This window comes from Bubalus kerabau, chromosome 3 (genome assembly GCF_029407905.1).
Source record: "Bubalus kerabau isolate K-KA32 ecotype Philippines breed swamp buffalo chromosome 3, PCC_UOA_SB_1v2, whole genome shotgun sequence".
Taxonomy (NCBI): Eukaryota; Metazoa; Chordata; class Mammalia; order Artiodactyla; family Bovidae; genus Bubalus; species Bubalus kerabau.
The window spans coordinates 125,126,855-125,394,568 of record NC_073626.1 but is presented as its reverse complement, the minus strand read 5'-3'; the positions used below and the strand labels follow the sequence as shown (position 1 = coordinate 125,394,568).

Here is a 267,714-nt window from a genome sequence, read left to right as displayed (position 1 = left end):
AGGCAATGCGCAGCTACCAGGCTGCCTCTTAATCATCTTGATTTCAGGGGGGCCTCAGCTTGAAGTGGGGCTTCGGCTCCCAGCCAGAAATTGAGATGGGGTCATGGCATGAGAGCACCCAATCTAGCCTTTAGACCAGGGGGCAGTGACAAAGCCCTGGCCCCTTGGCTTTGCAGAAAAACAATTCTCACAAAGATGGAAAGTAGTGAAACAAGTAAATTATTTATTAGGAGGAAAAAAAAAAAAAAGTACAGCAGGTGTGGATAGACACACGGGCAGAATCAAGAGGGAGAAACCCTGAGTCACGCCCTGGTGGTAGCTTGAATTACTTTTATGGGCCATTTCTTCTGGGTTTCCTTTGGCCAACCATTTTTATTTGCCTAGTTAAGAGTCTGTATTAGGTATAGCTCAGGATCTTTGCATGTGTGCACAAACATCTCTTAGCCACGATGAATTCTACCGAAGAGGCCTAAGGGTGGCTTGGCATCACTTAGCATCATTCCCCTTTGACTGCCAAGGAGTCTTTCTGCGCATGTGTAGTCGCGGAGGTCTCCAGACTTCGATAAGAAGGAATATGTAGTTTCATCTTATATCTGGGCAGGGCCAAGCCCCCTCTCTCAATTGTCCTGCTATTCTTGCCTTTAAGTATTGGTCGAGAATCTCCAATAGCTTCTACCTTCTGCCTCACTCAATCTGTCCTTGCAGACAGCACCCAGGGAGTCCCCACCAAGAGGCCCCACATTCCCGCTGGCTGACTTCTTCCCTGGTTACATTTGGATTCTGTCAGTGGCCCCAACACTTTCCATGGGCACCAGGTTTTCTGCAAGGACAGCTAAGGAAAGAGAAAGCTCAGCTCTTTCCCACTCCTTCCCTCCCCACATTCAGTACCTCCCAGGTTATGAGGGCCCCACCTGATCCTGCCACACCACAGGGCTCAGCTTGGAAGCCAGGCCCAGGGTCCACCTTGCACCTCCCCCTCCTACCTGGGCCTGGCCCAGCCCAGGGAATCAGCTTCCATTCCCTGGCGGTTTCCTCCCAGATCTTTTGTTCACAGCCAGTGACTCTCTTCCCCTAATGGTCAGGGAGAGTTTTTGAAAAAACAAAAGCCAGGAAGCGCCTGCTTTTATTCTGCTTTCTGCTCTGTGCATCTTCCTGTCTTCCCAGAGGCTGGGGGTGGAGGGGTGGGTGCACAGCAGCTAAATGGGGAGAAGAAAGGAAGGAGAGAAAAGGAGGGGGTGGAGAGAAAGACTTTCTGTTTCCCAAACAGCACCCACATTCCTGCTCTCCTCACCCATCCTCACCCCTCCTGTCGGGGGCTGGGATGGAGGGGGCAGTCGGAACTTCCCCTCCCAGAGGGGAGAGGAGGCACTGAGGGGTGGGGGCAATGCATGCCACCAGGAATGATCAGACAGCCAGAAAATGCAAGGAGTGAGAGTGAAGGGCAGAGAGAAAAAGCTGCCAGGAGCTGGGGACCTGCGTTCAGTGAGACCTTGAATATAGTGCTTCAGTCATACTCGGGGCCAGGTCTGGCGACTGAATCCAGGAGGCAGGAGACAGAAGAAATTCTCGTCTTTGCAGCTGACCTTGTCCCGTGAGACTTGGCTCGGTGGTAGTGTGATGTAAGCAAGCACTGAACCTTTCTAGAAGTCTCATTTCTTCGTCTGCAAAGCGAAGATCAGAATCTCCGCATTGCGTGTGGTTGAGAGGATTAAGTAGGACAGATGATCAGGGACCACAGGCTACCTGCTGGCAGACAGAGATGTGCACCCCGCCAGGTGGACAAGCCATGGTTTAGATGTCTGGGGACGCCCGGGCCAGTGCAGGGAAACACTGGACCCTGGGATGTGTCACTTTGGAAGCCTGCAGACTCCTGCACAGCCAGGCCCCTCCTGTCCCCTCCCTCTTTCTCATCTCAGGTGGCCTCAGCCTGCAGTGGCTTGAAAGCAGGGCTTTGGTTCTCAGCCAGAGATCGAGGTCAGGTCATGGCAGGGAGAGTACCAAATCCTAGCCACTAGACCAGTGGTCAGTGAGGCTTGGCCCTTTGACTTTGCAGGAAAGAATTCCCACAAGGACAGAAAGTAGTGAAGCAAGTAAAGTGTTTATTAGGAGGAAAAAAGAGGACAGTACTTGTTGAGAGACATATATATGATCGAGCTCAGAGAGAGTTGCGCCCTCATGGTAGTTTGAATCACTTATATGCAGCATTTCTTCTGGGTTTCCTTTGGCCAATCATTTTGATTTTCCTGGTTCTGAATCAGTATTTGGTTTATCTCAGGATCCTCTCATGTGTGCGTGCACATCTCTGTCAAGATGGATTTCACTGAAGAGGCCTATGGGTTGTTGACATCACTTACTATGGGGTGGCGCCCCCTCCCTTTTTGACTTCCAAGAAACTTTCTGGTTGAGATGGTTTCCTTGACTTTGAAAATGAGAAATATGTGGTTTCTTATCTTTTACCTAGACTGGGCCCAGGTAAAAAAATCAAGAGAAAATTCTCTCTTGATATTCCTGGCTATTGATATTTTGGAGTTTCTGTCCACAGGGAAGGAACTCAAATAGCTTTCCCTGGGCTGCGGGTGGGGTGGGGTGGGGTGTCCGTCTCCCTCCTGCATCACTTCCGTGGCCTGTGTCCCCATCTCCTGAGGTCAGGTCAGCAGAAACATGGAGCCACCAGCAGCTTCTTTTCCCCACTGCTGTTCATTCAGAATTTCCAGATTCTCTCCTGCATTGTAACAATGCTGGGTACTTGCGTATGGGGAATGAAACAGACATACCAGGAGGAGAGAGAAACCAGGAAATTGCCTTTAGAGGAGCCCCCCAGGATGGCAGGGGAGAGAAGGGAACTGCAGCGTGTGGCAGGGGACAGAGAGCAGGCCTAAAGAAGTGGATGCTGGGTTGTGGGGCTCCAGGCAGAACAAAAACCCCTGGAGATGAAGACCAGGCTGGGGTTCCATAGAGCTGGCAGGCCAAAGCCAGGTCAGGGGATGGAGCCAGGGCAGAGCCCCACTGTGACCTCAGTCCCTTCAAGGCTGTGGTTCCCTGTTTTGACCTCAACCACTGACCACCCAGCCACACGCTCCCAGGACACTGTCCCCATCCAGGCTGTCCTGCTCCTGCATTTCTTCTCTGCCTGACTCTGGCTAGGCCCTGTAGGATGCTCTATGGACATGGGGATGAGGTGGTGGAGGCCTGAGCCTGCTCTCAGACTCAAGGCACCTGCACACACATCTTGTTTGCCAAAACAACAATGCTGCAGTCAGAGGTTTCAGGCCAGGCTGGGGTATTGTAAGAAGGTGTGGTTGCAGAGCCTGCTCCCCATTATAAACCAGGAGATGAAGCTCCCCGAGGTCCCAGGCTGATTGAGGACTCAAAACACGTTGCATGTGTGACCGAGGCCACTGTCCCTCTGTTATATCTCACGTGAACCCTGTAGACCCACCCTCTTCTCAGGTAAAAGGTTGACTGTGTACAGGTTACTTATCATAGCATGTGAAATTAAAAAACAATGGACGTTAAAGAGAAAATAATGGATATGAAAGTGCATCTTACAAATCTGGTCTTTTCCCCAGAGCCATGCACGCGACTGTGCCCAGGAGGTGCTCAGTAAACGCTTTTGGGTCGCCTGGCCCTCAGCCCCCGCCTTGTGGGGCTTCTCCCAGCCTCTCCGCTTTTGCCCGGCCCCACCCCCTCACCTAGAGGCTGCCAGGTGCTCAGCCAGGTGGCCAAGAGGCAAGAAGGCCCACCCCATCCACCCGGCGTTCACAGCCCAGTTGGGAGAGGCTGACAAGAGACCAGACGAGATGTGGTGTGAACAGCACACGAGTGTGCCAGGCTGCCATGGGAACAGGGGGGTCGAGCTGCGAGCAGGAAAACAGCCCCTTACATCTGCGTGTTGCTTTCAGTTTTTCAGAGGTGGTGTGAAGGGCGGGGGTGGGGTGGGGGACAGAAAATCAAGGAATGGTGTTTTCCAGGCCCGTTTTGTTGGCATTCCAGGGCTGTCAGCTTAGTTGAGCTTAATCTCTCCTAGTGGGGGGAGTGGGGTGGGGGAGACACAAAGACATTCTTACACACCCATACAAGAGGCATTTCTAGCAGCAGTGTCTTGCACAATCACTTCTTGATGTTTGTTTTCAGAATGGCTTTGCGGGGTCAGCTGACACCACGCTGCGGAGGGCTGAGCAGTAAGAATTTGCAGGGCTGCCTCGGAGAGCAGAAGCTTCACTCCTGGTAATGTATGTATCACCATGTGTATCACAGATGGCTAATGGGAAGTTGCTGTATAGCTCAGGGAGCTCAGCCTGGTGCTCTGTGACAACCTAGAGGGGTGGGATGGGGTGGGAGGTGGGAGGGAGGTTAAGAGGAAGGGGACGTGTGTCTACCTATGGCAGATTCATGTTGATGTATGGCAGAAACCAACACAATTCTGTACATCAATTGTCCTCCAATGAGAAATAAATAAATTTTTTTTTAAGTGAAAACAAAGTTTACTAGATAATTTTATATATGAGCTTGTTATTAATCCAACATAAGGAGTTGTTACTCCATGAACTCACTCTAAGTATGAAACATTAAACTTGTAATTTTATATATATATACACACACACACACACATACATGTATATATATATTTATGAAGTCTCACTCCTTTGAATGAGTCCCTCACAACCAAATGACATGAACTGTCTAAGCTGAGGGAGTCTGACTCTTGCAGTTTGGCTCCGGCATGTGGTCCAGTGGCAGGAAGAAGCTAATTTGATGGTAACAAGTAAGCCCCAAATCTGTGTTATAAAACCACATGGGTTTATTTTTTGCTCTTGTATGTGTCCCTTTAGAGGAAGGGGGGATGGAGACCCCAGACTGTCAGATGCCTTCCCAGGAAAGTGAGCAGGTCTGAGCGCACGCCTGCCCTCCAAGTGGGAGGGAGCAGGCAGGGGCAGAGCCTCGGCCCAATGTTACCTGGCACATTACACGAGTGCACGGAACACAAGCCACCCCGCAGGGACGGGTGTGTGAGCTCACCTGGAGAAACCACCCGTGTGTACATCAGGGATGACATCTACACCAGGGACACTACTTTAGTTCACTACATTTGTTACCACGCTTCGGACAACAGCAACTGACATCAGCTGACTCTGGTTGATTAGTGTTCAGTGAGCACAGGATTGAGGACAGAAGGGACGAGAAAGGTTCTGGACAGAGAGATTACTCATAAGCTCAGCAGGGGAACTCACTTTTGGGGGGACTTGGTCTCAAAGTGAGACCTCAGGCCAGCATCACATCCTCAGAGGACAAAACAGTGACTTGATGACTGAAATGCTCCAGTTGGGGCTCCTGGGTGCCCCCCATGCTACTGTTTCAAGTCTGTTCACCAAGGATATGCCAGAAGTGGTTGGGGCTCCCTGGGGTCTGCAGGAGGCTTTGCTGCTGTCCCAGCAGTGGAAACCCAGGGTGCTCCCTGCTTCCCAGGGAGGCTGCAGCCTTGCCAGAGGAAACAGCACAGGTCTCACCTTGCAGCTTCCAGGGGTCCCATCTTGGCCCCATCTGCAACAGTTGTGTGTCCGTGGGCAAGTTACTCTCTGAGCTGCTGCTTCCCATCTGGACCAAGGGCATAATCCACTGGCACTTGTCGTGGGCACTGGCTCTCTCTCTGCCTCTACAAGAATTAAATCACGTGCTGCTACGGTTGCTGACTTTCAATACCCCTTGAAAGGAGCTCAGGATGGAGAGCAGAAATGAGGTGCTCTGCGTTGGGGGAGAAGGGGACTGGCAAAATAAGTATTTTCAGGAACCAATTTGATGAGCTCAATTCTGGTATTTCTTCACATTTAGAAAAGCATTTAAAATTCTTCATGGTGACGTCTGCTCCCCATGACCAACAGAAGCCTTCTGGAAAAATATATGTGTTTCTTCAGAAAGTAGTAGTTACTTAACAAATATTGGGGCAAATGAAAAATAAAATGTGCTTGATTGCATGTATTCCGCCTCCACCAAAATCACATATATACTGACCTTTCCCCCTACTTCTTTGGAGCCGTTTCTCAGAGCTGTGTGAGGTGCTGTCTCCTGGGCTGCAGTCCTTGAGTGCCTGCATGCTCAGTCGCTCAGTCGTGTCCGACTCTCTGTGACCCCATGGACTGCAGCCCGCCAGGCTCCTCTGTCCATTGGATTCTCCAGGCAAGAATACTGGAGTGGGTTGCCATGCCCTCTTCCAGGGGATCTTTCTGACTCAGGGGTCAAACTGGTGTCTCCTGCATTGCAGGCAGATTCTTTACTGCAGAGCCACTGGGGAAGCCTGGGCTATAGCCTTTTTTCCCCAAATAAAACTTAATTTGCAACTCTCACTTTTTTTAATTGACAGGGGCTTGCTGTAATTTAAGAAAATGATATAAGGAAATTGCCTGCACTGCTCCCTACTGTTGAGTGGAGGGAGGTCCACGTGGGACCAAGCAAGGAAGGCCAAGGGGGTGACTCCCCACCAGGGCCTGAGGGACTGTGAGGGCTCTGCCTGGCCCAGCCGGTGAGCATAATAGCCGTCTCTACCAGCTCTGCGGAGGGACAGCCCAAGGTCAGTCAGGGAGGGGGCCATGGGCCTCGCAAGCCTCCTGCCTGGGGCCACAACCCCCCCTGAAGCCTCCTCCCTGGCTCGTAGGGCCTCCCGCCGGCTTTGTTGTTCAGTCACTCAGCCGTGTCTGTGTCCGACTCTTTGTGATCCCATGGACTATAGCACGGCAGGCTTCCCTGTCCCTCACCATCTCCTGGAGTTTGCTTAAACTCACATCCATTGAGTTGGAGATGCCATCCAACCATCTCACCCTCTGCCACCCCCTTCTCCTCCTGCCCTCAACCTTTCCCAGCATCAGTCTTTTCCTGCCTGCTGGGCCTCCTCAGTTGTCTCTGGGCTTGTCACCCCTGACCTTTGCATGGGCTGTCAGCTCTGCCTTCCCTAGGTTAATATAACCTCTGAATAATTTGGCAAATTCCCCCTTGCTCAACTGAAGAGCTCATCACAAGGCACAACAAAATCAATTCATATGTATGCAAGCATTTTCTCAGCAGCTGCCGCTGGCTTAGGCAGCAGATGGCTCCTGACACTCACTTGGCTGGCAGGGAGAGCCTCAGGGCCTGGATCCAAAGCGGGTCGAACAGGAGGTAGAGACAGGAAGCTCTGGGTCTGCAGTCAGCATGACTGGGAGAAGGAGGCACCAGCAGGCCAGAGGGGTGGGGTGGGGGCGGCCATGGCCTGATTCCCACTGGGGCTCTGAGATGCTGTGCCCCTCTGCTGCCTGGGGCGTCTGTGCATGCTTCCTCCTCCACAGGGGCCAAGTCCAGGTCTCAAGGCTGGGACACCCTTCCTCCCCACGGACAGCCAGTGTGCCAGTAGACTGGTCCAGACCTGTGGACTGATGCCCAGGTGGTCTCCAGCTGCTGCTGGGAGCAATATCAGAGGTGCTGGGGGCCCCTTTTGAGGTGTTTTATCCAGAGGGGACAAGACTGGGGTTCAGAGGCCTTGCTACGGCAGCCTCTCCCCTGTGCAAACCCCTGAAAAACGTGAGCCGAGCAGACCTTCACAGGCCAGCACCTCTGGGGTCTGCCTGCATGTCACAGGTCTCTCACATCACGACTTCATCACGGATTCAGTCAACACTTCCTGAACCCCAACGGCATCATGTCCTGGGAGTAAGAGGATGGGGCTGGCCCTGTGGCTGCCCCAGGCTGGAGGACGAGTCAGATGCAAGAATGGGGCAGGGGGAGGGGGTTAAGGAGTCTGCACAGAGCAGTACCGCAGTCCTGATTCCCATCACAACTGCCCGAGAGGTGCCTGCACAGCATCACCGCCCCACAACCATGCTTTGGTGAATACAGGTTATCGACTTCCACAGGCTTTAACACTGTTCTAAGTGCTTTACAAATATCAACTTATTAACCCTCTAAATCACCTCCAGGAGATGGGCACTGTCATTTACAGACAGGAAGCTGAAGTACAGACAAGGTGAGTCCTGTGCCTGGGGTGGTAAGCTGCACAACCAGGATCCAGTCTGGTTCTGAGGCCAAAGTTCACCTGCAGTCAGCTCCTGGCTGAGGGCCCCCAGTGGACCCCAGTCTCCCAGGACCCCGAATCCCATTTTTTTCTTCCCTTAGCACATCCACAAAGACACACATACGTCAGACTGCAGGGCTGCGCACAAGCAGTGGGAACCAGAAGGGACCTCCAATCAGTGTGTTTAGTTCTGAAGGGGACCAGCTCAGGGCACAGAATCTCAGCGACCCAGGAAAGTGAGGGAGACCCTCTACCTAGGAAAAGGCTCAGGATCTGGGTCTTTTCATGTGTGGATAATGTTAGGGAAAATGCACTGCTGATATTGATTTTAGCTCTTGGAAAACCGAGCCACAGAGCACCAGTTTCCACAGAATTGTGCTGTATGAGAGCAAGCATGACTTCCCCGGTGGTAAAGAATCCACCTGCAATGCAGGAGACCTGGGTTTGATCCCTGGGTCAAGAAGATCCCCTGGAGAAGGAAATGGCAACTCACTCTAGTATTCATGCCTGGAGAATCCTATGGACAGAGGAGCCTGGCAGGCTGCAGTCCATGGGGTCACAGAGTTGGACACAATTGAGTGACTAATACACACACACACACACACACACACAAATACACACAGAAAGCATAATTATGGCCATTGAACTAAGTGGTCAGTGGCTCAGTGCTAAGGTATCAGACTTGGCAGGTCTTGTTTGGGGACAGCAGTAAAGTCTATCAATACAGAGGGTCTGACTGTCAAGTAACAACATTGCTTCTGTGTACGGATGCCCGGCCCTGCTGCTGCTGCTAAGTCGCTTCAGTCGTGCCCGGCGCCAGCCCTCCCTCAGTGTGGGTTCTGGCGTCAGCGGAGCGCCTTCCACCACTGCCGCAGGTGGAGGACAGGTACATGGAGGAGGGTGATGGCATGAGTCTAGCCCACTGATGCAGTTTACCTCTGACTTGCAGCAGGGAGCAAGGCCTTCTGGAGAATAAAGGCCCTAGGAGGCTGGGACTGGAAGAAGCCCAGAACCAGGACAGCCTGGAGTCCAGGTGGCTCCAGGCACTGCAAAAGATAAACTTGTGTTCCCTAGCCTGTTGGAGTTCAGTGTGGCTGAGTCAGGGGTGTGAGGAGCAGGGGGCAGAGGGAGGGGCATAGCTGAGGAAGGAGTTGCCAAGATCAAGCCTGTGGGCAGAGCTACTTACCCCACTGGCCTTTGCTCTGAACAATCTGTGGGTGCTTTAAGGATCATGTTTCAGTTCTTCTTATTCATTCTGCCCCAATCCGGGAACTTGCAAGTTCCCAGTGCATTGATAGGCTTCAATCACCATCACTATCATCACCATCATAATCACCATTACCACCATAACCATCATCGCCAATATCACCATCAAGATCACCATCACACCACCACCATCAGTAATAACAACTGCCTTTTCAAGGTGGCACAATCAGACACTGTTCTGACAGAAGAGACATGACCCTGGCAACACTTCTCAGCAGCCATCACAATGTTGAACTTCATTGGCTGAGGCCCTGGAAGGACACGGGAGGGGGAGAGGCTCTTGCGGGGCAGGTTCTCTGAGATGGGCTCCTCCAGGGTGACCCCCTGTTGTCGGGCTTCTGCAGCCCACCTTCCTTCTGGTTGTTTTGTCACAGAGGCTGCCAGGGAGGACCCTGCTCACAGTCCACTTTTTCAGCATCTCCTCAGGTGGGTGTGCATCAAATTTTGGGGTGGGGAACCTAATGAGCACAGGGTGCATTTCCAGGCAGTTCTGCCATGTGGCACCTAACGGAGCCACTTCTCTGCACCAGGGAGCCATGCTGACACCTTCTGCAGCGAGACCAGGTCTCACTTGGGCAGGGATGTTGGCTGCTCCTCGTAGCTGCCTTCAACTATTATTAGAGTTCTCCCGACTTCCTACAAGCAATTCCCTCATCACGCCAAACCCATTATGGCTGTAATAATCCTTATAGAATAACAGTTCTTCATATTAAGCTTTCCCTGTTAAATCACTATGTGGTTTCAGACTCCCAGTTGGGCCATGACTGACACGAAAACCACACAAATTGTCCCGTTTCTGGCTTTTGTATAAGCCAGTCCCACAGCCTGTCTCATCTGGCTAACAGGGTTCAGTGGCTAAGAGCACAAACTCTAGGGCCAGACTGCCTGTGTTCAGACACCAGGTCTAGCGTTGGCTGGTGGAAACCACTTCATCTCTCTATGCCTGGATCTAACCATCTTGAAATGGGGACAACAGGACTGTGGGCGGGATTATGTGAATTAACATATGTAAGGGATTTGGCACATCAGCGTTATGTAAGTATTTTATATTATCAGGATTAGGTTCTTTTGACTCACACTGAGGGTTTCAGTACCAGGAACCCCTCTTTGAGAAGGTCTCTCTGGCTACTTCCCAGCCCAGGCTGTTAGGCTCCCTCCCCTGTGCTGGCCCTCACACCCTCACTGCACTGATGTCACCCTGTTGTCACTGCAGGTTTAATTCTGCAGATCTTGATGAGGGCAGGGCGTGTCCCCAGGGCCTCACGCAGCACCTTACTGAGGGAGGGGTGAGTTAAGATGCTCTGGAAATAGGATTACTTGAGTAAGAGGTGTGCTAAGGGACATGCCTATGAGGTCAAAGCGGGCGGGAACAGAAGAATGTAGGGAGAGCCTTCAAACCACAAGGTAAGGTAGGTCTGACATGTGTGAAGGAGGTGGGGAAGGAAGGAGGTCTGGGTAGAAGGATCTCAGACCTCAGTTCAGTTCAGCCGCTCAGTCGTGTCCGACTTTTGTGACCTCATGAACCGCAGCACACCAGGCCTCCCTGTCCATCATCAACTCCCGGATTTTACTCAAACTCATGTCCATTGAATGGGTGACGCCATCCAACCATCTCATCTTCTGTCATCCCTTTCTCCTCCCACCTTCAATCTTTGCCAGTATCCGGGGCTTTTCAAATGAGTCAGCTCTTTGCATCAGGTGGCCAAAGTACTGGAGTTTCAGCTCTGGCATCAGTCCTTCCAATGAATATTCAGGACTGATTTCCATTAGGATTGACTGGTTGGATCTCCATGCAGTCCAATGGACTCTCAAGAGTCTTCTCCAACACCACAGTTCAAAAGCATCAATTCTTCAGTGCTCAGCTTTCTTTATAGTCCAACTCTCACATCCATATATGACTACTGGAAAAACCATAGCTTTGATTAGATGGACCTTTGTTGGCAAAGTAATGTCTCTGCTTTGTAATATGCTGTCTATGTCGGTCATAGGTTTTCTTCCAAGGAGCAGGCGTCTTTTAATTTCATGGCTGCAATCACCATCTGCAGTGATTTTGGAGCGCCCCAAATAAGGTCTGTCACTGTTTCCACTGTTTCCCCATGCCATGAAGTGATGGGACCAGATGCCATGATCTTCGTTTTCTGAATGTTGAGTTCTAAGCCAACTTCTTCATGCTCCTCTTTCACTTTCATCAAGAGACTGTTTCATTCTTCTTCACTTTCTGCCGTAAGTGTGATGTCATCTGCATATCTGAGGTTACTGATATTTTCCCAGCAATCTTGATTCCAGCTTGTGCTTCATCCAGCCCAGTGTTTCTCATGATGTACTCTGCATGTAAGTTAAATAACGAGGGTGACAATATACAGCCTTGACGAACTCCTTTCTCTATTTGAAACCAGTCTATTGTTCCGTGTCCAGTTCTAACTGTTGCTTCCTGACCTGCATACAGATTTCTCAAGAGGCAGGTCAAATCGTTGGTATTCCCATGTCTTTAAGAATTTTCCACAGTTTGTTGTGATCCACACAGTAAAAGGCTTTGGTATAGTCAATAAAGCAGATATTTTTCTGGAACCTTCTTGCTTTTTGGATGATCCAATGGATGTTGGCAATTTGATCTCTGGTTCCTCTGCCTTTTCTAAATCCAGCTTGAACATCTGGAAGTTAATGGTTCACGAACTGAAGCCTGGCTTGGAGAATTTTGAGCATTGCTTTACTAGTGTATGAGATGAGTGCATTTTGTGAGATGAGACGTCTGGTAGTTTGAGCATCCTTTGGCATCTCAGGCCTCAGAGCTGCCCTAAGATAGATCTGCCCAGGCTGCTGGGGCATCCTTGAGCCAGTCCTTGACTGGAGGAGTCCCACAGTTCATCAGAATGGGCCTGTGTGAGTACTGCATGATGATCAATCCCTTCCTGAAGGGAGCCTACAAGAGGCCTGGCTTCAGTGAAAGCATGGTGGTGGATCTAGACAAACAACAGCTGGGACTGTCAGTCAGTTTTGCTTCCAAAGCAGATCTGAGCATCATGGTTGCCACAGTAACTGACAGGCAGAAGGTAGGCCACACCCCAAGGATACAGGCCAAAAGCAGGGATGCCAGGATCTGTCACCTTGATGCAGGGAGAGCGGGGTGGGCCCATGGACCCCTCTGAGTGAGACTGCATACACATCCATATTAATATATATATATATATATATATATATATATATATATATATTGGTAAGTCCTTATATATACTGAATGGTCATTCAAAATTTCACCATTACAGAATTATTTTCTGTTATGAAATTCTGAATTTCAGAAATTTTGCAAATTTCCTTCCAGGTCTTACCATAACTACATTATTGCAATTCTCATGCATGTTATACTTCATATGTTTTAAAATACTCAATATTTAGAATATTTCCTCGTTTCTACCACAGCTTTCATAATTATGCTTTTCAGTAACTGAACAATATTCATAATGGATGTACCAACATTTCCTAACTCACTGTTTTCCAGTATTTCCATTATCCTTATTTTCTTCTGTATTATAGGTAACACTTGCATGTATATCTTTGGACATACATGACTTTGATTTCTGCTGGATTACAGCTCTAGGATAAACTTCTAGGTTTGAAGTTACTGGATCAAAAGATATAGTTTTGTGATTGTGTCAAATTTTTTACTCCATTGCTTTCTAAAAATATTATGTCAGTTACATTATGTGTATGTTATCAACTGCTGCATAAAAATTATCATAAAATGAAGTGGCTTAAAATAACCTACAATTCCTGTCTCACTGTGTCTGTGGGCTGGTGACCCAGGCATGGTTCATCTGTGTCCTCTGCTTCAGGGTGTCACAGGCTGCAGGGAAGGTGTCGGCTGAGGCTGGGGTCTCATCTGAGACCTGACTGGGGAGGGATTTTCTCCCAAGTTCACATGTGCTGTCAAGAGTCAGTTCCCTGCGGGCTGTGGGGCTAGGGGCCTTGCTGCTCAGCTGGCTGTGAGTCAGAGGCTGCACTTAGTTCCCTGCCTTGTCGGCCTCTCCAACAAGGTAGGATGCTTCATCGAAGCATGCATCTGAGAAGAGAGCAGTCTGCTGGTAAGACAGAAGTCAAAGTCTTTTGTAATAATCACAATTGCCTTATTCTGTTGTATTGAACCAACAGAAGTAAGGGGAGAAGATGACACAGGCTGAGAATACCAGGAGCAGGGATAACTGGGGGCCATCCTGGAGGCTGCCCCAGAGTGTCACCAAGAGGACACATTACTCCAACTCACAACATCACAACCTCAACCACCCAGAATGTTCTAGGATTTAGAAATTACCTGTACAGCAGCGGTAAAAGGCCATCTCCTATTTTAATGACTTCTTCTCTAGTTGGTGTTTCCCCCAGGGCCACCTGGGGCCTTTGCTTTCAGCTGCTGCCAATTAATTTCCCAAAAGGTGTCAACTGAGAGCCATGTAAGGACATACCCCCATCGGGGCTCTGAGAGCTGTGAGTGAAGCCCTGTGTGAGGCAGCGTCCCTGAAGGGGTTCCAGCCTCAAGAAACTTCTGGTATCTGAACAGCAATCCCAAGACCTGAACACCCTACTATCTGTACCCCTAACATTTAGGAACCAATCTTCTCTTAAAGCTTACTAAAAACTGATTCACATTTTGCAAATTTTACTTTCAGTGTCAGGACAATCCTGTAGGATACATATTAATGTCCCCATTTTACAGATAGGAAACTCAGGATCACAAGTGTGAAGTCACTTGTTCAAGGTCACTCTGACAAAGTGGCAGGAAAGAAAGTGAAAGTGTTAGTCAGTCATGTCCAATTCTTTGCAACCCGATGGACTGTGGCCCTCCAGGCTCCTCTGTCCGTGGGATTCTCCAGACAAGAACACTGGAGTGGGTTGCCATTGCCTTCTCTCGGGGATCTCCCCGACCCAGGGATTGAACCTGGGTCTCCTGCATTGCAAGGGGACTCTTTATCGTCTGAGCCACCAAGGAATTGCTGCCCCCTCTTTGTTCTCTACCTCCTAAGGTACCCTGGTCCTCAGCTGGGGCCTCCTGAGGCTTCATAACACCCTTCCCCTCCTCCCCATCCCCACTGCAGCACTGAACATTACAGCTATGGCGGACCCTTTCCCTTCAGTTAGCTGGAAGGTCTCTCCTAGAAGTTCCAAAAGCCTTGGCTCAGTGACCTTTTATTTCCTGATAAAAGAGGTGAGGCTGGAAAGTTACCTCTAAGTGGCAGGGGAGAAAGGCTGTAGAGACCACAGAACATGGTTTTAATCTTTTTGGGATCAACCCCTGAACTGCTTTTACGGGCACAAAATATCACAGAATTTGGGGTCAGCTTCCCCTAAAGCCTCTGAGAAGGGGGTCCCTGGAGCCCTGAGAAGTAATCTGTGCCCTATAGGAAGGGAAGTGACGCACAGTGTCCTGGTTTCCCCCATGAAGTCAGCAATCATGGCCAGGCCATGCCCTTGGAAAGTCCCAAGTCGGAAAGGAAGGACAGGGTCACATATGATTCACAATCGCTGTGCCCAGGGCACATAGTAAGCCATATTGTAACTGCTCAGAGATCCTGAGGAACCAAGCCTCTGTCTGTGGGAGCTTCAGAGTCTTGTTCATTTATTCCCAAATGTGGAGAATCTCAGTCAGGAGTTTTAAGTGGGACACACAACCCTGCCTGTGCAGAAAGTACATTTCAGCAGAGGAGATGCTCAGCCACGGTCACTTAATTACTTAATCACAGTTGGCAGCAAAGGCTAGGAAGAGCACTAAGGTGCAAAGGGTCAAGAATCCACCTGCCAATGCAGGAGATCCAAGAGACACAGGTTCCATCCCTGGGCCAGGAAGATCCCCTGGAGAAGGCAATGGCAACCTACTCCAGTATTCTTGCCTGAAAAAAAGCCCATGGACAGAGGAGCCTGGAGGGCTACAGTCCACGGGGTCTCAAAGAGTTGGACACAACTAAGCAACTGACCACCACACAGGAATGCCTGCAAAGGGTTTTAAGCAGAAGAGAACCCTGTCAGACCTGCACTCTGAGAGCTGGGAGAGGTAGGGAGAATGGCCAGGAAGCCCACATGAGGAACCACCTGGGGAGGCCAGGGCTGGAGCTACCTGTGGTGGCGGAGGGGGCATTGGATGGAGCTGGAGTTGCTGGGCAGGGAGATAACCAGGCTGGGCCCTGGTTTAGCCACAAGGTGGGAAGAAGGGGTAATGGGGAGGACGGCTCAGTCCAGACACGTTCTCAGTCAGAGCTGCCGTGTGCCTGCCGGTACTGCAGCAGGAGAGCTCTGGATGGTAGCAAACGGCAAGGATATGCAGGATGCGGGAACTGGGGGATCGCAGTCAGCCCAGGCTTGGAGTGGGCCATGGGCAGTGTGTATGGGGCCTGAGAACAGCCCTTGAGTGGAGACAAAGTTTGCTATTTGGACTAGAAGGATCCAAGTTAAGTGGCGTCTCAGGAGGTCACCTCCCCGTCCCCACCCGCGCCAGGGCTCTCTTCCCCTCCCATCCGGATGGAGCAGCAGGAACGCCTGGCCTCCTCTCAGCTCTTGCAGTACTGAATACAATTGATGGGGGGGGAGGTGAGACCATCTGTCCGCCTGGTCAAGCCTGTGTCCAATGCTGCCCAGGGACCTGGGAGAGGCAGTGCTGTGCCCTCAGAACCATCTGCTGGGCCCCAGGGCAGAGACCTCTAGGATGGCCCAGAATGGGGCCAGAGTGCTGAGCCCAGCTCACCACCATCAAGGACCCAGCAGGAAAACAGGCTAGCCCTGCCTGCTCACTCTATCCATGGTCTTCTGGCAGGGACCACCGGCCACTCCTGAGTGGGCCTCCTGGGCTGGTTTTGTGTCCCTCCTGCGTGGGGCCTAATTAAACCCTCTGCTCTGAGTTACACTGACACCAGGCCTGAATTCTTCACCTCTTCCAGGGAAAACATAATCACCAACAAACGGAATATATGGGGACTTCTCTGGTGGTCCAGTGGCTAAGACTCCATGCTCCCAATGCAGGGGGTCTGGGTTCAAATCTTGGTCGGGTAACTAGATCCTGCATGTGCAACTAAGACCTGGTGTAGTCAAATTAAAAAAAAAAAAGATACATGAATGGCCTGAAAAGATGCTCAACATCACTAGTAGACAAATGCGAATCAACACTACAATGAGATATCACATCAGTCACAATGGCCATCATTAAAAAGTACAAGTAACAAATGCTGGAGAGGATGTGGAGCAAAGGGAACCCTTCTACACTGTAGGTGCAGCTACCATGAAAAACTATATGGGGCGTTCAGTGGTTGGACTTCACCTTCTGGTGCGGGAATGGTGAGGGTTTGATCCCTGGTTGAGGAGTTGGGATCCCACATGCCTTGTGGCTGGGAAACCAAAATAGAGTTAATGTTATAATGATCTGAATAAAGATTTTAAACAACCCAAATGGTCATCAACAGATGAATGGATGAAAGATGTGGTACATATATATAGTAGAATGGCAATGGCACCCCACTCCAGTACTCTTGCCTGGAAAATCCCATGGATGGAGGAGCCTGGTAGGCTGTAGTCCATGGGGTCGCTAAGAGTCGGATACGACTGAGCGACTTCACTTTCACTTTTCACTTTCATGCATTGGAGAAGGAAATGGCTACCCACTCCAGTGTTTTTGCCTGGAGAATCCCAGGGACGGGGGAGCCTGGTGGGCTGCCGTCTATGGGGTCACACAGAGTCGGACACGACTGAAGTGACTTAGCAATAGCAGCAGCAACATGGATGCAACTAGAGATTATCATAGTAAGTGAAGTAAGTCAGAAAGAGAAAGACAAACACCAAATGATATCATCACTTATATGTGGAATCTAAGACATGATGCAAATTAACTTACCTACAAAACAGAAACAGACTCACAGACATAGAGTATAGACTTGTTGTTGCCAAGGGGGAGGGGGTGGGACATGGATGGAGCGGGAGTTTGAGATTAGCAGATGCAAACTAGTACATAGAGAACAGACAAACAAGGTCCTTCTGTGTAATACAGAACACTATATTCAATATCCTATAATAAACCATAATGGAAAAGAATATGACAAAGATACATACATATTTGTATAACTGAGTCACTTTGCTGTACAGCAGAAAATAATACAACATTGTCAATCAACTATACTTCAATAAAATAAATTAAAACAAAACTAAAAGAATACAGGAATGACCAAGGGAATCTGGCTTACTCATCACAATTCTTCTCATCTTCCCTGCTGGGGCCTCCTGTCCAAGCATCAAAAGTGGGGGGGTCTGTCTATCCAGCTGAAGTCTGGAGGGAAACAAGCCTGGCAAGGCTGCAACTTCCCCTGGTCCTGAGTGGGACACCAGGCCTGGCCCATTGCCCAGCGGCACCCCTCTGCTCTCCTCACCACCCCTTGGCCCCATTCCCATCTCCCTTCATGGTCCCTACCCTCCCTTTCCTCCGCAAGCACTCACCTGCTCTGTCCTGACTCCAGGGCCTTAGCTTTGCAGGTCTGCTCCTTCCTCCCCATCGGGCAGAATTCCTAGCAGGAGGTCCCGCCAGGTTCCAGCAATACCTTCTCTCTCCTTCAGGCCCAGGGGCTCTCCTACAGCCCTGCAAGGCTGTTGGGCACCCAGCCCTCTTTGAGCTGCCATCTGCACTGGATACACCTCTTTTAAAGCCCCACGGGGAGCTCTGTCTCCCAGCTCCTGGGCCCATACAGGCTTCTCATCTGGGCCTCTCAGAACCTTTAACCTCTACCACAGGAGGAGGAGACTGGGATTTGACCACCAGGCAAACTATGCGGTGATTCCTCACTGTAAGAAAGTGGCTGCATCACGCAAACACCTCTGGTGGTGAGATGCAGTCTGACCCTTTTAGCCCCCTGTAATCAAACAGCAAGGAAGACAGCCTTCTGTTTATTTAGGCGCTGGCAGCCAGGCCCTCCTGTAATGACCTCACACAACCCCACAGTCCTGCCAGGGAGTTTACATCAGCCCCGATTTACAGTAGAGGAACCAAGGCTCAGATTCATAAAGGGACGTGTCCGAGGTGACTTAGGTCATAGATGGTGGGCTGGGGTAGGAACTGGGCTGTTAAACCCCAAAGCCTGCAAGTCTGCTGACACTGAGCTGTGGGCTTGCCTGAGTCCACGGCGAGTGGCACCTGCCTAGGCTGGAACCGTCCGGGCCACAAGGCCCTCAGGAGCCGCTGGGGCCGAGCGCTGCCCGCCACATCTGCAGCACTGAGTCCCGGCGGGCTGTGTAGGGCAGGTGTTTGATGCGGAACCAGTGTCTGGGAATGACGTTCCCGCTGGGCGTGTAGAGTTTCTGCCCCCGCTGGCCCAGCAGACTGCGAAGGGCCAGGTTGCCCGACAGAACCTTCTCGTAGAATTCCACCCCGCCCCGGGCATAGGCTGCAGACAGGGAGGCCGTGCGGCGGTCCAGCCAGGCTTCCAGGGCGTGAGTGAGAGAGTCGGTGGAGAAGGCATAGGCCACGAAGCCCGCCACTGCTGCCACCAAGTTGAAGGCGGCCCGCAAGCTCATGGGGCCTCCGTAGAGCCCCAAGGCGTGCTTGGCCCCCACACCCAGTGCCCAGGTGCCTGCCAGGCAGGCTGGGGCTGGCAGGGCCTGCAGGGTGGCTGCCCCACTCTCCAGGTACACCACCTCCTTGGCCAAGGCGAACTTCTGGGCATCGTGAGACAGGGTCAGGGCATCTCTCAGCCGGGTGCCTGCTGGGCTCCGCCAGTCCACTCGCTGCCCGTGGACAACCACAGGCTGGTCAGTGTTGGTCACTGGGCCACCCAGGAAGCTGGCGGGGATGCCTACGACAGCCCCACCAGGGAGCCTCGGGAAGCCGGCGCTCACAGGCTGGAAGGTGAAGGTGGTAAAGGCCTCAAAGTGGTGGCCTGAGGGGATGCCAATGTCCTGCTGCACCTCCTGGAAGAGCCTCTCCAGTTCTGGGGACAGAGGCGCTGGCTGGCCCTGAGGCCAGTACTGGTACAGCCACTGGACCACAGGATCCGGGAAGAGGTGGTACGAGATCTGGGCCCCAAACAGGCCTGCACAGGAGCCCACCAACAGGCCTGTCCTGTGTCTCTGCACAAACACTGTGGCCCGCCACAGGGGACCTGCCATGACGGCTGCCACTGCTGTAACCTGGGCCAAGAGAAAGAGAAGTAAGCCAACAACTGCTGGGGTCGGCCTGCAGACCAAACACCCCGGGGCCACAGCCTCTTAAACCGATGCAATACGCACAGTAGCCAAGAACTGGCCCCAGCTCTGTCTCTGCGTCACCACTTACCAAATGCGCACGTGACAAGGGCCCACCAGGAGGGTGTCTGTGCTGAGTAAATAAACACACATGAAACAATCAGTGTCTGGCAAAGAGGAGACACCCCTTGGCCAAGGCAAACTTCTGGGCATCGTGAGACAGGGGTCAGGGCATCTCTCAGCTGGGAGCGTGCTGAGCCCTGCCAGTCCACTCGCTGCCCACAGACAACCATGGGCCTGTCAGTGCTGGTCACTGGGCAACCCAGGAAGCTGAGGGGGATGCAGGACGGCCCCGCCAGGGAGTCTCGGGAAGCTGTGGAATGGCTGTAATTACAACTTTGATCCCCACGGCTAGGCATGGCCCCAAGCAACCCACCTCTCACTCCACTGCCATACTGAACATGAGCACTGATTTATACATGAAACACATGCTCAGCTTATTCCGTCCTTACTATATGCCCGACACAGTTCCGAGAGCTTTACACGTATTATTTATCAACTGACTCCTCACAACTCTGTGACGTTATCATTATGATGTCCCTATTTTAAAGCGGTGAATGCTGAAGCACAGATAGGCCTCAACTAGTAACGTGGCAGAGCTATGGGCAGAACTACGTCCCTCCAAATTCCTATGGTGAAGTCCTAACTTTCAGGAGGAGGAATGTGACTGTACTTGGAGATAGCATCTTTAAAGAGGTAATTAAGTTAAAGCAGGTCATTAGGGTAGTCCCTAATCCAATCTAGAGTGGGCCATTAGGACACAGACACAGAAGGACTACGAGGACGCAGGCCAGAAGGTGGCCGTCTGCAAGCCAGCGGGAGAGGCCTCAGAAGAGAAACCAGCCCTGCCGACACCTTGATCTTGGACCTCGGGCCTCCAGAATTCCAAGAAAACACATTTCTGCCACCCAGTTCTTGTCCCTACAGCTCTAGCAGACAAATACAGGCCCGGTATTTGAACACAAGTGTCCACAGCAAATTTTTCACTATAGATTATTTTTGATGATAAATTATAAACACGCATGAAAGTGGAAAAAATTGCATATTATAAACTAACTTCAATCTGTCAAGTCATGGCTAACTTTGTTTCATCTCTACTCAAACGCATAATCCCCTCCAGCTAGTTTATTTCCAAACACAGTAGGGCCATACTATTATTTCATCCGAAAATATTTCAGTAAAATTCACAATTTAACTTCAGCTGAAGCTTACTGTCTTCCTGTCTCTAAAGTGTTTAATTAGCAAACAAACTGCTGCAAACAAGAAGGCAGCATATTCCTTAAGAGTCACGTCACTGTGCCTTTTCGCTAAGGAGGCAACCAAAGCCAGGACAGGAAGGATCCAAATGTATGTCCTAACTCCCCCAGGATCCCTAGCACCAAGGCCGCGCGCCCCAAGGAGGCGTGGGAGGGGGTGCCCGCATCTCGCAGGCGGCTGGGCGAAGGACCCTCGCTCCACGCCGCATCCCCTGGCTACGCCCGCGGCTGGAACACACCGCGAAAAGAGCCCGCTGGGGTCCGGTTGTTTCCCCGCCCCATTCCACACTCTCACCTCCTCCTCCGCCGCAGCAAGGTACGCCGAGCACGTGGGCCGGGCGGGGCCAGGCGCAAAGCACGCCGGCCGGTTCTGGGGGCGGAGACAAAGGGGCGGGACCCTAGGGGGCGGGGCTGAAATAGCAATACACGCCAGCCGGCTTCGGGGGCGGGGCTCCGGGGGCGGAGACGAAGGGGGCGGGAAACTCGGGGGCGGGGCGCAGGGCGGGACCCTGGCTGCTCGGCTAGAGCCGAGTCTCCGATAGTGAACGTCCTTGGGGGGCTCTGTCTGCGGTCTCAGTTTCTTTCCACCAAGGCTGTCTGGGCCGTCCCTGTGTAGCACTGGAGAGACCAGCGTCAGGGCGTGGGTCAGAAGGCCTCTGGCGGACCTTCTGTCGGAGCCCACGCCCCGTCCTACTGCCAGGTCCCATCTTTTCTCGTCGCGAAGCGCTCTGTGCTGGCGGGGCCCCTGCCCCATCTCCTCCCAAGTGTACAGTCCGCGGAGCGGCGTCACACCTGTCAGCTCACTTTCCCAGCTGCTGTGCTAGGGTTAGGGGTCAGCCTACCTGGGCCCAGGCCATTCCTTTACGCGCTGTCTGTGGCTGCTTTCCCTCAGAAGGGCAGAGGGGAGTAGCCAGGACAGAGACAGTCTGTCCAGAGCCTAAAACACTATCTGGCCACTTGCAGAAGAGGTCTGTAGACCCTGAAGTACAGGTGAAGTTGTGGTGAATTTGCCGGTGATGGACGAAGCTTTGTAAAGTCACAGTGAAGCCTGAGAAGCCTGCAAGGGGTGGGTGATTCGGACTAGGTTAGAGGATGAACAGGATATGAATATAGGGATAAGCATCCATGATGGATAAAAGGGCATCTGATGGTTGCTTTTTTTTTTTCCACTGTGGTGGCATACACATGATATTTCCTATCTTGACCATTTTATAGCATATAGTACAGTAGTAGTACAACCGTCACCACTGTCCACCTCCATAGCTCTTCATCTTGTAAAGCTGAAGCTCTGTATCCATCAGACAATAACTTCCATTCCTCTTCCCTCTGCTCTCTGGCATCCACCATTCTACATTCTGTCTCTATATTTCAATCACTAAGTATCTCCTGTAAATGGAATCAGAACTTCCTTCTTTCTAAGGCTAAATAATGTTGCACCATATGAATATGGCAGGTTTTGCTTATCCATTCACCTGTTGATGGGCACTTGGGTTGCTTCTGCATTTTTGCTATTAAGATCTTGCTACTGTGAACATGAGTGTACAAATATCTCTTCAAGACCCTGCTTTCAATTCTTTTGGGTATATACACAGAAGTAGAACTGTTGTATAATATGTTCATTTCATTTTTAAAGTTTTTGAGGATCTGGCATCCTGTTTTCCACAGAGGCTGTACTGTTTTACATTCCTGCCAACAGTGCTCAAGCGTTCCAATTTCTTTACATCTTTATCAATGTGTGTTATTTTCTGTTTTTTTAATAGTAGTCATTCTAGTATGTGTATGTGGTGGTATCTTGTAGTTTTGATATGCTTTTCTCTAGTGATTAGCGATTTTGAGCACCTTTTCATATGCTCCTTGGACATCGTTTATTTTCTTTGGAGAAATGTCTATTCAAAACCTTTGTCCATTTTTTAATTGGGTTGGGTTTTGTGTTTGTGGTTGAGTTTTAGGAGTTGTCAGTATACTTTAGATGTTAACCCCTTATCAGATATGTGATACAAATATTTTCACCCATTCTATGGGTTGCCTTTTAAATCTGAGGATATTGTCTTTTGATGCACAACATTTTAAATTTTCATAAATTCCAAATCTCCGATTTCTGTTTTGTTGCCCATGCCTTTTGTGTCATATCCAAAAAATTATTGCCAGAGCTAGTGTCATGAAGTTTTTGCCCTATGTTTCCTTCTAAGAGTTGTATAATTTTGGTCTTTGATCCATTTTGAGTTAGTTTTTTAATTTGCTGTTAGATAAGGATCCATGTGGATAGACAGTTTTCTCAGCAACACTTGCTGAAAAGACTTTTGTCCCCCATTGAGTAGTCTTCACACCTTTATCAAAAATCATTTGATCATATATGCCAGGGTTTATTTCTGGACTCTTTATTCTGTTCCATTATTATATGTGCTAAGTCACTTCAGTCATGTCTGACTCTTTGCAACCCCATGGACTGTAGCCCGCCAGGCTCCTCTGTCCTTGGAACTCTCCAGGCAAAAATACTAGAGTGGGTAGCCATTCCTTTCCCCAATCTTCCCAACCCAGATATTGAAGCCAGGTCTCCTGCATCACAGGTGGATTCTTTACTGGAAAGCCACCAGGAAAGCCCTCCATTGATTTTTGTGTATGTCTTTATGCCTGCACTCACACCATTTTGACACTGTAGCTTTTTAGTAAGTTTTGAAATCAGGGAGTATGAATCCTTCAGCTTAGTTGTTTTCTCAAGATCATTTTGTGTATTCAGGGTCCCTTGAAATTCCATATGAATTTTAGGATGGATTTTTCTATTTCTGCAAAAAATATCATTGGGACTTTGATAGGGATTGCTTTGAATCTTTAGATTGCTTTGGGTAGTTCTGCCATCTTAATAATATTAAGTCTTACACTTCATGAACATGGGATGTATTTCCATTTATTTATGTCTTCTTTGATTTCTTTCAGCAATGTTTTGTAGTTTTCAGTGTATGAGTCTTTCACCTCTTTGGTTAAGGTCATTCCTAAGCATTTTATCCTTTTCGTTGCCATTGTAAATGGAATTGCTATCATCATTTCCTTTTCAGATTGTTTATTGTTAGTGTATAGCAACTGACTTTTGCGTGTTGACTTTGTATCCTGCTAGTTTGCTGAATTCATTTGTTAGCTCTAACAGGTTTTTGTGCAATGTTTAGGGCTTTTTAAACGTAATTTTGTATCATCTATGAATGGAGATAATTTTACTTCTTCCTTTCCAATTTGGATGCCTTTTATTTCTTTTCCTTGCCTAATCTGGCTAGATCTTCTAGGACTATGTTGAATAGAACTGGTGAAAGTAGGCATTCTTGTCTTGTTCCTGATCTTAGAGAAAAAGCTTTCGGTCTTTCACCATTGACTAGGATGTTTGCTGTGGATTTTTCATATATAACTTTTATTATGTTGAGGCAGTTTCCTTCCATTCCTAGTTTGTTGAGTGTTTATTCATGAAAAGGTGTTGAACTTTTCAAACGCTTTCCCTGCATCAGTTGAGTTGATCATGTGGTTTCTGTTCTTTATTCTGTTGATGTGGTATATTATATTGATTGATTTTCATATGTTGAACCATCTTTGTATTGTAGGAATGAATCCCACTTTGTCATGATGTATAATCTCTTCAATATGCTGCTGAATTCCTATTTTGTTGAGAATGTTTGCATTAATGTTCATAAGGGCTATTGGCCTGAAATTTGCTTTTATTGTAGGGTCTTTATCCAGAGAAGGCAATGGCAACCCACTCCAGTACTCTTGCCTGGAAAATCCATGGACGGAGGAGCCTGGTAGGCTGCGGCCCATGGGGTTGTGAACAGTCAGACACGACTGAGCGACTTCACTTTCACTTTTCACTTTCATGCATTGGAGAAGGAAATGGCAACCCACTCCAGTGTTCTTGCCTGGAGAATCCCCAGGGACGAGGGAGCCTGGTGGGCTGCTGTCTTTGGGGTCACACAGAGTCGGACACAACTGAAGCCACTTAGCAGCAGCAGCAGCAGCAGCAGTGTCTTAATCTGACTTTGGTATCAGAGTGACGCTGGCTATAGAATGAATCCTTCCTCTTCAATTTTTTGGAAAAGTTTGAGAAGGATTGGCATTAGTTCTTCTTTAAATATTTAGCAATCTTCACCAGTAAAGCCATTGGCTTCAGGACTTCTCCTGGTTGGGAGACTTTTGATTATTGATTCTATCTCCTCACTAGTCATAGGGCTTTCAGATTTTCTATTTCTTCCTAAAATGTTTTCTGAGGAGGCTTTTGGGCATGAAAGGAATACTTAAGAGTTACTTATGCTTTAATTACTATCAATTACTATTTAATTACTATTGATAAGGATCATTTAAATATCTTGTATCTCTTAAGCCTAAAACCTCAATTTACAAATATTGTTATCTTATTAATAAATTCAATGATCTTTGTATAAAAAGAAGATTTTGTTTCTACCTGTTCTTTGGTTAACTGTCAATTAACCATGGGCTTTATAATTAAATCTTCCTTAATCTTACCATAGCACTTCTGTACTTAATTGGCCAAATTCTCCTGGACATCTCAAACTATACTTTCAACTTTAGTTGGTTCTCTTAAATGTAACAATATCCAACCCCTGCCAAGTAGTCTTATTCCCAAATCAAATCTTATATGCAATATATTCTTAACCACTAGGCAACTCTTATAAGTCTAATAAAACAGACACAGAAATGTAACAGATCCTCTTACCTGTTTTAAACATCTTAAATGAAGTACATATAAAACAGAGGAATAAAACTTGTTATTACAGATAACCTACCCAGCACAGAAATATCAACTTAGGTAGATTCTTTTATTCATCTTGACATTTCAAATGTATTCCCCTAATCCTGGAGCACAGAACCACCCTCATGGGCCACTTTACCCTGGGGTGCTGTGGACTGAACTCTTGGTGGGATCTTCTTGCCCAGGACAGGGGTCCAGAACAACAAGGGTCCAGGTTGATTTGTCATGAGTTGGCATTTATTTACGGAGATAATTGGACTTCTCAAGCCTATGTCTTTTTTGTCATAGTAAAATCCTCCACAATTTTTCATTGCTTGAGTAGAGCTGATACGATTCTGCATCTCCTACCAGGAATGCGATGAATATTTTAGCTATTTGATTTGTAATGATGAAATTTTGATGTTGACCAGAACTTCAGTGCAGTATACTCATCATTTGGCTTCATCAACATACTGTAAATATCATTAAAATCTTGTACGTGCCTTTTCCCCTTCCCCCTTTCTTTCCCCTAGCATGTCTCATATGGCTCTGCAGAGAGCTACTGCTTTCTTTCTAGTGCCAAAACTGTCACCACTTGCTCAGTGGGTGCTCCTTTCAACTGGCTCCTTTATCCTTTCAAATTGTCCTGGATCACTTTGAAAGCATACTTTCTTTCTGGCAACAAATGCATGCTCCAGAAACATCTTAATTATCCTTGCACTGAGATATAGAATCAGATACTTTCCAAGGTTTTTTGCTTCCTCTTCCGGAATGGTACTAGAGACCAAACTCTAAGAGCTTTGGGCATATGTCAGACCATGCTACTTGGCCCTGGGAGTGGACAGTGGCTCAGTGGCCATTTCAGAGGCAGACCCCAAAAAGATGTATTTTAAAAATGTCATTGAATCATATCATTTTTTTCTTTTTGGCCCCACAGGATCTGGGATTCTCCCGAGCCAGGGATGAGAACACTTGTCCCCTGGATTGGAAGCATGGAGTCTTACCCACTGGACCCCACCACCACCAGGGAAGTCCCTGGAATTATACCATCTTAAATTTAACTACAGTTTGACTACTTAAACAGACCTTGTTCTAATATAAAATATGTTTTGTCTTTTATACTAGTTTCCCTATTGCCACAAATACTAACTTTAATGAGCATGCCATCTATTATAATACTGGTATTATAATTTGGTATAATATAATCCCAAATTAGACCCTGGGCCCCTTGCCTTGGCTGCTCTGCACAGCCCCCTCTTGCTTCCCAGATCCTATATTTCCACCAATAATAATAATTTCTCTCATTCCTTGATATCTTTTTTGACATCAGAAGCTGGTGATGACTATAGTGTGAACAGTGAGTAGTATCAGCTCATTTACAAATAAATCAAAGATTTTTTTCCCAATAATTGCTACCAGCTGTACTCTTCAAACCATCTGATTTCCTGTTTATTAATAGGCCCCCCCTAAGGATGCACAGTCTGAGTCTATAATTTGTCAGTCAATGTTGGTTACTTAGACAATATCACTTTGGTTAAGACTCAGTTTCATTATTTTGAAACTTCAGTCTCATCTCTCACCCAAAACTGCCCTGACCACATCAGCACCCTCCCGCAGTAGAGACTAGCTGTGTGGCTCCACCGTCTGGGGTGGAGGGTGGGAGCCTGCAGTCTGGTTCATAGCTCTTCTCCTGGGGATTCTCCATCTGGTAGGAAGCACAGAAAGAGGAAGAACGATGTTTCCGTCTACGACAGTTCACTGGCAGCCCTCCTTCCTGTACTTCATGACGTGAACAACTGAGGATGGTAGTAACCAGTGTCTTGCCTCCTTTCACCTTTCGGTTAATCCAGCTTGACTTCTGGTGCCAGCTGAGGTAAACCGTATGGCGGAGTAGGAGCTTAGTCTTGGTAAGTCCTCTAGACTTAGCATCCACGGAAAGGTGGGAAACCGGTTTAGTTAAAGGTCGAGAGTTATTGGCTGGAAGTAACAGGAGAGGCCCTGGGTATCCTGTTTAGGCTTGCAGTTCAGATGCTTCAGCCTGATACTGAGCGGGGAGCTTTGGAAGGAGGCTTTGGGGAGCAGCAGAACCACTGGTGCCCTAAGGGTGGCCAACTGAGCTCCAGGCAGTGGGGACCTGAAAAGTAGCCTGTCCTTAGGTTCGGGTCAACTCTACCATTGGGGAGAGTGATCGCATAAAAAAGGGCCCACTTCTTATGGCCTCTAGTGGGTGAGATACTGCACTGGACCTGGGAAGGGCATGTGTGTGCATGTGTGTGTGCACAAGTGCTTGCACTGTTCATTACTGGGGGCGTAAGTATGGTGTGTCAGTCTTCAGGCTCTTTCCCATGTCTTGCTTCCTCTCAAGTCTTTTCACAACAGCTTTAACAAACTTCCTGCAAAAAGAGTATCTGAAAAGAAAGTTTTGCTGAAGACCCCGCTGTTGGGGAAGATGCCTTGGCTGAATCCTGTGATCTGATTCATCTCTTTGGTGGTAAAACACAGACACCCTCGAACTTCTTTAAGGAAAGGAAGGGCTGTTGTGAGGCAGGGCCCTGGTACCAGGCTGGCTGGGAACCTTGCCACTCAGGGACTACAGAGGGGCTGTCACAGGTGAGAAGAAAATAAGGAGAAACTGGTCAACAATGCTGAGCCAGTTTTGTTTTGTTTTTTTTTGTAATTTTTAAAAGTTGATATGTTAGTGAAGTAAGCCAGAAGGAAAAACACCAATACAGTATGCTAACGCATATATATGGAATTTAGAAAGATGGTAACGGTAACCCTGTATGCGAGACAGCAAAAGAGACACAGATGTATAGAACAGTCTTTTGGACTCTGTAGGAGAGGGAGAAAGTGGGATGATTTGGGAGAATGGCATTGAAACATGTATAATATCATATAAGAAACGAATTGCCAGTCCAGGTTCGATGCAGGATACAGGATGCTTGGGGCTGCTGCACTGGGATGACCCAGAGGGATGGTACTGGGAGGGAGGTGGGATGGGGGTTCAGAATGGGGAACACGTGTACACCCGTGGAGGATTCATGTTGATGTATGGCAAAACCAATACAATATTATAAAGTAAAAAAATAAAAATAAAAATACTTCTGTTATAAAAAATAAAAATAAAAACTACCTTGTGCTGTCAAAAAAATAATAAAAGTTGATATGTTGCATTTTCATTTTTTTATTCAGTTCAAGAAATTTTCTTTTATTTATTTTTTGGCCACGAGCCATATGTGCTGAACCATATTCCCTGAGCAGGAATTGAACTCGCACCCCATGCAGTGGTAGTACAGTCTTAACCACTGACTGCCAGGGAAGTCCCCAGCCAGTTTTAATTTCCTGTTTTTGATGGTTGTCCCACAGTAGATGTCAACATCGGGGAAGCTAGGTACTATATATGTGAGCTCACTGTTTTAGTTTTGCAAGTTTTCCTTAAGTCTAAAATTATTTCAAAATGAAAAAACTTTTAAAATAACTGCTGCTCCAGTCTTGCCCTGCAAATTGCAGGAGCTCAGATTTTTCAACTACTGTTTAATAATAGGTACCCTTTTCAAGTTTCCTAAAGTCATTCTCACAGCCCTATGGGCAGTGAGCACTGGAGCCCAGTCTTACAAGCTCAGAGATGTTAAGGGAGCCACATGGTTAGTAAGAGGAGGACCAGCATCCACCCACAACCAGACAGCCACCCAAGCCAGCAGTCCCCACTGCCCTATAGAGAGCTGAGAGCGGGGGCAGAGGAAAGCTAGAAGCAGAACCCAGTGAAGCAAGGGCTTAGAGCCCCCGGAAGAGGAATTTAGACTTAATCCTGGAGGCCAGTGGTTCTCACTCCTGGCTGCACATTAGGTCCACCTGGAGAGCTTTAAAGATTATTACTGCTTGGGTCCTACCCCAGACAACCTGATTCAGCTGTTTTTTAATTTTTATTGGAGTATAATTGATTAACAATGTTGTGTTAGTTTCAGGCGCACAGCAAAGTGATTCAGTTATACATATACATGTATCTATTCTTTTTCAAATTCTTTTCCATATAGGTTATTACAGAATATCAAGCAGAGTTCCCTGTACTACCTAGTGGAATCTTGTTGGTTACCTATTTTAAATACAACAATGATTCAGCTGGTTTTTATGAAGCTCTCTATGTGATTCTGACCTGCGGCCAGCCCATGCATGAGAATGGAGTCATGTTAATACACACAGTCAAAAGGCCTGCTTTTTACTGACTAATCACCAGGACTCCTGACCCCAAGGCAAAGCCCTGCCACCCCAGCTGCTTCTGAGAGTCCTCACAGAGGTGTTATCTATTCCTCCCAGGCCAGTCAGCAAGTTCTAGTTGCCCCACAGTGTCCCCTCCATTTCTAGCCTCCTTGCCTGTGTCTGCTGCCACACAGCTGCTTAGGAGCTGGTGTCCTCACCAGCACTGCTCTTTCTGGAAGCAGTTCCCAAAGTCAGAGTCAGGGGTGCTCAGTGGCCGTGGGAGCTGGCAGGGGTGCAACCCCTCCCCAGCTCTTCCGGCCTCTGGCCCCTCCAAAGGGCTCCCAGCCTCTCAGCACTTGGAAGCCTTTGTGCCCACACTAAATCTTGCAGCAAGAAGCTCCGAACATTGCCATCATACTAACGACATTTTATTTCTTAAAAGAAAAAACTATAAGTTTAAAATATGTACATCATCTATATTTCAGTCTTTTTCTCTAAAACTTTAATTCCCCAAATGGCCGGAACATAAGCAGACACAGAGGACCATGGTGACTTGCAGAAAGGAAGTGAGAGGCACTGGTCTCCTGGTGGTTTTCATTCTAGGATCAGGTAGGAGCTGAGCGCTTTGCTCCGCAGGTTCTTCAGCTCCTCGAGCACCTTCTCTCCTGCCTTCTCCGTTGGCTGTGCTTGGTCTTTCACCTCTCTAAATAGATATATATAAAACACAAACCCGATGAGGACACACCAGGGCACTTCTTAAAACATTCAGTTCACCCATCACCACCCTGCTTCTGGGCCCAGTGTCACCAGTGATGCCTCATGGAGACGGGAGGAGCTGTTTATACACAAACACAGTATAAACCATACTTTGTGATCATTTAGTTACCAGTGAAAACACCTGGCTGGAGGTGATTCCAACCTGATTTCCTGTCTCAGTTGCACTAGGTTCTTAGCAGAGCCAAGTGACCTAAACTCTCAGCCTCCGTTTCCAGAGGTACACGTGGTGGGAATTCCCATCTCTGAGGATTGTTGCAAAGAGAAATGAGAACTTATGCATGGACATCCCGGCATGATGGCTTCTAAATGCTCAGTGGGCAGGAGCTGATTCTTTATGTTTATGAGTAAAGTGGACACACAGTATCTCTGACTCTGACAATGGCTCCGGAAGCGGGGACTCAAGAAGGAGGGTTCTGCACCTGGGTCGAGGAGTGGCTGATGTGGAGCCTGGATGTTGCTGGCATGGTGAAGGGTAGAACTTTCCAAATACCTGGGAGGACAGAATTAGTGTATTTGGTTGAAAGCACAGATATCTAAGGATGGTGAGCTCAGCTATATGATCTGTCCAGTTAGAAGAATTCAAGACAAAATTAAGTGCTTCTCCTCTGTTTTCACAGCAGCACTATTGACAACAGCAAAGACATGGAAGCCACCTAAGTGTCCATGAACAGAGGAATGGATAAAGAAGATGTGGTACATATACACACTGGAATATTACTCAGCCATAAAAAGTATGAAATAATGCCATTTGCAGCAACATGAATGGACCTTGAGATTATTATACTAAGTGAAGTCAGGAGAGAAAGACAAATACCATATGATATCACTCACATGTGGAACATAAAAAATTAATACAAATGAACTTATTTACAAAATAGAAACAGACTCACAGATCTGTGGTTGCCAAGGGGGAGGCGGTGGGGGGGATGGACTGGGAATTTGGGGTTAGTAGATGCAAACATTATGTAGAGAATGGACAAACAAGGTCCTTCTGTACAGCACAGGGAATTATACTCAATATCCTATGATAAACCATAATAGAAAAGAATATGAAAAAGAATATATGTATAACTGAATCACTTTGCTGTACAGCAGAAATTAACACAATATTGTAACTCAACTATACTTCAAAAAAATAAAATTAAGTGCTTGTGAAATATTTCCTAAGGAGAGTGAAACTTCCTAAAGTTTTGGCAAATGCCTGAAAGTTTTGAAAAAGGAGAAGTACCTCAAAATGAAAAAATTAAAACTTCCCTAATGCATATAATTAAAAAATTAATTGGCACCACTTTATGAAATCCATCTAAAAATATATAGTTCATGTCAGCCCTTAAATATATTAATGGCTGAGTGATATTGTGATAATCTAAGGGGAGCTGAATGATGTGTCAACAACTAAAGTCACTCATATAGTTTCTTGGATATTTTGCAATATAATTCTCCTTAGTAGGTCTTGAGAGGGTGAGATCACCATTAAGATAGCAAGGAAGCTCTTGGGTTGATTACAGCCTTCAAGAAAGAGCAGATGATTCTTTGCATCCATGAAAATAAGTATTTGCCAGAAACCAAATTGACAGCAGTCTTCATGGGGACATTAAGTATCACTGATGTGTTTTTTATTTCTGTCCCTGTCTGTCCAAGCTTTACACTCTGTCTGCTTCCAGCTGAAGCTGAAGGAGGTGAAAAAAGGCACAAGTAAGGACTGAAAAGACAGAACTGAGCATCGGGTCATGCTTGGTATACATGGAGAGAATTTCAGAACTGAATTCCTGCTGTACAGCACAGGGAACCCTACTCAGTATCTTGTAATAACCTATAAGGGAAAAGAATCTGAAAAAAAAAAACAGATACACACACATATGTGAGAATCCCATGGACAGAGGAGCCTGGTGGGCCGCAGTCCATAGGGTCCGACAGAGTTGGACACGACTGGAGTGACTTAGCACACACACAGTGGTGGTGGTTGAATTGATAAGTTGTGTCTGACTCTTTGGGCCCCATGAACTGTAACCCACCAGGCTTCTCTGTTCATGGGATTTTCCAGGTAAGAATACTGGGGTGGGCTGCCATTTCTTTCCCCATATTTCATATTTATATATATACATATATATACACACATCACTGTGCTGTACACCTGAAACTAATACAACATTGTAAATCAACTATACTCCAATAAAACTTTGAAAAAAATCATCAGTGAGATATCATTGGACTACTATACAGCCAATAAACTGATAATTATATTGATAATTTTGGCACATGAAAAAATGTACAAAAATAATTTAAACTGCAAAATAGGTGAATTCAAAATGCCATGGATCTATTTATTGAAAATGTGTGAAATGTATGTGTATTTTGAAAAAAATAACTTGGTGTGCAGAAAATGCTTAGAGTTATTGTTGTTTTTTCTGTTTTTTTTTTTTTTTTTTTTTTTGGTAAAGTAGTTGAAATACATTAAAAAAGAAGAGGGAATTTTTTTCTTTGGGTGAAGATATATAAAGTAATAAGTTCTATTTCATTTAATACTCATTTGATAATCAAATGGCATTTGATATTACTTTCTGTAGTTAAAATGGCGAAAAAACCAGGTGACACAGCAAGTAAACAATGAGGTATTGGATATTACCCTGCTCATGGGGCAAACTGTTCTAAGTCCAGGGGCAGTTTTTCAAACTGAAAAAAAAAGGTTTTATTTAAAACTCTTAGCCATATGTTTGAAACCTGAAACAAAATGCAAAGTGCATCTCTTTGTTGAGGCGTCAGATGTACTATGTAGTATAACATATTTTGTTGCTAAACAGCTGATTAAAACAGATGCTCACTGAAATTCTATTAAAATTTTTTTCCCCTAAATTTTGTTTTAGAAGCTGCTAATCTACTTTCTGAGAAGTGCTGGTTTGCTATAGGTTTCTGTTACTATTACAAATGAACCAAAGGAACCCCTTGCTCCTCTAAGATATGTGGGCATTCCTTTCTGAAAAGGCAGGGCCTCCTCCAAACACCCTGAACAAAAAAGACAAGCTAAAAAATTTACAGCATACACAAGGAAGGGTAATTATCCTTAATATATGAGGCACTCTTATAAATAAGAATAAGATAAAGACTTTCTGCAATATAGGCAAAAAAGCCCCAGATAAAAGAAGAAAAATATTTGGTAAGTGTAGGAAAATTTTTACCATCACTCATAAACGAAGAAGTTAAAATTAAAACAATAATGTGGTCATTAAAAACCTATCATATTGGAAAAGAAGAAAAAAACGTCTGATAATATCCATGTTGTTCAGGGCATTTGATTGTGGGCATCCTGACCTCTGCTGGTAGGATGTTTGTTGATATTTTCCTGGATGGCGCAAAGCACTATGTATTAAAACCTTAAAATGAACATGGATTTAGTGTTTATGTTTCAAAGTTTATCCTAAGGAGACAGTTTGATAAGTTTGCAAGGAATTATGGCACTAGGAAATTTGCTGAAGCCCTACTGGCAAGAGCAAAACACTGAAGAGTTGACATGATCATCAGTAGAAAGATCAGTTAGCACATGATGGTATATCTACCAGTAAGATATAAAGATGGATATCTATATTTATAAATGTACGATAACAATATGCTAAATGAAAGTCTAGAAGATAAAACAATATGAACAATATGACAGAATTCACTTAAACACATACAGTTGGCCCTTTGTGTCCATAGGTCCTGCATTTTCAGACTCAACCAACCCCCAGGTGGAAAAAAATATGAGAAAGTTCCAAAAAGCAAAACTTGAATTTACTGCATGATGAAAATTATTTAAAAATCATTTACACTGGATGAGATATTATAAGTAATGCAGAGATGATTTAAAGTATAGGAGGATGTGCATAGGTTATATGCAAATTCTATGCCATTTTACATAAGGGACTTGAGCATCCACAGATTTTAGTACCCAGGCTGAGGGGTGTCCTGGAACCAATCCCCCATGGATACTGTGGGATGACTGTATATACAGTTTAACAAAATACAGTAGGTGTTTGTGAGTTATTTAAATAATTAAAGTATTAATACTTGGAAGACCACATACCAAAATGTACAAGGTACTGACCCTGGGTGGTAGGATTATTGTTTTTATTTCATTCTTTATATTTTTCTATATTTTCTAACATTTTAATAATTTAAAAAGACTTAAATAATTCTAAAAGGATATCTGGAATTTCAAACTTACAAACCATATGAACTCTAGTGGTTATTTCCTTTACCAAAGTATTCTTCAAAACCAAGTTCTGAAGGATGATGGTAATGTCTGCCTAGCTAGCTGTCCCTGATGCAGAGACGCAGGAAAGGGTTCACATGTGCAGAGCAAGCACCCGGAGAGGTGTCCTCACACTGGCATCTCTTGGAATCTTCACAACCGCCCGGGAGAGAGGTTTTGTTTTCTGCATGTTCTGAATGGGGAGACTGAGGCCCAGTGACTAAAGATAAGCAACGAGGCTGGAGGTGGCATGGGTGGTAAATAGGATACATGTCTAAACACCTAAAGCACTGGAAATGTGTCTCTTTGGACATGTTTTTAGATTCAAACAGTTCTGTATGTCATGTAGGACAAATTTTATCCTGGGCTACCTCTTCCTAAGGCATAAAGCATCCACTTACTTCTCCTTCTTGGTGTCCCTGTAGTCCAGCATTGGGAATTCCGCTTCGATCATTTCTGGAGTCAGCATAATGTCCATACTCTGCTCACAGAGCTCACTGAAAGGAAGAAAATAGAAAAGTACCGCAATCATTTAAGAGTTACATGATTCCTTCAACATTAATCACACCTATACTTCTTGGATCTACATTAAAGAAAGTATAAGACTGATAAATAGCTTTCTATTAAAAACAACAGTAGGAATGGTTATTTATAAGCAGAGAATAACAAGCAGTTTAAAAATGGGGTTTGTTGTTATAGTTGTTGTTGTTCAGTGGCTAAGTCATGTCTGATGCTTTGCGAGCTCATGGACTGTGGCACGCTAGGTTTCTCTGTCCTCCGCTATCTCCTGATGATGTTGTTCAGTGGCTAAGTCATGTCCGACTCTTTGTGACCCCATGGACTGCAGCAGAACAGGCTTCCCTGACCTTCACTATCTCCTGAGGTTTGCTCAAACTCATGTCCATTGAGTTGATGATGCCATCCAACCATCTCATCCTCTGTCACCCCCTTCTCCTCCTGTCCTCAATCTTTCCCAGCGTCAGGGTCTTTTCCAATGAGTCGGCTCTTTGCATCAGGTGGCCAAAGTATTGGAGCTTCAGCTTCGTCATCAGTCCTTTCAATGGATATTCAGGGTTGCTTTTCTTTAGGATTGACTAGTCTGATTTCCTTGCTGTCCAAGGAACTCTGAAGAGTTCTCTAGAACCACAGTTCGAAAGCATCAATTCTTTGGTGCTCAGCCTTCATTATGGTCCAACTCTCACAGCCATACATGACTCCTGGGAAAAACCACAGCTTTGACTATACAGACCTTTGTTGGCAAAGTGATGTCTCTGCTTTTCAATACACGGTCTAGGTTTGTCATAGCTTTCCTTCCAAGAAGCAAGCGTCTTTTAATTTCACAGCTACAGTCACCGTCCACAGCGATTTTGGAGCTCAAGAAAATAAAACCTGTAACTGCTTCCAGTTTTTCCCCTTCTATTTACCATGAAGTGATGGGATCAGATGCCATGATCTTAATTTTTTTAAAACTGCGTTTCAAACCAGATTTTTTCATTTTCCTCTTTCACCCTCCTCAAGAGCCTCTTTTATTCCTCTTCACTTTCTGCCATTAGAGTGGTATCATCTGCATATCTGAGGTTGTTGATATTTCTCCTGGTAATCTTGATTCCAGCTTGTGATTTATCCAGCCTGGCATTTTGCATGATGTTCTTTGAATAGGAGTTAAATAAGCAGGGTGACAATATACAGCCTTGTCATACTCCTTTCCCAATTTTGAACCAGTTGTTTCATGTCTGGTTCTAATTGCTGTTTCTTGACCCACATACAGGTTTCTCAGGAGACAGGGAAGGTGGTCTGGTACTCCCATCCCTTTAAGAATTTTCCACAGTCTGCTGTGGTGCACAAAGTCAAAGGCTTTAGCATAGTCAACGAAGCAGATATTTTTCTGGCATTCCCTTGCTTTTTCCAATGAATGTTGGAAATTTGATCTCTGATTCCTCTGCCTTTTCTAAACCCAGCTTGTACATCTGCAAGTTCTTGGTTCACATGCTGTTGAACCCTAGCTTGAAGGATTTTGAGCATAACCTTGCTAGTATGTGAAATGAGCACAATTGTCTGGTAGTTTGAACATTCTTTGACATTGCCCGTCTTTGGAATGAAAACTGACCTTTTCCAGCCCTGTGGCCACTGCTGAGTTTTCCAAATTTGCTGGAATATTGAGTGCAACACTTTAACAGCATCATCTTTTAGGATTTTAAATAACTCAGCTGGAATTCCATCACCTCCAAGAGCTTTGTTCGTAATAATGCTTTCTAAAGCCCACTTGACTTCACACTCCAGGATGTCTGGTCCTAGGTGAGTGACCACACCATCATGGTTATGCTATCATGGTTATCTGGGTCTTTAAGACTTCTTTGTAATGTTCTTCTGTGTATTCTTGCCACCTCTTCTTAATCTCTTCTGCTTTTGGTAGGTCCTTACTGTTTCTGTCCTTTATTGTGCCCGTCCTTGCATGAAGTATTCTCTGATATCTCCAATTTTCTTGAAGAGATCACTAGTCTTTCTCATTCTATTGTTTTCCTCTATTTCTTTGCATTGTTCATTTAAGAAGGCCCTCTTCTCTTTCCTTGATGTTCTCTGGAACTCTGCATTCAGCTGAGTAATCTTTCCCTTTCTCCCCTGCCTCTTGCTTTTCTTCTTTCCTCAGCTGGTCATAGCAAATACTCTTTTCCAATAACACAAGAGATGACTGCACATGGACATCTCTGGATGGTCAATACTGAAATCAGATTGATTACATTCTTTGCAGTGGAAGATGCAGAAGCTCTATACGGTCAGTAAAAACTAGACCTGGAGCTGACTGACTGTGAGACTCAGATCATGAGCTCCTTATTGCAAAATTCAGGCTTAAATTGAAGAAAGTAGGGAAAACCACTAGACCCTTCAGGTAAGACCTAAGTCAAATCCCTTTTGATTATACAGTGGAGGTGATGAATAGATTCAAAGGCTTAGATCTGGTAGACAGACAGCCTGAAGAACTATGGACGTAAGTTCATAACAGTATACAGGAGGCGGTGATCAAAACCATCCCCAAGAAAAGGAAAAATGGGTTACAGAATGCATATTGTTTGCAGGTGTATATGCAACATTTACCAATATTGACTGTATCTTGGACTGTAAGGAAAGCATGAATATTTCAAAAGGTTGAAATCATTCTGAGAATGTTCTGTGACCACAATGGAATTCAATTAGAAATCAATAGCAAATAAGATAACCAAAAAATCCACAACTGCTTTAAAAAGAAAACAATATGCTTCTAAATAATCTACAGGTGAGAGAAGAAATTACAGGGATTGAGGTTATTTTTATCTTGAGGTCTGCTACCCCTTACAGCAGGGGTCAGGAAACTTTTCGAGTAAAGGCCTCAGTGGGTCTCTTTTACAATTAGGTTCCCAGGTGGCACTAGTGATAAATTATCCGTCTGCCAATGCAGGAGCCGTAAGAGACACTGGTTTGATCCCTGGGTCAGGAAAATCCCCTGGAGGAGAGAATGGCACCCCACCCCAGTATTCTTGCCTGGAGAATCCCATAGACAGAGGAGCGTGGTAGGCTACAGTCCATGGGGTCACAAAGAGTTGGACACGCTGAGTGACTTAGCATGCACGCACACTGTTGCAGCATGAAAGGAGTCATGGAAAACATTCAAATGAATGAGTGTGGCTGTGTTTCAACAAAGCAGGTGTTTTGCAAAAATGGGTGGTAGGCCAGATTTGGCTGTTTGTGGACCCCTGGCCTGGTGCTTGGTTGCTTAACAGTTACAGTTGGGTCACTGCAAGTGTGAGTTCCAGCTCCAGGAAGCGGGGAGAGAGTCTGCAGGAGATAAACCCACTCCATCCTGGTCCTGCCCTCAGGAGGACATCTCACGTCTTCTTCTGTCCTCTTGGTAAAGGCTGAGTCACATGGATGACCTAACTCAGGTGACACTGAGCCTCCGGTTTCAACAATTTTATTTCTGTAGAAGAGACAATTCTTTTGAGTGGCTGTCTCTGCTACACTCAAAGAGAAATGCCTCCAAGATCAACAGAGGCTTCAAAATTTAGAATTACAAACAGGAACCCTCTCCTCACAGCAAAACATAAACAGAGGTGGGCAGAGCCATATTGTGTTTGGGAAAACATCCTTGAAAACTGCACAAAGTCATTCTGATTGCCTAATCTTTGCTAAGCAGCTGCTCTGTGCCAAGCTCTGTGCCAGTCTCGATGCTGGTGATTTACAAGACAGTGATTTGCAAAACTGCTTCCCGTTAGCAGTTTCCTCATCTCCAAAGTATGGAAAATAAGAAGACCTCATTGTTGGAGTGAATGAAACTCTTGCCAAGCGCTGGGCCTGACTTCACATTTAATGCTCTGTAAATGTTACTGTTAAAACTACCCTCCTCCTCCTCCTCCTCATCTTCCTTAATTGACAACCCCTGTGAAGTAGGTACTACTATTCTCATTTCAAAGATGAGGAAACTGACTCAGGAGTCTGCACATTAGTGAGGAAATTGACTCATGAGTCTAAACATCAGTGCTGAATGGGGAAGGGCCTGCAGAGCATCTCCTCACCTGCCTCCCCAAACTGAACGTCAAGTAACCGTGTGTCACCCCGGCCACCCACCTGGCTGCAGCATCCTCAGGAAATGCCCTCATGCTCTGGGGTTCGAGTAGCAGACACTCAACTTCCCTGTTCAGACCTGGGTTCTAAGCTTCAGACGTCCAAGTATTGCCAAGTACCACTGCTTGTGGGCAGGTCTCACAAAAACCAATATTTAGTACTTCACTCACTGGTTATTTACAGGAAGAAATATTAAAGTCGGTGTGCTGTGCTAAGTCGCTTCAGTTGTGTCTGACCCTTGCAACCTCATGAATTGTAGCCTGCCAGGTTCCTCTGTCCATGGAATTCCCCAGGTAAGAATACTGGAGTGGGTTGCCATTTCCTTCTCCAGGGGATCATCCCGACCCAGGGATCAAACCCACGTCTCTTAAGTTTCCTGCATTGGCAGACGTGTTCTTTACCCCTAGCACCACCTGGGAAGAGCCAAAGTGGGCGTGGCCACAGCAGATTCAAGGACACATTCTCACTGGATGTTGGATGCTCATCAGTAAAATCAAATTTAAGCGCCTTCGTTTGGAGGCTATTTTTCTTTTTCCTTAATTTTTTTGTTTGTTTTTTATTTACTTTGAGGGGGTCCTAGGTTTTCTTTTTCCCCCTTTTTTCTTAAAATTTTTGTTTTTGACTTTTCTTTTAAAAATATTTTATTTGTTTGGGGTGGGGGCTATATTTCTTTTGCCCCTTCAAATCCTACGTGCCCTTTGAATACTAACCCAAGTGCAGGCGACTCTGCAGCCTTGGAAGCCCACTTAGCACCCACTCTGCTCGCCCCTCCCTGAGCACCTGCAGCACTGAAAGGTCAGCCAGTTTGAGACCTGAGACTATTATTCTCCACCATGAATCCAGCATCTTATCTGCTGAGGGTGTGGCTGGGCGTCAGCCGTGTCTTGGCGGGGCTGCAAGCTCAGGCGCCGTGGGCTCCTTAGAAATCTCTCAGAGCACCTGGCATGTTTCTGGAACATAGACAGTGAGACCGCAGGTAAAAAAGTACCGTTCAACTGTCTCTATCCTGTCTTCTTCCGGCAAGGCGTCAAGAACGGCAGGGACGTCGACAGGCAGCATGACTAAGTTGAAGGAATCACAGCTGTGGAAAAATCACAGAGCAGCCAAGGACATGTGGCCACATTAGTAGTCTCACGGTCTTTATACAATCTTCTAAAGCACTTTTATTTTACCTTTGGTATTTTATGCTACCATCCTGTCCTCTTCAACCCTGGAAACCCACCCATGTCTCCCTAGAGGTAAAGGCGGGGGGTGGGTGATGATGATGAAAGTAAAAAGTGAAAGTATTCGTCGCTCAGTCGTGTCCGACTCTTTGTGACCCCATGGCCTGTAGCCTGCCAGGCTCCTCTGTCCATGGAATTCTCCAGGCAAGAATACTGGAGTGGGTTGCCATTTTCTACTCTAAGGGATCTTCCTGACCCAGAGATTGAACCTGGGTCTCCTGCATTGCAGGCTGTGATGGGTACTGGTCAAATCCAAGAGAAAGGTGCTAAATAAGATATTTCCAAGAGCTTAGAAAAAGAATTTTCAAATGTGTAGTATCTACACTTACTTTATTTCCTGGGGGTGGAGGTGGGCTGGGGCAGCTAGATAGTTTACTTTTTCTTCTTAATATTTTTTCCCACATTTATACTCTTCCTTAGTTGTTTATTCAGGTTCAGACCTCCTCCCCACCTCCTTATATATTGTTTGGTATTATAATTTTAGACTTTCACATAAAACTTACTGGGTATTGAGGACATTAAAAGCACTGAGATGGGGAGGAAAAAACAGTTTGTTAATTTTAAGGTTGACAGAATATTTCTGTTTCAAGTTGGTGGGATAAACACTCACCTTTAAAAATTTTTTTTGGTCTCAAGTCCTTCTCACAAACCTCTCAAATGCTATTAGAGGAATAAAAACTAACACACAACAGCAAAGGGAATAGGGAAAGAGTCACAAATGGATATACATTTTTAATAATTTTCTGGAATAAGCTTTGAGAAGCTGGGAAGAGTGCTGTCTCATAAAAAAAGAGTAAAAAATGACCCATGGCAGGAAACTGACCTTCTTACTGGCCCTGCAGGTGGCAGGGGTGGGACACCAGGGGGATTAATTGAAGCCTCCTTGGTGTGTGCAGACATGTCTTGGAGATAAGTTTCTTCTTGTTTAATAAGCAAAAATGTGCCTGGCCCACCAAGCATAGGGCTTGGTTGAATGCAACTACTGCCCATGATTTTTACAGCTGTAAAAAAGAGTGAGGAGGATCTTTATCAACTAATATGGAGTGATTTTCAGGGGATGTTATAAGTGAAAACAGCAAGATACAGAAGAGCTTATCCAGTGTGCCACTTTTTGAATAAGGAAGAGGGGAAACATGAAAAATACATATATTCTGTTTAGCATTATGAAGAGAAACATGGGAACGGTGTTAGACCGAGCTGGCTACCAACAAGGGCAGAAGGGAGGTGGGATGGAGTGACACGTGTCTGAGTTTGACTTTTTGTGTAGCTTCGAATTTGGTTAGTGTGTTAATGTTCTACATATTCAAAAAATAAAATTAAATCAATATGAAAGGGAGGAGTGAGTGAGTGAGAGTTGCTCAGCTGTGTCTGACTCTTTGTGACCCCAGGGGCTGTAGCCTGCCAGGCTCCTCTGTCCATGGGATTCTCCAGGCAAGAATACTGGAGTGGGTTGCCCTTTCCTTCTCTAATGAAAGGGAGGAAATGCCCCTAAACTGAAAGCAAACTGAAACACATAAAATTTCATATGAATTCCATAAGCACAGTGGAGGGGAAAAAAGAGAGGAAGAGGAAGGGAAAGAAAGAAAAACAAAGAAGAAAAGGAAGGACTTCTAGTCAATATCCTGTAATAACCTATAATAGAAAAAAGAATTTGGAAAAGAATATAATCTTTGCTGTACACTAAAACTTTGTCAATCAATTATACTTCAATAAAAAAATACTTAAAGAGAAAAGGAGTAATCCAAGTAACTTATAAATATAGTATTTGACTATATATCCACATCCTGGATAGAATGGGGATAGGGAGAAAACTTCAAATAAATCTTGAGCTCTATTTACTATGCTTGTTTATTAAAGTGGTTATAGGTGAAGTCATTCTGAAACTATTTTTAACACTCTATAAAACTGAGCGAGTAAATGTCTTAGGAAGCCAGGGTTCTCACAGAGGAAGAACAGACAGATAACTAAGCAACTCCATGAGTGTGGGCTGGGATTATAAGCACCAGCGTAGATTCATGATTTCCAAAATGGGGATAGGTGTGTACAAGTGTGTATGTGCACATGTATATGTGCATATGTGTATAGATGTATGTGGTCATGCATTTTTTTATGGCTATGTACATATGTGTGAAAGTATGTGTATATACATGCACTTCCCCACACTCTGGATTGTCTGCTGAGGAGGCCAAGAAACAACCCCCCTCCACCCCCAGGGGCAACGTGTGCACCAGGAACCCAGATTTTGGTCTCTAATACCATTCCTCAGCAAAAGGGACCTGGCCTCCACCACCCAGAGATTAACCTTATTTACTGACTTAATGACAAAGAATGCAGGTTCTAACTGACAGTCCCACTGAGATCTCCAAGTGCATGTATCTGAGGAAGGGGTGGAAGAAGGTGGGAGCCTGGACCACTCTTCCAAGGCCAGGCTGGTCTGGAAGACAGAATAGCAACAACTAAAGGTTTTTCATGAGACCAAACTCATCTAATTTTTAAATTCTTACTTTTCTATGTGTTAATGCGTTCCTCTGGAATTGAAAGGGTGGTGACAGTGGGTGTTTGAGTGGTATATTTTGCTTTGTTTTGTTTCATGCCTTTCTTGGAAAAGTAAAACTCTGACAACCCTGAGTCAGTTCCTAAGATTCTTCTGGACACTTCACCCATCTATGAAATCCCAAAGTCTGGCACTTCTGGATTATTAATAGGTAATTTCTTCATTGATGCTGACTCAGATTTCATGGGAGTCACAGAGACTCAATAAATTCTCTCTGAATTTATTAAGGAGCAAAGAACCCAAGTGAGCTGTTTTGATTATAATGAATGCAAAAATGACTTGGAATAAATAAACATTAAATAACATTGCATGGTTTAATAAAAAACAGATAACTCTCAGCAGCAAAAATACAGGGGAAATACCAGCTAAGAAACAGGTAATCTATTCAAGCACAATGACCGCAAGTTGAAGTATCATTAGTGGGTCTGTGGGAAGTTAAAAAGGAATACCATTATTATTCTGTAAGTCTTTTAGAAACAAAAACATGAGCTAGTGTCTTACATCATGGAAATACATGATGAAGAGATAAAGAATCCTCTCTTGATTTTATAATCTGTCATGCAATTATGCTTTATTTTGAAACAAATTGGCCCAACAGAGCACTCAAGCTGGAGAGTGCTCAAGCTTCTGTACCTCAGCACAGAAGCTGGAGGTAACAACTCCTAGTTGGAGAGTTTTCTTTAATTCATGTGGAATTCATGTTTAATTCATGGTTAATTCAAGCCCAAAGTAACTGCACTCTGAGTGCCTTTTGAAAGAATAGCCTCAGGAGATTTTTCCAAGGACACAGCTTTGGAAAAAAAAAACAAAACAGGATGTTTTTGTCTTAATTCTTGAGACCCGTGCTTGCTGACAGCTGGTGGACCCTGGCCGTCTGCACTCCCCACCATTTCTCATTTTACATGCTCTGTCTAGGGGAGGGTGCCACGCAGCTGTGCTTGGTTCCCTGATGACTGGGGTCTGTTCTGAAGTGCCTTTACTCCTCAGCAAAATGAGGATCTGAGTCCAGATGATGGAGGGTCATCGCCATCTCGTGGCAGCAGAGTGACTGCAAGGTGTAGTGGGTGGGGGACGGCAGGAGTGGGAAGAGTTATTAAGGACAGTGCTGGAGGCACCACGTGAGTCCTGATGAGTGCTCCGTAGGGACTCCTTCAGGTCCCCATTCCACAGACAAGGAAATCATTGCTCAAGGGCTTCAGGGATGGGTGACTCGCCCAAGGATGCAGAGTGGGTGACAGGGCTATTGGGTCTCTCAGACACCAGAGTGTCCTTCTCTCTGTAAGGTTGTTCCCTCCAGCCCTAGGTTCTGGAGATTTCAGGTCTTAGAAATATGCTAATATTACCAAATACAAGTTCATGTACCCAATGCATAGTGAGGCCAAGCAACCCAAAATGCCAGAGTCTAAAGCAGAGGAAGGTTTACTGCAGGATCCAGTAAGGAGAAGGGGGTGGCTTGTGCCCAAACCTTCAGAACGGCCCGAATGTTTTCAGGGGGAAGTTTTTAAAGGCAAAACTTGGGGTGAGGGCTGCAGAGTGTGTGACTTTCTTCTGACTGGCTAGTGGTGAGCTACAGACCCCTATCTAGGTCCTCTGCTATAGCTCCACTCTGAAATGCCCAGATAACAGTATCTGATGCACATTCCTGAGTTACAGATGCCAAACCCCGACCAAATGCAAGAAGTTAACTATTTGATGACCGTGACCACTGAGCCCCCAGACCTATGGCAACCTGAGAACTGACAACATGACATCATCCTGTAACCTCACCATCACCTAATCAGAGACCTATGTATGGTGAACTGATCACACACCCTGCAATCCCCCTCCCTTACCTGGGCTTTAAAAATGCTTCCCTGAAAGCCAAGGGGAATTGGGCTTTTTGAACTTTAGCTGCCTTGTTCTCCTTGTTTGGTGCTTGCAATACTTTCTTGGGGCTTCCCTGGTGGCGCAGATAGTAAAGAATCCGCCTGCAATGCAGGATTCGATCCCTGGGTTCGATCCCCTGAGGAAGGGGTGGAAGAAGGTGGGAGCCTGGACCACTGGGTTCGATCCCTGGGTTGGGAAGATTCCCTGGAGAAGGGAATGGCAACTCACTCCAGTATTCTTGCCTGGAGAATCCCATAGACAGAGGAGCCTGGAGGGCTACAGTCCATGGGGACACAACTGAGCAACTTTCACTTCCATCACAACCTTGTGTCAGTAGACTGGCTTTGCTGCGCACGGGTGAGCGGACCCAAGTTTGGTTCAGTAATATGAATTCACAGAAAAGGAACTAACATTTCTGAGCCCCGGCCATGGCCCACATCCTCTGCTTGCTCTCATGCTCATCTCCAGGCAAAGGAGGGCGGTAGAGACACACTGAAAAAAAATGACCCAAAAGGAACAGCACGTGGAAAAGCCTGGATTTCGATTAATTCAGGAAGAGCTTTTCTGCTGGCAGTGGAGGAAAAAGTAAAGGTAAGGGTTCCAGGGTCACAAACTGGATTTCAATTGCCTTCTTGAATCCCTGGGGATATGTGGGTGACAGTGCATATAGGGTTGGTGCACATTGGGGTGAGCTTTCCTACCTAAAAAAAATATATATTTATTTGTTATTTGGCTGTGTTGCATCTTAGTTGTATCATGCGGGATCTTTCCTTGTGGTGCACAGACCCTCCACTTGTGGGGCATGGGCTCAAGAGTTTCAGCGCACCGGCATAGTTGCCTGGTCACCGGCATAGTTGCCCCGTCACTGGCATAGTTGCCCCGTCACTGGCATAGTTGCCCCGTGGCAGGTGGGATCCAAGCTCCCAGAGCAGGGATCGAACCCATGTCTCCTGCACTGGAAGGCAGATTCTTAACCACTGGACCAACAGGGAAGTCTCCTCCTACTTCTACTAAAACGAAAATGTCAAGGCTGAGCAGGTCTGATCAGCCTGGGTTCAGGATGAGAGGACTTGGCCCAAAGAGCTGATCAGAGAGTGTGGCTGAGGTTGCACGGCTCCTGAGGACCTAGGAGAATTCTGATGATGGCGAGGAACCAGGACACGCTGGCAGAAGTCAGGGTATAAGTACCCACTGACCCTGGTTGGTGGCAGTGCTTAGGCCCAGGCAGAGCTGACTACTCCTGGGGCCGTGGTGGGGCTTTGCCCCCTTGGGGTGGGCCTCACTCCAGATCAAAGGGTTTGAGCAATAGGTCACTGCTGATGGTCATTGTGTTGGGATACTAGTCACGTTTGCTCACCAGCAACTCATTTAATATGTTTGTAAGGACAATGGACCAAATAAGTAAATTCCAGGTCTCAGGAGCAGGTCACTGACCAGGCTGCATCTAAAGGAAAAGGCATCAGCTAGTTGTTTGATCTTAGGGCTTTGAAGAGGTGCTAGTTAAGCAAATCAGCAAGATTGTGCTTAGTCTAAATTTCCTCCTTCTTTGGTCTAACACTATTCTCATCTACCTGCTCTGTCTCAGATGACAGCTGTGGGGCCTCCCGGTGAATGGCCAGGCTAGGGCATGGAGAGACCTGGATCCTTTGGTGTGGATATGGAGGGGGTAGATCATGGCAATTCTAAAATGCTGAAAATGAACCATGATTATTTCAGTTGAATTATGTGGACTGGTTGTCTACTTTTATTGAAATATGGTCAATGATCCACCATGACATTAATTTTTTTCTAAAAAACCCCAATTATTTATTTATTTATTTGTTTTTGGCTGTGCCAGGTCTTTGTTGCTGCACATGGGCTTTCTCCAGTTGTGGCGAGTGGGGGTTATTCTCTAGCTGCAGCGCATGGGCTTTTCGTTGCAGTGGTTTCTCTTGTTGTGGACAGAGCACGGGCTCCAGGGTTCAGGCTCAGTAGTTGTGGCACATGGGTTCAGCTGTCCCTCAGCAGATGCAATCACCCCAGATCAGGGATCAAACCTGTGTCCCTGCATTGGCGGGAGGATTCCTAATCCCTGGAATATAGGGAAGCCCTGTGACATTAATTTTTTTTAAAGTTTATCTCAAGAGCTATGATATGATCCTACAATCCCACAACTGGGCAAATATCTAGAAAAAAAACACAATTAGAAAAGATATATGTACTTCAAAGCTCATAGTAGCACTGTTTACAATAGCCAAGACATGGAAGCCACCTAAGTGTCCATCAACAGAGAAATGGATAAAGAAGATATTGTAGATATATACCATGGAATATTACTCAGCCATAAAAAAGAATGAAATAACGCCATCTGCAGCAACATGAATGGACCTTGAGATGATCATACTAAGTGCAAGACAAATATCATATGATATTACTTGTATGTGAAATCTAAAAATGATATAAATGAAATTATTTATAAAACAAAAATAGACTCACAAACATAGAAAACAAACTTATGGTTACTAAAGGACAAAAGTAGGGGGTAGGGATAAATTAGAAGATTAGGATTAACATATACACACTAGTATATATAAAATAATAACCAACAAGGACCTTCTATATAGCACAGGGAACTATACTCAGTATCTTGTAGTAATCAATAATGGAAAAGAATGTAAAAAAAGAATTTACCTATATATATCTACATAGATACACATACCTATACATGCATATCTGAGTCATTTTGCTGTAAATCTGAAACTAACATAGCATTGTAAATCAACTGCTGCTGCTGCTAAGTCGCTTCAGTCGTGTCCGACTCTGTGCGACCCCAGAGACAGCAGCCCACCAGGCTCCCCGTTCCTGGGATTCTCCAGGCAAGAACACTGGAGTGGGTTGCCATTTCCTTCTCCAATGCATGAAAGTGAAAAGTGAAAGTGAAGTCGCTCAGTCGTGTCCGACCCTCTGCGATCCCATGGACTGTAGCCTTCCAGGCTCCTCCATCCATGGGATTTTCCAGGCAAGAGTACTGGAGTGGGGTGCCATTGCCTTCTCCATTGTAAATCAACTAGATGTCAATAAAAGTTAAAAAAAAATAAAGTTTATCTCAAGATAAAGAGATGAAAATCAGTTACACATCATCATATCCCTCTGACTACCGAACTTCCCTCATGCACCAAAAGTATGATTTGATATTTTACTGGCAGGCAACTTTCGGGGTCACAATCTCTGTAATCTGAGGGGCACACATACCCCTCTGAGGCAACATGAGCTGGGCTTACCTCGGCAACACCTCTGTCTTAGAAGTTTCGGGCAGGGATAAGAACACCAGGCTCTGGAACCTCTTCCAGGTCATCACTCCAGGTATTATGTCCTGTAATAGAGCCAGCACAGGGGGACCACAGGTAAAGTCCAGGAAGCACTTTAATTTCACTCAGCTGGCTAATTTTCAGTGTTAAAAGTTGAACTGCAAAATTTATCATTTAAGCTTAATAGAATTTTTCTGAGGCTAAAAAAGACAACCGCTCCAGCAAATAGTGTTCAATGAAGCAGCAGGAATTAAAGCAGGAGGAAGGAGAGGTTCGTGCCCTGACTTATGAGGCAGAGAAGCAAGGGTCCTGGTGTGGAGGGGCAGGTCAGGCCTCTGGATCTGTTTTGATTACTGTGAATGTGATGCTAATGCAACATTTAGAGAGCATGGGTCAGTTCATCAAAGGCTCTTCCAGGCCGTGGGGATGGGGGGCGGTGAGTGTGTGCAAGTGCACTGAGATGCCAAGGGGGGTGTGATCAGGGGTCACTGAGTGCAGGGAGTGTGATGGGGGTTGACAGAAAATGTGGCCAGGAAGGCAGGCTGGTTGTGAAGGGTCTCATGGGCCAAGCTCATGAGCTTGGAGCTCCTCCCATGGGCAGCAGGGACCATGGAGGGCTTTCAAAGTGAAGAAGGACTGGATAAGATTTGAATGGCAGGAAGGCTTCTGCGGGGGGGGTAAGGGGTGGTAGTGGTGTGGTGTTGGCACCCAGGTGGAAGAGAGGGAGTCACGTGGTGTGTAAGGCAGATTGGTGGGACCCAGGGTGGCTGGACTCAGGGATGATGAAGGAGAAGGGAGTGAGGACCACATGGGTCATTGCTTGAATTGTACACCCAAGAGGCAGGAAAGTGATGTGGGAAGAGGTGTGAAGTGGGGCTGGCGGGAGTAGAGCCAAGATGATGACCTAAGGTGGGGTTTTGTCGAATGTGGAAGGGCTGAGGGTCACCCGCAGGAGACGCTGCTGGAAACTGAGGTCAGGCTGGTTATCCAGGGAAGAAGGGACTCTGGAGAGCCTCTTTCTCACTGTGTGTTTGTCACATCACCACCTTGCCCCTTCTGACCTTTCTCTCCTTGTTAGGGACCAAAGAGAGAGAGCGTCAGACCCCAGGATTGTGACCACCATGTGACTTCTCTTACATGGTCACAGTAGGAATAAAATGAATATTAGGCATAGCCTTCAAAGGAAAAGAGAAAAAGAATGTTGAAAGGGGGCAATGTGAAGCCTGGGAAGTGGGCACAGGCAGACAGGGGTGGTGTGGTGAACCCACCTGCCCTGCTCTAGGGCTGGGGCATGCCAGTGCCCCTGTGCCATGGTTACTATCCTTGTTCTGCAGCTGTGGCTGCAAACTCTCTTATTCCCAGTTCCAGCTGTGACCCCTCACTTCCTTGTCCCCCACCCCCTGGTCCCTGCAGCCCAGGGCCAGTTCTGCTGCTGAACCTGGGAAGGCTTTACCGTGTGATGGAGAAATTGCTTCTGGGTGAGGGGGATGCTGGAGCCGCAGTGGCACTCCTTGGTGAACTTGTACTTGGGGTGGGAGCACAGGTGGTAATCGATCAAGGTTTCCACGTAAGTCAGAGGGTGCTTCACAGCAAACAATCCCGGGCTGGGATTCTGCAGAAGAGGGAGAGAGAAAAAAAAGGAGTCTCTTTTGCTGACTAGCTTTCACCTCGGGCACAGGACAGACATCAGCTGAGCTTCCCCATGGCTCCCACCAGTACGGACACTCTGACTCCGTGGCAGCTTGTCTGGGAAAGAGAAGCAGGAGAGTAGAGGTGGTTTCAGATGGGCTGTGGTCATGGTCACTCACAGATGTCACTTTTCTGACTGAGCATCACATATCACATGGATTTACTAGGCTCCCATGGAAACCAGCACAAATGAAACCACAGCTTAAGGTATTTGTTTCTAAATTTGATCAGTCCTAACTGTAAATAAGCAAACTGATTTTAAAAAGCAAATGAGCTTCTGGTTTTGGAAAGGAAAAACAGCTTTTTTAAAACTAGTTTAAAGAGAAGATAAAGGAGAGGGTGGCATTTGATATATCAGGAAATGTCAACATTTAACGTTGTTTTGGTGATGTCTTTAATTCAGGAAGGCTCCATTTGGATGTAGTATCTGGCTTTAAGGGAGATCCTGTTTTTTACTAATTTTCCAGTGGGACTAATGGAGGTACAGAGCAATTATATCAAAATATACAAAAACATGGAGCCTTTTAATGTTCCTTCTGGGGCTTATCCGATAAAAATCCTGCTCTTGTCCCAAACAACATAGCTTTCAGCTCCCTAATGGTTAATTCAGATGTTTAAGAACCACTGAGATTCTGTTCTTTTTGTCTGAGTAATTTTTTTAAAACACACACACAAATCACCATATGACTGATGGAAACCCAATCTCACTGTCGAGATATAAACGTCCCCCACAAATTAAAGATGATGCAGCCAGGCCAGGGAGGTGTGACAGCAGAATTTGATTGTGGTAGATGTGATGAATGTGTTCCAGCCACAAATGCTGGGAAGGCAGTCCTCTGTTAGTTCAGGGAGGCTAACCTACAGCCAGGGCTGAGGAGAAAGATGCCGAGCAAGCGGGCTCTTGCCTGAACTCATGACTGTAAAGGCAGCAGGAGGGCAGGGAGGCAATGATGCCCCCTGAGGGAGTCAGCAGGGCCCCAGCAACCACATCTCAATGAGCTCTGCAGCTGAGGGAAGAGGCAGGAGATACCTATGTGTACAGAGCAGTTCTTTTCCCATTCTTCAATGTGCCATAGGGGGTGGGGGCTGAGACAGGGGCAAATGCAAACACTGGCTCCCAAATCTGACCCAGATAGCAACTGCAGGGCCGGAAATAAACAAGGTGAAAGATGGGGGCTCTGGCGAGAGAAAGCCAGGGAGGTTGAGGATGCAGAGTAAAGCAGGTGGGGGTGGGGAGATAGGGGACGTTTCCTATTCCTGTGCAGGTTCCCTTAAGTACACCTGGGTGCAAGCACATAACAGGAGGAGCCAAGGTTAGGAGACAAAGCAAGTGGCCCAGCTTGCACCACTTCCGCACTCTGTGAACAATCACTCCAAAGATGGGATGAACTTTTTGGCCAACCCAATAGTAAAGAGCATTTATTTTGTCTTAACTGTGTCATTATGTTTCTCTGCCAGGCCAAGCACAGGCTTGGATTATAGCTTTTGGGTGAAGGTTCACTATCACGACCTCTGGGTCAGTGACAGAGGGAAGTTCTAATATCAAAGCAAGATGGACTCTATTAATATTTTTAAATTTTCCATCAAGTCTTAAAAATCATGCCAAATATTAGTTGGTATCCTATTTGGAACACATATCAATTTTTAGTTGACTCTCCCCCTTAGAGTTTATAATGGCTTTTTATTTTGTTTTAATGATGTGCCTTTATGAAACCTGTACTGTCGGCACATGGAGTCTATCCTGTCCTGGATGCCTCCTCTGGGCCCTGTAGATAATGCACAGATATCATCCCAAGACTTACTGTAGAGCTTTCCTTGTTATAACCACTATTTATTGCTGACAAAGGTCCATCCAGTCAAAGCTATGGTTTCTCCGGTAGTTGTGTATGGATGTGAGAGTTAGACGATAAAGAAGGTTGAGCACCAAAGAATTGATGCTTTCGAATTGTGGTACTGGAGAAGACTCTTGAGAGTCTCTTGGACAGCAAGGAGATCAAACCAGTCAATCCTAAAGGAAATAAACTCTGAATGTTCATTGGAAGGACTGATGCTGAAGCTGAAGTTCCAATACTTTGGCCACCCGATGTGAAGAGCCAATTCACTGGAAAAGATCCCGATGCTGAGAAAGACTGAAGACAGGAGGGGAAGTGGGTGACAGAGGATGAGATGGTTGGATGGCATCATCAACTTAACAGATATGAGTTTGAGCAAACTTCAGGAGATGGAGAAGGACAGGGAAGCCTCGTGTGCTGCAGTCCATGGGGTCACAAAGAGTCGGATACGACTGAGTGACTGAACAACAACATTGCCTTTTATGTTTGTTTCTTAGGGTTTCCAAATTCTTTCTTTTATAGCCATATTGATGTACAATTGATATACAATAAACTGCATGCACTTAAAGTATAGAACTTGGTATATGTTGATATATGTTATGTCTGCAAAACTGGTCTCTTTCTACTTGCAGAGTGGTGAGGGAGGTGGTAGCGGGTGGGTCTAGGGGACAAGAGAGTGGTGTCCAAACCTTACCATGGAGATCAAGGGGTTTTGCTGGGATACCCTTCTCAGGAAAGCCCCTCTCCCACTGCCAGCCCAGCCTTTCTATGTAGAACTTCAGCCGATGAGAGGGTTCTGGTGCCAAATGAAGTCTGGAAATCACTGAGCTAAATGTCCTGTGACGTTCAGTTCAGTTCAGTCACTCAGTCGTGTCAGACTCTGTGACCCCATGGACCACAGCACTCCAGGCTTCCCTGTCCATCACCAACTCCCGGAGCTTACTCAGACTCATGTCCATTCAGTTGGAGATGCCATCCAACCATCTCATCCTCTGTTGTCCCCTTTTCCTCCTGCTTTCAATCTTTCCCAGTATCAGGGTCTTTCCCAATGAGTCAGTTCTCTGCATGAGGTGGCCAAAGTATTGGAGTTTCAGCTTTAGCATCAGTCCTTCTAACGAATATTCAGGACTGATTTCCTTTAGGATGGACTGGTTGGATCTCCTTGCAAGGGACTCTCAAGAGTCTTATCCAACACCACAGCTCAAAAATAACAATTCTTCAGCACTCAGCTTTCTTTATAGTCCAACTCTCACATCCATACATGACTACTGGATAAACCATAGCTTTAACTAGACGGACCTTTGTCAGCAAAGTAATGTCTCTGCTTTTTAATACGCTCTATAGATTGGTCGTAGCTTTTCTTCCAAAGGGCAAGCGTCTTTTAATTTCATGGCTGCAGTCACCATCTGCAGTGATTTTGGAGCCGAAGAAAATAGTCTGTCACTGTTTCCACTGTTTCCCCATCTATTTGCCATGAAGTGATGGAACCAGATGCTATGATCTTAGTTTTCTGAATGCTGAGTTTTAAGCCAACTTTTTCACTGTCCTCTTTCACTTTCATCAAGAGGTTCTTTAGTTCTTCTTTGCTCTCTGCCATAAGGATGGAATCATCTGCATATCTGAGGCTATTGATATTTCTCCCTACAATCTTGATTCCAGCTTATGCTTCATCCAGCCCAAAACATTTTGCATGTTGTACTCTGCATATAAGTTAAATAACCTGGGTGACATACAGCCTTGATGTACTCCTTTCCTGATTTGAAACCAGTCTGTTGTTCCATGCCCAGTTCTAACTGCTGCTTCTTGACCTGCATACAGATTTCTCAGGGTGCAGGTAAGATGGTCTGATGTTCCCATCTTTTTAAGAATTTTACACAGTTTGTTGTGATCCACACAGTCGAAGGCTTTGGCATAGTCAATAAAGCAGAAATAGATGTTTTTCTGGAACTCTCTTGCTTTTTTGATCATCCAGTGGATGTTGGCAATATGATCTCTGGTTCCTCTGCTTTTTCTAAATCCAGCTTGAACATCTGGAAGTTCATGGTTCACGTACCGTTGAAGACTGGTTTGGAGAATTTTGAGCATTACTTTGTTAGTATGTGAGATGAGTACAATTGTGCGGTAGTTTGAAGCTTCTTTGGCATTGCCTTTCTTTGGGACTGGAATGAAAACTGATCTTTTGAGTCCTATGGCCACCACTGAGTTTTCCAAATTCTCTGACATATTGAGTGCAGCACTTTAACAGCATCATCTTTTATGATTTGAAATAGCTCAGCTGGTATTCCATCACCTCCACTAGCTTTGTTTGTAGTGGTGCTTTCTAAGGCCCACTTGACTTCTTATTCCAGGATGTCTGGCTCTAGGTGAGTGATCACACCATCGTCATTATCTGGGTCATGAAGATCTTTTTTGTATAGTTCTTCTGGGTATTCTTGCCACCTCTTCTTATTATCTTCTGCTTCTGTTAGGTCCATACTGTTTCTGTCCTTTATTGTGCATATCTTTGCATGAAATGTGCCCTTGGTATCTCTAATTTTCTCGATGAGATCTCTAGTCTTTCCCATTCTATTGTTTTCCTCTATTTCTTTGCATTGATCACTGAGGAAGGCTTTCTTATGTCTCCTTGCTATTCTTTGGAACTCTGCATTCAAATGGGTATATCTTTCCTTTTCTCCTTTGCCTTTAGCTTCTCTTCTTTTCTCAGCTATCTGTAAGGCCTCCTCAGACAACCATTTTGCCTTTTTGCATTTCTTTTTCTTGGGGATGTTCTTGATCATTGCCTCCTGTAGAATGTCATGAACCTCTGGCCACAGTTCTTCAGGCACTCTGTCTATAAAATCTAATCCCTTGAATCTATTTGTAACTTTCACTGTATAATCGTAAGAGATTTGATTTAGGTCATACCTGAATGGTCTAGTGGTTTTCCCTACTTTCTTCATGCTAAGTCTGAATTTTGCAATAAGGAATTTATGATAAGCCACAGTCAGCTCCTGGTTTTGTTTTTGCTGACTGTATAAAGCTTCTCTATCTTTGGCTGCAAAGAATATAATTAATCTGATTTTGGTATTGACCATTTGGTGATGTCCAAGTGTAGAATCTTCTCTTGTGTTGTTGGAAGAGGGTGTTTGTATGACCAGTGCGTTCTCTTGGCAAAACTCTATTAGCCTTTGCTCTGCTTCATTTTGTACTCCAAGGCCAAACATGCCTGTTACTCCAGGTATCTCTTGATTTCCTACTTTGGCATTCCTACCCTCTAGGATGAAAGGGACATCTGTTTTTGGTGTTAGTTCTAGAAGGTTTTGTAGGTCTTCATAGGACCATTCAACTCCAGCTTCTTCAGCATTACTGGTTATACCTCTGAGTTCCTCTTTGAGGAACTGCCCCTCCATTCTGCCACAAGACTACCAGAACATGCCCCCTAGTGGCAAAAACACAGGTATCACAGCTCTTCGGATGAAAGCAGCAGAGCTAGGAAGAGGAGCACTGAGGCCAACAGCCAGGAACCAGGCAGGTTTGCATCCCATCTGCCCTTGGTGTGACCACCAGCACCTCTGCCACATCAGAGACACAGATTCTCCCAGGGGAGACTTTCTCAGCAGTATCTAAGGTCCTTCTTCATTCTGCATGTGTGTGTGTGTTCTTACAAAACAGACCATAATCAGGGCAACTATGGTGACATTTTACTGATGATTCTGCACTTACATAGAACCTCCTCAGATTTCCTGTCTGACTTTTACTCAGAGTTCATAATGGCCTTTTATTTTGCTTTAATGATGTGCCTTTATGAAACCTGTACTGTTGTCATGTGGAGTCCACGCTGCCCTGGATGCCTCCTCTGCCCCTGGAGACAATGCACAGATATCACTCAAGCACTCCACCATAATGCTTTGCTCATTATACTTGGGGTTTGCATGCCACTTCAGTCGCTTCAGTCGTTTCCAACTGTTTACATATCTACAAGTATAAGGAGGAAGGGGGACGCCCCTGAGGGCAGGTGATGGGGGAACACACAAGCTGGCCGGGACACATGCAGTGGAGTGGGGAGAATTGGCTCAGCCTCACATTGTCAGGAGCTTGGACTTAATTCGGTATTAAAAAGGGAGTCAGGCTCCAGGGAACATTAATCAACAAGAGCTCATCCAAAAGCCTCCATACCTACACTAAAAACAAGCTCCACCCAAGAGCCAACAAGTTTCAGAGCAAGACATACCATGATAATTCTCCAACAATGCAGGAACATAACCCTGAGCACAAAAATACAGGCAGCCAAAAGTCACACCAAACCCATAGACACCTCAAAACTCACTACTGGACACTTCATTGGATTCCAAAGAGAAGAGATCCAGCTCCACCCACTAGAACACCAATGCAAGTTTCCCTAACCAGGAAACCTTGACAAACCACTTGTCCAATTCCACCCACAGGGAGGAACCTCCACAATAAGGAGGAACCACAAACTTCCAGCATACAGAAAGACCACCCCAAACACAGCAACTTAAATAAGATGAAAGGCAGAGAAATATTCAGCAGGCAAACGAATATGATAAAAGCCCACCAAACCAAACAAAAGAGGAGGAGATAGGGAGTCTACCTGAAAAAGAATTCAGAATAATGATAGTAAAAATGATCCAAAATCTTGAAAACAAAATGGAGTTACAGATAAATAGTCTGGAGACAAGGATTCAGAAGATGCAAGAAAAGTTTAACAAGGACCTAGAAGAAATAAAAAAGAGTCAATCAATAATGAATAATGCAATAACTGAGATCAATAGCACTCTGGAGGGAACCAACAGTAGACTAACTGAGGCAGAAGATAGGATAAGTGAGATGGAAGATAGAATGGTGGAAATAAATGAAGAGAGGAAAAAAGAAAAAAGAATTAAAATAAGTGAGAACAACCTCAGAGACCTCTGGGACAATGTTAAATGCCCCAAGAGAGGAAAAAAGAAAAAAGAATTAAAAGAAGTGAGGACAACCTCAGAGACCTCTGGGACAATGTTAAATGCCCCAACATTTGAATCATAGTTGTCCCAGAAGAAGAAGACAAAAAGAAGGGCCATGAGGAAATACTTGAGGATATAATAGTTGAAAACTTCCCTAAAATGGGGAAGGAAATAGCCACCCAAGTCCAAGAAACCCAGAGAGTCCCAAACAGGATAAACCCAAGGCAAAACACCCCAAGACATATATTAATCAAATTAATGAAGATCAAACACAAAGAACAAATATTAAAAGCAGCAAGGGAAAAACAACAAATAACTCACAAGGGGATCCCCATAAGGATAACAGCTGACCTTTCAATAGAAACTCTTCAAGCCAAAAGGGAATGGCAGGACATACTTAAAGTGACGAAAGAGAAAAACCTACAACCCAAATCACTGGACCCAGCAAGGATCTCATTCAAATATGAAGGAGAAATCAAAAGTTTTACAGACAAGCAAAAGCTCGGAGAATTCAGCACCACCAAACCAGCTCTTCAACAAATGCTAAAGGATCTCCTCTAGACAGGAAACACAGAAAAGGTTTATAAACTCAAACCCCAAACAACAAAGTAAATGGCGACGAGATCATATTTATCAATAATTACCTTAAATGCAAATGGGTTGAATGCCCCAACCAAAAGACAAAGACTGGCTGAATGGATACAAAAACAAGACCCCTATATATGCTGTCTACAAGAGACCCACCTCAAAACAAGGGACACAAACAGACTGAAAGTGAAGGGCTGGAAAAGGATATTTCATGCAAATGGAGACCAAAAGAAAGCAGGAGTAGCAATATTCATATCAGATAAAATAGACTTTGAAATAAAGTCTGTGAAAAGAGACAAAGAAGGACACTACATAACGATCAAAGGATCAATCCAAGAAGAAGATATAACAATTATAAATATATATACCACCAACATAGGAGCACCGCAATTTGTAAGGCAAATGCTAACAAGTATGAAAGGGGAAAGTAACAATAACACAATAATAGTGGGAGACTTTAATACCCCACTCACACCTATGGATAGATCAACTAAACAGAAAATTAGCAAGGAAACACACACTTTAAATAACACAATGGACCAGTTAGACCTAATTGATATCCATAGGACATTTCACTCTAAAACAATGAATTTCACCTTTTTCTCAAGTGCACACGGAAACTTCTCCAGGACAGATCACATCCTGGGCCATAAATCTAGCCTTGGTAAATTCAAAAAAACTGAAATCATCTCAAGCATCTTTTTTTATCACAATGCAGTAAGATTAGATGTCAACTACAGGAAAAAAAAAAACTGTTAAAAATACAAACATATGGAGGCTAAACAACACACTTCTGAATAACCAATAAATCACAGAAGAAATCAAAAAAGAAATCAAAATATACATATAAACCAATGAAAATGAAAACACAACAACCCAAAACCTATGGGATTCAGTAAAAGTAATGCTAAGGGGAAGATTCATAGTAATACAAGCCTACCTCAAGAAACAGGAGAAAAATCAAATAAATAACCTAACTCTACACCTAAAGCAACTAGAAAAAGAAGAAATGAAGCACCCCAGGATATTTTTTTGGGCTCCAAAATCACTGCAGATGGTGACTGCAGCCATGAAATTAAAAGATGCTTACTCCTTGGAAGAAAAGTTATGACCAACCTAGACAGCATATTGAAAAGCAGAGACATTACTTTGCCAACAAAGGTCCGTCTAGTCAAGGCTATGGTTTTTCCAGTGGTCATGTATGGATGCGAGAGTTGGACTGTGAAGAAAGCTGAGCGCTGAAGAATTGATGCTTTTGAACCGTGGTGTTGGAGAAGACTCTTGAGAGTCCCTTGGACTGCAAGGAGATCCAACCAGTCCATTCTGAAGGAAATCAGCCCTGGGATTTTTTTGGAAAGAATGATGCTAAAGCTGAAACTCCAGTACTTTGGCCACCTCATGCGAAGAGTTGACTCATTGGAAAAGATTCTGATTCTGGGAGGGATTGGGGGCAGGAGGAGAAGGGGATGACAGAGGATGAGATGGCTGGATGGCATCATGACTTGATGGATGTGAGTCTGAGTGAACTCTGGGAGTTGGTGATGGACATGGAGGCCTGGCATGCTGCGATTCATGGGGTCGCAAAGAGTCAGACAGGACTGAGAGACTGAACTGAACTGAACCGAACTGAGGGTTAGTAGAAGGAAAGAAATCATAAAAATTAGTGCAGAAATAAATGTAAAAGAAACAAAGGAGATCATAGCCAAAATCAACAAAGCTAAAAGCTGGTTCTTTGATAAGATAAATAAAATAGACAAACCATCAGCCAGACTCATCAAGAAAAAAAGGGAGAAGAATCAAATCCACAAAATTAGAAATTAAAATGGAGAAATCACAACAGACAACACAGAAATACAAAGGATTGTAAGAGACTACTAGCAGCAACTATATGCCAATAAAATGGACAACTTGGAAGAAATGGATTTCCAAAACTGAACCAGGAAGAATTAGAAAATCTTAACAGACCCCTCACAAGCACAGAAATCGAAACCATAATCAGAAATCTTCCAACAGGATCAGATGGCTTCACAGCTGAATTCTACCAAAAATTTAAAGAAGAGCTAACACCTATCCTACTCAAACTCTTCCAGAAACTTGCAGAGGAAGGTAAACTTCCAAACTCATTCTATGAGGCCATCATCACCCTAATACCAAAACCAGACAAAGATGCCACAAAAAAGAAAACTACAGGCTAATATCACTGATGAACATAGATGCAAAAATCCTTAACAAAATCCTAGTAAACAGAATCCAACAACATATTAAAAAGATCATACATCATGACCAAGTGGGTTTTATCCCAGGGATGCAAGGATTCTTCAATATTCACAAATCAATCAATGTGATACACCACATTAACAAATTGAAAGATAAAAGCTATATGATTATCTCAATAGATGCAGAGAAAGCCTTTGACAAAATTCAACATCCATTTATGATAAAAACCCTGCAGAAAGCAGGCATAGAAGGAACATACCTCAACATAGTCAAAGCTGTATATGATAAACCCACAGCAAACATTATCCTCAATGGTGAAAAATTGAAAGCATTTCCCCAAAGTCAGGAACAAGACAAATATGCCCACACTCACCACTACTATTCAACATAGTTTTGGAAATTTTAGCCACAGCAATCAGAGAAGAAAAAGAAATAAAAGGAATCCAGATTGGAAAAGAAGTAACACTCTCACTGTTTGCAGATGACATGATCCTCTACATAGAAAACCCGAAAGACTCCACCAGAAAATTACTAGAGCTAATCAATGAATATAGTAAAGCTTCAGGATATAAAATTAACACATAGAAATCCCTTGCATTCCTATACACTAACAATGGAAAACAGAAAGAGAAATTGAGGAAACAATTCCATTCACCATTACAACAAAAAGAATAAAATACTTAGGAATAAATCTACCTAAAGAAACAAAAGACCTATATATAGAAAATTATAAAACAATGATGAAAGAAATCAAGGATGACACAAATAGATGGAGAAAATATACCATCTTCATGGATTGGAAGAATCAACATAGTGAAAATGAGTATATGACCCAAAGCAATCTATAGATTCAATGCAATCCCTATCAAGCTACCAACAGCATTCTTCACAGAGCTAGAACAAATAATTTCACAATTTGTATGGAAATACAAAAAACCTCGAATAGCCAGAGCAATCTTGAGAAAGAAGAATGGAACTGGAGGAATCAACCTGCCTGACTTCAGGCTCTACTACAAAGCTACAGTCATCAAGACAGTATGGTACTGGCAGAAAGACAGAAACATAGATCAATGGAACAAAATAGAAAGCCCAGAGATAAATCCATGCACCTATGGATACCTTATCTTTGACAAAGGAGGCAAGGATATACAATGGAGAAAAGACAATCTCTTTAACAAGTGGTTCTGGGAAAACTGGTCAACCACTTGTAAAAGAATGAAACTAGAACACTTTCTAACACCATACACAAAAATAAACTCAAAATGGATTAAAGATCTAAATGTAAGACTAGAAACTATACAACTCCTAGAGGAAAATATAGACAAAACACTCTGACATAAATCATAGCAGGATCCTCTATGACCCACCTCCCAGAGTAATGGAAATAAAAGCAAAAATAAACAAATGGGACCTAATTAAACTTAAAAGCTTTTGCATAACAAAGGAAACTATAAGCAAGGTGAAAAGACAGCCTTCAGAATGGAAGAAAATAATAGCAAATGAAGCAGCCGACAAAGAATTAATCTCAAAAATATACAAGTAACTCTTGCAGCTCAATTCCAGAAAAACAAGCAACCCAGTCAAAAAATGGGCCAAAGAACTAAACAGACATTTCTCCAAAGAAGACATACAGATGGCTAACAAAACATAAAAAGATGCTCAACATCACTCATTATCAGAGAAATGCAAATCAAAACCACAGTGAGGTACCATCTCATGCTGGTCAGAATGGCTGCTATCAAAAAGTCTACAAACAATAAATGCTGGAGAGGGTGTGGAGAAAAAGGAACCCTCTTACACTGTTGGTGGGAATGCAAACTAGTATAGCCACTATGGAGAACAGCATGGCGAGTCCTTAAAAAACTGGAAATAGAACTGCCATACGACCCACAAATCCCACTGCTGGGCATATGACTGAGGAAACCAGAATTGAAAGTGACACATGTACCCCAATATTCACTGCAGCACTGTTTACAATAGCCAGGACATGGAAGCAACCTAGATGTCCATTGGCAGATGAATGGATAAGAAAGCTGTGATACATATACACAATGCAATATTACTCAGCTATTAAAAAGAATGCATTTGAATCAGTTCCAATGAGGTGGATGAAACTGGAGGCTATTATACAGAATGAAGTAAGTCAGAAAGAAAAACACCAATACAGTATATTAATGCATATATATGGAATTTAGAAAGATGGTGACAATGACCCTATATGTGAGACAGCGAAAGAGACACAGATATAAAGAACAGACTTTTGGACTCTGTGGGAGAAGGCGAGGGTGGGATAATTTGAGAGAATAGCATTGAAACATGTATATTATCATATGTGAAATAGATCGCCAGTTCAGGTTTGATGCATGAGACAGGGTGCTCAGGGCTGGTGTACTGGGATGACCCTGAGGGATGGGATGAGAAGGGAGGTTGGAGAGAGGTTCAGGATGGGGAACACATGTATACCCATGGCTGATTCATGTGAATGTATGGCAAAAACCACCACAATATTGTAATTAGCCTCCAATTAAAATAAAAAAAATAAAAATAAAATGTGTACTTTGGGCCAATAAAGCATTAAAAAAATAAAGGGAGTCAGGGATTGGTGTGGCAGGGACATGGTGCCGAAAGATGGGTTAAGGGATCAACTAAAGCTTCAGGATGGAGTTTGGGGTGACTTTACTTTTTTCTGTTGTGTTTTCTTTTTAAAAAATATATACATATATTTTACCTTTAAAACTTGTGAATCACTGTATTGTATACCTGTACATAAATTTATATAATGTTATATGGAAACTATGCTTAAAATAAACACAAAAATACATATGAGCATATTACAGATAATTGGAAACTGCCATAAAGCTATTGTCTTAAAAAATAAATGCTGGAGTTGTTAAAAGAAACATTGATATTCTCCAAGCAATAAAGTCTGGCCAGCAATTTCAAAAGTGAGATGTTGTTTAATCCCTGAAATTCCAAAGAGAGAAAAATATTCCCAATTGGTGCTTCTGTCTTCTTTTTTTCAACATCTTTTTTTTTTTTTTTTTAATGAAGTATAGTTGATTTACAATATTGTGTCAGTTTTAGGTGTTCTGCAAAGCGATCGTTTTATATATATATATTCCAGATTCTTTTCCGTTATAGGGGATACAGTTCCCTGATACAGTAGGACCTTATTGTTTATCTGTTTCATGCGCAGTTAGAAGTACTTGCTAATCTCACACTCCTAGTTTACCCTACCTCCCTTTCCCCTTTGGTAACCATAAACAAGCTTGTTTTCTATTTGCTTTTGTTTTCTTATGAAGTAACTGCTAAAACAAAGAGACAGGGAACCATGACTTCTGCTGATGGCACTTACAAAAATATAAAGCGGGTCATAATCTGGAGCTTGGGCCAAGGCCTCGGGGAGTTTTATGCTCAGGACGGAGGTCTCACCGGGCAGCTGGGGCGAGGAATCCTGCTTGGGCAGGGTGATGACCATGGTGGCTTCGTCCTGGGCCAGGACCAAGGGCAGCGCATTAGTCTCGAGGCCTGGGCAGGGAGGAAAAGGTGGGGGTGGTTCCTCTCCCAAAGGTGGGACGTGTTACCTCAGCTCCTTGCCTCAGGGCCCGAGCAAGCTTCTGAGGTCTGTAGCTGGCTGAAGACTCCTGCACAGAGACCGGCTGGTACCTCTTGATCTTGTATAGCTGAGGAACCTGGGGGAGGATAGACAGGAACTCATAGCCCTTGAGAGGCACTTCCCAGCCCTAGGGCCCTGGTCAGTTTGGGCCAGCCCTGTTAACACAGTCCTGGCCCTGTTCTGGGTCCCAACACACAGAAGGGTTCATAGTTACCTATAGATACACTGAACACTGGTTTGTCAATTTAAAACATGCATATTTTACAAGGACCTATGGTACAGGACACGGAACGATACTCAATATTTTGTAAGAACCTCTAAGAGAAAACAGGCTTCCTTGCTGGCTCCGTCAGTAAAGAATCTGCCCGCAGTGCAGGAGACCCGGTTTTGACACCTGGATCAGGAAGATCCTCTGGAGAAGGAAATGGCAACTCATGCCAGTATTCTTGCCTGGGAATTCCCATGGACAGAGGAGCCTGGTGAGCTATAGTCCATAGGATCACAAGAGTCAGACATGACTTATTGACTAAACCACCACTACCATAAGGGAAGAGTCTCAAAAAGAATATAAGTATATATATGTGTATAACTGAATAACTGTGCTGTACACCTGACACTAACAAGATATTGTAAATCAATTATACTTAAAAAATGAGAAAAATAAATACGCATATTTTCAAAAACAAAAGTGGTCATACAACTCAACGAAAACTAACTGACTTTTGTTCACTTACACCTTTTCTTCTAATTTCTAACATATGCATTTCAAGTAGCTTCAGGTATGCATGTGGTGGTGGTTGTTCAGTTGCTAAATCGTGTCCAACTCTTTGCAACCCCATGGACTGCAGCACACCAGGCTTCCCTATCCTTCACTAGCTCCCAGTGTTTACTCAAATTCATGGCCATTGAGTTGATGATTCTATTTAACCATTTCATCCTCTGTCACCCTCTTCTCCTCCTGTCTTCAATCTTTCCCAACAACAGGGTCTTTTCAAATGAGTCAGGTTTTCCCATCAGGTGGCCAAAGTATTGGAGCTTCAGCTTCAGCATCAGTCCTTCCAAAGAATACTCAGGGTTGATTTCCTTCAGGATTGACTGGTTTGACCTCCTTGCTGTCCAAGGGACTCTCCAGAGTCTTCTCCAGCACCATAGTTCAAAGGCATCAATTTTTTGGCGCTCAGTCTTCTTTATGGTCCAACTCTCACATCTGTACATGACTACTGGAAAAATAATAGCTTTGACTATATGCTCCTTTGTCGGCAAAATGATGTCTCTGATTTTTAACACATTGTCTAGGTTTGTCACAGCTTTTCTTTTGAGGAGCAAGAATCTTTTAATTTCATGGCTGCAGTCACCACCTGCAGTGATTTTAGAGGCCAAGAAGATAAAGTTTGTCACTGTCTCCGTTTTCCCCCTATCTATTTGCCATTAAGTGATGGGACCAGATGCCATGATCTTTGTTTTTTGAATGTTGAGTTTTAAGCCAGCTTTTTTCACTCTCCTTTTTCACCTTCATCAAGAGGCTCTTTAGTTCCTCTTCACTTTCTGCCATCAGAGTGGTATCATCCGCACGCATATCTAAGGTTGTTGATGTTTCTCCCGCCTATCTTGATTCCAGCTTGTAACTCATCCAGGCCGGCATTTCTCATGATGCGCTCAGAAAATAGGTTAAACAAACAGGGTGACAGCAGACAGCCCTGTCATACTCCTTTTTTAATCAGTTGCTCCATACAGGATTCTAACTGTTGCTTCTTGACCCACATGCAATTTCTCAGGAGACAGGTAAAATGGTCTGGTAACTTGCTTCTTGACCCACATACAATTTCTCAGGAGACAGGTAAGCTCTTTAAGAGCTTTCCATAGTTTGTTATGATCCACACAGTCAAAGACTTTAGTGTGGTTGATGAAACGGAGGTAGATGTTTTTCTGGAATTTCCTTGCTTTCTCTAGGATCCAGTGAATGTTGACAATTTGATCTCTGGCCCCTCTGCCTTTTCTAAACCCAGTCTGTAACATCTGGAAGTTCTCAGTTCACATACTGCTGAAGCCGAGCCTGAAGGATTTTGAGCATAACTTTACTAGCATGCAAAATGAGCACAATTGTACAGTAGTTTGAACATTCTTTGGCATTGCCCTTTTTGGGATTGGAATGAAAACTGACCTTTTCCAGTGCTGTGGACACTGCTGAATTTTCCAAATTTGCTGGCATATTGAGTGCAGCACTTTAACAGCATCATTGTTAAGGATTTGAAATAGCTCAGCTGGAATTCCGTCACCTAAATTAGCTTTGTTTGTAGTAAGGCTTCCTAAGGCCCATTTGACTTCACACTCCAGGATGTCTGGCTCTAGGTAAGTGACCACACCCTTGTGATTATCCAGGTCATTAAGACGTTTTTTGTACAGTTCTTCTGTGTATTCTTGCCACCTCTTCTTAATGTCTTCTGTTTCTGTTAATTCCTTGCCATTTCTGTCCTTTATTGTGCCCATCTTTGCATGAACTCTTTCCTTGATATCTCCAGTTTTCCCAAAGAGATCTCTAGTCTTTCCCATCCTATAGTTTTCCTGTTTCTTTGCATTGTTCACTTAGGAAGGCTTTCTTATCTCTCCTTGCTATTCTCTGGAACTCTGTATTCAGTTGGGTATATCTTTCCTTTTTTCCCTTGCTTTTTCACTTCTCTTCTTTTCTCAGCTATTTGTAAAGCCTCCTCAGACAACCATTTTTCCTTCTTGCATTTCTTTTTCTATGGGATGGCTTTGGTCACTGCCTCCTGTACAATGTTATCAACCTCTGTCCATAGGTCTTTAGGCATTCTGTCTACCACATCTAATCATTTAAATCTATTCATTACTTCCACTGTATAATCATAAGGGATTTGATTTAAGTTATACTAATAATAGAAGCTGCTCATCTTCTATTGAAAAGAATATAATCATTCTGAATTCAGTATTGACCATCTGGTGATGTCCATGTGTAGAGTCATCTCTTGTGCTATTGGAAAACGGTGCTTGCAATGACCAATGTGTTCTCTTGACAAAACTCGGTTAGCCTTTGCTCTGATTCATTTTGTACTCCAAGGCCAAACTTGCCTGTTACTCCAGGTATCTCTTGATTTCCTACTTTGGCATTCCTACCCTCTAGGATGACAGGGACATCTGTTTTTGGTGTTAGTTCTAGACGGTCTTGTAGGTCTTCATAGAACCATTCAACTTCAGCTTCTTTGGCATCAGTGGTTGGGGCACAGACTTGGATTACTGTGATATTGAATGGTTTGCCTTGGAAATGAACTGAGATCATTCTGTTATTTTCGTCATTTTCGAGACTGCACCCAAGTACCACATTTTGGACTCTTTTGTTGACTCTGAGGGTTACTCCATTTCTTCTAAGGGATTCTTGTCCACAGTAGTAGATATAATTGTCATCTGAATCAAATTCACCCATTCCCGTCCATTTTAGTTCACTGATTCCTAAGATGTCAATGTTCACTCTTGCCACCTCCTGCTTGACCACATCCAATTTACCTTGATTCATGGACCTAACATTCCAGGTTCCTAGGCAATATTGTTCTTTACAGCTTTGGACTTTACTTTCACCACCAGACACATCCACAACTGAGCATTGTTTCTGCTTTGGCCCAGTCACTTCATCTTTTCTGTAGCTACTATTGATTGCCCTCCACTCTTCCCCAGTAGCATACTGGACATCTTCCAACCTGGGGGGCTGATCTTCCGGTGTCATATCATCTTGCCTTTTCATACTGTTCATGGGGTTATTGCAGCAAGAATCCTGGTGTGGTTTGCCATTTCTTCCTCCAGTGGACCACATTTTGTCAGAACTCTTCACTATGATCCATCCGTCTTGGGTGGCCCAGCATGGCATGGCTCAGAGCTTCACTGAGTTCAGGTTTGCATCCTATATGGTATATCCACAGAATAAAGATCCTGGTTTCCACAAACCACATCAGGAGAAGAGAATCTGTTACACCTCACACATCACATAAGATAACAGCAGGGAAATAAACACTGTATGTTATTCATTATAATCTGTAATAGAACAAAACAAATGAATTAGAGCAATTCAGAGTCAAGAACATTTTGTTTAGGACATAAGAAACCCAATTAACGAAACCATTTTACAGGTCTGACCTGCAGATTGAAGAAGGAATGGGGCTGCTTGACTTGAATTTCTGAAGATTTAATTGGGACAGGTCCAAGGCCACCAGGAGCCTAAAATGTGAAAATTCAAAAAGGTGACACATGATCAACATTGAGCAAAGGCAGCTATACTTCTGTTTCTCTACATTTTGAACATTAAGTGGACAGCTCTTCTCTCTAAATAACTCTTCCTGCAACCAAGGCTGATACCTGACTACAGTTGATACTTGACATGCAGGGAATGGAGGCAGTGTGGCCACTGCCCACCCCCACACCCTTGTCTCTCAGGGTGTGTCTTTTATTTTCCCCTGTTGTGGAGGCTGCACTTGTTGCCCAGAATACCCTTCAGACCTGAGGAGTGAGTCCTGAGTCCTATTGACAGAAACAACCCTCAGGGGTCAGCCCTCAGGGGCAGCTGTGGCTGAAGGGCGCTATCTCACTCGAGGCCATGTGCTCACTGGGGCAGCTGCCTCCAAAGACAGGCTGAAGCAAAGGTACAAAGGTGGTCCTCGCCCTGTGCCAGGCCCAGAGCCCCTTGTGACATCAGTGAGGACTTCATCAAAGGACTGTAGTCTTATTTCTCCTCTGCCCATTCCATTCCCTTCCCTTCCAAGGATGCTAATCCCCAAAGCACCACCTAATACATGTCCTGCAGGGGGATGTGCAGCATCACTCACAGAACCCAGAGCAGTGTCCAGCCTGTGACAGGCACTCAATAAATACTGCTGCTACTGCTAAGTCGTTTCAGTCGTGTCCAACTCTGTGCGACCCCATGACGGCAGCCCACCAGGCTCCACTGTCCCTGGGATTTTCCAGGCAAGAATACTGGAGTGGGGTGCCATTGCCTTCTCCACAATAAATACTATATCTCACCTAATCTAAGACACTGTCATTAATCTGGTATGATGCAGTGTAAATATGACACCAATAATTATAAGACATTTCCCAATTTCAGAGATGCTGTATTTAAAATACTGTTCTTAGAATAGTGAAATACCATATGTATGGAATGAATTACAAAAATCTTTATGAACAGGGATGCCAAGCATTCTGTTTTTTATCAACCCTGAGAAGCAGAGAAGTTGCTGTAGAACTCAAGTACCAAATGAAATAAAAAGCTTTGAATTATTAAAAAAAAAATAGGTTCCACAGCACAGTGATAATCTCTTTTCATCCTTGACACCCTCTCCACCCAGAGAAGGCAATGGCACCCCACTCCAGTACTCTTTCCTGGAAAATCCCTTGGATGGAGGAGCCTGGTAGACTGCAGTCCATGGGGTCGCTAAGAGTCGGGCACAACTGAGCAACTTCACTTTTCACTTTCATGCATTGGAGAAGGAAATGGCAACCCACTCCAGTATTCTTGCCTGGAGAATCCCAGGGACAGGGGAGCCTGGTGGGCTGCCGTCTATGGGGTCGCACAGAGTCAGACACGACTGAAGCGACTTAGCAGCAGCAGCAGCAGCAGCACCCTCTCCACCCATTAATTATTGACTGTCAGATAATTCTTATTGCTTGAAAATCACAGATTTATCATTTTCTAGAAACTAAATAGGGCTGTACAGGTGGCACTAGTGATAAAGAATCCAGCTGCCAATGCAGGAGACATAAGAGACGAGGGTTTGATCCCTGGGTCAGGAAGATCCCCTGGAGAAGGGGATGGCAACCCACTCCAATATTCTTGCCTGGAGAATCCCATGGACTGAGAAGCCTGGTGGGCTGCAGTCCATGAGGTCGCAAAGAGTCAGACACAACTGAAGTGACTTAGCATGCATGTGTGCAGGAACCAAATATTCTGAGCTTTTAAGTCATTGAATTATCTAATCCAGAAAACACATGAAATTTCTAAAGTCAGTCCTGTACCTCTTGACTAGGTTGACCTGCAATGCTTAACCCACTTTACAGGATGTGCATGGCAACTTCATTCTTTGAAACTAGAAAATTGTTTTGCTTGTGCCCTTTCAACATTGATTTAAACACATTTTTTATTGCTAAACCTGTGAACTTGGGGAACTCAGGCAGCATTTTATTACAGGCTCTGTGCCCTTGTGTCTCAGTTTCCTTCTCAGCTGCAAGAGAAGAAACCTATTAAATTTGAAGATTAATTAAATTGATAGAACTTGAGAAAGTCCTGCCTGCCTCGTGGTGTAGCCACCACCTGAATTACAATGCATCATTTGATAAACTGTCCAACTTCTTGCCAAGAGGGAAGCAGGGATGGACTTGTGAGTCTGAGGTTGGACTGTTAGATGCTGGGGCCACCCACTCCCAACCTCTGCAGTTTCCACACAGCAGAGGGCTTGGCTGAGCTGGGCCTGCCTCCCAGGTCCAGGCTAGGTCCTCCTGGTCCTCTGTTTGCTATTCAGCCCTCAGACCCCATTTCCCGGCAGTCCAGGGGGCTCAGCGGTCTCCAGCTTGGGCAGATTGGGGCCAGCAAGCTCTGCACAGGTGTCTCAGGGGACAGGTAGGTGGCAGCAGGTGCTTCCTGGTTTCCCATTCATCATAATCACCTGGGCACAGGTCTCCCTCAGGAGCCTCCTGGGAGGAGGCAGAGGGACAGAGACCAACCAGGTGCGGCTCCCCTTGGTACCGGCCTGTCGCCCCCTGACTGCGCCCAGCCCTACCTGCAGCCTCCATGCACCCACCAGTTCGTTGGAGTCCTGGGGAGGGCTGTAGGATGGAAAGGCAAAGGGCAGTACTTCCTGGGGAGACACAGAGAACCGGCTGGCGTCCTTACTGACTCGCCCCAGGTGGTATTTGAAGCTCTTGTCTGCGGGTGAAAAACAGAACAGCACTTCTGGAGAGTCTCAAGGCACTTTTGTGAAACCACCATCTTTTTAGCTGTGTATTTTCTACATACCAGTTACTGGGGCTTGGCCACAGGCCATTTAAAAAACAACATGTATGTGCGTACATATGTATGTGTGTAGTCTTGTTCTTAGTTTCTCATTTGTTTTTTACCTCAACTCCTCCAATTTTTAAAAAAATTTTACTTTTACTTCCAAAACACCATAATTCTTTTTTTTAATACTACTGTTGGTATTTATTTAATGGGTTATTTTGCATTCTGAGGCTATTTTACATAGAACTTTTTCTTAATATGTATATTATATTGAAGCATAATTGACTTACATTTCAGGTGCCCAGCAAGGTGATCCAGTTATACATATGCACATATATTATCATTGAGATTATTTTCCATTATAGGTTATTACAAGATATTGACTAGTTCCCTGTGCTATATAATAAACCTTTGTTGCTTGTTGCATATCTATTTTTTTAAATTAGAAATCCAGCATTCTATTCACATTAAGTCAAACAACTGGAATCAAAATGTCATAAATTTTTAAGTTAGGCAAAAATTCATAAGATTTCTAATATATATATTATACATACTATTATATATATGTATATAAAAGCTTTTCTACTATTCTTGATAAAGGCTGAGAAAGAAGATCAAAAAAAAAAGTGATGGAGAAACTGGAACACATAAACTAAACGAAATGGGAGTGCTGAATATGAAACAGAAAAAGTGAAACAAACTAGATAAAAGATCATCATATAGGAGAGTTGTTTTTAAACATGGCTGCTCATTAGAAATGTATCTGGAGCTTTGGAGAACAAAAGCAATACCTAGGCATTTGTATTTTTCAAAAAATTCCAAGACAATTTTAAAAAGTGATTACTGGTTTTTCTATTAAATGGTAGCTGATAGCTTTGGTGCTATACAACTCTATTTTTCCTGTTGACTAATCATAATACAATGGCATTAAGTGAGTAATAGTTACATAATAATAATGGTAATAGATGTTTATCAGTTTTCACAATCAATAGCCAAACCAAAAATAAAAGATAAATAATTACAAGCCATAATGGGAACATGATTAACCTAACAATATAAAATCATTACATAAAGTATGGGGGTCAACCAGGGTGATGTGGTAAACAGAAGTGCATACATGCACATGTTTTGATATGCCCAGTCAGTCTATGTCTTTTGGTTGGTGAATTTAATCTATTTACATTGAAGGTAATTATGGATACATATGATCCTATTGTTGTTGTTGTTGTTCAGTCTCTCAGTTGTGTTCAGCTTCTTGCAACCCCATGGACTGTAGCATGCCAGGCTCCCTGTCCTTCACCATCTCCCAGAGTTTGCTCAAACTCATGTCCACTGAGTTTGGACATGCCCAACTTGGAGATGCCATCCAGCCATCTCATCCTCTGTCATTCCTGTATCCTCCTGCTTTCCATCTTTCCCAGCATCAGGGTCTTTTCCAATGAGTTAGCTCTTCACATCATGTGGTCAAAGTACTAGAGCTTCAGCTTCAGCATCAGTCCTTCTAATGAATATTCAGGGTTGATTTTCCTCAGGATTGACTGGTTTGGTCTCCTTGTTGTCCAAGGGACTCGGCAGAGTCTTCTCCAGCACCACAGTTTGAAGGCATGAGTTCTTCAGTGCTCAGTCTTCTTTATGGTCCAACTCTTTATGGAAAAAACCATAGCTTTGACTATACGGACCATTGTTCAGTCCAGTTCAGTTCAGTCGCTCAGTCATGTCCCACTCTTTGTGATCCCATGAATTGCAGCATGCCAGGCCTCCCTGTCCATCACCAACTCCCGGAGTTCACTCAAACTCACATCCATCAAGTTGGTGATGTCATCCAGCCATCTCATCCTCTGTCGTCCCCTTCTCCTTCTGCCCCCAATCCCTCCCAGCATCAGAGTCTTTTCCAATGAGTCAACTCTTCGCATGAGGTGGCCAAAGTACTGGAGTTTCAGCTTTAGCATCATTCCTTCCAAAGAACACCCAGGACTGATCTCCTTTAGAATGGACTGGTTGGATCTCCTTGCAGTCCAAGGGACTCTCAAGAGTCTTCTCCAACACCACACTTCAAAAGCATCAATTCTTTGGTGTTCAGCCTTCTTCACAGTCTAACTCTCACATCCATACATGACCACTGGAAAAACCATAGCCTTGACTAGACAGACCTTTGTTGTCAAAGTAATGTCTCTGCTTTTGAATATGCTATCTAGGTTGGTCATAACTTCCCTTCCAAGGAGTAAGCATCTTTTAATTTCATGGCTGCAGTCACCATCTGCAGTGATTTTGGAGCCCCCCAAAATAAAAGTCTGACACTGTTTCCACTATTTCCCCATCTATTTGCCATGAAGGGATGGGACCAGATGCCATGATCTTCATTTTCTGAATGTTGAGCTTTAAGCCAACTTTTTCACTCTCCTCTTTCACGTTCATCAAGAGGCTTTTTAGTTCCTCTTCACTTTCCGCCATAAGGGTGGTGTCATCTGCATATCTGACGTTACTGATATTTCTCCTGGCAATAGGCAAAGCAATGTCTCTGCTTTTTAATATGCTGTCTAGGTTTGTCATTGCTTTTCTTCCAAGGAGAAAGCGTCTTTTAATTTCATGGCTGCAGTCACCATTTGCAGTGATTTTGGAGCCCAAGAAAATAAAATCCACCACTGTTTCTAGTTGTTTCCCCATCTATTTGCCATGAAGTGATGGGACTGGATGCCAAGAGGCCCTTTAATTCGTCTTTGCTTTCTGTCATAAGGGTGGTGTCATCTGCATATCTGAGGTTACTGATATTTCTCAATTCCTTGGTGGCTCAGATGGTAAAGCATCTGCCTGCAATGCAGGCGACCCAGGTTCAATCCCTGGCTTGGGAAGATTCCCTGGAGAAGGAAATGGCAACCCACTCCAGTACTCTTGGCCTGGAAAATTCCATGGACAGAGGAGCCTTGTAGGCTACAGTCCATGGGGTCACAAAGAGTCAGACATGACTGAGCGACTTCACTTCACTTCAATGGTCCTATTACCATTTTCTTAATTGTTTTGGGTTTATTTTCTGTAGGTCTTTTCCTTCTCGTGTTTCATGCCTAGAGAAGTTCCTTTAGCTTTTGTTGTAAAGCTGGTTTGGTGGTGCTAAATTCTCTTAACTTTTGCTTGTCTGGACAGTTTTTGACTTCTCCATCAAGTCTGAAGGAAAGTCTTGCTGGGTAGAGTATTCTTGGTTGTAGATTCTTCCCTTTTATCACTTTAAGTATATCATGCCATTCCCTTCTGGCTCATAGAGTCTCTGTTGAGAAATCAGCTGATAACCTGATGGGGGTTCCCTTGTATGTATGTTATTTGTCCTTTTTCCCTTGTTGCTTTTATTCTTTTGTCTTTAATTTTTGTCACTTTGATTACTATGTATCTTTTTCCTCCTTGTGTTCATCCTGCCTGGAACTCTGCTTCCTGGACTTGGTTGACTATTTCCTATGTTAGGGAACTTTTCATCTATTATCTTCAAATATTTTCTTGGGTCCTTTCTTTCTCTCTTCTCCCCTGTAATGTGAATGCTGGTGCATTTAATGTTTCCCCAGAGGTCTCTTAGACTGTCTTCATTTCTTTTCATTCTTTTTTTCTATATTCTGCTCTGTCAGTGATTTCCACCATTCTGTCCTCCAGGTCACTTATCTGTTCTTCTGTCTCAGTTATTCTGCCATTGATTCCTTCTAGTGTTCATCTCTGTTTATTTGTTCTTTAGTTCTTGTAGGTCTTTGGTAAACATTTCTTACATCTTCTCCATTCTGTTTCCAAAATCCTGGATCATCTTTACTATCATTATTCTGAATTCTTTTTCTGAAAGGTTGCTATCTCCATTTAGTTGTTTTTCTGGAGTTCTATTTTGTCCCTTCATCTGGGACGTAACTCTCTGCTTTTTCATCCTGATTAGCTTTCTGTAATGTGATTTTTGTTCTAGCTGCTATGGGATTGTGGTTCTTCTTGATTCTTCTGTCTGTCCTTTGATGAAGGAGGCTAAGAGGTTTCTGTAAGCTTCTTGATGGGAAGGAGAGGGCAGGAAAAGCCAAGTGTTGCTCTGGTGGGCAGGCCCTTGCTTAGTAAAACTTTAAAACTTTAATCCAACTAACAATCCCTCCCTGTTAGTTGTTTGGCCTGAGGCAACCCAGCCTTGGGGTCTAGAGGCTCTTTTTTTGAAAGTGAAAATGAAAGTCACTCAGTCTGACAGACTCTGTGATCCCATGGACTATACAGTCCATGGAATTCTTCAGGCCAGAATACTAGAGTGGGTAGCCATTTTCTTCTCCAGAGGATCTTCCCAACCCAGGGATTGAACCCAGGTCTCCTGCATTGCAGGTGGATTCTTTACTCACTGAGTTACATGGTAGGGTTAGTAGTGAACTCCAAGAGGGTTTATGCCACGGGGGGCCTTCCCAGACTGCTGCTGCCAGTGCCCCGTCCCTGTGGTGAGCCCCTGCCTACCCACACCTCCACAGGAGGCCCTCCAACACTAATAATAGTTTGGTTCAGTCTCTTGTGGGGTCACTGCTCCTCTCCTCTGGGTCTTGGTGTGTGCAAAATTTTGTTTGTGCCCTCCAAGACTCGAGTCTGTTCCCCGAAGTCTTGTGGAAGTCCTATAATCAAATCCCACTGGCCTTCAGGGTCAGATTCCCTGGGGATTCAGTCCCTTTGTAGGATCCCCAGGCTGGAAGCCTGAAATGGGGTTCAGAAACTTCATAAGAGAGCAAGAGCCTCTTTGGTATTATTTTTCTCCAGTCTGTGGGTTGCCCACCCAGTGGGTATGGAATTTGATTTTATTATGATTGTGCCCCTCCTACCATCTCGATGCAGCTTCTTCTCTGTCTTTGGACACAGGTTATGTTTTTTTGGTGGGTTCCAGTGTTCTCCTCTCAATGGCTGTTCAACAGCTAGTTGTGATTTTGGTGTTCTCGCAAAAGGAGATGAGCGCATATCATTCTACTCTGCCTATCTTGAATCAGAAGTTCCCCTAAAACTGTAATTCTTAATGAAAGCATCTCTGATGAATATTCTTTGTCCTTGTCAGCAAAGAAAAAGATTAAATTAAAGAAACATATAAAGTCATTTTACAGGTGTCCGCATTTAACTCACAGGTAAATTTTATGATTTTTTTAAAGAGTTTATTAGAAATGTCAGTATCAGAGATAAAATAATATAGGAGGAAAAAAGAATAATTAAAATGTAATAAAATGTGCTATGTTCATAGCAGCACCATTTACAACAGTTAAGACATGGATGCAATCTAAATGTCCATTGACACATGAATGGATCAAGAAAATATGGCATATATATATATATATATATATATATATATATAATGGAATATTACTCAGCCACAAAAAAGAATAAAAATGCCACTTGCAGCAACATGGATGTACTTGGAGATTATCACTAAGTAAGTAAGAAAGAGGAAGACAAATACCATATATATACTTATATGTTGAATCTAAAATATGACACATGAACTTATCTACAAAGCAGAAAGAGAAAAGACGTGTGGTTGACAAGGTGCAGAGGACCTTGCAGGTGTGGGGAGAGATGGAATGGGAGTTTGGAGTTAGCAGAAGCGAACTATTGTGTGCCGAATGGATAAACAAGGTCCTATTATATAGCACAGGGAACTATATTCACTATCCTGTGATAAACCACAATGGAAAACAGTTTTCTAAAAGTGTATATTTATGTATAACAGAATCACTTTGCTGTACAGCAGAATTAACACAGCACTGTAAATCAATTATACTTCAATAATTTAAAAAAATCCAGTATATGTGATTTATGAAAGCTAACTTCATCACAGAGAAGCCCCCTGCTTAGGGCGTATGCTGATGAAACACAGCTGTTGGCAGCTGCTCTACCTTGTGCCATGGACTGTCTTTCCTGAGTGAACCTTTTCACGATGATGTCTTTCTGTATGTTACGGACGGCATTCAGCATAGTAAGCAAGCGGCGATGAATCAGGACCTGGAATTAGAAAGAATAATGATTTCACATTATTAATCAGTGCTCACTTTGGCATTCAATTCAGCTCACTTTCCACAACCGCAACCAGGAGCTGAGCCCACCTGGGAATTCCCAGGACATTACACGCTGCCTTAGACAAGGCTGCAGGTGCCAAGGTCCGGGCAGTGCAGACCCGCCTGGATACAGAGACCAGGCTGTTACCGGGCCTTGACCCACCCAGTTTACGAGCTTCAGTTTTCTCAAATTTCCAGAGTGGAAAGAGTGACAAGTTCCAGGGTGAATCTTAGTGACACTGCTGTTGTGTTATTATCAGAATTGAAGGATAAACTGAGTCTGTATTAGCCCGGCAGTGGGTTGGGGCAATGCTGGCTGTACGCTCCCAGGCTTTGCATCCAGAGCAGATGCTGCTGGAGCTGTGCTCCCTGCACATCGAGTTGGGGGCCTGCTGATGTCACAGATCATGCTCCTTTCCATCTGGGGACAGACTTTGTCATTTATGGAATATTATGACACAGCCACTCTGCGGATAGTCCTGCTCAAGGAACTGCAGACATAGTGTGGAGAAATGGATGCTTTGCCTACACAGAGCTGATGTTCTGTGCGTGTGTCTGTATGTATAACAGGATGACAATAGACAGGATAAATACCATAAATAAAATAAAAAAGAGTGAACACATGAGGGCATGACTGAGGGGCTGGGGGTGGGGTGTCTGGCCTCTTGTGAGGGATGTAAGGATGGCCTCTCCAAGGTTAAGTTTGATCTAAGACTTGAACAATGAGGAGACAGCGGCCCTGGAAAGAAAGCTCTAAGCAGAGGAAGTAGCAGGTGCAAAGATCCTGACTCGGAAACAAAGGAGACAAGCTTAAAGGACAGAGAGAAACCCAGGATGGCCTTGTCATTGTGATAGAAGTTATGCATTTTATTCCAGTTGCAATGGGGGCTTTTGGAGGGTTTCCCTGGGGAGAGGTCCAATCTTATCCAGGCTTAGGGAGGCCTGGACCGAAGTGGTCCAGGTGAGAGATGACGGGGTGTGGCTGAGCCGAGGAGATGGAAGAGCCATGAGGCTGGGGACAGGTTTGTATATCTAAGTGACAATACCTTCTGGGAAGTGTGCAGAAAAGACTGAAATGCCACTCAAAGCCAGACACACAACTGCTGAGCCAGGCGGGCTGGTCCAGAGCAAGTGGCTGGGGTAGTGGTGGGAGTCCTGCTAGCAGTAAGTGTCTTGTGGCCACCTCTGTTCTCCATGGGCACAGAGCCACCTAGACAAAGCCCTAGCAGGGACACCGGTTACAGGGCCTGGGAGGTCGGGGTGCAGGTCACTGATGCAGTGAGCTCTGCTCTATCCACCAGGACTAGTTTCAGCCCAGGCTGCAAGCACTGCCTGGAAGATACCCACAATGTAAACTGTGGGAGTCTCTTCTATGTGTTGACTCACCTAACTTTCCTGACAGCCCTGAGACAGCTCTCACTGGTGTCCTCAGTGACAGATGAGGAGACAGAGGACAAAGGTCATGGAACTTTGCCAAGACTGAAAAGCTCATGAGAAGTAGCACCAAGATGGGAATGGAAACTGGTGCAGCCACTGTGGAGAACAATATGGAAATCCTCAAAAAACTATAAATAGAGGTATCATATGATCCAGCAATCCCACTCCTGGGCAGATATCTGGAGAAAACTCTAATTTGAAAAGACACATGCATCCCTATGTTCACAGCAGCACTATTTACAAGAGCTGAACAGAAACAACCTAAAAGTCTTCAGAAAGATTAACGGGTAAAGAAGATGTGGTACATATATACAATGGAATACTACTCAGCCATAAAAAGAGTAAAATGATGTCATTTGCAGCAATACAGATGGATTTAGAGATTATCATACTAAGTGAAGTAAGTCAGACACAGAAAGACAAATATCATATGATACCACTTATATGTAGAATCTGAATTATGACACAAATGAACTTATCTATGAAACAGAAACAGACTCAGACACAGAGAACAGACTGGTAGTTGCCAAGGGGGAGGGGGTTGGGGGACGGGTGATTGGGAGTTTGGGATTAGCAGATGCAAACTATTATATACAGAATGGATATACAAAAAGGTCCTACTGTATAGTATAGGGAACTATATTCAATAGTCTGTGAAAAACCGTATGGAAAAGAATATGAGCAAGAATACATATGTATGTGTAACTGAATCACTTTCCTGTACAGCACAAATCAACACGACATTGTAAATCAATTGTACTTGGACTCCCCAGTGGTGCAGTAGATAAGAATCTACCTGTCAGTGCAGGAGAGAGGGGTTCGATCCCTGGTTCAGAAAGATTCCACATGCCACGGAGCAACTAAGCCCGTGCACCACAACTACTGAGCCCGTGCTAGAGAACCCACGAGCCACAACTACTGAGCCCCTATGCTGCAACTGCGAAGCCTGAATACCTGAGAGCCCCTACACTGCAACTACTGAATCCCAGATCTAGAGCCTGTGCTCTACAACAAAAGAAGCCAGCATAATGAGAAGCTCGTGTACTCCAAAAGAGGGTAGCCCCTGCTCACTGCAACTAGAGAAAACCCTCACAAAGCAACAAAGACCCAGCCCAGCCAGAAATAAATTTCAAAAATTAATAATAAATAAATAAATAAGTATAGTTTGCAAAATAAAAAATTAAAAAAGCTATACTGGAGTAAAGGTGGCACTAGTGGTAAAGAAACTGCCTGTCGATGCAGGAGATGTAAGAGAGCTGGGTTCGATCCCTGGGTCAGGAAGATCCCATGGAGGAGGGCATGGCAACCCACTCCAGTATTCTTGCCTGGAGAATCCCATGGACAGAGGAGCTTGGCGGGCTACAGTCCATAGGGTTGAAAAGAATCAGACAAGACTGAAGCAACTAGGCATGCATGCAGAAAAAGAAGTAGCACCAGCAACGGAGGGCAAGAAGCCCAGGCCAGAGCCCAAGTCTTCACCACTGCTTCCCTCCTGGAGGGGGGATTCTGCTCCCCAGGCAGCCACACCCCAGAGGTCGACAAGCAGCATAAGATGCAAGAGGGCCCCCCAAGATGGCTAAGTGCTGAGGCTTACAGGACAGTTTGTTGGAGGAGGGGTAGGCTGAGCTGCCTGAAGGCCAGCTGTGAACAGAGGGAGGTGAGATGGACTGGCATTCTGAGTGAACAGTGAGGAGGAGTAGATAAGGAGCTGATGTTTAGGAAGCAGATGAGGTCTAGGATCACACAGAGGATGGGGCAGCTGGGGAGGGGAGTAGGTAGCCAGACCAGGGGTCACTCACACCCTTTACTGACCTTAGAGACTAACAGATCTTCATTTGTTCCTGATCACGGGAAATGTGCTGGCTGGAGACCAATGTAAGGGTGAAGAAGCCAGGTGGTGAGAGGACACACCTTGAAAGCAGAGCTGCAGCCTGGATGTCAGAGCCCATATCCCACCAGAACACCCCATGATGCTCTCTAGGAATAACTAACCAGCATCCTATGGTTCTAGAGTTTCCATATGGCCCATTAATGCAACTCCTAGATGGACACACCACAGGAACTGAAGATATGTCCACAAACTTGTACATAAATGTTTGTGACATCCTATTCCCATCACAATAGCCAAAAACAGGTACAGCTGCAATGTTTCAACCAATAACTAGAAAAAAAGAGTGTGGTATTTCCATATGACTAAACACAATTCATCCTGAAAAAGGAATGAGGTACTGAAACCTGCTGCACCACGGATGAACCTTGAAAAGATGTTAAGTGAGAGAAGCTAGTTACAAAAACTGTGTACTATATGATTTTACACATACGAACCTTGAAAAGATGTTAAGTGAGAGAAGCTAGTTACAAAAGGCTGTGTACTATATGATTTTACACATATGAAATGTCCAGAATATGAAAATCCACATAGACAGAAAGTGGACAGTGACTGGAGGGCTAGAGTGACTATTGAGGGGAACAGGGTTTCTTTAGCCAGTGATAAAAATGTCCTAAAATCGGACCTAAATCAAATCCCTTACGATTAACAGTAGAAGTGACAAATAGATTCAAGGGATTAGATCTGATAGACAGAGTGCCTGAAGAACTATGGACAGAGGTTAGTGACATTGTATAGGAAGCAGTGATCAAGACCATCCCCAAGAGAAAGAAATGCAAAAAGGCAAAATGGTTGTTTGAGGAGGCCTTACAAATAGCTATGAAAAGAAGAGAAGAGAAAGGCAAAGGAGAAAAGGAAAGATATACACATTTGAATGCAGAGTTCCAAAGAATAGCAAGGAGAGATAATAAAACCTTCCTCAGTGATCAATGCAAAGACATAGAGGAAAATAATAGGATGGAAAAGACTAGAGATCTCAAGAAAATTAGAGATACCAAGGGAACTTTTCATGCAAAGATGGGCACAAAAAAGGAAAGAAATGGTATGGAACTAATAGAAGCAGAAGATAATAAGAAGAGGTGGCAAGAATACACAAAAGAACTATACAAAAAAGATCTTCATGACCCAGATAATCAAGATGGTGTGATCACTTACCTAGACCCAGACATCCTGGAATGTGAAGTCAAGTGGGCCTTAGGAAACATCACTAGGAACAAAGCTAGTGGAGGTGATGGAATGCCAGTTGAGCTATTTCAAATCCTAAAAGATGATGCTATGAAAGTGCTGCACTCAATCTTCCAGCAAATTTGGAAAACTCAGCAGTGGCTACAGGACTGGAAAAGGCCCGTTTTCATTCCAATCCCAAAGAAGGGCCATGTCAAAGAATGCTCAAACTATTGCACAATTGCACTCATCTCACACGCTAGCAAAGTAATGCTCAAAATTCTCCAAGCCAGGCTTCAACAGTATAAGAACCGTGAACTTCCAGATGTTCAAGCTGGTTATAGAAAAGGCAGAGAACCAGAGATCAAACTGCCAACATCTGCTGGATCATCCAAAAAGCAAGAGAGTTCCAGAAAAACACCTACTTCTGCTTTATTGACTATGCCAAAGCCTTTGACTATGTGGATCACAACAAACTGTGGAAAATTCTTAAAGAGATGGGAACACCAGACCATCTTACTTGCCTCCTGAGAAATCTGTATGTAGGTTAAGAAGCAGCAGTTAGAACTGGACATGGAACAACAGACTGGTTTCAAATCAGGAAAGGAGATACATCAATATACATCAAGGCTGTATATTGTCACCCAGGTTATTTAACTTATATGCAGAGTACATCATGAGAAATGCTGGACAGGATGAATCACAAGCTTGAATCAAGATTGCCAGGAGAAATATCAATAGCTTCAGATATGCAGATGACACCACCTTTATGGCAGAAATCGAAGAAGAACTAAAGAGCCTCTTGAAAGTGAAAAAGGACAGTGAAAAAGTTGGCTTAAAACTTGACATTAAAAAAAAAAAAACTTGACATTCAGAAAACTAAGATCGTGGCATCCAGCCCATCCCTTAATGGCAAATAGATGGAGAAACAATGGAAACAGTGACAGACTTTATTTTTTGGGGCTCCAAAATCACTGTCGATGGTGACTGCAGCCATGAAATTAAAAGACACTTGCTCCTTGGAAGAAAAGTTATGACCAACCTAGACAGCATATTACAAAGCAGAGACATTAATTTGCCAACAAAGGTCCATCTAGTCAAAGCTATGGTTTTTCCAGTAGTCATGTATGGCTGTGAGAGTTGGACTATAAAGAAAGCTGAAGGCCAAAGAACTGATGCTTTTGAACTGTGGTGTTGGAGAAGACTCTTGAGAGTCCCTTGGACGGCTAGGAGATCCAACCAGTTCATCCTAAAGGAAATTAGTCCTGATTATTCATTGAAAGGACTGATGCTGAAGCTGAAACTCCAATACTTTGGCCACCTGATGTGAAGAACTGACTGAGAAAAGACCCTGATGCTAGGAAAGATTGAGGGCAGGAGGAGAAGGGGATGGCAGAGGAGGAGATGGTTGGATGGCATCACCAGCTCAATGGACATGAGTTTGAGTAAACTCCGGGAGTTGGTGATGGACAGTGAAGCCTGCTGTGCTGCAGTCCATAGGGTCGCCAAGAGTCGGACATGACTGAGTGACTGAACTGAACTGAACTGAAAATTGGATAGTGGTGATGGCTGCACCACTCTGTGTGCTAAGTCACTTCAGCTGTGTTCAACTGTTTATGATCCTATGGACTAGATCCCACCAGGCTCTTCTGTCCGTTGGATTTCCCAGGCAAGAATACTGGCATGGGTTGCCATTTCCTTCTCCAAGGGATCTTCCTGATCCAGGGATCGAATCTGCATCTCCTGTGGCTCCTGCATTGCAGGCAGATTCTTTACCACTGAACCACTAGGGAAGGTCTCTGTACCACTCTGCACTACACAAAAAACTAGAGAATTGTATACCGTATAGGAGTGAATTTTATGGCATGTGAATTGCATCTCAATAAAGTTGTTATAAAAAACTCATTGCTCAATTTCCCATTGTTAAACACAGGGAAACTTCAACGTGGTGCTGAGACTTACCTTGCGAGCTGCTTGTTGAAACCGTCTCTGTGCTCGGAATCTGTTGACCCAAGTATTATTAACGAGTGGATCAAAATTAGGATGAAATTCTTGGATTTTCTGTGAACACAAAATATCGGTCCATCTTAGATGTAAATTTTAACTCCATGCATAATTATTTAATAAAAATGTTTCAGAGTTTGATCTCAAATCAAGTTATTTGTTCTTCCATTTAATGAGCATTTATTAAGCACTTTGGTGCACACAGCATTATAGGAACTACTTCTTGGGTTAGGAACCAAAAGAAAGACAGGATTTGGGTTTTAAGAAATGTAGTCTAGTCTCATTTTTCTAGTGACTCAATGTCACATATATATAATGCAGATCTGTTTCTGGCTTTCTCTTTGGTCTCATCCGTATGCCAGCACCACACTGCCTTAGTGATCTGACTTTTTCATAGACTTTGTCTCCTTCAGAGGCAGTCCTCTCCCCCAGTTTAGTTATTTTAAGTTAAAAAAATTCTCAAGCCTTTTCTCTTTCCTATGTGTACGTGAGTGCTCAGTCACTCAGTCGTGTCCAACTCGGCAACCCTATGGACTGTAGCCCCCTAGGCTCCTCTGTCCATGGGATTTTCCAGGCAAGAATACTTGAGTGGATTGACATTTACTTCTCCAGGGGATCTTCCAGACCTGGGGATCAAACCCACATCTCCTGCGTCTCCTGCACTGCAGGTGATTCTTTACCGCTGAGCCACCAGGTAAGCTGGTGGCTTACAAATATACACACACACATATCTACATGATAATACTCATGTTCATGTTGTGTATATATACATGTATATGTACTTAAAGAGTTTATAAAATTCCATGAGAAAGTCTATTGAGATATTAACTGGATTGCATTAAATCTATAGATCAATTAGAAAGAGGTGACATCTTTGCAATGTTTATCCTCTTCCATGAAACGTCTGTAAAAATCTTTCAACTTATTTAGATCTTTGTTGCTGTTTTAGTGTAAAGCTTTGTAATTGTTAGATTTGCTTCTAGGTACTTGCTTGCTATTATAAATTACATGTTTATTAAATTATATGTTAACATTTTCTTTCTTGTATATGAAAATACATACATATTGTACAATGATTTTATATGCAATTGTCAAGCTCTCTCACAAATTCAGTAAGACGAATTATTCTGGCAATAGATTCTTTTAGATTTTCTATAATCATAGTCAATTATATCATATGAAATCAAAGATCTTTCTCTCCAATATTTATGACTTTTATTATATCTTTTTCTTATCATTCTTACACTATATAGAATCTCTAACACAATACTGAATAAAAGAACTTATGCTGCCTTGTACATAAAATACTTCTAACTTTTTACCAATTGGAAAGACTTTTACTGCAATTTTTTTTAAAAAAGCAATTTATCAGTTTACAAAAGTTTCTGTTTTCCTCATTTGGTGAGTTTTCTTTTTGGAAAATTGTGAATATTACATCAAAAAAGAGAGAGAGAAAGAAAGAAATGTACAGTCTAGATAGGCAAGATCGAACAGACACATGTGGCCCTGGGAAAGAATGAAGTCACATGGAAATCAGTCCCTTGTGATGGGGGATGGGATGCCTTGGAATGGGGAGCCAGACTGTGTGGTCCTCACTAGAGCCTGCACACCATGTGCACATGTGCATGAACACCAGTAACTGGCTGGGAAGGAAAGGGTGCCTGGGGTGTCGAGAGGCCACCAGAGCCTCTGGCGCTGCAGGTTCTTGAACAGAGAAACAATGTGAAGACAGAGTCATCGGAAATGGATCAGCCCCTCATTGGCCTGGGCAGTGGGCCATGGAAGAGAAGTCGGATCTGCTGAATAAGCCGAGGCTGAGGTGTGACAGGGTGTGACGGTGGACCTCGGGGTGGCCTCATGGAAGAGTGACTGGCAAGACTTTGGGGCCAGATGACATGTGGGGGAGAAGGAAAAAGGTGAAAATAGTTCAGATTTGACAGATCCAGAAGAGAAAAGTGAGAATGATGGAGGTGGGAGATGGAGAAGAATCTTTCCATTGTTAAAATTAAAAATTGGGATAGACAACAGGTCCCACTGTATAGCACAGGGAACTATATTCAATATCCTCTGATAAAACATAATGGAAAAAGAATGTATATATATATATATACACACACACACACACACATATACATACATAACTGAATCATTGTGCTGTACAGCAGAAACTAACACAATCAATTATAAATCAATTATAAATTGATTTATAAAATCAATTATACTTTTAAATCAATTATACTTCAATAAAATAAAATTTAAAGAATAAACAAAAATTAAAAATTGAGGTTTTTAACCAGAAACTGTCACATGACAGAAGAAACTCTGACGGGGGCTGCTGTCCCCACTTCACAGTTGAGGACACTGCGGCACCAAGGCTGAAAGAGCTCCTCCCGGATCCCATATCCGTGGTGGAACTGGAGCCAGTGCTCTGGCGTCTGACTTCCTGTCTTGTTTGACAAAGGGAGGGAGGGGGCAAGGAACCCACCCAGGGACCCACCCTGAGGATCAGCATGCAGACAGGGGCGTGGACAGCAAAGTGAAGTCGCTCAGGCGTGTCCTACTCTTTGCGACCCCATGGACTGTAGCCTACCAGGCTCCTCCATTCATGAAATTTTCCAGGCAAGAGTATTGGAGTGGGTTGCCATTTCCTTCTCTAGGGGATCTTCCCAACCCAGGGATGGAACCTGGGCCTCCCGCATTGCTGGCAGACACTTTACCATCTGAGCCACCAGGGAAGCCCTTGGACAGCAAAGGGGAAAAAAAAAACGGAGACCAAGAGGAGAAAGCAGAGTGTGGGAAGGAGGTGCCTGTATAGGGTGCCAATAACCTCAAATTGATGCCTGACTTGTGGGCATGTTGAAAAAAAAACACTCTGTGAAAAGGTAAACAAGTTAAAAATTGTTAAAAATCTCTTGGTAAGAGGATTTCTAGAAAATTGCTTATATGCTTAAAAAATAAGCATATAAAGAGCTGCTGACAATTAGAATCCAAATAAAGAAAAGTTACTCACTTCTTTCAGGTCGTGTAAAATCCGTTTGGGGTGAACTTCTGTCTTGCATCGCTGGAATTCCTCATACAAAACAGGATCTCCTCTATCTAGCTGGGGTTTTCAATCATTGAAAATGTTAAAATTGAATATAGATGCATCCAACTACAACTGTTATTTCTCTTTAAAACGGGTAGAAACACATTAAGCAGTTGGTCTAATCCATCCATGATGTTCCCTCTGGGAGGGGTGGTTAAAATGATCTTTGCAAGTACACCTACTGTTTAAATACGGAAAGTTTTATTAGAAGCACAAACCCAACACCTTCTTATTGAAATTAGTGTGTGTGTGTGTACGCACACGCTTCTGTGCAGTCACACGCACAGTCAGTCGTGTCTGACTCTTTGGGACCCCATGGGCTGTAGCACGCCAGGCTCCTCTCTCCATGGAATTTTCCAGGCAAGAATACTGAAGTGAATTGCCGTTTCCTCCTCCAGGGGATCTTTACAATAGTCTCTGGAAATTATTTGAAGCATTTAAAATTCACAGAAAGGATTCTAGGAAACTGTGTCACCATGGGGGTGTAGAGATTTCATTTAAAAGAAATTTAACGTCCCAGTAAAGTTTTAAGCTCCTTAGAGCTAATTAACCAAGTATCAGGTTTAACACAGGCATGTGATCTCTCCCCTTACCCTGGGTGGCGGAGGTTGGGGGTCTGTCTTGTCCCTGGATTAAGAGTCCCCCAGATTGCCCCCCTTCCCCTACTACTTGTGTCCTCCTGGCCCGAGTAATCTCCCCTGTTCCACACTAGGCACTTCCAGGTTGTTCCCAGGAAGGCTGGCTTGGCTTGGTCAGTGTCTGCACATACCTGCTTCCACAGTAAAAAGGACCATACACACTGCAAAAATGTGTTAGTTTTTGCTTCTCTGTGGGCTTTACTATTTGTTAATTAGCTTCTAAAATTAGTTTGGTTCTCAGCTACACTGTCCACAGTCATTTTTAAGACTAAATTGATTGGGATACACACACTACTATATTTAAAATGGATAACCAACAAGGACCTACTGTATAGATCAGGGAACTCTGCTCAATATTCTGTAATAGCTTAAATGGGAAAAGTATTTGATAAAAATAGATATACATATATGTATAACTGAATGCAGATGATACCACTCTAATGGCAGAAAGTGAAGAGGAACTAAAGAGCCTTTTGATGAAGGTGAAAGAGGAGCGTGAAAAAGCTGGCTTAAAACTCAACACAGAAAAAATGAAAATCATGGCATCTGGTCCCATCACTTCATGGCAAATAGAAGGTGAAAAAGTGGAAACAGTGACAGACTTTATTTTCTTGGGCTCCAAAATCACTGTGGATGGTGACTGCAGTCATGAAATTAAAAATGCTTGCTCCTTGGAAGAAAAGCTATTACAAACCTAGACAGCATATTAAAAACCAGAGACATTATTTTGCTGACAAAGGTCCATACAGTCAAAGCTATGGTTTTTCCAGCAGTCATGTGCAGATGTGAGTGGACCATTAAGAAGGCTGAGCATTAAAGAATTGATGCTTTTGAACTGTGGTGCTGGAGAAGACTCTTAAGAGTACTTTAAGACTTCAAGGAGACCAAACCAGTCAATCGTAAAGGAAATCAACCCTGAATATTCATTGGAAAGACTGCTGCTGAAGCTGAAGCTCAAATACTTGGGATACCTGATGTGAAGAGCTGACTCATTGGAAAAGATTCTGATTCTGGGAAAGACTGAGGGCAGGAAGAGAAGGGGGTGCCAGAGGACATGATGATTGGATGGCATCACTGATTCAATGGACATGAATTTGAGCAAACTCTGGGAGCTAGCGAAGGACAAGGGAGTCTGGCGTGCTGCAGTCTATGGAGTCCGAAAGAGTTGGACACAACTTAGTGGCTGAACAACAACTTAGCAACTGAACAACAATGATAACTGAATCACTGTGTCACACACCTGAAACTAACGCAACACTGCTAATCAACTATGTTGTTGTTGTTTAGTCGATAAGTTATGTCTGACTCTTTCGCAACCCCAATGGACTACAGCCTGCCAAGCTCTTCTGTTCATGGAATTTCCCAGGCAAGAATACTGGAGTGGGTTGCCATTTCCTTTTCCAGAGGATCTTCCTGACCCAGGGATGGAACCTGCCATCTCCTGCATTGGCAGGGAGATTCTTTACCACTGAGCCACCAGAGAAGCACAATTCCAATATAAAATAAAAATTAAAAATTAATAAATAAAGATTGAACTTCAAGAAATCTATTCCAACCATCACATTAACACCTTATTTGGAAATAAGAGGACCTACTGTATGGCACAGGGAGCTACACTGTATTTTGAGCTATAGAGTATTTTGTCATAACATATAAGGGAAAAGAATCTGAAAAAGAATATACATACATATACGTGTGTGTGTGTATAACTGAATCACTGTACTGTATACCTGAAACTAATATGAGCCTTACAAATAGCTGAGAAAAGAAGAGAAGTGAAGGCAAAGGAGAAAAGGAAAGATATATCCATCTGAATGCAGCATTCCAAAGAATAGCAAGGAGAGATAAGAAGGCTTTCTGAAGTGAACAATGCAAAGAAATGAGGAAAACAACAGAATAAGAAAGACGAGATCTCTTCAAGAAAATTAGAGATACCAAGGGAATATTTCATGCTAGGATGGGCACAATAAAGGACAGAAACATATGGACCTAACCGAAGCAAAAGATATTAAGAAGAGGTGGCAAGAACACACAGAAGAACTGTACAAAAAAGGTCTTAATGACCTGGATAGCCAGGATGGTGTGGTCACTCATCTAGAAGCAGATATCCTGAAACCTGGAGTAAGAAGTCAAGTGGGCCTTAGGAACAATAACTACAGACAAAGCTAGTAAAGGTGATGGAATTTCAGCTGAGCTATTTCAAATCCTAAAAGATGATGCTGTTAAAGTGCTGCGCTCAATATGCCGGCAAATTTGGAAAACTCAGCAGTGGCCACAGGACTGAGGCCACTCAGTGTTGGTTCTCAATCCAATCTCAAAGAAGGGAAATGCCAAAGAATGTTCAAACTAGTGCACAATTGCACTCATTTCACATGCTAGTGAGGCTTCAACAATATGTGAACCAAGAACTTCCAGATGTACAAGCTAGATTTAGAAAAGGTAGAAGAGCCAGAGATCAAATTGCCACCATCCACTGGATCACAGAAAAAGCAAGAGAATTCCAGAAAAACATCTACTTCTGCTTCATTGACTATGCTAAAGCCTTTGACTGTGTGGATCACAAAACTGAAAAATTCTTAAAAAGATGGGAATACCAGAACACCTTAGCTGCCTCTTAAGAAACCTCTATGCAGGTGAAGAAGCAACAGTTAGAACCAGATGTGAAACAAGGGACTGGTTCAAAATTGGGAAGGCAGTACGTCAAGGCTGTATATTGTCACCCTGTTTATTTAACTTCTATGCAGAGTACATCATGCGAAATGCCAGGCTGGATGAAGCACAAACTGGAATTAAGACTGCAGGTAGAAATATCAATAATCTCAAATATGCAGATAACACTACCCTAATGCAAGAAAGCAAAGAGGAGCCTTTTGATGAAGCTGAAAGAGGAGAGTGAGAAAGCTGGCTTAGAACTCAACATTCAGAAAACAAAGATCATGGCATCCGGTCCTATCACTTCATAGCAAATAGATGGGGAAAAAATGGAAACAGTGACAGACTTTATTTTCTTGGGTTCAAAAATCACTGTGGACATTTAAATTAAAAGACGATTGCTCCTTGGAAGGAAAGCTATACAAACCTAGACAGTGTATTAAAAAGCAGACCCATCACTTGGCCAAAAAGGTTTGTATACTCAAAGGTATAGTTTTTCCAGTAGTCATGTACAAATGTGAGAGTTGGCCCATAAAGGCTGAGTGCTTAAGAATGAATGTTTTTGAACTGTGGGGTTGGAGAATACTCTTGACAGTCCCTTGGACAGCAAGGAGATAAAGCCAGTTAATCTTAAAGGAAATCAATCCTGCATACTCCACTGGAGTATGCATATCCCACTGGAAGGACTAGTGCTGAAGCTGAAGCGCCAACACTTTGGCCACCAGATGTGAAGAGCTGACTCATTAGAAAAGACACTGATGCTGGGAAAGACTGAAGGCAGGAGGAGAAGGGGTGACAGAGAATGAGACGGTTGGATGGCATCACCAATTCAATGGACATCAGCTTGAGCAAACTCTGGGAGACAGTGAAGGATAGGGAAGCCTGCTGGCATGTTGTAGTCCATGGGGTCACAAAGAATCAGACCCGACTGAGTGACTGAACCTCAACAAAATCAACTATACTTCAGTAAAATAAAAAACAAAACAAAACAGAAATGAGAGACATCTATGGTTGTCAGCAGGTGGTGAGCTCTTATATGAACTCATATAAGTTCAGCTCTTATATGAACACAGCTGATCTCAAACACATGTGGAGTTTGAGACTGTGGATCTCAGGTTCAAAACACAGATTTTGTAGGGAGAGACCTAACTCTCTTCCACCACAAGTCAAATAAAATAGGCAGTTTTAAAAAGGGATTGGTAAAGGTGTTGTAAGAAGAAAAGAGAGAGACTTCTTGTATCTTTATTCAGACTCTACTTATTTATAATGAACATCTCAGAAGTGAACATTACTGACCATCTCCCTTGAGCAAGAAGTCGCCACCCTTGAGTGTCTGTGCCATTGGGCTCTCATGCCCACTTGATCTGAATCCTCCATCCATCTTGCTTTGCTCAGCTTCCTGCTGTGGGCCTGGGCCTCCAGCTTTAGTTTGGACCTGGCTCTGGTGTGGCTCCTGGCTGCTGTCTCTGGGTGTCTCTTATTTCCATGCACTGTAGATCACGCCCAGCATTTCAGCCTGAATTGGAGCCATTCCCTGCCTCTGAATTGGATGTCTGTTTCTTATTTACTACTTTTCAAAACCATACTGTGTCTCCTAGGAAGCTTTCTAGTTAGATGAGTCCTCTCTCACTGTCCCTTGAATCTCTACACTACTTAGAGGATGTTTCCAGTGACAGGTATGGCCAGCCTCAATTCATTGCTAACTGTGGGCATGTTATCAGCCTCTCCTTCCAACTTAACTGTAAGATTTTTTTTTTCCTTCGGCTGTGACATCTTGCATATAGCTGGAATTAAAAATATTTAGTGAAATAAATGATATCAGATTAGCAGTGATTCTGACCTTGTATTTGTTGTTTACTCTTTGCCGCTCCTCATAAATGTCTTTTTTAAATTTAAAGGACATATGATCCTTACCGAGGTGCACCTGCCTGGGGAGAAAAAAAACCAAAAACAATTTCCAGAACCCATCAGAATACCACAATCGATTTCAGGATGGAGCATCTCAGCTGAACTGCAGAGCTGATGCAGGAGAGCACACCAAAGAAGAGAGAAGTTGCAGATGCCAGCAACACAAGTAGAGTGAACAACATGCTCCCCACAGGGAAGCTTGTCTTCCAGTGACACATGCCAAAATATTTATGAATAAAGAGACCTGGACACTCAATCTCATTCATCATTCAGTTCAGTTCAGTTGCTCAGTCGTGTCCAACTCTTTGCTACCCCATGAATCACAGCACGCCAGGCCTCCCTGTCCATCATCAACTCCCAGAGCCTACCCAAACTCATGTCCATCGAGTTGGTGATGCCATCCAGCCATCTCATCCTCTGTTGTCCCCTTCCCCTCCTGCCCCCAATCCTTCCCAGTATCAGGGTCTTTTCCAATGAGTCAACTCTTCACATCAGGTGGCCAAAGTATTGGAGTTTCAGCTTCAGCATTAGTCCTTCCAATGAACACCCAGGACTGGTCTCCTCTAGGATGGACTGGTTGGATCTCCTTGCAGTCCAATGGACTCTCAAGAGTCTTCACCAACACCACAGTTCAAAAGCATCAATTTTTCGGCGCTCAGCTTTCTTCACAGTCCAACTCTCACATCCACACATGACTACTGGACAAACCATAGCCTTGACTAGATGGACCTTTGTTGGCAAAGTAATGTCTCTGCTTTTTAATATGCTATCTAGGTTGGTCATAACTTTCCTTCTATGGAGTAAGGGTCAAAATGCAAATCAGAGCCACAGTGATGGACTACATCATACCTATTTGGATGGCTATGATCATTGACAAAGATGATGATAGCAATCATAACAAAGGAAAATAACAGGAGTTGCCAAGGATGTGGAGAAACTGGAATGTAAAATGGTGTAGTTATGTAGAACACAGACTGGCTGTTCTCAAAAAATTATAGGTGAATTATCCTGAGATCCAGTAATTCCTCTCCTATGTATACACCCAAGAGCACTGAAAAGGTAAGTTCACACAAAAACTTGTATATAAATGTTCACAGCAGCATTATTTCAAATAGCCCAAAACTGGAAACCTCCCAAATGTCCACGAACTGATGAATAAACACAGTGTAGAATGTTGATAAAACAAAACCTTATTCCCCATAAAAATAAATGAAGTACTGACAGATGCTGTGACATGGATGAACTTTGAAAACATGTTTAGTGAACAAAGTGAAAGTGTTAGTGGCTCAGTCGTGTCCGACTCTTTGTGACCCTTTGAACTATAGCTTGCCACGCTCCTCTGTCCATGGAATTCTCCAGGAAAGAATACTGGAGTGGGTAGCCATTCTCTCCTCCAGGGAATCTTTCCGACCGAGGTCTTGAATCTGGGTCTCCTGCATTACAGGCAGATTCTTTACTGTTTAAGCCACCAGGGAAGCCCAGTGAAGAAGCCAGTTACTAAAGGTCACATATTATATGACTACATTCATATGAAATGTCCAGAAGGGGCAATACCAGAGACAAACAGTGGTTGAGTGGTTGCCAGGGGTAGGGGAAACAGGAGGATGGGGGGATGACTGCTTCATGCTTATAGGATTCTTTTCGGCAGGGATGTAAAAGTTCTGGAACTAAGTACTGATGGTTGTACAACACTGTGAACATACTAAGAACTTCTGGGGTTGTACACATTAAAATAGCGAAAATGGTTCATTTCATGTGATGTGAATTTCATCCCACTTTAGAAAAAACTCTGGGGGACTTCCCTGGTGTTACAGTGGATAGTAGTCCACTTGCCAATACGGGGACATGAGTTCAATCCCTGGTCTGGGAGGATTCCACATGCTGTGGAGCAACAAAGCTCGTGCGCCACAACTACTGAGCCAGCACCCTGGAGCCCATGAACCACAGCTACTGAGCCCATGAACCTAGAGCCTGTGCTCCACAACAAGAGAAGCCACTGCAGTGAGAAGCCAGTGCCTCACGACTAGAGGGTGGTCCCTGCTCCTCACAACTAGAGAAAGCCTGCATGTAGCAATGACCCCCCAAAAAAATTAATTAAAAAAACCAATTAATTAAAGAAAAACAACCTCTCATATGTAATGTACCCATTGTGGAGTCTGACACACATTCAAAGCATACAGTAGTGGAATTCCCTGGTGGTCCAGTGGTTAGGTCCTGGCACTTTCACTGCCAAGGGCCCAAGTTCAATCCCTGGTCAGGGAAATAAGATCTCATAGGCTGAGTGCCAAAAAAAAAAGTATATAGTAAAAGTTCTGGAGAACTGTTTTAAAGGAGACTAAAGAGATAAAAAAAACTAAATACAAACCATATGATCTTTCATTGGACCTTGGGTTCCCCTTTTCAAAAACGAAAACGTCCCTGGTATAGAAGCATTATGGGGACAACTGGGTAAATTTGCATATAGGCTGATGATTTAATGTGGTATCAATGTTAAACTTCTTAGAAGTAATTATGGTGATGCTGGAGAATGTCCTTGTTCTTAGGAGCTAAAGCCTTTAGAGGTGAGGCCTCATGGTTACCGGTACCTGCAGTCACTTCCAAATGGCTCAGGGAGATGAAAGATGTGTGTGTTGAGTGTGCATTTGCGCTTGTGTGCGAGGCACAGTGCTAACAACTGATGACCAGACATCAGTGTGTGTGGGTCTCACTGGATGGTTTAAAATCTTTCAACAAAATGTTGGGATAAAATATTAAGTGAATAATACATGATCAAAATTTAATTTAGGATATGATTTCAAGCCTGTTACAAAGCAGCACAGAAGGAAGGAAAAACACCAGGGTTAACAGTGGTCACTGCATTATAGTGATTCTTTTTCCTTTTCTACACTTAAAAAATGTTTTCAAGTTTTTTACAGTGATAACATGCCATTTTATTTTTTTACAATAGGGAAAGAGTTTTTTCTCAAATGGTCCTGGGTAACCTGGCATACTCTCCATTCAACTGAGGCCAGACCCTGAGTACAGACTCACACAAGGTTCTGTGAATTCATAAAAGGGGTTGTTTCTCATGAGAGGTGGCAGGGTGCGAACACCTGGGCTGGCCCCAGAGCATGCAGTGAGTTCTCTGTCTGGGCAGTGAGGAAGCAGGGCTGTGACAGGGTGGCCACCTAACCAAACTTTCCAGGAGTCTCTTTTTGAACTCAGTTTTTGAGTTTCCACAGTTACTTCAGCTGAGTCTGTACATGTAGATATGTCTTGCATGGTCTGGTAAAGACCTGCATCACTAGGAGCCTCTCCCACCCCACATGCACTGCCGGGCTCCCCAGATGGCCCCTGGAGCTCAGAGCCCAGGACACAGGGGGCTTGGGTGGGGTGAGAGAAAGTCGGGCAAGATTCAGGGTCCCCGAGTCACCCCAGGGAGGGGGTGTCCTGGCGTGAGGGGGTGCACTTTGGTTCTGTGCTGGTCACACTTAGGAAAGTGCATGGTGTGGTCACATTGATTTACTCCTGATAGAAACTTCACTCTGAAACAAAGTCCATTAAAGGGGAGAAAATAATCAAATGTTTCAAAGGGCATGAAAAGTTATTCCATTCATTCATTCATTGTGTCTCATGGATAAAAAGCCATTTGCCAAAAATACCATCACTTGATGTGAATAATCATGGGACACTTACCACTTCAGGTGATTTTCAATCTCTTCACAAGTGTCCTGTCTGACTTTCTGTTCAAAGAGCGCTTCTTTCATTTGTCTTGTTTTTGAAATCTCAGTGCCTTGGTCCAAAACTGAGGGCAGGAGCAAACAATGATTACACCAGTAATCAAATCAGAATCACTGGCTGGGAGAAAAACATTTCAAACGGCAAAATGTAACAGGGCTCTAACTGAGTTTTGTTGCTGCTGCTCATAAGCAGTAAATATGAGAAGCAATAACTCCTTTAGATTCTGCCCAGAGCTGATTTGGAGAAGGCACTGGCACCCCACTCCAGTACTCTTGCCTGGCAAATCCCATGGACGGAGCCTGGTGGGCTGCAGTCCATGGGGTCGCTGTCGGATATGACTGAGCGACTTCACTTTCACTTTCACTTTTCACTTTCATACATTGGAGAAGGAAATGGCAACCCACTCCAGTGTTCTTGTCTGGAGAATTCCAGGGATGGGGGAGCCTGTTGGGCTGCCGTCTATGGGGTCGCACAGAGTCGGACATGACTGAAGCGACTTAGCAGCAGTAGCAGCAGAGCTGATTTATGGTGGATTCATTGCTTACCTTCTCTCAATTCTTTAATCTTTAATTTTCCTGGTTCTTGGTTTAAAACAGTTGCCACAGCAAATGGATTCAATAAATCTACTGGAAATCTCAAGTTGTGATATTCGATTTCCTGAGACCAAATCAGGAGAGAAAAGTCACTATTTGGCCTTTCTGTTGTTCTTTCTGTTGTGATAACCGTAATGCCCACTTTACCTTAATCTTTGGAAGCTTTGCTTTTGCTGGCAATTGGGGGAAAGGTACACGTGTCATTGCCTTTTCTGGAGGAACAACTACTTTCTTAGAAAGAGTATTTACTCTTTCAAATTCTTCCAACCTAGAGTTGAAAACAGATATTAAATTAGTATGTAATGCAACAACTCAAGGCTCTGAATTTTAGTTCTTTCCAATAATATCATGACTTATAGTCCATTAAATACTATATGTAAACTATGATTTTTTTAGCTGTCATGTATGGATGTGAGAGTTGGACCATAAAGAAGGCTGATCACCAAAAGAACTGATGCTTTCAATCTGTGGTGTTGGAGAAGACTCTTGAGAGTCCTTTGGACAGCAAGGAGATCAAACCAGTCAATCCTAAAGGAAATAAACCCTGAATATTCATTGGAAGGACTGATGCTGAAGTTGAAGCCCCAATGCTTTGGACACACCTGATGTGAAGAGCCAATTCACTGGAAAAGACCCTGATGCTGGGAAAGATGAAGATTTCAAGGGAAGGGGCCATCAGAGGATGACATGGTTAGACAGCATCACTGATTCAATAGACATGAATTTGAGCAAACTCTGGGAGATAGTGGAGGATAGAGGAACCTGGCTTGCTATAGTTCATAGGGTCACAAAGAGTTGGAGACAACTTAGCGACTGAAAAATGACAACAAAACTCAAAATCAACTTGGGTGCTAAAACAGTGGTTTATGAAAATAAACACAAGGTCAGGATGCCAGAACATAATCATAAATAAACAGTGGGGCAATGGCTATTATCCTTACATTCTCAAAGAACATAGTAAGTAGAAAATAGGACATGCTGAAAAATGCTCCTGGCATCCAGCATAATTCATTCCTAAGCTATTGGTTTTCCATGGCTAAATTTATTTACCACACTTAACTTTTACATTGATTTATGTGTAAAAGAATAATTATGTCTACTGTTTGTACCAAAATGTTTTTAAAAAGTTATTCATAATATTGTAAAAATGACTATACTATGCAAAGCAATCTACAGATTCAGTACAATCCCTATCAAATTACCAATGGCATTTTTCACAGAACTAAAACAAAAAATTTCACAGTTTGTATGGAAACACAAAAGATCCTAAATAGCCAAAGCCATATTAAGAAAGAAAAATGGAGTTGGAGGAATTAAACTCCCTGACTTCAGACTATACTACAAAGCTACAGTCATCGAAACAGTATGCTACTGACATTAAAACAGAAATACAGAACAATAGAATAAGATAGAAAGCCCAGAGATAAACCCACACACCTATAAGCACCTTATCTTTGACAAAGAAGGCAAGAATATACAATAGAGAACAGACAGGCTCTTCAATAAGTGGTGCTGGGGAAAACTGGGCAGCTACATGTAAAAGAATGAAGTTAGAACACTTCCTAACACCATATACAAAAATAAACTCAAAATGGATGAAAGACGTAAAGGTAAAGCCAGCAACTATAAAATGCTTAGAGGAAAATATAGGCAGAACATTCTTTGACATATATCACAGCAAGATCCTCTTTGACCCACCTCCTAGGGTAATGGAAATAAAAAGAAAAATAAACAAATGAGACCTAATTAAGCTTACAAGTTTTTGCACAGCAAAGGAAACTACAAACAAGATGAAAAGACTACACTCACAGTGGGAGAAAATAATTGCAATAATAAAGAATTAGTCTCCAAAATACACAACCTGTTGCAGCTCATGCAACTCTCTCTCTATCAAAAAAGGGGCAGAAGACTTAAACAGACTTTGCTCCAAAGAAGACATACAGATGGCCAATAAACACATGAAAAAAATGCTCAACATCACTCATTATTAGAGAAATGTGAATCAGAACTACAGTGAGGTATTATCTCACACTAGTCAGAATGGCCATCATCAAAAAATCGACAAACAATAAACGCTGGAGAGGGTGTGGAGAAAAGGGATCCCTCTTGCACTGTTGGTAGGGATATAAATTGATACAGCCACTTTGAAGAACAGTATGGAGATTCCTTAAAAAAAAAGCTAGAAATAAATCTACCATATGACCCAGCAATCCCATTACTGGGCATATACCCTGAGAAAACCATAATTCAAAAAATACAGGTACCCCAATATTCACTGTAGCACTATTTACAATATCCAGGACATGGCAGCAATCTAGATGTCCACCAACAGATGAAGGGATAAATAAGTTGTGGTAATATATACAATGGAATACTACTCAGCCATAAAAAGGAGCAAATTTGAGTCAGTTTTAGGGAGGTGGATACAGAGTGAAGTAAGTAAGGAAGAGAAAAACAAATATTGAATATTAACGCATATATATGAAACCTAGAAAAATGGTATTGATAAACCTATTTGCAGGGCAGGAATAGAGACGTAGATATAGAGAAGAGACTTGTGGCTACAGTGGGCAAAGGAGAGGGTGGGATGAATTGAGAGAGTAGCACTGAAACATATTCATTACCATATGTAAAATAGATACCATATGTAAAATAGTGTGAAGTTGCTATATAACACAGGGAGCTCAACACAGTGCTCTGTGACAACCTAGAGGGTTGGGATGGGATGTGGGCATGGCAGGGAGGTTCAAGAGGGACAGGACATATGTATACTTATGGTTGATTCATGCTGTTGTATAGCAGAAAGCAACACAGCATTGTAAAGCAATTATCCTCCAATTAAAGTGATTCAGGCTAATGTTTGAGATCTTTTCTATAAATTAAAACTACTTTGAACATGGATAGGTATAGACAGGGCTGCTTCCATGTCTGCAGAAGCTGTTTATTTGTCATGAGGGGTAGTAGAACCACGCTATGCTCATAAATGCTGCCCATGAAAGCATTTCCTCAAGCACAAGTTTTGTGGGATGACACCTGACGGTGACCCTTCAGAGAGAAGATGAGAAATTGCTGCCGTCTAGGCATTCTGACACTCCATTTGCTTTGGTTGAGCACCTACTGATCCAGCTGCCCTGCATAACACAGGTTATAGGCCTGCAGTCCCAGATTCAGTAAGGCCAGTGTGAGAGTCCTGAAAGGTCCCAGGCATGGGAGAACCTGTCCCTGGGTGGGAGGGATGCATACTGATGGACACGCTGTGAGGTGCAAGGATGAGATGCTTGGTGAGCTGTGGCCTGGTGTTCACATCTCAACAGAGCAGAGCTCTGACACCACCTCTGCCATACACATTTGGGAAACAACCCAGAATACTTGAGGATGTTAAAAAGAACCAGTCTCCTTGAGATGGAACCTTCTACACTGTTAATGGGAATGTAAGTTGGTGCAGTTATTATGGAGAACAGCATGGGGGTTCCTTAAAAAACTAAAACTAGAGCTACCATATGATCCTGCAATCCCCCTCCTGGGCATGTATCCAGAGAAAACCATAATTCTAAAAGATACATGCACCCCTATGTTCATAGCAACACATTTACAATAACCAGGACAATAGCCAGAAACAACCTAAATGTCCATCAACAGATGAATGGACAAAGAAGATGTGGTACATATATACAGTGGAATACTATTCAGCCACAAAATGAACAAAATAATGCCCAACAACATGCATGGACCTAGAGATTACCATACTAAGTGAAGTAAGTCAGAAAGAGAAAGACAAATACCATAAGATCACTTATATATATGGAATCTAAAATATGACACAAACAAACTTATCTACAAAATAGACTCACAGGCAAAGAGAACAGACTTCTGGTTGCCAAGGAGGAGAAGGATGGGGGAGGGAAGTATTAGGAGTTTGGGATTCACAGATGCAAATTATTATATATAGGATGGGTGAACAACAAGTTCCTACTGTAGAGCACAGGGAACTGTATTCAACATCCTGTGATAAACCATATGGAAAAGAATATGAATAAGAATATATATATATGTATGTATATGTATATATGCATATAACAGTCACATTGCTGAACAGCAGAAATTAACACAACGGTGTTAAGTTAATTACATTTCAATCAGAAAAAAAGAAAACAGTCTCTTTAAGAAGTCTAACTACTAGTGTTCGTAGTGATGTTTTCTAAGGCCTGCTTGACTTCTCATTCCAGGATGTCTGGCTCTAGGTGAGTGATCACACCATCGTGGTTATCTTGGTCGTGAAGATCTTTTTTGTACAGTTCTTCTGTGTATTCTTGCCACCTCTTCTTAATATCTTCTGCTTCTGTTAGGTCCATACCATTTCTGTCCTTTATCGAGCCCATCTTCGCATGAAATGTTCCCTTGGTATCTCTAATTGTCTTGAAGAGATCTCTAGTCTTTCCCATTCTGTTGTTTTCCTCTATTTCTTTGCATTGATCGCTGAGGAAGGCTTTCTTATCTCTTCTTGCTATTCTTTGGAACTCTGCATTCAGATGCTTATATCTTTCTTTTTCTCCTTTGCTTTTCATTTCTCTTCTTTTCACAGCTATTTATAAGCCCTCCCCAGATAGCTAGTGGAGGTGATGGAATTCCAGTTGAGCTATTTCAAATCCTGGAAGATGATGCTGTGAAAGCGCTACACTCAATATGCCAGCAAATTTGGAAAACTCAGCAGTGGCCACAGGACTGGAAAAGGTCAGTTTTCATTCCAATCCCAAAGAAAGGCCATGCCAAAGAATGCTCAAACTACCGCACAATTGCGCTCATCTCACATGCTAGTAAAGTAATGCTCAAAGTTCTCCAAGCCAGGCTTCAGCAATATGTCAACTGTGAACTTCCTGATGTTCAAGCTGGTTTTAGAAAAGGCAGAGGAACCAGAGATAAAATTGCCAACATCCGCTGGATCATTCAAAAAGCAAGCGGGTTCCAGAAAAAACATCTATTTCTGCTTTACTGACTATGCCAAAGCCTTTGACTGTGTGGATCACAATAAACTGTGGAAAATTCTGAAAGAGATGGGAATACCAGACCACCTGACCTGCGTCTTGAGAAACCTATATGTAGGTCAGGAAGCAACAGTTAGAACTGGACATGGAACAGACTGGTTCCAAATAGGAAAAGGAGTACGTCAAGGCTGTATATTGTCACCCTGCTTATTTAACTTATATGCAGAGTACATTGTGAGAAATGCTGGGCTGGAAGAAACACAAGCTGGAATCAAGATTGCCGGGAGAAATATCAGTTATCTCAGATATGCAGATGACACCACCCTTATGGCAGAAAGTGAAGAGGAACTAAAAAGCCTCTTGATGAAAGTGAAAGAGGAGAGTGAAAAAGTTGGCTTAAAGCTCAACATTCAGAAAATGAAGATCATGGCATCTGGTCCCATCACTTCATGGGAAATAGATGGGGAAACAGTGGAAACAGTGTCAGACTTTACTTTTGGGGGGCTCCAAAATCACTGCAGATGGTGATTGCAGCCATGAAATTAAAAGACGCTTATTCCTTGGAAGGAAAGTTATGACCAACCTAGATAGCATATTCAAAAGGAGAGACATTACTTTGCCAACAAAGGTCCGTCTAGTCAAGGCTATGGTTTTTCCAGTGGTCATGTATGGATGTGAAAGTTGGACTGTGAAGAAAGCTGAGTGTCGAAGAATTGATGCTTTTGAACTGTGGTGTTGGAGAAGACTCTTGAGAGTCCCTTGGACTGCAAGGAGATCCAACCAGTCCATTCTAAAGGTGATCAGTCCTGGGTGTTCTTTGGAAGGAATGACGCTAAAGCTGAAACTCCAATACTTTGGCCACCTCATGCGAAGAGTTGACTCATTGGAAAAGACTCTGATGCTGGGAGGGATTGGGGGCAGGAGGAGAAGGGGATGACAGAGGATGAGATGGCTGGATGACATCACTGACTCGATGGACATGAGTTTGGGTGAATTCCGGGAGTTGGTGAAGGACAGGGAGGCCTGGCGTGCTGCAATTCATGTGGTTGCAAGAGTCGGACACACTGAGTGACTGAACTGAATTGAACTACTAGTGTTGACGATGGAAATGAAGGGATATGAGAAAGCAAGAAACCAAGAGTTACATGGAATTGGCAGTGCCAATTGGATGTGAGTTCATCACACATCCAACTCTGAAACAGAAAAAAGCACCTGTGAAATCTTCAGAGAACACTGCAGCTGGATCATTTTTCCCCTTCCTGGTGGAATATCTGTGTTCCAGCACTACCTGAAGCCTGGGGAGACAGGCAGGTCTTGAGACATGGTCCTTGAAAACGTCAAGAGTGTTCTAGATCAGATATTAAACTCCAGATGGGAAACCAAAACATAGTTTAGAAAAGGTGTGCATCTGTTCCTGCTTGGAGCTTCTGCCATGCAATGCGCCACTGTGTTTAAGAACGTGTTTATGGAGGGGTAGACATGTCAATGGAGAAGGCAATGGCACCCCACTCCAGTACTCTTGCCTGGAAAATACCATGGACGGAGGACCCTGGTAGGCTGCAGTCCATGGGGCCGCTAAGAGTTGGACACGACTGAGTGACTTCACTTTCACTTTTCACTTTCATGCATTGGAGAAGGAAATGGCAACCCACTCCAGTGTTCTTGCCTGGAGAATCCCAGGGATGGGGCAGCCTGGTGGGCTGCCGTCTATGGGGTCACACAGAGTCGGACACGACTGAGGTGACTTAGCAGCAGCAGCAGCAGCAGACATGTCAAAGTCCCACTCAAGTGACACCTCTGAGGAGGTCGTCTGTGTGTTGTGGCGCATGTTGTGAGCTGCAAACAGCATTCTTCTCAGTCAGTTAACTGACACCAGGAAAATGAGGACTGTTTTTCTTTTATGTCCAATGTTACCTCTTTATTGGCTGAACTACTTTAGTTTTACTACAGAAACTTGCAAGATTTGGGTTCAGCAGGTCACACTAACATTCTACAGTTGACTCAAGCTACTTTGGCTTCTGAGAAAGAAAATAATAATATAAATATATAATAAATCATGGAGTTCTTGTTTTGATAGTGGGTTGTTATTCCACTTTTAATATGTCTAATGATGTTAATATGTGACATGAATGTATGTGTGAAGGGGAGAGGAGGAAAATCAACCTTTGCCTTCATCATTTTCAAAATATTTATAAGGATTTTTCAAGATTAGGATTTATACTGTGAAATTTTTTCCTTTTCACTTCTATAAACATCATGCAAGTTAGAAAACACCTTATTAACTAGATATATTTGGATATAAAAATACAAGCTCACATTCACTGGAAATGGAAGTTCAGGGCTAACTGGTTATAGTTAAACCCATGGGTTTAAAACTTAAACCCATTTCACATCTTTACTCTGACTTGAATGCTGAGGGTGCTTTAAGAAAAGCTCCCACCCAGCATGTTTCCATTTCTGCCTTATGTCAAAGGCACTTGTTATACTTGACTTATTTCGGCTCCTGTCTTAAGCATCTTTAGAGTGCGGACCATTTCCTGTGGGGCTTTGCAGTGGACACTGCACAGGGCAGGCACTCCACTCATTATAATATTATATTGAAACTTAGAATATAGCTATGTGGTTCTGGCTTTATGACTTGAATTTTTGAATAGACGCTAATATACACATGTGGCCAACAATTCAAACAGCGCACTGATAGTAATCAGTAAAAGAAAGTATCCTCACCAAAATCTCTTTTCTCAGTCAGCTCTTCTCTCTCGGCAGAAACTACTGCTACAAGCACAGAGATATTCTCTGCATCACTGTTATATTTTAAAGGGTATTTTATGAAGGTTCACCATTTAAGTAAGTTTCTTAATTGAGACAGAATTGACATGTAACTGTATATTAGTTCCAGGCATATTAAGTAAGGTTTTGATGGCATTCTGCTACAAGAAAGAAACAATGGAATGGATGAAAGGAAGAATTGGGGTTTGAAGGAAAACAGAAGTGAGCCGTACTTTAAAGCCACATTGGGGTAGCATGTCCCGGTGAAGACACACTCGTACGGTTGCGAGTTGAACTGTGAAACCCACAGCTGCACTTTTATCTGTGCCATCCCATACTGAAACGGGGTAAACTTCACTGTCACATTCATCTTCCCATTCGCCGGGATTATTCCTGGGAGGAAAGACATGAGAAAACGTGATGCTTTTTCTTCCTGCCAAGTCCAAGCAAAGAGGCTGACTCTCACACACATATATATTCTTCCCATGAGAAGCACAAGTATTTCTAGTATCATAGTCTTTTCATTAAATACATGTGAATCAACCTCTGCATGTTCACACTGATCTTATTTACCAACTACTACCTTAATCCTTTATACTCATAACTTGATTGTACCAGTTATATAAACATACACTATGAGTCAGCATTACTGAGTCAGAAGTGAATTCCCAGAACCATAACCTTTAAGCCATTATTAATAATTCCCAGATATCAATGTTCATGCTGTGAGCCACAAGGAAAATGAAGGAACACATGTAAAAGTTTGTGTCCAAATAATTTGGTTCCCTATATTTTTGTGTAATTTGATTCTCTCATTTTATATCTTCAGGATAGACAACTGTTCTCTCAAAAGGCAAATGTCACATGATGTTTATTTCTCCTTTGTGTCTCTGGTGCCAACAGGGCTTGGAATGTAATTAAGTGCTCAACAAACATGAAAAGGAAAATAAAAGGCAAGGAGGAAAATAGAATTGATATGCTAGGTGTGAGAAGGGCTACCATTTCTGACTTCCACTGAAGGCTCTCTGGTTTGCTCTCTAGGTGGACTCCTCTGGTCCACACAGAGGCCTTGCCTGGCAACCCCCCTCCTTCCCATCTGGGGTCCCTCTGAATCTTGGACCACCCTCTGCCTTGCTCTCTATGCCAACCTCACGGTCCTTTCATTCAGCCATCAGACATTCACTGAGCACCTACTAGGTGACAGGCACTGTTTTAGGCACTTGAAACACAACAGTAAACAAAGCAAAGTCCCAGGGGACTTCCCTGGTGATCCAGTGATTAAGGCTCTGCCTGCCAATGCAAGGGGTGCAGGATCTATCCCTAGTCAGGGAACTAAGATCACACATGCCATATGGCGCAGCCCAAACACACACACACACACACACACACACACACACACACAAAGCCCCAGAGCTCACGGAGTTTACATGCTGGCCAGGATGGCAAATAAAAAGAAATAAGCCAGTGAATATAAACTCTCAAGTCATGTCATGAACACAGAGTAGGCCAAGGGGAAGCAAGTGACACACAAGGAGCTATTTGAGACATGGTGAACATCAGGTCTCAGGTGAGGAGATGCTGAAGCAGAGGCCTGGATGAGGTGTGGGGCTGCTGCTCCAGTCCCCAGACACTGGCACTCTGGACCCCATGCCTTGGCACTTGCTGTTCCCCAGATTGGAAGCCCTTCCTCCAGATCTTCCTTTAGCTTCCAGTCTTCTGGATTACCTCTCTGTCATCTGCCTCCCCTAGTTAAGTCTCACAAAAGCAGATGCCTGCTTGTTACTGTGTTCCCAGCTCAATAAACAAAACTTCAAAGCCTATGTCAGCCCACATGTTACAGAAAACTCCTCCTGATGCTCCATCTGCAGAAGCCTCCACCACCTTCCCTCACAGATACCCTGCAGTCCTCAGGTACCACCCGAACTGTCACTCTGCAAATTCACCAGTCTTCCAACTAGTCTGCAAGCCCCTAAGGCAGACACCCAGTCCCAGAGCTCTTTTATCTTCTCAGATCCTAAGCGCTGTGCTTCAGAAAAATACATAAAACCCTAAAGACTCCACCAAAACACCCACTATTAATAGAATTGATGAAAGTAAAGTTGCAGGATACAAAATCAATATAGAAAAATCAGTTGTGTTTCTATACACCAACAACAAACTATGAGAAAATGAAATGAAAAAACAATTCCATTTACAATTGCAACAAAAAGAATAAAATGCCTTGAAATAAATTTTTTCCAGTTTTATTGGGAAATAATCAACATACATCTCTGTATAAATTTAAGGTATGAAGCATGATGGTTTGACTTCCGTATTTGTGAAATAATCACCACAATGGGTTTAATTAACATCCATCGTTCTAAATAGACACAATAAAAAGAAAGCCCAGGAATAAACTCATGCATATATGGTCAATTAATTGGCAACAAAGGATCCTAGAATATACAAAAGGGCAAGGACAACCTCTTCAGTAAAGTGTTGGGAGGACTGAACAGCCACATGCTAAAGAATAAAACTGAACCACTATCTTACACCACATACAAAAGTAAAATTCAGGAGGGAGGATTAATTTGGAGTTTGGGATTAACAGATACTCTACATAAAATGGATAAGCAACAAAGACCTACTGTATAGCACAGGGAACTTTACTCAATATCTTGTAATAACAATCTTCCAGGGAAAATAATCTAAAAAGTGACTATATTTTGTATATATATAACTGAATCACTTTGCTGTATACCTAAAAGTAACACAACACTGTAAATCAACTATATTTCAATAAAAAATTTAAAGATTAAAAAAATGATTTCAAAATGGATTAAAGACTTGAATGTAAGAACTGACAATATAATTCCTAGAAGAAAACAAAGAAAAAAGCTCCTTGACATTGGTCTTGACAATGATTTTGGGAATTTGATACCAAAAGCAAAGGCTACAAAAGCAAAAACACATGAAACTACACCAAGTTCAAAAGCTTCTGTGCAACAAAAGAAGACATCAACAAAATGAAAAGATGACCTATGGAAGGGAAGGAAATACTTGTAAACCACATATCCAATAGGGCAGGAATACCCAAGATACACAAGGATATCATATAACTCAATAACAAAACACCAAGATAACCCAACTTTTTCAAATAAGTAAAGGACCCAAACAGACACTTTTCCAAAGAAGATAAACAAATGTCCAACAGGTACATGTTCAACATCACTAATCATCAGGAAAATGCAAACAAAATGAGATTATTATTTCACACCTGTTAGAATGGCTATTATCAAAGAAATAACAAATCCTGGCAAGAAGGTAGAAAAAAGGGAACACTTGTGCACTGCTGGAAATGCAAGCTGGTGCAGTCACTATGAAAAACAGTACGGAGGTTTCCTTGAAACCTAAGGAATTCTCATATGATCCAGCAATCTCACATCTGGGTATATATGCAAAGGGAATGAAATCATTATTTTGAAGAGATAGATGTACTCCCACGTTCACTGCAGCATTATTCACAATATCCAAGGGAATGAAAATACTCTGTGTCCATTGACAGATGAAAGGATAAAGAAGATGTGGCATATACATACATACATATATATATATATAAAATGCAATATTATTCAGTGTTAAAGAAGAAGGTAATCCTGCCATTTGTGACAACATGTATGAATTTGGGTGGCATTATGGCAAGTAAAATAAGCCAAAGACAGATACTGTAAGGTATCATTTACACACACATTCAGAAGAAATAAAGTCTAATTCTGAGAAATAGAGAGTTGAAAAATGGTTACCAGGGGCTGGGGGTGGGGGGTTGGTGGTAAGGAGAATTTGGTAAAAGGGTACGAACTTTCAATTATAGAATGAATGAGGTCTGAGGCTTTAACATAAAACAAGGTGACTATACTTGAAATTTGCTGAGAGAGTAGAACTTAAATGTTTCACCAATAAAAAAGGCAGCTCTGTGAGGTGATGGATATTCATTAACTCAATGACAGAATCCTTTCACGATGTGTACACACGTCAAATCATCACATTATATACTTAAAAAGCTTATAATTTTATGTATAAAATTATATCCATATCATATACATGTCATTATACCTCAATAAATCTGAAAAAACACAAAACAAAAACAAAACTATTTTAGGATTCACAGCAGGCAACAATGGGTGGATATTTAAATCCCAAACCTAAACATCAAGAGAGAAACTGGGAAGCAGAAGTCAGTTCAGGTGGAGATTTCATTCTCAGAGGTCCTGAGCATTTTTGGGGTTTACGTCCTTTGGGGCATGCAAAGACAGATGGTCCGTGCCACATGTGAGAAAAATTCCTTAGACCCTTCACTAAGATTCTGAAGGCTTGAGTAGATATAATATTCCCATTTTATTTGAGCCTGTATTAAAGGTGACTATGAAACCATGTAAGTACCAGGAGTTAAAACTAGAATTAGAATGGATTAACTCCTGATTTCAAGTTTTGACTCTGGGGTGCAATTGACCTGAATATAAAGTATAAATTATCTGCATGATATAGATTATCCCAAACTGTGTTTACTCCCAAGTTTCCGGTTCTGATTTACATTATCAGATGTAAAGTCTGTTACTGTTACACATTTGAAAATAACACATTCAAATGTGGCTTATTCTCTTTCATAACTTGAGACCTACTTTCCAAGTCATCTTCAATCTGAGAACTCTCAGGAAATCGGCAACTTGAGAATGAATTCTCCTTACCTGATGTTGGCTCCACAGTAAAGGCCTGATGAGGATGAACCACAGTGACATGAAACTCAAAATCCACAGGGCAACTGCACCACAAAGGAATCACGTAGCTTTTGCTGCAAAAAAAGAAGAAGAAGAAAACTGTAAAATATTATTTTTCTTTATAACTACCTCTTTTGGTATCAACGAATACTCAGGTTATGTAATAAACAGCCACAACCATGAGGAGAGTCAACCCTCACACGCTCATTCCCGGGTGACAGCTAGCGGACAGCACATTCTGGGTGCTGTGGCAGGGGCACGTCTCACAGAGCCCTGAGCCTATCCTAATGGCAAAGTGAAATGACCCTTTTGCAGTTGTTTTGGGGATACAGTAGATTTCAAATACGGTTTGAAAAATGATGCCAGGAGTATTTTTACTTGGCCTTAAATTCATTATTTGGAAATATTCTAAATATAAAGAAAATATTGAAAGTAATAAAAGAAAGATCCCTTTATCCACTACCAAACTCTATAAAATCTTCTGCTTTGGGTAAACCAATGTCTTATTTTAACAGATATAAAACATGCAGAACAGTTGAAGCTCCCTGTCTACCTCTCCCTGGTCCTCTGCTCCTTCTTGCCTCCCCAGTGGTGACCTCTACCTGTATTCACCATCATTCCCATGGATTTTAGAAATATCACCACATATGTATGTACCCATAAAATGTATCCTATTTATCACTTGTTTTCCATTATACTGTTCTAAAACGTGCTAGTTTTGCCCAGCATTATGCTTTTGAGATTGATCCATGATGACATGTGAAGTTCTGTTCATTTGTTTTAACCAGCGATAAGTAGTTTGTTGTTAGTCGACATCATCTTTCTCTCTCTGCTCTCGTGCTGAAAGGTGTATGGGTTGTCTGTGCCTTTTCACTACTTCAGGGTGGTGATGACAGTCCTTTGGGGGACTCCTTATGCATGTGGACCAGAGCTGCTCTAGCTGTGACTGAGAAATGGAATTACGGTTAGCAGTAAAGTGAAATTATCAGCTTTTCTAGGTATGGCCTAAGTGCCCTCTGAAGCACTCTAACCAATTTATCCTCCCAAAAGCAGCATCTGATTACCAACATAGGATTCTCAGACACTGTAACTTCTTCCAACTTGATGAGGGTGAAATAGTACGTCACTTTATTTTCATTTCTTTGAGGCTGACCCTACTCATTTTACCCATTGGATTTCTTCTTCTATGAATTGCCTATGTGTATTCTTTGCCCATTTTTCTACTGCATTATTCTATTCTCTTATTAACTTGTAAATTTTAGATATTAATGTTTTCAATTACATCCATTGATATAAATTCAAGATAAGGATCATTATACAGAATAATCACTTCAGCCAACAGTGAGATGAATACTTCATAGCTTTTTTATTTTTTTAACCAACTCATAAATTCTGTCCTAAATCAGGCTCTACTAGAAGTATCAGTTCATCCATCTTAACTGTATGAGATGCTTTCTAATTCTGAAATACAGGGTACCTAAAAGTCATTACGTTTTTCGAGGCAATTCAACCTAACAGACACTTAGGCCCCACTGAGCTTCAGGTATTTTACAGCACTGGGTAGACAAAACTAACATTACAAGTTACGTGTCTTTCAAGATGATGAATGCCACTGCCCGAACCCGGTCCCTGAAGATTAGGTCAGTGACTCACAAGCCACCTGGGCTGTATGGGCCTCCAGTCAGTATCCCCAGGGGTCTGCTCAGAGCTACCCCAGCAGCTGCTCAGAGATCCTCTGCTAAAAGTTGAATGTTTACATTTTCCTGAACTAAAACAAACAAACAAAAACTGGTAGTGCTTTTTATATTTACCCAATCTGTAGCTAACTTCAAAGCTCTGATAATTCCCATAGAAAAGGTGTCAGAGTATTTGTTTAATGATGATTACATGAAGCCAAGTTCCTGATGCATTAATCAGTCGGAAAAACAAACAATTCCTTAAGGGCACAAAATTCCAAGTGGCTTGATTCAGGAGACACAGCAGTGCCAGGAATACATAGGCAGTGGAAAAACTGAACTTGGTTTTCATCGCTGCTGTTAACACTATGAATATCAAATTATGTGACTGGTTTCCCTCATCATAAATCAAGGGCGATCTACATTAATTTGGGTCAAGAGAAATTCTGGCAGATAGGAAGCTTAGGTTATTTAGAAGTTTTCCATATGTGAAGAAACAGAATCCCATTAGATTCTGCGGGCCTAAAAATTCTCAACTAAATTCCATTGCTAAAATACAATAAAAAGTGACTGGCAGTGAAGAAACATGAATAAATATACATATCCTGTGCCTATTAATCCTCAGATGCAAATAGGAGCCTGAATTAGAGTTCTTCTATGATTTATAGAAAGTAGCCAATTAAAATATTAAAGCAGAACTTTCCTGGTGGACCAGTGGTTGGAAGTTCACCTGCCACTGCAAGGGACATAGGTTTGATCCCTGGTCCAGGAGGATTCCATATGCCATGGGGCAGCTGGGTCTGTATGCTGTGGGTGCTGAGACCCTCGTGTCCAAGAGCTCATATACCACAAAAGAGACTGCCCTTCCCATCCCCACCACCCATCCCTGCTCTCTGCAATTAGCAGGGGCCCTGCATGCTGTGGCGAGGGCCCAGCACAGCCAAAATAAAAATAAATAAATAATATTAAAAAAATTAAAGCAGATAGAAGTTAATACTCTTCAAGTAAAGACAACTTTTATCCCTGCTACTTTATTATTTAAACATTTAATCAATTACATTAACGCTATGTATAAAAATATATTAAGCACTTGAAAAGACTTATGACTTATTTTTAATAAAATCCAACTCAAACTTTTTAAATACCAGTCTTATGATCATGTACAAACTCTGTGCCTATTATAAGTAAAGAGTACCAACTTCCCTCACAGAAAGTAAATATTATAAAATAATATAAACGCAAATTTCTTTCTTGTCCCTTTTCTAAATAAATGCTAGAAGAGGGCCAGACACTGCATTAATTTCCAGTAAATTATATAACATTTGTTTCTACTTTACTCTGATGTTATTTTCATCATTTATCCTAAAATCTAACATTGTGTTAGTTAGGAGTAATCAACGATTTCTTGAGAGAATGTATAATCTTGTGAACTTATTGGGGATAACATAAAAGCAAATTTCCTCTCTAATTAAAAAACCTCCATGTTTAGAGAGTGGACTGAGTGAGCCATCTTGACATAAATAGTACTGGACTTCTTTTTGGAGAATGAAGGTTGACTGATAATGTCACTGAGAGGGACTGTATGGGGCCTTCCTGGAATAGACTCCCTGCCCTGACCCCCAAGTCCTCTACCTGCCTCTTCACTGTGGAAAAACTGTGGCCTCCTAGACCTTTCCTGAGTTCCAAAGAGTCAATTTAATCAGAGAATGATAAAATGGAGAAAGAAAGGAAAACCATCAGACAAGACAAAATTCTAACACTTTAGCCATTAGACAAAGTCAAGGATCTTCAGTTCCTCCTCAAGGGCTATAGATAATATTCTGGGCAACATCCTTTGAGCTGTCTTGTAGATACTGAGATTCCTACCAGGTGGGAGAAGTTACTGGTATGCTACCCACAAGCATGTAGACTCCAGACCGGTTGGAACCAGAAGGTTAATGATGCTGACTCCTGATAACCTCACCATAATCCAATCAGAAGAATGTCCATGAGCTGACCACACACCCCACTACCCTCTTTCCTCACTCTGTCTTTAAAAACTTTTCCCTGAAACCTTTCAAGGAGTTCAGGCCTTTTAAACACTAGGTGTCTAGACTCCTTCTTGGGTGCCTGTAATTAACACTGCACTTTCCTTCACCATGACCTGCTGTCATTAGGATGGCTTTGCTGCACACGGGCAAGCAGACCCAAGCATGAGTCAGTAACAGTAAAAAGCATGACAGATGCTAACTTATTACAAGATGCTCGAATCAGAGGCCACAGTAAATTAATCATCAGCTATTACATGTTACTTGTAACCATCAAGATAAAGGGAAGCCTCTTCACAGAGACATATATAAAATTTAAACCATAATGTAGACTATGTAAACATGTCAATTTAGCAAGACTTTTCCCTTGTCAATTACTCACTGATACAGGAATCACTTAGAGATCCAAAGCTGTGGACAGCAATGATGTATTTGCATGAGACCCACTCCTTTTCAAATGTACAGAAGACTCATGAGAAAATTGAATCTGAGTAAGCTCATCTATACTGGGACTTCCCTGGTGGTCCAATGGTTAAGAATCTGCCTTACAATGCAGTAGACATGGGTTTGATCCCTGGTCTGGGTCCCAGATCCCACATGCTGGGGGGCAGCTAAGCCCATGTGCTACAACTGAGCCTGTGAGCCTCAACTACAGAGCCCATGCACTCTGGGGTCCCTGCACCATAACTAGAGAGAAGACTCTGTGCTGCAACTGAGAGCCTGAGTATCTCAACCAAGAGCCGAAGCAGGCAACAATAAATACATAAATATGAAAACAAGCCCATTTTTTGTCTATTGAGAGGTGGATCCCCAGTCTCCTTCCCTGGGATCTGGGCTCTCTGGCCACTCAGCTCCTGGAGAGCAGCGGAAATAACGATGCTGCACTGCTTTCCTAAGGCCATACCCAGGAGACTGGCATCCCTCAATCCTCCTGGGTGTTCACATTGTTGCCAGGTTGGCAGGAAGCACAAGCAGCCTTTGGAGAGACCCATGTGGAGAGAACCGAGGCTACCAGCCTTGCACCCAGCTCAGCCCAGGAAAGAGCAGCGTGCGAGTGGACCAACCTGGGAAGTGGATCCCTTGGCTTGGCTAAGCAGCCTCAGTTGACTCTGCACAAAGCAGGGCAACTTTCTCCATCAAGGAGCCTTCAAAACGTAGATCCAGGAGCAAAACAAATGACTGCTGTTACTTTAAGCCACTGCTTATAGGGTGGTTTGTTACACAGCAGTAAGGAAAGACCAGACCCAGACAGCATTCTCTCTTTCTCATCTCATTTCTCCTTTAGTGAATGACTGCCTTTACCCCATTTCTGGTGGGAATCTTAACTTGGACATTTTAAAGTTGTTTTCTCTTTTCAGTAGTAGCTTTTCACATGTCCCAGCCATGTGCTTGTGCCTCAGCCAACCGAGAAGGTAAGCACTATTATTCTGCCCATTTCATAGATAAACAAACTGACCAGTGTGGGGCTGTCCAAGGACATACAGTTAATAAGAGATGAGGTTGGAATGGTGAGGATCACAAGGTGGCAGAGTAGAAGGACATGCACTCATCTTCTCCTCTGAGAATTCCAAAATTACAACTCACTGCTGAACAACCATTGACAGGAGGATGTTGGATCACACCTAAAAAAGATACTCCATGTCCAGGGGCAAAGGATAAGCCCCACCAAGACAGTAGGAGGGGCAAAATTGCATTTAGAATCAAACCTCATACCTGCCAGAGACACTTGGAGGGCTCAAACAAAGCCTTGTGCACACCAGGAGACCCCAAAGAGACTGAGCCAGACCTGCCTTTGAGTGTTTGAGTGTCCCCTGTGGAGGATAGGTCAGCAGTGGCCTGTCACAGGGGCAGGGGCTCTGGGTACAGCAGACCTGAGTGTGGCATAAGCCCTCTTAGAGGAGGTCGCTATTAACCCAATATAGAGCCGCCAGAACTTATCCAGGACTAGGGAAACAGACTCTTGGAGGGCTGAAACAAAACCTTGTGTGCACCAGGACCCAGGAGAAAGGAGCAGTCAGACCCACAAGAGACTGACCCAGACTTGCCTGTTGAGTGTCCAGAAGTCTCCGGCAGAGGCATGCATCAGCAGTAGCCTGCTGCAGCGTCAGAGGCACTGAGTGCAGCAGTGCACAGGACCTTTTCAAGGAGGTCGCCATTATCTTCATTACTTCTGCCATAGTTTGATCTCAGGTCAAACAACAGGGAGGGAACATAGTCCCGCCCATCAACAGAAAATTGGATTAAAATTTACTGAGCATGGCTCCAACCATCAGAACCAAGAACCAGTTTCCCCCACAGTCAGTCTCTCCCCATCAGGAAGCTTCCGTAAGCCTCTTATCCTTATACCTCAGAAGGCAGACAGAATGAAAATCACAATCACAGAAAACTGATCACATGGACCACAGCCTTGTCTAACTCAAGGAAACTATAAGCCATGCCACGTCAGTTCAGTTCAGTTCAGTCGCTCTGTCGTGTCCGACTCTTTGCCACCCCGTGAACCACAGCACTAGGCCTCCCTGTCCATCACCAACTCCTGGAGTCCACCCAAATCCATGTCCATCGAGTCGGTGATGCCATCCAACCATCTTATCCTCTGTCATCCCCTTCTCCTCCTGCCCTCAATCTTTCCCAGCATCAGGGTCTTTTCAAATGAGTCAGCTTTTCACAACAGGTGGCCAAAGTACTGGAGTTTCAGCTTTAACATCAGTCCTTCCAATGAACACCCAGGACTGATCTCCTTTAGGATGGACTGGTTGGATCTCCTTGCAGTGTAGGGCCACCCAAGACAGATGGGTCATGGTGGAGAGTTCTGACAAAAGGTGGTCCACTGGAGAAGGGAATGGCAAACCATTTCAGCACTCTTGGCTTGAGAACCCTGTGAACAGTATGAAAAGGCAAAAAGATATGACACTGAAAGATGAACTCCCCAAGTCGGTAGGTGCCCAATATGCTACTGGAGAAGACTGGAGAAACAATTCCAGAAAAAATGAAGAGATGGAGCCAAAGCAAAAACAATGCCCAGTTGTGGATGTGACTGGTGATGGAAGAAAAGTCCAATGCTGTAAAGAACAATATTGCATAGGAACCTGGAAAGTTAGGTCCAAGAATCAAGGCAAATTGGAAGTGGGAAAATAGATGGCAAGAGTGAACACTGACATTTTAGGAATCAGTGAACTAAAATGGACTGGAATGGATGAATTTAACTTCGATGACCATTATATCTACTACCGTGGGCAAGAATCCCTTAGAAGAAATGGAGTAGCCTTCATAGTCAACCAAAGAGTCCGAAATGCAGTACTTGGGTACAATCTCAAAAACAACAGAATGATCTCTGTTTATTTCCAAGGCAAACCAGTCAATATCACAATAATCCAAGTCTACGCCCTAACCACTGGAGAAGGCAATGGCACCCCACTCCAGTACTCTTGCCTGGAAAATCCCATGGACGGAGGAGCCTGGTAGGCTGCAGTCCATGAGGTCGCTAAGAGTCGGACACGACTGAGCGACTTCACTTTCACTTTTCACTTTCATGCATTGGAGAAGGAAATGGCAACCCACTCCAGTATTCTTGCCTGGAGAATCCCAGGGACGGGGGAGCCTGGTAGGCTGCCGTCTATGGGGTTGCACAGAGTCGGACACAACTGAAGCGACTTAGCAGCAGCAGCAGCAGCCCCAACCACTAATGCTTGAAGTGTAAGTTGAATGGTTCTATGAAGACCTACAAGACCTTATAGAATTAACACTCAAAAAAGATGTCCTTTTCATTATAGGGGACTGGATTGCAAAAGTAGGAAGTCAAGAGATACCTGGAGTAACAGGCAAGTTTGGCCTTGGAGTACAGAATGAAGCAGAGCAAAGGCTAATAGATTTTTGCTAAGAGAACGCACTGGTCATAGCAAACACCCTCTTCCAACAACACAAGAGAAGACTCTACAAATGGACATCATCAGATGGCCAACACCGAAATCAGATTCATTATATTCTTTGCAACCAAAGATGGAGAAGCTCTAAGCAGTCAGCAAAAAGAAGACCAGGAGCTGACTAGGGCTAAGATCATGAACTCCTTATTGCCTAATTCAGACTTAAACTGAAGAAAGTAGGGAAAACCACTAGACCATTCAGATATGACCTAAATCAAATCCCTTACGATTATACAGTGGAAGTGACAAATAGATTCAAGGGATTAGATCTGATAGATACAGTGCCTGAAGAAATATGGACGGAGGTTTGTAACATTGTATAGGAGGCAGTGATCAAGACCATCACCAAGAAAAAGAAATGCAAAAATGCAAAATGGTTGTCTGAGGAGGACTTACAAATAGCTGAGAAAAGGAAAGATATACCCATTTGAATGCAGAGTTCCAAAGAATAGCAAGGTGACATAAGAAAGCCTTCCTCAGTGATCAATGCAAAGAAACAGAGGAAAACAATAGAATGGGAAAGACAAGAGATCTCTTCAAGAAAATTAGAGATATCAAGGGAACATTTCATGCAAAGATGGGCATAATAAAGGACATAAACGGTATGGACTTAACAGTACCAGAAGATATTAAGAAGAGGTGGCAAGAATACACAGAAGAACTGTACAAAAAAGATCTTCATGACCCAGATAACCGTGATGGTGTGATCACTCACCTAGAGCCAGACATCCTGGAATGATAAGTCAAGTGGGCCTTAGAAAGCATCATGGTGAACAAAGCTGGTGGAGGTGATGGAATTTCAGCTGAGATATTTCAAATCCTAAAAGATGATGCTGTTAAAGTGCTGCACACAATATACCAGCAAATTTGGAAAATTCAGCAGTGGCCACAGGACTGGAAAAGGTCAGTTTTCATTCCGGTCCCAAAGAAAGGCAATGCTAAAGAATCTTCAAACTACCACACAATTGCACTCATCTCACATGCTAGCAAAGTAATGCTCAAAATTCTTTAAGCCAGGCTTCAACAGTATGTGAACCATGAACTTCCAGATGTTCAAGTTAGATTTAGACAAGGCAGAGGAAACAGAGATCAAATTGCCAACATCTGTTGGATAATCGAAAAAGCAAAAGAGCGCCAAAAAAACATCTACTTCTGCTTTATTTACTATGCCAAAGCCTTTGGCTGTGTGGATCACAACAAACTGTGGACAATTCTTAAAGAGATCAGAATACCAGACCACCTTACCTGCCTCCTGAGAAATCTGTATGTAGGTCAAGAAGCATCAGTTAGAATGGGACATGGAACAACAGACTGGTTCCAAATTGGGAAAGGAGTACCTCAAGGCTGTATATTGTCACCCTGCTTATTTAACTTACATGCAGAGTACATCATGCGAAATGCCAGGCTGGATGAAGCACAAGCTGGAATCAAGATTGCAGGAAGAAATAGTAATAACCTCAGATACGCAGATAACACCACCAGTGGCAGAAAATGAAGAAGAACTAAAGAGCCTCTTGATGAAAGTGAATGAGGAGAGTGAAAAAATCGGATTAAAACTCAACATTCAGAAAACTAAGATCATGGAATCCAGTCCCATCACTTCATGGCAAATAAATGGGGAAACAATAGAAACAGTGACAGTCTTTATTTTCTTGGGCTCCAAAATCACTGTAGATGGTGACTGCAGCCATGAAATGAAAAGACACCTGCTCCTTGGAAGAAAAGCTATGACCAACCTAGACAGAATATTCAAAAGCAGAGACATCGCTTTGCCAACAAAGGTCCGTCTAGTCAAAGCTATGGTTTTTCCAGTAGCTATGTATGAATGTGAGAGTTGGACTATAAAGAAAGCTGAGCACCAAAGAATTGATGCTTTTGAACTGTGGTGCTGGAGAAGACTCTTGAGCGTCCCTTGGACTGCAAGGAGATCCAACCAGTCCATCCTAAAGGAAATCAGTCCTGAATATTCATTGGAAGGACTGATGCTGAAGCTGAAACTCCAATACTTTGGCCACCTGATGTGAAGAACTGACTCATTGGGAAAGACCCTGATGCTGGGAAAGATTGAAGGCAGGAGGAGAAGGGGATGACAGAGGATGAGATGGTTGGATGGCATCACTGACGCAGTGGACATGAGTTTAAGCAAGCTCCTGGAGTTGGTGATGGACAGAGAAGCCTGGCATGCTGCAGTCCATGGGGTCACGACTGACTGATTGAACTGACTAAGGTGGGAGTGAAAGCCAGGACCCCAGGACCCAAGCTCTTAACTGTCATGCTATGTCTCTCTCCTCGGTCTCTAACAACCACAAAAAACTAAGACATCTCACTGTTCACACCTACAGCTTCTTCCCCATTGATTTTCTCTTCAAAACTGATCCCTTTGGGCTTTATTTGCTGAGCTTTTTGAAAGGCAAGTTCTTCAATTAGTCCATCATCAAGAAAGGCTTCTAAAGTCCCAGGACTTTTTCTCAAATGTTACCAACCTCCCCTCAAGTCCTGGCATGCGTGTAGAGAGAAAGGGGTGGGGGTGTCTGGGGACTGGCCAGTTAGTTTCCTTCAAGCCTGAGGTGTAAACTGCTGTATTCAGAAGATGACCAACCAAAATAGAAAGAAATCAGACAAAATGATTAGTTTCTCGATAAGCCAGATCCCCAGATGAATGTGCCACAATTTGAAAAGATATGAAGAATGCAGAGTAAATTATGTTTCCGACTTCAAAGTATGCCCTTGCAATCTCAGATAATTTATGTTCCTGTGAACTGCCATATGCTGCTTATCTCACTTTCAAAGACACAGTTAACTGGGACTGGGGCCTCAAACCAGAAGCACAGTGGACTCAGGATCTTTAATGACATAGTTAAATAAGGACAAACACAAATTTACATAAAGAAATGGTCACTTAACAGGCATCTAATTTTTTTTTTTTCCTTTACAGAATTACACACCATCCTTACTTTAGACTCAGCTTAGACCAGTATTGGGCTTCCCAGGTGGTGCTGGTGGTAAAGGATCCACTTGCCAATGCAGGAGACATAAGAGACATGGGTTCAAACCCTGGGTGGGGAAGATCCCCTGGAGGAGGGAATGGCAACCCACTCCAGTATTCTTGCCTGGAGAATCCCATGGACAGAGGAGGCTGGTGGACTACAGTCCATGGGTTGCAAAGAGTTGGACACAACTGAAGTGACTAAGCACACACACACACAGACCAATGTTAGAGGCAAAGACCCAGAAGGAGACAAGGAGTCAGGGAGGTTTGATGCTTTTTCTCTTGCTGGTGTGACTGTCAAGTTCCCTTCTTGCCCTTAATTCAATGTCTTCCCCAACCCTACTTAGTTCTCCCCACTGGTAAAATTTTACACACATCCCAGTAGTTTAGGAAAAGATGGAATTCTGAAAACACTAGGGAACAACCAGAAGTATTATTAAATGAGGTCCCCTTGCATACTTGGTTAAGGAAGTTAAGATATTTCTCTGGCGGTAGGGAAGGGAACTGAATTTTGAAGAAGTTAGAGGTGACCTGGTGACATGTTACCGTCATTCACAGAGACAATATATACCCAATTCATATTTCTAAATACCTTTTTTAGAAAATGTATATACCATAAAATTTACCCATTCCCACCCTTATGGCAGAAAGTGAAGAGGAACTAAAAAGCCTCTTGATGAAAGTGAAAGTGGAGAGTGAAAAAGTTGGCTTAAAGCTCAACATTCAGAAAACGAAGATCATGGCATCCGGTCCCATCACTTCATGGGAAATAGATGGGGAAACAGCGGAAACAGTGTCATACTTTATTTTTTTGGGCTCCAAAATCACCATTGGTGACTGCAACCATGAAATTAAAAGACGCTTACTCCTTGGAAGGAAAGTTATGACCAATCTAGATAGCATATTGAAAAGCAGAGACATTACTTTGCCAACAAAGGTTCGTCTAGTCAAGGCTATGGTTTTTCCAGTGGTCATGTATGGATGTGAGAGTTGGACTGTGAAGAAGGCTGAGCGCCGAAGAATTGATGCTTTTGAACTGTGGTGTTGGAGAGTCCCTTGGACTGCAAGGAGATCCAGCCAGTCCAATCTAAAGGAGATCAGCCCTGGGATTTCTTTGGAAGGAATGATGCTAAAGCTGAAACTCCAGTACTTTGGCCACCTCATGCGAAGAGTTGACTCATTGGAAAAGACTCTGATGCTGGGAGGGATTGGGGGCAGGAGGATAAGGGGACGACAGAGGATGAGATGGCTGGATGGCATCACTGACTCGATGGACGTGAGTCTGAGTGAACTCCGGGAGTTGGTGATGGACAGGGAGGCCTGGCGTGCTGCGATTCATGGGGTCGCAAAGAGTCGGATGCGACTGAGCGGCTGAACTGAACTGAAGGGTACAGTTTGGGCTTCCAAGAATCTGCCTGCAATGTAGAAGACTCAGGTTTGATCCCTGGGTTGGGAAGTTCCCAAGGAGGGCATGGCAACCCACTCCAGTACTCTTGCCTGGAAAATTCCATGGACAGGGGAGCATGCCAGGCTACAGTCCATGGGGTCGCACAGAGTTGGACATGGCTGAGGAGATTAAGCAGCAGCAGCAAGGGCACAGTTGAGTGGAACTGGGGACATTCACACTGTTGTACAACCATCACCACTGTCTTTCTCCAGAACTTCTATCACTTGCAAAATTGGAACTCTGTCCCCATTAAACTGTAATCCCATCCCCTAGCCTCTGGTACCCACCCTTCTGCTCTCTGTCTCTAAACATGATGAGTCTGAGTACCTGCTCTGAGTGGAATCACACAGTTCAAAAGACCTTTTAAAAAGTAAAGGATAACTTCACTTAAACATGAAAACAGTAATAGAAATAATACATTGTATAGAAAATAGCATCTACAACTCACTAGAGGTACAGATAATGTGGGGTAAGGAACGAAATTCAGGGCTGCTAATCTTTAGTCAGGGCAGGTCCCTGGTTGCTAGCTACTCTAAATATTTTGACAAGCATTAAATAATCACATTCTAGGGAATTCTCTGGTGGTCCAGTGCTTATGACTCTGTACTCTCATAAGACACATGGCATGACCAAAAAAAAAAAAAAAAAAATCACACTCTAGAAACCATGCCATCCCCAATATTTACCTTTGCTTCTTCCAGGAGTAGACACTGAAACTCCTTATCCTGCATTCTTAAATACTAGAGCTGGGAGCTAATCCATGAATAGTTTTCATAACAATATTTTAAAGTTTCTTACTGTTTAGTCCATGATACTAGGTTGGTAGTTTCATATAAGCCATATAATGTATCTATTGCATTTAATGTATCATTCCAAGAATTTATACAAAAACTGCTGCTGCTGCGGCTGTTAAGTCGCTTCAGTCATATCCGACTCTGTGCGACCCCATAGACGGCAGGCTCCCCCATCCCTGGGATTCTCCAGGCAAGAACACTGGAGTGGGTTGCCATTTCCTTCTCCAATGCATGAAAGTGAAAAGTGAAAGTGAAGTCGCTCAGTCATGTTTGACTGGCTCCTCCATCCATGGGATTTTCCAGGCAAGAGTATTGGAGTGGGGTGCCATACAAAAACTAGAAAGCCCTAAATAAAAAAAAGTACTCCACCTTTTACCATGGCCCCTGATACACACATTCCTTTTTTTTAAATTTTTTTTAAATTTTATTTTATTTTATTTTTAAACTTTACATAATTCTATTAGTTTTGCCAAATATCAAAATGAATCTGCCACAGGTATACATGTGTTCCCCATCCTGAACCCTCCTCCCTCCTCCCTCCCCATACCATCCCTCTGGGTCGTCCCAGTGCACCAGCCCCAAGCATCCAGTATCGTGCATCGAACCTGGACTGGCAACTCGTTTCAAACATGATATTTTACATGTTTCAATGCCATTCTCCCAAATCTTCCCACCCTCTCCCTCTCCCACAGAGTCCATAAGACTGTTCTATACATCAGTGTCTCTTTTGCTGTCTCGTACACAGGGTTATTGTTACCATCTTTCTAAATTCCATATATATGCGTTAGTATGCTGTATTGGTGTTTTTCTTTCTGGCTTACTTCAATCTGTATAATAGGCTCCAGTTTCATCCACCTCATTAGAACTGATTCAAATGTATTCTTTTTAATGGCTGAGTAATACTCCATTGTGTATATGTACCACAGCTTTCTTATCCATTCATCTGCTGATGGACATCTAGGTTGCTTCCATGTCCTGGCTATTATAAACAGTGCTGCGATGAACATTGGGGTACACGTGTCTCTTTCCCTTCTGGTTTCCTCAGTGTGATACACACATTCCTAAACTGACCATCTGTTAGTGTTGCTCCAATCCTTAGTTCCATGCAAACCAAGGGCAATTTTCCAAATCATATTTGCACTAAATCCAAGGGAGAAAAGCAGAGTATTACAGTTTTCAAGCTAAGCTCTAGAAAGGTCAATACTGCTTTCCTAAATTTTGTTTTTCAGCCTTTCGATGACTTTCTCCAGTAGTCAAAAGTCTGGGATTCAACATTTTGTGAGAAAAACTTGAAAACAAAACAAAACAAATTTAGGCCTTCCATTGAAAGCTCTCTTTGGGACTTCCCTGGTGATCCAGTGGTTAAGAATCCACCTTCCAATGTAGGGGACATGGGTTCAATCCCTGGTCCAGGAACTAAGATCACACATACCTCAGGGCAACTAAGCCCATGCATTATGACTACTGAAGCCTGAGAGCCTACAGCCTGTGCTCTGCAACGAGAGAAGCCACTGCAATGAGAAGCCATGTACCACAACTAGAGAGGACCCTAGGAGACTTTCAGGTAAGCTTGTCTATAGCACTCCAATCAACTGGTCAACCAAATCAGTTTGATGCTAGGAGAGTCAGGTGATCCACATGGAGAGGACAACTAGCCAATCAACTGGATTTGCTCCAGATTTCAGCCAGTTATTCAGTATGAGATAGACACTGCCAGGGAAATTTCAGAGTAAGATGATTTAAGATGAATCTTTCTAGAGTCATGGAAACAGGAAGATGTAACATTTCAGTGCCTCTCAAAAGCATGCTTTCATTTACTTATATGTGCAGGAAGAGTAGCACTGTATCCGATCCACAACACTCTCTAAGAAACGAAGTGATGGCTGGGCTTACCCAGTTTTAGAGCAGTTTCAACATCTGCAGGTGAAAGACAGCTGAAAGGCCTCTGCATCCCATGGTTGGATGTTGGATAAATGTTGGATAGAAACTGGAATGCTACTTTTTGTTATTTACAGAAGCTGTCAAAACACAGTTCACCAGATTTTAAACCACCAGAGTTGTTTATAGGTAATTGGCAAATGTCCATGTGGGATTTTATCTCAGCGGGGAAAATTTACAACTATCAAATCCAGCCCATGAGAACGTAGTTGATGAACAGATACAAGTCTGTCTCCTGACCTTTTGGACAGTGACTGAGGTGTCACCCAATCCTCAGAAAGGCTCGACCCAGACCACACCTGCTTCTCCCCAGAAGCAACCTCAAAGAGAGCAAACCTGGGATATTAAATGAAAATTCTACAACTTCTGGCAATTTAGTCTAAATTGATTTTATATATATATATATATACACACACACACACACACACACATAAAGAGAACATATATTCTTCTGAATCTACCTTCTGCTAAATTTATGTTTTCCCATCACCTTTGTCCTTCCTCATAATGTGCAGTATTTTTTTTTTCTTTAGCTATAGAAAGAATTGCTTTATTCTGACATTTAAACACATAAATGTCATTGGAATACAGGCTGCTCTGTCCATGGAATTCTCCAGGCAAGAATACTGGAGTGGGTAGCCATTCCTTTCTCCAGGAAATCTTCCTGACCCACGAATTGAACCCAGGTGCCCCACACTGCAATGGCACCCCACTCCAGTACTCTTGCCTGGAGAATCCCATGGACGGAGGAGCCTGGTAGGCTGCAGTCCATAGGGTTGCTAAGAGTTGGACACGACTGAGCAACTTCACTTTCACTTTTCACTTTCGTGCATTGGGGAAGGAAATGGCAACCCACTCCAGTGTTCTTGCCTGGAGAATCCCATGGACAGGGGAGCCTGGTGGGCTGCCATTATGGGGTCGCACAGAGTCAGACACGACTGAAGCGATTTAGCAGCAGCAGCAGCACCCCACACTGCAGGCAGATTCTCTACCATCTGAGCCAGGGAAGCCCCATATATAAAATAGATAACTAATACGGACCTACTGTATAGCACAGGAAACTACTCAATAGTCTGTAATGGCCCATATGGGAAAAGAATCTAAAAGTGGATATATGTATACATATAACTGATTCACTTCACTGTACACCTGAAACTAACATAATAATGTAAATCAACTATACTCCAATAAACTTTTAAAATAAAAACAAATAAACATATAAATGACATTGGAACCCTCAGACATTTTCATAAGAATGAAAAATGGTGCGGTCATTTGAAAAATAGTGTGGCAGCTTCTCAAAATGTTAAACACGGAGTTACTATTATAGCCTAGCAATTCTGTTTCCAGGTATGTAGCCAACAGAAATGAAAACACTTATCTGCATAAAAACAAATACATGTTTATAGCAGCACTATTCAAAGTAGCCAAAAAGTGGAAACAACTCAATGCCCATCAACTGATGAACAGATAATAAGATACGGTTTATCCATATAGTAGAACATTATTTGGCACTAAAAAGGAATAAAGTACTGATACATGCTACAAGCTGGATGCAAACTGAAAACATTATGCTAAGTAAAAGAAGTCAATCACCAAGGACCATAAGACATATGATTCCATTTTTAGGAAATGTCCAGAATAAGCACATTTATAGAGACACAAAGTAAATTAGAGTTTACTTAAGGCTGTGAAGTTTGAGGGAGAAATGAGAAGGTGGAATGTTCTTTTCAGGCAATAAAAATAGCCTAGAATTGTGGTGATGGTTGATACATACTAAAAACCACTGAACTGTATGCTGTAAATTAGTACAATGATATGCAAATTCTATCTCAATAAAACTTTTTAAACAATATATACGCCAAGAGAGGGTGGAGAGGATACATTAGGAATTTGGGGGTAAGAGATACACACTACTATACATAAAATAGATAAATGACAAAGATCTACCATATAGCACAGGGAACTATACTCAGTATTTTATAATAACCCATATGGGGGAAGAATATATAAATATATATATATGTATAACTGAATCACTTTCCTGTACACCTGAAACTAACATAACACTGTAAATCAACTATAATCCGATAAAAAAAGAAAACAGTTTAAAATGCACACACACACACACACACACACACACACACAGATATAAACATGCCAAGAGAAAGAAGCTCTTAGCCCTAGAACCTACAGCTACACCCTGACTCCTCCCTGCCTGCCTCACCCTGGCCCCTCTCCCCAGCTCATGCAGAGTTCCTCACAGGTTGTTTCGGGGGCTTCACACAACCCCTCTGACATCAGCCCAGTCCCCGAGCCTTGGAAACCCACCTTCAGCTTGGCCGCCAGCCTCCCCACCCCAAGCCTCTCATAGCAATTTCTCTGTAAGTTGTCCACCTTTGTTGAAGTGTGAGCCAAACTGTTTGGTCTCATCTGCGCATCATTTAGGCAAAAATCTCCTTGGTGACGACAATGACGATGGCTGTCGACTTTCAGAGCTACGCAGCTATCACCAAGCAGAGTCTGGATGGGAATCTAGACCCTGCACGGTGTTGTCTCCTTTTCAGTTTCTTTACTGAGGGTCCTCACAGGCCAGGCAGGTAACACTGAGCGGAGAGGCTGGCCTGTGAGGCAGCAGGGAGAGGTGGGGACGGTGGCGCCTGGCAGAGGCATGGCCCTCTGAAGGGGCAGTGTCCATGCCGTCCCTGCTGAGCTGATTGTAATCAGAAAGGAATCTGGGCCTGGTACTTCCGGAGCTTTCTTTTTTCAAAACAAAACAAAACAAAACAAAAAACAACCCCAAAACGTGGAAATCTAAATTTCATGTGAAATCTTCTGATTTTTCATTGCTGGCAACTAACTGAAATTTTTAAAATTTATTTTAAAGAAGTATAGTTGATTTACTATGTTGTGCTAATTTCTGCTCTACAGCAAAGTGACTCAAACATGAAAGTGAAAGCCACTCAGTTGTGTCTGACTCTTTGTGACCCCATGGACTGTAGCCTGCCAGGCTCCTCAGTCCACGGAATTCTCCAGGCAAGAATACTACAGTGGGTTGCTGTTCTCTTCTCCAGGGGATCTTCTGGACCCAGGGATAGAACCCGGGTGTCCTGCATTGCAGGCAGATTCTTTACCGTCTGAGCCACCAGGGAAGCCCCCAGTTATACATATATATAAATGTGTTATGCACACACATTTTTTTCATTTTCTTTTCTACTATGGTTTATCACAAGACATTGAATATAGCTCCCTGTGCTTTACAGTAGGACCTTGTTGCTTATCCATTCCCTACAAATAGTTTGCATCTGCTAACCCCAAACTCCTAGTCCATCCCCTCCCATCCTCCTCCCCCTTGGCAACCATAAGCCTGAAATGTTTACAAAAAAATAAATCATGGGAACCCCCACTATGTGGACTAAACGGAGCAGGTCAGTTTAATAAAATCAGAAGCACAAATTTGGAACGGGCAGATGGATGACACGCTGAGGGATAAACCATTTGTGCCAGACAAGATAGGATTGTTGGAGGGACACACCCCACTCTCTGCAGCAAGATGATCCTCAGAAAACCATCCTGGGCTTTAGTGCTTCACAAGAAGCTAAGAAGGGAGAGACCGAGTTTGAGGGGCTGAGAAGGAAGAGGGCTAAGAAGGAGCTGGAGGCATAGGTGCCAGAAGCCTGTGCCTGTCCTGTGAGACACATTAACAGGTGGTCGGTGCGGCCGGAGGAGGTGCTGGCTCTCTGGGTGTGGAGCAGGGCTACTGGGTGAGGTTGGCTGCAGAGGCAGCATCTGCATGGGCATCATTTCTGGCCCCAGAGCTGGGCCTCACAAGCAGCCCCCGGAGAAGTGATGGAGCAGAGGTGGGGGAATTTGTTTTCACTGAGGGCTGGGGGCTGAGGGCAGAGGCAGGGAAACAGTAGGAGCTGAGCTGCAAACTGGGGCTTCCCAGGTGGCTTGGTGGTAGAAAATCCACCTCCCAATGCAGGAGCCACAGGGGGACATGCGTTCAACCCCTGGGTTGGGAAGATCGCCTGGAGGAGGAAATGGCAACCCACTTCAGTATTCTTGCCTGGAGAATCCCATGGACAGAAGAGCCTGGTGCTTTACAGTCCATGGGATCACAGAGTCAGACAGCACTGAGTGACCGAGCACACGTGACTGCAAATCAGCCTCGAGGGCAGGTGGTGGCCTGATGGGCTCCCAGGTGAGAGGTAAGACTGGAGGTCACAGGTGAGGGATCACTGCTTCTTACTCACCGAGCAGTGGCTGCAGCAAGTCCACTAATGTAGGGAGGAGCATTAATATTTTATCACAGATCATGTTGAGCCAAGCACCCATGCTGCAGTTGCCTTTCAAACCAGAAGTGTGTGTACTCTGTGTTATAACTTCTCCTTCTTTTAGCCAAAATGCCTAATCCAACTCTTTTTCCTCCAATTAATCACATCCTGGGATCCACTGTATTAATATAAATCCAGTATTGCATGTCTTGCACATAACTTTTCTAAAGAACCTTAATTTATGAACTATATGTATCAGAATAATGTACATAGCCATGTAATGTAAAAAAGAAAAATCTACGTAATTAATGCCACCAACTATCCAAGTCTTACAGCAACTAGAACAATAAGTGAACCGTGAACAGTGCAAGGTCACACTGAAGAGCCCCTCTGTCCCCAGGAGGGAGCACCAGGAGTAGCCAGTCCTATACTCTCCATCGTGACACCACCCATCAGGAGATAATCACCCCGCCAGGCAGCAGCTCACATCACCTCAACCTCACACGGAATCCGCATCGTCACTCCAGAGAAGGGAGATTCCAGAGTCAGATAAAGCCGGACAGAGCTGACAAGCGGGTGTGTGACCCAAGGGCGTCTGCTTGCTGTGCCTTGTGGCGATGCTACGGCTCCTCTCCTTCACCAGCTGGAGCTCCCAGTGCTAGACTCCTGGGGCTGCTGTGGCTGAGGACTCTTCCCATGACCTTCTCCAGAGAAGTACCTTCAGCTAAGGGGCTGGGCACCCTCACCCCTGCCCTGCACTCCTTTATGGGTTCTGCCTTAATAAATCGTGGGCAATGAATCCTTATTTCCGCTTCTAAGGAACCTAAGGCCCTACTGCTACATTTTAATATTTGCAGTCAGTGCCTGTGAGAGTGCTGCACTCAGTAGTCAGAAAATTTGGAAAATTCAGCAGTGGCCACAAGACTGGAAAAGGTCAGTTTTCATTCCAGTCCCAAATAAGGTCAATGCCAAAGAATGTTCAAACTACTGTAATATTTTCTTCATTTCACATGCTAGCAAGGTAATGCTCAAAATTCTTCAAGCTAGGCTTCAGCAGTATGTGAACCAAGACCTTCCAGAGGCACAAGGTGGTTTAGAAAAGACAGAGGAGCCAGAGACCAAATTGCCAACATCTGTTGGATCATAGAAAGAGCAAGGGAATCCCAGAGAAACATCTACCTCTGTTTCATTGACTACGCAAAACCTTTGACTGATGGAATACAACAAACTATAAAAACTCTTAAAGGGATGGGAATACCAGACCAACTAATGTGTTTCCTGAGAAACCTGTATGCAGGTCACGGAGCAACAGATAGAACTGGACATGGAACAAGGGACGGGCTCAAAACTGGAAAAGGAGTACGTCAAGGTTAAATATTGTCACCCTGCTTGTTTAACTTATATGCAGAGTACATCATGCGAAATGCCAGGCTGGATGAATCACAAGCTGGATTCAAGACTGCTGGGAGAAACATCAACAACATCAGATATGCAGAGTACCACCCTAATGGGAGAAATCGAAGAGAAACTAAAGGATCTCTTGATAAGGGTGAAAGAGGAGACTGAAAAAGCTGGTTTAAAGTTAAACATTTGAAAAATGAAGATCATGGCATCTGGTCCCATCACTTCATGGAAAATAGATGGGGAAAAAGTGGAAACAGTGAAAGATTTTATTTTCTTGGGCTCCAAAATCACTATAGATGGTGACTGCAGCCCTGAAATTAAAAGATGCTTGCTCCTTGGAAAAAAAGCTATGACAAACCTAGACAGCACATTAAAAAGCAGAGACATCGCTTTGCCGACAAAGGTCCATCTAGTCAAGGATATGGTTTTTCCAGCAGTCATGTATGGATGTGAGAGTTGGACCATAAAGACGGCTGAGTGCTGAAGAATTGATGCCTTCAAACTGTGGTGCTGGAGAAGACTTTGGAGAGTCCCTTGGGCAGCAAAGAGATCAAAACGGTCAATCCTAAAGGAAATCAACCCTGAATATTCATTAGAAGGACTGATGCTGAAGCTGAAGCTGCAATACTTGGGCCACCTGATGTGAAGATCCAACTCATTAGAAAAGACCCCGATTCTGAGAAAGATGGAGGGAAAGAGAAGAAGGCGACAGAGGATGAGACAGTTGGATGGCATCACCGACTCAATGGACATGAGTCTGAGCAAACTCCGGGAAATAGTGAAAGGCTGTGGAGTTGCAAAGAGTTGGACACGACTGAGCGACTGAACGAGACAACAGGACAAGCAGTGCCTGATTCCGAGGTGTACTGGGGCCCCCTCCTGTCTTGTGCCTGGCTGTGCACAGCAGTGCTGGCCATGCCTCCTCTGGTTCCCGCACAGGCCACTCAGGTGAGGCTTCTATCAGGTAGACTAGACTGTGCGTTTCTCTGCTTTCATTGTTCACTGGCGGCATCATTAAAACCCATGCCCCCCAGCACAGCCTCTGAGGCCTTTCTTTCTCAGCCCTCTCCCTGCTTCCCCTGCCCCAGGCTAATGAATGTTCCAGACAGGCCAAATCTGCTGTGCCTTCTACACCTCTGACTCTGTCCAAGCCTCTGTGCTACCTAAAACACCCCTTTTTCCTTCTGTTCTGCTCCCTTCCATCAGCTGATTTGAAAGCTCAGGGCAAGCACGTTCTCCTTTGGGAAGTCTCGTCTGAGCCTCCCTGTCCCACCTGCCACCAACTCACTTCACACTGAGCTGGATTAGGTGTCCTTCCTCAGAACACTCTGAGTTAGAAATTAGAATCATCCGTTTAACAAACAGCTCATACAACTCAACAACAACAACAAAACAAACAACCCAGGACTTCCTTGGTGGTCTAGTAATCAAGAATCTGCCCGCCAATGCAGAGGGACACAGGTTAGATCCCTGGTCCAGGATGATCCCACGTACCTCGGAGCAGCTAAGCCTGTGCACCACAACTAGAGAAAGCCTGCACACAGCAACACAGACCCGGCGCAGTCAAAAATTTATATTAAAAAAGATCAATACCCCAAGTATTGGAATACTCCATGCCTTTAAAACAAAACACATTGAAAAACAGGCAGAAGACCTAAACAGATATTTTTGCAAAGAAGACATACAGATGGCCAATAGGCACATGAAAAGATGCTCATTATTGCTAATTATTAGAGAAATGCAAATTAAAACTACAATGAAGTACCACCTCATTTTCAGAAAGGCCATCATTAAAATATCTACAAACAATAAGTACTGGAGAGAGTGTGAAGAAAAGGGAACCTTCCTACACTGTTGGTGGGAATGTAAATTGGTGTAACCATTGTGGAAAAAAGTATGGAGATTCCTTAAAAAACTAAAAATAGAGCTGCCATATGATCCAGCAATCCCACTTCTGGACATACATCCAGACAAAACTATAATTCAAAAAGATACATGCACCCCTATGTTCATAGCAGCAGTAGCCAAAACATGGAAACAACCTAGACATCCATCAACAGAGGAATGAATACAGAAGATGTGGCACATAAACACAATGGAATATTACTCAGCCTTAAAAGAATGAAATAATGCCATTTGCAGCAACATGGATTGACCTAGAGAGTATCATGCTAAATGAAGTAAGTCAGAAAGAGAAAGACAGATCTCATATTTCATTTCTTTGTGTAATCTGGGGCTTCCCAGGTGGTGCTAATGGTAAAAACCCTCCCTGCCAATGCAGGAGACATAAGAGACACAGATCTGGTCCCTGGTTTGGGAAGATCCTTTGGAGGAGGGCATGGCAACCCACTCCAGTATTCTTAGTTAGAGAATCCGATGGACAGAGAAGCCTGGCAGAGTTGAACAAGACTGAAGCGACTTAGCATGCACACACACATATAAAACGTGACACAAATGAACTTATCTACAAAATAGAAACAGATTCACAAACAAAGAATAGACTTGTGGTTGCCGAGGGGGAGGGGGTTGAGGGAGGGATGAATTGGGAGTTTGGGATTAGCAGATGCAAACTATTGTATACAGAATGGATAAACAAAAAGGTCCTACTGTGTAGCACAGGGAATTATATTAAATACCCTGTGATAAACCATAGTGGAAAAGAATATGAAAAAGTATGTGTGTATATGTATGCAAAAGTGCGTGCTAAGTTGCTCAGCCATGTCCGACTCTTTGCTACCCACCGGACTATAGCCTGCCAGGCTCCTCTAGGCAAGAACACTGAAGTGGGTTGCCATGCCCTCCTCCGTGTATGTGTGTGTGTGTGTATATATATATATATATATATGCCGTCTATGGGGTCACACAGAGTCGGACACGACTAAAGTGACTTAGCATAGCATAGCATATATATATATATATGAATCTCTTTGCTATGCAGCAGAAGTTAACAAAGCATTATAGCACAACTATACTTCAATAAAATAAAGAATTGTCTATTTGTGAGATGAGATTCATGTATCCTCAGTAATACCATTGTGCCTGGCACATAGTAGGCATTCTATAAAGGTTTGTTGAATGAATGAATGTTGAATAAAGAACCTACCCAAATAATACCTTTAACCCCTAGGATAGCCTAAAATTAACAGAGGACATTTCAGGAGAAAATCCTTTCAAATACTCACCCTATCCTACCCTGGGCTGCTACCAGACATTATGGATTGAATGCAGTGTGGGCAGCTTGTGTCATTAAAAGTTGGGGAAAAGCATTAAGTCTGGGAAAGGTGTTGTTGGCTAGAAACAAAATAGCACTCTGAAGTTTTGAAATATTTTTGAAATTATCAAGGTGTTATACACAGTAACTCAAGTTTTATAAACTGTTTAGCTGAAATTTTCATTCTGATTACAAATGAAGGGCATGATGTATAAAATACCTTGAGAGAAGCCTCCAGGGAAGTAAGCAGATCTGTGTGTTTAGAACCAAGGCTGGGCTTCCTTGGTGGTCCAGGGGTTCAGACTCTACACTTCCACTGCAGGGGGTACTGGTTCGATCCCTGGTCCAGGAAGTTCCACATGCAGTGCAGTGTGGTCAAAAAACAGAACCAAGGCTGATGTCTGCATCCTTTCCTTCTGTCTATGCACCAGTGCTCTCAACCTGGACAGCCTGGCTTATGGTCCAAACAAGGAGTGATGTGTGGAGGGAGAGGGAGAGAGAGAGAGGAAGGGAGGCAGATGAACTGGGAAATCAATTGTTTCCACCACTTTGGTTTTGGTTGAAAATTGCTATTCATCCATTTAAAGTAAATAGCTATGTTTGGCATCACAATGCATAGAGTTGAGTGGGGGGTGAGTAGTCTTGCCAGGAAGGATTCACCTCTGTTAGCCCCGTAGGGTGCCTACATAGACCACTTAGTGCTGAGGAGGGGCCAGTGAAGACAAGGTGGATGAGGGGAGGGAAGAGGTGCTGGGAAAGAGTTCTGGCTGAGCATTTTGGGGGAAAATAGAGACAAGAAGAGCCAGGGGCCAAGAATATATATCACCCAAAATATAAAGGTTTGATAACACCCACCATGGGCAATGATGCAGGGGAAAAGGGAGTGTGTGCGATGGGCACACCCATATGGGAGAACAATTTGGCATTAAAAGGTGACCCTGAAGCTATGTGGACTGGCAATTACACCTCTAGGTGCACAATGCAGAAAACTCTGGAACACACACCCCAGACCATGCACAAGGATATACAACAGCAGTGCTGGTCACAGCAAAAAAAAAATAGTGGCAATAATCCATAGGTCTGTTAGCAGTGAGAAGATTTTTAACATTGCCATAAACACACACAGTGAACTACGACGGCTCTGGTTAACGTGGTTAGACCACGAGAGCATAATGTTGGATCAAAAAAGCAAGTTACAAAAGAACTGATGCAGAGTATGATTTCATTTATATAAAGATCAGGGACTTCCCCGGTGGTCCAGTGGCTTAAACTCGGTGCTCCCATTGCAGGGGGCCCGGGTTTGATCCCCAATCAAGGAACTAGATCCCATATGCCGCAAGGAAGATCGAAAAGATCCTGTATGCCACAGTAAAGACCCGGCACAGCCAAAAAGAAAAAAGATCAAACACTGGCAGAGCTAGACCATGTGTTATTTAGGGGTGCCCATGTATATGTCAAAACTATTAAATCAAATAATTATTGCCACAAAATTCAGAACAGTGGTTGTAAAGTTACTGGTAGTGCTTTATGTCTTAATGTCTTAAAATGAATTTTCAACGTATTATCATTCTTTAAACTGTGCATATTATTATATATTCTTTTGTATGTGCTATTTATTGATACTTCTTAAAGAGCTGTTTTCAAAAAATAAGAGAGATGGCGAGTCAGAAGCCCATGGGAAGCCTCTGGGCAGGGGGCAGGGTCTCACATCAGCTGAACCAAGGCAACTGTTCCAGATCTAAATGGTGAGTTTCAAAGGCCCTGAAGCTCAAACACCCTGGTCACCTCCTCCCACTACCAAAAAGCCTCAGTTGCTGCCTCTCTTCCTCTGCTACTGGGTCTTTAGCAACTTGTATCCCCCTGCTCAGTGCCGCCTATAGGCCCTTGAACATGCTCTGACCCCCCAACACAGGCTGAAGCCCACAGTCTTTGCTTACTCTCTGTCCTTAGACCAAGAGGCCTCTAGGGACTTCCCTGGTGGTCCAGTGGCTGGGATTCCTCACTCCCAATGCAGGGAGCTCAGGTTCAGTCCTTCGTAGGGGAACTAGATTCCACATGAATGCTGCTACTAGGAGTTCACAGGTCTCAACTAAAGATCCTGCATGCTGCAACAAAGACCGAAGATCCCACATGCCACAAATAAGACCAGGTGCAGCCAAAAAAGAAAGAAAAGAGGCGTCTAGCATCTGCTGGCTACGGCCTGGATTCATCACCTGCAAGGCATGATCCACACTCTACTGCCACCATGCTTCTGTACACCCTGTTTCCCTGCCTGGATGCCATCCTCACAGCCTACCCCACAGTGTCCTCTGAGGATAACTGGATGCCCCCCCTTATGCGGGAGGACTTTCCCCATCCCCCCAGTCAGTTCTGTACTCCCTCTTCTGGACCCACACAGAACCCCTCGTGTGTCTTGATGGCAACACTTAGCAAGTGGTGTAATTTCTTAATGACATGGTTCTGTCCCCGTTAGACTTTAAGATCTTCAGAAGGAGAGCTTTTGTCTACTGGTCTTTTTACATAGGTGATACTCAAAACATCACCCAAGCAGGACTTCACCGGCAGTACACAGCCAGCATGGATACAAGGCTGGAGCCAGGTGCTGCAGGTACCCCTGTGCCCAGACTGCTAGTAGTAACAACTTGGTTACTGCATCACTGGAGGTGAGGAGTGGCAGAAGAGGGGCCAGGCAGATGAGCTGGGGGGACAGGGACAGGACAGTGTGTATTTCTCAACCAGTACAGAAATATTTCAACATTTAACAAACTTTAACAACTGGTGTGGCCATTATATCTTGAGTCTAACTGCTCAACATTCATCTTCTTTATGTCGCTAGAGACACATGGCACTGTGCCCGGTAGTAGGTATTCAATATTTACTGGAAAAACAAGAAACATCTTAAAGTACACCTAAGTCATCAACTATTTTCCCAGCAAGGAGAAAGGACTTGAGATTTGGCTTCCATTGTGACCGTCTACTGTCTTTGCCTTCTCTGCCACCAATCTATCTAAAAACAGGTTAATGTCTGGGCATGAGATGCACGCTGGTCCAACAGCATTCAATCCAATCCCGAGACTTCTATGTGAATACTCCCAGCCTCACAGCCCCTCCAACCACCCCTGTTGTCAATAGTGTTTGGACCTTCTGGCAGCTGTCTTGCCCCATGCAGGGGAGCCTGTTGAGAAAGAAGCCTGCACAGGGCAGCAAAACCAAGACATGGAAAAGGTCAGGTTTCTCCAACCTTTGTCAAAACTCTAGACCCAGCCATGCCTGAAGATCCACCTTGTTCCTTTCAGGTTGATGACCTAATACACTCCTTTCCTGCTTATGATATTTTGACTTGACTGGGTTTGTTTGTTTCCTTTTTTCAATTTTGGTTTTTTGGTTTGTGAGTGTTTTTTTTTTTTTGTCTTTGCAACTACAAGTCCAGTCTAATTCAGCTAGGAGGAAAACTTTCCATTAGGTAAAATAGAAATCTAAGTTTTTACATATAAGAGTCTCTCTTTTCACATCCCATGACACTTTGGTAATTCATTTTGATAACTTACCTTTCACCAAGTAGAACATTTGATAGATTTATAAATGAGGGAAAGTCCAGTGTGTTCACGACAGGATAGGCATGAATGGGAATAAGCAAAGTCTCATCTCCCTAAAATTAACAAGAAAAAAGTCAAGTTAACCATGCTTGAGACTATAATTTTCTCTTTTTTAATTTAAATTTATTTATTTTAATTGGAGGCCAATTACTTTACAATATTGTATTGGTTTTTCCATACATCAACATGAATCCCCCACAGGTGTACATGTGTTCCCAATCCTGAACCCCCCTCCCACCTCCCTCCCCATACCATCCCTCTGGGTCATCCCAGTGCACCAGTCCCAAGCATCCTGTATCCTGCATCGAACCTGGACTGACGATTCATGTCTTATATGATATTATACAAGACTATAATTTTCAAAGATGAATTTGTAGATCCTTTATTTCTTGTCTTGCTTTCTATCATTAAAAAATATTTCCAGAAAAAAAAGGAAAACATTTCCTTAAAAAAAAACCCGAGTGCTTAAATATAACATTTGAAATATTGACTTTTCTTAGTTATAAACAAAGTAGAGAAAATTTTAAGTATATTTCATTGAAATTACATTCAATATTATTCAGGAAAGCTAAAGATAATCATATGATGACTTCATGTAGAGATGAAGACAGTAATCTGTTTCTATTTCAGAATATTATAGAGAAAACAGTCTTGCATGGCCTGAGATAAAGAAAAACCAGCATAGAATCAGCTGATCCAGACAGCACTGAACAGCCAACGCTGGACCAGCCAGAGGCACAGAGCCCTGATTCTAGACCTGCCCAGTGCACGACCTCGAGTAAGACTTCTGACCTCCCCATAGTTCATGTCTTCCTTTGCTTTCAACTGGAGATAATTCCATCTTTCTTCAAATGTATTTTTGAGAATGAAAGTAGATGATGGCCTTAAAAAGTTTAAAGTGAAAGTGAAGTCGCTCAGTCGTGTCCGACTCTTTCCAACCCCATGGACTATAGCCCACCAGGCTCCTCTGTTCATGGGGTTCTCCAGGCAAGAATACTGGAGTGGGTTGCCATTTCCTTCTCCAGAGGATATTCCCAACCCAGGGATTGAACCCAGGTCTCCCACACTGCAGGCAGATGCTTTAACCTCTGAGCCACCATTGGCTCAGAGAAAAAGTTTAAAGAGCCATAGAAATAGGTGGCACTACTCACTGCTACCTGGTAGCAGGACACCTGCCCTGGTGTGCTATACAGTGCCTGTCACGAGGGACTTTTGTTCTTGGTACAGAATATTCTTTCTGAAAGCAATATTCTGGTCTCATCTTTAGTTCCCTCTCCCCTTTTAAAAGCTGAAATTTGTTTATTGCTAAAGCATACTCTTCCACTTTAGTTTTGCAAAGTAAAATTTCATTACCCTTGAGGCTTCTCAACTTGTAAGGGCCAGGCATGAAAGTCAGAGCAGGGGGCAGGAGGTGGGGGAGTGCCAGTTTTGAGGGAGGGGCTGACAGCATGTGGATCTGGGGTCTGGGGGACAAGGATGAATTAGGTGACCTGGAAGAGGCTCACAGAGCACAGCCTCTGGGGTCGGGCCACGCAGGCCCCCGTTCTGTCTGCAGACCCCCAAGGACCGCCTCAGAGGACGTCAGCCATTAGTCCTAGGTGTTCATAATCACAGCTCGGGGTTGTTGCTGATTTTCTCAACTAGTACTTAAAAGAGGATGCTTAAATTATTTGAAAAGCATTCAGTAACTCCCAGGACCACAAGATAAATTAGGTTTTTAGGCCAGGAAAGGTGAGAACAAGCAGTGTCTCTGGGCAGAGCTCTGCCCCAGTGCTCAGCAACCTGAGGCTTCCCCAGCTGGGACCCACATCGCTGGACAAGGACCCTCAAGCCATTCAGGTCGCTGCCTAAGTCATTGGGCTGAGAAACTTTATACTTGTAATTCCATCTCTTTCTTCTGCTCTTGAAGATATAAGTTTTGATACCATCCCACTCCCCAAAAATTTAATTTTAAGGAGCTGACCTTACAGTGAACACGGATGCAATCATAATAGTATCGCCACTCATCTGGAGAAAATGTAATGGTGATCCTGAGAGACAAGCCAGGGACAAGGCGGTGCTCCTGGAAGGCAAGGGGGCACTTGTCAGGAGACCCCAGAGACCAGGAGCAGGACCGCAGGGACAACACACTACATACCGTCCCAGACAGACCCACCACACGGAAAGCCACGTCCAACAGTGAACATCGAGGGAGAACAGGTCACCAGTGACACTTACCTTTTTCACATACTTGATCTGAAAGTATTTGGTTTGTGGGGGTAAAACATGAACATGTATGTCTTCATCACAAATATTGACCAGATGCTGGAGAGAAAAAGAAGCATTCACATGAACACACTGCTTTATCTATCTGCATAGATATTTACACCTCATCTTGTTCTAAAGGGAGGTGGAGACATGATGTGCTTTTATTTTTATTGTTTAAAATTTTTTTTAATTTTACATTGAAATAGTTGATTTATAATGTTCTATTAGTTTCACATATACAACAAAGTTCTTGAGTTATACATATACCCATTCTTTTTCAGACTTCTTTTCCATTTAAGTTATTACAGAACATTGAGAAGCATTTCCTGTGCTCTACAGTAAGTCTCTGTTGATTATATATTTTATAGGAGTGTATATATGTCAATCTCAAACTCCTAATTTATCCCTTCCCCTCAATCTTTCCCCTTTGATAACCATATAAATTTGTTTTCAGAGTCTGTTTCTGTTTTGTAAATAAGTTCATTTGTATCATTTTTTAAGAGTCCATATATAAATGATATCATATGGTATTTGTCTCTCTATCTGTCTTACTTCACTTAGCATGATACTCTCTAAGTTCATCCATGTTGCCGCAAATGGCATTATTTTATTATTACTCTAGGAGGTGAGTCCAGAAAGATCTTGCTGGGACTTATGTCAAACAATGTTCTGCCTATGTTTTCCTCTAAGAGTTTTTATACTATCCAGTCTTACATTTAGATCTTTAGTCCATTTTGAGTGTATTTTCTGCATATGGTATATGTTCTGCTTTCATTCTTTTCAGTGTAGCTCTCCAGTTTTCCTAGCACCACTTATTGAAGACACTGTCTTTTCCTCTGTTGTATATTCTTGCCTCTTCTGTCATAGATTAATTGACCATAAGTGTGTAGGCTTATTTCTGGGCTTTCTCTCCTGTTTCACTGATTTGTGTGTCTGTTTTAGTGTCAGTACTATACTGCCTTGATTCCTGTAGCTTTGTAGTTTAGTCTGAAGTCAGGAAACCCGATTTTTCCCATTCTGTTTTTCCTTTCTTAAGATTGCCAACATCCGCTGGATCATCGAAAATGCATGAGAGTTCCAGAAAAACATCTATTTCTGCTTTATTGACTAGGCCAAAGCCTTTGACTGTGTGGATCACAATAAACTGTGGAAAATTCTGAAAGAGATGGGAATACCAGACCACCTGGCCTGCCTCTTGAAAAACCTATATGCAGGTCAGGAGGCAACAATTAGAAGTGGACATAGAAAAACACACTGGTTCCAAATAGGAAAAGGAATACGTGAAGGCTGTATATTGTCTTCCTGCTTATTTAACTTATATGCAGAGTACATCATGAGAAATGCTGGGCTGGAAGAAGCACAAGCTGGAATCAAGATTGCCGGGAGAAATATCAATAACCTCAGGTATGCAGATGACACCACCTTCATGGAAGAAACTGAAGAGGAACTAAAAAGCCTCTTGATGAAAGTGAAAGAGGAGAGTGAAAAAGTTGGCTTAAAGCTCAACATTCAGAAAACAAAGATCATGGCATCCAGTCCCATCACTTCCTGGGAAATAGATGGGGAAACAGTGGAAACAGTGTCAGACTTTATTTTTCTGGGCTCCAAAATCACTGCAGATGGTGATTGCAGCCATGAAATTAAAAGACGCTTACTCCTTGGAAGGAAAGTTATGACCAACCTAGATAGCATATTCAAAAGCAGAGACATTACTCTGCCAACAAAGGTCCATCTAGTCAAGGTTATGGTTTTTCCAGTGGTCGTGTATGGATGTGAGAGTTGGACTGTGAAGAAAGGTGAGCGCCAAAGAATTGATGCTTTTGAACTGTGGTGTTGCAGAAGACTCTTGAGAGTCCCTTGGACTGCAAGGAGATCCAACCAGTCCATTCTAAAGGAGATCAGTCCTGGGTGTTCTTTGGAAGGAATGATGCTAAAGCTGAAACTCCAGTACTTTGGCCACCTGATGTGAAGAGCTGACTCATTGGAAAAGACTCTGATGCTGGGAGGGATTGGGGGCATGAGAAGGGGATGGTAGAGGATGAGATGGCTGGATGGCATCACTGACTCGATGGACATGAGTTTGAGTGAACTCCGGGAATTGGTGATGGACAGGGAGGCCTGGTGTGCTGCAATTCACGGGGTTGCAAAGAGTCGGACATGACTGAGTGACTGAACTGAACTGAACTGAAGATTGTTTTGGCTATGGCGCACTTTTGAACTTTTTAAGTGATTCAAAATCTATCGTATACCACTTAAAGAATCATGAAATAGATACAACAAATACCATGGAAAGAATAATGAAATATGCCCATGTGAATCAGCCCAGCCTAAGACTTTTCCAGAGCTGCAACCCCAGGTGCCTCTCTGTGTGACCTGGCACACTCGCCTCTTCCCATCCTGACCAGTCACTTGTGTGTACCGTTTTGTTGAACTCAACTTACTCCTGTAATTCAGCTAAGCTAAGAAGCCAGTCACCTGCTCACCCTCAGTTTCTCTAATTACATGCCACTTGTCCTGGGGACCTGGTGACACTTAGGCAGTCAAAAAATCAGGAAAAGGAGTGTGGAGAGGACAGCCCTCAATCCATCCCTGGGGCTAACAAAACAGAACACAAAGTCAGGAGTTCTCTCCTGGAGTAAGTTAAGTTCTCTCCTGCTTGGTAAGTTAAGTGGGTGTCTGAGTAGAGATGTTTTTCCTTTCTCTACATGAAAGGGGAGCAAGGACTCTGGGTTCTGGGATCTGGCCTTCACCTGGTCAACAGGACAGTTAAGAGGCCCTTGGTTTTCAATGTCCAGACCAGAGGCTGGATGTGCCACATGGCCCACTGTCCAAGGCCTCAAATCCACTGAGTCTCTAAGTTAGACTTAAGATATAATCTCTTGATGAGATGACAGCAAAGCTTGCGTGGGTTAAAAGTTCTCATTGGTCATCTATGAATATTCTTAAAGTGACTCCATTGGCATTTTTTTTTTTTTTTGACTATAGTTGATTTACAACACTGTGTTAGTTTCAAGTGTCAAACTCAAGTTTCAGATTCTTTCCCAGTATAGGTTATTACAAGATACTAAGTATAGTTCCCTATGCTATACAGTAAGTGCTGTTATCTGTTTTATATATAATGGTGTCTGTCTGTTAATCCCAAACTCTTAATCTATCCCTCACCTCTTTCCCCTTTGGTAAGTATAAGTTTGTTTTCTTGGTCTGTGAATCTGTTTCTGTTTTGTAAATAAGTTTATTTGTAGTATTTTTTTTTTGATTCCACATATAAGTGATATCATATAGTATCTGTTTTTGTCTCTCTGACTTACTTCACTTAGTATGACAATCTCTGGTCCATCTATGTTGCAGCAAACCTAAGTGTCCATCAATAGATGAATGGATAAAGAAAGTGTGGTATAGACAACGGAATATTACTTAGCCATAAAAAGAATGATATATTGCCATGTGCAGCAACATGGCACATCTTTTTAATACAGGAGAAGCCTGGAAAAAATAAAGCTGCCAAGATCTCTCTTGACCTCCAAGGAGCCTGGCACACAGGAGTCTTGGTGAAGGTGTGGGCTCTGGAGTCTCCTGACCCCAAGAGTGGTCCTTCCAGGAGACTAGGTACATACAGGGACATTTCAGTGCCCAAACTTCATTTCCTACCTTTTTTTATTTTTATAGTTTGTCAGCAGGTCAGTTTGATTTCATGTCAAAAAAATATATGCTTTCAGGGATAAAATGGCATTCTTGCCTTTTCACTTATAACTAACACTGAGGGGAAAATAATCATCATTGAAAGGGAAAAAAAACGACTTCCTTTGTGGTATAGTGGATAAGAATCTGCCTGTCAGCGCAGGGGACGGAGTCCAATTTCCTGGTCCAGGAAGATCCTACATGCTGTGGAGCAACTAAGCCTCTGTGCTACAACTACTGAGCCCAAGCACCTAGAGCCCACAAGCCACGACCACTGAGCCTGTGTGCTGCAACTTCTGAAGCCCTGGTGCCTAGAGCCTGTGCTCCACAACAGGAGAAGCCACCGCAATGAGAAGCCTGAGCAAAGCAACTACGGAGTAGCACCTGCTTGCCATAACTGGAGAAAGCCCATACACAGCAACAGAGATCCAAAAATAAAAATAAAACCAAAAATAACAAAAAAGAAAGCACAACTAAAAATAAAACAAATAAATAAAGTTTTAAAAAAAGAAAAGGGAAATATGGTGTCTTCTTAGGCCCGTGTTGACTCTAAGGTGAAACTCAGTCCTTGCTTCAGTGTTTCAGAATGGGCCCCCATGACAAACAAACAAGGAACCAGCAACTGGATACCAGACAGTCACAGGTTGAAGAGCTTTTACTCCAGGGTCTGAGGGACTTTGCAAGGACTGCTCACAGCTCCCCCATGCACACACCGCTCCTCACAGTCTCCCTCCCATTCCCTCCACAGGGCAGAGCAAACCCAGCCTCCAGTGAAGCGCTGGCTTTGGTGGGTTAGGGTCTATAATCTTCAGCCCCAAGCACTTACGGTATTTTCTAAACACATTTCAGCCTCCCAAGTTGGGGTCCTTTTAATCCTTCCCCTCATGGACACAGCTTCTCAGAGGTAAATACCTAACCACAGACATCTGGGAGCAAAACACAAGCAGCTCTGTAAATTCTTTAAAGTGTTTGAGACAGGCTGGGATCTGGGACTTGGGACTCTGCTCTAGTGCCTGAATCTGGACAAATGTCTCCTTGAGCAACAAAATACAAAGAAACTATAAGGAACAAAAAATAGCTGTGAGCATGTGTTCAGTTCAGTTCAGTTCAGTTCAGTCGCTCAGTTGTGTTTGACTCTTTGTGACCCCATGGACTGTAGAATGCCAGGCTTCCCTGTCCATCACCAACTCCCGAAGCTTGCGAGCATGGGAAGCTTGCGAGCATGGGAAGCTTGCCAGAATGTGTAGTTGGGGCAAACTATGTACAAAAAGATACAAAATGATTAAAAAAAAAAAAAACAAACCCCAAACCCAACTGCTACTTCTGAAGTGCAGTCCTGCATGCTAAGTCGCTTCAGTTGTGTCCGACTCTCTGGGACCCCATGGACTGTAGCCCACCAGGCTCTTCTGTCCATGGGATTCTCCAGGCAAGAATACTGGAGTGGGATGCCATGCCCTTCTCCAGGGGATCGAACTCACATCACTTTATGTCTCCCGCATTGGCAGGCGGGTTCTTTACCACTAGTGCCACCTGGGAAGCCCCTGACCACTTCTGAAGAATCAAGAGCAAAGCAGGCTCTGAGCACATCCCTGCACACATCCCACCAAGAGGGTGAGCAGACCACCCAAGCCGTCCCTCAGGCCCGCCCTCCTAGATTCTCCCCTACCCTCATGCCCATATAAGGAGCCAGCATGCCCTCTGAGGGGGAAGAGTGAGCGGGGGGAACCAGTTGCTTGTCTTCGCTCCCCCTGCTGCAGCATGCATGCTTGCGTGCTCAGTCGTGTCCAACTCTTTTGTGACCCCATGGACTGTAGCCCACCAGGCTCCTCTGTCCATGGGATTTTCCAGGCAAGAATGCTGGAGTGGGTAGCCATTCTCTTCTGCAGGGGATCTTCCCCATTCAGGGATGGAACCCTGCTGCAGCAGGAGCCCCAGTAAAGCCTTGCCTGAATTTCTTGTGTGGCCTCAGATTGATAATGCATTTTACTCTAAAATTTTGCTCAATAATGCATTTCTCCAAAATGGGAGAGTAAAACTGATGCTCCAGAAAGATAAACTGTGTTAACACTGTAGCTTCAGGTCCTGACCCTCACACACTGACTTGAAGCCATTGAGATATGTGGCCCTAGTTTGAGAAGTAAGATCCTGGGGCAGAGGGGTCTCTGAAGGCAGCAACATGGAGTTGAAAACTAATACAATTATTTCAGAAAGCTGGAAAGGACTGTTATTCTACATAAGATAAGGCTGTGTATGCTGACAACTTTGTTTTGGGCTGGCCACAGTAACACTGATTGTCTCATGGGAAAATTCATTAATTATTTACTTAATAAATATAGTTTCCCAGAAAAAAAATCTTTCCTCAGAGGGAAAGAGAACTTAAGAGGTCTTGGTTTGGAGAAAACTGGGAACCATTATTTCAACTTTTAAAGTAAATCAAAACATTGATTTTGATATGAATCTAAGTAAAAGGTTTTAAAGCCTTTAACCAGATCTGGATCAATCTCAAATGTTAATGAACAATTTACTGTGGTTTTAAACACACATTCAATCATTCCATTCTTGGGCAATTTGTACCATTTCCTGTAACAAAACCAAGATAAGGTGCAGGGTTGAACTTCCCCCCTTGTTTGGCAAGAATCTCAAGGTAACTGCCTTAGGCTTCTGCTTAACTTTGCTGATAGAAGTAGGAGGCTGGGTCTCCCAGAATATTATTAAGATGAAATAATTTTGTCCTTTTGTATGTTTGTTTTAATGTCTGATAGAAGCAGTGTGATTATTCAGACTTTACCTTGTATTTACTTGGAACTAGTGAGACGCTGCCAAGTCACTCTCTTCCAATAAAGTGAGTTCAATATCTTGACAAGTGTTTACTGAGTATGTTCTGTGTGATAGGTATTGTGTTGTACATAAGACAGAGATGGATGTTCTTCAGCAGAATGAAGCTTTTACCCCCTCCCCAAACCCTAGGATCCAGGTAAAGCAGACTGTAGACCGGACACCAAACATGCCACATGCTTGCCCCCTGAGCCTCTGTGTCTCCCTCTACTCCCCGAGTGCCTGCTCCCCACTTCTCACTTTGCTTGGGCTATCCCAGATGGCTTCTCTGACATAAAGCTTTGATGTACTGTGACCAGTAAGCTCATGAAAAGATGCCTAATGTCATCAGTCATTAAGGAAATGCAAATAGAACAACAGTGAGTGGTGAACTCAAAAAGACCTAGCCACACCCCAACAACTGGAACATGTGAATGTGACTTTATTTGGGAAAACAGTGATTGCAGGTGCTATTAAGTTAAGGACCTTGAGACGAGATCATCCTCGATTACCCGGTTGGTCCTTCAGTCTAATGACAAGTTTCCTTTGAGAGAAGAAGAGAAGACAAAGGAAGTCGGAGGAGAAGCCAGGAGAAGATGGAGGCCAAGGTTTAGGGTCATTAAACCTCAAGGCAAAGAGCACCTGATGCTATCACATCCGGGGAGAAGCGAGGAAAGAGCCCCCCCTAGAACCATGAAAGGAGCGGGGCCCGGCTGACACCTTGATTTTGGCCTCTAGCCTCCAGAATGCGTTTCTGGTTTTCTAAGCCCCTAAATTTGTGGTAATTTGTAAGGCAGCCACAGAAAACTAACATACCATACAACCTAATTCCACTTCTTAATACATGTCCAAGAGAAATGAAAATATATCCACACAAAAACATGTACACAAAGGTCCATGATGACATTATTCCTAATAGCCCCAAAGATAAAATCCAAATGTCCATCAACTTATGGAACAGGGAAAATGTGAATGGTGTGAAGTTTCCTTAAAAAAACTAAAAATAGAGCTACCATATGATCCTGCAATCCCATTCTTGTGGATATACCCAGAGAAACCACAATTCAAAAGATGCATGTACCCAATGCTCACAGCAGCACTATCTACAGTAGAGAAGCTCTACACAGTCAGCAAAAACCAGACTGGGAGCCGACTGCGGCTCAGATCGTGAATTCCTTATTGCCACATTCAGACTTAAATTGAAGAAAGTAGGGAAAACCTCTAGGCCATTCAGGTATGACCTAAATCAAATCCCTTAACGATTATACAGTGGAAGTAAGAAACAGATTCAAGGGATTTCATCTGATACACAGAATGCCTGAAGAACTATGGATGGAGGTTCATGACACTGTATGGAAGGCGGTGATCAAAACTATCCCCAAGAAAAAGAAATGAAAAAAGGCAAACGGGTGCCTGAGGAGGCCTTACAAATAGCTGAGAAAAGAAGAGAAGTGAAAGGCAAAGGAGAAAAGGAAAGATATATTCATCTGAATGCAGAGTTTCAAAGAATAGCAAGGAGAGGTAAGATAGCCTTCCTAAGTGATCAATGCAAAAAATAGAGGAAAACAACAGAATGGGAAAGACTAGAGATCTCTTAAAAAAAAATTAGAGATACCAAGGGAACATTTCATGCAAAGATTGGCACAATAAAGGAGAGAAATGCTATGGATCTAACAAAAGCAGAAGATATTAAGAAGAGGTGGCAAAAATACAAGAAGAACTATACAAAAAAGATCTTAATGACCCAGATAGCCATGATGGTGTGATCACTCTCCTATCTCAGAGCCAGACATCCTGGAATGCAAAGTCAAGTGGGCCTTAGAAAGCATCATGGTGAACAAAGCTCGTGGAGGTGATGGAATTTCAGCTGAGCTATTTCAAATCCTAAAAGATGATGTTGTTAAAGTGCTGCACTCAATATACTGGCAAATTTGGAATACTCATCAGTGGCCAGAGGACTGAAAGAAGTCAGTTTCCATCCCAATCCCAAAGAAAGGCAATGCCAAAGAATGTTCAAACTACCACACAATTGGACTCATCTCACATGCTAGCACGGAGAAGGCAATGGCAACCCACTCCAGTACTCTTGCCTGGAAAATCCCATGGATGGAGGAGCCTGGTAGGCTGCAGTCCATGGGGTCGCTAAGAGTCGAACACAACTGAGTGACTTCACTTTCACTTTTCACTTTCATGCATTGGAGAAGGAAATGGCAACCCACTCCAGTATTCTTGCCTGGAGAATCCCAGGGACGGAGGAGCCTGGTGGGCTGCTGTCTATGGGGTCGCACAGAGTCAGACACAACTGAAGCGACTTAGCAGAAGCAGCAGCACATGCTAGCAAAGTAATGCTCAAAATTCTCTAAGCCAGGCTTCAACAGTACATGAACCAAGAACTTCCAGATGTTCAAGCTGGATTTAGAAAAGGCAGAGGAACCAGAGATCAAATTGCCAACATCCACTGGAGCATAGATATTTAGATCATAGCAAGAAATTTGGATCAAAGAAAGAGAATTCCAGAAAAACATCTACTTCTGCTTCACTGACTACGCTAAAGCCTTTGACTATGTGGATTACAACAAACTGGAATAGTCTTCAAGAGATGAGAATACCAGACCACCTTACCTGTCTCCTGAGAAATCTGTATGCAGGTCAAGAAGCATCAGTTAGAACTGGACATGGAACAATGGACTGGTTCTAGATTGGGAAAGGAGTACATCAAGGCTGTATATTGTCACCCTTGTTATTTAACTTATATGCAGATTACAACATGCAAAATGCCAGGCTGGATGAAGCACAAGCTGGAATCAAGATTGCTGGGAGAAGTACCAACAACCTCAGATATGCAGATGACACCACCCTTATGGCAGAAAGTGAAGAGGGACTAGAGAGACTCTTGATGACAGTGAAAGAGGAAAGTGAAAAAGCTGGCTTAAAACTCAGCATTCAAACAACGAAGATCATGGCATCTGATCCCATTAGTTCAGTTCAGTTCAGTCGCTCAGTCGTGTCCGACTCTTTGTGACCCCATGAATCGCAGCACTCCAGGCCTCCCTGTCCATCACCAACTCCCGGAGTTCACTCAGACTCACGTCCATAGAGTCAGTGATGCCATCCAGGCATCTCATCCTCTGTTGTCCCCTTTTCCTCCTGCCCCCAATCCCTCCCAGCATCAGAGTCTTTTCCAATGAGACAACTCTTCGCATGAGGTGGCCAAAGTACTGGAATTTCAGCTTTAGCATCATTCCTTCCAAAGAAATCCCAGGGCCGATCTCCTTCAGAATGGACTGGCTGGATCTCCTTGCAGTCCAAAGGACTCTCAAGAGTCTTCACTTCATGGCAAATAGATGGGGAAACATTGAAAACATTGAGAGACTTTATTTTCTTGGGCTCCAAAATCACTGCAGATGGTGACTGCAGCCATGAAATTAAAAGACGCCTGCTCCTTGGAAGAAAAGCTATGACCAATCTAGAGAGCATATTAAAAAGCAGAGACAATACTTTGCCGACAAAGGTCTACTACTTTGCCATCTAGCCAAAACTATGGATTTTCCAGTAGTCATGTATGGATATGAGAGTTGGACCATTAAAGAAGGCTGAGTGCCAAAGAATTGATGCTTTTGAACTGTGGTGCTGGAGAAGACTCTTGAGAGTCCTTTAGAATGCAAGGAAATCAAACCAGTCAATCCTAAAGGAAATCAGTCCTGGATATTCATTGGAAGGACTAATGCTGAAGCTGAAGCTCCAATACTTCGTCCACCTGATGCAAAGATCTGACTCACTAGAAAAGACCCTGATGCTGGGAAAGATTGAAGGCAGGAGGAGGTGACAACAGAGGATGATATGGTTGGATGGCATCAGTGACTCAATGGACATGAGTTTGACAAAGCTCCAGAAGATGGTGAAGGACAGGGAAGCCTGGCATGCTGCCGTCCAGGGGGTCGCAGAGTCGGGCACGACTGAGTGACTGAACAACAACAAAAAGTAATGTGGAAGTAACCTTCTACTGACAGAGGACTGGATAAAGATGTGGTACATCTACACAATGGAGTATTTCTCAGTTATAAAAGAGCATTAATGCCATATAAATAATGCCATATAAAAGATGGCATTCTGAAACAATGCCATTTGCAGCAACATGGATGGACCTAGAAATCATCATACCGAGTGAAGAAAGCCAAACAAAGAAAGACAAATATTGGGTTGGCCATAAGTTCATCCAAGTTCTTCCATAATGAATTCTGAAAAATTCAAACGAACTTTTTGGCCAACTCAATATCATATGATATCATTTTTATGTGGAATCTAAAGTATGACACAAGTGAGCTTATTTACAAAACAGAAATAGACTCACAGACACAGAAAACAAACTCATGTTTACCAAAGAGAAAAAGCAGGGAGAGATAAATTAAACATTTGGGATTAAAAGATATACATAAAAGTATATATTAAAATATACACATAAAAGTGTATAAAAGTGTTACCCCTGTGTATAACATAGATAACCAACATGGACCTACTGTATGGCACAGGGGAATATACTCAGTATCTTGTAATAACCTATAATGGAAGAGAATGTAAATGAAGAATATACATCTTTATATTAACATATAAAAATATACACATACAATTGAATCACTTTGCTGTACATTTGAAACTAATATAGCATTTTAAATCAATTATATGTCAATAAAAATAAAAAAAAATTCTTTTAAGTGATATAACCATACAACAGAACATTATTTGCCCATAAAAAGCAATGAAGTACCTATTCATGCTACAAATTCAACGAGCCTGGGAAACATGCTGAATGAAAGAAGCCAGTTGCAAAAGACCACATGTTGTGTGATTCTATTTATGTGAAATGTTCAAACAGGCAAATCTATAACAATAGAATGAGGATCTGGCTGCTTAGGGTGGAGGTGGGGTGAGTAAAGTAATGAGGAGAGTGAAGAGGGTTGGGAACAGGAAGTTCATTGTTCACTCATTGCAAACAATAATTATTTTAGATCCATTCTATCATCATTTAGGGGCTTCCCTGGTGGCTCAGTGGTAAAGAACCTGCCTGCCAATGCAGGAAATATGGGTTCGATCCTGGGGTCGAGTATTTTCCCTGGAGAAAGAAATAGCTACCCACTCCAGTATTCTTGCCTGGAACATCCCATGGACTCCTCCCGTGGAAGAGCCTGGTGGGCTACTGTCCAGGGGGTCGCAAGAGTTGAACACGACTAAACAACCACCAGCATCTAGACACCAAACCTAATAACCAGGAAATGCAAGTTCCAAAATGAATGATTAACCTTGGTCTTTGATGCTATGTTCTAAGAAATGTGTCCTTGCAGACTGAGGGGTAAAGTTCCTAATCACAGTTTTAAATCCTGACTCTTTTCCTAAGAGGAAGTACTCGGCCCCTAACAGCTTCCTCTGCTGATCCCTTCTCTCTCCTCCCTCTTCAATGTGTAAGGACTCAAGGAAGCTGCATTGTCTGTTGGCCGGGCCTTGCTTTCTGACAGTTTTTACCATCTGTCAGTTTCCTGCAACGAGTCTCCCCACTCAGAGAATGAGTCTAATATGATAGTCGGAATTCTGTCTTGAAATGATCCACTTTAAGACACAGTTTCGGGGGCTGGGATAAATAAGGCGTTTGGGATTAACATATCAGTTCAGTTCAGTCGCTTAGTCGTGTCCGACTCTTTGCGACCCAGTGAAATGCAGCACACCAGGCCTCCCTGTCCAGCACCAGCTCCAGGAGTTCACTCAGACTCACGTCCATCGAGTCAGTGATGCCATCCAGCCATCTCATCCTCTGTCGTCCCCTTCTCCTCCTGCCCCCAATCCCTCCCAGCATCAGAGTCTTTTCCAATGAGACAACTCTTCGCATGAGGTGGCCAAAGTATTGGAGTTTCAGCTTTAGCATCATTCCTTCCAAAGAAATCCCAGGGCTGATCTCCTTCAGAATGGACTGGTTGGATCTCCTTGCAGTCCAAGGGACTCTCAAGGGTCTTCTCCAACATCATAGTTCAAAAGCATCAATTCTTTGGCGCTCAGCCTTCTTCACAGTCCAACTCTCACATCCATATATGACCACAGGAAAAACCATAGCCTTGACTAGATGAACCTTTGTTGGCAAAGTAATGTCTCTGCTTTTCAATATGCTATCTAGGTTGGTCATAACTTTCCTTCCAAGGAGTAAGTGTCTTTTAATTTCATGGCTGCAGTCACCATCTGCAGTGATTTTGGAGCCCAAAAAAATAAAGTCTGACACTGTTTCCACTGTTTCCCCATCTATTTCCCATGAAGTGATGGGACCGGATGCCGTGATCTTAGTTTTCTGAATGTTGAGCTTTAAGCCAACTTTTTCACTCTCCTCTTTCACTTTCATCAAGAGGCTTTTGAGTTCCTTTTCACTTTCTGCCATAAGGGTGGTGTCATCTGCATATCTGAGGTTATTGATATTTCTCCAGGCAATCTTGATTCCAGCTTGTGCTTCTTCCAGTCCAGTGTTTCTCATGATGTACTCTGCATAGAAGTTAAATAAGCAGGGTGACAATACACAGCCTCGACGTACTCCTTTTCCTATTTGGAACCAGTCTGTTGTTCCATGTCCAGTTCTAACTGTTGCTTCCTGACCTGCATACAGATTTCTCAAGAGGCAGGTCAAGTGGTCTGGTATTCCCATCTCTTTCAGAATTTTCCACAGTTTATTGTGATCCACACAGTCAAAGGCTTTGGCATAGTCAGTAAAGCAGAAATAGATGTTTTTCTGGAACTCTCTTGCTTTTTCCATGATCCAGCAGATGTTGGCAATTTGATCTCTGGTTCCTCTGCCTTTTCTAAAACCAGCTTGAACATCAGGAAGTTCACGGTTCACATATTGCTGAAGCCTGGCTTGGAGAATTTTGAGCATTACTTTACTAGCGTGTGAGATGAGTGCAATTGTGCGGTAGTTTGAGCATTCTTTGGCATTGCCTTTCTTTGGGATTGGAATGAAAACTGACCTTTTCCAGTCCTGTGGCCACTGCTGAGTTTTCCAACTCATCACTATATATGAAACAGATAATCAAAAAGACCTACTGTATAGCACAGGGAGCTGTACTCAATATTCTATAATAACCTATATGGGAAAAGAATCTGAAGAAGAATGCACTGTATCTAAATGCAGAGTCTTATAGTGGGAGGGTACATCACACACAAGCCAGGGTCTCAGGGCCTGTGTGAGACACCCCACATCCATCAACTCCACTCCAACACATGCCCAGAGGCTGGCCTGGCTCAGTCCCTCGACCAGCTGGAGTAGTTCTAACATCCTATTCAGTGTGACTTTGGGGGATCACAGTAGGGGTCACCGAGATTGTGGAGCAGGTTTAAATGGTCAGGTTCCTTTTAGTGGTGGGTTAGGAGTCCTGTGGTCAACGAGCCCTCCCCAGTTGGGGTATCTCAAAAAAGGGGACCCAGCAAGGCTGGGACCTCTGTGGTAGACTGCTGTCCCCACAGCTGCAGCCACTCTGCAGGGCAGCCTTCACCCGTCCCTTCTGTGGAAGTCGGTGGAGCTGCCGTCCCAGCTCTAGCTGGAGGCTCTGGCCACAATGACTGATGTAGGCCTGGTCATCTGACCCAAGAAGGTGGAACGGAACCCTCGCTGGACCCTCCTAAGAAAGGGACATCTCTCCCGCTGGTGCTGTTGGCTGGAGCAAGAGTGCACTGGTTGGGAGGAAGGCAGCCTGAGAGTGAGTCTGTCCCATCCCTGTGATCTTGAGGTGAGTCTTTAACCTTACTGAATCACGGTTTCCTCATCTCTACAGAGATGACCACCACAAAGCTGGTCTAAGGACTAAACTGAAACATGTGGGACACAAAGCATAGTTTCTGGCCCTCAAGGATCCCTCAGAAACAGCACCAGTTTGGAAAGAGTGTTGGGAGGTGCCTTTGGCAGAGGGAGGAAACCTGTCCAAGGAAACTGATGCAACTTTAAAATTTCTCATCCTAGAACTACTGCCTTTTCTGGTCAAATTTATATCTTCCCTTCTGTTGATTGTGCTGCTCTTTAGATAAATGAGTAATAAAATGAGAACATTCATGTCATTTCATTATTATAATTATCCCACTTAAAGAGGGCTAATTATCCCACTATCTACACAGGGGTTGGGGAGGGAAGGATTGGAAATTTGGGATTAGCAGATGCAAACTATTACACATAAAATGGATACACAACAAGGTCCTACTATAGAACACAAAGAACTATATTCAATATTCTGTGACAAACCATAATGGAAAAGAATATAAAAAGAATGTATATATGTATGTATGGGGCTTCCCTGGTGGCTCAGATGATAAAGAATCCACCTGCAATGTAGGAGATCTGGATTTGATCCCTGGCTTGGGAAGATCCCTTGGAGAAGGAAATGGCTACCCATTCCAGTATTCTTGCCTGGAGAATCCCATGACCAGAGAAGCCTGGCAGGCTACAGTCCATGGGGTTGTAAAGAGTCCGACATGACTGAGTGACTAAGGACGCACATATATAGGTATAATTGAAACACTTTGCTATATACTTAAAACTAACACAATACTGTTAATCAACTATACTTCAGTGAAATTTTTTAATTAAAAAAAAAGTACCTACCAATATCTGCTGGTGTTGTTTTTCTACTTGATAGCCTCCAAAATGTAATATGCCAGGTTTTGCCTGTATGACCTTATTATTCAGAAGATTCGCATAAACCTCTGTAAAAACAATGCAGATAAGTATACCACGAGATGAGACAAAAAAAAATATTAAGTGAAAGAAGATCCTATCAACAAGGACTCCCTTTAACTTAGGATATTTTATGCACATGAAGTTTCAGACAGAGGATACAGCTGTCAACAATTAATGATGTTCCACATGAACTGGACTGCTTCTCCCACTGTTTTAACATTTTGCTTGGGAGATATTACCATCATGAGACAAATTCACATTTGTTTTTTATTATCTATTAAAATAACTTGCTCTGTACACATTTTGTACAAGTCTTCATAATAAAACAAGCCTGTAAAGGACACACACTGTATATAATACTGTGATTGTTATGTAACGCACATCCACTTCAAAGAATGCAAACACCAAGTGTTTCATTTTATTGCTGTGTATTCAACTGTTACTATTTGCTTTCCTCTGAACTGAATTATAGTGTGATACAGAGTAATCCTAAGGTTCTGAATAATTATCACTCTGGATGGTAATGACTCAATTTGCTCTTGACATGTGAGTGTCTTCAAAACTTGCCCCAGCTCTGCCGTGCTTCATGCCTGGCATTTGTTTATAATCCTCCGTTGTTTCCATTTTGTAAAAATCAAGCCCAGGCCTGATTCTGACCAGCAAACTGCCTCCTTTGAAGTGAATGCACTGTCTAGTTTCTCACAAATGACAGCCTTTCCCCTTCGGCTGTACCCAAACCTCATGAGTCACAGATACCCTGACCCCAGCCTCCACTCTCTGTGACTTTGTATTCCACTAAAGTGGGTGTGAAATGTTTGGTGTTTTTGTTCCTCCAGCGATGAGCAGTCACTGTCGTCAGCTTTGGGCCAAACTGAAGGGCTAGACTAGGGTGAGGATGGTGTCTCGGGGGACTGTGACAGGGTTGTCTGGTAAATTTTTAAGTAATTTTTAAATATTTATTTTTATTTATTTGGCCGTGCCAGGGCTTAGTTGCAGCATGTGGGATCTAGCTCCTTGACCAGGGATCAAACCTGGGCCCCCTGCACTGAGAGCACAGAGTCTTAGCAACTGGACCACCGGGAAGTCCAATTTTTAAATATTAAAATGAACATTACTTGGTAATTTTTTTTAATGCTGAGAGTTTTGTTTTTAGGGCCACAATACAGATGTAAAATGGGCATTGCCCTGTTAATACCCCAAAACAGTCAAGTATACTGACTTGAATTCAATGTGTTCTAAAGTAACAACAGAGCCACACCAAATGCTGCATGTCCCTCATTTGCGATGGGCCTTGAATGGTGAGCAGGAATCAAGCTGCTTGAGACATAGAGATCTGGACACTGGGTGGCTACAGCTGAGCACCAACCCCCGACTCAGCTGAGTCACCCTGGTGAATTCACTTGAGCTTTTGGAGTCTCAGCTTCCCCAAGAGTAAAATGGAAATAGTATTGTGATGTTAAGATGGATTCAGTGAGAATACAGGCAAAATGATTAGCCTTCTACACAATAGCTATGGGATTTACCAGGCTTTCTAGGCTAAGGATGTGCACAGAAAAAGGCAAGAAGGTATAAACCCAAGTGGTCTTGAAGGAACAGGAGTAACAGGTGTGGCTGGAAGTGGGGGACGGGAGGAGTGAGAGTGGACAGTTTCAGATCCAGGCAAAGGGGGCCAAATGACGAGCAAAGGAACTTGATTCTTTATACGAGAGGATCCCCTCAGAACATTCAAACAGGGTGGGGATAGGAACTTGGCGATTAATTTTCACCACAAAAGTCTACCAGTTAAGCGAATGGATCTAAATAGAATCATTGTTCATAATAATAAAAACTATCACAAGCCTGTAAAACAATATAGATAAATCAGCACCCAAAATTCCATTATGCTTTCTGGACTTTGGATCCTCTGGGAAGACCTGAGTTGTAAAGCAAACCGGTTTTCTAACCACTTACTTGACTCTAGGAGATGATTGGGTACTTCTTTTGGTCTCTTGGGTTCCTCCACTAGGTTCCTTAAAAGGAGGGGTGACACATTTTGAAATGGTTCTTCAGCATTCTTTACTTCTCTGCTGGGGGTTTTCACCGCTGCCATTTTATCATGAAAAATGGAGTCTTCTTTTTAAAGCCAAAGGTCCTTTCCTGGGAAGAAAACAGGAGTAGTATAATCAACCACAGACAACCACACACCACTGACAAATGTACCTCTTGTCACCATGTGGTTTGCTGTGGCTCAGGCCTTCCCCACCTCTCACTCTGTGCCCACACAGGTTGTCCTGTTCATCTTGCGTCACACATCAACCCCAACGCCATGTTGTAACCAAAAGTCGGGTCCAGCTGTTCACTATTCAAAAGCCAATAAAGAGGCAAGGCTGGTGGAAAAGAAAGTTTGCTTTATTTTGGATGCCAGCAAGCACGGGGCAGTGGACTTCTGTCGAAAGTATGACTTACCACCCCCCACAACTGACAACCAATGGACAAGAGCTTTTATAGACAAAGGAAGGGGGCTACATACAGAAACAGCACAGCCAGCTCTAACAGTCATCTTGAAATCAGTCATGCAGTAATCTGACCAGTGTCATCTTGATTGTTTTAAGTAACAGTTAATCTTTAGTTCTAGTAGACTTGTTCACTTTTTTTGAGGCCACTTCTTTGGAGGTGGCAGCTTATGTCATAGTCATGTATGGATGTGAAAGTTGAACCATAAAGAAGGCTGAGCGGTGAAGAATTGATGCTTTTGAATTGTGGTGCTGGAGAAGACTCTTGAGAGTCCCCTGGACAGCAAAGAGATCAAACCAATGAATCCCAAAGGAAATCAAGCCTGAATATTCATTGGAAGGACTGATGCCGAAGCTGAAGCTCCAATACTTTGGCCACCTGATGCAAAGAGCCGACTCACTGGAAAAGATCCTGATGCTGGGAAAGATTGAGGGCAGGAAGAGAAGAGGGTGATAGAGGATGAGATGGTTGGATGGCATCATCGACTCAATGGATACGAGTTTGAGGAAACTCTGGGAGATAGTGAAAGACAGGGAAGCCTGGTATGCTACAGTCCACGGGGTCACAAAGAGCTGGACATGACTTAGCAACTGAACAACAAATGTCATAGCTACAGCCTGGTCATCATGTAGTTAACTTCTCCCCGGTGGTGGTTTCAGTCTCTATAAGACAGCGCCAAGGATATGGCTCAGATTACCTATAGCCCTTGAGAAGGAACTAAAGGTCCTTGACTTTGCTTATGGACTAAACTATTATTATTATGTCCTATTTAACTGCTTTTCTCTACTTTTGCGTTTTCTCACTTCTCTGATTGAACTTATTCTTTGGCTAAGTTTTCCCATAGACAAAAGGCAGGCTGAGGACATGGAAGGAAGGATATAGGGTCCTGCTCTGTTTCGGTGTCACAGCTCAAAACTCTTCTGTGGTCCTTAATTATCCTTAAAAGCTTTTCTCAAAATGTAGTCCTGATGCTTTCTGAGGCTCTCGTGGCCAGTAAAGTTTGCAAAATGTTGAAGTCAGCAGTTAAACAGGACTCTCTTTTTTTTCTTTCCAAATTTGCTTGTGCTGGGTCTTCACTGTGGCTCGAAGGCTTCTCCAGTTACTGCACCTGGGCTTGGTTGCCCTGTGGCATATGGGGTCTTAGTTCTCTGATAAGAGATCAAACCCAAATCCCCTGCCTTGGAAAGCAGACTCTTAAGCCCTGGATCACCAGGGAAGTCCCAAACAGGACTCTTCTTTTTGAGATTTCTCCGATTCAGTTTCTTAGATGAATGTGACCATGAAACCCTTTAACACTGGGAGATACTGGCATAATGAGTCATCTTCCTGAGCCCCTCTGTGGGGAGAGGATGTGGAAAGCCACAGACCTCCTCCCCCGCCACTGGGCGCCTTCCTAGGAGCTCCGTTCTAGGACACCGGATCCCAGCTCATGTCACACCTTTTGGCAGATTTGCCTTGGGAGTCTGATCCTGCCCTTCGACGTTCTTTAGCAATTACTGCCTTTACTGCTCCTCTGGTGTTAATCACGTATTGCCTTGTGGTGACACTTTACAAATCCCACATGTCTGTATCTTCCACAGCTAAGTCTCTAAACTTGGGGGCTGCTCAGTGAAGCCCCTGAAATTGGATGTAAAATCATATGTGGATTTTTATGTGCCTTTTTGTGTGTGTGTGAAGGCTCATAGTTTTAGATTCCTTAAAGACTACAATATCAAGCAAAATACACTGACCATACCGAAGAAATGTTTAATAATCACTTTCTGAAACAAGTTTCTCCTTTCCCCTCACGGCCCATCCCCCTTCACTGGCATGGCTGAGGGTGCCCACTCCTCAGAACAGCCTCCATCTCTCCCGCCAATCGCTCCTTCAGCCTCGCTTCCTCCAACTTTCCTCCAGCCCTCCTTCCCTTCCAACCGTTCAACATCTACCCCGGTTCACTCTCCAGCCCTCTTCCTTCAAATTCCCTGCCTCTACTTCAGGGCGGCACAATAGCCAAACGGTTGTCACCCGACTCCTATCTTAGGTCCCTCACCTCCAAGGTGAACTGTCCCCCTTCGTACGTCCTCCCCACTCCCTCCCCAGGCAACCTTGGTTTCGGGCCCCAAGCTCTGCGGAGCAGTCCCTTTCATCCCTGCCAAAGGCCTGCTCCCCTCAGCGCCCCTTTACTCCAGCCCCTGCCCAGAGCACGGTCTACCCCTGACCCAGGCGCCACCCTTATCCTTATTTCACCCCTTGGGCCCTACCTCTCCTCCGCCCCCGCCCAAGTTGACTTGCGGCTGGACACCCTCCCGGGGTTCAATTCGCTCGCCCCCGACCCCGCCCCGCCCCAGCCTTAGGTCCCAGGCCGCTCACCCCAGAGCGGGTTCCCGGGCTGGAATCCGCGGGCGCAGCCACCTTCCCAGGGCGTCGCCATGACGACGCGGACGCTCCCGGGGTCGCGGCCGGACGCGACCAAACTCGCCTGGGACGTAGGGGAGGAACCCGGGCTGCCGCCGGTCGAGGTCTGAAAGTGGTGGGTCAGTTCTGGAGACTTAGAGCAGTCTCTGGAGTCTGAGTAAGAACAGAGAGAGCGACTTATAGTGTGCGAATTGCCAAGGAATTCCCAAAGAGAGACACAAACATCTGGGCACCTTGAGAGGAGTTGGTGGGGCTTACCACTCTCGGTGAGTGGCGCTTCCCCGAGGGCAATTCAATCCTCGATTCCGTACTGTGATACAGTTCATTCTACACTTATTATTATGATAAGTTTCAAATTTCAAACATATACAAAGCCAAGCAGAATAGTATGGTGAATCTTCAACACCAACGCACAACAATTATCAACTTATCCCTACCTTTCCTCTACTCCCTGTATTTTTTTTTTTGAAGGAAATCCCAGACATTATAATGTCATCCCAGACACCAATCCCAGTATCAGTCATAAATATTTCAGAATATACCTCCAAAAGATAAGGAGCCCATTAAAAAATATAACCGCAATCAGTACCTAAAACATTATGTAATTTCTTAGCAACTTCAAATACTTGGTACTCAATTTTCATAAACGTCGTATTTTTTGAGTTTGAATCACAGTTCAAATAAAATCCACATATTATAATAAACTGATATGTTCTTTAGGTCTCTTTTTATCAGTAGATAATCCCTCCATATCTTTTTATTGTTGTTGCAATTTATTCATTGAAGAAACTGTTTCTGTCCTGATAATGATATTTAGGGATGATAAACCATGAAACTGGACCAGCTCCCCAGACCTCCTGCTCTGTTTACTTCACTCTGCTCACCCACGGACATTATTCCTTACACTGATAGCTCAGGTTTCTCTTCCTAGGATCGGTCCTTGTCTTGCTCCCTCCATGTATGAGGTGTCACTTGCTCCATGTTATTTGTTGCTTCATGGTGATAAGAGATTGTCATACGAATCCAATAAGGATACCTGCCTTTCCCACACCTTCATCACCTGTGCTGCATGTGCTTTTGTCCTGACCTCCAATATTCACCTTTCCCATCTTCCCATTCTCCAACTCCATCATCCCTGATTAAAAATAAAAAATCTACCCATCTTTCAAGGCTCTCACTAGAGATGGTGTATCTGCTCTTGGCCTTAACCCTCCAGACCAGAAGGGCTGTTTCCTTTCTCTGGGCTCCCATTCAGTTTGTTCTGTCATCCTTGTCACATTTTTTATATGCTAAACCCATCATTATATGTGTGTTTTAAGCTCCAAAATTCTTAAGAGGAGAAGACTATCCCTTATCTTTGCATCTCCCACAGCCCTTGGAGCAGGCCTTTGTTCATAGTGATTACCCAGTAACTGTTGGCTAAGTGGGTAAAAAAAAATTCACTTGCTTATTTTGTAGATTGCTTTAGTTCTTTCTGTTTTGTTGCCCTCAAAAGTTTGTCGGTTTCAGAATAAGTATTGTTTCCCATATCCTTGACTTTTCCACCTGAGCTCATCAAATGCTTATCTTCATACACTTTAAAAAATATATATTTATGTATTTGGCTGTGTCAGGTTTTAGTTGTGGCACACGGCACCTTTCATTTTAGCAGGTGGGCTTCTCTCCCGTTGTGGCGCACAGGCTTAGTTGCCCTGTGGTATGTGGGGTCTTAGTTCCCCCACCAGGGATTGTACCTTCATCCCTTGCATCCCTTGCATCCCTTCCAATGAAGGCAGATTCTTAACCACTGAGCCACCAGCAAACTCCCTCTATGTACTTTTTAATGAGTATTGGATAACATTTTTAAAATTTCCCCTTGAAAAAAAAAATAAATAAAATTTCCCCTTGTTTTTAAATAAATTTGCCAAATTCTCTATTTTATATGTTAAGATAGCTAGATATGGATATAGATATAACATATATTCTCTCTACAGTCAATTAGCCAAACTGCATATTATTGTGTAGTATTTACTATTGGTCATCTGCCTCCACTGTCTTAAAATCAGAACCCCAGCCTTGCTAAGGTTTCTCCCTAATCCCTACTTCCCTAGATCCCACTTAGATTCTGATTAGTCTACACCAATCATGGAATTCCTAGTCCTCTTGCCCATGATTGATTTACGGTTGAGAATGTAACTCAGTTCTGGCCACAGAGACATCAGGGGAGGGCTTCTGGGGGACCTTGGAAAAAGACTTCCGTTCTCATAAGAAAAGAGGCATACAGCACCTTTCTCTTTCTGGACAGGGTGGTGTCCAGAAGTGATTCCTTGGAAGTGCAGCAGCTTCAGGGCCACACGGAACCCCCACGTGAGGGTGACAGTGAAGGTGGTGAGGAGGATAGCAGAATCGGAAGAAGAGAGTGAGACCCCATCTGGAGGACATCATCTCATCTCTTGACCGTTTGGCAACCAAACAACACTACTTTCTTTCCTTTTTTAAAAAAAGTTCATTCATTCATTTATTTTTGGCCACGCTGGATCTTCCTTGCTGCACACAGGCTTTCTCTAGTTGTGGCGAGCGGGGGCTACTCTTTAGTCGTGGTTGTGCAGGCTTCTCATGGTGGTAGCTTCTTTTGCGGCACAGTGCGGGCTCAGCAGTTGTGAAGCATGGGCTTAGTTGCCTTGTAGCATGTTGAATCTTCCTGGACCAGGGATCAAACCAGCGTTTCCTGCATAGGCAGGCAGATAACCACTGGACCACCAGGGAGGTCCCCATTACCTCTTTCAGCTGAAAACATTCTGACACAATGATTTCTAAACACTCACTATTCAAAAGTGTAAGCAATAGCACAGAAACTTACTAGAAACGCAGACTTTCAGGTCACCTCAGACCTTCCAAATCAGAATCTTCATTATAATAAGACCCCTCCACCCACCCTGTGCCAAGAGATTCATGGACACATTCAAGTCTGGGAATCACTGAACTGATGCCCTACAATTCTAGCTTTTCTAGATCATCAATTATATAGTCAATTCATTTATGTATTTCACATTTATTTCACTTAGCATTTGCAATGAGCAGAATACAAAGGTTTCCCAGCCTCTGCCAAACTTGTTCAGTCGTTCAGTCGTTTAGCTGTATCTGACTCTGTGACCCCATGGGCTGTAACAAACCAAGCCTCCCTGTCCTTCACAATCTCCTGGAGCTTGCTCAAACTCAGGCAATGGAATAGGTATGACAGGAGGCACGGAAGATTTTGCACAGGGGAGCCATGAATTTCCTTTCCTGAAACTCCTTGGTGGCTTCACATTGTACAGAAAATAAAACTCAAAATCCTTAACACAAACTTCGAGGTTCTGTAGGCCCTAAGTGCCCAGTCCAGTCCTGCCTGAATTTCTGACCTCAAAGTTCATAAAAACAGAATAAAATGGTTGTTGTTTCAAGCCTGCAAGCTCTGAAACAGATCTAGGTGCAGCAATAAATAATCGAAAACTTGCTCAGTCCTGCTCAGCCTGAGAATCCCTTCCTTAGAGGGAGCTAAGCCAGCTTTTCCTGGCTTCCCTCACTTAATCAGGTCCCACCCCACCATCCTGTCTTCCAGCCCAGGGTTCTCTCCCTTCAGTGCATTTTTCATAGTGTGTGATTCTAGACTGATGGCTTTCCATTTCTGACATCTGTCTTCCTAGACCATAAGTTCAATGAAGTTTGACTTGTTCACGACTGTATACTCATCACTTTGGATACTACCTGGTATATGGTGGGACCTCCAAAATATTCAGAGAATTAAGTAATTAATGAGTTATGCCAAGAGAGTTCTAAATTTATATATAATATTCATTTAGAGCATACATACATGTTTGGAATATAGGCAATATATCGTTATGGTTCAAAATTTAAAAAGTAAAAAATGTCCCTCTTACTCCTGTCCTTAAGCCACCAGTTTCCCTTTTCTAGAGGTAATCCATATTGCCAGATTCTTATTTATCTGTCAAGGCATATGCTATGCACGCATGCATGCTCAGTCACTCCGTTGTGTCTGACCTTTTGCTACCCTATGGACTGTAATCTGCTAGGCTCCTCCATCCATGGAATTTTCCAAGCAAGAATACTGGCACAGGTTGCCATTTCCTACTTCAGGAGATCTTCTTGATCCAGGGATCGAACACACGTCTCCTGAGTCTCCTGCATTAGCAGGCAGATTCTGTTCTACTGAGCCACCTGGGAAGCCCATGCTATGCATACACAAGCAGTTATATGTATGCTTGTATTTGTAAGCAATTCATCCCCTATTGAGAAGCCAAATTACTCATTCTTCTGTTTCCTTTTTTCCCCATTTACAAATAAATCTGAGTGATCATGAAACTGTATGCCACAGAGTTCGCAGAAGTTGATAAGTAACAGAAATCCTTGAACTTGTCTTGTAGAACAACAGATAAGGGAACAGTCTGTTAAAAAAACACTTTGCTTCTGCCTTCATTGATTTTGTTTGCTTTAGTTTCTTTTTTTCTTCCTCCTCCTCTTTCTTCCTTCCTTCCCTTCTTCCCTCCCTTGCTTCCTTTTCCTTTCTTCTCCCTGCCTTCCTTCCTCTCTTTAATCACACGCATTCTCAGCGTCACTGCCGCAGTTACTTGACAAGACCTTGGAGTCAGCTCCTGTCCTGTGTGAGCCAGCTGGGGCTGCTTGGGACCACTGATCCTAAAACTGGGCCTGTGTAGATGTCCTATGAATGGCCTTTTGTTTCTTGATAAATGCTGCAAAAAATTTTCAGCCACTTGTCATTCGACTTTGCTGTTAATGGTTTTTGGCTTGAAGAATTAAAAAAAAATTTTTTTTATCTTGTATTCATTATGTATTGTGCATGAGTGCTAAGTCACTTCAGAAGTGTTAGAAGTGTTAGTCACTTAGTTGCGTCCAACTCTTTGCAACCCCATGGACTGTAGCCTGACAGGTTCCTCTGTCCATGAGATTCTCCAGCCAAGAATTCTGGAGTGGGTTGCCATGCCCTCCTCCAGGGGATCTTCCCAACTCAGGGATTGAACCTGTGTTTCCTACAGCTCCTGTATTGGCTGGAGGGTTTTTACCACTAGCACCACTTGGGAAGCCCCCCATTAGCTATTGCTCCATAACAAATTACCCCCAAACTTAGTGACTTAAAATAACTACAATCACTTACAATCTCTCATGATTTCTGTGAGATAGGAGTTCAGACAAGGCATAGCAGAGATGGCTTGTTTTCTGCTCCATAAAGTCTGGGACTCCAGTTGGAAGACCCCGAAATTGGGGAGGCGGAACAGTTGGAAGGCATCAGCTGGCAGTTGATGCTAAAGCTGCCAGCTGCAAGTGTAGATGAGGAGCTTGGCCATTATACCCACAAGTGGCCTTAACTTCCTCATGATATGGTCTCTGGATTCCAAGGGCAAGTATCCCAAGAGAAAGCCAGGTTTAAGCTGTATTTCCTTTTAAAAACTTTTAAAATTGAAGTATAGTTAATTTACAATGTGTTAATTCAAGTGTACAGCACAGCAACTCAGATATATATGTGTATAAACTATATACATACAGGCTTCCCAGGTTTCCCTGGTAGCTCAGCTGGTAAAGAATCCACTTGCAATGCAGGAGACCCCAGTTCAATTCCTGGGTTGGGAAGATCCCCAGGAGAAGGGAAGGGCTACCCACTCCAGTATTCTTGGGCTTCCCTGGTGGCTCAGACAGTAAAAAATCCACCTGCAATGCTAGAGACCTGGATTCAGTCCCTGGGTTGGGAAGATCCCCGGAGGAGGGCAACCCACTCTAGTATTCTTGCCTGGAGTATCCCCATGGACAGAGGAGCCTGAGGGGCTACAGTCCACTGGGTTGCAAAGAGTTGGACACGACTGAGCAACTAAGCACAGCACAGTATAGGCTTCCCAGGTGGCGCTAGTGGTAAAGAACCCACCTGCCATTGCAGGAGATGTAAGAGACATTGTTTCGATCCCTGGGTCAGTAAGATCCCTGGAGGAGGGCATGACAGCCCACTCTAGTACTCTTTTCTGGAGAATCCCATGGACAGAGGAACCTGGCAGGCTATAGTCCATAGGGTTGCAAAGAGTCAAACATGACTGAAGCGACTTAGCACACATATATAAAGAATGCTGCTGCTGCTGCTAAGTCACTTCAGTCGTGTCCAAGTCTGTGTGACCCCATAGACGGCAGCCCACCAGGCTCCCCTGTCCCTGCGATTCTCCAGGCAAGAACACTGGAGTGGGTTGCCATTTCCTTGTCCAATGCACAAACGTGAAAAGTGAAAGTGAAGTCGTTCAGTCGTGTTTGACTCTTAGCGACCCCATGGACTGCAGCCTACCAGGCTCCTCAGCCCATGGGATTTTCCAGGCAAGAGTACTGGAGTGGGGTGCCATCGCCTTCTCCCATATAAAGAATATACATATATACATACTTTTTCAGATTTTTTTCCTTATAGGTTATTACAATATATTGAGTATACTTCTTTGTACTATACAGTAGGTTCTTGTTGGTTATCTGTTTTATATTTAGTATCATATTTACTTTAATCTCAATCTCCTCATTTATCTATCCCCCACTCACTAGCCTTTTTGGTTACTATGTTTGTTTTCTATGTGGGTTTGTTTCTCTTTTGTAAATATGTTCATTTGTATCATTTTTTCATGTTCTGCATATAAGTGATATAAGATATTTGTTTTTTTCTGACTTACTTCATTTAGCATGATTATCTCTAGGTCTTTCCATATTGCTGTAAATGGCATTATTTCATTTTTTATGGCTAAATAATATTCCTCTATGTGTATATGTGTGTGTATATTTCACATCTTCTTTCTTCATTCATCTGTCAATGGATATTTAGATTGCTTACATGTCTTGGCTATCATAAACAGTCCTGCAATGAACATAGGGGAGCATGTATATTTTCATTTTAATTTTGTCCGGATATACGCCCAGGAGTGAAATTTCTGGATCATATGGCAACTCTATTTTTAGTTTTTAAAGGAACCTTCATGCTGTTCTCCACAGTAGCTGCATCAATTTACATTCCCATCAACCATGTAGGAGGGTTCCCTTTTCTCCACACCCTCTCCAACATTTTTTATTAATAGATGTTTTAATGATGGCTATTCTGACTGGTATGAGGTGGTACTTCACTGTAATTTTGATTTGCTTTTCTCCAACAATTAGCCACATTGTATTTCCTTTTATGACCCAGACTTGAAAGTTGTTCAGCATCACCTCCTTATTCTGTTGAGTCCATTACCAAGGTGCATTCAGGTAAGAAGAGGGAATGTAGGTCCCCCCTTTCCATGGAGATAGGCCAGCATCTTAAGATCATTCTCTGTTCCTCTGGCCGCAAATGTGAATATTAGCTTATAGAACTACTGTAGCTGGCTTGCTACCAGCTTGAGGTTCTCCAGATTAGAAGAGGGCAAAGCCAAGAGAACCACAGGCAAACAGAACCTGAGCAAGATTTGGTCCACCCTGAAGCAGGCTCTGTCTCTGAACTCAGTCATGGGAGCCAATACCCAGTCTTATTGCTGCTTTAGCCCCTTTGACCTGGTTTGACTATTATCTGCAGCCACATGCATCTTAATTGGTTGGTACATCTAGACAATTTAATTGTGCTGAACTATTTTCAACCTCATGGCAATGCTGAAAGATTGGTATTATTTTTTCCATGATACAAATGAGGAAATTGAGGCTTAAAGTGCTCAAGTAACTTGCCCAAGGTCACCCAGCTAATTGATGACTAAGTCAGGATTTGAATCCAAGTTTGTCTGTTGCCAACACTTTTTTTCTGTGTGCCAAGCCAAACTGCCTTAGTAGGCAGAAAAGTGGGGAAGCCTCTGGGAGGCCAGGGTGTACCTGACCTTTCTTTATTCCATCCAGTGAAGATAAGGCTTGAAGAGCACTAGCAACACTGTCTTTCAGATGCGGTTTTATTTGTTCTCTTTTATTTGATCTGTTTTAATGCTAATATTTCATACAAATATTTAAAAGGATGCTGACAAATGGAGGAGGAAAACAAAAGTAAAGTAAAAACAGCTTTCTTGAAAAAGCCAGCCCCCATTTCCAGAGTAAACAGTGAACCTGAGTCATAAAAACCTCATTAAAAAGTCAGTGTTATACCTTTGTACTTCAGCACTGAATAGGAAATCATGCTGGCCCCATTATTTATGGCTCATCAATAATGCATTAGCTTGACTCTCAGAAGAGCTCACACGCAGAAGAGAACAGACCTTTTTGTTTGGTTTATTGAGCAGCTGAAGGGGCAGAGCAAGTTCGTTTCATTGGTGTAGTCATTAGGGAAGGCTTAAACCTGGACCCCCAAGCACAGTCAACTCCTCACCCTCTCATCCCACCCTCACCCCGCCCCCAAAGCAGTCCTTGCAACTCACGTATCACATCCCTGGGAAGCTGCCATAAGTCCATGCAGGGCTCTTTTTGTTATAAGTGACAGAAAAGAATTTAAAGGTTAAAGAAAGATTTTAAAAAATTATCCATCTAAGAGAACTACACTCAATACCCTGTGACAAAACAAAATGGAAAAGAATATGAAAAGGAAATTGAGTCACTTTGTTGTATAGCAGAGATTAACACAATATAAGTCAACTGTATTTCAATAAAATTTTAAAAATTAATGAAAATTATCTATGTAGCTCTCTATCTGCCTATCTGTTCATCTCTCTCTCTCTAGCTACCTATCTATAATATTTATCTGTCTGCCTATCTATCTATGTATCTATTTATCTATCTGCATGTCTATCTATCCATCGAGGCTCCCATCATGGCTGCATGCATGCACAACAGGATGGTTTCTTTTTCCTTGGATCTCTTCACAACATTTGAAAGTCTGCCATCATGCCATGAGCTTCAGCATCTTCTGCCATCATGTAAGTTTTGTTGGTGCCACTCCTAGCGGCCCCTCTTCAGTTGTGTGCCCATCTGCCAACCATTCACTGTGGTTAATTGGTGGGGGTGACTCTCCTTGCCTGGGTCTGGGTCATGTGCTCACACCTGAGCTGTTGGTGGTGAAAGCCCCACCCAAACCACATGGTCTGAGTGGGGATAGATAAGGGAGCTCTTTGTCTCAGAAGAAGAGGTAATGGTGGCTGACCATATATAACCATAGGTTGAACCTTGTAAAATCATCAATATCCAAATGTATTGATAATTTACCAACAAAAATGATGACCGAAGGACTCGGCCTAATACATTAACCCTCAAGGCTTACTCTAGTCCCTGAGTATAGGCTCCCATAGAATTTACCCCAATAGACCAAACCTACCATACATATGGACACAACTAAGTGACTGAGTAACAACAGCCATGCAGGCTATGGTCGCTTACTTCAGTCAGCCAGGTTTGTTAAACGTGTGCTTGGGCGAACTTCTGAAGTCTTGACCACCTCAGTTGTCTTTCTGGGCCTCCTGGGAGGGGTGCAATCACAGGGCTCCATGCAAACAATTTCCACAGGCCTGTATGGGTCTGGCATAGCACCTGAAACAGAGCAGGTGCTCAATGAATAAGCACTGAATGGATGTGCTTAATTACTTTCTCCAACAAGTGTTTATTGCTATTGGAAACATGCAGGAGATTATATATATATATATATCCTAATTTCTTGTTGAAGTAGTAAACAATGTCTCCAGCCAACCAGGTAACCCCTCTCCACAAAATGAAGAAACTAATAAATCAGTGTTTTTATTGAGTGTGCATGAAACCAGACTCTGATGCACATCACTGGCTTCTGATGGCAAAGACAAGTAGAAATTTTACCCTTTCAGCCAGAAACACACACAATCATTCACACACATGCTAATTGTCTTTACCAAAGGAAAAACAAAACTTCTCTGATCTTTTTGACAAGCTGGAAAATTACAACTTGGAGTCAAGCATGTTGGCTGAACTCCCACAGTATTAGGAAGACAGGGCACCATTCTCCTGGACAATCATGTTTCAAAGAGGTTTCAAGTTCTTCAAGAAAGATGGTCCTGGGATGCAAAACTGGAAAGAGGCTTATTTAGGTTTTATAAAGATTTACATACATCTCAGAGACAGAGGGGATTTACAAGTTTTCTAAGGGAAAAGCTGAAGGAAAAGGGAGAGAAGAAAAGCTTTCTTTCTCTTTTGACACTAGGGAAATTTTTATATTTCATTTTGATGTGGGGTGGGGGAGAAATTTTATTCTTACTCCTCTTCCAGGTTCAATGGCTGACGCCTGAAATCAATCTGACAAGACAGATTAACAAGAGAAAAAGTTTTAATTGCCCAGATAGGCACAGAATTTCACATGGAAATTTCACAGAGCCCAGGAAGCAGCAAATGACTGAGGTTTCTACACTCTTTTAGGCTAACAAAGAAGTGGTTTGGGGGCTCCTGGGTGGGGGAGGCAAGCTGGAAAGGAGATGGGGGAGCTGGATGGTAAAAGGGCTCCCCTTGTGCCCTGCTGTGCAGGTTAGACTCTTGAAGGTATAAAGAGCAGTTCTCTTCCTCTCCTCTCCTGTACAAATGAGTCCTTTTGTAAAGGAAATTTCCATTTCTTAAAAGTCTCCTTTACAAAGGGGCACTTTTGTACTTTACATTTTGGCATCTCTGGGGAGGTGAAGAGCTTTTCCTGTACCTGCTGGTTCTCAGTTGCCTTTGGCTCAAAACAATACTTATGCCAAAGTGGCATCTTTTGGCTAACATTCAGTATTTAGCCATATATTCTGCCTCCCTGGGGTGATAAAGACTATCTGTATGAAGCAGTAGAGAACAAGTTACCCTGGAACCAAATACATGATCTCCCATCCTTAGGGTAACTTAAAATTTTTTACTGAAGTATAGTCCTGAATATTCATTGGAAGGGCTGATGCTGAAGCTGAAGCTCCAATACTTTGGCCACCTGATGCGAAGAACTGACTCATAGGGGAAGACCCTGATGCTGGGAAAGATTGAGGGCAGGAGAAGGGGATGACAGAGGATGAGATGGTTGGATGGTATTACCAACTTGATGGACATGAGTTTGAGCAAGCTCTGGGAGTTGGTGATGGACAGGGAAGCCTGGCATGCTGCAGTCCATGGGGTCACAAAGTGTCGGACACTGAGGGACTGAACCGAACTGATAGATTTACAATGCTGAGTTATTAAACAGTTGCAAGTGTATACAAGGTGATTCAGCTGCATATATATATATATATATACACACATATATATATGTATATATATATAGTAGTTTGTATTTGCTAACCCCGAACTCCTAATTTATCCCTCCCCCACCCCTCTTTCCTTTTAGTAATCTTAAATTTGTTCTCTGTGTATGTGAGTCTTGTTTCTATTTTGTAAATAAGTTCATTTGTTTCATTTTTTTAGATTCCACATATAGTGATATCATGATATTTGTCTTTCTCTGTTTGATTTATTTCACTTAGCATGATAATGTCTAGGTCCATCCATGTTGCTGCAAATGGCATTATTTCATTCTTTTTATGGTTGAGTAACATTCCATTGTGTATACGTACCATATCTTCTTTATCCAATCCTTTGTCGATGGACATTTAGGATGCTTTCACATCTTAGCTATTGTGAATAGTGTTTCTGTGAGCATTAGGGTGCATTATCTTTTTGAATTAAAGTTTCAGGGTAACTTTTAAGTTACTGTTGTGAGAACATGACTTAGTGTTTGGGGATGGTCATGACTTAGGTTCCTATGCCCCACTACACCTACCTCTCCAGTGTAACTTGGAGAAAGGAATGAGGCTCAAGACCTGGAAAAGCATCAAAATCAAAGAGACACCCCTCTCTGTTGCTCCTGGGAGTTATAATGAATTTAGAGGGTGGACATAAAGTATTTCCCCACAGCCCCGCTAACAGTACTGGTATTAGTACTAGTACTACTAGTACTAGGGGCCTCACGAGCTCCTCCGGATCTTCCTATTCTCTGTCAAGAGGCAGAGTCTATGTTGCCTCCCCTAGAGCCGGGACTGTCTTTTATGATTATCTGGACAACAAAAAGCAGTAGAAGCAGACGAGGCTGGGTCATAAATCACGGTGCGCCTTCCACCTGCTCTCTCTCAGGACAAGCACCTTTGGGATCACAGTTTAAGAAGCCCAGGCACCCTGAAACTCCCTGGAGCTAGGGCCATGTGGAGCAAGCCCAGCCCCAGTCATCCAAGACAGCATGTTTCCAGGGGACTCTGATGGCCACCACGTGAGATGTGCTAAACCAGGAGCTGTCAGCCAAGCCCAGCCAGCCCCCAGGACTGTGAAGTGATAGTAAATCACTGCTCTGATTTTCCAGCACTAGTTTCAGGTGTAACAGACATAAGCGTGATGGAGAACTCAGGCTGGGAATCAAAAAACCAGAGTTTCAGTGCAAACAGTCCTGTATGATCTGCAGTTCAGGCCCCACCCATCTTCATCTGTTCAGGTTTCTTCATCTGTTAAATGGGTAGAATGATATATCCTAGTGGGGTTATTCTCCTTTTGCCTCATCCCTCTCAAATCTCTTTTCTGCCTTCTCCACCCAGGAGGGAGGTTAAACTCTATGGACGTAGAGAAATGCTATGGACAGTTTCTCCCCAATCTGTCTGTTTTGTCTCTGGCTTTGGGTTGGGTTCAGCCAATGGAAGACATAGCCAGGAGATTCAGAGGGCAGAAGAGAGGTCAGGGTATTTATCCCAAAACCTGACAATTTTTCCACTTGTTTGTTTTTGGTTGTACTATGCAGCATGTGGGATCTTGGTTCCTAAACCAGGGATGGAACCTGCACCCCCTGCAGCGGAAACACAGAGTCTTAACCACTGGATCACCAGGGAAGTCCCAGACTGTGGTTTTGACAGAGGCTGCATTCCCCTATGGTTATGATCCTGTGGGTGGCTCCACGCCCAAGGATAGCTCTTGCCTGCTTCGGGAGACACTGCTTTCTCTCTTTGCTCCTTGTTAAAGGAAAATTATCCTAACACTTTTTAAAATGGTAAAGAAGCCTTCATTCAAGACTGTTACAACAGGGGTATTGCAATAGAGGAGAGAACCAGGGCTCAACTCAGAATATAACAAGAAACAAAGGGGATTTGTAGCTACGGAGCAGAGTGAGGGTGGCCATGGATGGACGATTACTAAGAGGAGACATCAAGATAGGGAGATTTCTGCTAAACTGACTTAACACCCTTCTTGCTGAAGGCAGGACAGGATTAGACATCAAAGGTGGGAGAGACAAGGAACTTGACAAGATATCAAGGGGGAAGATTCTCACTAACCCATGGCAGGAGTCTTGCTGAGGCAGGCCAAAGACAGGTGGGGCCAAGGTCAAAGCAGAAGAGGCACAGGGGAGTCTGACCAGGCCTATCGCTGCTGACCTGGGCACCTGCATGTCCCCTGCTGGTTCCCTGAGCCCCACCCACACCTCTGCATGGCATCTTCTCATTAAACTTTCAATGAAACCATGTGAGCAATGGAGTCTCCCTCTCCTGCAGCCCCTGATCACCGGTCCTACAGACCCCATGGAGCTGTTTCAAGGATCAAATGAAATGCTGCATGCAAAAGAGCTTTGGAAAGACTGATAGTAAGAAAGTCATCTTCAGGATTGACAGAAGTTCTAGTGCATGCAAAGGACATGGGCCTGGGCTTTGGACTCAGTCCTGGGTTCAATCCAGGCCCTGCCCCTTGTTGAGGCAAATGGTTACCTTTCCCAAGCTTCAAGTTCCCATCTGATTCATCAAGGAAAGTCAGTGTCTCTCAGACAGTCTTTGGAGGATTGTCTATGATGATACATCCAATTATTAAAAAACTCCCCAGCACATGGTGGGTATTAAATACATGGTTAGTTCCCCACATGCTCCCTTCCACCCTATTCTGAAACTGTGTTCTCAGGCAGGTTCTACAAAGCCACTGACGGCATCCATGGCTTCCCACAGAGCATTTCAGATCCTTTCCTCAATATTCTGAGAGACAGAGCCTCCTATTTAAGGAACAATGGCTTTCCACAGGCCAGAAATTGATTGAATTGCCCAGAACAAATGTCATTTTGCTTTTTCACTGGTGATCACGAGGCTCTAGTATAGACCACAGATTGCATTTTGGATTATTTTCTTTTTTTGTCTTTCCATCAAAAAAGCAATACATCCAGTCATTACAGAAACTATTCATGCAACACAAAAGTCTATATAGTAAAAATGGCATATCCTTACCACATGCACTTTTTCTAATGCACATTTATGATGTCAGAGACACCAGTTTATAATATTTTTCCAGCCTGAATCTTGAACCAATTGAGAAATACAAGGAAGACAATGGGACCCAATATCACTTTTGTTGGTGATAATGGTCTCAAAGAAGGTGATTTATACTTGTGGACTAGAGGGGAGAAACCACCACCTGCCACTGACCACACTTGATCAAGGCAGTCAATACCTTGACTTCCAAGGACAGCCTGGGCCAGGGCAATCCAGTTACTGGCTCTCTGCTGGTGGGGATGCTATGAAAGGAAAGGGTGTGTGTGTGTGTGTGTGTGTGTGTGTGTGTGCGCACATGTGCACATACATGTGCATATACACGTGCTCAGAATCTCATGCCAGTCCTTACCGCCAAAGACAGCAATCAGGTAGAGCTCACCTCACTTCCATGTGTGGGGAAGAGGGTGAGGGAGAGGAGAAGTCAATGAGCTGACAGACTCCAAGTCCCTGAGAAAAATATCTAGATAGAAGGAGACACAAAAGGAAAGGGGATGTGCACCAGAGAAGAAAAAGAAAAAACTGGGTCTACAAAAACCCTCTGAGGGTGCCTTGTACTGTACTGAGAGGCCAAAAGCCAACCTTCAGGAGATCCGATGAAGATGGAAATGGCAACCCTCACCAGTATTCTTGCCTGGAGAATCCCATGAACTGAGGAGCCTGGTGGGCTACAGTCCATGGCGTCACAAGGAGTTGTACACGACTGAGTGACTAAACAACAAGGAGATCTAAGCCCTCAGACTCAGGATGAGCAGCTGCTGGGCACACCTGCCTAATACTGAAATAGCTCCCTGGGAAACCAGAAAGCACAAAAGCTCCAGCACAGCCCCAAACGCTGGGGTGCACCGATGGTCCTCCTTGGTCTCACCTGATCATCAAAGGCTTCTCAGTGTGATGGAACTCATGTGTGTGCAACTTTCTGGAAGGAGCGTTAAATATCTAATAAGAAAGGAAAAAAAAAAGTGGAAATGGAATAGCTGAAAGAAGGCAGGTATTAGATGTACTGTTCAGATGAGAACGCTGAGGCTCCAAAAGGTGGCCTCCTGGCCATTCTCACGCAGCGCGGCGGTGGCGGCACTGACCCGGACGTTGGGGAGGGCTCTTTTAGTCCGTGGGGGTGTGGCAGCGGGGCCTGCCGACCGTAGCCTGCGGGAGCCTCTCTAGGCCTCGCGTCCTCCCTCCACCTCCTCCGCAGCTGGTCTCCGCGCTGGCCCCCGCCAGCGGGCCAGCCAGTAGGGGTGGGTGGAGGAGCGCACGCCGCGCCGCGTCCTTATCAACCGGCGGGGCGGCGTGGTGCGCGGCCACCCCGTCAGGGGAGGCGCAGTCCGTGGCCCGCCGCGGGTGGGGCCATGGCTCCCCTGGGCGCGGCGGCCAGCCGAGGTCCTAGAGGCGGCAGGGAGCGCTGAGTGCTGAGCGGCGGTGCGCGCCAGCAGGCGGCCGTCGGGGCGCCAGGGAAGCGCACGCGGCACCATGCGCCCCCGCCTGCCGCCACTGCCCGGGCTGCTGCTGCTAGCCTGCGCCGTGCACGCGGTGAGTACGCGCCCTTCCGCGAGTCCCTCTAGGGGTGAGGGGTGGAGGGGCCCCACAAGATCTTCTGCTGGGCAGTGGGAGGCGTTTCTCCCCATCCTTTCCCCGCAATTATGATTTTTGTCTGCTCCTCTCCGGAGGGTCCTCTCCTCCGAAATAAAATCTGTATGTGCCCGGGCGCAGGCAGCGCTGAGATAAACCACCTTGCCCTTCGCCCAACCCGGGCGCTCCTGGGCGGAAATTCGGGAGCCGCCCCTGGCCGTGCCTTTTGTGTGCGGGCACTTTTCCTGCAGTATTTCCTTGAAACCTCATCATCGACTTTCGAAGTTGCTATTTTCACCCTCACTTTGCGGACAAGGAAAGCGAGACTTGTAAAGATCAAAAAAGCTTGCCCCGAGAAAAGACAGCTGGAACCCAGTCTGCCTGCCCCAGAGCCTTGCCATATTTGCACAGACAGCGGCTGAGGATGGGGAGACCTCCGAAAGCTTTGCCCGTAACTGCCGGAGCTGTAATGCCAGCGTTTGCAGCTTCCTCCTTGGTCTTGTGGGTTTGGCTCCGCAATATCGGTGGGTCTGGGGACTTCTGGGAGCAGCTGGTCTCCCCAAACCAGGTCCAGGGAGGAACTGGCAGAGAAAAGGGAAGGCAGCAGAGTGAGTGGCTTATGTTGCTTTCTCACAAACTCCAGGGAGTCCTGGCCTCTGCCTGTGGGGTTTGTGAAAGAGGGTGGCTGCGCCCAGTGGGGAGTAGGAGCGGTGAGGAAGGGGAGCACAGATTCCAGAACTTCCCCTTTCCACCAGCATTCCAAACAGGCCCCCCACAGCCTCAGTCCCAAGAAACTCCCCAGGGAAAGCACTTGGGAACTCAATTCTGAGCCTGAAGTCTCCGTCCTGGGCAAACCCTTCCTGCATACCCATCAGTGGCCCTTTGGTGGTCCTCTCCTGGTTGGCTATAAGAAAGACCTGCTTCTGGAGCTGGTGGGAGTGTTGACACGCAGGAGGCACAGCTCCTGTGGTATCCAGAGTGGGGTTTTCGGCTCTCCTGTGCAGCTCCCTCGTGTTAATAACTTGGAGCCTCCTGTCCTCAGCGCTGCAGTTGGAAGGTGTTAGGGCAACAGCACCTGCTTGCAAGTCTGAGCTCCCGCTTTGGGGAAATGCCATCTGAGACATGGGGACAGTTTAAAGCCAAATTCAGCCTCCAAGTGTGTTGTTATTTGGTGCCCAGAGCTGGGAGGCAGCCCTTTTGGTGACCTCGCCCCATCCCCCGCCTGCCGCCAGCCTCCTTTTTAAGTATCTGCAGGAACATTACTGTTGTCAGAAGAAATCAACAAGTGGCTGGGTCTTCAGGACTAAGGTTCAACATACATTTTAGTCTCCAGTGTCATTTTAGGAATAAGCCCAGGGGAAAATGAGAACCTTCCCTTGGTTCAGGTCTTCTATGTGCCTTGGAAGGATGCTTTATTATGCCCTGGTCCACTTTCCTCCTTTTAGTAGTAGTAGAGTCGTTCAGTCGTGTCCGACTCTTTGCGACCCCGTGGACTGTAGCCAACCAAGCTCCTCCGTCCATGGGATTCTCCAGGCAAGAGTACTGGAGTGGGTTGCCATTTCCTTCTCCAGGGGATCTTCCCGACCCAGGAATCGAACCCAGGTCTTCCACATTGCAGGCAGATGCTTTAACCTCTGAGCCACCAGGGGAGCAAACTGATACCCACAGAGAGCAGGGACCTGCTCCTTATCAGTAAGTTTGTGGCAGCTCTGGGACTGGAGCCCAGATCTCACCTTTCTCAACTGCCCAGGGCTCTGTCTGGCTTGTCACTTGTCTTTGCTCGCATCTTCATCTCCTCATGCACCACTTTATGGTGGTGGTTTCCTGTGTGTAAGTCTTGGCTCTCTGGTGATTTTATGGGCTTATCCAGATCTGAGGTTCACACTTCTTGGCAGAGAACTCCTTCAACAAATAGGGATGGAATTGCCCGGCTTCAGTTGGAGGATTTCCCAGCCTATGGAACCCTGCTTTTTTTCTGTTTGAGTGGTCAGACATTTGATTTTGAAACTGAAGGGCATTCAAACAATTCCTTATTCATTTCATGCTTCGTCTTGAGGGAAATCATAGGCATCTTCCTAATTGGTGGTGGTGGGGGATTACTAAGGCCAAATTGCTTATTACTACTCCCCTCAACTCCCCACCTTTTCATACAGAGATGTAGGGAGGGTCCCTTGCAAGCGGACTGAAAAGTGCCGGTGGCTGGTGGGGCAGTTTTTTGAGACCCCCATAAGAAACTCTGGCTTCACCTCCCCTTACTGTCCCCACCCATGTCTTTCATGAGGATTTTTACCTGGAACAGTATTGTCATTATTTACCAGCGCACCTGTCCTTCTTGTCCTCCCCAATACGTTCACTTAGAGCTTGAACCTTGAGACTTAGTCGCACTCATCCTTTATCCTTAGAACCTGTCATATCAGAAGAGTCAATGACTGTGTGTGGGCTGAATGAATGAATGAAGTGATGGTGCTATCCATAGTGGCTGCCCTCATGTGGGACACTTTCATATAACAACAGGTAGTGAAGAATGACATCTTACAAGCAATCATTGCTTACAAAATTGTGCATAAATCTGCCAGGCAAAGGTGTAGTCTCTCAGGGGAGGGCTTTTAAATCCAGGGCATCTGGCCAACTGCCCACCTGAGAACCTGAGTGAGTTAAGTGGGGTACAAGGGGCTACCTTTTCCTTCAAGCAGGGTTTCTTAACTTTGACACTATAATACTAGATATTAAATCTGAGCTTTCCACATGGGATGCTGGGACAAGAGCTAGGCCCTCCCCTGGCATGGGAGGGAACGAGAGGGTGGAGATAATGGTTTGAGAGAGGGGAGCAGGGGGTGGGGGTGTCCTGTGCATTGTATGCTGTCCAGCAGCGTCCCTGTACTCTGCCTACCAGAAGCTAGTATCTTCTCTCCAAGTTGTGCCAACAGAAAGTGTCTCCAGACACTGCCAACTGTCCTCTGGGAGCAGGCAGGGCAAAACTGCCCTGGTTGAGAACTACTGCCTTAAAAGTTATTATGTCTCAGGGGAAATGTGTGAACAAGATTTGTAATAGGTGTCACTGGATGTTGGATTCAGGGTAGTGGGGTTGGTGACAGGGAATCTGAGCTGGAGACAAAAGCAGGTATACCAGTGAAAACCCATCTCTGGATGAGAAGACCTCTATAGAGCACGGGTTCCTTTGGCTTCTCCACCCTCCCTTCCCACTCCCCCATGTCTCTCTTCATTTCTTCTTGGTTGATGGCTCAGAAACACAAAAACTCTAAGGCGGGGGTCTGGCATGTGGTGGTCCCCACCCCTTTCTGGACTGCATCTGGACCCAGAGGTTGACAAGCTGGGTGAGCAGAATTTTAGGAAGGCCTGCAAGGTCACCAGAGGATCTGACTACTGATGCCTCTTAGAGAAAAGTCACTGGGAACTTTGTTTCCCTGAACAATATTTCGAGGTAGTATTGTAGATTTCTTTTTGAGTTTTTGCTATTCCTAAAATTCATGTGACTGATGACCATGATGATGATGATGGTGAAGGCTTCCCTCACCGAGTGTCTACTTCACACCAGATACTCTGCTAAACTGTGCCTGGCACTACGTGACTTCTCCCACCAACAATCATTATCCTCACTGTGCATGTGAAGAAACTGAGACTCAGAAAGAGGTGAAACCATTGGTCAAGTCACCCAGCTGGGCATGATGGTGTAAGGACCCAAACCCAGCTGTTCTTAGCCAGCACGTGCATCTGCTTCCAAAGAGAGGCAGCTTTGGTTTCTGGCTCCCAAGGCACTGTCATGAAATCTTTCTCAAACCACAAAATGACAATAACTACAGTTTAATCTAATCACTTTATAAAAGACAAACCAAATATGGAATTACACATAGCATTTTATTGAGGGTGGCCAGAGATGAGCTTGGGGCCACAAATTCAAAAAAACAGGAGAGATGCTTCCCACACTGTTTAGGGGAGTCCTTTCATCTTTGGCACCCCCTTTAGGAGTTGCTACAGAGCTCCCCTCCTGTCCCATCCCCCAAATCCCCTCCCTTGACACTGGAGGGCACGGGTCTCTTCCTGGCACCTCTTGTTGAAAGCCCAGATTCCACAACCAGGATTAGAGCTCTGCCCCCAGAGTGGCCTCTGGTTTGGCCCCTGCATCCCTGCCCTTAGCAAGCTAAAGTCACCACTGACCTTTGCTCGGGCTCTGGAACAACCTGCAGCCCCAAATAAGACCCACAACACTCAGATTCTATCTACTTGCTTACATGACTGAGTATATAAGTATTAATGAGGATATGAGAAAGCAGGGATCTCTTGGGGCCCACCCAGCTTCAATATTCCATGTCTGAGAGAGTCCAAGGGGCGTCTGGGGAAGGGACCTCCCTGGTGTGTCATCTCCTGGTGGTTGTGCTGCCAGGATTCCCGAGTTTTCCAGACTTCTCCAGAATCACCGCATGCCCCACATCACTTCCCTCTCTCTTGGCTCCCCGAGGCTCCCCTTGGTGTCTTCTGAGATTTCTGACCTTACCACTGCCTTTCATTTTCAATAGATGGGTTTACCTCCCGTATCCTGAGAGTCGGAGAATGAACATCCTCTGAGCAGCATCTTGCCCTCATAGATGAATTTAAGTTGTACCCTCCTGTTCCTGTCCTCCTGCCCTCCCTTGAATGTCATGCTGGGCTTGAACAGTGGAAATTTATCTTCTTGTAGGCCTGGAGGCTGGATATCCCAGATCATGGTTGGATTCTGGGAAGACCTCCCTCCCTGGCTTGCAGCTGGCTGCCTGCTCCTCATGTAACCTTTCCTCTGACTTCTGAGAGAGTGAGTTCACTGATATCTCTTGTAAGGACGTTAATCCTATCAGATTTGGGCCCCCTATGACCTTATTTGACCTTAATGAACTCCTTCTGGGTCCTGTCTCCTAACAGAGCCACACCTGGGATTAGGGAGTCAATGTATTCTTTGAGGGACACAGACATTCAGTCTGCATCACACCTGAGTGGAATAGAGGCTTTGCTCCGGCCCCATGCTCCTGATCTCTTCCCCCCACCATGCTCAGTGACTTTTGTCCTGAGATGGCACAGAGGTAGCCTTCATCCTGCTCCTCTTGACTGGATTTTCCATCAGCTAGTCAACCTGCCCAAGCCCATCCAGCCAAGTGGCAAAGGAACTCTACAGCTCTGGCCGTGGTTCCTTTGCTACTGCTCATGGCCAGAATTTTGGTGGATGCATCTATGATCCCTGCCTCCACCTCTGTCCGTTCCTCAGCCTGCAGCACCCTGGCTCCCACCTGTTCCCCACTCGCATCAGTCTCACCAGGCCCTGCATTATCCCACTTTTCCCTAGACACAGAGTGGTCTCTGTTCCACCCAAGGGGAATGCATGGCTGATGAGAGTTTGGACGTTATGACTAATGACATCAAGGCAGTGAGCACACACCCTGACTGTTCTGGGCAAGATGGGCAGGGCACCCATGGGACTCCAGCCTTTTAGAGACATTTGGTGCTGGGACACTCTGTCCCTCCCCCTCTTCCTCACCTTGGCGCCTGCCTTTCACAGGCTCGTGGTTCCCATTGTGCCTCAGATGAGGTTTTCACTCTTTCGAGGTTTCCCCATGTCACATGGTTCCTTCCTCTTGTGTGATCCCTCCTCTTGTGTGGTCCCTCCTTTTGCTCATCTTCCCAGCCTGTGAGGGTCACGGTCTCAGGCACTGTCTCTGGCCCTTCCTCTCCTTATGCTTGCTGCTCTCTCTTACTATGTGAGTTTCCTTGGCCATCTTAAGGTGACGTAAGTCCAGCCTTAACCATGCTTATCTCACTTCAGCTGCTGCCAAACGCATATCTTTTGTCCTTGTTTTCCCTGCTGTTGGAGTTATTGAGGTACTCAAAGCAAAGACATAGGAACCACGCTGGCCCCTGTCCTCAACTGGCCCTCAGCCCCTGCTGGCCCCTGTCACACCTGTGCACATCCCCTCCGCTATGCAGATGACTTCTCGCCTACGCAGTGCAGTGCCTCCCAGGGGTTTCCTGCCACTGCTTGTGGTCCATGGTGACCTGGCCACTACCTTCCCCGCGTGCTCCCACCACAGGCGCCTCTGGACCTCTTGGAGCCTGTGAGTACGGCAATAAGATCTGTGTCTGCTCACCTTCGATTGCTGGGCATCCTAGGGACCCAGTAAGTGCTGGATGACATTTTGGGTTTGGAACTGGTTGTAAGATCGAGTTCCCTCTTTATTTCTCACTGTATAAACTAGACTAGTATCTCTCTTTTTTCCCCTTTGAAACTATTCCTTTCCAGTCTCAGGTTGTCAGTTGATGAGCAAAGTGTGTTGAGTTTCTTCCCCTTCTTTGGAATTCAGTAGTTTTTCATTAGAGAACCCACTCCAGTACTCTTGCCTGGAAAATCCCATGGACGGAGGAGCCTGGTAGGCTGCAGTCCATGGGGTCTCTAAGAGTCGGACATGACTGAGCGACTTCATTTCACTTTTCACTTTCATGCATTGGAGAAGGAAATGGCTACCCACTCCAGTGTTCTTGCCTGGAGAATCCCAGGGACGGGGGAGCCTGGTGGGCTGCTGTCTATGGGGTTGCACAGGGTTGGCCACGACTGAAGCGACTTAGCAGCAGCAGCAGGTGAATAAAAGCTTTTTCACTCCTGAAAAGATTCAAAAGTTGACCTCCTTATATGTGCTTTCTCAGGAGTTACTGTAGAACGTGCTTCTGAAGAACAAGGAAGCAAAGCCAAGACAAAGACAGGGAATATAGGAAATGGAACTGTGACTGGGGAGCCGGGGAGAGGCCCCCTAAAAGCACAGCCAGGTGTCAGGCCCCATTGGCAGAGGTCTGTGGGACAGAGGGCTCCAGGGATAGAAAGAATAGACCTCTTGATAAATGTCTATCAGGGCTGTTGGAGCATTTGGATAAATTAATCCTATCTACCTAGATAAACTAATCAAATGAAAACGCAAAAGTAAATTGTTGACCACAGGAAAAACAAAATGTACAAGAAGAGACATAATCGTTTTACAAGGCTAGACTCAGCAGTGAACAATATTTCATAGTCAAAGTAAGTCATTATAAATACAGACCATTCATTTAACTAAAAATTAAGAGAAGGCTATGTCAATATATTATATGGGGGGAGGGAAGTAAATGTAGGGAGGTTTAAAAACTTCTAAATCTTTCTCTTCCATAATATAGAGTTTTGGATAATGTCTCAATTAGATAAACCAAGAAATAACAATATGAGATACTTTTGAAATACAGAGATAAAATGAAAATATACATCTAAAGAAAAGGAAAGTGGTTTTCTCTGGAGAGCAGGAAAGGTTAGGCAAGGGAACTGCTGTTTTTCGCTATAAGCACTTTAGTACTAGGACAAGTAAAAGAAAAAAAAAAGTACCTATCCAAACTTGATTTTTAAAAACTATTATATATATACTGGATGCTTGGGGCTGGTACACTGGGACGACCCAGAGGGATGGTATGGGGAGGGAGGAGGGAGGAGGGTCCAGGATGGGGAACACATGTATACCTGTGGCGGATTCATTTTGATATTTGGCAAAACTAATACAATTATGTAAAGTTTAAAAATAAAATAAAATTAAAAAAAAAAGAAAATGCAAAAAAAAAAAAAAAGGGACCTTTTCAAGACTAATAGCTCTTGCTTTGAGGAGTATTTATATAAATTTTAGCAATACTTTCACCTTCACTTGTTTCTCCTGTGAATTTAGAGGAAAATTTTAAAGGGGTGAACTATAGAGCGTAGTCCGTTTTTGTCTTAAAAAGATTTTTTTGGCTGTGCTGTCCAGCTTGTTCAATCTCTGACTAGGGATTGAACCTGCCCATGCCCTCGGCAGTGAAAACATAGAGTCCTAAGCACTGGATTGCCAGGAAATTCCCAATAGTTCTAAATTTATTGATTATATAGAAACATGCACAAGCATACATACATTTGACTTCTAAACATCAGCCTCTTCTTTCCTCTAGGAAAACTTAGATGATAAGGGGGCTTTTTTCCCCTTCATTCTCCCTCTGGCATCTAACAAACTGTTGCTCCATGAACACAATCTTCACAGCCACTCCCAGCTATCCTGATGGCCCCACTCTGTCACTAAGACCACTGTCTGCAGGCTGCAGACTCATCCACAGACTCAGCCCTTTCAACAAGATACTGTTGCCGTCATACAAACAGTGGATGCATACGTTCCTGCAATTGACATGCCACCACACAAAATAATCTTGGATTATTCAGTTTTAATGAAAGGATTAAGGGTAAAAGAAATGTGGAATGATCTACTTCTCATCCACTAAGATAGATATTGGAACTTGCCAGGTTACGCTAGTGGTAAAGAACCTGCCTGCCAATGCAGGAGATGGAAAAGACGCAGGTTTGATCCCTGGGACGGTAAGATCCCCCGGAGGAGGAAAAGGCAACCCATTTCAGTATTCTTGCCTGGAAAATCCCATGGACAGAGGAGCCTGGCAGGCTACAGTCCATAGGGTTGCAGAGAGTCAGACATGACTAAAATGACTTAGCACTGCACAGCACAATAGATATTATTAAAACAGAAGAATAAGGGTTGAGGATGAGGACACAGAGAAATTAGAACTCTGTGCATTGTTGGCAGGAAGGTAAAATGGTACAGCTGATGTGGAAAACAGTGTGGTGGTCTCTTAAAAAAGTAAACATAGAATTACCATATGATCCACCTTTCCCTTCTGGATATGTACCTGCTGCTGCTAAGTCACTTCAGTCGTGTCCGACTCTGTCCAACCCCAGAGACGGCAGCCCACCAGGCTCCCCCGTCCCTGGGATTCTCCAGGCAAGAGTACTGGAGTGGGGTGCTATTGCCTTCTCCGAGATATGTACCTAGAAGAATTGAAAGCAGGGACTCGAAGAGATACTTGTACACCTCTGTTCTTGGCTGCATTATTCACAAAAGCCAAGAGATGGAAACACCCAAGTGATGAGTAGATGAACAAAGTGTGATCTGTCCATACAATGGAATAGTATTCATCCATATAAAGGAATGAAATTCCAATAGATGCTACAACATGGATGTGAAATGAGACACAGAAGAGCAAATATTGTATGATGGCACTTACCTGAAGTATCTAGAACAGACATATTCACAGAGTCAAGAGGTAGAATAGAGGTTGCTCTTTAATTGGTACAGAGTTTCTGTTGGGCTGTAGAAGTCCTGGAAATGGATAGGAGTGATCACTGTACAACTTTTCATTTAATACCACTGAATTGTACACTTAAACATGATTGAAATGGCAAATGGTATGTATATTTTGCTACAATTTAAGAAATTTAGAATTAAAAGAAGCTAAACTATCCTCTTGGAGAAGGCAATGGCACCCCACTCCAGTACTCTTGCCTGGAAAATCCCATGGACGGAGGAGCCTGGTAGGCTGCAGTCCATGGGGTCGCTAACAGTCGGGCAAGACAGAGCGACTTCACTTTCACTTTTCACTTTCATGCATTGGAGAAGGAAATGGCAACCCACTCCAGTGTTCTTGCCTGGAGAATCCCAGGGACGGGGAGCCTGTTGGGCTGCCATCTATGGGGGTTGCACAGAGTTGGACATGACTGAAGCGACTTAGCAGCAAACTATCCTCTAATGATTGTTTTTCCATTGTTGTTTAGTTGCTCAGTCACATCTGACTCTTTGTGACCCCATGGACTGCAGCATGCTAGGCTTCCCTGTCCTTCACTATCTCCTGGAGTTTGCTCAAGCTTATATCCATTGAGTCAATGATGCTATTCAACCATCTTATCTTCTGTCACCCCCTTCTCCTCCTTCCCTCAATCTTTAACAGCCTCAGGATCTTTTCCAGTGAGTCGGCTCTTCCAATCAGATGGCCAAAGCATTGGGGCTTCATCATCAGTCCTTCTGATGAATATTCAGGGTTGATTTCCTTTAAGGTTGACTGGTTTGATCTCTTTGCTGTCCAAGGGACTCTCAAGAATCTTCTCCAGCACCACAATTTGAGGCACCAGCCTTTGGCACTCAGCATTCTTTATGGTCCAATTCTCACATCTCACATCTAGTCAAAAACCATAGCTTTCACTAGACAGACCTTTGTTGGCAAAGTGATGTCTCTGCCTTTTAATACACTGTCTAGGTTTGCCATAGCTTTCCTTTTAAGGAGCAAGCATCTTTTAACTTCATGGCTGCAGTTACCATCTACAATGATTTTGGAGCCCAAGAAAAAACAAAATCTGTCACTGCTTCTGCTTTTTTCCCATCTATTTGCCATGAAGTGATGGAACTGGATGTGATGGACAGGGAGGCCTGGCGTGCTGCGATTCATGGGGTCGCAAAGAGTCGGACATGACTGAGCGACTGAACTGAACTGAACTGAATAGCTAATAATGTTGAACATCTTTTCATGCTCTTGTTTGCCATCTGTATATCTTCTTCTGTGAAATATCTCTTCATGCCTTTTTCCTATCTTCTAGTTAGATTTTTAAAATTTGTTTACTATTAGGTTTTGAATGTTCTTTATATATTCTAGATGTTAATCCTAATTTGTTAATTTGCAGATATTTTCTCCTAGTCTATAGCTTGTCTTTTCATCCTCTTAACATGGTTTTTCATGGAGCAAAAGTTTTTAGTTTTGATAAAGTCCAGTTTATCAGTTTTTCCTTTTATGGATCTTGCTTTTGGTGTCAAGTATAAAGAATCTTTATCTTGCTCTGCATTTTGAAGGTGTTCTCCTGTGCTTTTTCTAAAAGTTTTAGTTGAATTTTTTGCACTCAAGTCCATCATTATTTTGAGGTAATTTTTATATTAGGTAGGAGTCTTAGGTTTGTTTTGTTATCTATAGCTGTCCAATTATTATAACACTGTTGCCTATTCTTCTGCTAATACCAAGTTCTTTTGACTACTATAGCTGTGCAGCAAGTCTTTAAATTAGGTGAACTGATTTCTCCCAGTTATTTTTTTAATTAATAGAACTTATTTTGTTGAGAGGACTTAAGTTTATAGAAAAATTGTGCAGAAACAAAGAATGACCACATAGCCCTCTCAATCCCTCCTCCCCAGTGTCTCTTGTTATTGATGTTTTGCATTAATTAAAGTGGTGCATTGATTACAGTTGCTGTACCAATATTGATACATTAACTAAAGTCTATAGCTTAAATTACTTTTTCTTACAAGTCTATTGTTATTGAAGTATGGTTGATGTATAATATTATATAGGTTACAGATGTATACAATTGGTGATTCACAATTTTTAAAGGTTATGCTCCACTTATAGTTATTATAAAATATGGGCTATATTCCCTGTGTTGTACAATGTATCCTTGTGGCTTATTTATACCTAACAACTTGTGCCTCTTACTCTCCTGCCCCTGTTTTGTCCTTCTCCCATTCCCTCTTTCCACTGGTAACTTCTAGTTTGCTTCTGTATCTGTGGGACTTCCTTGATAGCTCAGTTGGTAAAGAACCCACCTGCAATGAAGGACACCTGGGTTCGATTCCTGGGTCAGGAAGATCCCCTGGAGAAGGGATAGAAGTCCGCTGCTTCTTTATTACTTTCGCTATTCTGTCTTCCTCCTTTTGAATCTCTGCTGTTTGGCCCCAGTCTTGCCACAGAGAGGCCTTATGTGTTAGAATCAGCTTTGTGGTGCTGACTAGTGCTCTTGGCTTTGGGTTTTCAGGTTGGTACCCCACCTCGACTGTGTGATGTGCTACGGGTGCTGCGGGTGGAGAGGGACCAGTGCCTGCAGGAGCTCTCCCGGGAGAGCGCGGAGCATCCAGCCCCAGGTACGTGCCTACCTGCATCCATTCTGGGATGTGCTCATGTCCAGTTCCACTGGGTTGGTGGGAGGTTGGTGCTGGACCAGCTGTATTCTTTCAGAGAATAAGCAGAGGGGAAGGGTCTAGAGTGACCCTGGTGAGCTGTCTACACGTGCTGAAAACCACATCATCACCCCTCTTTGTTTCTCTGAGTTTATGGGTACAACCAGGATTTTTGAACCATTAGCTTCTGCATGATGACTTCACCCAGGTGAGTGTTTTGATGAGAGTTACTTGTCATAGTGGTGTACCTCTTATCCATTCTCTCGCCTCTATTGCTAGTATGATGGGGGAGGTAACAGAAAGGCAGTGTGGGGTCTGGGAAACTCAGGGTCCATTGCTGGCTGACCCTCACTGGCTCTGTGAATGTGAACAAATTATTTAATGTTCTGAGCCTCACTTTCCTGATCTCTAAAACAGAGGTGATAAAGTATGTTAGAATTATAAATATATGTAAGATAAAGGTGTTAAATATAGGTGCTTCTTAAAGATTATTAATTTAAATATTAATTATTATTATTAGTCAAGACAGTCAATATTATTAATTTGCTCTTTACATATTAATTTTATTTCTACTCCCTTCCTTCACTTATCTTCTTAGCTTTTACTCATCTAAAGGTAGCAGAGGATGTGGCATTAAGAAAAGAATCCTTCACAAATAGTCAAACAAAGACTTGTGCAGACAAGGTCTTCACTGCACTGGCTACAGTAGCCGACAGGTAGAAACAACCCAAGTGTCTGTCAGCTGATGAAAGATGAAGATGTGGTCTGTACATACAATAGAATAGTGTTCAGCCTTAAAAAGGAGTGAAGTACTGGTACATGCAGCAATGTGGATAAATCTTAGGTGGTGCTATTGGTAAAGAATCTGCCTGCCAATATAGGAGAGACAGGATACAAGGGGTTTGACCCAGAGTTGGAAGATCCCTTGGAGTAGGAAATGGCAACCAACTCCAGTATCCTTGCCTGGGAAATTCCATATACAGAGGAACCTGGTGGGCTACAGTCCATGGGGCTCCAAAGAGTCAGACACGACTGAGTGACCAAGCACACACGCACGTGATATGATTCTACTTATAGGAAACGTCTAGATCAGACAAATTCACAGAGACAGAAGTTAGATCAGTGGCTGTCAGGGGCCCAGGGGAAAGGGCACGCGGAGCACCTGTGTAGGCACTGCCTCTTAGTGGCGGAAAAATGTGTAGAACTAGGTAGAGGTGCCGGCCACACACAAGACTGTCCTAAATGCCACTGACTACATTTTAAAATGCTTTCACTTTCATGCATTGGAGAAGGAAATGGCAACCCACTTCAGTGTTCTTGCCTGGAGAATCCCAGGGACGGGGGAGCCTGGTGGGCTGCCGTCTGTGGGGTCGCACAGAGTCAGACACGACTGAAGCAACTTAGCAGCAGCAGCAGCAGTGGTTAATTTTATGTTATATGAATTTCTTTTCAATAGACTTTATTGAAAAGTCTCTTCCAAGTGGCTGCACCACTTAAATTTCTACCAGCGATGAATGATCATTCCTGTTGTTCTGTATCCTCGCCAGCATTCGATGTTGTCAGTGTTTTGTTTTTTTAATTGTAGTAAAATACCTACAGCAAATTTTACTATCTTAACCATGTTCATCTATTTATTTTTCTTCCAGTTTTATTGAGATATAGTTGACATACAGCGTTGCATAAGTTTAAGCTATATAGCATAATAATTTGATTTACATACATCATGAAAGTATTATCACAATAAGTTTAGTGAACATCTGTCATCTCATATAGGTACAAAGTTAAGAAATGGAAAAAAATTGTATGATGTGAACTCTTCGGATTATTCTAACAATTTTCATACATACCATACAGCAGTGTTAATTGTCTTTATCATGGTATACATTACATCCCTAGTACTTATAACTGGAAGTTTGTACCTTTTGACTACTTTCATCCAATTCTCCCTAACCCTGCCTCTGGTAACCACAAATCTGATCTCTTTTTCTATGAATTTGTTTTTGATGTATAATTGACCTATAAAACTATTTAATTTCTGTTACACAATTAGTAATTTAATATTCTATACATTTCAGAATGATCACCACTGATGAATCTAATTATGATATGTGACCATACAAAGATCCTGCATAGATATTAACTATGATACTACATAGTTATTAACTATATTCCCCTCTCTGTACATTTCATACCTGTTCAGTTCAGTCAGTTTAGTCACTCAGTCGTGTCTGACTCTTTGTGACTCCATGAATCGCAGCACGCCAGGCCTCCCTGTCCATCACCAACTCCCAGAGTTCATCCAAACTCATGTCCGTTGAGTCGGTGATACCATCCAGCCATCTCATCCTGTCGTCCCCTTCTCCTCCTGCCCCCAATCCCTCCCAGCATCAGAGTCTTTTCCAATGAGTCAACTCTTCGCATGAGGTGGCCAAAGTACTGGTGTTTCAGCTTTAGCATCATTTCTTCCAAAGAAATCCCAGGGCTGATCTCCTTCAGAATGGACTGGTTGGATGTCCTTGCAGTCCAAGGGACTCTCAAGAGTCTTCTCCAACACCACAGTTCAAAAGCATCAATTCTTCAGCGCTCAGCTTTCTTCACAGTCCAACTTTCACATCCATACATGACTACTGGAAAAACCATAGCCTTGACTAGACGGAACTTTGTTGGCAAAGTAATGTCTCTGCTTTTCAATATGCTATCTGCTGCTGCTGCTGCTGCTAAGTCGCTTCAGTCGTGTCCGACTCTGTGCAACCCCATAGACAGCAGCCCTCCAGGCTCCCCCGTCCCTGGGATTCTCCAGGCAAGAACACTGGAGTGGGTTGCCATTTCCTTCTCCAATGCATGCAAGTGAAAAGTGAAAGTGAAGTCACTCAGTCGTGTCCGACTCTTTTCGAGCCCATGGACTGCAGCCCACCAGGCCCCTCCGTCCATGGGATTTGCCAGGCAAGAGTCCTTTGATGCACAAAAGTTTTAAAGTTTGACTTATTATAATCTATCTAATTTTACCTTTGTTGTCAGATCTTTTGGTATCATATCCCAGAAAGCATTGCCAAATCCAATCTCATAGAACTTTCTCCTAAGAATTTTTAAATTTTAGCTCTTACATTTAGGTTCTTGGTCCATTCCGGGAGTTGGTGATGGACAGGGAGGCCTGGCATGCTGCGATTCATGGGGTTGTGAAGAGTCGGACACGACTGAGTGACTGAACTGAACTGAATTGTTCTTTTGCATTTAGACATTCAGTTTTCCCAGCACCATTTGTGGAAGGATAGTCTTTTTCTCATTGAACGGTCTTGGCATCTTGGTAAAAAAATCACTTGACTATACATGTGAAGGTTTATCTGGGGGATGTTTATCCTATTCCATTGGTCTATATGTCTGTCTTTATGCCAGTACCACACTGTTTTGATTACTGTAGCTTTCAAATAGGTTTTGAAATCAGGAATTATGAGATCCTCAACTTTGTTGTTTCTCAAGATGGTTTTAACTATTCCAAGATCCTTGGATATTCCATTAGGAATTTTAGGATGAATATTTCTATTTCTGAAAATGAAATGAAAGTGTTAGTCACTCAGTCATGTCCAGTTCTTTGCAACCTCATGGACTGTAGCCTGCCAGGCTCCTCTGTCCATGGAATTCTCCAGGCAAGAATGCTAGAGTGGGTAACCATTCCCTTCTCCAGGGGATCTTCCCAATGCAGGGATGGAACCCAGACTCCTACATTGCAGGCAGATTCTTTACTGTCTGAGCCACCAGGGAAGACTGATAATTTTAAATAAATTCTAAACAAATAAATATTAAAATATTTCTGTCATTTGGATTTTTTTTTTTTAATGGCCATGCCATGTGGCTTGTAGGATCTCAGTTCCCTGACCAGGGATTGAACCTGGGCCCCTGAAGTGAAAGCACTGGGTCCTTACCACTGGGCCACCAGGGTACTCCTCGTCATTGGAATTTTAATACAGATTGTATTAAATTTGTACATCACTTAGGGTAGTATTGGCATCTTAAAAATATTAAGTCATCCAATCCATGAACACAGAATGTCTTTCCATTTATTTGTGTTTTTAATTTCTTTCAGCAACATTTGGTAATTTTCAGTGTGTAAGTCTTTCATCTTGTTGGTTAGTTTATTCCTAAGTATTTTATTCTTTTTAATGTTATTATAAATGGATTTGTTTCTTAATTTCCTTTGTAGGTTGTTTCTCATTAGTTCATAGGAATGCAACTAATTTTTGTGTGTTGATTTTTTAAAAATTTTTTACAATCTTGTGTGTTCACTTCCACTTCACAACAATGCAATCAGCTACAACTATACACATATCCCCTCTCTCTTGAGCCTCCCAACCCCACCCTACCTCTCTAGATCATCACAGAGCACCAGACTGGACTCCCTGTATTATACAGGAACTTCTCACCAGCTATCCATTTTACACATGATAGTGTACATATGTTGATGCTAGTTTCTGCATTTATCCCCCTCTCTCCTTCCCCCACTGTGTCCACAAGTTCATTCTCTACATCTGCATCTTCATTCCTTCCCTGCAAATAGGTTCATCAGTACCATTTTTCTAGGTTCCATATGTGTGTATTAATATACAATATTTGTTTTACTTCATTCTATATAACAGGCTCTAGGTTCACCCACCTCAGAACTGACTTAAATTCATTCTTTTTATGGCTGAGTAATATTCCACTATATATATGTACCACATCTTCTTTATCCATTCATCTGTTGATGGACGTCTAGGTTGCTTCCATTGTCTTGGCTATTGTAAATAGTGCGGCAGTAAACACTGGGGTACACGTGTGTTTTAGAATTGTGGTTTTCTCAGGGTATATGCCTGGTAGTGGGTTTGCTGGATCATATAGTAGATTTATTCCTAGTTTTTTAAGGACTCTCCGTACTGTTCTCCATAATGGCTATATCAGTTTATATTCCTACTAACAGTGTAGGATGGTCCCCTTTTCCTCACACCCTCTCCAGCATTTATTGTTTGTAGATTTTTTGATGATGGCCATTCTGACTGGTGTGAGATGATGCCTCATTATAGTTTTGATTTGCATTTCTCTGATAATTAGTAATGTTTGTATATTGCTTTTATATGTGCCCTGTCACTTTGCTGAATCCACTTCAGAAATCATTAGGGCTTTCTACATGTAAGATCACATTGTCTAAAAACATATAATTTTACTTCTTTCCTTCCTTCTTTTATTTATTTTTCTTGCCTAATTGCTATAGACTAGGGCTTCCAGTGGGCTTCCGTGGTAGCTTAGCTGGTAAAAAATCCGTCTGCAATACAGGAGACCCTGGTTCGATTCCTGGGTTCAGGAAGATCCCCTGGAGAAGGCACAGACTTCCCACTCCAGATTCTTGGGCTTCCCTGGTGGCTCAGATGGTAAAGAATCCAACTGCAATGTGGGAGACCTGAGTTCAATCCCTGGGTTTGGAAGATCTCCTGGAGGGCATGGCAACCCACTCCAGTATTCTTGCCTGGAGAATCCCCATGGACAGAAGATCCTGGCGGGCTACAGTCCATGGGGTTGCAAAGAGTCGGACATGACTGAGCAGTTAAACACAGCACAGTACAGGGCTTCCAGTACTACGCTGAATATAAGTGGCAAAAGTGGGCATCCTTGTCTTGTTCCTGATCTTACAGGAAAAGCTTTCGGGCTTCATCACTGAATGTGATGTTCACTGTGGCCTTTACATATATGACCTTTATTTTATTGAGATAGTTTCCTCCTATTTCTAGTTTAAGTGTTTCTATCATGAAAGGATGTTGATTCTTCACTGATTGAGATGATAATGTGTTTTTTGTTCTTCTGTTAATGCGGTGCATCACACAAAGCAATCTTCATATGTTGAACCATCCTTGCATCCCAAAGATAGATCCCACTTGGTTATCGTGTATAATTCTTTTAATGTGCTGTTCAATTCAGTTGCTAGTATTTTGTTGAGAATTTTTATATCATTGTTCATCAGGGATATTTGTCTGTAGTTTTCTTTTCTTGTAGAGTCTTTATGTGTGTTTGGTATCAGATAATCCTGGCCTCATAGAATGATTTTACAAGTGTTTCCTCCTTTACAGTATCTTGGGAGTGTTTGATGAGGCTTGGTGTTAATTATTCTTTAAATGTTTGGTAGACTTCATGAGTGTGGCCATCTGGCCTTTCCTTTGTTGGGAGATTTTTTGTTACAGATTAAGTCTCCTGACTAGTTAGAGGTCTGTTCTGATTTTTGTTTGCTCCTGCCTCCGTCTTAGTAGTTTGAATGTTTCTGGAAAATGATCCTTTTCATCTAACTTATTCACCAGGCATATTCTTTTGTAGTACTCTTCTCTCCAGGTCATGGTCTTTGTTCAGGAACTTCTTGAGCTGTTGGTTATCTGCTTTCTTGTTGTCCTCCGTGGCCAGGCCCGTGACCCCTTTCCCACCCCACCCCACACACTCCCAGGATCCAGCCGCCACCCGAGCTGCTGTTCCTGCTGTGTCACTGCCTCCTTGTCCTCTTAGCTGTGTCTGTGAGGCTCTCCTCTCTTCTCCCTTCCTGTCTGCTTCCTTGCTCCAGGGAAGACAACTGTTTGACGTCTAGTCTAGTCGTGATGGTGGCTGTAAGGTGGAGGCAATCCCATCTTTGTATGTGAATTTCATTTCAGTTTTTAAAAGGAAAGAAAAAGGAAGAGGAGTGGAGGTGAGGAGAGGGGAAAGGAGAGGCCCAGGCTTTTAAATTAGACTGTGTGATCTTGAACAAGTCCTTAATGTCTCTGGACCTCAATTTCCACATCTGTTTTATGGGATTTGTGTGAAAATAAAAGCATTCATTCAAAAATATTTAACACTTCTTGTTTTGAGATGAAAATGGTAAGATTGATGGCATGTAGACTCCTCTTTTATGGCTTAGGAATATGTTTTTGTACACTTGGCAGAGACTTGATATGCAAGCTTCATCATATAGGGGTTGCTTTTTCACACATCACAAAAGATCCAGAGCTCGTGTAGAGTTCCTGGGTGTCATCAGATCCCATATTCCTCCTCTCTTTCTGCTCACTGTGTGACATGCACCTCCAGGTTGTAAGGTGGGCGCAGCACCTTGGGAGGAGGGGAGAGTATTTTGGGCGAAGAGAGATGAAAATCATGAGTTCAGATCAAGACACACATGATGGAGACTTCAGAGGAGGATTGGGCTGGGGAACACTTTTCTTTGGGTGGCAACTGAGACTGAGGTTGTAGGAGGAGTGGCCTTGAGATCCCTGCACTTACCTGCCAAGTGCAGCGGAGGCAGGAGGAAGATGGTGCCATGGGAAGCAGAGGTCAAGCAGTGTGGAAGCTGTGATGTGCTCTGGCCAAGTTACCAGCCTCTGCATGAGGGATGGGCAGGATGAGAACTTCCTTCTCCTATGCTGCTGTGGAAGGTGCTTCGGGGGAACCAAACTGGGACCTTATGGCTCAGAGGGGGCCCACCATTGAGTCACAGCCTCCTGGATTCCGGTGGCTCTGCCTCTGCTACCCTGGCAGAGGGTGCCACCCTCTGCCACCCCAGGAACAGCAGCTGCCTGCATGTCCCCAAGGAAAATGTCTAAAATTCCAGTGACAGAGTGTGGGACTTATATTCAGGCCTTAGGGATAAAGCCCAGAATGTCAGGCCCCTGGGAGAGATGATGGTAAACTTCAGCTCACATCAAGAAGTTACAGATGGTTATTTTAAAAATTAGCATCTGAAGTGTTTAAATATGCCATTGTTCCCCAGGGCTCCAGGATGAGGTTCAGCTCCTGACTTGGCCCTTGTTCATGCATCCACTCTGAGTGTTTCCACTTGGCTCAACCAAATTGCTTACAACTTTCTGACCATGTCAATTCTCTCATGCTTCCGGGCGTTTGCACATACTGATCCCTCTGCTTTGGCTCCATTTCCTCTTCTCCAGTCCTGTCAGCCACTCCTCCAGGAGATGATTTCTGCTGGCATAGCTGGCCACCCTGACTTCCGCAGGACCACCCCACCTCCACCCCCAACATTTCTTTCCCTCCTGGCACATCTGCAATGCATCATGGAGATGTGTTTGCTGGACTGGGACAGACTGTGTCGCTTTCCTCTAAGACCGAGCACTTGGTGTGTGTTTGTTGACTGACTTACAAGGTGAAAGAGTGCAGACCCTTGACTGAGAGTAGACAGAGGAGACCTGAAGGAGACAGAGGGACATGAGGCAGAGCCTTTGTGGTAGAGGATGTGGATGCTCCCAGCTTGCCCAGCTCATCACAGACCAGCCGAGGTGAGTGGTGTGGCCACGTTGCCCATGGCAGGTGCTTCCCCCTGACCTGGCCCATCACCCTGTGGGTGCTGACCTCAGATTGCAGGACCGGGGAGGCTGTGAATATACCCAGGTTGACTGACTTGCAGCAGGTCTGACTGTCTTCTGTCCCCAGAGTCCCACTTGTGCATCCAGGGCTGAGAGGGCTCATTAGGGACTCCCGCCAGGTTCTGCTGTGAGCTCTTGGGGAGACCTTGCTCTCTCCATGCAGTGAGGCCATCCTTTACTCGCAGTGTTTGCCACTATGTCCTGCCAGGCCGGTGAGCGAAGGGGCCCAGGCTGACCCCACCCTAGCACAAAGGCTCAGACCTCTTCGATCTCTTTTGCATTTTGGCCTTCTGCAACTTTTATTTAGGAAAAAGTGTCTGTTGCTCTGAAAACCTGGTTTAAAAGCCCCTGAGGCAGAAGATGTGTGAGGACCCAGCCTCCTGGGAAAGTCTTCAGGCCTTTTCTGCTCAGAGATTGAGAAAGCTGAGCCACAAAAGCCATCATGGAATTTAGAATGGATGTGTTGGCTGCAGGGGAAGATTCCCTCAAGAAAAGAAAACAGGAGAAACAGCAAAGCCATGGAGCCCTTGGGCAGGCTCAGCCCCAGTATCCCCATCAGAACCTGGTGGGTGGAGGGGCTGGGCTGAGGCTGCCTGGATGTGGGTCCAACCCTGTAACTCTGCTCAGGAGCATGACTCCTGAAGGCCCTTCCATCCCCATAAAGGATCTGTCTGGTGCCTGAGGCCAGAGGGGGCTGGCAGATTCTCTGTTGGGGGTACAGGGTTAATGGTTAAGCTGACTGGTCTTCCCTGGGGAGGAGGTTAATGTTTGAATGCTAAGAGAGGCACAGGAAACGCCACTCACCAAGCTGTCACCAAACTCAGCACACTTATCACAGATAAAAAATTAACTCCTCAGCTATTCTGGGCTAGGTGACCAAGGCCTTCCCAGCATTTCCTGGGAGCATTTCAGGGTCACCCTAATAGCTGCATGGCCTGCCTTACTGGGCTATTTATTACTCTGTTTTCAGAAGCTGATACCCTCTCAGAGCTGGCTGGTGGAAGGGCTCTGCCTCATCCTAGGGAGGAATGTTCCAGAGACAGAGTGGTGGCAGGAAAGGTGTGGGCTTAGTGGTTGGACAGACTGGGCAGGTGCACTGCTCTGTCACTTAGGGGCTGTGTGACCTTGGGCAAGACCCCGATCCTCTCTGGGTCTTCATGTCCTTGCCTTCAGAGTGGGGACTCGCCATCCCCTTTTCCTGTTCTCTTTGCCAGTGGGCTCCCCACTCCCAAAGAAAATGGGCTGCCTTCTAAAGGGTTAGGGGGTCAGTGTGCCTTTTTATTGAGGTGAAATTCACATGATATTAACCATCTTATTGAACAGTTCAACAGCATTTGCTGCATTCACAGGGCAACCACCACCTCTATATAGCCCCAGAGCATTCTCATTTCATCATCCCAAAATAAAACCTGTACCCATCACTCCTCATCTCCCTCCTCCCTCTGCCCTACCCCTGGCAACCATACATCCACTCCCTGTCTCTGTGCATTCGCTGACTCTGTTCATTTCGTACAAATAGAGTCACGGTCCGTGACCTTTGAGTCTATCTCCTTCCACTAATGTTTCCAAGGTTCATCCATGTAGTGGCACGTATTAGTGTGTCTTACATGCTGGCCTTTAATGCAGTTTCTCTAACAAACGTTCCAGGTCCTTTTCTGGATTCTCCTGGCCCCTGATGGCCTCTGGCAGACAAACACCCTGGGACAACCCTCACCCTACCCAGAGCTCACCTCTCCCTATCCTTTCCTTGCCACAGCTGACCTTGGCTCATTTTTCAGAAACAAGAAACTTAGGTTTATGTAGCACTTTAGACATTTTGTTTTTTTTAGTTCTTAAAGCAACCCATGCAGTTACGTACTATTACCATCCCACTTCACAGATGAGGAAGTTGAGGCTCTTAGAGGCACAGGATCACCCAGTGCTGAAAGAGGACTCTCAGCGCACATCTTTAGACTGCAAATCCTGAGGATTGTTTATTTTGCAATCCAGACTGAACTGTGAGTGACTGATATTCTCACTTTCCCCAAGAAGATTTGCATTTGAGAAACAAAAAAATAGAGGAAGAGAGAGACTGTTGGTGCCAATTAATGTCTAATTAGAGTGAGAGCGTGAAAGGAAGCGTTTCAGCTGGAGGAGGAAGAGCCTGTGGGTGGTTGAGGAGGACTTTGTGGGGTCAGTGCAGTCTGTACAGTCTGGGGAGGAGGAGGCTCAGGATCAGTGCTCACAAGCTCAGAAGCACTTGCTTGGGCAAGCCTCTTGGAGGGAGAAGAACCAACCTGCCCCAGGGAAGCGGCACCCAGCCTCCCACTCAGAGGGTCTGTATCTTATCCAGTGCAGCCTCCTAACTGCATGACCTTCTCTGCTTGGATTCTGCAGTAGTGGAGAGCTCACTACTCCCCAAGATAGTTCATCCCAAGGAATAGCTTGCGCTTCTCGGTTTAAAGAGAAGCACCCCAGACTCTCTGTTGTGCCTGCCTCCTGTGCTGTGCTTTTTAATGCCTTTGCCACCTGGGCCTCCAGTTCCTCTGACCCCACCCTGACCATCTCTGTGTGTGGTCCAGCCATCACACTCAGGGCAACACGGTTCCCGACCTAAATACTGTAGGTCAGGTCATTTGCACGGCTGAAGAGACCTCCTTAGGGTGCCCTTGGGGTGGGCTGAGGAAGGCAGAGGGAGCTTGATGAAGCCAGGAAACCGGCTGTTGGTTGTGCTTGTCTGGATGTGTCCCCATAGCCATTTCCCCTCTGGGTTTTCCCACTGTCTGGGGCAAATGGGCAGCAGGGCCCTTGAGCCTCTTTCGGGAACCTTCTGTTCCCTGCTCATCACATCACTCTTGTCTCCCTAGTCTGAGTGAAGTCTTGCTCTGTTTCTGTTTTTTCAGAATTATGATTGCAAGGTTTTCTTGCAATCAAGAAAATCAAAATTATGATTTTCTCAAGAATTATGATTGCACCAGAATTCCTCTTTATCCTCCTGCCCTGGGGGCCCTTTGGAAACAGGTCAGGGAGATTGTAAGTTTTCCTGCCCTTCTGGGAGGCTGTGAACCAGTAATCTGAGAAGGAAGGAGAGAAAAAAGGGAAAAAAATGCCAGGAGGAAAAAAAGATTCACTGCACACACACATCATTTACTTCCCACCAAAATTCTAAGGGGGCATTATTTTATCAGCAGTCGCTCAGTCGTGTCCGACTCTTTGCGACCCCATGAATCGCAGCATGCCAGGCCTCCCTGTCCATCATCAACTCCCGGAGTTCACTCAGACTCACGTCCATTGAGTCAGTGATGCCATCCAGCCATCTCATCCTCTGTCGTCCCCTTCTCCTCCTGCCCCCAATCCCTCCCAGCATCAGAGTCTTTTCCAATGAGTCAACTCTTTGCATGAGGTGGCCAAAGTACTGGAGTTTCAGCTTTAGCATCATTCCTTCCAAAGAAATCCCAGGACTGATCTCCTTCAGAATGGACTGGTTGGATCTCCTTGCAGTCCAAGGGACTCTCAAGAGTCTTCTCCAACACCACAGTTCAAAAGCATCAATTCTTCGGTGCTCAGCCTTCTTCACAGTCCAACTCTCACATCCATACATGACCACAGGAAAAACCATAGCCTTGACTAGATGAACCTTTGTTGGCAAAGTAATGTCTCTGCTTTTCAATATGCTATCTAGGTTGGTCATAACTTTCCTTCCAAGGAGTAAGTGTCTTTTAATTTCATGGCTGCAGTCACCATCTGCAGTGATTTTGGAGCCCGGAAAAATAAAGTCTGACACTGTTTCCCCGTCTATTTCCCATGAAGTGGTGGGACCAGATGCCATGATCTTCGTTTTCTGAATGTTGAGCTTTAAGCCAACTTTTTCACTCTCCACTTTCACCTTCATCAAGAGGCTTTTGAGTTCCTCTTCACTTTCTGCCATAAGGGTGGTGTCATCTGCATATCTGAGGTTATTGATATTTCTCCTGGCAATGTTGATTCCAGCTTGTGTTTCTTCCAGCCCAGCGTTTCTCATGATGTACTCTGCATATAAGTTAAATAAACAGGGTGACAATATACAGCCTTGACGAACTCCTTTTCCTATTTGGAACCAGTCTGTTGTTCCATGTCCAGTTCATGAGGAAGGTGGGGCTCATACATGTAAGTGGTGTGTTCAGAGCTCACTCTATCCCCACCACACTTCACCTCAGCCCAGGACCCCACGCTCTGCCGCGGGCACTGGGCAGGCACCCCCTGCTGCCCACATGGCGTTAGTGGCCTGATGGTTTGTTTCCCTACTTGAACTTTCCCCAGTCTTCCCTCCCGTTCCCTCCAGCCAGATGGTCAGTGTTGACAGGTGACCTCAGAGATGGTAGAGGGTCAGGGGAGTCCCTGGGCCCTGCTTGCCTCACAGCAGCCCCGCCCTCCCTAGTGGCTCAGTGACAGTACATCTACTTACAAAACTCCTTCATCTCTTACCTCATGGGTCTCCCTCAACCCCGACTCAGGCACTGAGCTTTGCAGCTCTGGGTCTAAAACTCCTAGCCCTCCCCCAACCCAGTGACCCAAGTTCTGTGCTAGAGCCCAGGGGAGGCCAGACCAGAATGCCATGCCACCTCTCTTTCATGCTCCACCTGTGCAGCCATCCCTCACTCAGAGCAGGAGCCTGTAGGGAATGGGGTCCAAGGCCCTCCATTCACACCCTGGAGCAGTGCAAACGGGGTCCCTGCAAGCAGCCAGGAGGCCACTCGGCTCCCTGCTCCCCCGGCCATAGGCCTTCCAGCCCACCTGCACCAGGCACCATCTGTACTGTGGTCTCCATTGTATTTTTTCCTTTATATCAATGGGTTGACTCTTTTTTTTCATAATGCTGTACATTAGATCTTAGAGTTACTCATCATATATGGCTTCCCTGGTGTCTCAGTCAGTAAAGAATCTGCCTGCAATGCAGGAGACTCGAGTTCAATCCCTGGGTCAGGAAGATCCCCTGCAGAAGGAAATGGCAGCCCACTCCAGTGTTCTTGCTTGGAGAACTCCGTGGATAGTAGAGTCTGGTAGGCTACGGTCCATGGGATTGCAAGAGTCAGACACGACTTAGCAACTAAACCACCACCATCATATATAACTCCAACTCTGTAATCTTTGACCAACCTCTCCGTCTTCCCCCCAGCACCCACCCCTGGTAACCACCGGTTCTATTCTCTGCTTCTATGAGGTTAACTTTTTTGGATTCCGCATACCAGTGAGATGATAACAGTATTTGTCTTTCTGTGTCTAGCTTTTTTCACCAAGCACAATGTCTTCTAAGTTCATCTGTGTTTTCACACGTGGCAGGATTTCCTTTTTAAAAAATTTAAAATATTTCGGCTGAATGGTATTTCATCGTGATTTTCTTTATCCGGTTCATCCTTTGATGGACACTAAGGTTGCTTCCATACTTCGGCTGTGGCAATAGTGCTGCAGTGAACATGGGGCTGCAGATAGCTCTTGAGACAGTGATTTCATTTCCTTCGGATGTGTATCCAGTAGCGAGATTGCTGCATCATTTGGTGGCTCTATTTTAATTTTTTTGAGGAAGCTCCACTGTTTTCCCCAGTGGCTATACCAACTTACATTCCCACCAACAGTGCATGAGGGTTCTCTTTTGTAAACTGACTTTTTTTTTAACTTCAGTCAGTTCAGTTCAGTCGCTCGGTCGTGTCCGACTCTTTGCGACCCCATGAATCGCAGCATGCCAGGCCTCCCTGTCCATCACCAACTCCCGGAGTTCACTCAAACTCACGTTCGAGTCGGTGATGCCATCCAGCCATCTCATCCTCTGTCGTCCCCTTCTCCTCCTGCCCCCAATCCCTCCCAGCATCAGAGTCTTTTCCAATGAGTCAACTCTTTGCATGAGGTGGCCAAAGTATTGGAGTTTCAGCTTTAGCATCAGTCCTTTCAATGAACTCCCAGGACTGAACTTAGCCTCATCCTAAACAGCAATAACTACAAAATCATGGCTGTGATATACTTGTTGTATAACCTTTTAATGCATATTAACTTGTTTTTAAAAAGGTGTAACTATTAAAATTAAAAGTGTTCAACCATGTACCAGCCACCAGAGCCTACCAGTGAGATGGGCTCCTCACATGCTGGGCCAGGTCTGTTCCAGTGCTGAACCTGTCCTGACAGCGAGGCCAAGGCTGGGAGAGGATGGCCATGTCACAGGGCTTGGGACATGAGCAGTACCATGTGGAGTTAGTGCCCAGGCCTGCTGCCACCAACGGTCAGCCTGGAGGTGGGATCCTAGCTGCCGTCACCCTGTCTGTCACTTTGCCTCTTGGGGCCTGGGTTCCTCATCTCTGCTTTGGGGCAGTGACCCTACTTGACCCCTGAGTTGTACATTGCCAGCCTGGACAGCCCCTTACCAGCCTTTTCTTCCCCCTGGCCAATAGGAAGGATATGGGCATAAGCCAGCTGTGAGGGGACTTGTGTCCCTCTCGCTCCCCCCACCCCCCACCAGCTGCTCCTCCCTTGCTTTCTGTCAGCACCAGGCCATTGTCCCTGTGGGCCAGACCTGACATGACCCAGCTCAGGAAGCCTGCCAGATGCCCTGGCACCCTTCCCATCTGTCTGGCTAGCCGGACGTGGGTTGGGTTGTCCGGCCTCAGGGACTCGGGCCAGTGCCCTGGCTGACCTGATCAGCCTCAGTCCTGAAGCCACTTCTCCCAAAGTGAGGGAAGAGGCTCCTTCGTGTTCCTGCAGCCGGCAGCGCCCCCAGTGCTTCTAGGAGGAAGGGCGGCTGCGTTGTAAACGGGGCTTCTGCAGAAGTCAGAATTTGGGCGGGGCTCACCCTCCAGCTTCCAGGTGCTGTGTCGGAGTGGAGGCACACCGTCCCCCTCTGTCCAGGGCCTCTCAGGACCATGTCACTGTCCCAAGGGCATCTGGGGAGGAGAGTCACTCAGGGGCCTGGTGAGCCACGTCCATGGTGGGAACCTGGAGGACCGGTGCCCAGACAGTGCAGAACCTTCCTGTGTACCCTGGGGAGGTTCAAGAAGAAAGAAGGTCCAGCCCGCCCTCTTTCAGTGCATACTGTGAGAGTTGGGGTGAAGGCTCTGGAACATCCGGGGGGGTTCATATGGCCCACTTTCCTCAAAGAACTCAGACACTGGTCCTTGGCCCCCTGGAAGCTTCCACTGTCACTGTGGGAGCTCCATTAGGCCCCACTCAGTTCCTGTGGCATTCTCCTCTGTCCTCTCCCCTCTTGCTCAGGGCCACAACCTCCCAGGGCTGCTCTGCCTCAACCAGGCATCTTTCCCTAAGATACTGGGGCTGGTGCCTCTGGAGACAAGCAGGTGGGCAGAACCCATGAGGTGGCACCCGGGAGCCTGGCTGAACAGTTACCTCACAGCCCTTCCGTTTCCTGGCGGGGTGACTCCAGGTACCCACCTCCTTGCTTTATTGCTTCAATTGTAAATGAGGGCAGAGTTGGGTGCCTTGCAGCACTGCTGTGGGTTGAATGCTCTCCTGTGTGTACAGCACAGAGCGACTCCTGCTGGCATCAAGCAGAGCTGGCAAGCAGAGGATGTGGGATTCAGAAATCATGTATGGCATCACCACGAAAGCCCATTTACAAGAAGTGGGTGATGAGGAGGGGAACAGGGGCCAGAGACTTGGGCATTCATCCTTTCCTTAGACACTTGTTGAGTGCCTGTGCCTTGCCCAGTCCTTGTGGGCACAGGCCTCCGGCGGTCATGAATCAGACTGGTTCCTGCTCTTTATATCAACTGCCCGGGGTGGGGAGCCATTTGCACCCAGGCACCAGGAGAAGCCCTGCCCCCTCCAGCCATGACCTCCCCTGGCCTCTCACAATCATCTTGGATGGGTTCCCGGAGCCCAAGGCTGGTGTGAGCCCAGAAGAAGGGGCTTCTGCAGCAGGAAGGGAGGGATGCAGTATGAAGATTCTCAAAGCAAAGCCTAATGACCACATACAGAACACCTGTAGGGAGGTCTTAGCTTGCAGATTCCTGGGACTCAGGACTACTGAATCAGAACCTCCCCAGTGACACAGATGTCCACTGAAGGATCAGTACCTCTAAAGTGGGACAGATCGCCAGGGGGGCTTCATGTGGAGGGAACAAAAGTGTCCAGGAGGATGCTGAAACTTTGAGCCTGGTTTTATTCATGCCTGACTCTTGCTCTTTATAAAAACTGGGAATTAGCCAGCTGGGTAATCCAGGGACCCCTTCAGACTGCACCTATCCACCAGTCCCTGGAGCTAAAAATTGCCCTGCAGTTCAGAGGACCCAGCTGGGTCCCCACTCCCAATGCCAGGATGAAACAGAAAAGGACTTGGTGAGGAAGAGGATTGGGGAGGATGGCGGGAGGGAGCTGCCATTCCCTGGCACCCAGTGAGTGCCAGGCTTTCCACGTAGAGATGATCTCTTCCCCTGGACAACCAGGCCATCTGTTTCCCCAAAAGAGCTGAGGGCTTGGGCAGCGAGGTGTGGTGAGGAGGATTGGAACCCAGGTCTCTGGGACTCAAGAATCTTGAGTTCTTTCTGAAGGTTGTGGGCTCCAGGGTGGTGTGTTCTGCTTTGTGTTCCCCAAACTGGATGTGAGGTGACTACAGACCTCATGGTTCACCTCTATTTCCAGGGTGCTCCAGACCTTCCTGGGTGATGTTCTCCTAGGTGGCATGGGCCCCCAGAAGTCTGTCACAGGAGCGGTTTCTCTGATTTTCTTCCCCTGGGATCTACTGTGGAAGAATTGTTATGTTAAATGATAATTTTTAACAGAGTATACCTGCCAAGCATTGTACTTAAGTAATGAGAGAACCAGTAATACATTAACCACTGGTTCCCAGGAGAATTCAAAGTACTGTATATATAAGGCAAATAGATGCAAAACTGGCTGAAAACAATTTCATTTAAATTTTAGAGAATTGATAGTCATGCAAATGCAAAGAAAATGACAGAAATGTGGATCCCAAATGCCTTTGGACAGGACTCATTAGCATGGCCATCAGTTAGCTACAATTTATAGAGTTGTGAAATAGCTCAAAGACACAAAAGGCCAGAGAACCTCAGGATCAGGTAAACCAGAAGGCCGTGCTTAAGACAGTGCCTAGTTTTGCATTATAGACATCCAGTAATTTTTTTCACGTCAGAGTCTTTCAGTTACCGGAAGTGGGCCACTGATCTGGCTCTGAGCTTCCTAGCAGCCAAACAAAACAAAGAGGAAACAACCTCAAATTCAGTGTCTATAAGGGCAGATATATACTAGCTGTTCACCATAAGTTCAACTTTGTGTTGCATTGAGACCAGATTATCCTTGGGAGGGATGGGGGGGGGCGACACCAGGCACAGGTGCTGGGAATGTGCCAGGCTGTGGGGTGGGGGGCCTGTGTCCACGTTGAGACGCTGTCTGATGCTGCTGCTCTTCTCGGCAGGCTGCAGGGGGCTATGGGACAACACCAGCTGCTGGCCATCCTCTGCACTGGGACAGACAGTGGAAGTGGCATGCCCGCGGTTCCTCTGGATGCTCGTGGGCAGGAATGGTAACAACTCAGCCCGGGGGCCCAACTGGGCAGCTGTGGGGCAGCCCTCCGGGTGGGCCTTGGCCTGAGGCACCAGGCCAAGACATCTCTGGGGACGGGAGTGAATGGAAGGATGGGAGTGGTCCTTGATGGCGACTGGAAGCCTTGCTTGGGGGTGTGCAGGGTGGGCTGAGTTGTCGGTGCCAAGCAAGGGTCCAGGGGGCCAAGTACCAGGGAAGGGGTAAAGGGGGCCAGGCCTGTTCCTCTCTGCCCTGTGTTCCCATTGAGGGGCTACCCTCCTTCCTTGCACATTTCTGGTCCCTTAGCACCCAGGGCCTTCGCTCCAGCCCTCGTGTCTGGGTGCCACTTAGCCTGGGCTGGCCTTCCAGGACACTCATTTCCTCTGTGCCCTCTCTACTAGGCTCTGCTGATGAACTCTGCCCTCTCTGGAAGCTTCTGGTCTCCTGGGGGATCTCTCACCCGAGCAAAGCTGCAGTTTATAAGGATTTCCTTAATTTCAGACGAGGAAGTGAGAAAGTTGTCTCAGACAGGGAACACTTAGGGACTAACAGGGACTAACGCTGAACAAAACCCTGTCATGTACTAGGCATTTTTACAGATTTAAACTTCAGTTGTCACAAAACCCCTGCAAACCACAGACCTTTTCTCTTCACTTGGCTTAAAGAGTGAAAATAACAAGGTCTGAGAGCAGTTTAGCCTTGGCTTCAGGTTCACAGCTGGGAGGTGGAGACAGGGGCTGCAGTTTCTTCTCTTGGCCACCCAGTGTCGCTGTGGGGCTGCAGGATCTGCCCACCTGCACGGTCTCACAAGGGCGCTGCCCACTGAGTTCCATGCTAGGGAGCCAGGGCACGGTTGGAGGATGAGGGTCGGCAGGGATCGTCTCAGCCTGGGGCCTACTGTGCTCGTACCCAGCTGCAGGCCCAGGGAATTGGCCAGCCCAGGACCATAGGTCAGGACCAGTCCAGCCTCAAGTTACCGAGAACATTTTGTCCTCTACCTGCTCTCTGCCCATAAATCCACCTTGGGTCTGGAGTCTGAAGAAAGTCTCCTCAATAGTGTCTCGAGGGTTCCAGGGCATCCCACCCCAAGAAAGGAAGGGGTCCAGTGAGAACAAGCTGGTGCTTCAGACTCTTCCTTTTGAAAGAAGAAAAAAAGTAGAATAAACTAACTGTTTCTCAGGGCACCTACTACATGGGCCCAGGCAGAATGGGTGTCTGTGTGGCTGGGAAACCACAGGCTAGATTATGTACCCAGATACTTGTGTGTCTGTGCTGGAGCCTAGAATATTCCGTCTAGGATGCGTTCCTTTGATTCTTAAGAGGGCCCTGGTCTTCCAGTATTTCTTCTTTAAAAGCACACTTCCTGAGTGGGGTCAGGCCTTGGCTTTCTTTCCCTTCTGTCTTGCTGGGGGATGGGAGCCTTACAGCAGCAGAGATTCCTAACCTGATGAGGCTTTTGAGAGTCAGATAAAAACTTTGACCTGGCTCTTCCCTGGACTGCTGGCGTGTGCATGCACACACAAACACACATTTGCACAAAAATACTGACTGTACTTTTGGGGACCCTTGAAGTGTTTACTGACCTGAACCTGGGTCAGAACCCCTGACATATTAGGAATTAAACCCAGGGGGAGTGGATGGGAGCCCATGGGAGCACACCCCTTGTCTCCTCTGTGGTTCTACTAAGAGCCATGTCAGCAGAGGGCACCTGGCCTGCATCTCATGCAGTGTTGTCGTGGGAATCCTGCTGGGTCGGTGAGGAGAGGTGTCCAGACAGATAGTCCAGCCTCCAGGGATACACTGTCTGATAACCACTTCTGGATTCCAGGGAGTAAGTGTCCTTTTATTTCAGTTTCTTGTCCAACCAGCCGCCCTTTGACCACCATTCTTTCCTCTCTGACAACATAGCTTGCTTGATTTAATAACAGAAAGCTTCCACTCATCTCCTGAATTCCAAGACTCCAGGCCCCACCATTTCTGGTCTAATTTAGAAAGGCCAGAGGCAGAAGGGAAGTAGCCCTATGGCGCCCTCTCTGTGTCCAGCACCAGCCTGGGTTTCCTGCCCCGTCTTGCAGTGTAGGTGATTATTCCTATTTGGTACAGAAAAGGGATGCACATAAGGGCACGCAGCAACCAAGAACCAGTGCTGGGTTTCAAACTCAGATTCTTGACCCGTGCTCCAGGTCTCCTGAGCCATCATAGACCTGGCATGCCTAGAGCCCAAATGCCAGGGTCTCCTGCTAGAGTTGCCTCTGGGATCTCAGGGAGCGGGCAGGAAGGAGGGTGGGACAATGATGGGCCACATTGTGGCTGGGCTCTGTTGCCCAATTCTGGGCCTTGGTTTTCTTATCTGTGAGATAGGCCAGCAAAACCTCCCTCAGAGGAGTGCCATTAGGATCAGCAGTTTAACATAGTGGCTAGTTCTAGAAATGGCCACCATGTTTCTCCAGCTGAGTGGAATCTGTTTGGTCCTAAACCCTGAGAGACAGTGGCCTAGACCATGGGGCCAGTCAGAGAGAAACACACCAGGCCCAGCTCGGGTGGCTGGGGAGCCCTGACAGGATATTGATTGGCGCAAAAGGAGCAGCAGGGCTCCTTTGTTCAGAGCTGGGGTCAGCCCCCTGCAGCAGCCAGACCTGGGGACTGGAACTCGGCCCCCCTTGGCAGCCCAGCGTGGAGGATGCAGCCAAGCCAGTCACTGCAGGCAGGGAATCTCCCCGCACGGCTTTCCCAGACTTCTGTCTTGGCTTGGCAGCTCTTCTACCCCAGTCTTCGGGCTTTCGCTCTAAAAAGCTCCTCCTGGGTAAGCTCTTCCCTCTTCCCTTGTGAAAACGTTTAGAGCGGGCCCTTCCTTCTCCCTCATTTATTCTCCTAGCCAGCCAGCCTACAGATGTTTGATGAGCAAGGGCTCTGGGGAGGCAGGCTCTAGGGAGCCCCTGGAATCTCTGGGAGGGGAGGCAGGGGAGCCACGGTCACTTCCGTGTGAGAGGTGCACACTGCAGGCTTGAGAGACAGAGAGGGCTGCAGCGATCTTGTGGTTTATAGTACAGAGAAGCACCAAAGAGAGGCTCCCTGGGAGGTTATGTGTGTTAGCTCTGCTGATTTTCAGACACTGGGAAGCAGGGTGTGAAGTTATATATAAAGTAGAACTTCTGGGAGTTCCCTGGTGGTCCTATGGCTAAGACTCCACACTCCCAGTGTGGGAGGAACGGGTTTGATCCCTGGTCAGGGAACGAAGATCCTGCATGCTGCACAGCCAAATAAATAAATAAATAGAACTTCTTAGCACAGGAGTAGAACCAGGAGCCTGTAAAAAGTTACCAACCAGGCAGATTTCTCTGGGGCACTCACCCATTAGATGGCTGTCCCTGATAGCTCAGTTGGTAAAGAATCTGCCTGCAATGCAGGACACCTGGGTTTGATCCCTGGGTTGGGAAGATCCCCTGGAGAAGGGAAAGGCTACCCACTCCAGTATTCTGTCCTGGAGAATTCCAACCCATGGGGTTGCAAAGAGTCAGCTGCAAAGACTGAGTGACTTTCACTTTTCAGGGCCTGGGATCAGGAAGAGCAGAGTAAGAAAGGGATTAGAACAAAGCCTGCGGCTGAGAATATAGGCCTGAGCCCTGGGGGTCAAATCCCGTGTTCTACGTTGACGGGGGTGTGGTCTTCAGCAAGTTCTTTAACCACCGTGTGCCTCAGTTCTCCTAGCTATAAAATGGGTGTAGTATTTTCATGTTACAATACCTTTTACTATAAAAGTAACAGTGCCGACCTCATAGTCTTGTTAGGATTGAATGAGTTAATATTGCTCACATGCTTAGGGCAGTGCCTGGCATATAGCAACCACTGTGTATTGTTATAGTAGAGCATGAGGTTTTATAACTGAATAAACACATGGTCATTAGTGTGAGGTCAGTGTTGTTTGGTTTGGGGTGTGTAACCTGCTGTTCTTATGCACTGTATACGGCCTCTCTCATCATTGGAGGCATTGCCATGCCTGCCAGAGGAAGGTTTTATTATTCTCTGAGGGGCACCCAGGTAGCTGAGCAGTGACCCTGGAAGTTGTGCTGGGCCTGGGGCCTGGGACATGTGTCAGTCACCTCCGTCGTTGTGGAGCCTGGTGCCTGGCACAGGGTGTGTGGGGCGCGGAGTGTGGGTGAGGCAGTGGGGGCCCAGGGGGAGATGAGCAGTGCTCAGAGGCTGGGGGCGGCTAACGGTTCAGGGCCCACCAGGTTTGCAGGTCAAGTGATCCAGAACCGCGGCTCTGTGTCTCGCATGTACACGTGCATCCCCACTCGGGCTGTCTGCCCACACCTTTCCTGCCACTTTTCCGGACTGACTCTTACAAAGGCTTCAAGGGTCAACTGAGCAATTGGAGCTGCCCTGTGTGGTTCGGAGAAAGGGACAGAGTGACAGAAGGAAGCTCCCTCCACCTGCAACTAAGGTGGGCAAGGCACCCAGAAACCTGGCCATCAGTCCGTCCCTCTGCTCACCACAGAATGCTTGGTCCCCACAGGTTCCATGTTCCGGAACTGCACACAGGGCGGCTGGTCAGAAACCTTCCCCAGACCTGACCTGGCCTGTGGGGTCAATGTGAATGACTCCTCCAACGAGAAGCGGGTAAGCCTGCCACGCCTCCCCGTGGGGTGGAGGTGCCTGGGGAGATAGAGTGAAGCCAGCCCAGGGCTAGGTCAGGTGACCCAGGGCTGCCCTTCTTAGCTCCACACCCTCCCAGCTCTCTGTCCTGGCCCACCAGCCTCGAGGGGATGTCCCTGAGGACCGTGGCACAGTGAGAACTGCCACGTGCCTTGGGGATGCCGCGGCCAGGTTGGCATGAAACCCAAAGCGCAGTGACTGGGGCTAACTGCTTGGGCCAGTGGTGAGTCTGAACTTGCCCTGTGGCCTTGGTGGGGGTGGGGAGGATGTAGCCTCTCTGTGGGTCAGTTTCTCCATCTGGAAAATGGGGTGAGTAATAGTCCTGAGCTCGTCAGGAGGAGCAGAGTGAGCCCTGGAAGTGCTGGGAAGGGTGAGAGGCCACAGCACCTGCTCACAAAGGTCCCTTCTCAGAGGAGACTCAGGCTCCAGGAGGCAGGAGCACCCAGCTGCAGGCAGGCCTGGTTTAAGAGAGGATGCTGGCGTGTGGGCGCCCTGAAGAGGCCATTCGGTTCAGAGTCCTTCCTGAAGGAGATTGGGTGGGGGACGGTAGTGGGGGATGGAGTTCCTTCTCTCCCAGGGCTTTATCATCCAATTAGGGAAGATATGGGAGGTCTTCAGATCCAGGTGGAATAATTTAATAGGGATTACGCATGGTCTTAGAGGGCCAGTGGATGGGCCCAGACCTCTGTAGATTTCCGTCTCTGTCTCTGACCTATGTGAAGACAGGAGGCTTATGTGGATCACATTTGTAAAGTCCATAAGATGCAGAAGGATCAGATGTATAATGGATGGCAGGATGGAGGTTCAGAAGGATGCGTAGGCTGCAAGTGACAGAAACTTCCAAGGGGCTTCATAAGCTAATGTGGCTCATATAACTAGGATGCAGGGGATGGGCATCGGGTGCTTGTAATGAAGCAGCACCCCAAAGCCACTCAGGACGAGGTTTTTTTCCTATCTCTCTTCCTGCTAGCCTGGTGACTTATCCTGGGGCTGGGATCCTGTTGTCATGTGTGTGCCGATGACGGCAGCCGCAGACTCCCAGGCCTGCTTGTCCAGGAGGAGGGACAGCCTGACCTCTCTGGCTAACTGCAAGAAAGCTTCATATGCAAACAGCCAGTAAGCCCGTTCTCACATCTCACTGACCCAATGTGACTTGAGCCTGTCCACCTCTGCACCTTTCCTGGCAGAGGGATGGGACACATGCATGGCTTGAACCAGCAGTTCTCAAACTTTTTGGCCTCAGAACCCTTTTATATCCTTAGGAATTACTGAGGACCCTAAAGAGCTTTTGGTTTTGTGAGTTATCTCTGTTGAAGCCACACTTAAGAACTGTTGGCTAACATTAGTCAGCTGGATAAGAACAAAGGCCAGGGCTGGAACCATGATATTCATGGCTGGGTTGAAACTCTAAAATGCCAGAGAAGGCGCAGAGATTTAACAAAGATAAATGCAAAGTTCTGGACTTAACTGAGAAAATTAATTGCCCAAAAATAGTAAAAAAAAAAAAAAAAAAAAAGAAGACCAACTATAACTTCAGCTCATGTAAAAAAATATTAGAATCCCTAAGATTGGTATAAGTTTTTCCAGACCATGGGATATACTGGTCCCTAATGCCAGACCACAGACAAGCACAGGCTTTGTCTTTTTTCTTTTTGGCTGTGTGGCTTGTGGGATCTTAGTTCCTCAACCAGGAATTGAACCTGGGCCCTTGGCAGTGAAAGTGTGGAGTCCTAACCACTGCCCTGCCAAGGAGTTCCCCACAAACTTAGTCTTTTATGCTGAGAATTGAATCATCCTTTCTGAGTGTTAAAATGTCTTTTTATCTTTTAATCAAATGATTGTGAAAGTATGTATTTACTGATTATCTTTTTGCAACTTCCTGACTTGGCATGCACCAGTTGCCAACAGTGGACTCAGATTAGCAGAAAGACCAGGCAAAGCTGCCACGTGGGTACATAAAGCTGACTTTCTTTACCCGGAGCAGAGGTTAGAAAACTAGGGCCCTTGGGCCAAATCCAGCCTACCACCTGCTTTTGCAAGTAAAGTTTTATTGAAACACAGCCACATCCATTTGCATTGCAGGGGCTGAATTGAATAGTTGCAAAAGAGATGGAGTGTTTAAGCTTACGTGTTTGCTGTGTGTCCCTTTATGGAAAATGTCTGCTGTCTCCTAATGTAGAGGATGGAGAAGGACAGGACCCAGTCAGGACACACAGCAAAGAGACAGGTAGCCTCATCCAGGACTGACGGCAGCGAGGCTTCCTTCTGGACCCCTAGCCTTCTGGGGGCAGGTGTTGCAGAGGTTGAGGGCACTGAGGTCACATCTGGCTTTGGGGGAACAGGGCTCTTTTGGGGTCAGATCTTAAAGACAAAGGCAGAGCTGGCTGGGATGCCCTGAGGGTCACCTGGCAGACAGTAACCCAGCCACAGGACAGCATGGGATACTCAGCCTGGACCCTCCACACTTGTCATCCATGCCTCCTCACGCTGCCACAGGGTGACCCACTGCTCCTGACCCAGGACTGCAAAACCAGGTGTCTCCTGAGTGAGCTGGTACCCTCAGCTCTAAGGTGTGTCCCGCACATGGCAAGATCCTAGGGATGGCACATCAGTCTCCAGATTTTTGACATTTCACTACTCTTTGAAATCCTAAAGGCTAGGAACCATTAACCCAATGCAACCTGCTGCCCTCTTGCTTCCCCGCACTCATTCCTGAGAGGTGGCTCCTGGCTCCTGGAATTGCAGTCACCTCAGTGGGGAAGGGCAGTGTCACATGGCAGCTAACCTGTAAAAAGTCCCCTCTGCTGTCAGAAGAATTTTGGTCCCTCTGAGTCAAATCTACCTTCTGATAACTTCTGCCCTTTCTGGAGCTTACAATTCAGTCTGACTCTTTTATACATCAATCATGTTAATACCCTTCTTCCCTAAGTTTGTTTCCTTCAGGATGTGGTGTACTCAAGTATTTTAATGCACTCTTCAGATGACATGGCCACCCCCCTCCGGAAATGCTCCAGTTTGTTAATGTTCCTCTTCAAATAACATACCCAGGCCTGGAACACTCCAGACATTCCAATGTGGCTTGCTGCTCCACAGCACTCCATTAATGAAACCGAGAAGAGGCCTAATTGTTCTAGCAGCTACCTCATGCCTCATACTTCATAGTATGGAACAGTCTCAGACTGCTGACTCAGGCTGAACAGTGGATAGTGGGGTAGAGGGTGAAGATGGAGAAAATTAACAAGGACTGAGTGTTTTCTAAGGGCCAGGCATTGTCTAGATACTCTACCTGATACCACATCTGCTCTTCCAAAAAGCCTGCACGGTGGATATCATCTCCATTTTACAGATGAGGAATCTGAAGCTCCCAGAGAAGTTTAGTGATTTGCCTAGGGTCACACAGAACTCAAGTGATTTGCCCAGGACTGGTGAGTAGTAGCAGTCCTAGGTTTGGAACCCTTGTCTCTTGACTCTGAAGCCTTTCTGTGTTCCCTCTGCATACACTTCTTTAACACCATGGAGTGTGGGCCACTCAAACCTCAAGGTCATTTTTGTATAAACGCCTGTCAGATTTCCTCAACGGTATCTGTGTGCTGGTGTTTTCTTGTTACCCTTTCCTTCTGGTTGCAAAACAATACTTAACACTGAAGAAAAGTGAGAAGTACAGAAAAAAATACAAATGAAAATAATGACTGTATCCACCAGTTTGTAATCCAAAGTTAATCACTAATAATATCTAACACAACTCCTTACAATCTTGTTTCTGGATATGTGTGAGATTGAACCACCTGAGATGACCAATATTCAATCTTTTTTGGTCTTCAAAAAAGGGAAGAGTCATACAATTCAACAACACTTTTCTTTGCATAAAGCAGAAATCACACTGTACCTGTAAAATTTGTATTCTGCCTTTTCACTTAGCATTATGTTATGTCCTGACATTTTTTGAAACTCTTGATAAGTAGCATTTTAATATAGCCTAATTTTGAAATAATTTGAATTTAAAAGAATTTAGTTAACTATTCTGTTGTTGGGCATTTGCATGCTTTTCATTAAAAATAGTTCTGTGATAAACATCTCTATATATAAATATGTTTTTATATTTCTGATAATTCTTAGAATTAATTCCTAGAGGTAGAAGGGAAGTCAGAAGGAATGCTTGTGGTTTTTGATCTGTGCTACTTTCCAGAGAGACTGAGCCAATTTTCACTCCCACTGTACCCTCATCTGAGGCTTCCCTGGTGGCTCAGTAGTAAAGAATCTGCCTGCAATGCAGGAGACCAACTGCAATGCAGAAGACATGGGTTCGATCCCTGGATCAGGAAGATCCCCTGGAGGAGGAAATAGCAGTCCACTCCAGTATTCCTGCCTGGGAAACTCAATGGGCAGAGGAGCCTGGTGGGCTACAGTCCATGGGGTCACAAGAATCAGACATGACTTAGCAACTAAACCACCACCACCATGTAAGCTCACCTACATAGAATATTAGTACTTTTAAATATTAGTTAATTTGGTTGGTAAGAAAAAAAAATGGTATGGCATTATTGCTTTACTCTTTATTTCTTTGGTTCTTTTAGAGACTGTTGTACAATTTATTTTTTGAACCTAAAAAATACAGGTCTTTACATTTATTCCTATGTACATCATTCCACTCCATTGAGATGTTGAGTCAAAGCTGAGCCAGTAGTGTGTAGTGGCTGCTGAATAAGCCAATGACTGCCTGGCTGCATTAACAGGAGTGCAGTGTGTAGAACAGGGATTGCCGTGTATAAACCGGGTCCCACTCTACTTCTCCCTGGTCAGACAGTAGATCTGTAGCTTTTCAAGCGTCTGGTTCAGGGTGTCTTGTTTAAGGAGGACATTCACAAACTGTAGCATATTAATTGAGGAAAATGGTGGTGGGTAATGGAAAGAGATTAAAGACATAGGGAATACTGAATGCTGAGTAAGCGGGGAACAGTTGGGCAGAAGAGCTGTATTCCGAAAGGACAAACCTCTCTGTAGCATCTTTGTCACTCTCCTATAAGTCTAAAGCTATTCTACCATGAAAAAGTTATTTTTAAAATAATGATGAAAAAAAAGGGATTTCCCTGGTGGCTCAATGGTTAAGACTCTGTGCTTCCACTGCAGGGGGCACAGGTTCGATCCCTGATCTGGGAACTAAGATCCCACGTGCCGCACAGTACGATCTAAATAAATTAAATAAAGATACTTAAAAAAATGAGAAAAAAATAAAATAATGATAGGCTTTAGGTATAAGACAGATTCACTTTATTTGCAGTGACTCCAGAAGCAGAAAAGTGACCAACAGGTACAATTTAAAAGTAATGGATTTTAGATTCATTTGAGAAAAAAAATCTAATACTTTGCACTGCTGTATACCCAGTGAAGACACCATCCCTGGAGGTATTCAAGCAAAGACTTGAATTCAGGATGGCAATCAGAGGCCTTGTGTGTGGGGTAGAAGTTTGAACTAGCATCAGATAATGCCCAAAGTCTTTTCCCAAGCCAAGATATCATGCGTCTATGAATTTGTGTCCTTGGGGTATGAACAGAATAGCAGTCAGAGTTGAAGGGGTTCCAGCCACCTGGAGCAGGTGAAATGGCAGATTTAGCCGGTGGTAGGTGCTGACACAGGCCTCTCTCTGCAGTACGAGTACCTACTGAAGCTGAAGATGATGTACACCGTGGGCTACAGCTCCTCCCTGGTGATGCTCCTGGTTGCCCTAAGTATCCTCTGTGCCTTTCGGTAAGAACAGGTACCAGCTCTCCATCTCCCTAGCCTTCCCCAGGCACAGCACTTTGGGTCTCTTTTATTTGCTCAGACCAGAGAAGGGAGGTCTGGTGTGCCACTTTGTCTTCTCTAGATCTAAAGCTTACCTGTGGCAAAACACTGAAGTTTCTGTGACCTCCTTCATCCCTTCATTCATTTGACATTTACTGGACATCACTAAGAACTTACTGTGCTGGTTGCTTTAAATGTATTATTTCTGATGTTCACACAATGTAAGAGATAGGTATCACCCTCATTTTACAGATATACTAGCCAGACTCATGTTTGCAAGAAACAGAAGTCCATCTTAAAACATCTTAAGAAAAGCAAAGGTGACCTGAAGCATTTAACTGACAATTTCAGGGGCATCTGGCTTCAGGTATGTCTAGGTGCTCAAAGGTATGAGCAGAACTAGGTCTGTCTCCTACCATTGCTTTGCCCTGCATTGGCTTCAGGCAGGCTTTATGCAGGGACAGTAGAGACAACCACCAGCAGCTGCAGAGGCACATTCTATTAGCTCAGCAACACCAGGGCAGGGAGACCCCTTTCTCCATTAGTTGCAATGAAAGTCCTGGGAGAGCAGGCTTGGGTCACGTGCCCAGCCCTGGGCCAATCACCACAGCCAGGTGAGGAGTGCTCTGATTAGTCAGGTCTCTCATGAGGGTGGGAGTGGAGTTGTCTGTACCCAGAGCTGGAATAGGTACCCCATATGAGAGCCTGGTTCCTGTAGAGAAGGAGGGGAACAGGTGACAGCCTTCTGCCCCTACCACAAGGGGACACCTAGGCTCTGGTTGGTGAAAGCCTTGCTCAATTAGGTTGTGTAGCTGAAAAGAGACGGAGCCTGGATCTGATTTCTCCCCACAGCCTGTGTACTTTCTGTGCCACATGCCCCCTTCCCAACCCTCCCTTCTAACAATTCTGGGAGCTGCAGGAGGTGGTCGAGGCAGAATCGAATCTCACTCTTATAATCTCAGCTTTTTTTTTTTTTTTTTTTTTTCAATTGCAGCATGAAACAGAGTAGGCTGGCCACTGGGGGTCTGGCCTCTCATTCGGGTTCTGCCAACAGGGAGATTCATAGAGATGCCACGTCCAGTACCTGGGTTTCCCTGGTGCATGGGGTAGGGGGTGGGGGTGCTGAGCTGAACCCTCCGGCTCTGCCACCTATGGCCCTGCATTCTCTTTCTCCAGGAGGCTCCACTGCACCCGCAACTACATCCACATGCACCTCTTTGTGTCCTTCATCCTGCGTGCCCTGTCGAACTTCATCAAGGATGCTGTGCTCTTCTCCTCTGACGATGCCACCCACTGCGATGCCCACAGGGTAACATGCCCATATGGCCCATGGTGTGGCCAGGCCTGCCTGCTTCCCCCCAGCCCCATTCATTGAGGCTGGATTTAATGCCTAGAATCAAAGGGGCCAGCACTGGGGCTGGAATAGGAGGTTCAAGGAGTCCCATGTCCCCACACATGCAGCCAGGGACTCCTATGAAGGCAGTTTGCTGAGAAGCCAATGGGGCTACTGTTCAACTTCCAGTGTCCCGGAGTGGATCAGCCTCTCTGGGTATTAGACACATAGCAAGGCTCCTCCTTCCTCTACTCCTGCCAAGTTCCAAATGTAGACAGATGACAGAAGTCTAGAGATGGTTGGGATTGTAGAAAGAAAAAGATGAGTGCACCCTGGACAGGTCTGCATCTGCGTGCCCAGATGTGCAGCAGAACATAATCTCACCCTCTTCCTCCTTCTGAACATGCAGAGGAGTCTTCATTCATTGCAATATCACTCTGTGTATCATTTGAGAATCTCTTCTGCTGTACGTAACATAAAACTATACATCAGTGGCTTAAACAGCTGGGTGTTGTGCCCCACAGAAGCAGTCCACAGATGGGCAACCCAGAGGTGGCACAGTGGCTCCTTGCCACAATGAACACAGTCCTTTTCCCTGTCTGCTCTGCCAGTTTTGATCCCATGCTTTATACTGTGTGTTAGCAATATGACTGCTGCAACCCCACACGTCACATCTATGTTTCAGGCAAAAAGGAGGGAAGTCAAGGTTAAACATTTTTCTGTTTGGGAGGCTTTGGCTTTTCATTTGGAAAATAATGTGCTTCCCAAGACTGTGTTCACATCTCACTGGCTAGAACTGTGTCATGTGACTACGTCTAACTACAGAGGAAGCTGGAAGTTCAGTTTTTTACTATCATAGTCTCCATAGTGGAGGCAAGCAAGGGTAAAGGGGACTGGAAATTGAGATTGGTTTAATCAGCCCACCTGTCGCTTCCCACCATTCACATCTGTAATTGCTTATAGTTCTGTTACGTTTATATACTGCTTGTAGTTTTTCACATGCATATGTATGTGTGTGTTTTTTCTGACTCAAACTGAGAGGTCCCTCAAGCTGGGCCCCTGTGTGTCAGGGAGATTTCCAGGATGAAAGAAGAGTACCAGCTTGGAGTTAGAAGATTCTGACCCCACCTCATCACTGACCAGTGAAGTCCAGCAGTGCCCAGCAGGGAACCTTTTCAGGTTCTTCTAAACTGTAGACTCACCAGCCAGCCATGGGCCATGCCTGGAATCAGAGTCTCTAGGAGACCACAGGCAGGAAGAACACCTGGCCAGCAGGGCAGCCCTGGGCCCTCCTCTGCGGCCGTGACCCTCCTGCACTTTGTCAGCAGCCTCTGGCCATCCCAGGAGCTGTCATCCCCGAGCTGTCCTCAGGGAAAGAGTAGGAAGAGAGGATGAAAGGAAGGGAGACCCTCATAGGGTGCAATGGAAGCCGTGAGGGCATGGAAGCCTTGTGCCCCACAGTCCTGCAGGCATGGCTTCCTGGGACCCCGACAGGGGACATGGCTGTCAGCTAAGTCACGGCGGCAGGCAAGGCCACCCTATGGCACCCCCTTGAATGTTTCAAGGTTTGGATTCCAGATGCAGTGCAGGCAGGAGTCCTGTGTTCTCTCATCAGTACTTGTCCCTTCTCCATCTATTTCTAGGAAACTTAACCAGGAAAGAAATTTATTAACCTTTTGCTCAGAAATCCATTTCCCTCTTTAGGCCTCAGGTTCCTCCTCTGAAAAATGCCCTCATTTGCTGTTGGGAATTGGGCAATATCTGACACAGTTTGATAACTGGTGGCCAGTTCCAGAATTTGAATGTCACACACCCATTGGCTATGCTGACAGAGCCTGCTGGCCTCTGGACTTGCATTCTAGAGACATCTATGAACCTGATCTTCTGATAGTGGAAGGCCAGAGGGGATGGCTGTGAGCCTGAGAGATGCTCTCTGTGGCCTGGCTGCCTGGCCCTCCTTCCTCTGGAGGGAAGCCCAGGATGGCTGGCCTGTGACTCAGCTGCCTGTCTTTGTAGGTGGGCTGTAAGCTGGTCATGGTCTTCTTCCAGTACTGCATCATGGCCAACTACTCCTGGCTGCTGGTGGAAGGCCTCTATCTTCACACGCTCCTTGTCATCTCCTTCTTCTCAGAACGGAAGTGGCTCCAGGGATTTGTGGCCCTCGGATGGGGTATGTTCTCCAGGGTATGGTGACTGTGTGACAGGTGGGAAAGGGCACTGAGGCAATAAGGGCTTGGGTTCCAGTTTCAGCTCCACACTTAGTTAAGTTAGTGAACTTGTGTGCTCTTAGACAAGCTTCTTGATGGTTAACTCTCTGGCCTCAGTTTGCCTGTCAAATAGGAAATAATAGCTAAAACCTAGGTCTGATTTCTGGCATCCAAAGCCTTTTACGATTTGATACCCCCAACACCTGTTGCCTTATCTTCCCTAGACTTTCCATTCGTATGTCCTCATTCTCACCTCCTTTCTGTATCAGGTAGGGTGCTTTAACTGTAGCTATCAGAAAACCTGACTTAGATAGGCTTTAAACTTAAGAGGAATTAATTGGTTCATATAACTGACAAGTCCAGGGATCACCATTCAGGCGAGGCTGAATCCAGCAGCGCAACATCATTTCTTTTTGTTTTTCTACTTCACCTCCTGTAACATCAGTGTTATCATTAGGCTGGTGTTCCCAGTGTAACTGTCCGCAGCTTCTGGGCTTCCTCCTGGCTTCATTGGTACATCTAATGAAAGAAAGAGGCTGTGTCCCAGCATTCCAGCAAATACTCAGATTCACTCTGATTGTGTCATACACATCCTTGAACCAGTCACAGGGGCCTGAGGGAGTGGAATCCTCTGATTGGCTTCAGCTACTCAAACCACAGAGCTTCTCAAAGGAAATTCAGGATTCAGTCCAGGCAGGAGAGGAAATGGTAGCAAGGCAGCCAACTGCAGGTCCCGTTTCTTCTCTTCCCCCTTTCCTTTCTGGCCAGTGAAGGTGATAACAATTTCGATTTCTTGAGCACCTACTGTATGCCAGGCATTGAGCTGAGCACTTTAATCATCACAACAACCTCCAGAGGCCTCTTAGGAACCTTGGCTCAGAGACATGACATAATATGCTCAGCTCACACTGTGGACAAGAACAGAGTCAAGATTCAAACCAAGGCCTGTCTCTTTGCAAAGCCCCGTAACTCTTACTCTGCCACAAACAAACATCTATCCATCCTTCCAGGCATACACACGTCCATCAATCTGTCCACCTGCCACCCATCCATCCATCCTTCAACTGTTCATTTGATAAACATATGTAAACTACCCACTGGGTTCTAGACGGAGTCAGATTTCTGTGAGTGACTCACAGGCTTACAGAGGTAGTCATGTATACCAGCCATTAGCTTCATTTACTCTCCTCTTGGTGCCTTTAATTAAGAAGTGCCCCTTCCAGGAATGCCCTCCACTGTCTTTTCTGCTTGTCTAAATCATGTGCAAGGGTTCTGCCTCCATCAGACCGTCAGGGAAGTTGCCTGAACTGCCAGAGTTTGCCAAGTTCTCCTGCTTCTGAACTCTTGACAGTCTGATTAACACATGACCCTTGGCCAGCGGAAGCTGTAGGGCCCTGCTGATCTGGATTTCCACACTGGCCAGTAGCCCCAGAGGGTCTGGGACAAGGGACTTGCCTTATACAGCCAACTCTGCCCCAAACATCCCCAATATGGAGCCAGCTCCCTGAGCCTTGACTCCCAGATCTGGCAGGATTTTCCTGAATGAACATGGACGGTTTCATCATCTATAATATCAGGATTGTAATTTATTCAGCTTTCTTTGAGCACTTCTTTGTGCTCAGAAGGGCTTACAGAGATTCCAAAAATAAAAACAGTTCCATCACTCAAGGGGTTTGTAGTCTAGCAAGGAGACAAAATTACACTGTGATAATATCTCCATCACAGATTCCTAGGAAGTTTAATGAGATGAGAACCTTCTTTTCTTTCTCAAATATTTATTGAGCATCTACTATATACCAGGCCCTGGGATTAGAGCCACACATAAAACAGCACCAGTTCCTTCTCTCCCAGCCTTTTTGCCTGCACAACCCCAAGGGGACATGAAGGGACTCAGGAAGGTCTAAAGCTTTCCAACTGTGAAAGGCTTTTCTCTTGCAAAAGCAGCAGCCGCTGCCTCAGTTTGTACGTATTCCCTGCCCCAGGCCCTGAGATAAGTTGCTTAAATGAGTATGTGGTCAACCATAAAACTTTGCAAAAAAAATTTTTTTTTCAAATTAGAAAAAAAAAATTGCCATAGTCTCATCTATTGAACATTTTCTGGGGTTTCTTTTCAGACTTTTTTATACTCCTAGTTTTTCCCACTTGGTTACAATCATCCTGTATGTAGAATTTTGAATCTTGCCTCTTTCCTTGAACACAGAAGCATGCTCTATATTCTTTCAAATCTTCAATAAGCATTTTTAATACTCTGTGGATGTATATAACCAAATACCTATTTTTTTGACGTTAAGATTGTTTCTCATTTTTTATTGTGACAAATAACACAGTGAGGAGTGCTTTTGTGGGCAAAGCTTATTCCATATGTGATAGAAAATCCTGGAATTGGGGCCCCTGAGTCAGAAGGCATAGGCATCTAAAATTTTTAATACTTATCCAGAACTTTTACTTTTTCAAGGTGGCTGGAGTGTCAGTCTGTGCCCAGAAAAGTGTGACACCTCAGGCTTTCGTAGATGAATCAAGCTCCCTCCCACTCACAGAGGGAACTCAAACCAGTGCTCCTCCAGCTGGAGCTGCATTGGAATCATGCAGACGGCATGTCCTCCCACCCGGCCCTGGGCCCCTCCCCTGGCCAGAGTCTTGGTCTGGTGGGCAGGGGTGGAGCCTGAGATTCTGCATTTCTCACTGGGCCCCAGGTGATGCTGACACCACTGTCCCAAGGGCCACACTTAAAACCATAATTTAAGCAGTTATTTTCCACTGACTCATTATTAAAGATGTAAAACAAATAATAATAAACAAGTGGCCCTCAGAGTCCCTATTTGCCAAAAGTACCCAGCTCTTGAGAGTCCCTTGGACTGCAAGGAGATCCAACCAGTCCATTCTAAAGGAGATCAGTCCTGGGTGTTCTTTGGAAGGAATGAAACTCCAGTGCTTTGGCCACCCATGCGAAGAGTTGACTCATTGGAAAAGACTCTGATGCTGGGAGGGATTGGGGGCAGGAGGAAAAGGGGATGACAGAGGATGAGATGGCTGGATGGCATCACTGATTCGATGGACTTGAGTTTGAGTGAACTCTGGGAGTTGGTGATAGACAGAGAGGCCTGGCGTGCTGCGATTCATGGGGTCACAAAGAGTCAGACACGACTGAGCGACTGAACTGAACTGAACTGACCCAGAATTTAGGTAAAGAACTTTTTTATCAATGTCATACATGCACTTGGTTTAGAGAATTAAATAGAAGTACAAGTCTAGGACTTCCCTGGTGGCACAGGGATAAGAATCTGCCTGCCAATGTAGGGGACATGGGTTTGATCCCTGGTCTGGGAAGATTCCATACGCCACGGAGCAGTTAAGCCTGTGTGCCACAACCTCTGAGTCCAAGCTCTGGAGCCCCCAAACCACAACTACAGAGCCTGTGTGCTGCAACTACTGAAGGACGTGCGCCTGGAACAAGAGAAGGCACTGCCGTGAGAAGCCCTGCACCACTACGAAGAGTAGCCCCAGCTCTCTGCACCTCGAGACAGTCTGCACAAAGCAACAAAGACCCAGCACAGCCAAAAATTTAAAAAATAAATTAAAAATTTTAAAAAGAGGATAAACTTCCTTAAAAAATAAAATGTCAGCCTAAAATGAAAAAAAAAAAAAAAAAAAAGTGCCATGAAAAGGCTCTCACTTCTGCCTTCCAATTTTTCAGTTCTTCCTCCTAATATTTACTCTCATATTTCTAAACGATATTCTACTATTTCTTGATTTGTCCATCTGAGATATTATTGGTTGACTCCTTGTGATGGAAGGGAAGGATATAAAATTCTTCATCTACCACCTCCATCTTCCCATTAGAGTTGTTCACATTTTGGGGCTAAATCATATTCAATGTATACATCATTATGTCTATATAAATATTCTTCATAACTCAGATGATAGAGCAACTGCCTGTAATGTTGGAGACCCGGGTTCAGTCCCTGGGTCGGGAAAACCCCCTGGAGAAGGAAATGGCAACCCACTCCAGTATTCTTGCCTGGGAAATCCCATGGACAGAGGAGCCTGGTGGGCTACACTCCATGGGGTCGCAAAGAGTGAAACATGACTGAGTGACTAACACACACACAAATCATATTCAATGTATACATCATTCAGTTCAGTTCAGTTGCTCAGTCATGTCTGACTCTCTGCGACCCCATGAACTGCAGCACACCAGGTCTCCCTGTCCATCACCAACTCCTGGAGTTTACTCAAACTCATGTCCATCGAGTCAGTGATGCCATCCTACCATCTCATGCTCTGTCGTTCCCTTCTCCTCCTGCTTCAGTCTTTCCCAGCATCAGGGTCTTTTCAAATGAGTCAGTTCTTTGCATCAGGTGGCCAAAGTATTAGAATTTCAGCTTCAGCATCAGTCCTTCCAAAGACTACTCAGGACTGATTTCCTTTAGTATGGACTGGTATACATCATTATGTCTATATAAATATTGTTCACTACCAAGCCAAGTGGTGTAAAATCATTTTACTTCCAATATTTGATTTTTTATGTTTTATGGAGTCATTTTTTAAATTTAATTTTTATTTTATATTGGAGTATAGTTGATTTACAGTGTCGCATTAGTTTCAGGTGTACAGCAAAGTGGATCAGCTGTACATACACATGTATCTACTTTTTTTCAGATTCTTTTCCCATATAGGTTATTACACAGTATTGAATAGAGTTCCCTGTGCTATACAGCAGGCCCTTGTTGATTGCTTTATATAATGTCATTGTTCAGTCGCTCAGTCATGTCTGAGTCTGCAACCCCATGGACTGTAGCATGCCAGGCTTCCCTGTCCTTCACCATCTCCAAGAGCTTGCTCAAACTCATATCCATCGAGTTGGTGATGCCATCCAAGCATCTGGTCCTCTGTCACCCCCTTCTCCTCCTGTCTTCTATCTTTTCCAGCATTAGGGTCTTTTCAAATGAGTCAGCTCGTCTCATTATGTGGCCAAACGATTGGAGTTTCAGCTTCAGCATCAGTCCTTCCAATGAATATTCAGGACTGATTTCCTTTAGGATGAACTGGTTGGATCTCCTTGCAGTCTAAGGAACTCTCAAGAGTCTTCTCCAACACCACAGTTTGAAAGCATCAATTGTGTGTTGCTCAGCCTTCTTTATGGTCCAATTCTCACATCCATACATGACTACTGGAAAGACAGACAGTCAGCAAAGTAATGTCTCTGCATTGTAATATGCTGTCTAGGTTGGTCATAGCTTTTCTTCCAAGGAGTAAGCGTCTTTTAATTTCATAGCTGCAGACACCATCTGCAGTGATTTTGGAGCCCAAGAAAATAAAGTCTGTCACTGTTTTCATTGTTTCCCCATCTATTTGCCATGAAGTGATGGGACCGGATGCCACGATCTTAGTTTTTTAAATGTTGAGTTTTAAGCCAGCTTTTTCACTCTCTTCTTTCACCTTCATTAACAGGCTCTTTAATTCCTCTTTGTTTTCTGCCATAAGGGTGGTATCATCTGCATATCAGGTTATTGATATTTCTTCCTGCAATCTTGATTCCAGCTTGTGCTTCATCCAACCCAGCATTTGCATGATATAATCTGCAAATAAGTTAAACAAGTAGGGTGACAATATATAGTGGTATGTATATGTTAATCCCAAAATTATGGAGTCGTTTTTAATTGACTTATTTTATGTTGCTGTCATTAATTCTCCCAAATTCTCAACCGAACTGGAAAAGCATCCAGTGCCAGGTTTCCTATCATCAAAGGCAACAACATGTCATCTATCAGTCCTATTTGTTAGGTTTATTCCTGCTCTATTAGTGTCCTAGGGCTGCTGTAACAAGTTGCCACTGGCTTAAAACAACAGAAATTTATTCTTCCCCACTGTGGGGACGAGAAGTTCAAAGTCAGGCTTTGCCAGGGCCAATCCCTTCTAAGGTCTCTGAGGGGCAACATGCTCCATGCCTTTGCCCCAGTTTCTGGCAGTCCTTGGTCTTCTTTGCCTGGTAGGAGCGTCACTCCAATTTCTGCCTCCATCTCGACATGGTCTTCTTCCCTTGTGTCTCCTCTCTTTGTGTGGGTCTCAGTGCCTTCTTAAAAAAAATAACAGTCATACTGGATTAAGGCCCCTATAAATATGACCTCATCTTCACTAATGACACCTTAAAAGACCTTGTTTCCAGGAAAGGGAAAGGTCATACCTAAGGTTCCAAGGATATGAACCTTTGGGGTGGAGGGGGATATGCCATTTAACATAATCTACTATCCTGTGTTCTTTCTAAAGGAGCTTTCTGCCCTCTTGCTCTGCCCTCTGGTCATTCTGTAGACTCACTCACTCCCTTAACCTTCACACTGAGTTTTTCTTCATTTCCTCCACAAATCCTATACCTCGACTTCTTGTTTCCCTATCTTTGGTTTACTCTTTGGTTGTGTTGGAGTTCATCCTCTAGTATCTGTCTAACAGAGAATGCATGGAAGCTACATTCTTTTGCACTCCATATCTAAACATATCTTTTTTATTTTAAGTATATTTATTTATTTGGCTGTATCAGGTCTTAGTTGTGGCATGTGGGATCCAGTGCCCTGACCAGGGATCAAAGCCTGGCCCCCTGCATGGGGAGTGAGAGTCTTAGCCCCTGGACCACCAGGGAAGTCCCTAAAAATATCTTTGTTCAGCTTTCACACCTAACTTATAGTTTTCCTGGGCATAGAAATTAGGTTGAAAATTGTTTCCCCAGAATTTTGAAGGTCTTCTATTTTGGCATCTGGTGTTACGGGACTTGCCATGTCATTCTGTTTCGCAAGCTTTTACTCACCTCTCTGTATAAGCTGCAGAATCTTCTCTCTGTCCCCTGTGATTTTTTTTCTTTTTTTCTTACTATTTGATTGTGCCATGCAGCATGTGGGATCTTAGTTCCTCAACCAGGAATGGAAACTGTACCCCTTGCAGTGTAAGTGCAGAGTCTTTTTTTAAAACCCTTGCCTGAGATTTTGGCTGTGCTGGATCTTTGCTGCACACAGGCTTTCTCTAGTTGTGGAGAAATGGGGCTACTCTCTAGTTGCCCTCCGCAGGCTTCTCATTGTGGTGGCGTCTCTTGTTGTGGAGCACAGGTTCTAGGCACACGAGCTTCAGTAGTTTCATTAGTTCTAGGCTTGAGGGACCTCGAGTGTGCAGGCTTCAGTAGCTGTGGCTCTCAGGGTCTAGAGCGCAGGCTCAGTCTGCAGCTCTCAGGCTTAGTTGCTCCTCTGCAGGTGGAATCTTTCTGGACCAGGGATCAAACCCAGGTCCCCTGCATTGACAGGTGGATTCTTATCCACTGCACCACCAGGAAAGTCCGGAAGCATGGAGTCTTAATCACTGGACTGTCAGGGAAGTCCCTTTCCCTTGCATTTTGAAATGTCATAGGAATGTGCCCCCATGCAAGTCTGTTTTCATCCTTTTTGCTGGTGAGTGGCGGTCCTTTGATCTGGAGACTCGCATCTGTCATTTCTTGGATAGTCTTACACTGTCCTTTGATCTTTTTTTCCCCTCTGGTTTTTATCCTCTCTTTCTGAAACTTAATCAGATGGTTCACATCCTGGAATTGACTTCTAATTTTCTCCTTTCTTTCCTCCTATTAATACTTTTCATTCCACACTGTGTTCTGGGCAATTCCTGGTCTTTATCTTCCAGACAATCTATGGAATTTTTTAAAGTCTTGATCATCATATATTTAGTTTCCAAGCCCTCTTCCTTGTTCTCTGAATGCTCCCTGTTTTCAACATCCTGTTTGTGTCTTGTAGAGGTAATCTTCCCTCTAATCTCTCTGATGGTATTCCTTAGAATTGTTTTGTTCAAGTTCCTCCTACAGCCTGTATGGTCTATTTCCTCTGAGTTCCTTTTCTCTGCTTGTTTTGGTCTTTGTCTTTTATGTAACCAGCCTTCCTCAGATGTTGGTGACCTTGACCATTCATAATTAAGAGTGAGTCACTTCAGTGTTGACTGAAGGGTGTGTGTGTGTGTGTGGGGAGGGGGGTTGGTGCTTGAGGGTTGGGTCACATCTCTCATGGGAGACTGGGCTGGAAATGGCCACTGTGTTGGGGTCCTCAGCATGGCTATCTACAGGCCCTTTTTCTAAGGCTGTTTGCTTCCTCCGGGAGGAATCCTTTCATCTCCCACCTGGGGTGGAGGTTGGAGGGCTGGAGCAGTGTAGAATCCTGGCTGCTGGAGGTCTGAAAACTGAGCAGCCTGGGGATGGGGCTCTTCTCAGTTAGGGGATAGATAGGCATGTCCATTAGAAATAGAATCTGAGTTATATTTTATATAGCTTAAAATTTTCTAGTAACCACAGTAAAAAAAATCTAGTTTCACTAATTAGTGAAATTCAATAGTATATGTTATGTAACCCAATATAACCAAAATATCAACGTTTTAATGTATAATTTTTAAAATTGTTAATAACGTATTTTACATTCTTTTATTCATGCCAGATCTTCCAAATCTGCTATCTGTGCTTTTAGCACATCTCATCTGAGAGCAGCCACGTAGCAAGGGCTCAGAAGCCACACCTGGTGAGAGACAGCAGTACGGGGCAGCACAGGCGTAGACCAGCTCCGCTGAGAACCCCTCCCACTCTCTGCTGGGCCAGAGCCCCAATCCTCTTTGGCTCAGTTGCCCCCGAGAATTCATTTCTGTCAGAGATGAACAGCTGACTATTTGGCTGTGGGAGGGTGGTTCTGACCACCTGGAGTGGTTACCTGCCTCCTGTCCAGACTTCCAAACCATCCTGCTGCCCACCCTCAGGCACAGAACAAGTGCCTTCTCAGAGGCATCCTCATGCAGCACTCATGCTTCAGCTTTCTCTGCTCTGGGACATCAGTCAGTTACTGCTCCTCTGCCAGCTGCCAGCTTCCTAAGTGTATTGACATCTCTCATCTGCTGTACCCTCCTTTTCCATTCTTTGGGCTTATAGGCTTGTAGCATTTTAATTTTTTACTATCATTTTGAAGGGGTGTCAGTGAGAAACAGATAAATGTGTAACTTCAACTTAACATGTTCAACTAAAAGTCAGGAAATGTTCTTGTATTTTGTCTTTAAAATTCTTGTGTATTACAAGTCTCTAGTCTAAAATCTATTTTTGTTTAAATGATGCCGATAGATTACATTATCAGTCAAATGGCTAAAGTTCTTACAAATCAATATTTGAATAGAACTGATTGTTCTCCTGTGGTCTTGTATCCCCTCCCCAAATATCCCAGTTTGATAAAGGGGCTCCACCAGTGGCCTCCACAAGCTCGTGGTCCCCTCCCTTCTCCCCTGCAGCAGTCCTTCAGAGTGTGGCCCAAGCTTCCAGGAGACCCCTGCCCCGAAGTGGCCTTCAGGATCTATCTGATCCTGCGTCAGTTCCCAAGGATTCCTTGGCACCCTTGAAGCATGAAGCTGTGTATTTACACAGGATGGCAAGGGGGTTTCCATGGCAACTGGACCTCAGCATCTGCTCACTATCTGGCCTAGAGTCACCGATTGTCCTGTTTCTCATAAGGGTGTGGAAAACTGAGTCATCTCCCTTCTGCCTACCCACCCCCCCACCTTTATTTTTAACCCTCAGGTTCCCCAGCCATCTTTGTTGCTTCATGGGCTGTCACCAGGCACTTTCTGGAAGATGTTGGGTAAGCTGTCGGATGGAGAGGTAACAGAGTATATTTTATATTGTCCAGTTCTTTCAATAGGATGGACCCTTCTCTGGAGCTGTTATCTAGGAGAGGCCTATGTCTCAGACCTGGAGCCGCAGGCGGGTTCTCTGCCGTGCAGGCTGCTGAGTACCCAGCTCTCCTGGATATGTGTTTGCAGATATGCTGAGCCACCCTTCTGCTGCCCGATCAGCTCTGTGCTTGGGTCAGGTGCCTGACAAGAGCTGTGCTGCTCAGGGAGGAAGCTCTAAGGACCAGCCTAGCTTCTCTCTTCCTGGCAGCTCCCTCCTCCTGTCCTCCCGACATGGGATGTCTGAGTCCTGCAGACTCAGGAGAGCAGGAGAGTAGAAGCAGCCTTCAAATCCCTGATGGGTGCAAAGAGATCTAGTCTCATTCTCTAAAGATTTGGCTCAGGGACAGGGTGAGCCTGGGGGCTACTGTGAGTGGGCTCATGAAAGGAAAGCTTGAAGGAAGCTGGGGAGGTGGTAAGGCAGCATGGCCACGTGGGAGGCCATGTTTCATCCATGTAACGACACAGCCAGGCCATGATGGACGAGGTGTAAAAGTGTCTTGCTGTCCAAATTCAGTCTAAAATAATCCTTTAAAATGAATTAATTCCCTCTAAAAAAAAATCTGGATTTTTAAATTTTCTAGAACAAATGGAAAGTTCTGTCAACATTCCCTAGGTCCCTTGTGGCAAAAATGAGCTGGACAGAGTTGTGGCCACCTTAGACCAAGCGCAGTCTGTCTATTTGCCAAGTCCCCCATGCTCCCAGCCCTGTGCCTGATGTCCCCAGGGCTGAGGTCACATGACACTCACCCAGGCACTTCATTCCTTGACACTTCACCTGCCTGGCTACTGTTGGCCACCACGCTCCCCAGTGATCTTGACCATGCACTTGGCTCTGGGGTCCAGAATCTTCCATCTCAGATCTGTGTGCTTTTGCTCCCTACACACTCACTGGGCTTGCCTGGAGCCTGGATGCTCCCCAGCCCTGGCGGTGCTCTTGGCAGCAGAAGATGGTCAGTCCTAAGGGTGTTAAGCCCACAGTCTACAGGGGGCAGGACCACAACGTACTCCTTTCTGCAAAGGGCACCTCTGAGAACAGGTCTCTTCTAGTCAGCCCAGCTCCCCACTCCTAGTCATACCTGGCTGTCCCTCCCTAGGTGCTGGGACATCAATGCCAACGCGTCTATCTGGTGGGTCATCCGAGGGCCTGTGATCCTCTCCATCCTGGTAAGTAGCTAGCCCCCCTGATCTGGCTCCAATGGGAGAGACCAGAACAGTGACAGGCTTGCAGGGTGGAGGGCCTTGGCAAAGCCAGCATTTCTGCCTCCAGGTGTATGGAGGAATAAACCAGAGTTTCCAGAGGCTGGGCAGCAGCAGGAGGGTCTAGGAGCCCTGCCCCCAGAGACTGCCAGAGGGGAGGAGAGCGAGCCCAGAGCAAAAGCTTGCCTTGGCCTTGTCCGCTGGGAGCAGCTTCAGTGTACCGAGCAGAGCTCCTTACCCAGAGTGGCTAGCTCAGGTGGCTTGAGATTCTGCCTCCACTGGTTCAGATGGTTGGATCTTAATCATTTTTAAAGCATTCTGTGGTTGAACTGGGCAGACTCACTGAGCCAGGATCATGGAGCGGGTAGCACCTGGGGAAAGCCAAGGCTGCTGTGGTCTTGGCCTCTATGGTGATATGACAGGGCGGGAGGGCAGGCTTGAAGGGTTGGCCCCAGGGGCGAGATTCAGGAGTGACTCTTAGACAGAGCAGTTCAGGGTGTCTCCACCTTTGCTCTCCTGTCAACCTGGGAGCCTTTTAAAAAATACCAATAGCAGAGGTTCAGGCTCTCCTTGTCCTGGGGAGGGGCCTGGGCACTAGGCTTCTGCTCTGCAGTACAGAGCCCTGTAGCTGAGCCTGTGGGTGTGGCTAAGGATAAGGAAGATCCATGGCTGGGGCGCCCTGGGGCAGCCCTTTTCCTAAGTAATGTGCACAGTCTCAGAGGGACGCCAAGACTACAGAACCAGGTGATAGAAAGTGCCCTTACTAGGCTCACAGGAGGGTTAGACTGGGCAACAGCCCCCTCTTCCACTAGCTGGCTGGCTTGCCTTGTGTGGCTGGTTGAAGGGGCCATCCCATAACCACTTTCCTTTTTTTTTTTTCAAAAATAGTAGAATTGGGGGGGGAAAAAATAGTAAAATTTGGGACTTCCCTCGTGGTCCAGTGGTTAAGACTTGGCGCTCCGAATGCAAGGGTCATGGGTTCAATCCCTGGTCGAGGAACCTAATATCCTGCATGCTGCATGGTGTGGCCAAAAAACAAACAAATGAAAAAGAGTAGAATTTTACACCATCCTCCCTATTATCTCAACTCAAAACAGGAGAGCTAGAAATTGTAGAGAAATCTGAGTAGCAGCCATGATAGGCCACTCAGTAGCTCAGGAGAGCATAATGACTTTTCCCTATTTCTGCTTCTCTTAGAGGGTGTGAAGGTCATTCATTAATTTGGAACCACTCAGGGTAGGAGTTAGGGTTAGAAACGTAGTGTCTGATATGGTCGTAATGCACAGTTATCACCAGTACAGAGGGTGTCTAGTGCTTTAAACACAACTTTATTTTTGCTGCCCTGATACATTGCTACCCAAAGTCACTTTATGTTAATAAATAAATAATTTGATTTAGATTAATTTTGATTAGGCCAACTTTAGCATAGTGTTTTCTGATCTGACTAAATTAAACTTTAAGGGATAGTGAAGGATATTAGGCTTTCATTTCCTATTACAGTCTTAATACACTGAAAACTGTATACTGAAATCTGCTATTATTTATCAAAAGTTGGTTTTTTGTCAGCTTGTCACATGTAAATAATGTCTGAACATTTTTTATTAGCATAATAATATGGCATAAAAATATTGACTGTTCTATCACTAATTATGTTATACAAAGAATGTGCTTGTTTTATGTTAAATCAAAATATATTCTCACTTCTAAAATAATAGTAATAGAATTCATATAAAAATGCAAAAATACAAAATGTATTTTTAAAAAGGGACTAAAATCACCCATATTTGTAGCACCTAGATGGACATTATGATGCTGTGCTTTTCTGTCCTGTAATTTTCTTTGAGTGCATGTACTTTTTCAAAATGCGTATTATAGTTTTGTGTCCTGGTTTGTTTTTTTTCCCTTAGCAGTAGATGTAAACTTTCCAATGTCACTTGAAATTATTTGATCAACTGCTGTGCTATAGCTGCTAAATACTGAGCCAGTTTCCTTACTATAATTCTGGGACTTTGACAGGCCAGCCCAGGAGAGCCCCAGGGCCCAGGCTGATTTCACGAGACTGTGGTCTCTCTAGTGATTGAGGATATTGGTGGGGGAGGGGGCACTCCTGATGCCAAGTATCTCTCTTCCAGCCTGTCACGGGACCCAGAATTCCACTGTTTAAGATTCATTCTTGGGATAGTTAAAATTTTCCCTTTTGCTTTCAAATGCTTCCTATTAAATACAACTCAAAGGCAAAAAATAAAAGAGCCTTTGTTAGTTTATACCAAGTACAGCTTAGAGCAAGATCCACAAAGAGTGAGCTGAGAAGTGTCCTGACCAGGGATGCTGAGCTGGGGTCCTAGACACGCCACTAATCCTGTGTCTTCTGGCAAGTGGCCCTAGGCCGCCAGGCTACTTGTCTGAACAATGAGGGGGCCCGCTCAGTCAGTTCCACTGATCCCTGCTTCTGCAAAATGATTCTGGAGCTGGTGGGTGAGGGGAGGAGAGAGGGTGCTATATGGGCAACCTCGTAGTGTGGCTGGCACTGGGCACTACTGGAGTGGGGCAAATGATGCCAAAAGCAACAGACTCTGGTCCCTGTCCTTTAGAAAGGCAGGATTGAATTGGCAGTTAATGGACACACACAGATGCTGCCCTTGGCCCCTGCAAGTATTTCAAGTGCCCTTACAAGTAGCATCATCCCTAACTACAGTAAATCAGGAAAAGGAGGTGATCAAGACTTCCTGGAGCTGGTGATTGAGCTGCAGAGCGACTGTAAGTCTCTGAAGCAGTGGTTCTCGAAATGTGGTCCCTAAACTGGCAGCTTCACTGGGGACCTTGTTAAGAATGCAAATTCCCCTGTGGTCCAGTGGTTAGGACTCTGAGCCTTCACTGCCGAGGGCCTGGTCCCCGGTGGGGAAACCAAGATTCTGCAAGCTGCAGATAAAAGAAAGAAAGAAAAAGCAAATTAAACCATAACTGTTGGGGGCGGAGCCCAGCAATCTGCACCTTAAACTTTGAGAACCTCTGCTTGTAAAGCCTTTGCTACTTGGGCGTAGTCCAAGGCCCAGCTTTGGCATTCATTCCCTGGAGCTTGCTAGAAATGCTGGATCTCAGGCCTGCATTTGAATAAGATTCCAAAACATTCCAATTGTGAGTGAGCCACCCTGCGACTGAGCAGACCTCAGAGCTCCTGCAGCCCAGGAGTGGAGGCTGAGCCATGGAAGACAGTGTGCTTCTCCAGGACTGGGTGTGCTGGAGGGCGTGACGTGCCGTCTTGCTGTGGCTACACTGCCTTCCCTGCCTGGGGCTGGAGCCAGGAGAGGTGGCCGGACAGCAGATCATCTTTAGCCTCACCTCTGTCTTGTGTTTTACAGATTAATTTCATCCTTTTCATAAACATTCTAAGAATCCTGATGAGAAAACTTAGAACTCAAGAAACAAGAGGAAATGAAGTGAACCATTATAAGTAAGTGGAAGGCAAAGACAGGCACTCAGTCAGTCAGCAGGCATTTACGGAACACCTACTGTTTACCCAGCTGGTGCTCGACACTATAGAGGTAGAGGAGGAGGAAGAACTGGGACCTCATCCCGGGGAGTTTACAGTGGGGTGGAGGGAAGGAGGAGTGGGTCCTTCCCTCTGCATAGAACTGCCCTGGAGATGGGGAGAAAAGAAATCTAAGCAGGACCCCTGTAGGCAGATATCTCATCCTTGGGACAAGGCTAGGGAGTCAAGGGCCCAAATTCAAGTTTTTATGGGGACAGTGGCTCTCCTTATCTGTGCTTTTTGCGTCCAAGGATTCAACCAACCTTGGATTGCAGATTGCAAATATTTGGGGGAAAAAATCCAAATCAAAACATTTTCATTGTATGAGGTATTATAAGTAATCTACCTACTCCAGTGTTCTTGCCTGGAGAATCCCAGGGATAGGGGAGCCTGGTGGGCTACCGTCTCTGGGGTCGCACAGAGTCGGACACGACTGAAGTGACGCAGCAGCAGCAGCAGAGATTATTTAAATATATGGGGGCATGTGCATAGATTTAAGCAAATACCCCATTTCATATAAGCGACTTGAGCATCCAAGGATTTCATTGTCTGCAGAGGGTCTGGAGCCAATCCCCATGGGTGCCAAGGGTCGACTGTGTATTTTCCAGCTTTCACTATACCTTCACCAGATTTTCAAGATAATGTGATTCAAAAATACTTTAAAACCTTTGAGATGGTCAAGAAAGATGATGTATTAGTCTGCTTAGGCTACCATAGCAAGACACCACTAAAGAGGTGACTTAAGTGGCTGATTTAAATAAGAGAAACTTAATTCCTCACTATTCTGGAGGCTAGAAGCCTAGGAATAAGGTGTTGGCAGATTTGAATTCTCTGGAGGCCTCACTCCTTGGCTAGTATACAGCCACTTTCTTGATGGGTCCTCACATGACCTTTTCTCTATACATGTGCAATCCCCATATCTCATCTTAAAAGTACACCAGTTGATTAGACTACAGTCCCACCCTGATGGCCTCATTTAAACTTAATCACCTCTTCATAGTCCCTATCTGCATATACAGTCACATTCTGAGGTAATAGGGGTTAGTTAGAGCTTCAACTTAAAATTTTTTTTGTGGGGAGGGGGATACAGTTCAGCCCATGACAAATGTTAAAGATAAATCAGTGTCCACCAGAGGCTTTCTCTGTGATGTTCTGGGTTCTCAGAATCTGGCAGAGGCATGGATGACTTGGTGACAGATTTTCCTATGGTATCTTCAGAGCAGTGACTCTGAAGTAGGGTCATGCTGGGGATCAAGAATAAAGTTGCCAGATAGAATACAGGATGCCCAGTTTAATCCAAGGCTTGGATAAATAGCTAATAGTTTTTTTTGGTACCTACATACACACACACACACAAAACTATCTGTTGTTTATCTGAAATTCAAATTGAACTGGGCATCCTGTATTTTTGTTTGCTAAATTTGGCAACCTACCCTGGGAAGAAAACAAAAGAGCTTCTCCTTACAGATATTCATTATCCAACAAATGAGAATGGTGGCTTTGCTAATAAATATGTTAGACAGTGTGTGATATCTTAATAGTAACATATGCATATATGTTATAGCATTATTCCTGTGGCTATGGGTTCAAAGCATTTTACTGATAAGGTTGCATAATCCAAGAGTTTGAAGGGTGGCCATGGACTGATAAGTATTGAATCCAGGTACTGGGTATGTGGGAGCTGGAGATTTTCCAAAATGAAAGTTAAACAAACAAGCAGTGGAGACACGGTGGCAGAGCCTCCTGCAGTCAGACAAGATGGGGGTGCTTGTGGGTGTGGGGTTGCCCGAGACTGCAGTGCCTCTCTGTCCCCAGGCGTCTGGCCAAGTCCACCCTCCTGCTGATCCCCCTCTTCGGAATCCACTACATCATCTTCGCCTTCTCCCCCGAGGATGCCATGGAGATCCAGCTGTTTTTTGAATTGGCCCTTGGCTCATTCCAGGTAAGCTACAGGGACTGCAACTTTAAGGTGAAAGGAGCCATTCTTTCTCTTTAGAGAGGCCAAAACCCAGATCTTCCCAAAGGCAGAGGAGTGCCTCATCTGGCAGAGACCCAAGAGAGGCACGGGCAGGACCTCACTGTGCTGTGTGACCCTCAGTGGGTCCCAAGTTCCCCACCAGTCACGTGTCATATGGGGGTGGGAGATGCAACTCAGGAGAGAGAGGCTGACTCCAGGGAGGACAGAAGGGAATGTAACCCTGGTGCACTAGATCACACAGCTCTCGGTAGTTAGAGACAATGCAAGCACTGAGGGCTTGAGCTGAGCCATCACGGAGTGGAGGGGGCAAGAAGATGAGCATAGCGGAAGAGGAGGGTGGGGTGGAAGGCTGTGTAGAAGAATATCCTCATCTGCACACTGGGAAGTCCATAAAACGCCCCAAGCTGAAAAATCCAGAAGTAACCACATCAGCACATTATACAGAATCAGTCAGGAGAGTTCCAAGTTTGAGGAACAGGAAACGGGGGCAAGGAGGTCAGGAGGCTACTGTTTTTTTTCTTTGCTTTCTTTTTGTTTTGGTGACAAGAGACATTTGACTCTCTGAAACAAATTACATATACAATTTACTAAAAATAAAAACCAACTTTAAAAAAAGGGAAAAAAGGGGAGAGGAGAAACGACATACCTACTAATTCAACAAGATAGTGTAGTTAAAAAATATAGTAAACCTATTTGGTCAGAAGGGACTTTTAACATGAATCCCAAACTTCACAATGTTATTTGTTTATTTACTCATAACTATCTCCTTCCAAAAATAATATGATGTAGCTTTCAGAGAAAACATACAAAGGACAAAAAATAAGCAGATGAGGGATCAGTGAATAAAGGAAATAAAACCAAAATTGAGTTCATACACAGAAACAAATTTGATGAAGTTCTCTAAAGAGGGGAGAAGTGTGTCATAAATTTTGGTCTGGAGCTTCCCAGTAGCCAAAGCAGAGACAGAAACACACTCTGTTTCAAGACTTAGATGTAAGCAGCCTGGTTCCCAGGGAAAACCTAGGATTATAGTTTTGGGGCCTGAGAGAAATCTCTCCCAGTGGGTTTTCCTGAAGAAGCCAGCTTGTCATCAACACACAGACCATCCACAGAGACTTCCTCACCTGGGAAGGCCTTGACCTCAGGGTGAGGCTGGGTGCCTCCCTCATTCCTGGAGTTCTGTTCGGGACAGGGTGTGCCCAGGGTCATCTCCCCCTGTCCTGCTCAGTTTCCAGGGAAGACACATCACTGGGAACGCATTCCTGAGTGCGGTCTGGCCCTAACCCATGCCTGCAGACCCCACCCCAGGGCTGTCCCGCTGCACTCTTCTGAGCCTCTTCTCTGCCCAAGACTCTCGCCGGCACCCCAGACCCCTGGAGACCTAGTCTCTGTGTATAATCCATGAGCTTTTTCTCTGGATCAGGAAGTTTCCGTGTAACATGGGGGAAGGTTGGGCTCACCATGGCCCTTTTTATCAGGTGGGCGGGGCTGTCCAAAGATGGGTGGAAGGTCTTGACCCAGCTGACAGAAGTGGGTAGTGACCCCGATGAGAACCTGGAGACCCAGGACTGCATAGATGAGGACTTCCTGTCTCTGGAACTAGGCTTGTGGCTAGGGCTGCAGACTACACCCAATGGAAGGCCATTTGGCTCCTCTCTGGGGACGTGCTTATTAACAGAAAACCAAAAGCACTTTCCTAAATGTTCCCATAGGAATGTTTTAGTTCAGTTCAGTTCAGTTCAGTCGCTCAGTCATGTCTGACTATTTGTGACCCTACGGACTGCAGCATGCCAGGCTTCCCTGTCCATCACCAACTCCCAGAGCTTACTCAGACTCATGTCTATTGAGTCGGTGATGCCATCCAACCATCTCATCCTCTGTCATCCCCTTCCCCTCCTGCTTCAACCTTTTCCAGCATCAGGGTCTTTTCAAATGAGTCAGTTCTTCGTATCAGGTGGCCAATGTCTTAGAATTTCAGCTTCAGCATCAGTCCAATGAAAATTCAGGACTGATTTCCTTTAGGATTGACTGGTTGGATCTCCTTGCAGTCCAAGGGACTCTCAAGAGTCTTCTCCAACACCACAGTTCAAAAGCATCAATTCTTCGGTGCTCAGCTTTCTTTAGAGTCCAACTCTCACATCCATACATGACTACTGGAAAAACCATAGCTTTGACTATCAGATGGACCTTTGTTGGAAAAGTAATGTCTATGCTTTTTAATATGCTGTCTAGGTTGGTTATAGCTTTTTTTCCAAGGAGCAAGCGTCTTTTAATTTCATGGCTGCGTTACCACCTGCAGTGATTTTGGATCCCCCCAAAATAAAGTCTGTCACTGTTTCCATTGTTTCCCCATCTATTTGCCATGAAATGATGGGACAGGATGCCATGATTTCAGTTTTCTGAATATTGAGTTTTAAGCCAGCTTTTAAACTCTCCGCTTTCACTTTCATCAAGAGGCTGTTTAGTTCTTCTTCGCTTTCTGCCAAAAGGGTGGTGTCATCTGTGTATCTGAGGTTATTGATGTTTTTCCCGGAAATCTTGATTCCAGCTTGTGCTTTATTCCAGCCCATAGGAATGTTTACAAAGAAAAAAAATGATCTTTAAGGGTGTTTTTTTTTAAAAAAAAGAACCATTGTTCAAATACAAACATATATATCATTTTATTATATTTTATACATATATAGTGATATAATAAATATTTTTTAAATTCTGTATTATGGAAATTTTTTCCACATACAGAAGTCAAATGAGCAATATAATGAACCTGCATATAGCCCTTACCCTTCTGTGACCTGTCCTATTTCAGCTCCATCCACTCCCCATCTCTCATCATTTTAAGCAAACTCAAGCCATCATGTTATTTCAAATGTAAACATTTTAGTATATACTTTCTGAAAGACAAGAACTTAAAGGACACACGCAGAACCACAATACCATTATCACCGTCATATATTTCTAAAGACTGACGTTTATTAGGGGCTTCCCTGGTGGCTGACAGTAAAAAATCCGCCTGTAGTACAGTAGATCTGGGGTCGTTCCCTGAGTTGGGACAATCTCCTGAAGAAGGGAATGGCTACCCACTCTAACAGTGTTGCCTGGAGAATCCCATGGACAGAGGAGCCCAACAGGCTACAGTCCATGGGGTTGCAGAGTCAGTTCCTCCTAATTATAGAAATACTTGCTTACTGAGGAAAATTTGGAAGTAAGGAGAAGTTAAAATAGAAAGGCAAATTCATCCAAACTCTTATAACCCAATGTAATAACCTCTGTTAAAATGGTGTGTTTACTTCTAAGTCTCCTTTCTATCCAAGAAGACATGTACACACACTTACACACATGTAATTGAGATCATGATGTATGGTTTTTTAACCCTCCTTGTTATATTTAATTCTCTATCATTCCATCATGAACATTTTTCCAGCTCACTAAAATTCTTCAGAGACTGCATTTTTAATGACTGTATAAAACTGGCATTTCCTAAACTTGTTGGCTGTGGGAGGCCACCTTCTACTTACCTGGGGCACATCTAACCTGCCCTCACCCAGGGCTCCTGCCCTCACTTGAACAGAGAGACTGTGTCTCAGCATCTCTGATGCCAGGCAACCCTGGTCCAGTGAGGGGCAGCAGCCTGACCTCCAGCTCCAGGCCCACCAAAATCTGTGACTCAAGTCCCTCACCTGGAAGCAGGGATCCTCCCTGCCTACCTTCCAGAGCTCTGGCAATAATTAAGTGAAGCACCTGGAACCCAGAGGCCACGATTACATAGGCTACGCTGTGGCCCAAATCCAGCTCTGGCTTATTGCAAAGCCTGCCTTTCACACTCTCTGACAGCAACTCCTAGTTATTGATGCCCATTTGAACCATCTGGGGCTCTTTCAGAGCTGCTGCTGGTCCCACCCCAGGCATTCGGATTTGGGGCACACAGTGCACCTGGGCCAGAGCTCCCCAGTGATCCTTGTGTGCAGCCAAACGGAAACCGCTGCCCTGAGTACATGTTCCTGCCCCACCCCCATAGTCCCCATTTTGTGTGACATCATCCATGTCTGAGACTCCAGAGCAGATCCTTCCTATTTATCTCTAAAACTCTTGTTAGAATGTCGGGATCCCAGAGCAGTTCCGTGTATGAAACCCACTGTAAATGGGCCGGTTCATCCCTCTTTGGAGTCCCGTCCATGTCTTAAGTAGCCAGGAGCAGGCCTGGTTGGCACTGGGAGGAGGGGTTGGGCTACCTGTAGTCAGGGCTGTGGCACCCAGGCCTCTGTGGGGCAGGGTGCTCACCAGCCGAGGAGGCCTGAGGGCAGAGCCTGTTAGGAAGGGCAGGATGGCCTTCGAGGGTCCTTAGGTGAGCTGGACATCCAGACTGCTAGACCCTGTTCAAAGCTCATTGTTCCATACAAGACTTAGGCCTCAAATCCCGCATCTCAACCTGGAGTCCCTGCCTGGGGGGCTCCATGCCAGGATTCTGGGGATCCCATTGGGAAAGGAGGAGTCCGGATGCTGGAGAGGGAGGGTCCTGATAGGCACGATGCCCAGCCCACCAAGGAACTTAAAAGCAAACGTAGCCCTGAGGCCTCTGACCTTGGAGATGTGAGTGGGGAGTCAGGCCTCCTGTTCACTGGCTGAGACCTGCACTTGAGCTCTGCTCAGACTTCAGTTGCATTAAGCAGAAGTTGCTAACTCAGCCGCAGGGACCAGGCAGGTCACTGGAATTAATAAGGGAGGCCTTCCAGGAGAAGCAGGGCTTGGTGGCACTGAGGCACGCCCATCCTGCCTGGAGCTGAGCAGGTGGAGCAGCCATGTGAACCCCTGGGCCTAGGTGGGCTCGTTTGCAGTACCAGCTGGAAATCTGGAGAGGTTTAAACAGGGATAGCTACTCAGATAGAAAGACAAATGTGTGACTGTGTGGTCAGAGCAGAGCTCTGGGCGGGATGGACAAGTCTCACATGCCACCGCTCCCTGCTTCTCCCAGATGGCCCACCTTACTAATTCCCATGACCTGCCTGGTCACCGAGGTTGAGTTAGCAGCCTCTATTCAATGTAACGGAGAAGGCAATGGCAACCCACTCCAGTACTCTTGCCTGGAAAATCCCATGGACGAAGGAGCCTGGTAGGCTGCAGTCCATAGGGTCACTAAGAGTCGGACATGACTGAGTTACTTCACTTTTCACTTTTCTGCCTTGGAGAAGGAAATGGCAACCCACTCCAGTGTTCTTGCCTGGAGAATCCCAGGGATGGCAGAGCCTGGTGGGCTGCTGCTGTCTATGGGGTTGCACAGAGTCGGACACGACTGAAGTGACTTAGCAGCAGCAGCATTTAATGTAACTGACACCACCCTGGCGCAGGGCAACTCCCTGGACCCGGGGTCATTTTTGCCCCCAAGAGTCTCAGTCTGTGTGGGTGATGCCAGCACAGCTGGGTGCACTGCAAGGCCAGAAGAGGAAGCCCCTATTCCCTCTGGGGTAGCAGAGATGTGGGAAGGCTCTGGAATAGTCATGGGGAGAAGTGAGCCTGGGGCTGGTGATGAAAGGACCCCAGGGGACTAGGAGGCCGAATGCTGGAGCCCTGCACCAATCCCGTTGCCCCTGCTTCCTCCACAGGGCCTGGTGGTGGCCATCCTCTACTGCTTCCTCAATGGGGAGGTGAGTGTTCTAGGGTTGCTCTGCTGCCTGGGGAGCTCCCTTGTCATTGGATTGTGGTTCAGAAGGGCCACCTGGAAAGGGTGGCAGGGAGCGGGGTATGGTGTGGGTGGGGGAGACCAGGGCCTCCTGGCTCAAAATCTGTCTTCCAGGAGTCTGAGCTCACTTAATGGGAGCAACAGAATCACCCAGAGGCCTCGTTAAAACAACTGCTGGGTCCTACCTTGTTTCTAAACAGGCAAAAATGCATCCCTTAGGTCTGGGCTGGAGGCTGAGAATGTTTTAACAAGCACTCCAGGTGATTCTAACCCTCCAGCAAATTCAGGAAATGGAAAGTGCAGGCACCCCAACCCTAACAGAGGCTGCTGACTGCTGGTTGCCTGATGAGTGACCTCGGTCACTGCCCTGATCTGGGCCTCAGGCTTCCCATCTGTAAAGAGAGTAACTCAGGTGAAACATCTGCCCCTCCGTCCTCAGAGACCTCCAAAGAGTGTGACTGCTGAGCAGGGTTGGGGGAGCTGCACATTTAACTTTCAGTCTCTGAGCTTGCCCAGAGCATCTGGGTCGGATCAGGAGGCTCCTGGCACAGAGGCCGGGCAGTTGACATTAGTTGAACATGGTACTGCATGCAAATAAACCCTTCCTGTGACTGTCAATCATCTGGTTCACCCCACTTGAATGGGAGTAGCCTCTGATATTTTTCCAAAAGTCAAGCATCAAACCTAGCCCCAAATGCTTTGCTGCTGCAGCTGGGGGTTGAGAAGGAAATTCCAAAGAGTAGCCCCCTGGTCCCTAGATGAGTTCTGAGCTAGAGTGGCTTCATGTGGACGTGTCCAGTTGTCCCAGGTGACCATCTGGAGATTGTGGAATGATCACAGGCCCCTTCTTCAGGATAGGTTTGCTGAGGTTGCTGGTGAAAGGTCCCAAGGGAAAGGGGCCCCTCAGTATCTATGGATGTCAGGGCTGAAAATGGTAACTCTGAGTGGAGGGGAAGGCATGCCCTCCGGGCAGGAGTGTCAGAGCCTGTGCTGAGGCCCCAGTGGAAAAAGCAGGACTCGGGCAAAGATCGCCCTTCCCTCCTGACTGACTCCTGGTCTCCGGGGGCAGGTGCAGCTGGAAGTTCAGAAGAAGTGGCGGCAGTGGCACCTCCGTGAGCTCCCATTGCGGCCCGTGGCCCCCAGCTCCTCCTTCAGCAACGGCATCAAGGCCAGCCCCTCGGAGCAGAGTCGGGCCACCCATAGGACCAGTGTCATCTGAGGCTGGTCACCCTAGGTCCTGAGGGCTGACCGCTGCAGTAGGAGAGCCTGCCTTTCTGCCGGATGCCGTGTGGTCTCTCCAGTGACTATTACACCCCTCCTCCTGGCCTTGGGGTGGGGTTGTGGTGATGATTCCTCAGAACTGATGGGGCCTGGGACAGCAAAAGGGCCTGGGATTCAGATCTGTTGAGTTTCCTGGAAAGAGTAGTTCAGGGGTCCCAGGAGAGGGCAGGGGAATAAATGGTAACTGGGATGAGACTTGGTATTTGTCAGTCTTCTTGTCCTTGAGACACAAGGTGGAGGATGCTGTCCCTTGCTACTTTCTGGAGAAGGGGGCTTCCCTGACCTCCCTGCTCCAGTTTTCAGGAATAAGCTTAGAAGCCCAGTGAACCGGAAGATAGTGAAGAATAATGAAGCCTGGCGTGCTGCAGTCCATGGGGTCATAAAGAATCAGACATGATTTAGCAACTCAACAACAATAACCAGTGAACCAGAGAAATTGCCCTTGGACTTGAGTGGACCCTCCCCAGCCCTCATTGCAATTCACCCATCCAGCGCTTACCCCAGGGCCTTCAAGACAACTCGATGAAGTTACAGGGAACCTTTTAATGACCCTAACAAGGGATGAGGCACCCTGTTATTCCTGCTTTCAGTTATCTGTGGTGCTGGTGGTTTAGACACTAAGTCATGTCTGACTCTTGTGACCCCATGAACAGTAGCCCATCAGGCTCCTCTGTCCCTGGGATTCTCCAGGCAAGAATACTGAAGTGGGTTGCCATTTCCTTCTCGAGGATCTTCCCGACCCAGGGATCGAACCCAGGTCTCTTGCATTGCAGGCAGATTCTTTACCGACTTAGCTATGAGGGAAGCCCTCAGTTATCTGTAGTACTGCAGCAAATGGGGCAGAAGAGAAACTGGTTCACCAAGGTCCTGTGACTTGATCAAGATACCCAGCTGGAAGTGGAAGCTTAGTGCGGGACTTTTGATTTTAAATCCCCAGGCTCGCTCCAAGGCTGTCTGTCTTCCCTGCTCCCAGGTCGGGATGAATGGGGGCCTGTCTCCCTGTCCTACTGGGAATTTTCATCTTATCCTTAACTGTCTGGATCTCAGTTCCCTCGCATATCAGCACTCCTTCTCTGCTGGACATGTGAAGATTAAAGGACTGAATATTTGAACCTTTTTACAAAGCACTGCCTACGTGCTCAGGGAAAGCAGTGCTCAGGGAAAGCATTCGGGACAGGATAAGAGGCGACCCCTCCCCCCAGAGTAGAGGGAAGGGCATCTTGCTGGTGGGTGGGCCCAGCTCTAGTCCTGGCTTTGGGTGACCTGGACAAGTGGCCCTGGCCCCCAACTTCTGCATCTCACCCCTGCAGACAAGGAGGTCACCCTCTCTCACCTCATAGACCGCCCCTGGGGTGAAAAGGCCAGCTTGCCCATTTTCCAGGGCTAAGAATACATGTCAGCCTGTATGGTTGATATAACTTTCTCCAGAGACCCCCATGAACTCTGTGCATCTTTGAATCAAGAAAAGTTAAAAAAAAAAAAAAAATCACGAGGTATAGGCACCCAGAAAGAGGACCTGGCAGGCAGAAACCCAAACCTCATGAGGCCAGAATGAACCAGGGAAGGCCTGAGCTCATCAGGTCAGGGAGGGGCACGGGGCTAGTATAGAATGAAATAGGCTGAGGGTGGGGGGGGGGGGGGGGGGGAATAACTCCACCTACTGGGCAGAAAAGGGACTGAAAAGGGGGCAATTTAATGCACAAAAATATAAAGCAGCCAGCAGGGGTGGAAATCTTCATTGGTTCCTGTCTCCCTCACCTGCAGGCCCCTGTATCTAGCCTGGTTGTTAATCATTATCCAAGGTTTGGCCAGTTCCCTGTACCCCGTGGAGTCCAGATACGTGCTCTCTGGAGTGTGTTCTAGGATCAAAAATGGTACTCTGAGGCTATCTGGCCCTGACCAAAGATGGATGCATATGCTATGTCAGAGATCCATTCATCACGTGCTCAGTTGTGTCCAACTCTTTGCAACACCATGGACTGTAGCCGCCAGGCTCCTCTGTCCATGAGGATTTTCCAGGCAAGAATACTGGAGTGGTTTACCATTTCCTCCTTCAGGAGATCTTCCCAACCCAGGGATCAAGTCTCCTGCATTGGCAGGTGGATTCTTTACTGCTTGAGCCATCGGGGAAGTCCCTACATCAAGAGGACATATTATAAGTTAGGCAGCTCTCCTGGAAGGGCTTCAGGCAGTACTCACAAGGAGAGTCCTCAGAGGGACAGCCAGCTGCTGGAAGCAGGGGGTTATCCTGGGATTTTGAGGCACCCTTAAAGGGCAGGGTTCAAATAAAGTCAAATGGTTTGAAAGCCTACTATATGCAAGCAATCCTGAACTCTGCTTCCCTGGCATGACCAAAGCTAAAGCAGGGAAAATGCAAAGGCCCTTTAAGCTGGTGGTAGAAAGTCTTAGGCACTAATTGGACACCCTTTGCTGGAAGGATGATTCACACTTAGTCTCCCAGGAGGCCCAGGGACCCTACAGCCCACATCCCAGCAGGGTCAATAAAACAGGTGTGAACTGTGCTTCCCTGTGCAGCCGGCCTGGGCACCAGTGACCTGAGCTGCTTCCCAGTCTATTCCCGTCCCAGGAAGGGTTCAAGTAAAGGTTTTAAAATATGTTTATTCTTGTAAAATCAACATCCTATATAACATGGCTGTGGATAAACTGGTGCAGCTGGTGGCATGGAGGCTCCCACCTGACCTCTGGGCTGCAGACCGGCTGCAAAGACCCCTGGGCCACTGGCCCAAACACACCAAGGCCAAGAGGCATCAATTTGAATGTCACATGCTGGAATTAGAAAAGTCTCATCTTTTCCGCCCCTCGCAGTGCACGGCATGTGGGACTCAGTTCCCCAACCAGGGATCTAACCTGTGTCCCCTGCATTGGAAGCCCAGAGAGTCTTAACCACTGGATCACCAGGGAAATCTGGAAAAGTCCCTTCATAGGCAGGCTTTCTGGTAACTTGATGTCCTTGGAGGAGGTCCTAAACTTTTGTAGGCAGGCCCCAGGGATGCCTGCTGTTGTTGATGTGGGTGATGCTGTTGATGTGCAGGCCACTGATACCATTCAGGAAGAGAAGGAAGGAAGCTGTGAAGTTGCTCCAGAACATCAGGGTGAGGCCCAAGAGCGTGACCTGGCTCCTGAGAAGGACCAGGAAGCTCAGGAGGCCCCCAAAGGAGAGAATGAATGAGATGAGTAGGAGGGTGGAGCCCATAGCCCACTTCCGCCAAGCGAGGGAGTCCTCGCACACCTGGGACACTATGAGAAACTCCAGGCCAAAGATGGCGACCACCACAGCCAAGGTGGCCACGATGCGGGCCACAACCATGCCCGAGGCCACCCAGGTCTGACTCAGGTCTCGGAGGCAGTGCAACTCCGTCTGGTTGGAGGCAGTGCAGAAGCGCCACAGTCCGAAGAGGCGGTCATCTGCCAGGAGCCATTCGCCATCGCAGATGGAGATGGAGGAGAGGACCACAGCCAGGGACGTACACAGGATGATGAGGGCTCGGGTGAAGGACTCAAAGAAGGACCGGTGGGGCCTCCTTTGGCCCAGCAGCCTCTGTGCCTGGAAGACAGCGTGGGGCAACATGTCAGGGAGGGCCCCCTGCCACACCCCACCAGTCTCTTCAGGGAGGACCCACAACATGCGGTTCAGATTCCCACTGCCACTGGAACCCTTCTCCCATCCTGCCTGTTCCCGGCCCACCCTCCATTCAAGACCTCTAAGCATTGTCTGTGGATCCAGTTATTTATCAGGCAAAGAGTTCCCTGCCCTTTCTTTAATGATTTTATAATGAATAAAAAGCCCAAGTTCCATTTGTCTGTCTATACTCTTTAGCCCGTTCTGAAGTCAGAAAACCTGTTTGACCTGGCTGTTGTGACCTTGAGCCAGCAGGCAGCCTTGGTTTCTTTATATGCAAAACAAGAACACTACACAGAGTTACTAGCACATCAGTGATGGTTTCCTCCCCTGGCTCCTGGTCTCCCCTAGTTTCATCCAAATCTGTACCTTCTGAACTTGCCAGGACCCAGGTGCTCAGTGAGGTTTGCACTTTACCCTTCATTCTGGCTTAGCCTGTACCCCGCCCAGAACATGCCACCACTAAGTGTTCCAGCAGCTTCTGGGGTTGGAAGGGGAGTCCCTGGGGCTCCCCTTCAGTCTCTGGTTTCAGCCCTGAAAAGTGCACTGTCCTCTCTCCTGGCAACCTGGGCCAAGCGCCCAGTGAGGTGTCTCTTGTTACAACCCTGGGGCACCCTCCAGTCATGGTCCCCCAACCCAGAAGCAAAAGGAATGCTTCAAAGAGTAGCAGGCCTTAGATGGCCCACAAGCCCTCCCAGAGCATCCTCCCCACCACCCTGTTCAGGGACACGGCCCTCTTCCCATGCCAAGGACAAACCTAGAACTTTCTTCCTCACCTACTGGCTCTTCTACTTGAAAGGCTCTTCTGGCTGCCTCCCTTTCTCCATTCTTCATATCTCAACTGAACACCGCCTCTGTAACCACCCAACGCAGAAGGGACTCCCTCTGGTCACTCTCAGAGGAACCGTTCTGGCAAGTTACCTATTTCTGTCTGAATAGTGGTTGTGTGTTATTGACTGTCTCACTCGGAGACTGAGGTCTCCAGGAGGTCAGGGCCTTTCCCTAGCACCTGGCACTGTGCTCAAGAGCCATGAGATAAATGAACGTCAAGTTTGCAACCACTGCCACTTTCACCCGAAGCTCCCTTTAAACCATCTCCTGCCCAGTCCTAAATTATGTCCTTTACAGTGAGTGTGGAAGCAGCCCAGGTTACACCTTGGTTTGGGAGGTAAGCAAAGCAGAAAACTCAAAACTAGCGTGATGATCACTGCTAGAGAAACCAACCAAAAGGGGACTCTAGGGTCAGCCCTACCCACGTGCAAACGGAGGCTGCCTGGGCCACCCCCTCAGTGAGGGGCAGAAAACAAGGCCACGCTCCAGGGAGACCCTGTGGTCAGAGCCCCAGCAGGAACATCAGGCTGCCTGCTAACCTGCCCACCTTAGCAGCCCCAGGGATACAGGAAAGAATCCTGTTTGCTTTCAGCACTTCTGCCTAAGTTAGGATCCCATCTCACCCTTAAACCCGAGTCTGGACTTTCCTGGTGGTACAGTGGATAAGAATCTGCTTGCCAATGCAAGGGACAAGCATTCAATCCCTGGTCTTGGACAGTTCCACATGCAAGAAGAACTAAGCCCAAGTGCCACAATTAAGCCTAGAGCCCGTGCTCCACAAGAGAAGTTACTGCAATGAGATGCCTGGGCACCGCGATCAAGAGTAGCCTCTAGGCTCGCCACCACTTAAAAAAAAGAAGAAATAGCTGCTTTTTCATTAAAAAAAAAAAAAAAAGGAACAAACTAGTCTGGTGGAGTAGGAAACTTCATGGGGGGTATGCAAAGATGGCAACTGTCACAGAGGCCAAGGGACCTGCCCTAGAGCATTGACCTACGTCACAGTAAAGCCTGGCATAGCGGCTCAACAGCTGTATCATGTGCGGGGGTCGGGGTGGGGATGCATGCTACCAATAAATACTGACTTGGGCCATCGTGTGAGGGGCTCAGTATGATGGTGAGGAAAAGGAGTTGAGGGGACTGAGGGACACCCAAGGACACCAATGCAGATCCAGACATAAAGGCAGCCTGGTGTGCTGTAAAGAGCATTCAGGAGGGAGTCTAGGCTGTGGTTCTCAAACCATGTCTCCTTGTCTCTTAGCAGGGGGAGGGGGCCCCTCACTTCAACCCATCAGATCTCTTTTTCCTGCCAGAGCCACTGGGAATCTGAGTCTGTACTGGATTTCAATAGAAAATTTAGCTCTACTGCTAGGAAAACCAAGGGAGCTTTGAAACCGCTGATTACAAACCACAAAGGTGTTTGTCTTCACAACAAGGTTTCTTAGCCCCCTTGACTCTTGTTTCTCATCTACATTCTGTAGGGGTTAGTGACCGCTGCAGGAAAGCACAGCCACGAAGGCACCTCACGAGGTTATAACACCCCTAGAGGTTGTTAAGTTTGTAGGATGGGAAAACCCCAGACGCAGGCAACAAGTCACAAGAATACAGCACCCAGAGGCCTTTTGACCTTGGACATCAAACTGTCTGGAGAAAAAGCACATGCCGTCCTGCGCTCAGCCCCACCTGTCCTGGGCACAGACTGGACTTTAATCTCCAGGCCCTCAGACATTCAGAAAGACAGCTGACATCAGGTCATTTTCCCCCTCCCATCCCAATGTAGGGCATCATTCAAACTCTGACACCAATAAAACTCCCAAGGATTAAATGAGATTATGTATATAAAGATGCTTGGCACATGAGCAGTCCTGATTTACACAGCTAGTCCTAATATTAGGAATAATAAGGTATTTTGAGTCCTCATTCCCTACCACTGCCCCCCACACCTGAGCTTTGAGCCATCCAAGGCCTGAAATCCTCTCCTGGAGGGCAGTTGAGCCTCAGCATGGTCAGTGGAAGGTTTGTGGACCTCCCAGGATGAGGGCAGTTGAGCCCTGTCCCTGATACTGCCCTGACCAGCTCTGTGACCTTGGGCAAGTCACTTTAGTCTCAGGGCCTGGACTTCCTCCACTAAAAAAAAAAAAAAAAAGGAAGAGGCATTTCCCCTTTTCATCCAGCTCCCTGAATGATTTCTAGTGACCTGTAGAACAGTGTCACTTGACACTCTTGGGCTGCTGAGTCCACTGCCAAGATCCTGTCTTCCTCTACAACTCAGGACCCCATCTGATTCCATCAACCCCTAAGTAGACACTCTGGGCTGCTCACTACTCATTCTCCACATTACCCCTCCCTCCTTATTTGCCCCAACCCCCGACTGCTCACTTAGCCCAAGGCCAGGTCAGGCCCTTCTCCTCATCAGCTGGAAATCCCGTCTGTGCTCAGCCACTGAGTCTAGTCCCACTCTTTGGGACCTCACTGATTGTAGCCAGGCTCCTCTGTCCCTGTGATTCTCTAGGCAAGAGTACTGGAATGGGTTGCCATTTCCTCCGGAGGAGGAGCTTCCCCCACCCGGGGATCAACCTGGGTCTCCTGATGGGCAGGTGGATTTTTTTTTTTTTTTTCTTTTTACCACTGAGCCACACAGAAAATCCCTTCTACAGCTTCCTAAACAGTAAGCCCATTCACGCCAGCATGACCCCAGGACACTGGTCAGAGAGGTACAGGAGCCAGTCTGCTTGGTTTTTAGCTCTTTGACAAGTTATTTAGTCCTGCCTCCTGCCCTCGTGGTGGAGCTGAACCGAGTTCTGAACACCGCAACTGCATAGAACAGTCCCAGGCCTGTGGTTCAGTTTTAAGTGCTCCAAAGTGTCAGCGACTATCTTCAAGCACAGCCCGCGCCCCCAACCCCGCCCCGCCCCCCCGCCCGCCGACAGTAGCGCTCCAGGGTTTTAACTTCATCTTTTCCGCCCACCCCCCTACCCCCTTCTCCATCCTTCGCTAAAAATCAAGTCCTTCAACCTGGCTACCAGTCTTCTTGCCCCTCCTAGCCCGGCAAGCTCTCCCCCAGCCCTTAATCCTGTCGCAGTTTCTAATTTAGCACTCACTTCCCCGGACCCATCTAAATCCTGTTTGCAAATTCTCTCCCCAGCTGGGCCGCCGGCTCTTCGAGGCAGGACCACACCAGATCCCACCCTCCACGCAGAAGGTCCGGAGGCAGACCGGTCGGGACTTCAGATTATGCCCAGAACAGTAGGGAGTAACTAGCTGCATCCCGCTCTCGGGCTGCTGAATCCCAGCCGCAGGAGGTTTGCGGGCGGCTTGTGGGTGGAGAAATCCTGTTCGGGCCAAGTCTGGCTCTCACTCGCTTCTGGGGCTGAGCTGGCCGCCACCGCCAGGTCACTTCACCTGAGCCTCAGTCTCCGCATCTGTAAACTAGGCGGAGCTCTGTGGGTCAGTGCTGTGGCGCTCTGAGCGCTCGCGGGCTGAGTTTGCGGGGCTCTGACCGCCAGGACCATCAGGTCGGGACGCGAGCCGGCGGGACGCGTCCGCTATGGAGGCTCGGCTGCCGGGTAGGAGAATTGTACTCCGGAGGGGCGAAGGGAGACGGGCAGGTTCTCCAGCAAACGCCTCGCATCACTGAGAAACCTCATCTCTGCAATGCCGGCCCCTCACCTCACTACAGTCTGTTTCCAGGTTTCCGCGCATCCCAGCGAATCCACCCCCATCCCCGTCCCCCCAAAAGTCAATTTTGCGGAGGGGAGATGGTATTCTTGGCCTGGGTTCAGGAAAGTTCTGGCTTCCCGAGACATGCCTCCTCTGAGGAGCGAACCTCACTCTACAAGTGGATTCCTTCTATCCTCCGCCCCAAAAGCGCCCCCTTTTAAGAGGGACCCTTCTGTTAAACCTAACCGATGGAAACAGAGGACCCCAAAGAGAAGTAAGACAACCCCCCGACCCCGAGACTTTTGGGAGCCTCGGGTGTGCGAAGGACTCAAGCGACAAGACCGAGCCACAGAACAGTGCTGGGGTGGAACAGTGGTCCGAGGTAGCTTCCTGACTATCCCCCGGACCCTGGCAGGGCACTCCTACCGCTCTCACCGCGGCCGCTCGCTCACCTGAACGCCGAGGGCTGTCATCCTGCACCCGGGCTCTTCGCGAACTCCCGCCAGCTGCCTCCACGATCCCTAGCGCAGATCTGCTGAGGCAGACCCTCGCGGCTTGGCAATTTCTTCTCAGGGGCGGCGCCGGGGCGCAGGGTGGGTCGGAGGGCGGGGCGGGAGAAGGGCGGAGCGGGGAAGGGAGGGGAGGGGAGGGGCGGCGAGGAGAAGGAGGGGCGGCGAGGAGAGGGAGGGGCGGTGAGGAGACGCGGGACGGGGAGGAGAGGGAGGGGCGGCGAGGAGAGGGAGGGGCGGCGAGGAGAGGGAGGGGCGGCGAAGAGACGGGGGACGGGGCGGAGAGGGAGGGGCGGCGAGGAGAGGGCGGGGCGGCGAGGAGAAGGGGGACGGGGAGAAGAGGGAGGGGCGGCGAGGAGAGGGAGGGGCGGCGAGGAGACGGGGGATGGGGAGGAGAGGGAGGGGCGGGGAGGAGAAGGAGGGGCGGGGAGGGGCCCTGGGTATCAGCAAGCTGCTGGCGGGGCTTCTCCCCCCCAACCCCCGGGGCCCCTGGGTGGACGCTGAATCAGCAGGGCCGCGGGAAGGAGCCACCGGGGAGGTGTGGGAGGCCAGGACACGGCCAAGAAGCGTAGGCTGGGGCTGCGGACCCGCGAAGTCCAGGCCTGGAGTTATTCCCTCGCTCTGAGGACTGCTGTGCGCCCGGCACCGATTTCCCAACGGCCAGGACAGCGCAGGCGGAAGGCCAGCGACCCAGGACCAGATTCCGCCCCAGCGTGTCCACCTGAGCGTCAGGGGAGGCAGAGGCGTCTAGACCGCAGCGCCCGCCTGGGCTTTGCGGCTTCCAGCACCTTGTATTGTGTGATCCTGGGCTCTTGTTTTTGTGTCTGTTATTCAGTCGCTAAGTTGTGTTTGATTCTTTGCGACTGGACGGACTGCAGCACGGCAGGCTTCCCTGTCCATCACCACCTCCCAGAGTTTGCTCAAACTCATGTCCATTGAGTCGATGACTCCATCCAACCACCTCATCCTCTGTCGCCGCCTCCTTCTACCTTCAATCTTTCTTAGCATCAGGGTCTTTTCCAGTGAGTCGGCTTTTCTCATCAGATGGTCAAAGCATTGGAGCTTCCTCATCAGTCCTTCTAATGAATATTTAGGGTTGATTTCCTTTAGTATTTGGACTTCCCTGGTGGCTCAGACGGGAAAGCGTCTGCCTACAATGCAGCAGACCTGGGTTCCATCCCTGGGTCGGGAAGATGCCCTGGAGAAGAAAATTGGCAACCCACTCCAATATTCTTGCCTGGAAAATCCCATGGACAGAGTAGTCTGGTGGGATATGGTTCATGGGGTCACAAAGAGTTGGACAGGACTGAACGACTTCACTTTCACTTTTCTTTCCTTTAGGATTGACTGGTTTGATCTCTTTGGTGTCCAAGGAACTCTCAAGAGTTTTCTCCAGCACCACAATCTGAAAGCATCAATTCTTTGGCACTCAGCCTTCTTCATGGTCCAACTCTCACACCTGAACGTGACTATTGGAAAAACCATAGCTTTGACAACAGACTGTTGTTGGTAAAATGATGTCTCTGATTTTTAATATGCTGTCTAGGTTTTTCATAGCTTTTCTTCCAAGGAGCAAGAATTTCTGAGCCACGGTTAATAAATGAGATAATATTCATGAAAGGTCAGAGTCTTGCCAGGCCCTCAGTTAAGTGTGAAAATAGTGGAATCTTCAGGGCAGTCTTTCCTGTGTCACTTTTGTCTCCCCCAAAGGGATTTGTACAACCCTAACCCTAATACCCCCTCCCTTCCAAAGGGAGAATGTACAACCCTGCCTGCTTCCTTGCCACCTCCTGTGTGCATGCTAAATTGCTTTAGTCATGTCTGACTCTTTGTGACCCTAAGGACTGTAGCCCGCCAGGCTCCTCTGCATGGGATTCTCCAGGCAAGAATACTGGAGTGGGTTGCCATGCCTTCCTCCGAGGGATCTTCCTGACCCAGGGATCTTCCTGACCCAGGGATGGAACCTGCATTTCTTTTGTCTCCTGCATTGGCAGGTGGGTTCTTTACCACTAGCACTACCTGGGAAGTCACCTTGCTGCCTCAGAGACCATCAAAAAGGCAAATGACAAGGATTTCCCTGGTGGTGCAGTGGTTAAGACTCTGCACTTCCATCGCAGTGGGCATGGATCCCTGGTTGGGGAATTAAGATCCCACATGCCAGGTGGTGGTCAAAAAAGTATTAAAAGAAAACAGCAAACAGGACAAAACAAAACTCATTGTTTTTCCTGGACTCTTGACAAGGCTAGAGTTCTCAAGTCCCCACCCCCAAAAGGGTAAATTCCCACTAAGACCTTCCCCTCCCTTCTCAGTTGTAGAAAGGTGTGTGTTGATAAACAGGGAGGGGGTTTCTCCTTAAGGTAAGACAAGATCTCCTTTCTCCTTAACTGAGTGAAGTGAAGTCGCTCAGTTGTGTCCGACTCTTTGTGATCCCATGGACTGTAGCCTACCAGGCTCCTCCATGGAATTTTCCAGGCAAGAGTACTGGAGTGGGTTGCCATTTCCTTCTCCAGGGGATTTTCCCGACCCAGGGATCTAACCCAGATCTCCCGCATTGCAGGCAGACGCTTTACCATCTGAGCCACCAGGGAAGCCCCTTAACTAAGTATGGTGAATTAAATGATTTGGCTCATTCACACAGGCAGGTAGCCCCTAGTGACTTCACTCACGTTTTTAGTTGTTGTTCATTCACTGAGTTGTGTCCATCTCTTTGTGACCTCCATGGGCTGCAGCCTGCCAGGGTCCTCTGTCCATGGAATTCTCCAGGAAAGAATACTGGAGTGGGTAGCCATTCCCTTCTCCAGGGGATCTTCCCAACCCAGGGATGGAACCCAGGTCTCCTACATTGCAGGCGGATTCTTTACCATCTGAGCCACCAGGGAAGCCCCTATCTTGAGTTTACCCAAGGGTATTTTCACTTAATGCTCCCACCCCCTTCTCCCTGTCGGATGTTCATCTGATTCCAGTACTGCCTAAGACACCTTGTCAAATCCCTTAACCTATAGCCCACTTTGTGCTTGCTAAGATTCTGTGTGTGATCAGGCACATTTGTGTGTATGCTGCCTGTTATGCTTTTTTGGTAAGAATAGAAAGTCTTGAATCAGTGGAAATTAGAGTGACATGTCTTGTCAGCAAGATCTCTGGAGAAGCAGAAATGACTTAAGGATAATAATGAGGAAGTGATGGTCCCCTTCCAATCATTTTATGGTCATAAGAAAGCCCAGGTTCTTCACTGATGGTCCAGTGATTAAGACTCCATGCTTCCACTCCAGGGGGCACCAGTTCAGTCTCTGGTTGGAGAACTAGATCCCATATGCTGCATGTGGCCCAAGACACAGTCAAAGTCTAGGTGGAGCTTGTGCCAAGGACCAGGTATCCAGTCTGGTCACCTGGGTGGCCCTTCCTTTGAATTAGAGGGTACCAGGTTTTCCAAGGTCCCTCCACGGCACCAGTGAAACAGAAGGGAAGGGGGTAGGGCAGCCTGAGAACATGACATAAACTGGTTAGAAGCAAATGGTTCCAAGATGGTGGACAAGTCCAACTTCCACTAGATTTTGAGTGTAGTATATGTTCACTGTAACACGTTAGTTAAATGACTTACCCACAGGTGCCATGACAGTTCCAAAGCCAACCATTAAAGACCAAAAAGTGGATGATAATCTAATTCCTGGAAATCTCTTCTCCAAAGTAGTTGCAATAATCCTCCCACTCATTAGCCTGTGAAATTACTCAGTCCATTAAAGCTAATCACACATTTTGAGGCTGCTCTCACCTTCTGGGATGGCCCATACACTCTGTCTTTGGAATGTGTTTTTCTCTAAATAAATCCATTTCTAGAGGAAGAGATGTTTTGACAGAAGCAGAGGTCTGAGTGAGACCATTGCTGGCACTGAAGATGAAAGGGAGCCCTTAAGCCAAGGAATGAGAGCAGCCTCTAGAAACTGGAAAAGAATTTTCAGGCTTCCAGTTCAAGATGGTGGAATAGAAGGATGTGTGCTCATCACCTGTGAGAGCATCAAAATCGCAACTAGCTGTTGAACAACCAAGGACAGGAGAATGCTGGAACCCACCAAGAAAAGATACCCCATGTCCAGGACAAAATAGAGGCTGCAGCAAGATGGTAGGAGGGGCACAATTATGATAAAATCAAATCCTACACCCACCAGGTGGATGACCCACAAACTGGAGAACAATAATACCAAAGAAGTTCTCCCACTGTTGTGGAGATTTTGAACCCCATGTCAGGCTTCCTGGTCTGGGGCACCAACATAGGGACTGGGAATCCAAGGGAATCTGACCTTGAATGCCAGAGGGATTTGAATATAGGACTTCCACAGGACTGGGAGAACACAAACAAAATCTTGCATGCACCAAGACCCAGAAGAAAGGAGCAGTGATCCCACAGGAGACTAAAGCAAAACTACATGCTAGTGTTGGAGGGTCTCCTGTGGAGGTGTGGGTCGGCAGAGGTTCACCACAGGGATGGGACCACTGGCAGCAGCAGTCTGGGAAGGTTCCCCCTTGACATAAATCCTCTTGGAGTTTGCCATTAAGTCTACCATAGGGCTCATAGAACCCAGGGCTGGGTCACCTCAGGCCAAAGAACTACCAGGGAGGGAGTGCAACCCCACTCATCAACAGATAATTGGATTACAGCTTTACTGAGCAAATCCCTGCCCACCAGAGCAAGACCCAGTCACCCATCAGGAAGCTTACACAAACCTCTTAGCTTCTTCCATCAGAGGGCAGACAGAAGAAGCAAAAAGAACCACAGTCCCACAGAGGCTAGAACAAAAGCCACATTACAGAAAGTAAATCAGCATGAAAAAGAAAGTTCTGTCCCAGATGAAGGGACAAAGTAAACCCCCAGAAAAACAACCAAATGAAGTGGAGATAGGCCATGTTCTAGAAAAAGAATTCAGAATAATGATAGTGAAGATGATCCAGGATCTCAGGAAAACAATGGAGAAGATACAAGAAATGTTTACCCAAGACCTAGAAGAACTAAAGAACAGAGATGAATAATACACTAGAAGGAACTGATAGCAGAGTGACTGGGGAAGAAGAGCAGATAAATGGCCCAGAGGACAGAATGGTGGAAATCATTGCTGCAGAACAGAATATAGAAAAACGAATGAAAAGAAATGAAGACAGCCTAAGAGACCTCTCAGACAACAATAAACACACCAACATTTGTATTATAGGGGCCCTAGAAGGAAAATGAAGACAGAAAGAGCCTGAGAAAATATTTGAAGGGATAATAGCTGAAAACTTCCCTAACATGGGAAAAGAAATAGTCAACCGCATCCAGAAAGCACAGAGAGTCCCAGACAGGATAAACCCAAGGAGGAACACACCAAGACACATAGTAATAAAACTGGCAAAAATTAAAGACAAAGGTAAAAGATTAAAAACAACAAGGGAAAAATGACAAATAACATATAAGAGAACTTCCATCAGGCTATCAACTGATTTCTCAACAGAAACTCTACAAGCCAGAAGGGAATGGCATGATATATTTAAAGTGGTGAAAGGGAAGAATCTACAACCAAGAACACTCTACCCAGCAAGACTCTCGTTCAGATTTGATGGAGAAACCAAAAGCTTTCCAGACAAGTAAAAGTTAAGAGAATTCGGCACCACCAAACCAGCTTTACAACAAAGGCTAAAGGAACTCCTCTGGCAGGAAACACAAGAGAAGGAAAAGACCTACAGAAAATAAACCCCAAATAATTAAGAAAATGGTAATAGGATCATACATATTGATAATTACCTTAAATGTAAATGGATTAAATGCACCAACCAAAAGACACAGCCTGGCTAAGTGGATGAAAACACATGCATGTATACACTTCCACTTACTACATCACTCTGCTTGACCCCCCAAATTGTATGTAATTATTTTATATTGTTAAGTTAATCATGTTCCCATTATGGCTTGCAACTGTAATTATCTTTTATGTTTTTGTCTGGCTGTTGATTGTGAGAGCTTCCCTGGTGGCTCAGGTGGTAAAGAATGTGTCTGCAATGCAGGAGACCTGGGCTTGATCCCTGGGTTGGGGAAGATCTCCTGGAGGAGGGCATGGCAACCCACTCCACTATTCTTGCCTGGAGAATCCCTGTGAACAGAGAAGGGAGTCTGGTGGGCTACAGTTCATGGGGTTGCAAAGAGTTGGACACGACTGAGTGACTAAGCAGAGCATACTGATTGTGAAAATTGATAAAGGTCTTTTACTATTGTGATTATGTAACTATTAGTCACTTAATACCATTGTTTCATGATTGGTCAACAGAAAAATAATAGAGCCCTATATAAACTATCATTTAATAGAAAAACCTGTAATCACTTTTTAAAATTCAGATGCATATCAGAATTATCTTGGAATTAAAAAAAAAAAAAAAAAACAGAAAAAAGAAAAAGCCCAGGTATTGCTTTTTCTCTCCAGAGCTCCAGATATATTTCTAATGAGCAGCCATGCACTGGACTATATGACACTTTTTTACTTTTATCTAGTTTCTTTCACTTTTTCTATTTCATATTCAGTGCTCCCATTTTGTTTAGTTTATGTTTTCCAGCTTCTCCATCTCTTTCTCTCTCTCTCTCTTTTTGATGTTCTTTCTCAAGACTTTATCAAGCATAGTATAAAAGCTTTTATATACATATATGTAAGTAGTACATATAATACATATTTTAGAAAGCTTATGAATTTTTGCCTCACTAAAAAATTATGTCATTTTGATTCCACTTGTTGGACAGTATGAACAGAATGCTGCTGCTGCTGCTGCTAAGTCAAATCAGTCGTGTCTGACTCTGTGCAACCCCATAGATGGCTGCCCACCAGGCTCCCCCGTCCCTGGGATTCTTCAGGCAAGAACACTGGAGTGGGTTGCCATTTCCTTCTCCAATGCGTGAAAGTGAAAAGTGAAAGTGAAGTCGCTCAGTCGTGTCCGACTCTTAGCGACCCCATGGACTGCTGCCTACCAGGCTCCTCTATCCATGGAAGTTTTCAGGCAAGAGTACTGGAGTGGGTCGCCAGTGCCTTCTCCAATAGAATGCTAGATTTCTAATTAAAAAAATAGATATGCAGCAAGTGACAAACATTTACTGTATAGCATGGGGAACTATAGTCAATATCTTGTAATAACCTATAATGGAAAATAAGCAGAAAAATAATATATGTGTATATGTATAACTGAATCACCTTGCTGTACACCTGAAACATTGTAAGTCAATGATACTTCAATAAAGAATATATATTAAGAAAGAAGAAATTAATCCACTTCTTTCCTATAACTTTGTCTCTCACCAAATTCTTTTTGTGATGAGACATGAAGAACTTTCATCAAATCCTGAAACCAGGTGTGTGACCTTAGTTGGGAGACTGGGTTTTGACTGGGTTCGAGTCCTGGCCACGTGGGTTCAAGTCCCAACCTGAGTTGCATGGCTTCACCAGGACTGAGCAGAACAGCTTGGCAGTGCCCACTGCATTCCCAGGTGAGACAGTGAGAGGCTGACAATCCACTCAGCAGGTGGTGACTGTCTGGAGAGGCAGGGTTTCCCAGTGCGGGGTGGAAGGAGGGAGTTGGCAGGGGCAGAGGTGCGGGGGAATGAGAGGGTGGGCCCTTCAGGGGTGAAAACCAGAACAGCCTGGCGTGAGTGGTGGGAGAGCAGAGAAGCTACCTTCTTGCTTGGCTCTCTCTGCCTTTTCTCCACCTGTCCTACTTCTAGGCCTGGCCAGTGTCAGGGAAAGAGGACTAGTACAAAGAAAGCAAGGATGTGGCCCCCACTTGCCCCTCTGACCACTCTTGTCTGATGAGAAAGACTCAGGCACTTGTCTTAAAACAGAACATTCCAAGGCAAGGGCACAGGTATCATTTAATGACTCAACCGGCTCAGTCAGCAAGTACCGCCCACCTCCAGACCATCTTTAGGCTGCTTCCTCTGCCGGAAATGTACTTCCTCAAAATCCTCACATCTAAGACCCACCACCTCACGCCCTGCCATGATCACCTAGTCTAACAGAGCTCCTTTGTCCTCTTTTCGCTTCCCCCGTACCACCTCCCACCCCCCCCCCCCCCCACATGTCTCCTCTCCCTCCACTGTGTAAACTCCAAGAGGCCAAGGACTCTGCCGTGTTCACTATTGTATCCCTGGTGCCTAGGACAGAGCCAGGCACATGTGTTGTTGTTTAGTTGCTAAATCTTGTCTCTTTGTGACCCTGTGGACTATAGCACGCCAGGCTCCTGTCCTCCACTGTCTCCCAGGGTTTTCTCAAATTTGTGTCCATTGAGTCTGTGATGCTGTCTAACCATCTCATCCTCTGCCTCCCCCTTCTCCTTTTGCCTTCAATCTTTCCTAGCATCAAGGTCTTTTCCAATGAGTCAGTTCTTCACATCAGGTGGCCAAAGTATTGGAGTGTCAACTTTAGCAACAGGCACCTAGTAGGAGCTCAATAAATATTGAATATATAGATGAGTTAACTGTATGCCTATTGTGTTTCCACTGTCCTGGCTAATGAGAGACAAAGAAGAAAAAGACAAAGTTCCTGTCAGGGTAAGATGCTTGGGTTTTAGGGTCAAAATCTGCCTCCCCTTCATTTCTGCTTCCTCCCCAGCCTCCCCAGTTCAGGCCCACATCCTCCTCCCGTCTGTTCCCTCATATCCTGGTCCACACCATCCTCTTCTGTCTCCAGCTCTAGGCTCCAGCACTTCTAATGTGGATGATATTTAATGGCCTCCAGCTGGACCTCCCTGCCTCCACTCTCAACCTCCTCTGTCCCTACATGCAGCTTCCCATTCCCTCCTTCCCAAGGCCCATGAGGTTGCTGGCTGCTCTACCCTCGGAGCCTCATGCTCCTGGCTGGCTCCAGGTGCCTGTGCCCACTGGCACCCTGAGTGGGGAGCTCTGTCCAGTCTCAGGCTTCCTATGTTCATGGTCCCCTGGTGTGACAGGCCTTCCCTGGTGACAGCTGGACAGGCTGTCACCTCTTCAAGGACCTCCTTTGGCTTCACCAGCCAGAGTAGCACTCCCCACACTTGAGCCTGTTACTTTTGTATTTTTTTCTTTTCTTTTGTATATATTGTCTCTCTCTTTTTTAAAAAAATTTTATTGAAGTACTGTTGATTTACAAAGCTGTAGAGAGGGCAATGGCACCCCACTCCAGTACTCTTGCCTGGAAAATCCCATGGATGGAGGAGCCTGGTAGGCTGTAGTCCATGGGGTCGCTAAGAGTTGGACACGACTGAGCAACTTCCCTTTCACGCATTGGAGACGGAAATGGCAACCCACTCCAGTGTTCTTGCCTGGAGAATCCCAGGGACGGGGGAGCCTGGTGGGCTGCCGTCTATGGGGTCGCACAGAGTTGGACACGACTGAAGCGACTTAGCAGCAGCAGCAGCAGCAGACCTTCATATTCTCTTGATCATTAGCTAAACTTCTCTACTTGTCTGTTTCCCTCTCTAAAACACTACACACAACCTTAGCACTAGGTCTCTCTCTCACCCCTGCATGCGCATTGCAAGAGCAGGGACTGGTCCATACAGCTTGCTATTTGATGAAGCAGCCTCAGATGCACTGTGGGCAAATCACTTCTCTTTTGTGAGCCTCAGCTTTCTGTCAAATGGGGAAACACATCCTTCTTGGTGTTGCGAGGGTCGTGGGAGGTGACGGGAGCAGTGGGTGTGTAGGGTCCAGCCAACTGCCTGGCACAGAGTGTGGAATGACCCCTGACCCCAAGGAAGCTTAGATGGGGCAGGCGGCTCCGCTTTGACATTTAGTAGGCCCCTGCTGTGGGGTTTTCTCCTTTGAGGGTCTACAAGATGAGGTGGGGCAGATACCCAGGGAGACCCAGAGGCAATAGTGGGGAATCTGTTAGGAGTTGCCTAGTTCACTGGGCAGTGTCAAAGCTGATGACTACCTCTGCCTGCTTTAAGCCTGGATGTGGGGTCCCTCCAATTCTCACCTGCCTTATGGGTCAGCCCCTTTACCTGACCCCTGCCCTCCCCACCCTCTCCCCACGACTCTGCCCTCACTCACCAGGTCTTCCTCTTCTCCTAGCCCCCTCCTTGAGGTTTCTTGATTCCAGCCCAGTCCCATCCCCTCCATGCCAGACCTCCCCTGCACTTTGCCTTCTCTTCCTCAAACTCCAGCCCCACATTCTGACTTCCTCCAGGGTGCCTGATTGCAACACAGACTGTTACATTCTAGTGGCCCAGGGGCTTCTCTGCCCACCCTGGGGTTTTACTCTATAGCACATCCCCCATGGCCAGGAGGGCAGCAGGTGTGCGAGCCCCAGGGCATCAATGATGGTGACGGGAGGTGGACGAGGGGACTGAACTGACCAGTGGAAGGGATGAATGAATGAAGCAGGAACCAGACATCTTACCTGAGCATCCCTGTATATCAGAACCACCTCTCTGCCATGTTGTCCAAAGGTGAAAGGGAGTGATGTAGGTGGGCTCGGAGGGTGGTCTTTCTATAGGATCTTCCCTTTCTAAATTCAAGTCTGCCCTTGAAAATAGGTGTCCCTTCAGGGCACCAGTAACTGCATATTTCCAGACAGAGTCAGAGAGACTTCTAGCACCTTCTCTCTCTCTCTTTTTTTTTTTTTTTTTGGCTATACTGCAGGGCCTGGGGGATCTTAAGTTCCCAGACCAGGGACTGAACCCGTGCCCCCTGAAGTGGAAGCACAGGGTCTTAACCACAGGACCACCAGGGAAGTCCCTCTAGCATCTTCTTTGCAGGCTTGGACCTTGGACTTCTCAGCACACACGCTGAGACACTAGTCTCTGGGGGATGGTCTGCACTAACCAGACACACTAGACGTATCCAGGGTGCTTATATAGAGGAGACTGCCGGCCCGTCCCTTTCCAAAATGCACTGGTGCTCTTTCCTAATTAGTGTACATCACCTGTCACATCAAAGTGTCCAAAAAGCAAAATCAGATGCCAGGAATTGATCATGAGCACGAATGGTGACAAAAGAATTTAAATGGTTTGGACAGGGCTTCACCTAAATCCTGGGGAAGCCCAGGCAATATCCTACCACCCACTTTATAAGATTTGATGTTTACAAGGAAGGTAGACTTCTCTTCCCTCAGAAGGTCCAGAGGAGTGGTAAGGGAGAGAGGTGTGGTCTCCCTAGGGGAGTAGAGGGATGGAGTGGGAGGTAGCTTCCAGACTTTGAGCCAGCACGGTCTGGGAGTCTGGCCACTTACCACCTCAGTCTGTAGACATGTTAAAAGCAAAAAAAGTTGTCATTTCAAAACTTGGGAGGTTTGGGGGACTTCCCCGGTGGACCAGGGGTTAAGAGTTTTCCTGCTAATGAAGGGGACACAGGTTCAGTCCCTGGTCTGGGAAGATCCTACATGCCTTGGAGCAACTAAGCCGGTGCCTCATAACTACTGAGCAGAGCTGTAGAGCCCGAGCTCGGAAACAAGAGAAGCCACCACCAGTGAGAAGCACCGCAACTAGAGACTAGCTCCTGCTTGCCACAACTAGAGAAAGCCCATGTGTGCGTAACAAGGAAGACCCAGTGCAGCCATTTAAAAAAAAAAAAAAAAGTGGGGGGGGGGAGGTTTGGAACATCCCTAAATGTCAGGGACTTCCCTGATGGTTCGGACCCCTTGCTCCCACTGCAGGGGGCACGGTTTCAGTCCCTGGCTGGGGAACTAAGATCCTATATGCTGTGCAGCGCAGCCAAAAAGAAAAGATGATTTGGACCCCCAAAGGTCCTTTTACTGTGTGAACAGTGGCCACTTTGGATGACTGCCCTTTGGATGGATGGCCTTCCCAGGAGGTGCTAGTGGTAAAGAACTTGCTTGCCAATGCAGGAAACATAAGAGATGCAGGTTTGATTTCTGGGTCAGGAAGATGCCCTGGAGGAGGGCACGGCAACCCACTCCAGTATTCTTGCCTGGAAAATCCCATGGACAGAGAAGCCTGGCAGGTTACAGTCCATGGGATTGCAAAGGAGTTGGGCACAACTTATCAAATGAGCACGCAAACACCTTTGGATGGACTGTTCTCTCTGGGGCCCCCAATCTTACCATCAGCTCTGTTCACTCCACCATGTTGCCTGCCTGGCCCTTGTACGATTTAAGTTGATAATCCCAGCCCTGTGTTGTGCTGGTAAATAACCCAGCCACACCTTTAGGATCTGTTTCCACCACTTCTTCCCTGACAGGCCCCAGATTTTGTTCTCTGTAACTGCTTGTTTGAGACCCAGCCATTGCTCTTGTTCAGATTTGAGACCTTCTGCTGCAGTTTTACCCCCATGGCAGTGATTGCCCCCTTCCTGGTTCAGGCTCCTGAGAGAGAATCTCCTTAGTCTAGAAAAGTGAGGTTACTTGATGTAAAGGAAGCAGATGGCCTGAGTAGGTCATTCTGGGGCTAGGTCCAACCTTGTCCAAAAGAGCTATAACCAAGAGCTGGGGGCAGGGCATCCTCCTGAGCAGCAGAGGCTCTGGGCAAGAAAGCAATGAGGCAGGGGCTGTACACTCAACAGAGAACCCCTCCCTGGAATAATGGTATCCCCCCATCCTGGGCCCCTCCCCTGAAGTGTGCCGAGGGTACGCTGTCCAGCCAGGCCTCTCAGACGCTCCTCTTTGCCAGCCTCCAAGCTGACTACCTCCTTCCCACCTGGTATCAACTCGTGCATGGTGAGGGGACCCTTCCTTCTCTCTTCAAGCTTTGCTCTGGGTGATATTTCATCTCTGACTTCATGAACTGATCATTTATTTACATTTCAAGAATCTAAATGCAGCATTTTCCAACTCTGATATATTTCCTGGCTATTCATGTGATTCTCAAACTTCTCCTATAAATGACCCACCCTCATCTTTTTGTTTTGTTGAACTGAGATTCAGAGCCTAGCCCATCATTCTTAGACCATAACACTTGAACATCCAGATCCTTCAGGAGTTTCCATTTTTTCATTTCCCCAATGGGACTGCCTTTATGTGTTTGATGTATATCCTCAACCATTGTGTATCCTTGTGTGTGTGTGTGTGTGTGTGTGTGATTTTTGCTTTCCTAAGTGGCATTATGCTATAAATCTTGTTCTGTTTCCCACTATTCTCACCCAACGGCATGATGAGAGGCCATCCTTATTGATAATATATATAAATTGGACTCAATGTTTTATACATAATAGGTTGGGTCCCAGTAGTAGCTGGTGAGATCAATTCTGCCAGGGCATAATCACCATATACAGGAAATGAATACAATATATAAGACAATATCAGAGTGCCTCAAACATCATCAGGGCAAATATTGTTTCATGGGAGCTTCCCAGGTGGTTCAGTTGTAAAGAATCTACCTACTATTGCAGGAGCCACAGGAGACCCAGGTTCAGTCCCTGGGTGCAGAAGATCCCCTGGAGGAGGGCATGGCAACCCACTGTAGTATTCTTGCCCGGGAAATCCCATGGACAGAGGAGCCTGGCATGGTATGGTCCATGGGATCACAGAGTCAGACACGACTTAGTGACTGAGCACATACACATTGTTCCATGAATTTTTTTCCAAAAATAGTTCGATTAGACTTCCTTGATGGTCCAATGGTTAAGAATCCACCTGCCAATGCAGGGGACATGAGTTCAATTCTTGGTCCAGGAAGACTTCGCAAGCCACAGGGCAACTAAGCCCACGCACAACAACTACTGAAGCCCACTGCTGCCTAGAGCCAGTGCTCTGAAACCAGAGAAGCCACTGAGACAAGAAGCCCTCACACCGCAACTGAAGAGTCACTCCTGCTTGCTGCAACTAGAGAAAGCCTGAATGCAGCATTAAAGACCCAGTGGAGACAAAAACAATAAATAAAGTGTTAAAAAATACTAATAAAAAATAGATCGACAGATGTAGGTTGCATTGTAAAAAGTATTCTTTACTGAGGGTCCCAGTAAGAAAACTAAACAGTCAAGTTCATTGCTGCTTATTGCTTTCGATTGCTCTGTTACTTATCCACTGCATTTTATCTGTTCACCTTAGTGATGAACAATAGGTCACTCCAGAACCCACACCCTACCACCAACCACACTGGTGAATGTCTTAATCCATGTCTGTCAATGTGAGCCTTTATGTCTTGGATGCCTCCAAGCACAACACTGAACAGGCTGAGCCAGTGTTCACAAAATAGAAAGGCTCAGAGGCCAGATTAGATGCCTGGATCACACAGACTAATAAGTCAATTAGCGCTCAGCGAGAAGACCAGGTGGGCGGGAGAGATGCAGTGGGTTCACATGCAGACCTAGGATGCCGTACAAGAGGCTGGGAGGTATGTACCACCTGAATCTTGGTATGTGGTCCTCACCTGTCTTTTCCTTCTTACTCTCTCTGATATTAGCCTTTTCCAAAGAAGGTGAATTATTAGCACAACAGTTGAGGTTTGAGCCAGGGTCCCAGTAGACAAGGTGACTGAGGGCAAACACTCATGCTTTGAGAGTCAAAAGACAAAGGATGAATAGGTCTGTCCACAGCTGTGACTCAACATTTAGTCTGATCAACAGCCCTGGGCTTTCTGCAGCAGAGGACCCTTAGGGCAGAATGGTTGTCACTGAATAAGAGCTGCATCCAGATCATGACTATTATATGCCTAATGTTTTACAGTCTGTGCCTCATGAAAACTGAGTGGGGCAGGGGTACTGAGCATCTTCTGGGCCCTCCATCCCTTTTCATCTATATTCAGTGCATTCTCTGGATCTGTCTCATATGTCGTATCTACCTATACTTCACAAACCTTCTGAGTTTCACCCTTCCCATTTGCCTGACGGAACTGAATGTTCTCCAGCAACCTGGCGGATGCACATTACCTGCTCCCTAGATGCCAGGTCAGGGGCACATGTACACACTTAGATTTGTTACACATGCCCATGGCTGTATAGAATGACCCCTCTGGACACGAGCACCCAAAGCAGCAGAGTTTTCATTTCCCAACATCCTTGCCAAATGTGATTTTCTCCTCCTGCTGACATTTGCTATTTTGATGGGTATAAAATATTGTGATGGGTACATAACTTCATAACCTCACTGCTTGGTATCCTGGGTGCTCTTTTTAAAGGGTTTCACAAATCTAGTTCAGATATTTCCTAGAGACTTTGCAGAATGCCAAGCCACTGAGATGGTGAGTGGGGAACCAGAAAATGCCTCTCTCTGGGGAAAGTATCAGTGGGGATCGGACAGAGTGGGAGAACTGTGGATTTGGGGCTCTCAGCCTACCCACCCCATCGCCCCAGGCAGTCTGGCCCGGCTAAGCAGTGCTAGAGACAAGGGAAGACACCTTCTGTCACTCTTTCCTCCCTTGCCACTCACCCCAGGTTGCCACCCACAGAACTGGTCCCAGCTGGGAAGACATGGGGCTTCCCAAGTCTTGTCTACTTGGGCAGGATGCCACAAAATCCAAGCAAATCACTACACCTCCCTCTGCTGTCCTCTGTCTCGTATTGTTACTGAAAGGAATTCGTGGGTATGGTTGCTCACCACTCCAAAGGCAATAAACAGGTCAGGTTGGTGGAAAGGAAAGTTTGTTTTATTTCAGAGCAACAGCCCTGGGCGAGGGTGGCAGACATCTGTCCAAAGGCCTGCTCTCTGCCCCTGACAAACAGGCTTTACAGACCGAGTTGCCGGGGCGGGGGTTGGGGGGTGGGGGGCGTGTTACAGGCAGGAAAAGCACAGTCATCTTTAACAGTTATCTTCAAATTGGTCGTCAGCGGTCTGACCAGCATCATCTTGATTGTTTTAGGTACAGTTAATCTGCAGTTCTGGGGTGCACTTGTTCCCATTTCTTCGTGGTCCATTCTAAGAATTGTGGCAGCTCATGTCCTGGGTACAGTCTGGTCATCATGTAACTAATTCCTCCATCTGGTGTTTTGGTATCTATAAGACGGGTCACAGGATATGGCTCAGAATATTATCTATAGCCCTTGAGAAAGAACTAAAGGTCCTTGACTATGTCTAATGACTACATTATTATTATTTAGTCTCCTTTGACTGTTTTCCTTTGTGTCCGCATTTCTCACGTCTCTGATTAAACTTATCCTTTGACTGAAGTTTTCCACAGGCAAAGGCGGGCAGAGGACGTGGGGTGGGGTGGGGGGGCCTACGGTCCTGCTCCGTCTCAGCACTGCAGGCAAAGAATCCACTTGTAAGTCCCGCAAAGCCTGGCACCCCATTGCCTTCTTTCAACACACACCTCTGCTGATGCCGCCCAGTTCTCCTGGACAAGGTACGGCTGTGGGTGTTGTGGGAGGAGTCTTGTCCTCTCCACCATGAAGTCTTGTCATCTTGTCCATGTCACTCCATCCCACTGAAGCCAGAATCTCAGAATCGCACACCCTGGCTATGACAATAGGTACACGGTCCGGGGCAGCAACAGTGATGGCCTGATGGGTGGACACGTAACCCAGACAGGCCGGTCCCGGGCTTCATATAGGTACACTGTGCTAGTCCCTGAGACGGTAACAGGCAGGAAGGCCGGGGTCTCCAAATGGAGGAAATAGCCTGCAAGTGTCAGACATTTTTCTCTCTCTTAAGCGGCAGGAGGAAACAAACTAGTGATATTTTTTCCTTCTCTATACAAATTTAAAAGGAGGTTTCTCTTAAAATACTGTGTTGCCTTAATGACACCTGGTTTCACCTGAAGTTAACTATTCTCAAACCTAGAGATGCTGCTACTGCTAAGTCACTTCAGTCGTGTCTGACTTTGTGCGACCCCATAGACGGCAGCCCACCAGGCTCCCCCGTCCCTGGGATTCTCCAGGCAAGAACACTGGAGTGGGTTGCCATTTCCTTCTCCAATGCATGAAAGTGGAAAGTGAAGTCGCTCAGTCATGTCCGACTCTTAGCGACCCCATGGACTGCAGCCTACCAGGCTCCTCTGCCCATGGGATTTTCCAGGCGAGAGTACTGGAGTGGGGTGCCATTGCCTCCTCCAAACCTAGAGGTAACCAATGACTTTTTCTTATAGAAATGTTTGTCTTAAGCTATGCTATTGTACTATGCATTAACCCAAACTCCGTCTTCAAGTCGGTTCCGCCTCTTGGCTCAGAACCTACTTGACAAACCAGTATGTTACACTCAGATATTGTTCCCCTAATCTATGTAAACAAAACTATTTGTATGGTGATCTGCCCTTCTTCAAGATTCAAGTTAATCATTTTATGGCCCAGGATGAACCATTTGGTGCCAAGATTATCCCAAAATGCATCTTATGGGTGAGGGGCCTGGTGCCATTCTGAGTTTTAAGACATTCCTTTCTTTCATTAACAGACTGCTAGTGACTATATAACATCCAGCTGAAGACTAGCAGGGGGGTACTCTTTTTGCCCCCTTCTGATGCCTATGTCAGAAGCTTTCTCTATCTCCTTTATACTTTAATAAACCTTTATTACAAAAAAGCTCTGAGCGATCAGGCCTCGTCTCTGGCCCCGGGTTAAATTCTTCTCCTCCGGGAGCCAAGAATGCCGGTGTCTTTGCGTGATTCAATAACAAGCTTACATCCCCTTGCTCTGGGTCTCTCAGGCGGGTCGTCAGCTTGGGCTACGTGTGGCCTCAGTCCTCCTCCTGGCATAAGGTAACCCATCCACAGCAGGAGGGAAGCAGGCCAATGTCTATTTTCCATAGCAGAGCGTCACAGCTCCTGGATCCAGTCTGAGTGGGATGCCCAGTTCTTCTTGAGAGCAGGGTTTGCTGTGGGAGTTAAAACAAGTGGAGGAAAAAACCCCCAAGAAGGAAGCTGGGGGCTCCCTAGAGGGGTGGTCACTTTCCATCCTATTTTTTGGATATTCAAGATGTATTATATATGAACATATATTTTTGGCTGGCAGGATCTTAGTTCCCTGACCAGGGATTGAACTTGGCCCCTAGACAGTGAAAAAGCCAAATCCTAACCACTGGACAGCCAGGGAATTACCAAGATGTATCATACTTAAAATCTATGATTATTATTTTGTTTCCAGATATTTTATAGCTGGTATGAATGCAGATTACTTTCTTATATGTAATAATACAATTGAATAGAGAGGGTCATGAGCATAATGTTCTTCCTTATTTCTTTGTATTTTGAGAGAAATTGTTAAATCAGAGAAAAACACAGTTTGAGCCCCTTCCTGGCAAGCTCCAAGGCATGACAACTGTGTCCCAGTGCTTCAGATAGTTCTCGCTTTCTTGGAGTCACCCCTGGCTCTCAGTTTCCAAATTGAGACAAGTCCAGAGTTTTCCACTTTTATCTTCTGCTTCAGTTATTTGTGATTATGATCAAGACTGCATTGTAGTTAATCACAGAGGATTTTATTCCAATCAGAGTTGCACTACTATGTATCTTAATAGGTTGACGATCCAGCAAAGAATGTGATGGTGGAAATGGGCATCTCTTTTCTAGGGAGAGAATAGGTTTTACTTTCCAGTGGCCTAAAAGACTGATGTTTATATCTTTCCTTTTCTCTTCTGCTTTTTGCTTCTGTTCTTCTCACAGCTATTTGTAAGCCCTCCCCAGACAGCCATTTTGCTTTTTTGCATTTCTTTTCCATGGAGATGGTCTTGATCCCTGTCTCCTGTACAGTGTCATTAACCTCAGTCCATAGTTCATCAGGCACTCTATCTATCAGATCTAGGCCCTTAAATCTATTTCTCACTTCCACTGTATAGTCATAAGGGATTTGATTTAGGTCATACCTGAATGGTCTAGTGGTTTTCCCTACTTTCTTCAATTTAAGTCTGAATTTGGTAATAAGGAGTTCATGATCTGAGCCACAGTCAGCTCCTGGTCTTGTTTTTGTTGACTGTATAGAACTTCTCCATCTTTGGCTGCAAAAAATATAATCAATCTGATTTCGATGTTGACCATCTGGTGATGTCCATGTGTAGAGGCTTCTCTTGTGTTGTTGGAAGAGGGTGTTTGCTTTGACCAGTGCATTTTCTTGGCAAAACT

At 45.2% G+C, this 267,714-nt stretch overlaps 4 protein-coding genes and 2 non-coding genes across 8 annotated transcripts; 3 read left to right on the top strand and 3 right to left on the bottom strand.

Moving 5' to 3' along the window:
* Positions 1-18,195: 18,195 nt before the first annotated feature.
* On the bottom strand, positions 18,196-21,177 carry TMEM177 (transmembrane protein 177). Of its 2 annotated transcripts, XM_055572898.1 has the most exons (3): positions 21,113-21,151; positions 19,593-19,634; positions 18,196-19,447 (listed from the first exon to the last, which is right to left on the bottom strand). In XM_055572898.1, exon 3 carries the CDS (start codon positions 19,424-19,426, stop codon positions 18,491-18,493), a length of 936 nt encoding a protein of 311 aa, XP_055428873.1. In that variant the 5' UTR covers positions 19,427-19,447; positions 19,593-19,634; positions 21,113-21,151; the 3' UTR covers positions 18,196-18,490. The 2 variants fall into 2 exon arrangements, with proteins under 2 accessions (XP_055428873.1, XP_055428874.1); XM_055572899.1 differs by lacking the exon at positions 19,593-19,634 and having other exon boundaries at positions 21,113-21,177.
* An 8,765-nt stretch (positions 21,178-29,942) lies between these two features.
* CFAP221 (cilia and flagella associated protein 221) lies at positions 29,943-157,436 on the bottom strand. Its single transcript, XM_055572896.1, has 24 exons — positions 157,326-157,436; positions 154,431-154,616; positions 152,406-152,506; positions 137,264-137,350; positions 137,010-137,108; positions 134,999-135,099; positions 107,738-107,841; positions 103,247-103,406; positions 95,410-95,530; positions 95,215-95,326; positions 94,625-94,733; positions 90,882-90,969; positions 85,677-85,766; positions 82,625-82,723; positions 76,015-76,120; positions 69,954-70,078; positions 67,300-67,380; positions 63,125-63,232; positions 62,896-63,030; positions 49,725-49,883; positions 48,245-48,336; positions 40,330-40,422; positions 35,147-35,242; positions 29,943-30,443 (listed from the first exon to the last, which is right to left on the bottom strand). Exons 2-24 carry the CDS (start codon positions 154,567-154,569, stop codon positions 30,335-30,337), a joined length of 2,514 nt encoding a protein of 837 aa, XP_055428871.1. The 5' UTR covers positions 154,570-154,616; positions 157,326-157,436; the 3' UTR covers positions 29,943-30,334.
* TRNAC-GCA (transfer RNA cysteine (anticodon GCA)) lies at positions 72,928-72,999 on the top strand. Its single transcript has one exon. It is a non-coding gene; the product is annotated as a tRNA-Cys (tRNA).
* On the top strand, positions 93,139-93,211 carry TRNAE-UUC (transfer RNA glutamic acid (anticodon UUC)). Its single transcript has one exon. It is a non-coding gene; the product is annotated as a tRNA-Glu (tRNA).
* Positions 157,437-173,035: 15,599 nt separating the features above from the next.
* SCTR (secretin receptor) lies at positions 173,036-240,342 on the top strand. Its single transcript, XM_055574445.1, has 15 exons — positions 173,036-173,095; positions 173,233-173,463; positions 173,546-173,635; positions 184,794-184,899; positions 202,687-202,794; positions 207,310-207,413; positions 213,098-213,195; positions 214,408-214,540; positions 216,581-216,734; positions 226,343-226,403; positions 227,592-227,661; positions 231,054-231,145; positions 233,039-233,165; positions 238,799-238,840; positions 239,945-240,342. The coding sequence occupies exons 1-15, from the start codon at positions 173,036-173,038 to the stop codon at positions 240,092-240,094; spliced, it is 1,626 nt and encodes a 541-aa protein (XP_055430420.1). The 3' UTR covers positions 240,095-240,342.
* A 2,416-nt stretch (positions 240,343-242,758) lies between these two features.
* TMEM37 (transmembrane protein 37) lies at positions 242,759-248,872 on the bottom strand. Of its 2 annotated transcripts, none has more exons than XM_055574760.1 (2): positions 248,737-248,872; positions 242,759-243,721 (listed from the first exon to the last, which is right to left on the bottom strand). In XM_055574760.1, exons 1-2 carry the CDS (start codon positions 248,755-248,757, stop codon positions 243,140-243,142), a joined length of 603 nt encoding a protein of 200 aa, XP_055430735.1. In that variant the 5' UTR covers positions 248,758-248,872; the 3' UTR covers positions 242,759-243,139. The 2 variants fall into 2 exon arrangements, with proteins under 2 accessions (XP_055430735.1, XP_055430734.1); XM_055574759.1 differs by having other exon boundaries at positions 242,759-243,760; positions 248,737-248,772.
* Between the last annotated feature and the right edge of the window lie 18,842 nt (positions 248,873-267,714).

Coding starts and splice junctions, on each gene's coding strand:
- TMEM37 (XM_055574759.1), bottom strand. CDS start 248,757: ATGACAGCCCTCGGCGTTCAG. Junction 243,761..248,736: donor TGACAGCCCTCGGCGTTCAG/GTGAGCGAGCGG, acceptor GGGGTGTGGCAG/GGGGCCCTCCCTGACATGTT.
- TMEM177 (XM_055572899.1), bottom strand. CDS start 19,426: ATGGCAGGTCCCCTGTGGCGGGCCACAGTGTTTGTGCAGAGACACAGG.
- SCTR (XM_055574445.1), top strand. CDS start 173,036: ATGCGCCCCCGCCTGCCGCCACTGCCCGGGCTGCTGCTGCTAGCCTGC. Junction 202,795..207,309: donor GATGCTCGTGGGCAGGAATG/GTAACAACTCAG, acceptor TGGTCCCCACAG/GTTCCATGTTCCGGAACTGC. Junction 213,196..214,407: donor AGTATCCTCTGTGCCTTTCG/GTAAGAACAGGT, acceptor CTCTTTCTCCAG/GAGGCTCCACTGCACCCGCA.
- CFAP221 (XM_055572896.1), bottom strand. CDS start 154,569: ATGGCAGCGGTGAAAACCCCCAGCAGAGAAGTAAAGAATGCTGAAGAA. Junction 135,100..137,009: donor GCATCCGTGTTCACTGTAAG/GTCAGCTCCTTA, acceptor TGTTAATTTTAG/GGAGATGAGACTTTGCTTAT. Junction 76,121..82,624: donor TTCAACAAGCAGCTCGCAAG/GTAAGTCTCAGC, acceptor TTCTAATTCCAG/GTCCTGATTCATCGCCGCTT.